The sequence below is a fragment of the Antennarius striatus genome, chromosome 7 (assembly GCF_040054535.1).
Source record: "Antennarius striatus isolate MH-2024 chromosome 7, ASM4005453v1, whole genome shotgun sequence".
Classification (NCBI taxonomy): Eukaryota; Metazoa; Chordata; class Actinopteri; order Lophiiformes; family Antennariidae; genus Antennarius; species Antennarius striatus.
Genome location: NC_090782.1, coordinates 4,052,669 through 4,336,908, shown reverse-complemented (window position 1 = coordinate 4,336,908; position 284,240 = coordinate 4,052,669). Strand labels below are relative to the sequence as shown.

At 42.3% G+C, this 284,240-nt stretch overlaps 18 protein-coding genes and 1 pseudogene across 45 annotated transcripts in view; 7 read left to right on the top strand and 12 right to left on the bottom strand.

Moving 5' to 3' along the window:
* Nucleotides 1-8,567, bottom strand: part of dab1a (DAB adaptor protein 1a) — a 179,745-nt gene extending 171,178 nt beyond the window's left edge. The window contains exon 1 of the mRNA XM_068319424.1: nt 8,519-8,567. The gene's annotated coding sequence lies outside the window, so the exon portion shown is untranslated. The remainder of the gene's footprint in view (nt 1-8,518) is intronic.
* A 33,145-nt stretch (nt 8,568-41,712) lies between these two features.
* Nucleotides 41,713-52,164, bottom strand: oma1 (OMA1 zinc metallopeptidase). 2 transcript variants are annotated; one of them, XM_068319382.1, is made up of 9 exons: nt 51,994-52,164; nt 51,486-51,724; nt 50,331-50,559; nt 49,877-50,050; nt 49,617-49,724; nt 48,505-48,633; nt 47,898-47,972; nt 47,068-47,217; nt 41,713-45,517 (listed from the first exon to the last, which is right to left on the bottom strand). In XM_068319382.1, exons 2-9 carry the CDS (start codon nt 51,614-51,616, stop codon nt 45,179-45,181), a joined length of 1,335 nt encoding a protein of 444 aa, XP_068175483.1. In that variant the 5' UTR covers nt 51,617-51,724; nt 51,994-52,164; the 3' UTR covers nt 41,713-45,178. The 2 variants fall into 2 exon arrangements, with proteins under 2 accessions (XP_068175483.1, XP_068175482.1); XM_068319381.1 differs by lacking the exon at nt 51,994-52,164 and having other exon boundaries at nt 51,486-51,981.
* Nucleotides 52,165-52,379: 215 nt separating this feature from the next.
* Nucleotides 52,380-59,271, bottom strand: mysm1 (Myb-like, SWIRM and MPN domains 1). Its single transcript, XM_068320347.1, has 20 exons — nt 59,202-59,271; nt 58,931-59,000; nt 58,782-58,852; nt 56,824-56,898; nt 56,658-56,742; nt 56,455-56,553; nt 55,729-56,275; nt 55,449-55,644; nt 55,244-55,374; nt 55,046-55,149; nt 54,882-54,959; nt 54,709-54,791; nt 54,580-54,634; nt 54,268-54,318; nt 53,936-54,010; nt 53,653-53,841; nt 53,441-53,573; nt 53,193-53,298; nt 52,994-53,051; nt 52,380-52,896 (listed from the first exon to the last, which is right to left on the bottom strand). The coding sequence occupies exons 1-20, from the start codon at nt 59,255-59,257 to the stop codon at nt 52,528-52,530; spliced, it is 2,631 nt and encodes an 876-aa protein (XP_068176448.1). The 5' UTR covers nt 59,258-59,271; the 3' UTR covers nt 52,380-52,527.
* An 884-nt stretch (nt 59,272-60,155) lies between these two features.
* On the bottom strand, nt 60,156-96,275 carry suco (SUN domain containing ossification factor). 3 transcript variants are annotated; one of them, XM_068319152.1, is made up of 24 exons: nt 96,024-96,275; nt 80,112-80,223; nt 79,060-79,161; nt 78,432-78,766; nt 77,587-77,727; nt 77,055-77,247; nt 76,048-76,159; nt 75,076-75,200; nt 74,755-74,822; nt 74,559-74,666; nt 73,882-73,987; nt 72,496-72,516; nt 72,154-72,209; nt 71,225-71,316; nt 70,837-70,902; nt 69,356-69,439; nt 67,914-67,995; nt 66,490-67,818; nt 66,266-66,353; nt 66,058-66,162; nt 64,866-65,020; nt 64,499-64,590; nt 63,681-63,736; nt 60,156-63,136 (listed from the first exon to the last, which is right to left on the bottom strand). In XM_068319152.1, the coding sequence occupies exons 1-24, from the start codon at nt 96,074-96,076 to the stop codon at nt 62,570-62,572; spliced, it is 4,248 nt and encodes a 1,415-aa protein (XP_068175253.1). In that variant the 5' UTR covers nt 96,077-96,275; the 3' UTR covers nt 60,156-62,569. The 3 variants fall into 3 exon arrangements, with proteins under 3 accessions (XP_068175253.1, XP_068175254.1, XP_068175255.1); XM_068319153.1 differs by having other exon boundaries at nt 63,681-63,733; XM_068319154.1 differs by lacking the exon at nt 77,587-77,727.
* Nucleotides 96,276-97,179: 904 nt separating this feature from the next.
* On the top strand, nt 97,180-105,894 carry tmed5 (transmembrane p24 trafficking protein 5). The gene is made up of 4 exons (XM_068319362.1): nt 97,180-97,482; nt 98,906-99,003; nt 99,084-99,264; nt 104,000-105,894. Exons 1-4 carry the CDS (start codon nt 97,294-97,296, stop codon nt 104,216-104,218), a joined length of 687 nt encoding a protein of 228 aa, XP_068175463.1. The 5' UTR covers nt 97,180-97,293; the 3' UTR covers nt 104,219-105,894.
* Nucleotides 105,895-106,409: 515 nt separating this feature from the next.
* Nucleotides 106,410-108,824, top strand: pigc (phosphatidylinositol glycan anchor biosynthesis, class C). The gene is made up of 3 exons (XM_068318441.1): nt 106,410-106,468; nt 107,063-107,294; nt 107,380-108,824. The coding sequence occupies exons 2-3, from the start codon at nt 107,067-107,069 to the stop codon at nt 108,034-108,036; spliced, it is 885 nt and encodes a 294-aa protein (XP_068174542.1). The 5' UTR covers nt 106,410-106,468; nt 107,063-107,066; the 3' UTR covers nt 108,037-108,824.
* Nucleotides 108,825-108,955: 131 nt separating this feature from the next.
* Nucleotides 108,956-126,903, bottom strand: dnm3a (dynamin 3a). Of its 4 annotated transcripts, none has more exons than XM_068318439.1 (21): nt 126,159-126,898; nt 124,802-124,878; nt 123,971-124,120; nt 123,617-123,820; nt 123,327-123,425; nt 122,511-122,671; nt 122,282-122,424; nt 122,053-122,188; nt 121,869-121,936; nt 121,631-121,769; nt 121,437-121,523; nt 121,289-121,359; nt 121,123-121,180; nt 120,173-120,199; nt 119,652-119,765; nt 115,097-115,206; nt 111,674-111,785; nt 110,902-111,063; nt 110,453-110,676; nt 110,208-110,369; nt 108,956-109,322 (listed from the first exon to the last, which is right to left on the bottom strand). In XM_068318439.1, exons 1-21 carry the CDS (start codon nt 126,317-126,319, stop codon nt 109,289-109,291), a joined length of 2,499 nt encoding a protein of 832 aa, XP_068174540.1. In that variant the 5' UTR covers nt 126,320-126,898; the 3' UTR covers nt 108,956-109,288. The 4 variants fall into 4 exon arrangements, with proteins under 4 accessions (XP_068174540.1, XP_068174538.1, XP_068174539.1 ...); XM_068318437.1 differs by lacking the exon at nt 108,956-109,322 and adding an exon at nt 109,329-109,722 and having other exon boundaries at nt 126,159-126,903; XM_068318438.1 differs by lacking the exons at nt 108,956-109,322; nt 120,173-120,199 and adding an exon at nt 109,329-109,722 and having other exon boundaries at nt 126,159-126,903.
* Nucleotides 126,904-130,756: 3,853 nt separating this feature from the next.
* mettl13 (methyltransferase 13, eEF1A lysine and N-terminal methyltransferase) lies at nt 130,757-135,186 on the bottom strand. Of its 2 annotated transcripts, XM_068319899.1 has the most exons (10): nt 134,959-135,186; nt 133,976-134,248; nt 133,287-133,749; nt 132,983-133,182; nt 132,685-132,874; nt 132,293-132,460; nt 131,968-132,180; nt 131,329-131,460; nt 131,057-131,118; nt 130,840-130,979 (listed from the first exon to the last, which is right to left on the bottom strand). In XM_068319899.1, exons 1-10 carry the CDS (start codon nt 135,109-135,111, stop codon nt 130,971-130,973), a joined length of 1,863 nt encoding a protein of 620 aa, XP_068176000.1. In that variant the 5' UTR covers nt 135,112-135,186; the 3' UTR covers nt 130,840-130,970. The 2 variants fall into 2 exon arrangements, with proteins under 2 accessions (XP_068175999.1, XP_068176000.1); XM_068319898.1 differs by having other exon boundaries at nt 130,757-131,118.
* A 174-nt stretch (nt 135,187-135,360) lies between these two features.
* On the top strand, nt 135,361-137,048 carry itpa (inosine triphosphatase (nucleoside triphosphate pyrophosphatase)). Its single transcript, XM_068319774.1, has 8 exons — nt 135,361-135,441; nt 135,670-135,727; nt 135,809-135,873; nt 135,970-136,043; nt 136,136-136,167; nt 136,289-136,401; nt 136,491-136,567; nt 136,775-137,048. The coding sequence occupies exons 1-8, from the start codon at nt 135,379-135,381 to the stop codon at nt 136,905-136,907; spliced, it is 615 nt and encodes a 204-aa protein (XP_068175875.1). The 5' UTR covers nt 135,361-135,378; the 3' UTR covers nt 136,908-137,048.
* A 6,384-nt stretch (nt 137,049-143,432) lies between these two features.
* LOC137599250 (dimethylaniline monooxygenase [N-oxide-forming] 2-like) lies at nt 143,433-160,773 on the top strand. 8 transcript variants are annotated; one of them, XR_011036776.1, is made up of 14 exons: nt 143,433-143,533; nt 144,520-144,691; nt 144,883-145,022; nt 145,664-145,852; nt 146,058-146,223; nt 146,330-146,472; nt 146,638-146,837; nt 149,787-150,020; nt 151,039-151,160; nt 151,815-151,887; nt 152,020-152,089; nt 152,176-153,875; nt 159,273-159,368; nt 160,116-160,770. XR_011036776.1 is itself a non-coding variant. In XM_068320066.1 (14 exons), the coding sequence occupies exons 3-13, from the start codon at nt 144,891-144,893 to the stop codon at nt 159,340-159,342; spliced, it is 1,605 nt and encodes a 534-aa protein (XP_068176167.1). In that variant the 5' UTR covers nt 143,433-143,533; nt 144,520-144,691; nt 144,883-144,890; the 3' UTR covers nt 159,343-159,368; nt 160,116-160,773. The 8 variants fall into 8 exon arrangements, 7 of the variants coding, with proteins under 7 accessions (XP_068176167.1, XP_068176166.1, XP_068176168.1 ...); XM_068320066.1 differs by having other exon boundaries at nt 152,176-152,381; nt 160,116-160,773; XM_068320065.1 differs by having other exon boundaries at nt 152,176-152,381; nt 160,020-160,773.
* Nucleotides 160,774-163,112: 2,339 nt separating this feature from the next.
* rangrf (RAN guanine nucleotide release factor) lies at nt 163,113-164,239 on the bottom strand. The gene is made up of 2 exons (XM_068319879.1): nt 164,117-164,239; nt 163,113-164,030 (listed from the first exon to the last, which is right to left on the bottom strand). The coding sequence occupies exon 2, from the start codon at nt 163,953-163,955 to the stop codon at nt 163,371-163,373; it is 585 nt and encodes a 194-aa protein (XP_068175980.1). The 5' UTR covers nt 163,956-164,030; nt 164,117-164,239; the 3' UTR covers nt 163,113-163,370.
* Nucleotides 164,240-164,824: 585 nt separating this feature from the next.
* vamp4 (vesicle-associated membrane protein 4) lies at nt 164,825-174,459 on the top strand. 11 transcript variants are annotated; one of them, XM_068320138.1, is made up of 10 exons: nt 164,825-165,037; nt 165,281-165,420; nt 165,619-165,766; nt 166,360-166,461; nt 169,600-169,646; nt 169,790-169,840; nt 171,502-171,602; nt 172,725-172,804; nt 172,928-172,979; nt 173,067-174,459. In XM_068320138.1, exons 3-10 carry the CDS (start codon nt 165,764-165,766, stop codon nt 173,090-173,092), a joined length of 462 nt encoding a protein of 153 aa, XP_068176239.1. In that variant the 5' UTR covers nt 164,825-165,037; nt 165,281-165,420; nt 165,619-165,763; the 3' UTR covers nt 173,093-174,459. The 11 variants fall into 11 exon arrangements, with proteins under 11 accessions (XP_068176239.1, XP_068176237.1, XP_068176236.1 ...); XM_068320136.1 differs by having other exon boundaries at nt 164,825-165,041; nt 165,284-165,379; XM_068320135.1 differs by having other exon boundaries at nt 164,825-165,041; nt 165,284-165,420; nt 165,623-165,766.
* Nucleotides 174,460-176,884: 2,425 nt separating this feature from the next.
* myoc (myocilin) lies at nt 176,885-183,215 on the top strand. Its single transcript, XM_068320513.1, has 4 exons — nt 176,885-177,644; nt 180,214-180,303; nt 181,788-181,999; nt 182,085-183,215. Exons 1-4 carry the CDS (start codon nt 177,158-177,160, stop codon nt 182,664-182,666), a joined length of 1,371 nt encoding a protein of 456 aa, XP_068176614.1. The 5' UTR covers nt 176,885-177,157; the 3' UTR covers nt 182,667-183,215.
* A 314-nt stretch (nt 183,216-183,529) lies between these two features.
* Nucleotides 183,530-203,118, bottom strand: prrc2c (proline-rich coiled-coil 2C). The gene is made up of 34 exons (XM_068318959.1): nt 202,754-203,118; nt 199,601-199,770; nt 198,847-199,021; nt 198,600-198,703; nt 198,398-198,523; nt 197,976-198,274; nt 197,777-197,856; nt 197,278-197,414; nt 197,066-197,153; nt 195,337-195,520; nt 194,607-195,234; nt 194,212-194,381; nt 193,526-193,772; nt 193,230-193,440; nt 190,715-193,150; nt 190,440-190,603; nt 190,159-190,313; nt 189,677-190,052; nt 189,471-189,556; nt 189,195-189,389; nt 188,849-189,106; nt 188,585-188,677; nt 188,399-188,500; nt 188,129-188,297; nt 187,788-188,009; nt 187,495-187,616; nt 187,258-187,412; nt 186,937-187,168; nt 186,726-186,836; nt 186,408-186,599; nt 186,219-186,316; nt 185,980-186,106; nt 185,501-185,743; nt 183,530-185,386 (listed from the first exon to the last, which is right to left on the bottom strand). Exons 2-34 carry the CDS (start codon nt 199,713-199,715, stop codon nt 185,129-185,131), a joined length of 8,358 nt encoding a protein of 2,785 aa, XP_068175060.1. The 5' UTR covers nt 199,716-199,770; nt 202,754-203,118; the 3' UTR covers nt 183,530-185,128.
* A 1,304-nt stretch (nt 203,119-204,422) lies between these two features.
* On the bottom strand, nt 204,423-211,937 carry LOC137599335 (flavin-containing monooxygenase 5-like). 3 transcript variants are annotated; one of them, XM_068320194.1, is made up of 11 exons: nt 211,865-211,937; nt 209,594-209,746; nt 209,311-209,499; nt 208,962-209,127; nt 208,551-208,693; nt 208,246-208,442; nt 207,953-208,100; nt 207,655-207,862; nt 207,463-207,535; nt 206,928-207,353; nt 204,423-204,898 (listed from the first exon to the last, which is right to left on the bottom strand). In XM_068320194.1, exons 2-10 carry the CDS (start codon nt 209,720-209,722, stop codon nt 206,939-206,941), a joined length of 1,668 nt encoding a protein of 555 aa, XP_068176295.1. In that variant the 5' UTR covers nt 209,723-209,746; nt 211,865-211,937; the 3' UTR covers nt 204,423-204,898; nt 206,928-206,938. The 3 variants fall into 3 exon arrangements, with proteins under 3 accessions (XP_068176295.1, XP_068176293.1, XP_068176294.1); XM_068320192.1 differs by having other exon boundaries at nt 204,423-207,353; XM_068320193.1 differs by lacking the exon at nt 211,865-211,937 and adding an exon at nt 211,606-211,677 and having other exon boundaries at nt 204,423-207,353.
* A 6,941-nt stretch (nt 211,938-218,878) lies between these two features.
* Nucleotides 218,879-231,880, bottom strand: LOC137598777 (flavin-containing monooxygenase 5-like; annotated as a pseudogene).
* A 1,132-nt stretch (nt 231,881-233,012) lies between these two features.
* LOC137598976 (flavin-containing monooxygenase 5-like) lies at nt 233,013-242,289 on the bottom strand. Of its 2 annotated transcripts, none has more exons than XM_068319589.1 (10): nt 242,235-242,289; nt 241,811-241,949; nt 237,461-237,649; nt 237,134-237,299; nt 236,877-237,019; nt 236,077-236,273; nt 234,412-234,559; nt 234,107-234,314; nt 233,948-234,020; nt 233,013-233,867 (listed from the first exon to the last, which is right to left on the bottom strand). In XM_068319589.1, the coding sequence occupies exons 2-10, from the start codon at nt 241,940-241,942 to the stop codon at nt 233,450-233,452; spliced, it is 1,674 nt and encodes a 557-aa protein (XP_068175690.1). In that variant the 5' UTR covers nt 241,943-241,949; nt 242,235-242,289; the 3' UTR covers nt 233,013-233,449. The 2 variants fall into 2 exon arrangements, with proteins under 2 accessions (XP_068175690.1, XP_068175691.1); XM_068319590.1 differs by having other exon boundaries at nt 242,245-242,266.
* Nucleotides 242,290-247,765: 5,476 nt separating this feature from the next.
* Nucleotides 247,766-253,243, bottom strand: plpp6 (phospholipid phosphatase 6). The gene is made up of 2 exons (XM_068319303.1): nt 252,456-253,243; nt 247,766-250,246 (listed from the first exon to the last, which is right to left on the bottom strand). The coding sequence occupies exons 1-2, from the start codon at nt 252,946-252,948 to the stop codon at nt 249,879-249,881; spliced, it is 861 nt and encodes a 286-aa protein (XP_068175404.1). The 5' UTR covers nt 252,949-253,243; the 3' UTR covers nt 247,766-249,878.
* Nucleotides 253,244-254,172: 929 nt separating this feature from the next.
* On the top strand, nt 254,173-260,529 carry prdx6 (peroxiredoxin 6). The gene is made up of 5 exons (XM_068320045.1): nt 254,173-254,334; nt 256,827-256,983; nt 258,007-258,150; nt 258,402-258,548; nt 259,941-260,529. The coding sequence occupies exons 1-5, from the start codon at nt 254,243-254,245 to the stop codon at nt 260,064-260,066; spliced, it is 666 nt and encodes a 221-aa protein (XP_068176146.1). The 5' UTR covers nt 254,173-254,242; the 3' UTR covers nt 260,067-260,529.
* Nucleotides 260,530-284,240: the final 23,711 nt, after the last annotated feature.

Genomic DNA, 284,240 nt, shown 5'->3' with positions numbered 1-284,240 from the left:
CTGTCAAAGGAAAACAGCATTAGCTGACAACAATAATAATAATAATCAATAATTTGTTGAGGTCATTTATCAGGGGAAAATGCCAAAGACTTTCTAATTCTGACTTCATAAACAGAAGGATTTGGTGATTTGTCTCTGTCATGTAACACTTCAAATTAAATATCATTGATTTTACGACTGTTGTTTGGGAAACAGAATGTGAGCATGTCACATTTAATTATGGTTCTTATATAAAGTAAAGTGTTCCTTGGAAAAATAAGGTTGATGAAAACAATAACTATAATTGATTAATGTTAAGACCAAATGGAACAGAGTGGATCACTTGTTCTTCTGATAAATAAATATAGCTAAGATAAAACTATTCCTGATTTACCAATACTATGTTGGGTAACAGCCACAGCTATCCTAATCAGATTGTCTTAAAGCATTGTATATGGGATCGAGACAAGCATCGTGTTAATCATTTAAATAGCAACATAATAAATTAGATTGGTCTTAATCTAACCTTCTTGGAAGCAGCACGTAGTGAAGTAGATTCATGGCTCTGGATCTTCAACAGGTTATGATAGTTGTTATGCCTCCATGCCTTTGTTTTTTGTCAGCAGAAACGAAACACATCCAATCCTGTCAGAAAAAGTGCATAACCTGTGCTGCTTAGCTTAAAAAAAAGTGTGTGCCTAACTCCTACAAGATCTGTCTTCATCGACACGATGCCGCCATTCTCCATCACCATAATTGATGTTTGAGTTTCTGCTGCATTGCATTTCACTTACACCAGCCTCTTGGATCAGTCTGGAAAAAAGAGTGAATGTGCACTTTGTGCATTATTTCCGACCCTCTCTGAGTAATGGAGGTCAAACTTTTCTATTGTACAGCCTCACACATTGCTTCTTGTCAAAGGAAGAATACTGGACTAGTACATATGAACAAATGTGGACTAGTTATATGCAATGGTAACAAAGCAATGCATTCAAATACTGTTGTGGTGGTGGCAGAGAGACTGAATCAAGGTAAAGTGAGAATCAAACAATTGTATTTTGTATGACATTAAATCAGTCAGTGTTCTCATTTGCGTGCATCACTGCATCTATGACGCACATTTTTGACAGAGACGCACAATCATCAGACAACCTGCGTCCCTGGAACGTAAGCTTTAAATACTTACAATAAAAGAAATGATGCTACCTTTTTTTGAGATATAATATGGGGAAAAAATGCACTTCCATTCAACAATGGACCCCTACCTCGTGAGCTGGATCACGGACTACCTCACGGACCAACCCCAGTACGTCCGTATGGGGGACTGTTTATCTTCTATGGCGACCAGCAGCACTGGAGCGCCACAGGAGACCGTTCTCTCCCCCATTCTCTTCACCCTCTACACATCGGACTTCAAGCACAACTCGGATACCTGCCACATACAGAAGTACTCCGATGACACTGCGATAGTGGCATGTATCCGGGAGGGTGATGAGGGGGGGTACAGGGCATTGGTGGCTGACTTCGTGGAGTGGTGCCAACAGAACCAGCTCCAGCTCAACGTCTTCAAGACGAAGGAGATGGTGCTGGATTTCCTGCGGGCACCTCCCTCTCCACAACCAGTGATCATCGAGGGCAGTGAGGTGGAGGTGGTAGAAAACTATAAATACCTGGGACTGCAGCTAGACAGCAGACTGGACTGGTCACTCAACTTGGACTGTGTGTACAAGAAGGGGCACAGATGTACTTCCTGAGGAGGCTGGCCTCCTTCAACATCTGTCCTAAGCTCCTTCTCATGTTCTGTCAGTCCGTAGTCTCCAGCGTGCTGTCATACGCCATTGTGTGTTGGGGTGGGGGGCCAGGAAAAGAGATATGGATCGTCTTAACACACTCATCCGCAGAGTGGGCTCAGTGGTCGGGCTGAGCCTGGACTCTGTGGAGACAGTTCTGGGGAGCAGGACCATATCTAAATTCAGGGCCATCATGAACAACACCAGCCCCCCCCTGCACACCACCTTCTCTCAGTAGAGAAGCACCTTCAGCGACAGACTGCTCTCACACAGCGCCTCCACAGAGAGGCTGAGGTCATCCTTCATGCCCCGTGCCATCAGGGGGTACAATGACTCTCTTAGGAGGAGCGGGGGGGAGGTCGCGAGGTCAGCACGCGGTTAAATGGATTTAATTTAATTTAATACTGTTTATATTTTTTTTTTTTTAGTATATGTACTGTTAATGCTAAATGTGTCTGTTAGTGTAGTGTATGTCTTGTGGTATGTCCTATTTTGTTTTTGTTTTTTCCTGGTGTTTGGCTGAGCAGTGGATATGTGCGATTTCCTCTGGGATTATTAAAGTATCTATCTATCTATCTATCTATCTATCTATCTATCTATCTATCTATCTATCTATCTATCTATCTGTCTGTCTGTCTGTCTGTCTGTCTGTCTGTCTGTCTGTCTGTCTGTCTGTCTGTCTGTCTGTCTGTCTGTCTGTCTGTCTGTCTATCTATCTATCTATCTATCTATCTATCTATCTATCTATCTATCTATCTATCTATCTATCTATCTATCTATCTATCTATCTAACTAACAATAACATTTTATCCATTTGGGGCTGTAACATTTTGATTAAAATAATAGTAATTTTCCTTTTCACTGAAAGTTATGACGTTGTTATTAATAAAACCATTAAAATTAACAGTTTGCGTATGTGGTTTCTACCGTATATTGTTATTACTTTTGGGATGCATAAATGTCATGTTGGGATGCACAAATTTTTGTTGAAGTGCATCCCAGGGATGCACTACTTTCTTGAGGTAAAATGAGCTCTGTAATCAGTGGCATTTAGTTGAGGTGTTCCCTATCATAGCCCTGGTATGTGGCCTACAGCAGCCCCAACCTTTTTAGCTCAATGGCCCGGTTTCATCTAAGACAACAGGTATCAACAGACAATAAACAAACTTATTTTCATAAATTGATAATCAACAAATCTGTAAATGAAATAATTGTAAGAAATAATTATATTAAAAACTGATGAGGCTTATTTTGAAATATAGCGATTTACAATCAGTGCATTCAACGTAGGAGAAATACTGATCATTTCTAATAAAAGGGTGAACAAGTCAATCAGATAATAATAATTACAATAACGACAATTGGTGGTTGGGGACAACTGATCTAGGATTTGGTTTTGGGCGATCCCAGGATAATCTGCATTGACTTTAATCCACAACACTGGTGCGGTTGTGGGCGCTTAATTTAGGGGTAGTGGCTAGTAACCTGTCACGTGACCGAGACCTGTCAAGCGGGACAGACGCACGCATTCGTCTGTGCGGGACAGACGCACGCATTCGTCTGTGCGTCATTTCGTCACTTTTCAAAATAAACACATTTCAGACTCTGAAATATATAAAATGGAAGAACAGTGATGTAAATTATTTTTTCTTTCTGTGCAGCCCGGTACCAAATGACCCTGGGGTTGGGGACCACTGGCCTAGTGGATAGCACGGCGGACATCATGGAACCCAAAGTGTGAGACATATACTTATACCTATCAATGCTGACATGGGGACAGGTTACAAGTGTTCCGATACAAAGCCTGCATAGGCTGTTCAGGTCTTACAGTAATCAGCCAAGTATAGAAAACCATATAAAAAAAATGAAGTGTGGTTACAAATCATTACATATGGTAGAGAGGTTATAGATTTCTATTACAACTACTCTTGTTGACATAAGAAAATGAAATTAAATTGTCTATTTAGATAGTTTATCGCACAGGTAGGAGTATGCCTGGAGGTAAAATGGCAGTTTTCATTCTTTATTCATTTTCTTCATCTCCTTCATCCGCTGTTGTGGGTTGCAGGGTGCTGGAGCCTATCGCAGCCGACTGGGGGTGTGAGGCAGGGGACACTCCAGGTGCAGCGCCAGTGCACTGCAAAGCCACATGTAGACAAACAGCAGTTCTCTAAATAGCTCTGAAATGCTCTTACCTACTAAACTGACATTTTAAGTCTCAGTAGAGACGTTGTAACCAAGCCACAACTCCACATCAGCAGCTTCCCAGTACGTACACAAGTAACTCTTCACACACATATGAGCTCCTGACATTCATAAGAGGAAATGAAAAAGAGCGTGGTCCTGTCCCAGGCAGTGGCTTGTGAGACAGTGATTGTGTTGAATAAATGTGATTACCTGGCAGTCGCTATCTGGAGGCAAACGACACCATGTTATTACACTCCTATTATTCCCAAACTAATATCATAGCCTGCCAATCACTTCCAATGCATTCCTTAACCAGATACCGATGAGTGTGATGGAGCCACACAAACTGGATGAGAGGCACAGACGCACCGGGACAAAAATACATTCGGATAGAAACCTGTTCACTCACAGCTAGACTCAAACTTACACATGATAAGGACAAATGTGAAATTAATCCTGACCGGGTTGCAAACACACACACACATGCACACACACATATACGCACACAAACGCACACAAACTTCCCAGGAGGGCCCCAAGGCGAGGGGAATCGTCCTCTTCATCTGAAGTGGAGAAGAAGCCCATTGGCCAAATTAGATTCCTCCGCCAGAGTTAAGCATCAATCTGCAGTGCTGCAGCATGATTCGCTGTGACCTTGGCCTATCACAACGCTGCGTCTGGGAGCACTCTGAGAGGCTCTTAATCAGACCTGGAGGACATGGAGCCTACGATGACATTACTCAGCCTTTATCTCTCTACACACATCCCTCTGTTTCTGTGTGTGTGCGCGTGTCTCTCCAGATCTACCTGGTCCTCGTCCCTTCTATCCCACTCGGCTCCAGGGTGAACAGGTAGCTCCACAGCTCAAACGGATGCTTAGTTAACTTGACCTGTGAATGTAATCTATTTTATTCATTGATCTAATTCTGGACCTGACAGTCTGCCCTCACAAAGTGGACCAAACACAACACAACACAGCCTTTGGAAGCAAATGTGACCCATTTTCACTCATTTACTTAACAGGTGCATCAACAGGTCATACACACACATTCATATGACCACCTCTAAACAATACACACGCTCATCCTCATTCCAGATCTACTGCCATCCAATTGTGAATGATGATATTGCATGATGATGGAGATAAATGAGTCTTCATTACAACCATGATAGCACCAAGCAGCACCAGAGAAAGGGATGGGAGGAAGGCACCCTCCTCTCTACACTCTCTCTGTCAGTCCCTTACCAGGTCCAAGGGTTCTTAATGCATAAAGGACACAAAAGGACAAGGTCCATTCTGCAAGTATGCAATAATTATGTACATTTATACAGCCTGCACTTCTGTACACACATGCACCACATGAGAAATATGTGCATTTATATTGCTCATCACAAGCGCGCACACACAAACACACACACACACACACACACACACACACACACACACACACACACACACACACACACACACACACACACACACACACACACACACACACACACACACACACACACACACACAAAAGAAAACCCTAACCATATAGGCTATACAGCAAACACCTATACAGATAATGGAATTCTCCATCATGATCTATCAGGGGAAAGACTTTACCTCCAGCGGTATAACACACTTAGAAAGCTTAAGAAACAAACACACACACACACGCACACGCACACACGCACACACACACATGCACACACACACGCACGCACACACACACACACACACCTTATATATTTATTTACATGTAAGTTTCTCCGACTCACATTCTGCATGCCAAACAAACGCAGGCATATTGATGTTGGTTCTTTTGGCCCATTTCATGATTAATAGAGATTTATAGAATCAAAGGTATAAAAAGCCTGTCATTTTTGGCAGACAGTCTAAAGACAATGTTATTGGATTTTCACCCTCTTGGTTACACACGTGATTCTCTGCTGTAGGGAAGGTAGAAAGTTATTAGTGCTAAGCAGCATCTGTACACATATTCAGACACATTTGTACTCAGAGAAAGCATTGTGGCAAACAGTATGGTATGACAAATTAAAAAAAATAATACAGTAGTTTGTTATTTTAAAACAACGTAATATTACCTCAATATCCACTCTTTATCAGTCTCAATATTCACAGTCAATATTCTGCACTCTAGCAGTAAAGAGGCAGGACCAGAATTTTAACAACCTCAAGACAACCAATTTCCAGCAAGTGTGAATATATGTGTGCACCTGCTGCTGAGTCATGCAGGGTCCAGAATGGATAAACCTGAGTCAAGCTTAACTCTCAGCAGGTCAATGTCTAGTCGTTACCTCAGGGGAAGGAAAATCAAAAGACATTGACTGACAGAAGAAGATAAGCCTTCCTTAAGGCAGGATGATCAAACCTAACAGCTCACAGACAATGCAGATGTCCCTGGATGTAACACATATCATTTGGATACACAAACATTCAGTGAGGAGCCTTGACTAGCAAGAAATTACCACGTATAATAATTTCTGTATTCCATCTTCAAATGTTTGAAATGATTTTCCATCTTCTTGTCTATTGATCCTCTGATGAACACTGATTTTATTCATTCACCGTGTTGTTCAGGGTCAATTCAAGATGCCGGCAAGAACAGAAACCATGACTTCTCCTGTTTGAGATGACTGTGCTAGTTTAAATGTTTGTCATCGGAGTCCTACCCATCTGTTCCAAAGGTGTGATGTAGCGTACAATCCTTTTCTGTGAAATTACAGAGTAAAATCTGCAGCACTGACAGAGAGCAGCACAGCCTTGGATCGCTCCTCTGTCACCATGGTGCTGCCTGCCAAGAGAGAAGGTGTTGAAAGTGGTGTGAGAGATGGAGGAAGAGTTCGGAGAGCTCTCAAGGCTAAAGGCTAACGCTAGCTGACGAACTAGTGGATGGATTGCTGCGTGATAATTTTCACAGAAACATGGCTGCTTGAAAACATCCAGTCCAGCTGCAGCTAGGGGCAAACATAATTTCATGCACAACTCTTGGTAAGACTTGAGGCAGTGTCCTGTGTGTTTAGACGAGTAACGACTGGTATGTGCATGCCAATTTATCACAGCCCACTGTCCACAACACAGTTGGAACTTTTAGTGATGAGATGCAAGCTGGTTACAGAGAGAACCCAACATTACTGTTGGGAAGTTCATATTCCCCTCATTGCTAATGCTACCATGGGGGTCCATATGACCAAATGACCAGAATGTGACCAGAATGAGTAACCGTAGTCTAGAAAGACTACTTTGAGATCACAGAATAAAGAGAGTCCCTGACTGGATGCACTGAAGAACTGCATTGAAGACTGTCCAAAACCTTTAACCATATACCAAATTGCAAGTTGTCACCTTCAGATTTGGGGATGGAACAGTTTTGTGTTTGTATTTTGCCCCAATGTATCCAACCACTGGCAATACCACCGCCTCATCTGGTCTCACAATACTATGCAGCCAAGAAAGCTGAGCAATTCATTTTCTCAACATGAAAATGCCAAAAAAAATTATCACAGGTTTCTCTCGCTCCCACATCAAGGACACCTTTGGAAGGCACATCACATAAAGAGCATCTGCAATCAAAAAGACCCCGTCCATCACATCTGTTTGCTCTTCTTTATCAAACAGAAGGTTTTGCAGCATCAGTAACTGTGCAGGGTTCTGCATGAGCTTCTTCCCCCAAGTTGTTCATGACTGAAACAGTGTCATCAACCACCTGAACTTAATCTTGAAATGATTTCTAAGTTCTTGTAAGACTGAACATACAACTTTCATTAGCCTTTTTTTTACAGAGCCCTTGTCTAATACAATTAAATCTCCAAAAAGATTCTGTAAAAATAGTCTATATTTTTCAATGCTATGTGAAACAGGATTTCTGGTGTTATGTTCCACATAGATGCAATGGAAGATGTACACATACATATATACATATCGACTGTAGATGTATTGATACTGTATTCCAGCTTCAGCTACAGGTATGACTTCTGTATAATTTCTGTTTTTATGATAGTATAGGAAGACAAAGTACATATTAAAACAGAGGGATGTTTCATGAGCGCAGTGAGAGCACGCTTCTCTAGCCTGAAGCCTTGAGGCAGCGCCCAGCCCACAGTGATTGATGCTCTGATAAAGACGTTTTTCTTGCTAACCAAGTCCAACGCAGCAAGAAAACCCACACAAAAACGTCTGTCATCCTCACAGAGCTCTGCCTTGCACAGCATACATCTCACTCTCTCTTTGCTCCATCAATCTCCCTATCCTCCATTTATATTGTCTTCTCTCTCCATATCAGCATCTCTATATCTGGCTTCTGTGAGGATAGATCCATCTAGAACACACTGCTTATCGTTTTTCCTTACACCTCAGCTCTGCACTTCTTTCTCAAGTTGAACTATTCCACTTATGGTAAATAACATGTCGCAGTTAAGATATTTCTGTACTCCACAGATGAAGCATACTTCCAACTGTAACATGCACAGCCTTTAAACAGTCATTCATAAATTCAGACATACAGAAGACTCTCGCACACTCTCTTACTCCATCCCTTTAACAGCTGACACACCTGATGAATCCTGTTCCTCTGCTTTGTCACCACACCACGAAGGTCACCGGTGGCCCACTGTCGCTCTTCCTTGTCCTGTCTTGCTTTTTCCTCTCACTTACTCTGTCCTTCTCATTCTCTCTCTACTTTGACGAGAAGGAGAGAGAATCCTTGCAGGATCAGGAAATCCTCAGCTACAGACAGACACTTGCAGACTGTAGAAAAGGAGCAGCAGATGGAGCTCACCGGTGCTGCCGGCTGACTCAGCCGGGGAAAGTGGTGGAAGGAGGCTAACGTGGCTAGTCTGCACCAGAGCAGCCTACAGACACACACACACGCTACCAGAGAGCTCAAAGAGTCGCTAGCTCAAAGCTCACCACCGCAAAGCTCAGAGTCAGCAACCTAGACCCCCTCCCCACCTGCTCCTTTCCAGCTCTTGCTCTGCATCCCTCCTCTCCTCTCTCACAATTACCACATTCCACCTAATAGCAGAATTCTGTCTTCCTACCTTAACTTATGACAGACTTCACATCCCACACCTCCAGCTCACAGCTTTACCTTCAACAAGGTTCAAAAACGTTACACGTAAGGACGTAGAGGGTATTTTTGTCTCTAGTCACATAAATTCACTCATTCTCTCCAAGTTGTTGGATTTCTTGGACAATAAGAGGTGTAAAGACAGACACAAAAAAGGCTGACATCTGGAGAGAATCTTAGCCAGTTTTTAAATGTGCCTTTCTTCTGCACATGTAAATATCTGCATCCAGTGACCATCCAGTGTTCATGAATGTTCAATTCTGCAAATTTTGGGGCGGCAGTGGCTCAGACGTGGAGCGGGTCGTTAAATGTTTCAAGATCGGTGGTTCGATTCCCGTTCTCACCCAGTCATCTTCGGAGTGTTAGCTGACAGTGGGAGGTGTCAGCTCACCTCTCGGTCACTGCTGAGGCACCCTTGAGCAAGGCCCCATCTCCCCTACAAGCTGCCCAATTGGGGCGCACCGCAAGGTCCCTTCCCATCACTCTGCCTCCACCTGTACTGTATTAATTGCATCCTTTCGGGCCCCTAGTGTGTTGGGTGTCTATTTCATGGGTCCGTACACAACTTTTATGCATGTCTAACATACACTGTGTAATCTGAGTGAAAAAATAATTTGCCCATTGGGGATTAATAAAGTTAAGTTTCTTTCGTTCTTTTATAATTAAAAAAAATCTTAGAAATAAAAAGTTAAAGTTACCGAGAAGCCATCAATCCGATCAACAGACATTTTGAAATGCTTTTGCAGACAGAGAAACAAAACAGAAACCCATGCACTGGTTTTCTCTTAAAGACCTCTTCAAATCATTTTACCAGCATGTTTGTCTTTTGAATGAAACTTAATTTAAACTGTTACACATATCTGACAGCTAATATTTGATATTTTTGCGATACCAACAGGATGCAGACAGATTCAAGCACCAAGCAAACAATACAGTATTAGCAAAATAAGATTTATTTATTTATTGATGGACATTTCGCCCAAACAAGTTTTTTCCTGTTTGAGCTACTTTAAAGACACAACAATATAACTAAATTTTAAACTAGAGGATGAAACACATCACCTGAAAAGCTGCAACCTATCTTTTGCTGAAGCTATAGTGATCAGTAGCCCAGTTGTCAATGGAGATATCAGACTAATTTTAGAGAGATTATGAAGTATGAAGTAGAATCACAAGATTATGAGGCTTGGCTGAGGTTAACGTGTTAGCATGATAAATTCGGTATTTGTTCTATTCTAATGTGAATGACGTGAATGACAATAATGACAATAATATCTCCATAAATCCATAAACCCTCACATGAACAGATAATCTGGGCATCAGTAATCATAAAGACCTAGATATTACCTCCAATCCCATCATTAAACTAAAACTATCTATACCTTACGATGTGCACCTTCTTCTGCCTGACTGGATTCCACAGACAGTAAATGACAAAACCATTTTTAGCGACTTGGCTGAACTGACCCTTTTTCATGCAGACTGGACGTACACCACATAAATGCACACACCGCAGGGAAGACAGAAAGGGAAGCGGGGCGGTGGCACTAAAATGATTTCAAATCCACGTTGCCACCTTCAGCACCACCATTCATCATCTAATGTATTCATGCTCTCCAAACCCAATGCCCTGACAAAGACAGGCTTATTCAGCCCTCCTTAAAACACAGATTAACCACTGGGAATCTACACACACAGACATCCACACACAGGAGAAGGCAGGGATGATCACATAAACAGCAGAAAAGGGAGTAAACCAGAGCCTCACCCACTGGGAGGGGTGAGATATGTAAGAAATAAGTGACTGTGGTAACTCTATCAGACGGGCTAAGAAAATCCTGAACATACAGCCTGTAGGGTAATATATTCACAGACTGTTATTCATCCATCCATCCATCCATTCTCTTCCGCTTATCCGGGGTCGGGTCGCGGGGGCAGCAGCTTAAGCAGGGAAGCCCAGACTTCCCTCTCCCTAGCCACTTCATCCAGCTCCTCCGGGAGAATCCCAAGGCGTTCCCAGGCCAGCCGGGAGACATAGTCTCTCCAGCGTGTCCTGGGTCGTCCCCGGGGCCTCCTCCCGGTAGGACGTGCCCGGAACACCTCACCAGGGAGGCGTCCAGGAGGCATCCTAACCAGATGCCCGAGCCACCTCATCTGGCTCCTCTCGATGCGGAGGAGCAGCGGCTCGACTCTGAGTCCCTCCCGGATGGCCGAACTCCTCACCCTATCTCTAAGGGAGAGTCCGGACACCCTACGGAGGAAACTCATTTCGGCCGCTTGTATCCGGGATCTCGTTCTTTCGGTCACGACCCATAGCTCGTGACCATAGGTGAGGGTAGGAACGTAGATCGACCGGTAAATCGAGAGCTTTGCCTTTCGGCTCAGCTCCTTCTTCACCACGACAGACCGATACAGAGTCCGCATCACTGCAGACGCTGCACCGATCCGCCTGTCGATCTCCCGTTCCATTGTACCCTCACTCGTGAACGAGACCCCAAGATACTTGAACTCCTCCACTTGGGGCAGGATCTCATCCCCAACCTGGAGAGGGCACTCCACCCTTTTCCGACTGAGGACCATGGTCTCAGATTTGGAGGTGCTGATTCTCATCCCAACCGCTTCACACTCGGCTGCGAACCGTTCCAGTGAGAGTTGGAGATCACGGCTTGATGAAGCCAACAGCACCACGTCGTCTGCAAAAAGCAGAGACGGAATACTGAGGCCACCAAACCGGACACCCTCAACGCCTTGGCTGCGCCTAGAAATTCTGTCCATAAAAGTTATGAACAGAATCGGTGACAAAGGGCAGCCTTGGCGGAGTCCAACCCTCACTGGAAACGAATCCGACTTACTGCCGGCAACGCGGACCAAACTCTGACATTGGTCGTACAGGGACCGAACAGCCCTTATCAAGGGGTCCGGTACCCCATACTCCCGAAGCACCCCCCACAGAACCCCCCGAGGAACACGGTCGAACGCCTTCTCCAAGTCCACAAAACACATGTAGACTGGTTGGGCGAACTCCCATGCCCCCTCAAGGACCCTGCGGAGGGTGTAGAGCTGGTCCACTGTTCCACGGCCAGGACGAAAACCACACTGCTCCTCCTGAATCCGAGATTCGACTTCCCGACGGACCCTCCTCTCCAGAACCCCTGAATAGACCTTACCAGGGAGGCTGAGGAGTGTGATGCCCCTGTAGTTGGAGCACACCCTCCTGTCCCCCTTCTTGAAAAGGGGGACCACCACCCCAGTCTGCCAATCCAGAGGCACTGTCCCCGAAGTCCACGCGATGTTGCAGAGGCGTGTCAACCAGGACAGCCCCACAACATCCAGAGCCTTTAGGAACTCCGGGCGGATCTCATCCACCCCCGGGGCCCTGCCGCCGAGGAGCTTTTTAACTACCTCGGTGACCTCAACCCCAGAGATAGGAGAGCCCGCCTCAGAGAACCCAGACTCTGCTTCCTCATGGGAAGGCGTGTCTGCGGGATTGAGGAGGTCTTTGAAGTATTCTCCCCACCGAGTCACAACGTCCCGAGTTGAGGTCAGCAGCTCCCCATCCCCACTATATACAGTGTGGATGCTGCACTGCTTCCCCCTCCCGAGACGCCTGATGGTGGACCAGAATCTCTTCGAAGCCGTCTTGAAGTCGTCCTCCAAGGCCTCACCGAACTCCTCCCACGCCCGGGTTTTTGCCTCAGCAACCACCAAAGCCGCATTCCGCTTGGCCTGCCGGTACCTATCAGCTGCTTCAGGAGTCCCACAGGCCAAAAAGGCCCGATAGGACTCCTTCTTCAGCTTGACGGCATCCCTTACCGCTGATGTCCACCAACGGGTTCTGGGGTTGCCGCCACGACAGGCACCGACCACCTTACGGCCGCAGCTGCGGTCGGCCGCCTCGACAATGGAGGCGCGGAACATGGTCCACTCAGACTCAATGTCCCCCGCCTCCCCCGGAACGTGAGTGAAGTTCTGCCGGAGGTGGGAGTTGAAACTCCTTCTGACAGGGGATTCCGCCAGGCGTTCCCAGCAGACCCTCACAATACGTTTGGGTCTGCCAGGTCGGACCGGCATCTTCCCCCACCATCGGAGCCAACACACCACCAGGTGGTGATCGGTTGACAGCTCCGCCCCTCTCTTCACCCGAGTGTCCAAGACATGCGGCCGCAAGTCCGATGACACGACCACAAAGTCGATCATCGAACTGCGGCCTAGGGTGTCCTGGTGCCAAGTGCACATATGGACACCCTTATGTCTGAACATGGTGTTCGTTATGGACAGTCCGTGACAAGCACAGAAGTCCAACAACTGAACACCGCTCGGGTTCTGATCGGGGGGGCCGTTCCTCCCAATCACACCCTTCCAGGTCTCACTGTCATTTCCCACGTGAGCATTGAAGTCCCCCAGCAGAACGATGGAGTCCCCAGTGGGAGCGCTCTCCAGCACCCCCCCCAAGGACTCCAAAAAGGGTGGATACTCTGAACTGCTGTTTGGTGCATACGCACAAACAACAGTCAGGACCCGTCCCCCCACCCGAAGGCGGAGGGAGGCTACCCTCTCGTCCACCGGGGTGAACCCCAATGTATAGGCACCAAGCCGGGGGGCTACAAGTATACCCACACCTGCTCTGCGTCTCTCACCATGGGCAACTCCAGAGTGGAAGAGAGTCCAACCCCTCTGGAGAGGACTGGTACCAGAGCCCAAACTGTGTGTGGAGGTGAGCCCGACTATATCTAGTCGGAACTTCTCCACCTCACACACCAGCTCAGGCTCCTTCCCTGCCAGAGAGGTGACATTCCACGTCCCAAGAGCCAGCTTCTGTAGCCGGGGATCGGATCGCCAAGGTCCCTGCCTTCGGCCACCGCCCAGCTCACAATGCACCCGACCCCTATGGCCCCTCCCACAGGTGGTGAGCCCATGGGAAGAGGGACCCACGTTGTCCTTTCGGGCTGCGCCCGACCGGGCCCCATGGGTGCAGGCCCGGCCACCAGGCGCTCGCCTTCGAGCCCCACCTCCAGGCCTGGCTCCAGAGGGGGGCCCCGGTGACCCGCATCCGGGCAAGGGAAAACGTGTGTCAGTGTTTTTTGTCATCATATGGGGTCTTTGAGCAGTACTTTGTCTGGTCCCTCACCTAGGACCTGTTTGCCATGGGTGACCCTACCAGGGGCAGAAAGCCCCAGACAACTTAGCTCCTAGGATCATTGGGACACACAAACCCCTCCACCACGATAAGGTGACCACTCAAGGAAGGGGACTGTTATTCAAACAAATGAAATTGTCACCGCTCTTCAGCTGTTGCACTGATCTGAAGGAGTAACTCCATATGTTACACTAGCAGTGAATGAGGTTAGTGTTCACAGGGCAGAAAGAAGATGATAAAAACTCACAGTCTTCTCTGTCCAACAAACAGCTAAAAGGATATGAAATAAAGCCTCCACTCAGTCTTCCTGAAAAAAAAAATGTCCGAGCCTCTCCACCCCTTCCCTTTTCTCTCCATCCTTCATCCTCACTGCATTTTCACCCTTCGCTCTCCTTCTCTCTTGTATGAGCAAGGACATTGAGTGCATCACTGCAAAAAAAAATAAAAAATCTCCATCTCCACTCATGGCTGTTGCTATGACCACAGTAATAAACCTGTGCTGCTGCACTCGGCACAGAAGGAGTGCCTGTACAAGATGTTCTTATTCCCACTACATCCTGCTCACCTGCGTCGTTCTTCGGTGGAGACCGGAAGAAGTGGAGCTACACAGATCTATAAACAAGGATTTGCATGAGTAACAGAACATCATTAGATGTTTCAGCAACCAGGACTTTAAAACAAGTCTCTGCTTGCACTAGATGAAGGTAAAGGGTCACCGATTGTATGGATTAGCAATGCGTATCAAACAGAACTATTGTATGTAAAGTACTGTTCCTTCGTCCAGCCACCGTCACCTGCTCATTAATATCATCAGAGCGTCATGTCATGAACATAAACACACATGCTCACTAAAGCACATCATTAAATAGATTAATTATATAAGATTCAGAGCGTCTGAATAAGGACAACAAGTTCACAGTGCATTCAACTTCCCAACAAATGACTCTCTTCAGTACATTTCCAATTAGCGCAGAGAAGGGGAAAAAGATTGGTATTAACCTAGGTTTACTCGTGTGTGTGTGTGTGTGTGTGTGTGTGTGTGTGTGTGTGTGTGTGTGTGTGTGTGTGTGTGTGTGTGTGTGTGTGTGTGTGTGTGTGTGTGTGTGTGTGTGTGAGTTCATTCTCGACTAATTATATTTCCAGGCAGGGCTGTGTAGGGGGGGGCAGGCCTGTGTGTGTATGTTCCATTCATCTTATCAATCCAATCCTGAGGCAGATCAGATCGAACTGTAAAAGCTCATTAATTACGGATGGTTGCTGAGTGACTGAGTGACAGAGGAAAGGGGAGGGGAGCCCAGAAGAGGTGATGTGAGAGGACAAATGGGAAAGGAAGTGGATGAAGAGCAGTGTTGGAACGCTGAAGATGAGAAAAGAGGGGTCTTCTATTTAGTGTTTGTGGGGGAATTCCTCCATAAGCACAGGTTTGGTGATCTAATGTTGGCCATTTTTATCAGTACCACATGCAACAGGCCACTTGGGATACAGTCCTAGCTGTGGTTTTAAATATGCAGCTGGGTTTTTTATTAAACGGAGAAAAGAAAAAAATTTTGGGGGGGGGGTTATAGATTACACAAGACTGGTTGAGTTACATTGACAGGATTCTGACTTCCCCTGATAATGCTCCTCCCAGACCGACTTTTTGCCTCCGCAACTACTCGAGCTGCAGTACGTCTGGCCTGCCTGTACCTGCCAGCTGCCTCCGGAGTCCTACAATTCAACAAGATTTGATAGGACTCCTTCTTGAGCTTGACAGCATCCCTTACTTCTGGTGTCCACCATCGGGTTCAGGGGTTACCGCCACGACAGGCACCAGAGACCTTGCGACCACAGCTGTGAGCAGCCGCTTTGACAATGGAGGCGGAGAACATGGTCCACTCTGAGTCCATGTCTCCAGCCTCTTGCGGGATCTGGGAGAAGCTCTCCCGGAGGTGGGAGTTGAATATATATATATATATATATATATATATATATATATATATATATATATATATATATATATATATATATATATATATATATATATATATATATATATATAAAGAAAAAGAAAAAATAACTGCTCTTTTGGCAAGTTATATATGTATATAACTTGCCAAAAGAGCAGTTTGTTTTTTTTCTTTAAAATCTTTGGCAAATTGTGGCTCCGTCTGCTGCATGTGGAGCCTCCATTGACGGCTGCTAGTCAAGCTGGCATTCATTATCAAGCAGGTAATAACACAGCGCACTGGGTCTAAGTCAACCAGCAGTGGACTCATTAATAGAAATAGGACCCTAAACTCAAACTCAATTTACTTGAAAGCTTCTTCAGAGATGGGGGTTCAGTGAAGACTCTTCACCTGAGTGTGTGTGTGTCTGTGTGTGTGTGTCTACGAAAGGTATTTATCAATCCTCTTCCACAGCCCACAACACACAAATGCGCAAACGGTTGTGTGTGTGTGTGTGTGTGTGTGTGTGTGTGTGTGTGTGTGTGTGTGTGTGTGTGTGTGTGTGTGTGTGTGTGTGTGTGTGTGTGTGTGTGTGTGTGTGTGTGTGTGTGTGTGTGTGTGAGAGAGAGAGAGAGCATTACAAAGCTCCAATTAGATAGTTGATCAGTGGTGTGTATTTAAGTAGTCACTCATCTTTTCTTCCCTCCCCACCCCCACTCATATCTCTGCCATTAATGAGTCCAATTAGCACATGCAAATATTTACTTCTAACAAGCATTGGTGATTTATCACACTGTTCACACCGTAAAACAAACAGTGTGAGTTCGTTGCTGTGTGTGTGTGTGTGTGTGTGTGTGTGTTTGTGTGTGTGTGTGTGTGTGTGTGTGTGTATGTGTGTGTGTGTGTGTGTGTGTGTGTGTGTGTGTGTGTGTGTGTGTGTGTGCGTGTGTGTGAGCAAGTATATTCCTCTCTTTATTCATGAAGACTCGTCAGCTCATTAGGGCCTCCTGTAGAGTAAGATCATCAGCATTGTGGGGAGAGAAATCAAAAGGCAGTGTAAAGAGGAGGAGAAGGAGCATCACATTATTCCTCACTGCGATATTCAGCTGCACACACACACACACACACACACACACACACACGTGTGTATCACGTGTGACCATGTATCAGTCATTGATTTAGGGTGTGCGTCTGTAATAGGTACCACTCCACCATCATCAGATTAATGGCGCCCAGACACTGCAGAAGGTACCGGGAGGAGGCTGAGGAGGAGGAGAGTGGAGAGAAGGGATTAAATAGAAGGAGAAATGCTCTTTTGGCAAGTTACTGCGTAGGGGTTCTTAAATGTGCTACACATCACATTTTAAAATATCAATATAACCTTGACAAATGTGTTGAGCTACCTTTTTAGAAATGCCATAAATAAACTGTTCCTTTGTAAATGCTAGTTTTTCTCCAATCCAGATTTGATGCTATGCAATTTGATGCAGTTAGAGTTTGCAGGTTTAGTCGGTGGCATCCTGACCCAGAATTAATACAGTGATGATTTATAACAAAGTAAACCTCTAAAGCCTAACTACAAAGTGTTGTCTTCTAACTACATTTGGTGAAAAAACGTCATGTTTTACTTGTTTGTTTTATCCACATAGATGAGTAAATGTAATTTTATTGTCATTGTTATTCTTATTCTTGTCTGAATAATCCACGTACACCAGGATTACTAGGCAGGTTTGCATAATCCCAGGAATCTCCTTCCTTCAGAACGGATTTTTGCACAAACTAAGCATGCTGACACGTGAGGATGTTATTGCTAAGTAGTAGGAAAACAGCTGTCATGAAAGACTTTTTTATTTTCTAGTCAAAAGCTTCTTTTTCTCTTTGTAACCCTTAAATTATTAGCACAGTGCAAAACACAAATCTTTTGGACATCATCTTAATTCCTTTAAGACTGAAAGAACACATTGATATTAAAAATAATTGCCTATACATATTTTGCCACGGGGATTTAATTTAATTCAAAATCTTGAGAGAGGAGAAAAATCTTGATTAGCACACTGCCATTTTCCAGTGTGGTGGTCACCAGAGAGCAAATAAGTGTTTGATAGAGCCCAAGTTAAATACTAATATATTCAAGAGTGTGTACCAATTACTTTTCTTTGATTATCTCTGACCTTTAGCTGGGTGCGACAGACAGCGACTGCTTTCCCATGTCTCCCCATAAATGTGATTGTGCAATAGACACATGTGTTTGCATGCATACGTGTGGGTGTTCAGATCTGAAGGCTGCATCTTGATCAAGTGCTGTGTTTTATGCATCTGAGTGACACAATATAATGGAAAGAAAGATTCACAAGACCCCACATGCATCTGGATTTGTACAAACCTACATCTGTAGACTCTTGCAACTGATTAGCTGCAGATATTTTTTCTGAAACCTGTCTGTGGAATATTGGTGGGCGACAGCAGAAAGGAGAAGTAAGAAAAAGAAATCAGAGGAGAGTAATAACACTTTATTCTTTATTAATTAGGATCCAAGTTAACTTCCACTGGGGTAGAAATGATTCTTCCACAAAAAAAATACACAAAACAAGACATGCAAAAGTCAAAGCAGTAAATCACAACTTGTAGAAAAACCAAACCAAACATCTCAACACCCTTAATTACTAATATTACTTTTATTATGAATTCCCTACTAGCCTGACAAGGTGATATGACCATGTGTATATATACCACCATATATATATATATATTTATTTATTTATTTTTTGCTGCCTAGCAAGATAGCAGTTATTTATGAGTGCCTGGAATTTCAAACTAAAGGGAGGCCCTGCTCATCCTTGACAGCAAAGCAAAGCATTGCTGCAAACATTATCTTTGCCATGGGTCAATTTTGAGGTGCTTCATTGCCATTGACGGTAGTCTCAGAGCAGAAGCAAAGCAAAAAGAGCCCTGGTTCAGTGATAATGTGTCTAATAATGGCAAAATACTGGTGAATTAAAATATAAGCTTGGAGGCTTGAGGTTATCACCAAATAAATAGAATGAATAGCTCAACTAATCACCCACTGATCTAGGTGGCATAAATTATTTCATGTTTCTGCTTAAATGCTACGCTCTGAGCTTTGCTTTAGCGGGTTAATTAAACCACAGTGCGCGGTAAGCCATGGTATTATTCTGTCAGCACTCACCTCGTCCCAACTGAAACCAATTGATTAAAAGATTGCCATAGCAATTGTTTCATTTATCAAGTGTGTATAACAAGCCAATGATTCCCTATGAAAGGTTCAATTCTATTCTAGGATATCTGTGACTGAAGATTTTCTTGATTATAGAAATAATTCTATTAATGCACTTGAACATTTGAATTGATAATAAAGGTAAACCTCGGCTTACGTCCTTAACTAGTTCCTTCTCCATTGCGGGTCACAAGGGGGTTGCAACGCACTAATGATATATTATATTTTTTAGTCTTATTTATTGCATGGTATCATGATATTATGTGCTTTTAATGGTTTAGTAATGCTGTGAGCCCGGTGGCTGATCTTCTTCCTGCTGCAGTAATAGAAGACTACAGCCGGCTGTTTGAGAGGCTACAGCAGTCCATCTGCAGCTGCAAACAGTGAAATCCACCAGCTTTGCTCGGCATGAGAAGTCAAACATTCTTCATGTGCAACGATTGTGAGTATGGTACCCTGTGGGTATTTCATTGGACGAGACAGTGTGTTGTGGTGTCTCAGTGGTGTGCCGGTTCTGTATGAGTGAAGCTTCGGCAAGCTTTAATAATTCACCAGTCTCTTTTAGGTCCCGAGCAAACTGAGTTTTCACCATCAGGGGATTCAGAGAGCAAGCACAGGGGCAACTTTGATTAAACCGGAGTCCAGTCTTTTTCACATTTAAGCAGTTGCAGGGGAGGGGTGGTGGTGGAGCCTATCCCACCGGACATTGGGTGGAAGGTGGGGTACATTTTGGGCAGGTCAACACTTTTATGATGGGTCACATGAAAGGCAAAAAATGCCTACGGGCAATTCTGAGTCACAAATTCACCTGTATGACATGCTTTTGCTGAGCTAGAAGAGACTCAGAGACAGGGAGAACATGGAAACCCCACACAGAAAAGCCCAAGGCCGATTTGAACTCAACTTTCTTACTGTGAGACAATAGCACTACCCACTGTCCCACAGTGAACACTGGTGTGAACTGGAAAGCGAGAAGTTGAGACATTTTCAAACGGGGATTGTATTGATTTCATAGACATAGCCAAAATTTTCTTCACTAAAAGTACTAATACAACACTGAAAATAAACCACTACAGGTACATGAATTGGTCATTCAAAAACTTCGTTATGAATTGAAGCAGAAAAAAATACTCAAGGCTGCAGCAGGTCAGGTAAAACTGACACTATGTGGAAAAACTCCTGCCCCCCCTTCTAGCGCTCATGATCTGCAAGACACTCTTATCAACTGTTTAAAGCATAAACACAAGGGATCTAAGTAAGTAAGTGGAGTGGGTGAACATCACACTGCTGCATTACTTTTTTAAAATAATAATTTATTGATTGACAATAATGTATTAGTTGACAAATTACTTTGTCAAATTGTGGGCAGCATACAGATAATTCCAGGTCTGTTTTATTCACAAAGTTTAGACACAATTTCTTTACTCATTTTTTAAATTTGCGTATACTACAACTTCTACCCCTGTCTGCCTAACTTAGTGGCTACTAAAACAACCAAGATATCAAAATCATATGAGAGAAAATAAGAAAAGTAAGAAGAGTGAAAGCAGAAATTGATCGAGAAGACAAACTGATGAGCTCATTCATCAAAATTTTGTGTGGAAATAATCAAGACTGATTTTAAAGGAGGTAAATTACATTTCTATCTCTTATTTTATTTGCAATTTGGAAACCTAACAAAGAAGTCAAATTAACACCAGAGAGAAAAAAATTGTGCAACCTGTGTCACAGAAGTTATACAGTATTCAGTTGACACATGGAAACAAAAGGAAATTTACTATACTTGTCGAGAAAGTACAAGTAAACTATCATACAAGCAGTCAACACATGAAGCTTTTTCAACCCGTTTGTTTCCTCTATTGATGCTGACAGCTCTTCATTCTCTAAAAAACTATCACACTGTTCATCTCTCTTGTTACCCTATATTTCTAATTACGTATTATTAATTTCCTATACATCTTTCACAATACACTGAAGTCTCCTTCAGTGCATCTCATTCCACTTAAACCTCAGCCTTTAAGCATCTGCAGATAATGTGAAGTGTTGTTTTTCCCAACTGGATATTACAACCAGAGCATAAAACAGAGAGGATGTACATTACATCTTATTCTCAGCTGTATATTTGGTTAGTGAATGGATGGCTTGCTGACAAAAGACAAAAGGAGGTTGGAGCAATTCAGTCTTGGCTTACAGACCCTGGTAGGCCTGAGGCAGGTCTGCATGAAGGAACATTGTGGCAATGTGTGTGAAGAAACAATTCTGTCTTGGGTCCATGAATATACAGGACATTACGCTGTCAAACCCTGAATTAAGTTAACCGCTCGAGCTGCTGCTCACTAAAGAACTCAACAGAGAGTCGCAAAGTTTTCTTTAACTCTCCTCAGAATATAATGCACAAATACATGCACACACGCACACACACACACACACACACACACACACACACACACACACACACACACACACACACACACACACACACACACACACACACACACACACACACACACACACACACACACACACATACACACTTGTACTAGACTTGTATGACAGTGATCAGTATTGAAACGGCTACATTGTAAACCCATGTCTAATTTCACAGATGCTGAACAAATTGTCCTCTAACCTAAAGAAGAACGTGTTTGTGCTGGTGGTGTAATTTGTGTGACTGTGTGTGTGCGTGTGTTTCTTCCACTGTGTGTATGAGTGTGTATTCATCTTGCATTCAGACAATGAGAGAAAGTCAGGGAGGCGTGACGAGAGCTCGAGATGCAGGGGGAATATATATGTGATTGTGTCTGTTCATACATCCTGACACTGTGTGTGCAGGAGTGTGTCTGTGTGCGTCTGTGTGTTAAAGGGTGAGGGTGCCACTAATTCAGTAAATGCATACAACTCTGCATTTGGATGCAGCGCAGAGCATCAGAAAAAAGCTACACACACACGTTTCCGAGATTCAGAGGCAGTCATGTATCTGCTTGACGTGAGTTGACAGTTTCACTTCTAAAATGATTTGCATTGAAAAGACACACAACCTCAGTGACTGCAGCAGAACACATGAATGGCCAGACGCGTCTTTTCTTCTCCTTTCGCGTCACAGTAGCATAAAGATCATTGCACGCATTTGTATTTATGATATGTATCTCTCTCTGTAGACCTGGTACCATTTATTGTATATCACTCTTTGAAAGCCTATTTCCGTCCCATCTGAGTCCAGATGTGAGTTATTGCTTGTGTCAAACTGGGTGGGTTTTTTCCTTCAACCATAAACTGGAAAATCTTTTTAGCACCAATAAGAAAATGTCAGCTCAGTTCATACCTTAGTGACCACATCCAGGGCAGAGTTTTAACCTTATTACAAACAACAGCTCCCTGATGGATATCTGGCTGGATCTGAGATGGTCCTCTTGGTGAGTGTGTATATTTGTGTTTCCTTTCTTTACTGTGTATCTTCGGAAATACACCTACAGCCCACATACATCAATCTACCTCTTCGTAAAAGGACTGTCAGAAAATGTTATTTGTGTTCAAAGACAGGCCAGATAGGAAGCAGGAAGGAAGCGCAGAGAGGAGACAGACTGAAGGAAGAGACAAGAGAAGAGAAGATTGAAGGGAGGCTGTGTGAGTGGGTCGGATGGTGGCTATGGATTGTTCCTGCTGGGTTTGAATCTCCATCTCTAAAATAAGCGTTCCCTACCATTTGTATTTTCTAAAATGACTGTGACATTGTTTCATCAGGAGGAACTGTGATCATAATCAGATATTAATTGCGTGGAATGATTCTGCAGCAATATACTGGATTCAATCAAAACAGTCCACAGATCAGACTAATTTGTTCGCTCGCTGTTCCTCTAAATACTAGATGAAAATAAATTGTGACAGGCTGATATTTCCCAGCTTGTTTCCTCCCACTCACACAGTCTGTCTGTGAAGGGTGTAGACACAGACCCTCAACATTACAGTCAGATGACATTTATGGCATGACAGAACACATTCAACACATTCTTCTGTAAGCTCATGTGTGTGTTTTTGCACTTTTTTTTTTTTTTGTTTGCACTTGCATGTCTGTGTTGACCCAAGATGTGTCCCTGCCCGATAGAACATGACATTTCCATGGTTAGCGCTTGAGAGGCCAACATCTCATTAAAGGTTAACTGTTCATTATGAGGACAAGTTGGGGTCAAAAGTTGACAAGACCACATTCAAAACACACACACACACACACACACACACACACACACACACACACACACACACACACACACACACACACACACAGACATTGATTGCCTACCCAATCAAAAGTGGAGAAAAATATATTTCACTCCACAAAGTAGGAAAGAATACTCGTGTACCATATCTGATTTCTGATTGGTTGGGCGGCTGACATCCTGCCTCCAAAATCAGGTAAGTAGAAATCATTGATCTGTGGCTCCTTCAAACATTTTTGGCTCCCTGTTAGGAGTATTACTGGTTAAGTATATCAGATGTCTTCACATCGTCACAATCGTTAACATCTGGATATAACCAACTGTTACACACCAGGAAACACTCGTGAAAAATCAGTGTTCAAACCCACAAAGGCCTCTGAGGAAAACTGATGAGGACATGAAGCCAAGTCAAAGGTGGACGCACAGCTTTTAGGTATATTGTGTTGTGTTATGAGAGAAATGGGATGAAGACACACTCTCAGAGACTCTGAGATCATTTGACGGTACAGTCTCTCAGATGCCTCTTTACATGCAGACAGAGATCCCAGTAAGACAGAAGAAAATCAAAAACAAAAAACCTCAGTTGGATGTTTCACTTAGACTTTCTAGGCATTTCAAATCACATACACATCTCCGGTGGCACCTTTGTTTTGAAGACATTTCCAGAGAGTGCTGACTTAATGTGTTGTGGATTGAGTCACTAACAGCAAAGAAGAAAGCAATTTCTTTGACATGAAACTTTAATCATCCCTGTGGGTAAACTGGATCAATGCATCAGCAATTATTCGGAAACTGCAATGGAACAAAACTGAGAAACTACCAATAAAGATGGTCTGGTTTAAACACATCCAATGTCTCAAAACATACCAAACAAAAATTACAAAGCATTAAATTTGGAAAATATAATTATTTTTTGTCTTTACACTTAAGTTTGCATCCAATATTCAAGATATTCTCAATCTATTTCAAAGGTTATGAAAACATGTTCAATCTTTCTAGAGTAAACACTTCAATTACTGCTAGACGTCTAGCTTCCTCCCATCTCCAAGAAACATACAGTATAGGTGAACTGGTCACTCCAAATTGGTGTGGGTAGGTGTGAGTGTGTGTCATCTTTCATGTGGCATCGCAATGGGCTGGCAACACGCCCACGTCTCGCCCGTAGCCAGCTGGGAAAGGCTCCAGCATCACCTGTGACCCACAGGGCTGAAGATGAGACGATTACGGTTGTCCCATCTTTAAGAAACTAGATGGATGGAATCTGTAAATACATTCATAGACAGTGATTGCGTTGCTGCATCCAGTCTATATAAGAAAATATTCACAGTCTTTTCTATTTATATCAATTTTTCTAACTTACTTGAGTGTAAGTTACAAAATACCATTTCTTATATTCAAGCCTTTGCTGGAATAATTTAATAGACTCAATCACTTAAGATTGAGCCTACTGTTATCATTTACCATATACCTCTGTAATTTACAGAACAATTTTAAATCTGATTTGTAATGCATGCACATGGATACCAATAAATGTCCTGACAGCCAGCAAGGATTGTTTTACTAGAGCTGAAGGGGGGGGGGGGGCTCCCATAGTAAAAGATTGGGTGAGATTGAATGGGAATATGGCAGAAACTATGTCATCAATTTATGGTTGTTGTTTTCTTTTTCTTTTTCTTTTTACACTCATTGGCTTTCTTTTCCAGAGGAAGGACACAAATTTTAGCATCAAAAAATTTGTAATAAATTGGACTAATAGTGACATCCAAATCAAGTTCCATATCTATTCCTAATTTAAAATATGTTTTAAACTTCATGTATTACAGCTGAATGGATCTGCACTCAGGAGCATCGATATTCTCCCTCAATGGTCTCCTGTTATAGTCTGTACAGTACATTTCACAGCATTTTGTATGAAATCCACACATAGTGTTTTGTGTTGTAAGTGTGGATTTGTTGTGGCACTCATCTTTAAAAGGAATTTTGACAACCTGTTTTCAAGTAAGAAGAAAACACAGTTCTGAGCACAACAGCCCTCTGGTGGCGTGGGGATGTAGGTGCCAAAGGAACCCCTCCTGATAGCAGTGCTAACATTGCTAATGGCATTAACTTCTATATCATGCTTTGATTGTTCATCGGCAGCAATAATTTAAAAACTATATTTAAATGAATGTAAACAAGTACTCAAAGGTAATACTTACCGAGCTTACAGTCAACATTGAAAACATCTGCCTGTGTTTTCATTGGTTAATGCAGTGGGGCAGCCATTCAGAGAGCAGGCAATTTGCATCAACCTTTTTGGAAGCAACTGGATCCATTCCGCCCCATGTTAATGTAATCACATTACCACCAAGAAAAGTTAGTGTCATATGCTTCTGTCAAAAGAGTAATGGAAATGCCAGCAGGCTTTACATAAGAGGGAGAACAGGGTCATGCATAAGAGCAAAAAGCCCATATGCAGGACCTAATTTCACGCAGTCAACAAAGCCACTTTATGTCAAACCTTTGCTCTTTTTAAAATCCTCTTTTAAAAGGAGCTGCAGGCCTCCGAATCAAGACTTGGACAAGCCTCACAGAAGCTCACAATTTCATTTCACACTGAATGGAATTAGCCAGTGGACCAGCCTTACAAAATGGCTTCAAAAGATTTTAGTTCCACCCTGAAACACTCAGCATGCCGCTGCTGTGAAATGTGAAGTGCAAGTGTGTGTGTGTGTGTGTATGTGTGTGTGTGTGTGTGTGTGTGTGTGTGTGTGTGTGTGTGTGCGTGTGTGCGTGTGTGTGTGTGTGTGTGTGTGTGTGTGTGTGAGAGTGTATGTGAGCTTCTGAGAGAAAAGTCGGTAAGAAATAGATTCATAAAGGTCATGACTAAAATGTCCTTTTACTTTAGAAAATTACGCTGTAAAGCTCCGCTGCAGAATCAGCCTTTAATATCAATATGTCCATTTCATCTGAAGCCAAGCGTTCCCTCACCGCCAGTGCTGAGAGTGCCGCCTTCTTCCAACCTGTTTCTGTCTGACTTTCCATTGGCTGTCATGTTTGCTCTGTGCTGAATTTGTTACACTTCTGGAATGGTAAATGAATCCAAAAAACATTTGTGTGTCTGCAAAAAAAACCCCAAACATCTAGTTTCTCTTTTTCCAGCGTTGACTTCCCGTTCTCCCGTCTTATTGTCCATAGTGAAGCTGATGCATTAAGTGAAGACACTGGGAAGGACGACAGAAAAGCCCGGAGCCAGAGAACAAGGCGGGGAGAAAGGAGTCGGTCCTCTGTGTTTTCCTGCTGTGTGGTTCTGGCTGTGGTCCAACGGGGCCTGAGGACCCAATGTTGCAGCTCTAATGAAAAGAGCTCTGCAGCCCCACTTCTCTCTCTCTCTCTCCACTCCGTCAACCATTCTCCAGTGCCCACATTTCCCCCCCTATCTCCTCTCTCCTTTGCCTATACCTGCCAGCTCCACATCCCTCACTCCCTCCCTCCCTCCCTGCATGCTGCCAATGTGATCCATGTGTTGTGCTCTAGCAAGGACTTGCTGAGGCAGCAGAAAATGGGAATATTTACAGATCAGTCAGATTGTGGTTGAGCTCTGCTCTCAGTGCACATTCACCTTCTCTTCAATCACTGCTGCAACAGCTGCAGCGTTTTGCCGGGAACACTGCTGCTCACAAATGCAGGCAGAGTGAATGTGGAGAGCACACAAACATGAACACATACTCATGTGTTCCTAAAGGGGATACGTATATTGTGTGAACGTGTAAATAAAAGAGATGCACACAGATGCAGGTGAAACTACACAAGATCATTTAGAGAGCTTAACTGAATTTATTTACAGATCAACAAAACTCACAAAGCCTGGGGATAATTTAATATTTTTAAAGACTGACCAGACCTTAAAACCTGGAGGCTGGAAAATAATACTGTTTTCACTACCATACACTACCATTCACTACCATACACATACACATTCAAAGTTGAACCTTTGCCCAAGGCAAAGATTTCAAAAAATATTTATTTTTACATTTTCCTATTTAAAAACTTGTCGAGAGTTTCAACTCTTTGGGCTGAAAAGACTAGAAAGAATAAACTTTCAGCTTCACTAAATGGTTGATAAATGAGAATCAGCTCAATTGAAAGAATGAATTGATCTCTGGATTTTTCAAGCTGTGGCTGGTTCCACAAGTTTCCTCAAACATCCATTGTGAGGCCACAGCTGACAAACTATTGATTCTTCTTACCTGCTTTGTTCCTCTTCTTCTTGTTTTCTAACAGCCACTCTTTGATGTGTGGAAGCATAATGGATGAAACAGAGGTCATTCTGGGGGACTGTCTGTGTGGAGTTGTGTCAACAGAATGAGAGCCCTTAAAATCTACTTTCTGAGTTATCGTAACCTGTTGTACCCTATAGCTGTTCTATTTATGAGCTATTATATCACATATTTGAAGTGTTCCACATCTGTTCAAAATATCCATGAAGATGTGAGGAAGATTATTACAACGAAAATTTAGGCCAGAGTTCATGCTTATATCATTCTCATTTAATTTTCTGCTGTTATGAATACTGTACAGCGATCAGCGGGTTGCATCCATCCAATCGCACGGAGACAAGCCTTCATTTTAACTTCATCTTACTTCTGCCTGAAATAATGACACCCTGTAGCCTCTAATTCGTCATGTACACCAATTATTTCATTCGTTCATTTTACCAGATTCTTCAGTGTCAGCAGTCTCAACAGAGTCATCAGTCACCACCACCACCGTGGTGTGGACTCCATAAGGAGGTCTACATTGCTGCTCATCAGTGTACAAGTCATCACAATCTCATTAGATGAACTAGAATGAGGAGACCTGGTCTTGAAGAAGAGGGAGCAGGAGTTGGAAAACAGTCAGATTGAATGGAGGGAGGAGGCATTACCTCTATACCAGGAAATGGTTTTTCTGAAGACCATGGTTCTACAAAAGGAGCATGAGTGGGAGAACAGGAAGTCCTTGAAACCCCAGCTGGAGGATTTATCTTGAGGGACAGTTTCAGAAGAAAAACAGGGTGATCTGGCTGTACCTTCCTTCACCCCATTGATCACTGGGATTGATCTGGCTGGCACGGGGGTGGCCCCTTCCTCCCTCACCCCTCCACCTGAAGGAAGAGGGCGACAGTTAAACAAGAAGTCCCATTGCAATCATAAATGTGTTCTACAAGAAAGGCCTGACCATTGTTGGATTGCTTCTAGTACCTGACATCACATATAGTATGGAGTATATTTAAGTTTGAAAACTGGATCTGAGTTGAAGTGAGTTCACCTGCTGGTGCTACGAGAGGGTCAGAGTCGGTAACATTTATGATCTGGATCTCAGAAAAAAAAAAAAAGGGAATGTCTAGACAAAGTGTCAAAAATTAATCCAAAGCAGTTTGGAGAGGAAAATTAACAATATGTGAAAAGAATCAGAACGTTCCATGATTCCTCTGGACCCTCTATGGATGCTAAGTTGTGTTTCCTGTCAATGAAGTGGTGAGTGTGAGACCCCTGGTGTAGAAGACTGTTTGGATTGATAATTCACTACAGAAAAAAAGTAGCCTCTGTTTCTCATTTAAAGTACAGTAAATGATCAAAGTATGAATAAATTCTGCTCCCTGCATAGCCAGCAGTCGATCCTTCCTGTTGGTGTGTGTGTATGTGTGTGTGTGTGTGTGTGTGTGTGTGTGTGTGTGTGTGTGTGTGTGTGTGTGTGTGTGTGTGTGTGTGTGTGTGTGTGTGTGTGTGTGTGTGTGTGTGTGTGTGTGTCTCGCTGTCCATTGGACTCTGTTTGTACCTCTGTGTGTGTTTCTCATTTGCTTTCAGGAGTGGTGGAGAGGAAGGCTTCAAGTAAAAGTTGAGCCAATTCTGAGCCAGATATTAATAATTGAGGAGGGCAGGAGGGGAGAGAATGGCTCCTGCAATATTCATATGTCATATTGACTTGACTGCCAGCCTCTCGCCTTGCACACAGTGGTTATGAAGTCTAACAGATGACTGAGGATGCAATGCTGTGTCCTCCATCAGCTTCCTCCTACATATCCTGTTCCTTCTCTTTATAAACTGCCTCATCTACCACCCACATGCCACCCTTACTTTCTCCATTCTCATCTATTTTCTAGGTACATTACCCTCTCATCTGATGCCATCTCTCAGAGTGGCATACCATGCCCATGGGTGAAGTTCAACTATATACCCAATTCAAGATATGCTTCTCAATTCTCTAAACAGACAACAGATTGCATGCATGTAGACAAGTTGCAAAAACACTCCACTACCCCAAGTCCTCTGCAATGTGCAAAATAAATCTGTACAAATAGTTCACAAGAAAATCAACAAACTGCAATGTCAGACTGTGTCCTTAAATTTGGCCTCAACCCCAAAACCAACTGCTGCTGACTAAAAGAAACAGGAGTCTTACCTCTCCATCTCACCAGACCCCAGATGTTGTCTGCAAACAGTCGCGTTAATAGTAACAAAGCTGTGGCTAAGCAGCCAGGGGCCTGACAGGCCCCAACATGGACAATCTGGTGAATTAGACAATGAAGCAGGGAGCACCATCATTAGTACCAACCATCGCTATTATAGCATCACCCATAAAATACCAAATCATCAAAAAGTGTTGGAGTGTTTCTGAGGTCAGCCAATTATCAGGTGCTGCAGGCAGTATTTGAGGTCTTCAACGTGATTAGATCTGAACCCACCAGAGGACATGTGGCCTCTCGTCTGGTACCGAGAGCAAAGCACAGAAAATTAGACAGACAGACAGACAGACAGACAGACAGAGACAGACAGACAGATAGATGTAACAGTATCCCCTATGGTTGTATTTAAATCGTTGTGGTTGTTTGTAATGATGATATCAGACTGGCTGCCTCTAACCTGGGGGACTCTGCATGACCTTGGTGTCTAGTCAGGAGGAGGCTTCAGGTCTGCATGCAGGTGTTTTATAAGATGTCACTTCTGAGTAGATGTAGCCAGAGGGCTCAGACAATACATGGAAACAACAAACAACTCACACACACCAACTCAAAAGACCCGACAACCACCAGCCACCCACACTGTCCTCAGTGAACCAGGTCTCTAGCGTCACTCAGAACTAACACCCAGTTAATCACACACAAACACTCACTATATCAATTTGTGGAGCACAATAGCAGCTCAGGAATAAACATGTAAATGACCCCACAGTTTGCACCTCTTCGTGTCTGCTGATGCGAGTGCTGGAGGAAAGAAAAACAAGCCAACAGGAGGGTAGGTGAAAGCTTTATGTCGTTCTGTGGTGAGATAACACACTCAACAAAGCAAAGTTCTCACTAAACACACACAAAATGACCTGTCCATGACGGCACTGTGTACAGATGGATCAACAAATACAAATGGATCAACTGGTAAGCAGTGCATCCACTCCCCAGCTAGCTTTACACACACACACACACACACACACACACACACACACACACACACACACACACACACACACACACACACACACACACACACACACACACACACACACACACACAGACACACACACCATCCATGACTGACAGTAGGATGGCAGAGGGAGTGTCTGTCATTGTCCTGTAAGGGGATACCAGAGCTGATGTTGTTGACTTATACACACTCCTCATAATCCATTGTGTTTTTGTGTGTCCGCACATACATGTTTGTGTGTGTGTGTGTGTGTGTGTGTGTGTGTGTGTGTGTGTGTGTGTGTGTGTGTGTGTGTGTGTGTGTGTGTGCGCGCGCTTGTGTTTGTGTGTATGTGTGTGTGTGTTATCGGTCAGGCCTGGTGCTGTTGATAAGAGTTGAGGGCTTAGTCCTCAGTCACAGGGACACACTCAGAGCATTAATGAGCCCCCAGCACAGAGGAGAGCCTTTGCCAAAAAGGTCTTTATCAGCCCCTAGGAACCTCTATGTGTGTGTGTGTGTGTGTGTGTGTGTGTGTGTGTGTGTGTGTGTGTGTGTGTGTGTGTGTGTGTCTGTGTGTGAGGAATATACAGACTGGAGAACTTTATTTGATGTTTTTATTTTTTTTAAATCCTTTTGTAATAGACTTATTATAACACATTCAAATATGAAACACAGTCAGTTCCTTCAGTAATCCTGTGCAGAAGGGTGGGTCAAACATCCAGGAACCACCATATCCATCTAGGTCGATAAAGTGTATTAGATAAAGTAAACTTGCCTTGAACGTTTCCACTGTGTTGGAGTCTGATCTTGCAGTCTCCATTGACAATCAGACGAGGAACCTGCCTGTCCAGCGTTACGTCCTCTAAAATCCTTCTCCGTGCTTGTTGACAGTGGCCTCCATTGCTTTTTTCCTTTCAGGGTTAGGTTCTCATACCCTGTGATTGCAATCTGACCCTGCAAAGACGCAAATACAACACTAAAGCATCACACAAGCGTCAGTTCACCAGAGGTGGGAGCTGTAGAGCAAACATTCTGACAAACTAGTATTCTGACCAACTCTGCCAAGATTTGAGTTTTTGCAGCCTCCCAGCTGGCCTTCCTCCCCTTTGACAAGATCATTTGTGATTTAGTTTTCTGGCGAGGCACAGAAATTGTTGTGTCCGTTTTCTTCCAGGATCCGCAAAACAAAAGGAACACACAAACAGTCGAATCAAATCCAGACAACCTGAACAAATTGTTTTGCTTGTAAGGACATAGTGCCTTCATGATGGTCAATCTTTCCAATAATGGTAAGACATCAAAATGGTCTTCTCCTGAAAAATGAGGTTCTGGAAATCAACGCTCAATGTAGTTGCAGGACAATATATTTTAAATCCAGATGGTAGCCTCTTGCTAAATAACTGCTGATAACATTAAATTAATAATAATGATAATAATAATAATAATAATAATAATAATAATAATAATAATAATAATAATAATAATAATAATAATAATAATAATAATGATGATGATATTAACTGATCATGGGATTCTCCTGCACAGCCAAGACTGCAAATAGAAATATGTATTATATTATTTAAATCATGCCTCAAAGGTTATGTGACAATTTCCCATGTCAAAGGTCAAAGTGTGTTATTAAATGCACCACACCTTAATACAAACCTACATTGGCGCCCTATTATTTGCCCTAAATGCTTCTTGTGGGCACCAATGACACACCTCATCAATGTTTAGTCGACATTCATCCTGAGGGTCAGAAGAAAACATTGGAAATGCATCCTAAAGCTGCAGCATCTGGATGTGTCAGAAATAATCTGGTTTCTTCAGGTTTCCTTAGCATCAGACCACAGATGGAGCGGAGGCCTCCCCTTGCCTCCGTGGCCTGTTTAGAATCAGAGGTGGTGATCAGGTCGCTGGTAAGAGGGTCACAGAATGCAGAGCTTTTCAGCATCTCGTTTTTCCAACTCTGTTTTTTCTTGATTTTCCCAGCAAATAAATAGTGTTGTTTGTTTGGATGAGTAATCTTATATTTGTCCTGATAAAGTGCACAGTCCTCACTATTGTCTCAACAATTAATGGTGATACGTTTATCGTTGAAATAAACAACTCTCTCGACCTGAATCTGGAGTCTGGCCATGATCTCCTTTTCAGCCTGGTTTATTGCATCATCTGGTGCTGCCAATACCATAATAAACAGGCTCTTCTCTTTGGTCATGGAGAGCTCCATGCCGACTGCTGGGCATCTGCTCATGATGCACGCAGCGACCTGGTCGGCTGCAGGAAGCTCCTCGTGTTCCCGTCCCTCCAGAGGCAGCTCAGAAGACTGATGCAAACAACCGAAAAAAAGAGTTCATCATTCTGGAATGGCAAAATGCAAAGCCAATGAAAAAAGCAAACAAAACTCATGACAAAATAACAATACTTTATTGCTGAAGAAATAGCTGATGAGATGTTTGTTCTGAAGATATTCTATCTTCATGATAGAAGAAACTTCATCTTTAGTCCCGTTAACTGAGGCTGTCAGCTTATGAAGACCCGAAGAAGTTAAGTCCATGGGATGACGCCTGAAAGGAGAGCTTATATTTGAATAAACTTGATCATAGTAAAAGCGTTACATTATTAAATAGTGTAAAAATCATCCAGAGACGCGTCTCATGAACACAATTAGGTAGTTATACAAACTGATCACTGAAGGAGAAACAACTTACTACACATGTCTTTCCGAAAGAAAACATTTTTTCTGTCTCTACGAGTGTTAGTTTGGCCTGGATGTGTTTTGTTTTTGTTCTTAGCTTTGAGCTATACGCACATCAACTTTGCTGATGTCGGTTACATAAAGGTTAAAAAATAAATTACTCACTGTGAACTCATGTGCATTGCATTCTGGGAAAATCCCATCCGGCCTGTCAAATTAAAAGCAAGCAAGGCCAAAGGGTCAGCAAGAGTCAGGATTTGGTCTCACTTGAGATTAAGAAAGCACTGGAAGTCACCAAAATAAAACCTGAATGACACATATAACACTTTATTACTGCATATGTCACAATCCACACACACACACACACACGCACGCACGCACGCACACACGCACACACGCACAGTGATCCTGAAGGTGAGGCTGGAGGTTGGGATGCGGTGCACAGCAGACGTATCTGATGGGACACATCCATCACACAGACAGCTTTAACTCAGTCTATATATAAGTGAAACAGAGAAAGTGTCATTCCACAAGTAAGTTAGCTGGTTAAAGGACATTCTGTTAACGCCACTGATGCCAAGCAACAAGGTGATCCCTGAATGACAGCGTATTGAATGACAAAGCACTACACTGGTTGTCAACATGAGGCAGTGGATAAATGTCAGCAACAAAACAGAAACATGACTGACAAAAGAGGGAGGCTGAGGTGGGTTGTCAAGGGAAACATCAGTATGTCTGTCTGCAATAGACTGTTGCTACTCCCACTGTTCTCATGCACACTTTAAGAACAGGAGAAAATGACGCAACGCTTCAAAATGTGTGCAAAACTAGCAAAAAGAACAGTCACCTGTGCACAACACTGCAGGAAAACAGTTGTCAACTCTAAGTTTCTGGTGAACGGCTTTCCTTTCTCTCCCACTGATTTGTCATGTTTCAGTAACCAGAAGGCATTTCTTTCATCTGCTAAAGGTAAAGAGAGCATAACAGAAATATGGTGGCATCAGGAGGTGTGATATACAGCGTTGGTTAGCACCTGCTTCCTGCTTAGCATTTTACTTTTGAATTATTAAACAGAATCAATAAATCTGATGTTAAAACAGACCAGTGACTGAGTGGTATTGTTCAGTGTGTCTGAAGTGTTTCTGGTAGAGGACTGTGCAAAATGAATTTATGGCATCTAACTGATGCTTGTTTAAGAATACAGCAGGGGAGATGCTCACAGCAGTAGAGTGATGCCGGTGCTTTGCAGGAGGGAAACGGATGAGTTACCTGTTCTAGTTGACATTGGGGGTATTTTCTCTAAAATGCACACATAAATGAGGAGGAAACAGTGCGTGACATACAGAATAGTGATAAAAATTAATTTTCAGCAACACTTTAATTAACAAATTCCAATTTCTGAATGCTGTTTTGAAGGTTGTTCTTAGTGGGCAGCTCGACTATATTCTCATAATTAGCATTAAATCTGTTTACAGGGTTCTAATCAACCTTTTATACACGACCATTGCTGCCATATTTGTTACTGTACGTATGTTATTTACAGGTTTATCTTTTAAAATAGTTTGTGTCTTCAAATTACAACACTGCCAAGTCAGAGTCCAACCTCAATTAGGACCAAACACATAGTTTGGGTGGTCAGTGAATACTGTATCTGAATAATTTTTATACTGCACACATGTGTGCAGTATATATATAACATATATATATATATAACGTATATATATAATGTATATATATATATATATATATATATATATATATATATATATATATATATATATATATATATATATATAACATTTCTGGTGCATGCATTGAAAGTAGACTGAAAGTATGCTCCTTTTTGGTAAAAATTATTATGACTTTTTTTAGAAGAGGAAACTTCTGCAACAAATCCAACACACACAATGACCATATTGCATTAAATATTGATTTTTAAAAAATCATATGAAGGATGCAAACATAAAATATATGATTGGAAAAAAAATTAAAACAAAATTAAAAAAAATAAATGGTAGAAAAAAAGAGACATCCCAAGAACATGAAAATCTCTTTCAGAAGTGATATGTCCTTTAATGTTTAAACTAAAACAGTCAGGAGGTGTTTGTCAGGCCTGATACGTCAGAGGAGAAGGTCATACACAGATCCGTCTATTTTCTTGCAGCCTGCATACAGATACCATAAAAGCCCTCAAACTCACACTCACACTCACACTCACACGACACGACTGGCTTCTTGAACAGCATATGTCTGCCTCCCGAGCCCTGGAGTAATAACGGTCATTACTGCGCCCAAGCAACACCAGCACAAACACTGACACACACTTTGTCCACCAGGTTATTACAGTGGCTGCGTAGCTTATTACCCTGCCTCAGTATCACTCAGTTATTCAGCCCTATTCAATGGGGGGAAGGAAAAGCAGCTCAGTGTGCTACTTAACACCCATAAGTAGGCCAAAGAGACTGAAACTAAAGTAAAGCACAGACGTGCCATGCTTCACCATGCAGACTCTGGAAACTACAGAAAATATATTTCATGAGACGTGTTCGGTAATTCACAGCGTGTGTGTGTGTGTGTGTGTGTGTGTGTGTGTGTGTGTGTGTGTGTGTGTGTGTGCGTGTGTGCGTGTGTGTATAACGGTTGCAGTTACATTTGGTGAGTAGATAGAGGCAGCCGCAGGAGGCTGAAGAGGCAATTAACAAAATGTCTTTACCTTTACCAATACTGCCTTTTCCTACTTTACCACCTGAGGTATTTTCTCTTGAAAATGTTCCCGTTGACCCGCTTAATAGAAATAAAACTGGCACGTTGTCAGTCACATGTGCCTTAGCTAGATTGCCCCCCAGCCACAGAGGACAATACAGCCTTCTTGATCCCCCCCCCAGTAGTTTATTAAATACAGTCACATTCATGTGGAGGAGAACAGAGGGAAGAGGCAGAGGAAGAGCAGATCTATTTTAGAGTGCGATTAAGTAGAGTTGTGTTGGAATGGACGCCCTGACCAACCCAGCCATGATCTGGGGACTTATTAAAAAGTCTTATTAAAAGTTAAGGAAGGCCCTAAGACCCTTACAATAAGACAGCAGGGGAGGGGGCATCAAACAGTGGAGGGGGTGGTGCGTGTGGAGGAGAGAGGATTGAGTTTAAGCTCTTTCTTGACTTCCTTCCCTTCCTCTATTCCTTCTTTTCTGTTTCTCCCAGCACACACAGGACCCCCCCCCCACGCTGACTCCTCTTTGCTCTCCAACCATGTCAGCTAAATCAAGTCCACAGTTTTAGCCTCATTTGTGGCCAACTTCACACACACACACACACACACACACACACACACACACATGGATACACACATCTAAAAGCAAATATTCAGACATCAAGTGCAGGTTATGGATTTTAGAACAAATCCTTTTCTCCTTTTTTTTGCTGCACAGTGTGTAGCACGGTCACCGAGCGTAACCCAGCGATTTGCTCCGGTGCGGTCCTGTGTAACTTCACATTCCATGGAGAGCAAAGGGAGTGCTGTACCACCTGCTTATTGACCAGTTAAAAGACAAGCCTGGTTAGAGCCAAACATCTGGCACCACAGGGAGTGTTAGCATGGAGCTGCTTTTCTTCCATCCTTTCATCCCTGGGGATGCACAGCGATGATCACAGTGCGTGTGTGTGTGTGTGTGTGTGTGTGTGTGTGTGTGTGTGTGTGTGTGTGTGTGTGTGTGTGTGTGTGTGTGTGTGTGTGTGTGTGTGTGTGTGTGTGTGTGTGTGTGTGTGTGTGTGTGTGAAAAGAAAGGTGTCAGTGGGTAGACGTGGCTCATTTTCCATCATTGTTTTGGATTTTTCTCCTCTAAATATCCACCAATCATCAGCATTTTGTCCTTCAAACAAGAGTAGGCAGCCAGCATAATGGAAACCATGGAAACGAGACAGCGAGCAGACAGCACTGCTTTAGCTCAGCAGCGATAGATGGATGGATGGATGGATGGATAGATGGATGTTCTAGAGAGGACAACTGAAGGGGAGGGTTAAAAAAAGATATGTGGGAGAGATTTTCAACACTCATTTTCCACGACCCCCCCCCCCTCACAGAGTACACACACTGTCAAACTTCCTTTGCTTGGCAGATCTGCAGGACTTGATGCGAGCTGGTGCTTTGGTTTGGGTTTAGTGGGGGCTCTGGCTTTTTCTTTACAATTTCAAAGCGGATCATTAAACATGCATAGCCTGTGGAATTCATCCAGAGTCAAACCACAGGAAGGATGCAGTCATTCCTAATCATTGAGGTTTTTGGCATTTTGTAGACTTTGGGTAACAGCATGTAGACGGAATTAAACTTTCCTAAGATGTTGTACTGGTTTCCCCCGGCAGTAAGCTGGAATTATAATGTCAAATTTAAAACAAATGTCACAGAAACAAACGTGAAATTATTCAAATTTATTCCTGGCTTAATCCCTCATAATATCCCTGGTAAGTAGATGTAAGCAGGCAGACACACGCATAAAATCTCCGTTAGTCGTCTATACGCGTACACAGACGGAGACGCCTGAAGTAAAAACCCCTTTCTCTGGGAAACCTCCGCTAGGAATAAACAGAGCAGCGACTTGGGGTGAACTGTGAGGAGAGAAAACCGGGAAAAGACCCCAGAACAACGTACGAATGAGGCCCCAGAACTGACATTCAATTCTCCAGAACTCCAGAACCCCACCCAGCAGGGCTCCTTCTAGCTACCATGTGAAAAGTGTCCAGACATCCGGACATCTCACACGTTCCAAAATGGAAAATTGTGTTGTTATCCCGTTAGCTCAAGCCTGCAGCCCCACACAATCCCAGGCCTTAACTCTACAGCTCAACATCTGAGGGCTCTTCTTTTTTTTCTCACAATATTTTTCAACATGTGAAATAAAGCCTTTTTTACATTCAAGTAATATATAAATATATATGTTGCATTAAACATGTAAAACAAAAAAGAATAAATACAAAATTAACACACATTACTAATATATATTCTCTGGTATAACTCTGTAACCTACACCTAATGTAACATAAAAAAAGATGCACAATTCTACTGCTTTTTAAAATAAGTCAATAAGAGATGAAATGACTAAAAGGTCACTAACATGAAAAATGAACGATCTTCACACATCAATGACTCTCATGTCAAAATGAGATTAATAATCTCCATGCATTCTCAAATATTTTCTTCTTAGGCTATAACACATGTTACTCTTTCAAGTTGAAAACTTTTTTGTCAAAATTCTGAAAAAGTAATCATTTTTCAATAAAGAATTATGAGATTATGGTTGTTAAAACTACACAAGAGTAACACAAGCATTGTGTCTGCAGTTTGCATCAAGGCATTAGTAGGATTTGTCTCTGACCTCAGCCAATGGTAAAGATAACCTAAACTGTTCTTTATACAGTAATACTATTCAAGCTGTTTCACATTCAAGCTGCATCTTTGCATCTTTGCTACATTTTTTTGCACCCAAGCTTAAAATTCTTTAAACAATTCAATCAAGAATTAATTTCTTCAGCTTTTTGATGTGAATGTGTTTGAACAAGGTGCAGTAAACCTAATTCTGTGCATCAGGTAAAAAATGTGTATATTTTTGGTCCACGGATAAATTTCTACAAACATGGAGGCCCTTGTTTCAGTTAATAGAAACAAGAAATTTTTCATTTGTCCCAGGCTAATTTTATTTATTCATTTATATATGTTTTTTTCTACATATACCAATTTACTTCTGGCTTGTATTGGGCATTGTATAGAGTGTACCTTATTTTGTTCTATTGTACCTCTTAATATATTTTTTGTATTTATTTGTATATGTTGCAACATGAGTGGATGGATGTTGTTTGTTTGGAGGTGAGTTGAGGGTTTTTGTTGTTGTTCTTTATTCTGTTTTTTCATTGTTTTTTGGTTTGTTTGTTTTGTTTAGGGTTGTTTTTTGGTTTTGGTTTTCTTTTTACAGGATTGCACAACATAGTTTATGTTTTACACTGTGAATGATTTGTATATTTGTGCAATTCCTGAAGAAAACCTGAAAAAAAAAAGTTTAAAAAAAAAGTATTTTATATTTTAAACGACTAAAACAATGCATATATTCTCTACTTTGCTTCTCTGTGTAAAATGTGGCTCCTGGGTGAATTAAATGTTGGAACGCTCATAGAAACACGTCAGAGTAGGAACTTTTGTTAAACCTTCTGTTCTACAGCAACACTTAATACATTAATGTTGGGAAACCTTTTCAGAGGTAATTTGAGTTGTCATGAATGTTGGAGGTGTTATAAAGTGGACGCCATCACAGCACACCCACTGCGCTTGCCAAGTAAAGTAGTGTCAAGTGCTTTGGGTCTAAAATGTTCAACCAGGTTTTTCAGTGTTTGTTAAATTAAACTGAATTCTCATCTCTCCCAGCTTGTCGTGACGGATTGATAGGGATCATAGAAGAGGTGAAAGGAAGGATAGAACTCACTGCAGCACTGACTCATGCACAGAAGGAATAAGGCGTTTGGGGCTTTTGCTCAAAGAATACAAATTTCTTAATATAATGGGTCACCTGAACCAGTTACGTGTCTTCATCTGTGAGTCATGTGTTTAATCGTGCATTTAACCCTAAAACTTGAGTGTCATCGACGTTTCATCTCACGTTGTCACGCGTCCATGAGTGTGCTGCCTTTTCCCATGCCGTTCATTTTTCTCATAGACTTCATAAAAAGCACTCGTTCATTATCCTAGTGTGCTTACACACAGTTGTACTTTGATGTATGCACTCAAACACTGAAAGCTACTGGCGTCAGAGAAGCTGAGGAGGACTGATTTAAACCATTTCGTCTCATCTCCACATCGTGTGCCCCCCCCCCCCCCCCCATTCCCTTCATTAGATTGCTCCCTCTCCTTGTTGAAAGACCGGAAAGAAAGCTGGTTATTCAAATTTAAATCAACACTGACAGAGAAGCAGATGTAAAGAGAGAGGGGGGGTGAAGAGAGCTCCACAGCTTGTACCTGACGTTGTTAGTATTAATGTGATTCTACTGTGAGGGTGGAATCGATGCAGTCAGATGAGGGACTGTGTTAACATCCTAATCTCTAATAGCATCAGAGCAGCACCGACTATAAGAACCTCCACCAGTTCAACCATGAACACACACACACACACACACACACACACACATACAGATGAAGAAGATAAGACACACAGAGGACACGAGGAGCCATTAGAGGAAGATCTGTATTGTGTATTGAAAGAGAATTCCCAGATAGCCTCACTGACCCTTCGCCAGACTGTTTCCTTCACCGCCGTGAACAGACGCCACATTCCTGAGGAAAATCTTTGACCCCAAACCATGTAAAAATATCAGATCTAAAAATGTAATGTCTGCTTCCTGCAATAAACTTTAAAGCTTTACTGAGCATGCATGAAGCATGGATTTCCGAGTGTGCTATTTGAATAAAGCAGATATTAACTCCCTCATTAGCTCAGATTAAAGCTGCACCAGGCGGTTTTTATGGGGAACACTGTAGTGTTGCCATCCTCCTGAGATCACACTGCAGACTGCTGCACAGTGGAGCAGCTCAAGTCATCCTCAGCACCACAGTTTTGCCCTATTTTCTAAAAATAACATTTTGGTGTCAAGTTTGATCAGTGGAGGCAAATCTATTCAGCACACGGGTAGCGATAAATTGATAGGAGCGAAGTGTGATGCTGCTCCAAAAAGCTGAAAGATTCTTTGATTCATTTCCATATGAAGACAATCTCCCACGTGAGGCTGTACAGAATATAATGTTTACATTTCACATTTAGTCTGGTGGTTCTACATACTTAGAGAAATTAACATCACAATATACAATTATAGATGGCAGCAGATCTGTTCAGCCCCCAGTGTATATCAGGTTTATTGTCAAAACACGCTATTTATCAGCTGTTTGCACGAACACAGCAAACAAGAACAATTTAAATAACTCAATACAACATGAAATTGGGACATAATTCCATATAGAATTACACTTTTATTGACAACTGCAGTGTCAGATTATTCAACCCACTGAGGAGCTTCCATCATAGAACACACAGTTACAAATCAGATGTTAAAATGTGGTGTCAACCTTCACACATGTACTTGTGTCCAAACTTCACCTCTATGGAAGTTGGTTTTGAATTACAATCACAAGAAACAATTGCAATGACATTCAGGTTTCTGAAAGCTGCTCTGTGGATCTATGAAGCTTCACTTTTTGTCCTATGAAGATATGTCTATCAAAGGAAGAAGGGACGATATGATGAGGAGAGCGTCCCACCGATAGTGACACATGACAAACAGATCTCAAAGTCTGCCAGTGTTTGGTTTCAGAGGAAGAAGAAGGTGGTTGTGGCAGGTAAACCCAGGAATGTCACAGAATCGGAGGCAGTTGCCCCCAAAGAACGGGCTAAGATTCTCCAGGAGGAATGCCAGGAGTCTGGTTGTCATCACGTTTGTAGCTTAGGGTCAACAGAGCTCTACGCTAGAGATGATAGATATTAAGGGAATGAACAGTCAGTAAATTAAGTATTTTAAGAAAAACACTGAGCTCTTTAAAACCATTGTCTGATCTTTCTTGCAAACTGCTGATAAATAATAAATTAGATAGTAAACCCAACATAGAATCAGTTCCACCTACCCAACACACCACCCCACATCAGAGGTTTGCTATTGTCCCCTAACCTGTTTGGAAAGTTTTTATTAATCAAAGTCACACAAAGGCACAACTGAATGAACAATCTTTATTGTTTCCCATTGCTTTAAAACATTCAAAATCTAATTGTGACTCATTAGTAAGCCTCTGGAGTACATCTGCTCTATACCGCAGACACAACCTCACACACTCGCATGTGCCTGTGTGTGTGAGACAGCATCTTTAATTACCCAGGTAACACAGCCAGATGCTCCATCACTCTGGCAATGGCAGTGATTAAAAACAGTAAAATATTCATTTCAATCAGACACCCACATGCACCATGTATAATTAATGCACAGCGGAAGGACACAGCAACTTTTACCACACATACACACACATACACACACATTTCCATCACTATATTCCCTCTCCTTGCTGTAGCCAGATGATGCATGTCTGTGTTTGTTGGGGAGATCCAAGAAATGGAATTGTGGATGAGCCACTTGGAGCAACAATCCACAGGGAGGTCAGAGTGCTGCCAGACTGCATTCTGGGACATTATTCAGCCACCTACACAGCAGATGTGTCGGGTTGCTCTCTCGCTGCCCCCAAGTCTCTCTGGGAGTGCTTTTGTTGGGGGGGAAAACACCATCTAGAGTTTGTCGTCTATTGTGCGTTCAACTTTCTCTGCTGTGGGTGTGCAACATTTTCTGATCCGTCTTCAGCTTTTCAGTGCAACTTGTCAATACCTTGAACTACCTGCGAGCAGTTTGTCAGCTGTCTGATGTCTCTGGTGGGCGGAAGAATATACAACCGAAAGAACGAAAGTAGACATCTGATTTCTAACTCACTCCATAGAACAATTCCTGTCTGCCCCCGGGCGACACACGTTAACACAGAAACAGAAATCTGAGCTTATGAGTGTAAAAATATTTAAAAAATTGTTTGATATTAATTTAGATATTAATTCAAATAACACCTGAAACAATTCTTGGCTTTTCTCCTTTCATTTCCCAAGATTCCAATTTGTCTATTTTCCATTTCTGTCCTTTCTGACCGTGGCCTTTGTTTCCTTGATTAAGCTCCCTGTTGCAGCATTGTTTAGACTCCTGCAGTGGGCTGCAATTACTCAGTGCAGTGTGTGTGTGTGTGTGTGTGTGTGTGTGTGTGTGTGTGTGTTGTATCCCGCTCATTGCAATTACCTCTGGGTGGGAGTGTGTCATCTGTTGCCTGTGCATGTTCCAGTTTGAGAGTATTGAGCAATTCCAGATGCTTCAGCGCATGCAGAACAAACGGGACGAGGAAACAAGAAGTGTCCATTAGAATAAACTGAGAGATGTTATCTCCTGCTCTGCAGCGGAACGCGTGGAGGTCTTTGAGACATGATAAGATTGATCTTGTATTCATGGGGGCAACAACGACATTACTAAAACACTTGGGTGAAGCCAAGTTAAGGCAAAACTTGTGGCTTTTATCTGATAGTGACGAGCTTGATGGCGCCGCCGCTACTTCAGTTCCCACACACAAACACAGATACGAACACTTCAGAGAGAAACTGCCAGCATCTAAATCTCTTCTCATCTTTCATCTACTTTCTAATCGGCTGAAGTGACAACAGAAAGGTTTTGATGTTCTTATGCAATGTCAGGCTGATAATTTCCTTTTATTCTCTCGCACAACCTACATATTACATTGTGTTTTCATAATGCTGTCATCTTTGATCCATCTGAATTTTAGATGCAGTTGGAAAACAAGACAAGAATGACACTTTTTTTTTTTCCTGCCAATTGCAGAGACGGAGCACATTCACTCGGCTTTATGGATGTGCACAGACCAATATTATCTTGGCTCTGCACAAATTCTATCACTACCACATTTTCTATGACACAGCCTCAAATAGAGACCTGCACTGTTCACAGCAAACTGACAGGCCTTGAGTTTAAACACGCAGCAGAAATGAAATAATTTATCATAAACCGAAATAAAATGGTTCCGTTTTTGATTTCACAATTTACCCAACTGTGTTACTTTGTACCAGTACACACACACACACACACACACTAATAATATGTGACCCATAGCAGCCCTACTCTCTTCATTGTATAACGGCTTCCATGTGTTATTCCTATAATTTACGATGTCATCTTGCCTTGTTAAATATAATTTTACAAAAACTAATGGAAGACTCCTCGAAGCTTGGTGAGACATTTTGGCATTCTTGTGCAGAAGGCTGATTTTTTTTTTAAACCTGTAAACAACCTCTTATAAATTTACACCATTAAGCCCCTCAGGCTGGAGAAAGCGTCAAGTGCTGTGTGTGTGTGTGTGTGGGTGTGTGTGTGTGTGTGTGTGTGTGTGTGTGTGGCATGAGAATGCAGCAGTCATAATGAGAATGTAGATTTCCTCTGCCTTCCTCCGTCAGAGCCTCCAACACACACAAAAAAAGTGCCTTCTCTCTACTGCTGCCATGTGTCTCTGAATAATGAACATATTATTCTTCTAATGTATGGAATAATAGTAAGAATCATTCAAAATGTCTCTATTCCAGCTTATAAACTAAACTGGAATCTGAGTTGCCATCACAGATGATCAACATCCCATGAGCTCCAGTCTGCGTCCTGGTGTTGGAGGACAGAAAAAGGAGACTTGATGTAGTTTTTTAATTTGTGTTGAAATGACTCCAGCCAGAATATTGAACACCAGCCCCACCCTCTACCATACTTGTATCTAAGGGAAGAGTAGCAAAAAATGATCTCCTGGATGGTGACTGGAAGCTTCACCATAAAACTTTAAGGACAGTCTTTAAGCAGCAGTAAACAGTGTTGAATATACTATCTGACCAACATATCATCACTCACTTCTCCCTGCATTCATCGCCTGTTTGTACCCCCCGCCCCCTCGGCAGGAGCAGGACATGAAACGCGGGCAGCTACAGCTAACTCTGGACCTGCGGGTGGGATCATGCCTTCACTTTTTTGACCCACATTCAGGGAGGGAGGAAGGAGAGTTTGGGCGAACAGAGCTGCAGGCAGTCCAGTGTGGGGCGACTCCTGCTTGTCAGGCCAGTGGGTCGACTGTGGCTCTTTAGGGCCTCCTCTCTCGTGGGTCTGTGGGCTTTCCAATAAAACACGGACGCTCTTGGAGAAGGTGGAGCGAGGGTCCGTAGGAGGGAGAGCAGGGCAGACGCAGCTCTCCCTCAAGTCCAAAGCCTGGATGAAAACACAAAAGAAAATACATTCAGACACTCAGATGCAGGGCGGCACGGTGGCGCAGAGGGTAGCTCTAAAAACCAGAATGTGCAAAACCCTGAGGTGAATGTCTTAATCTTGAGATGATGAGCCTTTTATGACTGTTTACTGTGAATCAGAACAAGAATTCAGTCACTCTGAAAACAGATCATTCATCAAAATGCAGCTGTAAATCAATGTAATGCTACAGGACTGAGAGACGGAGAATATGAAGCATCAGACGACACCCCACCCGCTGAGTCAGTCCACGAGCACAACCTTCAAACGTGGTCAGGAAAACATCAGAAAGGCTCTTCTTGAAATAAATCCCGTTCAATTTGGGTGGGCAGAGCCAGCAGGGACAAACTACAATCACTTCCCAACAGTCAGACTCACTCTGTCTCACTCACCAAACTCATTAATCTCTCACTTAAAATCACCGACACACTCGGAGCACACACGTGCACTTGGCTTTCCACTCAACAGGCTCTTCCTCTCATGCTAGCAGGGGACTTAATGCGCTTTGCCTAAGAATGATGAGTGCACGAGGAGAGGCGGGGCGCCGTCAGAAGAGTTGGGTTAACTAGCCTGATGCCCCCCCCCGTTTCACAAGGTTAAAAACATCCCATTATGAATCACTCTCACCCGACAGAACTCAGCTGTTAAATGACTCCTGTGCACTGGATCAAACTGGAGCGTGGATAGTATTAGACACACACACACACACACACACACACACACACACACACACACACACACACACACAAAGGCAGCTGATGAACAATTAGTGGTTTACCCATCTGTTCAGCTTTTGTGCTCTGGGCTTGTGACGGTGAACCAACACTCCAACTCATCCTCAAGGTTAAACCGACGGCTTCCTAAAATCTTCGCATCGCTCCCCTCGCCTCAGACACACACACACACACACACACCTACTCGGACACACACACTTACTCACACACACACAGCTAAGTCCTGCTTGTAAGACTGTGGATGCCAATTCTTTCCACAGATTGAAGATTCTGTCATAACTGCTTGCTGATTTCCTTCTGGCCTCCAGATTCCATTGATTGCTTTGCCCCAGTGTTTGCTGAGTGTGTGAGGCTGGGAGACTGACCTGCTGCCGGGGGGGTGTTTTTTTGTAGATCCTCAACTTGAAGCCCCCCCACCCCGGAGGACATTTAGTTAAGCAAACATCCAGGCACCTATGTGGCAAAATGCTTTCGCTGTCTTCCTAAAACCTTGATTTTTTTTTCTTTTCCCCCACTGAGTCTTATCTTCCTCCGTACCTCCACCACATGTCTGCAGGTGGATTCCCATCTCTCCAGACACTTCATTAGTTCCATTAGGACTCCTTCCAATCTCTCCTGAAGCTACACTGTTTCTCGTGGAGGGCTTTCTCCACACATGGGGATCAAAGTCTTTAACTTTATTCAAACACATGAATCTGTTGACTTAAATAAATGCGGTAAAAATAAAGTTAAAGACCCATCGTGCTGTTATTTGGACTGTGGCTGAGTGCGTGTCTGTACCTGTGGTATGAGGCGGTCCAGCTGATTGGATCTATTCTTGTGTGATGGGTGTGTGGACAGCCACTCAGGAACGATGGGCCCTCCACTCATCTGGTCTCTGATTTCCATTTGTTGCCAAAACACAGGCCCGGCTCGCACGTCTGCACACGCCTAAGGAGACACCACCAGCAATCAGACACACACACAAACACACAGCGCGGCATCCTTCTGTCTTCTGCTGAGACAAAATCCTCACTTATCATGTCAGTTTACTTTAGTTTGACAACAGTGCCCCCTACTGTCAGAAAAGGGAAATAAACACATCACAGGACAAAGTTTGCTGTGCCAAAATGATGGTTACCATATGAAATGCTGAGAGAAATCCTTTATTTAAAAGCAAGGACTGAAAAATGCACCAATGATCTTTCTTTCTGTCATATTATGTTTAACTTGAGTGATTTAATAAAAGTGATTCAATAAAATTTGCAGACCTTGAAAAGAGACATGCTAAGAAAAAAGATTTGAGTCGAAGTTGTTGAGGCCATGATATTTATTTTATTCTCATGTTTGAGATGAGCTCTACAAAATGCTTAATCCTACATTGGTCACTATGCTTCTATTCAGGCCCACACATCCAGTTTGTTTTACAGAGGTTCCGTTATATTTTTGTCATCAGGACCATCTCTACAGAACAAAAACCAGCCTGAAAGCACAGTGAACATTTAGAGAAGCTTTTCAAACATATGGAGATCTCTTCCAGAGCCACACATTATAACATAACAGAACACACACACATTGAACTTCATGTGTAAATTCCTTTCAGTGTAACGGCCAAGTGGAGATGCCTTTACCTTAGCAGCCAACTGCAGTCCCACCTGATCCGCCTCGACCTCCAGTGTCCTGCTGTAGGGTCGACTAAAGATCAGCTAAGACAGAAAACGACTGCATGAGTTTGTACGAACATTGGGGTTCAAAATATTTTGGTTTGTCCAAATTCTCAAAAACACTGTTTTCAGGTAAAAGATTGAAGGCTGAGGTTCGGTGTGTTTTTAAGCATCTGCTGTTCTGGTTGCACAAAAGGTCAACGTTCTACTCAGATGGTATCATCAGACTGGGGACAGTCTTTACACAATAAACACAATAACAGATTTTCAAATCTTAGTAACAATACTGCAATATATATTGAACTATAGATTGTGTAATAAATTGTGTATTGTGTAGTGATATGAATTGCAGGATTCACATCAATACACAACCCTAATAAGAATTAAAATGTCTATATACTTCCCTTTTGAAACAACACCAACTCTACTCTCATGAGCTAATCAATCTGATCAATGATTGATCAGACAAATCTACAATAATAAAAATGACAAAACCTTTTAATCATTCTTTAATTACAAGAAGAAAAAAAAACTGGTGTTATTCAGCAGCCGTGGGTAAAATTGTGGGTCTCACCTGGGAAAGCTTGTTCTGCACCCACTGCCCCAGCAACGCCAGGCTGTCTCGAGGACACATGGCCCAGATGGCTGTCAGCAGAATTAGGGACAGGAGGTCAACAACATGAGACAGGCTGGCCTGTTCCGCCTGTATGAAGGGGGGGGGGTGACATGGAGTCAAGGCACGGGGTCAACAAAAAGTTTCTGAGAGGCAAAGAAGGCATCTGGAACACAGTGATTACTGCAATTTATTTTAGTTGAACTTTTGAGCACGAACAAATTTATTTTGTTTAAACAGCTAATCCAAAAGAGCACACATACTGAGAAACACCAGGCCCATCGAAGCTCATTCCCTCCACCTAATTAAAATCTCCTTCAGGCATTTCCTCCAAGGACATTTAAACTGTTATACCCACAACTTCATTAGGCACTTTTGAGATCAGGAAGAATGGACTTTTGTCAGCAAAGGAAAAAAACAAAACACAACCATCTGTGGAGCATTAATAAAGCGTGACGGTGTCTGAGGTCGACAGGACTTTGGTCATCACAGTTCAGACAGGATGAGTACATGGAGGTGATTGTCAGTGTGTCTTCATCACCGGCTGATGTAACAGCAGTGCAACGGATGACACTCCAGCCATAAGTATACTGAGAAGGATTGGGATGTCGATGAGAAACAATCAGGAGATCCCATGTTTAATGCACATATCCAGGCTTTACAGTCTTACCGGGCAGACACACTGAAGACTCTCTGTGTTTCTAAATGACTCCATTTTATTCTTAGAAATGATTTGGCCAATACTTATTTTCCTCATCCTCATGCACAGCGAGGTTTGCTACAATCAGCGAAGCCTCTCTGCAGACCGTCCACACGTCTTTGAACTCTGCAGCATCTCAGAATCAGGAGGTTTTATTCATTCTCCAGAGAACTAAACAGGTTTCCATGTGTTCTGCATGATAATCGCAAGTGCTGCGTCTTTATGTGTTCTCGGTGTGTTTCAAGGTCAGTCATCCATGCCAACTCCTCCAAGGATATTATTTTTTAAAAAGTAAAGTGAAAATAATAGGATTTAATATGGCGATGCTGTGCTGTCATAAACACCAGCAGGGGGGTTAAGTACCGGTACTCACAGTGTGTCCCAGCATGGCGTGAGCCATTTCATGGCCCAGGACGATGGTGAGCTGATGAACATCAGCCACAGCCTCCAGCATCCCCGTAAACATGAACACTTCCCCATTCTGTGTTTAGGGAACATGAACATGTGTTTGGAAATACACTTAACGGGCATGATAAAGTAGACGATATCTTTAATCCAGTCAGTTGGGGTAAACAAAGTCAACAAACCATTATTTATGACCTCTAATTCTACAGATGTGTTTCTGTGACTCACTGGGAGGACAAAGGCATTGACATCAGGACTGTGGACCACATGGACGTTCCAGGTGACATCAGACACTTCAGGAATGTCCTTGTTTCTTTGTGCGAGGTGCTGCACCACCCGCTCCACCACCTGGTGACGGGGGTCAGCGGCTGGAACCAGCAGCTCTGCAAACTCCTCCATGTACTGAATATACACACACACACACACACACACACACACACACATGCTTGTCCTCATGCTATTGTATTTCTCGTCCATCCATCTACTAGATGTTACTCTACATGTCATTACTGTTTTACCCTAAATTAATTTAGCTAAAACTGTGTTATCTCTAACACTAACACACACACACACACACACACACACACACACACACACACACACACACACACACACACACACACACACACACACACACACACACACACACACACACAGAGATCACGTCATCACACCATCTCACCTTCTCTGAAGTCAGAGCTGCCAACTCCATGAAGCTGTCTTTGTTGAACACCAGCAGGCGGGTGCGTCCAGTCACTGGCGACTGATCCAGGTGGGTCAGGAGGAAGAGAAATAGAATCACCACAGCGAGGCCTGCCCATGCTGCCAGGTGCCAGCGGTGCTGCCAGGTCCATTCACGCATGAGCTGCTGTCGGTTTGCTGGTAGAGCCTTCCACCACTTTCTTATACTCCTAAATAAAAGAGCAAATCCACGTCTGTGATATCCATTCATGTAGCTCACATATCCACATGCCTTGAATTAAAATCATGTACCGCCCTACAGGGACAAAGAATTAAAAGAAAGGAACATTTCTCAAACTCCTTTTAAGTGTGGGAAATTTGCAATTTTGGAAGTTTGAAGGAAATACACGTGGAAAAATCATCAGCAAAGGTTCCCATTAGAAAAGAAGGATTTCAAGTGCACCCACTCTGATCAATATTCTACTTTTCAAAGAGGGTCTCATCATGAACACAGCATCACAACAGAAATTAGATCACGACAATGTGACAAAATAATTGTGATTGTTCAGATGAAACATTTAAATCAGACTTCTCAAAAATACTGTTTTCCCTCAACAATATCTAACAAAACAAATAAAATAATACTATTATAATACAATGAGCTCCATGTTGAGGTGCTGAAATCAAATCTCTCATGTGAAAAATGAATCAATATAATGAAACCTGACGGCTGTACTGGAGCCTCACGTATGGCAAACTTCATTTTCATCATCAACTCAAGTGATTAACTTTACAAGTACTTTATATCCTTCACATTAGAGAAACAAGCCAGACAAGGATGAAGATGAAGATGACACCACAGGGTCATCTTCAAAAAAAATACCTTTACTACCCCTCACTCGCTCCCCCAACTTCCTATCGTACATCTTCTTTATCCTAGATTTTTCTTATTTTTCAAAATAATGTTTGAAAATAACAACAACAAAAAAACGAGCATGTAAAGAAAGTATTATCTAGTGTTTTGTGATTGTCATGGGCTGTGTGTCAACGTGTCAGGTACACATTTTATGGTCACAAATAGTTTTATTTTTACTAGTTACTCAAGGGAATGATTGATGGATGGATTTATTTCATTTTTTTATTTTATTTTTCCTACCTGCCCAGTATTACCGCCATGAGTTTCTGGAGAGGTTTAAGCACCATCCACAGCACAGACACGGGCAGTGCCCTCACCGGGGATGAGGTGTGGAAGTGGTGTCCCCGCTGCCTCAGGACAGGGCCATTCATCGGGGAGATGATTGTGGGAATGAACCGTAAATCCGCTGCTCTCCCATCGCTACACAATAAGACAGGTGACGCTGTCGGAACGGCACAGTTTGATTTGTGGTGGAGGATCTGCTGGAGCCCACGTCCGGGTTGTTTGAAGACCAGGGGGTTTAATGTCAGACGTGAGGAAGGACATCTGATAAGATTTAGCCTGTGTAAAAACATGATCGCCCCGAGTAACCTTCATCTACTGCTTCGCCGGCAGAATATTACTCGGTGGCCAATTAAAATTGTAATAAAAAATATTTAACAGTGCCGTTATTCACCATTTCAGTGTGGAAATTTTCGTCAAATAATGTAAAAGTTATTCTTATATTCATAAAATATTAATTTCATACCGCAAAAGTCTTTCAGCGGTCAATGTCATTGATCCCAGCGGACGCGAACCCAAACCCTCATGGTGACCAACATCCAATAAAGGCCAAGAAAATGTCCGAATGTATTCTAAAATGTTATTAAAACAGGCTGCCAGGTCTGTTTCAAGGCACAACAACAAAATTTGGTTTTGTTTTGACTGACAGGAGCCTGAAAGTGCGACGGTCCTGCTGCCAAAATGACCCCCCTGAAACAACTCCGTGAGAAACGTTCCGGGCACCTGTCACCACGCTGACTGGTTTTAGTTCATAGATCGTTTACTTTCGGACATGACTAAAAATTTTATAAATATAAAAATTATATGGATGACAAGCTTCTACACAAACATGAAACAAGAACAAAGTTTATGAAAACACGATTTTATTTCCGTGTTCAAAAAAAAAACTGAGAAACTCAGTGAAACACTATGACTAGAAAATAAAGCATCAGAAATATTAATGAGTTTAAAAAGCTAATTATATTTACATAAAATGTATGAATGACAATAATGTGTTGCATCACAATAAATAGTCGTGCTCTGCTGAAAGAACAGAGCCCAGATGTAACACTGTGCTGCTGTCTGTCTCACAGGTTGTGTCAGTGGTGTGTGTGGCTGCTGGTACGCTGCTGACCGGAGCTCTGCCTGCATCTCTGCTGGAGTGTCTTCTTCCTTCTTGGGACTTCTCCTCACTGACCACATGAAAATAAGAAGGGTCGTTTGGGTCATCTGGTCTGAATAACATATTTGAAGATTCGCCCTCTTCATGTTCGGAGGCTTGCTGCTTGGCAATAAAGTCTGACTGGAACAAGGCCTGAATCTGGGTGAGGAAGAGGTCTCCCTCTTCATCTGGTAGGGGCTCCAGGTACCTGGCCAGAGAGGACAGCATCTAAACAGAGGCAATTAATAGAAGAGATGAAGTGAAATGAGACAAAGGAGGTAAAACAGATGTTTAATCAGTAGGTGCACTGACAGGCTAAACAGACCTTCTCCAGACAAGTGAGATGAGAGTCTTTTCGGAAGAATTTGTCCATGTGGACACTCCTGCACAAAGAAGAGAAAGAGCTGTTTAAACACTCCACCATTAAGCTTTCCAAATAAGACAAAACGTTCAAAATCACATAAATCAAGAAACAGAATGAGACTACACGTGTCAAGACGACTGCTGCAGTCCTTCTCTCTCACCCGGGTGATTGACTGTATTTGTTGATGATCCACTGAGCTCTCCTCAAGGTCTGGGCCCAGTCTGGAATGTCTTGTGATGACAAGAAATCAAATCTGTAGGGCAGTTCTGGAAAGAGGCAGAGAAAGGCTGGGCTAGAGGACAAACTGTGTGCTGAATCCACTGACTTACATTATCAAATTGATTTTAAAGCCTCTTTATCTCAACCGTTTAGACGATTTGAATCTTGTGTAAGTTTTCTCTCACATACTCTGTGGACCTGAAGGCTCCTGGCTCTCTTTCACCAACAAACAGGTGGTTTGGGAGTGGGGAGAACAATGAGCTGGGTCATATGGACTCACAATCATCCCGATGAAGGGGGCTCCGCCTCGTGAAAAGTAACTCTGGAACAATCAGGACACAGTGAGTCAGATCACACACACTCTCATAGTCAATGCCAGTTTGCATGTTTGCTGATTTTACCTGGAACTGGTCCTGAGTGTTTATATCTCGTACTGAAGGGTTGGGGTGGAAGGAGGGATGTGAGTGGTACCAGCCCACCACACTGAAGCCCAGGGACAACAGCACGTCGCAGGCCTGTGTCTGAGACACAGGGTCCATCTCACACTGTAAACCGGTGCTCACACTGTTGCAAGGCTCTGCTGCACAGATCTGCACAAACACAGAAGGTAATTTTTCGCTAAATATTATCAATAAATCACTATCCGTCCCAATTCTCCACTTTGTTTTTCACTGACTTTCCTACCTTTAACACTTTCTCTTGTTCAATAAAAGTTCCGCCCAGCAGACCGATGACTTCCCCCCGAGACACATGGGCATGCTGGCGATCACAACACATTGGGCAATTTATGGAACCTCAGAATACGTTAAATGATGATGAACAAGAGAATAAATGAGACCTTTGTTTTAGTTTGTATAGTGATAACAGGTAATAATTTTTAGGGTTTCCCTGCAACTCCGTGAATAAACAAATGTACAGTTTATCAGTTCACACACACTGAGGATATACTAACTTAAAATATCAGTATGACTTATGGAGAGAACTGAATCCATGTGGTTGTGTTTCCAGCTGCATACCATGTCCATTATGAGAAGAGTCTCTGCACACACAATAACCTGGAATGGCTCCTGGGGGGGAAGCAAAGATTAACTTTTTACATCTTTTAAATGTAAGTTCCTTGAGATGAAGAGAAAAAAATGAGTATGTAGATACAGTAATCGATTCCAGAGGTGCATTTTACATATAGTGATTTTTACAACAGCAGGATGCAGAGCAGCTTGTCAAAGCCGATCATACTAGCTGGACCTCAATTTGAACAGTAACCGATGATGTGGATCAAGAACTTCACATTGCAAAAGCGATGATTGAGGTGACAAATGTTCCCTCACCTGCACATCCTCTCCAAAAGATCTGCAGGGAATCAACTGGAAAGGATCAAAAGACCTAGAACACAGAATAACATGATCACTAAATGCACACTTAGTTCAGCATGCGTTGAGTGGATCCTTCATGCTCACCCTCTGAATCTAGACATCTTGCAGGGTTTGGGCTGCTTTTTCATCTCCTCTCTCCTCAGAGCGAGTTCCTCAGCACTGAGATGCTGATGGAAACACCACCAATACAAAATCAGCAAATAAACCAAGTGATCCATAACATGAAAATGCTGCTTTGTGTGTGATAGCCTCCAAACCTCATAAGTCTGTCCCTCCAGGTCTTTAGGGTCATACCAGTTTCCCCATAGATCCCGTACACGGCGCTTCCTGGTCCGCTACAACAAGCATCCAGTCAGCAGTTAGCTCACAGTTCAGATGCCAGAGGTTTGGTGTCTGAGTTTAGGACCTGACGGGTACGTACCATGCTCTGCAGTCTCTGGGCAAGCTGGTAGGCCTCAAGCACATCTTTGCCCTCCTTATGTTTGGAGCGGTCCACCACCTTTGGCCGATTATAGACCGCTTGGTCTATGAGAGAAAAAGGTTCCACAAGAGAAAAAAAAAGCCAAATTTGGTTTTTGAGAACAGAAGAATGCTAAGGCTAAAGGCTAACAAAAATTACCACAGTTGAAGTTGATAGCTCCAATTAGCTCCAGGTAGGTATGTATTCTCCCAATGCAGTTGACGTCACCACAGTTCTTCAGGCCAGGACGGACTGATGTCTTGTTCAGGTATTTGGGCTTGCTCTTCAACCTTTGTAAAAAGAAAAGTAAAAAACATTTCTCCTGCAGAGCTGCGATGAAACAAGTTATTCGCCTTCTATTTACCACTGATCCAGGATGTAGTTCCGGATTTTTAGGTATCTTTCCGGGGTCTTGGATGGTCGTCCCTCAAAGAACTCTGGGATAGCTTGTTTCTCATCCTCAGTGATGGTATCCATGTCCATTTCTATTTCCAGCTCAGGAGGCTTGAGTTCCTCCTCTTCCTCATCCTCTTCCTGGTCTTCTGGCCTATCAGCAGAAACTAGCAGACAAATGCAACCTGAGTGTACATGAAATTGAGAAAGAAGTGGAGTCATCGTCATTTCCATAAGAACAGGAGTCTTACCTGTCCCATCGCTACAGGCCTCCCCCAGCTGGCCAGTCAGCACTGAGTTCTCATCCTGGGCAAACGGACCTTCATTCTCCTTACCCATCAGCTCCAGTTCTACCTGATCTCCTGACTGAATCTGAGCTGATGACACTTTCTCCTCAACTTTATCATCTAATGAAGTCACAAAAGCCTCCACTGAGCGAGGGACTGAAGATGAAGGATGAAGAATTTGTAGAGAAGTTGACGTGGGGCTAACTTGGGCCTTTGTTTCGGTTAAACTGGCCGTTTTCTGATCCTCTGCAGGGTCGACTGCCTGCATAGAGGCCGTGAGTAGCTCTGATTCATAGTGTTCAGATTTAACCGCAGTCTGCAGTTTATCATCACCATCTTCATCATCACTTAGTCCGTCAGTGATGTCTATCTCCTCGTTTTCATCATCAGAAAGTTTCTCTATTCGTACAGCGTTAGTGAGAGAGGATGCACAGCTGGCAGCCGGCTGACGAGGTTGTAGGTGCACAACCGCTCCAGCAGAGGGGGCTGCAGCTCTGGGTTCAGATTTAACCTGAGAAAACAGATTTTTATTGGTCTCATTTTTATTTCTAAAAACAATGAAAAGAATGCATTGTGGTTGCGAAATAGTTTGTGTAATAAGGAAAGGACGAGCTTGCTTGCGGAATGCTACTGAGTACATCCTGTGTACTGGTTAGGTCACACCATAACAGAGACAAAAGAAACTATTACCTTGTGTTTCAAATACTTCCTGGCATAACTCTTGACCTGAAGAACAGAACGGCTGCCCACCAATTTGGCAATCTTAGTCCATCTTCGACCAAACTGAGCCTTCAGACAAACATCCATTAGCCATCTAGAACACACTCTCAAAGTGCCTGCATACAAGCTGTGTTAAATCTGTTACAGGACTTGTGTTAAGAAAGGAAGATTACCAGGCCCTCTTCAAACAGGTCCTTCTCCTGTTTGGACCAACGGGAAGAGGAGCCAGAGGCTGAACTTGAGGTCTTTGCGGGAGACCTGGACGCAAAAAAACCAGATGTGGCACATTAGGAATGAGCTGCTGTGTTTGTGTGAATGCGAGAGGAAAAATTGACTTACTTATTTGCTGTAGTTTTATTGTTAGTGTCACTTTCCCAGATATGATCTGTGAGCTTCTCACCTGAAAGGTAGTATCTAAAAGTATAGTTAAGGACTGAATGATATGATAATGAGTGCCATCCAAACCATGTAGCTGAACAAATAAACAACAGATCGTACAGTAACTCAGTTTAACATTTCGCAAAGATGGCACTTATTGATTCAATTACACATAAATTACTTGATAACATTCCATGAGATTGTTTATAATTGTGGGGTACGTGCAGTGGTAGGCGGTCAGGGCCAGCAAGGCCTTCTCTGCTGGTCTAACATAACCAGAAATCATGATATTTATGATAAAAGTTAATTATATTTTAATGCATTTTCTTTAAATACATATATTCAAATATGTGTATAAATATATATCATTATACACTGGGATATAATATGACATAGGCCTACACTGGGTCAGTGTTCTATTTTTAGGTTAGAGAGGTTTTATCCAATCAGAATTCAGCTGGCTTGTGTTGCCAGGTTGAATGAAATCTGCCCAGGACTTTCAGAATCTAGAATGCAGGTCTCCCTGCACTGTGAGTGAGAGGGAACATATAGTTAATAGACAGATTCGATAGCCAATCAGATCACGAGTTGGCCACTAAGACCTTCTGCTGGTCTCACGTTCACCTGACATGTACGTGTCCTGTGATTGGATACTCACTCTGAGAAGGCGGCGCTATGCAGACGCTAAAGAGAAGCTCTAGTGAGATGAGGGTCCAATCCCTGAAGGAGCTAACCTGTTCAAACTAACCTCTTCTAGCTAACCTCTTCTAGCTAACCTGCTCTAGCTAATCTGAATTAGCTAACCTGTTTTAGCTAACGGAGTGTTCTTGAGGAAAGAAAGGACAATGGATTTTGTGTTTAAACAAGCCGTTTGAACAGCTGTTTTGGTGAGTACAAGCATGTCATTTATAAGTTTTCATATTTAATGTTATGGTAATTCAATTTTATTTATATCAAATCAATTGTAACGAAATAAAGGCAAAAATACTAAAAAGAAATTCTTGCTCTTCTGTGATGCGTGTAAATAATGTGGTGCACTTGTGCAGCTGTGTGATTGTAGTCGAAATACACAAAGAGACTTGTGTCCCTGCTGTAAAATAGCCTGTGTTATACATGATAGAGGTGATGCAACATCTAGTAATGTGTTAGTGTATGTCTGTATTTCGTTTCTCTAGCTGTGGTGTCATAGATGATTATAGTAGGTTTTGTTGTGACATGCAGGGTTCTTCTGTGCGAGTGACAATAAAAGGAGTGGGGCTGACGCTGGTTTTTGTCCCATTTGAGAGAGGTTATAAACACCTCAGTCCTGAACGCTACATAGGTGGAAGTGGTGGGAGCAGCTTATAGTATTATGGGTTGTGTTTATTCACGTTTCACTAAGGACAACATCACTGAAGGCCTAGGTGTGAAATGCACGGCCCGCCACTGGGTACGTGCCGAAAAAGAAATCATCAGCATTGGGAGATTAAGGGGCAACTGTTCATTCAAAAAATGTTAACTGTCTTAAAGATTGTGAGATAGGACGTTTTATATTTTTTTAAACTACACTTTAACTACTTGCCTTATTTTTCATCTAGCTTGTAAAGTGAGGTTAATAGTTGGATTATGGTTTCCGTCAATGCAAATGCAGTATCGTGTTAGGCTGGAGGAATAAACTGCTTTTTTAAAAATTCATTCCTAGGCTTGGGCTACAGGTGCGACCCCTAGCGGTAGAGATACACCACCACATCATCGATTAAAGGAAATTCTGCATTTATAAATTCATCATTTTGATTTAAGCCCTGTTATTATTATTGAAAAATATTCCAAAAAAAGGGGTCACGTGTAAAGTCTGGAAAAAAAACCTGCAAACGGCAGTGAAGCCATCAATACAACATGACTTGCAGTGTTGTGGTGCAGCCACGGTCCTTGAAGGATACCGTTCCTCCAGCAGCATTTTCTCGATAGCTTGTTTGTTCTCCGGGCTAATGGAGCTGTCCAGCTCCCAGGGCTGCTCGACACAGAAACAGAGGAGTTATTAGAGCCACCGACGGTCACCCACGATTCAGACGCGTTCATCGAGCCATACCAGTATCCCGGCATTGCGCTTCCACGATGTTTGTACGAACTGTTCCCGGATTAAACCTCCATCCAGTTCACTGCGACACACAGAGCAGAAGATGGGCAGAGGAGACACTCGCTATGTCCGCAGGGCAGCTATCGGTCAGCCCCAGCTGTAACCCGCTCCCCGGTGGGATGAACAACTATACCCGTGTTAGTCTAAACTAACGTGGGCTACAACCAACAAGGCAAGCTAACGCAATAAACGTCAATTCGCCTGACAAGGGAAGCATCCTTACCCAATACTGCTTTCAAATCCCTCTCCTTCGATGTCAACATCCACATCGTCCTCCATGTTGGTGGATGAACGTCAACACCAGAGCGGACGGAGGTTCATCGAACGCAGCGTTCAGCACTTCTTACAACGCCACCGTGTGGCGGGAGGATCGAACGTCTCCAGCTGGATGGTTCTGAACGAGTTAGTCAAGTTTCTGACCAAAAGTTTATTCTTTTATTATTTGTCCCATGGGGTCAAAAGATATATCTTTTATATTTGTTGGAAATTCCGTAACATTACCAAATAACCCCCATGTTTGTTTACAATATGCTTCTACAGGGTGCAATTTGTCAAAAAGCAGAGGGATGTCTTTCATAGTTTTTTTAATCATGAAAAAATAAGTAGGCCTAATCCCTTTTTAGAGTAATGGTAGCCCCCCATGAGCCTAAATTTGTAGCAGTTGAACTTTAATATTTAATACAAACTTAAAAAGACATGAAAAGCCCCATTAGATTCAGATTTCACGTCATGTCAAATAACGCAGCAAATGTAAAAATGAGTGAATAGTTTGCTCTGATCTCAGACTTCATGTGGCCTATTCAGCTTTCCTGTTGGCACGTCCTCTGCAGCATTTAGTCCTTTTATCCAAATCTGAGAACTTCTGAGTTCTGAAAAATACTGGGTGGGTTTAAGCACTTCAGCAATAAGTCAGTGAATACAATATTCAGTCAAGTGTCATGTTTTATGTTGGTGCATGTAACCCAGTCCATAATACCCAGTATTCCCATATTCAATTTGATCTTTATTGATCAATTTCATAGCATCAAACATTTCAATTAGGTGTTATTGCGTATTGAGCTAAAAAGTAAATTATCCATTTTATTTGCTAGAATTTTAGACTGATGAAAGATTGACGAGCTATTTCCACATTGATGACAGCTATAAACGCACCCGCAATAAAGAGTCAGAAAACAAGTTGAAAGACAACAACAAAAAAAGCTTTATTTAGAAATTCACAGTTTCTAATGGCACTACTGTTCTGTAGTAACACTCTCTTGCTCAAAAATACTGTGCAGTTTTTTTGAGCAATCACAGAGAGAAAGGATAGAAGTTGACATAAAAGATAGAAAAACACAAAGGCATGAGGAGCCATATAAGAACAATCTCTCAAAATTCATTCTCACAGTTCGCTGTTGAGAGTTGACTGCATTCCAAGTCTCTCACAACACAGACACACATTTGAAATCACTAATAAATTCCCCGCAAGCATCAAAGTTTTAACACAAAGGCTCCTGCACATTAAACAGTACAACAAAAACATGAGTTTGTGTTGTGGAACATACATAATCACATTAAGTGTTCAAATTCATACCCATCTGCTGCCTTCCCTTTATTCACCAACAATTCATTCTTTTAGTCACAAACTACATTTACAATACAAAATGTGCAGACACAAGGTAAAAAAAATGTAAGTGAACAACGGATTGGGTGATAAAGGAGAGTGAGGGTCCATGGAAAGACCAACTAGTCCAGAAAACAAGCATGTGGACTCAAAGCATTTCATTTCTCCTAATGGGAACACGTTGGAGTGGTCAATAAAAGCAGGCATATTAAAATTTTTACTTCACAGTCACAGAAAGTTGGGCATTGGGGGTGAGGATAGCAGAAGTGCTCATGGATAAAGAGATGCTAAGAGGAAGAGGAGGTAATGGTGCTGTTTGGGAGAGAAAAGTCTGTCTCTGTCAAAATGTACAAACCACACAGACCCACTCAGAAACTGTTCAAAAACAAAAAAAGACAACCGCTGTTATTACCTAATACTTCCAATGGAGCTTGAATGACAAACTGATTATAACAATAAGTCACTCACCAAATCATCACCTGGGTGAATTAAAATCAGTTAGTGACCCAACAAAGACACGGAAGACTGGACCTGATGCAGCCATCTAAAGCTGCCGCAGGACATGTGACTGACTGTACATGTGTGATGTGACAATGTCACAACCCAAGACGAAATGTACCACAAAAAAAAAAAAAGATAGTTGAGCCATTCACCACGCGCAAGTATGGTCGAGTGTATTGCACTGGAACATTTCTATGTAACATACTCACATGGATAAACACCTGGGACTCTGTAGAATAAGGAGACTGACAAGCCAGTGGATGGGTTAGAACAACAAGTAATCTTTTAAATAAATAAATAGATAAATAAAACTGGCCTGTCAGACTCGGCTCTCAGGTCACAGCAGGATGTGTGTTCACGAAAGAAGCGTAAACATTCAGTTTTGTCATCCAACATGCTTCTATGGCACACTGTACCCTGAACCTGAAACGTTTGCCAACATTATTTGAAAATAATTTAAAGCACGCACACAAACACGCACACAGACACACAAGCAAAGCAAAATTTTGACTGTGGCTCAGTTACAGATGGAAAACAAAAAAACTGACAAGACAAAAAAAAATCTCCACGGCTCACCTCTAGCCTGTCCGGACCCATTTTAACTCTACCATAATCAGAATATCTACTGTAACAGTGTAATTTCAGTTAACTTAAAGTGTCAAAAAGTGGAGTCCCAGCTCACACAAACTGACAGAAGGTCATTGAGAACTAGTAGAATCTGCTGCCATCGTATGTGAGGTACATTGGAAACAGAAAGGACCAATATGTTTGGACCCTTAAGCAAACAGTCGTTCTTCATTTAGGTCTGGTGGTTTGGAACAGACTGACAGACGGAAACAGCAGGTAGTTTAGGTGAACAACTGGTCCCACATAAATGAAAGACAGAGGAAATCAAAAGATGGCAAAGGATGAAAGGAAGAGATAAGGAAAAGCGAAGTCATTTCTCATGCTCTGTGGTTCTCTTCTAACGAGGCATTTCATCCAGAAACAGCAGCTAAAACTTCTGTGTTCCCATCGATGAAGGAACTCTGAAGGAGGACAGCGTTCCTCCTCGCTGCGCTGAGTCTGGGGTATAGCGCTCACCGGTGTTCGGCTGTCATGGGACAATGTGCTTATCCAGTTGGAAATTTAAAAAAACTCGAGCATACTTCAATGTATTTGACTAGTGTCATCGTTCCTCTCCCCATCACACTGTCTCTCTAGGACCACACCAACATGTCTTTGAATGTCAGGTCTTTAGCTTTAAAAAGTTCAAGAACAGTTATAAAGGCACATAACCTTAAACAGGTCTTTGACGTGAGTGGATGAGAACCGGATGGTGCAGAGTTACTGCTGGTTCAGCTCCAGGGTGTTAAAAATCTGATTCTTTGGGATGCAGTAAGATCTCACATCCTTACTATAAACGTCTGCTACCATTATGTGAGTGTGTGTGTCTCTGTGTGTGTGTGTGCATATGCGTGTGTGGATAGAAAGTTTAGTACGAGTTGTCAGACATGTCCGGAGACAGCTGTCACACCAATGGTCCCAACACTGATCTGCTTGTTTCCCTTCATAAGATGCTGCAGGCTGGGCAGAGATCCGACACCCTCTCCTGGTATGGAGGGGAACTGCAGCTCTGTCTGAGGCAATTTCTGCCTCTTCATCGAGCGCTTCTCCTGGCGGGATTTAGCAAGAGGTTGATGCTGCGGGAAAACAACGTCGTGGCCGTTGCACAGGTCAGCGAAGGGTACTATCTGGGAGGGAGGGGGGAGGCAGCTTGCGTACCACTCTTCAGAATGGGTGGGTGAGCTGCTGCTGCTATTCTCCAAGGGGAAGTCCTTAGACGTGCAAGTTGGCAGTAATGACACTTCTTTCAGAGAAGAGGATGGAGGATTAGGTGCAGGAGGGGGGGGCATAAGAGGAAGGGGGGGAGGAGGAGGGGGCGGTGGTGGTGTTAGAGGAAGGGATGGCTGGAAACCGTTGCACTTGGGACCCCCATTTGAGATTAGAGGAGGGGGCTCAATGGCCTTCAGAATATCAGCCTTGTCCAAAGACTTTGACTTGCAGCGCTTTTTCTGCAGGAAAAGAAAAAACAGGAGGGGATGGTAGTTATTAGAAAGAGTTAGACACAGACCAGTCACATCAACCACTTCAACCAACGTGTGCTGGACACCAATGGCTCAGAGGAGGGTGGGCAGGTTAAAAATGGAATGATGAAATTATGGATTGGAAGAAACAAACTAATAACACAGCTCTAAACAAAGTTTTAATAGCTGACCTTCATCTGTGGAGGACTAGACACTCTACTGCATGCTTATTCACCTCAACACACATTAAAAAGGTGTACTGAAGAGGAGGTGAGATTTTAATATAAAAATATTTTTTTTATTCCGTGCAGTTGATACTAAATTTGCCCAGAAATGAAACAGTCAATGGAGTGGGCTGGATCTTAGCTCTACAGCTGTAATCTCGCCTTGGCTACGTCCTGACAGAAGACATCAGTGGCTGATGAGCTAAGTTACGCCCTGCTCTCGCACTTTGAATGCACAGACTGACTGACACTAGAAAACACACAGCAGCTGTCACAGCCAACAGCAGCAATTGAAACAGACACTGTACCTTTTTCTCTGGAGAAAACCTTAAAGGTTCTACAATGTATAAGTCATCTGGACCTACTGGGGAAGGGAGAGAGGGGCCAGGTTAATGATGGAATGGCAAACAGGAATACATACATGTAATAAGCATGAAGTGACATTGCAAGTAGCTGTATTGAGAGATGCAACACAAAAATATATCCTCAAATGATTTCTTCAAGTCTGAGGACAAGATAAATATTTCTACTGAAACTGGAAATAATTCAAGCATCGCATTTATTATTGATTATTACTTGCAAATGTCCATTGGCCAGCAAAGCATCATGCTCTCATATTATACTCCTTAAGCCGGCTTGGGGACACAAGGTGGCAATGACAGCTTCTCAGCCTCAAGGGCACACACGGGCGCATATGCTCGCACACACACACACACACACGTGCACACGCACCCGCACACAGGACATAATGACCAGCATGGGCAGTTTTAGGTTTAATGAATCAAACACTTTCATCTTTTACTGCTTGCTCCAGTTTCTTCTTTTGGGAGTGTGTCGCGTGAGGCACTGGCAACATCGGGGATATTGGCAAGTTAGCGCATGTGAGAGGAGATGGTGAAGATATAGATGGAATGAGAGTTGGGAACACAAAACACTGGGAAGCAGTTAGCTGTGATCACTCGGGTCACAAGAGCTGCAGCTATCTGATGCAACTGTCTTGGAAATGTTTACAGTAGAAATAATGTTGCTTGTTGGTCAAGGGCAGACAGAAGAGGAACCTCTAGGTCGTAAACTAGAAAAGGCGTGCAGTGTGTGTTCCTGTGTGTTTATGAGACAGGGCTCTTACCGTCTGTAGAGGACAAATGGAACGACTTGGAGCGAACAAGCGGACAGGTCACCCTGCGCTTTAGACTCATGTCATCATAGGAGGAGAAGCACCTATGAAAGAAAATGACATTAACTAATCGATGAGCACAATGCCTCCACTTCAACTTCTTGATGTTAGCAACAAGATATCAGGTGAAGAATGTTTGATGTAATATACTGAGCTGAAAAGCAGCGTCATAAAAATGGAAAACATGGCAGTCCTGAGGATGGTGAAGCAATACAGCTATAAATAAGATAGTGACTTAAAAGTAAAGCCCTATAAATGTCGTCTGTGTGTGTGAGTGTGTGTGTGTGTATGCATGTGTACGTAAGTGCATGCATCCAACCTCTTGGGGCTGGGGTAGTGGTTGCTCATTGGAAGGGTAGAAGCATTGTTGTTGGGGCTGGGAGTGGAGCTGCAGCAGCACTGAAGACACAGCAGAAAGCCCAGAGACAGGCAGAGGACCAGAGACACCACCAGGTAGCTCTGACGGTCAGATACCTGCAGGAAGTATGCATTTTAACACATGCATGTTAAAGTCTTTATCCACATCGACATGAACAAGGATAAAAAGACAAAAAGGCAAAACTGTAAATGCATTTCCAGTTTTAGGCCAAATTATAGCCTGGTTACCGTATTTATTCCAGTATAACGCGCACACGTGTATAACGCGCATCCCTAATTTTCAATTAAAAATCTGTATAAAATTTTGTTTCACTTTTTCTCGGCTCAGACAAAGCATTGTAAGTGCCAAACATTGTTAAACACGTGCGTCCATGATAAAAATCATTTATTGACAACGTAAACTATGAACACAATACCAAAATAAAATTAACAATATTTACCGGTATTTAAAATCCGTCAGAGTCCGATTCATCATCAGATACACCAGCAATGCTTACCGGTAACTCACGTTTCAGTGTGGCCGAGGCGAGGAAAGGAAATGAAGAGACAAGGCGTAGCTAATAAAATGCTAATCAATAATCAAATATCATACGTCACAGCGGATAATAAGAATTCTCGGAAATGACACCATCCGACAAGGTCTGCTGATGACGCATTTGATTATTGAATACCATTTCCTTGATTACGCCTCGCCTCTGCAGGAGTGATGCGCATGAGCCATCATGAATTACCGGTATTTTAGATCGCCCACGCAAATGATTTGGATACTGTTACTAAAAATCGACCATGGACGTTTTGTGGGTCGAGAGATGTGGTTGCATTCAATGTTTTGCGATTGTGGTCAGCGATATCTACGACCAATAAGTCATTGCGCAAATAATACTGTATACTAATACATCTAAGCGTGTCACCCCAGCCCTCGTTTATAACGCGCACCCAAACTTTGAGTTCTTTTTTTAGGTAGAAAATTTTGCGCGTTATACTTGAATAAATACGGTACATCTTACAGTCCTCAGTTCTCAAACCTTACAAGACAACCAGACATCAGTTCTGACGATTTAAAACAAAAAAAAAGTAGAAACGCAAAACTTAAGACCAGGGAAAGAAATTGCAATCGATCTGAGTTTCGTTACCTCTCTCTGCAGCTGGCCGACTGTCACTGTGAGATTGATCATCATCTTGGTAACGCTCTCCAGCTGGCTCTGCAGGACCTGGATGGACTCAGTCTGCTTCTGGTCCTGAAACACAGGACCAACATTCACACGTCAGTCACCACTATGAAGCCCTGATCTCTTGTGTGTTTATGTTACAATTGATCTGAGCTCCTTCAAGTGAACTGACCTGCTCCTCAGCAATGCGTGAAGTGTTCTGAAGTTTTATGATGGTTTTATTGAAAGCTCTTTGCATCTCTTCCATCTGTTTACGATATCTGAGCCACACAATCATAAATTATATTTAATAGTGAAACGATGGTTCTTGATTATATAAATCAAATGGAATTCAAGATAAAAATACAAATAAGGAGTCGTCAAGTTACGATCACCTTGCTGTGTCTAGTGTCATACCTCTGGCTGAGCTCCTCCAGGTATCTGCTGGACAGACTCATGTTCACCTCCAGGGCTTTAATCCTGTTGTTCAGCCTCATGAACACGCTCTCTTTCTGGCTGGAGCTGTGCATCACTCCCCCATTCAACAGCGCACCATTCCCATTTACCGTTCCACTGGCGTAATCTCCTCCATTTTGCAGTTCTGCATAGAAGTCGGTAGTTGTCCGATGGCCATTGGTGCTCAGGATGTCCTCATCCACTGGTTCTTCCACCCGACGGGGCTCTCCGGCCTGACTGGGGGAGTCCCGCTGCTCCCAGTGTGTCTGAGATGTCTGGATATCATGTATTTGTGAGTCTCCATTGTCTGTGCTTGACTGCGCTGCATCTGAGTGTATGTCGGTCGGTGGTGCAGCTGTTGGCAGCTCAGTGGGAGGGGGGTTGAACTCTTCAGGCTTTGATGCAGTGGGAAGAGGCTGAACAGGCTGTTCTACAAGGGGGGGAACCACAACACCAGGGGAGCCTGTCTCTGAGGCTAAGGGCTGTGGAGGAAAGCTGACAGTAGGAGTTGAGGTGGCACTGCTGGCCATTAGTGTCTCTGGGATGGAGACAGCATGAAGGGGTGTAATAGGGATGGGGTCCAAGGCTGCATATTTAATGTGAGGAAGCAGCTTCTCGTCATGTGTGGGGGTTGGCAACGACAAGGAGCTCTGGATGTCTGACAGACTATCTGTGGGGATGATGGTGACCCTACTAGGCTCAAGGATGATGTTGAGCTCTGGAGTGTGGGCGTCGGGAGTGTTGGGATGTGTGAAGTGGACCTCACCCACGTTCATGCCCTCATTTTGGCTCATAACAGGCACATTGGGTTCTGGAGATTGTTCTGTGAGGGGGAGGACTTCTTTGACAGGTGTGGAATCAAGGGCGGGGCTCAGTTGAGGCGTGTGTGCTGGGAAGGGGGTGGTCTGATCGGGCCGTGTCTGCGCGTGAATGCTCAGCTGCTTCCTCCTGAGGCTGCGGAGTCTCTCTTTGGCCAGCCTGGCAGAGCACCAGCGATGGAGGAGCTCAGGCAGAGTGACCATACAGGACAGAGACAAGGAGGAGAAGGAGGAGAAAGGACAGTAAGTCTGACTCTCCCACTGGTTCCTGTCTCCTGCCTCCCTCGTCGTCTCCTCTGCCTTCTCCTCCTCTTCTTCCCCGTCCTCCATCAGGGTCACAGTAGTCTGTCTGGGTTCTTCATCTTCGTCCTCCTCTACCAGGGTGACAATTCGTTGGTCTTCGTGGGAGTCAGGTGGCGAGGGGGGTGGGTCACTGGAGGCAGCAGAGTCCTCCTGCTCTGCAGGCTCCGATCTGAAAAAAAAAACACAGGAATATTAGAATTTTGGAGGGTAGTGGAATTCAATTGTTGTAATAACAGTGGTTAACTGGTACATTACTGGTCTTACATTGCAGAGACTTGCGTCGTTTCGGACGATTTGGGTGTAACTTCTGTGCTCCCCTTTTCGTGCTCTGCTGCAGTTGTATTTTCTGTTATTTGAACAATCACACAATAAACTCAGAGCAGGATTACAAGACAGAACAATTTACATCAGAGCCTCTTTGCTGTGCTGCGTGGCCAGTAAGCCCATATTTAGAAAATTTTAAAATATTGTAAATCAGTCTAGCCCAGCTAGAACTGAGCGCTCATCCACATCATCTCCTCCCTGCTTGCACTATTGAAATGAATGGAAATTAGTGCTGCAACTCGAGTGTCTTTTAGGATAAGAAGTACAGGAATGTGTAGACTCAGTTTCAGTAAAAACTTAGAAGAGTTTATAATGGAAAAAAATACAGAAATTACTGGGGAACAACCTTTTCAATCGGTCACCCAATGAATCCCACTTTATTTCAAGTAGAGAAATGCTTGAGCAAAAGGAGCCTATAAAAAAATACAAAAACTAGGTCAAAGTGTGTGTCTGGGGGCGTTTTTCCCTTCACAACAGGGGAAAAGATGAGTAAGAATCCTACTGAATTAACACCCTGTGGGGTAAACACGACAATGAGAAAGGAGGAGCGGGACAGAGATTTAAAGCTCTATGGAGAATGATAATCGTTTCTATTCACTAGGGTTCTGCAGAATCTCATAGCAAGTCCTCTTGTAGTTGCACGGAATTAAGAAGAAGATCAAGTCATGGAATTAAACCTAGAACAGAATAATTTGAGCTCAATAATTTTTACTGGAATGGTACAGGAAGTGAAAACAGTTGGTTTACTTATAAACTACATCTACAATAGTCCATAGCTATATCTCAAACTACCCTCTGGCAAGGTGTGGCTGCTTTACAAGAGGGAAAACAAAAAACATCGTAGCTCACTCCCAGGCCGGGTCAGTTATGTAACAACAATTGTTCTGTTTTACATCTTGAGGAAGTCTGTTCCTTTTGTGAAATCTACAGTCCTGCGAATGATCAGCAGTCTTTACAGTACCTATGATTTCATTCATCCATAAGAGACCAATTACAGTCTTTAGTACACAACACAGACACATTCTTCCCGGTAACAACAGCTGACCGATGCACACATTTTATCTTTCACAGGATAAATATGGAAAGGAATAACTTGGAAAACTGCTGATAACTAAAGCAAAACTTCTTAAAGGAAAAGTAACTGGTGCACCAAGGTAATTGGCGCACCAATGGAGTCAATGTCAAGTTAGTATCTTTTACAGAATTATATGTAAACTCTTCAACGCTGGTACAAAAACAGATTTAAAGGCAGTGCACTCAACAAGGTTGGATTTTTGTTTTGTTCATATTATAATGAAAACAGGGCATTTAATAGAGACCTGGACATGAAAGATGACACAGGACAGAAAACAGGATGCATCACATTAAAGATGGATGAGTACCTCCTGTTTCAGTTCCACCCTCCAATCCTGGCTTCCCACCGAGCACATTAGCAGCAATGTTGTTCACCATGTTTAGGATGGCATCTGGAAAAAAACGTCAGTCACAAACAGTTTTATTTTCACTTTATTCCATAGGTCAAAATATCAGCCCTGGCTTTGCTAATACAAAGAAGAGATGGCACCAATTTACGTGTGCAAGGTGTAACATTTATGCTATTCAAACCCAAATCCATATTTCTGTGTCTGTGTGTGTTAAAGCAGGAGTATTCAATTAAAAGTCACGGAAGTCCGGTTATAAAAATTTCCTCTTCGTAAAAGGTCCGAACCCAAGTCGAGTTTGTGTCTTATAGCCCGCCCCTATATCCACATTATCATTTATTATCAATTTTCAATGCAGGTTATGTTTAAATTAGTGCACAGCTAGCTCTTTGACCTCACCATAAATAAAAGTAAACCCAGGCAAATAAATTTCAAACCTCTATGTTAGATTGAAGAACACACAAACCTCAGAATTAAAAATAAATAGAACTGAATAATCCTTTTTCTCCCAGCCTAAAGAACTGAAGGCCTCAACTTCAAGAAAAAAAACATTAACATGTTCAGAAAGCATGACTAAAAACTGGCTCTTTCAGGGGAAAAATGCAAACAGAACTTTCTTCACGAGAGAAAGGGGCATGTGGCCTGCCAGTAATCTACTTGTACACAAGGTTACTTGTGCAAAAGGTGTGCACAGAGCGCACCTTGACTGTTTTGGAAAGCTCCCACTGTTTCGCACAGCCCCCCTCTTTCAGGATTTCCACAGTCCCAACTATAAGGCAACAGAATGAAGAAAGACTTACTGGACTTATCAAACTAAAAGTCTTGAAAACATACGTTCTTCTATATGTTCTTCTGAGTGTGTTAATATCTTATTCTGTATTCAGTTTTCTATAGTAATGTAAACCCAAAACAAATGTAATAATTTGTTGATAGCAGCTATAGTGAAAAAGTATTGGGTGGCTTGTTATTTCATTTTTTGTGTGTGTATCTAATACTTAACGGTGATCTGCAAACAAAATGTAATCACGGCCTCGGCATAGTGTCTGTGGTGGAATTTGAAAAGATCAGTCGAGGCTCACAAACCCTCCATTGCGGCTGCACAAACAGTCCACCAGAGAGATGTCAGACATTGATCTCCAGCTATCAAAACTGATGAAGGTGGCACAACTGGCATTTTAGTTCAGGGGGGAAAATACCGCATTGGCTTACATTTTGGATAATCTTTGTTCCTAATTAAATAATCATTCAGAACCATTTGTTTTGGAATTTTCACCTCTACTCATGTTGCCTTTTTTCACAATGAATTTTTTTTGAAGATCCAACACAGTTCAGATTGAGACACAGTACAAGTAAGAAGAAATCAGAAGCAGGTCCAATACTTTTTCACATCACTGTAGCTTTAACTGACTTTGCCTTCTGTGTGCGTTTATGCATATACATACTTGTTGCTGAGCCAAGCAGGTTTTTAGAGGCCTTGTCTTCTGATGGTTGGTAGCCGGGGGGAAAGTCTGAAAAAAGTAAACACTGTCATTTAAAATTCTATACAAAATACTTCAAACACATTGAATAATAAAATTTTTAATGAGTACAGGAAACCCAAGAGGTCAGATGATGCTAAATGAAGTCAATATAATAGAGTTAAATCCTGAATGAACTATTTGGTAACCAAGATCACCGCTCTCTTTTCCTCTGCTGTTTTTGCAGCAATGATTTATCTTGCCATTACATCACCTTAGAACTGTGTTGATAGGTCCACTCATCTTATAGTAGTAGCAAAATAAAAAAAACAAAGTTTGTCTTTGATGTCCAAGAAAATTCAGTCTTATTTACCAAAGTCTTCATCCAGATAGTCCAGTCTCTCTGAAGGGTACTGGGACTCTGCTATCTCATCATACTCCTCCACCATGCTGGTACCAAACACCCTACACAACACCAACACACACACAGACTGTGTTACACACACAAAGATACAAAATAGCAGAAAAGTACAAGGTCTCCTATTACAAAGCACAATACATGGCATGAATTACGGAAAAAATATGCAATGAAAATGGAAACAATTGCAAGTCAGCGTTTTACATGTAGTCTTTGGTCTTTGGCAAACATGTGCAGGAATGTTTTATAAGCCCATTAAACGTTAACAGCAGGCTCCTTCAATGACCCTGACATGTCCTTCTACAAAGTAAAAGGCATGTCTACATTCTTACTTCATGTAGAAAACAGGCTTTTGTGTGGTCAAAAATAACAGCAGTGAAGAATAAATGTCCAGTTAGAACATTGAGGTGAACAAGTGAGACACACTCATTGAGAATGTGCAGCATTCTAAGAAGTCACATAAAAAATCTTATATAATCTGTTAGACCTAGTTCCCAAAACCCATTTATTTGAACTTTAACATGACATGAGATAAACAGACACAGAAGTTGTTTTTGGATTTAAAACACTGTAAAACCAAAGTCAAATGTTGGGTTTGTTGTTTCTGGCTGAAAGAAGCAGTGTTTTCTTTAAAGACAGACACAAACAATTTCCTCTCATTTACCAATATTTCTATTGCTATGAAAAAGATCCTTGTCCCTGTGAGGATATGTTGTTCTGCAGTGGATAAGACCATCATGCAAAGAAAAACATCACTTCATTGATTTTACCAGTGAATGTAATACTTGTACAGATAGACATCCAAAATCCTTGAGTTTCAATTACTTAAATTAATGAAAAGCCTTGGAATAAAAGATTAATATAAAAATCATTCACTATATTACCGGATGAGACTGAGGGGACAGAAGTGTTCTGATCCAAAGTGGGAGAGGAGTTCAACCTGCCGAGAAAATAGACACAATGAAAATATCATCCACAACTTTACTTTGGCCCCAGTACCAACAATGCATGTGCACCCAATCAATTTACCCATTCAACCACTATCCCACCAAAATAAATACAATTGCAAACCAATTAAAGTACAATTTGTGTGCATGCTCTAACTGATAGGTATTTTTCCCATGCTTTAAAGACGACGGTCTGCCAAAGCTCACCCATTTAAAGAAAAAAGCAACATTACCAGTGCATTAAAGAGCCCATTCTGACAGAGAGAAAATGGTACTAACCTTTACATACTTGATGAACATCTGATGAGGGAGGAAGGCACAAGAAGAAATACAAAAAGAGAAAAATCAGTGAAGACTGATTTAAGCTACACACAATGCAGGCATTTCCTTATAGTCAGGACTCTGAGACAAACTCCTGGTAGGAACACACTGGATGTTTGTCCTATAATAGAAAAAATGCTAGAAAGAAGTTTCTAAAATGCAGCCGTAAGGAAACACAAAGCAAACAGATGGACAGACAAACAGTAAGTTTTCATGAGACCGGTTGACAGATATAAAGGTGAAACATCCTAGATTAAGGTCGGTACGTGCAACAACGCATGAATCCCCGTGCGCAGCCATATGCAACATCCAGACACACAACACAAACGATCATTTTAACAAAGGCTCATACAGGGAAAATTTTGTGAGCAGCAGCGGAAACAGATACGTACTTATCACTTGAGACAGAAAACTTTTCAAATAAATGTAGTTCAGTGTTGTTCAATGCACAGCTGACTTACTTTCTGCATGATAAATGACTATGATAATGAATGACGCCTATCAAGACCAAATCCCTTAAAAGATGTAAAGTAGTGTGTAGTGTAAGTGTGAACAAGCTGGGCTTAGAAATGACTTCACAATCACATTTTCTTGCTCAAACCCAACGAACTAAAAAGGTCCAGAATTCACGTCAAATGTTTTAAATATTAAAATGACAGATTCACTGTAACTTTGCATTATTTGCGTCTGTCAAAAAAGACTCAAGAGTTATATAACCACATTGGCCCAAAGGAACATTTCTGTTGACATTACAATGACATGTCTATGTGAAAGGAACATCATCAACATAGAAGTCAAACAAAAAAGCTTCTTTTTCCAGTAAATGGGTCGGTTCTGAAAAGTATGTGTTTCAACATCACCAGTGGGCTTGATAACAGAGAGACTTCATGTTCTCGGGATATTTTTAGAGTGAATTAAATACAGCAGGTGCATATATCAGTATCAGATAATGGCCAAACTGAGTAATATCTAAAAAAAATCTAATATCCACTGTAAGCAGCATTTGGCCCACACTATAAACATCTCGCTACACCAGAAGATCCAGTACAAACAACCCGATAGTAATGCTTATCTACCCTTCAGTTCTTTATGAGTAAAGTTCTGTCAAGAACACACATCTTCGCAGTTGAGTTATGGCCAGTACTGTCAGGACCTTTTATGCTGAAGTCATAAAAGGTCCTCTGAGCTTACGGTACAATTTCAAAGACATGTATGTACGTGCATGTATACACTAATCACCCATAAAGTTAAAAATACTGAGAAAGCATGAATGAACCATTTTTAACTCCCTGCCGTTGAGCTACAAGTGTTCCATCTGAACAGTAGCGAAAGAAAATCGATTACCTTCACATATTTAGCATAAAGTTGCTCGTCCAGCGGGAAGCTCTGGACTGTGCGTGAATCATGAGCATGAAAAGTCCCAAGCTTTACCCACTTGTTGGTAGGATATCTGCAGATGGATGAGAAGAAACATAAGATGCATATGTCTAAGCAATAGAATGTACAAACAAAACAGTAGTATCTCAAAGGGTGTGTGCAAAGGCAACAGCGTTTCATGTGACAGGATGGCATGTCCCTCATTTCCAGAGGGTGGAATTTATGAGTTGCTGCTTGATGTGACACTGGAAATAAATGTTCTATCTTCCTAAAACATATTTAAAGAACATGTTTTGTTATAGCCTTGAACTAAAATGTAAAAGGCAACATGTTGTCAATTTTAATATTTACATAGATTATGATTCCACCATTAAATGAAACTGTCATAACCAATAGTACATATGAGACCATGGCAGAGAAATATGATGCTTGCAGGTTTCTGTGAATGTTTAATGTCCTGAAAAAGAGTTCCAAGCACGGCTACTGGCCAGCTCCTATCCTTCAAAGACTTACATCAATGCATGCAATTCTCCCCAGTTAATTAAGTAATTAATAGATCGAGCAAGGACGGTTGCTTGTCATAAACTCAACAGATGCCTATGAGAACACCTTGGCTTAATTTACAGGAAATAAAGTGAGTGTACCTGTCACTGATGGACACCAAGAAGTCTTTCGGCGTTGACGAGAAAAGCTCGAAGTTAGCAATGTCTAGCTGTTTGACCTGAATCGGCTCACAGAGCTCAATGACAAACCTGGAGAGAGATGATGAACATTTATAAAGCTGCATATGCTGTACTGTTCAACATGAATTGTGCACCCGTAGTGCATTGTAGCACTCACCAGATTTTGGTGCTACAAGGATTTAGCATGTACAGATCCATGTTCTCCATGAGAATAGATGACATGCTCTAAAAAAGAAACCGAGAAAATTAGCATTTACCATCATCATTGCCAGGTGTTGAGTTCAACTGTTTACCTCGTCAGCAATCCATAAATATTCATAATCTAAGACTTGACATCGGTCCTCTATGACTGCTTTAACACTTATGTATAAGTTGAATAGCATGTGTCATCATCAGCACATTTATAATGACATCTATATCTTTAGCAGCAGCTGTACATGTTTCTAGGCAACAGGGGATGGGGTGATGTATATCGAACCTTGGCCTCACTGTTGGCAGAGAGTATCTTGGCACCACACTCATCAGACGCATAATTATTGAAATTTTTCTGGACCTTCTTCACTGGATGGGGGCAACCGTTGGTGACCGAGGAGAGAGACTGACCTGGAAAGATTTGGAGAGTTAATTTTTTGTTTTTGTTTTATATGCTCATTTTAATCCCTGAAGATAAATCAGTGGCAAAATCTAGTTAGTTGAATTGAATGATGTAAATATATACAGTATGTAGTGTGTACAGGCCCTGAACACACAAACACACACAGAGGGGGCCTGCACGCATGCAGGGGGAGGTAGAGTGACGAGCAGCTCCTTCATGGTGCGCGCAAATGAGCAACTTGTAAGGGGGACGGCCTTGATCAAGGGTGCCTCGGCAGTGCTCCAGAGGTGAACTGACACCTTCCACTGTCAGCTCACACTCCGGGTGTTTTCTTTTTTTGGCGGGAGCGGGAATCGAACTGCCGATCTGGGAACATTGGGCGACCTGCTCTACCGCCCGCTCTACCACTGAGCCACTGCCCCCCCATTAGGCCAATTACAGATGCTACTAAAGAGCCTGAGAGGAACAAGTACAGAAGTTATGTAACACCCATAAACACACGCTCAGTTGACCACTGCACATGGCGTGCAGTGGCATAAAGATAGAGCAAAGAGCGAGACGGTAAGAGAAACATGCAGAAAACAAGGAAGAAAGAACACAGGATGTAGGCAATGCACAAAACCTAGTGTTAAGCAGAACCAACACACTGATACTACAACTGACAGTTTGAGTCCTCTATTGTCTACAGAAGCAAAGCTTTAAGCAGCACTTGGATCTGTGTCACAAATGAGATTAACATCATCAGGGTATGTTTGAGCTGTCCAGCCTAGGAAGCCTAACGAAGCCTCTGGTTAAGAACACATTCATCTGTGCACATGTCTCTGAACGTGTTCTTTAACAACAATATGCACTCACTTTTCTCTTTCTCCACCTCCATGACTTTCTTCTTCCACTCATCAAAGGTGGGAATGTCTTCTTTGCTGGGTACTGACGGATCTGTCTCCCTTGCAGCACTGGTTTCCCCTTCCTGAAAAACACAGACAGGTATATCACACGCAAAGTGGCAGTCAACTTACATCTTTATATGCTTTATCTGCACATGCATTGGGCAATGCTGTAAATTAATCTAAACTTCCTAAATAAGATTAAGAAGAGTATATGGATCCTGGTTTCTGTGATCCACTACATTTTGTGTGCTCTGACCAGCAACTAAAACACACACACATGATGTGGGCTTGAAAAATAAAACAGCTCATGGTAGCCAACTTGCCCCTGGACACTGATGCATTGAGATGCGGTGAGCTATGAGTAATATTTCCATGGGTTATATAAGCTCCCTTTTGGACCGAACAAGAGAGTCTGAGCCTTAACATCCACCAACTCAGACGGCCTCTTATGTAAAAGCCCCAACAACCCTGGCAAGAGTCGTTAGTAACCACATACAGATTAGTCTGCAGATCTTGGCCTCAAAACAATAGAATACTGTACAAACACATTTACCCTAAGAGTAAATGAATACTTCCAGATACAATCGTCTTTCACCGACCTTCAAATGTGACAAAAATATCAGAAAGTAAACTGACTCAACATCTGCCTCTTGCAATATTCAAAATCCCTTTATGAATATCCAGCCACGGGTGAACTGATGATTGGTCATGCAACAAACAGCATCTCTGGAACTCCTACTTTAACCTTGAACTCACAGGTCTGATTTTTCATCACCTCGCTGAACCAAGAATAAAATTTTCCAGCATGATAGCCACAACACTGATATTCAACTGACAAAGATTCCTGTCAGTTTTCAGGCTGCATTGAAACTATGGATATTACTAAATTAAACAACTCTGGATGCTGTCATTCATTTGAAAAATGTGTTTCTCTTTTGACAAGCCAGAAATAGAAATGAACCAAAATGTGCTGACCTTCTGCTCAGGGTGGTGCCGGGAGAAGTTTCCCTCCTGGTCCAAATCAAACTGCCCATCCTCAATCTCCTGCAGCTGTTGCTGTTCTTGTTGTTCCTGGTCCACATGACCAGATGAAGTCCAGTCCTCCACTTCAGGGTCAGAGCGGTGGTTCTGGTCTGTCAGCTGGTCGTCTATGCCAGCCTCATCCACTCTGTATCACAGGTAAAGGACCAAAGAGGTGGAGAAGGAGAAGGATGGGAAGGAACAAACAAACAAAGCAACAGAGAGGGGAGAAAAGAACAAATTATTTGGAATTGTAACTTGGCAAGTAATACGAGATGAAACATAAAAAATATTTGGTTAATTTGAAAGCATTAACAGTCCTTGGTTGTGAGCAGGCATAACAACGGAAAGGAAATTAAAAATAAAAAGCAGAAGCAAGTGGAGAACAAGGCCAGCGGTCGATGGCTGTGCACAGCAGAGAGGTGTAGCTCATGACTTCATTACCTGGCTCTGTGCTTTGATTGTTTTCTGGGGGGTAGAAACTCACCTGAGCAGCAGGCTGCCAAAAGGGGAGTTTTCACAGGTTGCCAGTTTGGGGGGGATGACCCCGCACTGTGAATGAGAGTGCTCATCAAAGACAAAGTTGTCTACTGGGAGTTCATCTCCTGCACTGACAACCCGCACTGCACTGAGGGAAAGAAAGGACACGGTGTTTACCACACCTCCATAAACTAGGGAGTGTAGAGAGAGAGGAAGAGTGAGACGAGGAAGGGAACGAGGAAGAGGGGATAAACGACACAAAAGGGGCGAGATAGAGAGAGAAAAGGTAAGAGCTAGAGTGAAGAAAGAAAGATGGACAAAGGGGATGGTTGGGCAGTGGATGGTCACTTCTTCAGATGTCCTGATGATGACTGCTACTCTGAGTTGAAATCAATCATTTCTTCAAGGTTCAGCGTGGGAATCCTCCTGTTCAATCTCAGACAAGTTCCACATCCACACTGGCAACTGTCCTCAAACTTCCAGTGAAAGTCCACTTGATAGAATGTCATGAACCATTCCATGTGACCGGCCACAAGTTCCATGAAAACTGACTTTGAAAGCTTCTCTTTCGGCATGTGACCAGTCATTGACAGTGGTTAAATTTTTAAAAAAGTGAAGTAAAGCAAAACACTAAAAGAATAAAACAAAAACATCGAAAAAAAATGTGCAACATGTGGCATGACAGTGTGAGCAAAGGGAAACTGCTTTACCCTTTGACACTTCTACTGGGTTGTCGTTGGCTTCAACCATCACCAGAGGTACATGGCTTGTAATTTTGCCTTCTCTGTGGTTATAGCCAACTTCTGACACAGAAACCATGTCTCTCAAATGAGGAAGTGGATCTGAACTTACCCTGCGTGGGTCTGGCAAGCGCTCTCTGAGGTAGGTGTGTTTTCAGCATCATCTGAGGATGTGGCGGGATGAAGATCCAAACTTGAGTGTGCAGCAGGGGCGTCACTAGGGAACTCTAGTGAGGGTGGGGCGTCTGAGGGTATGTGGGCCTCAACTGGAGCTGATTCTGTAGCGGGGGGCACAGGGACTTCCTGGTTGCTGTCCTTAGTGTCAGTCTTAGGGTCCAGATCTGTCTGAGGGTCTGGGTCTGGTTCTGACTCAGGAGCAGCAGATGCAGCATCAGACTCTGGGTCAGGCTTGGTCTCCTTCACCTCAACTTCCTGAGCATTCACAGTCTGGTGAGACAGAATGATTAATTACAATTTAAAGAGAATCCACCAACAAGCATCCTTACAGAATATCTCCATTAATTAATTAAAACAGATTCATAAATGTGTACAAAATGAAAAGCTAATGAATATGTATAAAATCTGAAATTTCCTCACTCGACATGTTATTTATATCCAACTTATTTAAGGATTGAAATCATGTGGGTTATTCTGCTTTAATAATTTGAATTTTGTCAAAATTGCCCAGCCCCAGCATGGACAGCATTTCAAAATGAATAGATGGCATTACTGTACTTTACCTTTTCTTCACTTGCATTGTCTATTTCCAGCTTCTCATGTGACGTCGTCTCTGCCTCTAGTTCTATACCGTACGATGTGTGTGTTTTCCATTCGTCCAACACCTTGAAGAAAAAAGTATTTCAAAACAAGAGCTCCAAATGTTAACAAAGCAGTGATGATCAAAAGCCTTTAAAATATAGCTTCAGGAGATTTATTTACTTTTTATTTTGTTTATTTTTTGAATCTCAGTTTATGGAAAAAGACTGCCAGTGGAAAGAATGTCTGCTTTTACTCTCCTGCTGCATCTCATTTGAGGAATCCCTACTTGTGGTCCAGAAACAAATAAATGTTTAAAACAAGGACCTGCTTCCCAAATCATCACCCCTCAGAAAACAACATTCAGCCACTGGGGCTGTGTATTGGGGGCTGTGTATTGGGAAAACTTGGTGGACTTTGAACCCTAACTGGACAGGCCTGTCCAGTTAGGGTTTAAAGTCACCTCGATGACCTGTATATATAAAGCAATGTCTGTTGATGACAATGTGAAATTGTTTTTCATTATAGATCTTCCCAGCACAGTTTCAATAATTTAGAGGCATGATTAATCAACCAATGCCTGATGTTGTTTTCAATAACGCCCGTCTTGGAGGGAGATAAAATTACGCAATACCCTGACCGTACCACCATCAGCTGACTCACTTCTTTAGCCAAGACCTTCCCGATTATTCTGACCAATCTCTAGCCAATCATTAACATTTCACTACAACCAGTGAGTGTAATAATATGCTCACCCTTCTACGGCCAATTCAATGTTTAGTGACAGAACAATCCATCCATCCATGTTTGCACTTTCTGTAACTTATACCAGCAGCTCAGATTCTTTTCTCTTGTGTTATAATTAGAAAATAATGTCCAAGTAGTGTGGATGAATCCTTAAAAACAATTTAGTAGATGCTACAAGGATAATATGATGTTATTTATCAAACGTGTATTTATTATAGTACTGTTTATGAAATCCCTGCTTGATGGACTTCCTGGTTTCCAAACATGGAAAGGCACCCAACTAACGCACCTTGTGTTGTATGGAGTCCTGCTCCTTCTCCTGCTCCTGCCCTTCAGGGTTTCTGTCCCCAGCTGACTGACCTGGGCTCTGCTCTGAAGAAGACACATGTTGAATAGGGTACCTGAAACACAAACAGGGAAATTATGTCAGTACAATGCAAAGTTATTCTGATCATCTCCAATGAGGAACATGGAAATCAGGGAAATCTACACCAGTGACTGTGGATGTATTTTCAAAAGTTTCATTCAAATTACTATCATTTAAACCCTGAATGAACATGTTAACTTCCATCATGAGGAATGAAAATTAGAGAAAACTGCAGAAACATTAAGGGGACCTCTTGTGTTTGAAAGACAGGGGTGCTTACTCAAGCTTTCTTAGCGATGCATTTGACAAATGTCTTCCTTTGAATCAGTTGACTCCAATCTCATTATTCTTCCAGTTTATACTGTTTAGCAGGTGCTAGAATATGTCTGAAATTCTTTTCAGTGCCAACTGTATGTCAACTTAATTTTGAATATTCAGACTTGTAATGGGTGTAATTTCAGGTGTACATGTAAATGCAGGTGAGAATAACAGAAAAAGCTAGTTGTCCTGGACCTGCAGAGTGCTCAAAGGCAACAAGCTCACAGGAGGAGGTGGAGGAGACTGGACAGCAGGCTGACCCAGGTTATCTCCACTAACACTCAGTACTATATAATTTTTAAAAAAAAGGAGCAAATTTCAATGTACAACGTCTAAGAAAGATAAAGATCATTAAAAATCACAATAGAATTATCAGTCATGTCTGTTGTAGAGTCAATCAGATTTGTATTTTTTCTTGGTTTCATATTAGACCTACTAAGGAGACACATTTTGAGTTGTTTGTCTCGGTCTCCTCTTTTTTTGCTATGGAGTGCAGCACTGATGAGAGTGTGGAAAATATAGTGGAATAGAAACAAAAGCGAATTATTAGAAAACAGATGAGCAAGGAGACACAAGACAGAAAGTTTGTTCTCCACCAGTTAACAAATCCTTGGTGAAGCTTGTTCCTTCTATGATGCCAACAGTGTAACTCACCTATAAACTATCCACGCTCAACTTATTCAACCTTACAGACTGCTCTAAAGCTATTACAGTACACATCAAGTACAAACCCTGTTCAACTAAAAGCTGTCAATGAATATAGTCACATACCTACTGCTGTGTAAACAAGGCCAACATTGAGAAATCGCTTACGTTACTTAATAGGTGTGGAATTAATGCAAATAAAGCCTTTATGCAGGTGGGTTTAGAGAGAACTGGGGGCAGTGATGTGTAGTCTACATTTTGTAACTGCCTACCTGCACTACAGAAATGTTGAGGATGTAACTGCACAAAACAACACCCTGAATCAGTGACAAGAACCACAAAATGCAACACGTAAACACTATGTTGGTGTGAAACTGGAGCTGCACATGACCGTCCATGTGTGGGACACATGGACGGTCATGTTAGCGCCTGGGACTGGCTGTCAGGAGGAGGTAGAAATACTCACAATCACACAGACAGCCATCTGTGCACGTCAGTATCCTGTCACTCAGACAGCCTCTCCACTGGTACTTATGTCTGAGGTGATTGAATGATTACAACCTCAATGACACAATACTGAAGCTAGTTATGTGCTATTTACCAACATGACTTGTGAGTATGTTGGACAGAAAGGTTTTATGTGTCTGAATGTTGAAGGGAAAAGCGCTTCTGGTCAATTCAGAGGAAAATCTGATGCTCGTATGACATAAACTAGGGTTTAAGATCGCTGTTAAAGAAAGGCAAATGTTGCAAGAGGTGTTGACACCCGACAGAGATGCTTTCGCCTAAAGGGCTAAAAGGGTCCACAATGCCAGTGAGAGAAACCCGACCATAGGGATGTATAGATACTGGGGAGTAAATACGAACAGCAGGTTAAACATAGCTCCCTATAGCTTTCAAATATGTTGCACCTCCAGCTTCCAGTCGTAAAACTTCAGGATGTAAACGGGGGTGAGATCTTCAAAATTACGTAACACATGCTCAGTAAATAAATACCAGCTAATAATGAGGACCACATACAATCCTTCCACAGGATTGTGGAAGGACTGTTTCTGCCTAACGTACAGAAAAAGTCAAAAGACCAAAGGCAGATTTCATAGCTAAACATCCGTGATTGTTTCTCTGTGTATTTTGGAATTATTGGATTATTTTGAAAATAATTAAAGTGATAATATTTTTCTAGAACGGGACAATCTGCTTCCTAGTCAGATGGGGCAGAGTGGAGAAAAGATAAAAATTTTCACTTTACGTGTTCAGTCAAGTCCAGTCAGTTGGACTCCACATCACTATCAAACTACTGTATAATGGCCACAGAACATCAATAGAAGAAAAAGTAACACTGACATAGAGGAAGCACAGCACTTAAATGCTGAGAAATCTGATTCCTTGATGAAACACTCAAGGCAAAAACAGTAGAGAGAATAATTGTCTGTACCTATAGTTAATTATTTTGTATGAATTTTCCTATTTTTCTATCTAAGTCTCTTCTCCACTTTAACCTTTTTAAGTATATTTCAATGGCAGTGTCCGAGCCGTAGTTCATATCAGAATTCATTCTGCAGATACAGGCTGAATCTTTGCATGACCTGTTGGCTCACAGTCCTCAGAATATGCCTGTGGGTGTATTTACAATGGGTGCCATAAATACCAAATGCCACAAATTTTCCAAAAGCCTATTATGACCCGATATAATGTGATTATGTTTTTAAGTGGTGATATTCAAATTGTAGACCACGATCTTTTTGTTTCTGGATATTCTGGGAAGCCAGTCTGGTTTCACAGAAGTACCAGTGAGCTACAAGGCTGTTAAATCTCATTTTAAATGTGAAGATGCTACACTTGTTAAACAGCCAAAAGTCAAACAAAGTGTTTTAGGTTCACAAATTCTGTCCTCATTTATTAAAAGGCCTGCAATGGCCCAGCGAAAGGGATGACACTGGGTGACACATCACCTATGACAGTGCAGGTTATAGTGTTCCAAGTCGATGTAAACATTCTCACACAAACAAATGACAGTGATGATGGATCAGCTCTGGTGTCCACAAAGAGACTAACTGACCACATATTGAAATAATGCCTTCAAGTAAGAGATAACTGCTCAAATAAGTCAAATTCCAACACAGAGATTCAAGCATATGGAGCAGATCAAAACCACAAACATCATGTGCTTTAAAACATGTGCCTTCGAACACTTCCACGTGTCATGAAAATTATTAAATAGAAAGAGTCGAATGTTGACTTACCCCACAAATGACTTTCCCCACAAACAAAGAAGAAAAGGGAAAGTGAAGTTGAGGATGAGTTTGAGGGGTTCTGTGCCCCACTTTTTGATTCAAATGATTATGTAACAGAGGAAGAAGAAGCTCCTGACCACAGACAGAGACAACAGTAGTCTACATGTTCTTATCTGCCGTGGACATCACATACCACAGGAAAGGAATTCCAAACATAATAACAGAATGACCTGAAGAAAAAAATAATGAGTCAGCAGTTTGCTGCTTCCCTCTTCCACACTCCCTCCCTACTTCCATGTCCTGTCTTTAATGCTCTTCTGTTCCAAAGACTTCAGGCGTTTTGTTCAGAACTCATTATCATTCTCCTTGGTTCATTTTACTGGGTCCTGACTGAGTCTGGGTCTCTAGAGGACACATCTATGACCCGAGACACTGTTTTGAAAGCTTCTTTTTTTTTTTTTTCAATTACTCTTACTCTTTAAGTACACCATAATATCATTGAAAGCAGCTTTCTAAGAAGCATAGAATCAAAAGTGATGTTTCCATTGTTATATCCTGTTGGTTTTATGAGCTTTCAGAGACGCAGCTCGTGGTATAAAGGATCAGTCCTGCTCTGTACACATCGTACAGTTTGGCACAGAGTAGAGAAAGGAAACAACATGATGATAGCAGATCAATGAGCCAGCAACAAACCAGACATTATCCAAAATAAGTGGCATGCAAACAGTGCTTCATCTCCTCTCAGGAAGGATGTTTGCCTGGTGACTAAATAATTTCAGACGCTTCTTGCATGACAATGTGTGACATTTAGCCTTCTTGCTTTTACTGTCGTCTTATGGACTCTAGCAAATTGAACATGCTTTGTCACTCTGCTGTTTCTTCCATTATGATTCTGCAAACTACAAAGTAGAGTAAATAACCTTGGTAAGGCAGATTAGTCCTCTTTCCATGTCCTGGCCTCAATCTCAGTACAGACTGTTGCTGCTTATTATATACTGTACGCCTTCTCTGTCACACACCTGATGTGACAGATAAAAGTGTAAGTTTGTCCCATGCATCCACACAGTAAGGACAAGTTAGACATTAGGCACGTGTTACTAAAGTTTGATGACTGAATGGTGTGTTTGTGCTGAGGCAAAGGAGTCTTGTGACATTCTTGTCTGAGGTTCAGAGTATTCCTCACATGTGAAGCATGGAGCTGAGAGATGGGCTGCTAATACAAAGTGTGATGAGGCACTAAGTTTATTTCATGTAAACTGATCTAATTCACATGCTTAGCGCAAACACACACACACATACCAAATAAATACAGCTGTGTTCTCAGCACTGAAGTCTTTACCTCCATAGAGCTAACAGAAAAAAAACAGAAGGTCAATGAGCAGAGAAACATTCCAAGATCCACGTGGGCAGAGGTGGATGGTGGGGAAAGGAGATGGGCCACAGCTTGCAAGGAAAAGTAGGCCAGTGAATCTGCCTGGCAAACAAAACCTGACATCCACATTTTAAGGAAAAGGGGGAGGGTAGAGGCTAACAGCCCAACTCGGAAAGCCGAATGTGTGTTCTCATTTCTCTTCAAAACGGATAAGGCAATAATATAGAGCAGCAGTTTGCTTACGAGCCTGCTTATCCTCAATAATCCCCCCCTCTGGTGAATCCTCAGGGCAGCTGGCACATACTGGCTGAACTGGAATAGCGATCCAACATTTATGATTGTAACCTGCCATTCAACCTCTAATGAATTTCTGCTCAGGCAAGCAGAGGCATTGACAGCAAGCAGTTAAAATAGGCCATTTATATTGTCTGCTGATTAATTACATGAAAGGAAGTTCCTCAAACATTTTTGGACAGTGTCTGACTTTAGTGCAATGCCATTGGTGATATTCCTCATGCCCGTCATTACTATATGCTCTTCTTCTTGACTAAAGTATGCTTTATGGGATTATTTCATTTTGTGTGGAAGAAGTCAAATGATGCACAAATGTCTTCATAGAAATATCCACAAAGCTTGAACAATAAAAACTGGAGCAATAAAGTCAAGTTGATAACTAATACTGGATAACAGTACTCATGCAAGGAAACCTCACTAGGCCAAACATTAGCAGAGTCTGAGTATTTAGTGACTTCTGACCTCTAAGGAGAAAAGAGGGCTGTTTCTCATTTCTCATATTTTACATCCAAGCAACCGAAGCTCAGCCTTGTTGAGACGTTTGATTGTATTTGTCTACTTGGGGTGACCGAGGTAGTGGTGACTCAGGCTGGAATTGGTCTTTCCTCTGGTTGTCTAACTGTACTTGCTCCCATGTTCTTTGTTCGATAATGAAGTCATGAATGGGACTCAAACTGTGTCTCGACGAGGGGATGATGGCCATGACATTTGAACATGTTTCATCCTCCATGTTTCATCCTCCACATGTCACAGACTGGGTATTGGTCTTAGCAGATGTTGTGGTAGTTTAGATGTAAAGTAGTTCCACATTGCAGATGAAGAGATCTGCAGTATCCGTCTTGCTCTTCTCTACCATTTTCTCTGCTGATTAATCAAACTGATGATAAGCTAACGTTCAATCAAATTTTATTCTGTGGTATACTGCCTCATTCTATTATGAGTGCGCTTGTATTACATAACCTGGCTGGGCTTGCACTAGGAGCTAGTATGACTAAGCCACTGTGGCTCAGTGTAAAAGAATTGAGTAAGCTACAAAAAGACACATTCTGTGTCCAAGACAGTGGCTTGCTGTAATAGCAAGTAAAACTTACAAGTAAACATTGAGTAATTCCAAGAATCAAATTTATTAAAATCAAAGTGTCTAAGTCAAAGTTAAAATGTCTTGTAGTCCAAGTAAAACTTAAAAGTAAACATTGAGTAATATATTTGTATGACTGTATCTTAACATTCAGGTTGATTGGCCGTTCCAAATTGCTCATAGGAATGAGTGTGTGTGTGCATGGTTGTATGTCTTTGTGTGTGGCTCCGCGGTGCACTGGCGTCATTCCCGGAGTGTCCCCCGCCTCACGACCTATGCCACTGAGATAGGCTCCAGCTCCCCATGACCCGCTGCGGCAGATATAGCAGTGGTAATCTGAAGATGACTGACATAGTGAATGCAAGTTTTCAATTGTTGGGGGCTGTAAAACCATGCCCGTCATAGGGGGGTGTGGGGGGAAATCCCCCCACATGGGGGGTCCATTTTTTAGAAAATGTAGTTGTTTTCCTGCATTCTGGTGCATTCAGAGGGCAAAATCTTCTGTTCAGTTTACCTACAAAATACACTAAAGTCAACAGTTCCAGCTTAACTATCTTTATTTCTGTCCTACTTTATGCAGGTATAAATGTGAGATTCAACATTTGAAAACTTGCATTCACTATGTGAATATACAGTCATACAAAATATTACTCAATGTTTACTTGTAAGTTTTACTTGGACTGGAATACATTTTAACTTTGACTTAGACAACACCATTGGTATGCCATAGTTTTATTCAATGACATGATTTTTCATTTCAATTTAAAAAGGCATATAAATAGCAAGCGAGTTGAATACACATTTACATGCATCGCTGGTTATTCCTGCCGGTCATAGAGATCAAAAGTCTAAGACTACAAAAAAGTATTGATAATATCTTTAGTTTACATTCTGATCGGTCTGTCACCACTCCTACCCCCTCTCAGCATTCACAATTTGTTGTTCAATTAGAATTTTAACGCAAAATCTATTATAAAACACTATTCTCATTTTCTTTCAATCGATCGTCCTCGCCTTGTCGTACACCAATTTGCGGGTTTAGCTTGTAAAAAAAGAATTTTTGTTTTTCATTGGACGAGAGGAGGTCATGACCCGAGTGCATATTTAATGATCGGGAGCTTTCAGGTCACTTCGGCTATTTCCGTCGGCTAAATTCCGTTGGCATGTGGAAATAGCGGCGCCTGCGGAAATGCGGCACTAGCGAGCGGCACTAGCGAGCGGCACTAGCGAGCGGCGCTAGCGAGCGGCGCTAGCGGAAAATGCGGAAATAGCGGCACTAGCGGAAATAGCTGCGCTAGCAGAAATTGCCTTTTTTTAGTATTTCGGTTTAGCCTTTTTTCCGTAAAAATAAGAACGTCACTGTGGCTACACAGTCTAAAAACCTTGTAGCCAATCTGGAATTTACTTCGCCTATGGCGAAGTGGCGAATGGCTAGCGCAAGCCCAGCCTAGAAAATGTCATGTCATGTTTTCTTTTTGTCAATATCCTGAAATGAGGCAACACTGCCTGACCCCATCTCATTTTAAAATCAGAACTCCTGATGGACACAGCCGCTCAAGCAACATGGACTTGAGGTGTGAAAGTGAAAACTACGACAGCCGGCCATCGAGCAGTGATATTTGTGATATATTTGATCTATTTATTTGGAATCTTCATGGGCAGTGAAAGAATGAATCACTTACAAACACGTATAGTTCTGTCACATGATTTAATTTACTGATTTATCTTATTTCAAACAGGGTGAAATAAGATAAATGTGGGTTTCTTAAACCTACATTTAAGAAACAAAATGAATAAATCAGCTTGGATGATATTACACAACATTAATTAATCTTGTCCAAGCAAAGGAACAATATGCTGAGAAACTGATGTCATACGTGACGTTCAATGATGACTCAATTGGGGACTTTATAACTCATTAAAATGATCTTTGAATAAACATCAGCACAGGACCAGTAGTTCCTGGAAGTATGACACTAACTCCTCTATGCTAATCTTTCAGCCAGGTAATCCTTAAACTTATGAATGCCTCAAACAAGCACTCCACACTAGTTTAGGCCATTATTATAAACATGTTTGTCTTCCTGAAATATACGGATCCTTCTTTGAAAAAAACAGCTCCATGACGCACATAAGCTTTTTAAAGTTTACACAGGAGCTATTTCTCTCTCAGGTAAAGGAACAGACACACCTCTATTTGAAAGCTAGCCTGCAGCACAGAGCAGGCCAAGTTACCAGAAATAAAGAAAGGCTGTTTCTCCTTTAGCTGTGTTCAACCCACACGACTGCAGCTTGCCAAGGATCAACATATTTTAATGCAGAATCAAAACCTCACAGTCAGGTATGAGCAAAAAATGGTCAAATCATTGTTCCACAGGGAAATTTCCCTCCAACCTTGTTAAGAGCAATGTGTACACAGGACTCTAGTTTCAAAACGATGTCTGTACTACTTCATTAAAGCTTAATGACTTGAAGTCATATACCTAGATCTGAATTTTTTCATGTTGAAGTGACAACAAAAAGCAATTTTTTTTCAACCATTCACCGCAATATGTGATGAAACAGATTAGAAACCACATGTCTTTTTATATGTATGCATGCACCGAGTACCATCATCAACAACAACAGAAGACAGATGACCTCAATAATGCAGATTGTTAGCTGCTCACAATCTGCTCCGAAACAGCTGACCAAGTGTCATTTACATTGATCAGAAGTGCACTCATTTTGATGGGCAAAAACCACGGAAGATAGGTTATAGTCGTAGTACAGGTGTGTTAACATCAGACCGGGGATGTCCATTCCGTGGAGAATCAGATCACTTGTGATAATTGTAAATGTGAAATGTTGAAATAACAAAATTTGATGTGACAAAAAAAATACTTATTAAAGGCATGTAATGTGAGCATAGTTAAAAAGAACAGTGGAAATAATTCTTAATATTTCATATTGCTTGACTAAATGAAAACTTTCATGAAACTATATTTTCCAAAAAGTGAAAAGGGCACCAACACAAAGCCATCCACAGCATGGCAACGGGAGTGAAGATGAGACACTGAAGCGTCGGAGTTTCGCAGTCAGACAGGGAGACAAAAGGTTTAAGAAGGGGAAATCAGTAACAGTGAGCCTGGACAAAGGGACCGAAAGACGCAGCCATGTGATATAATGTCATTTGAAAGGCAAAGCCACTTTGCCAGCGTGGGTTAGCGGCATGGGTGGGTGTGGGTACAATAATGCACATTCTTGGCGTTCGTGCATCAGCGGGCACAGTGGGAGAACAAAAACTCACCAAACATTCACATCAGTAGACAGCAAGCCCCAATGGGACGTGGAATAAAACACAGGAAACTGACATGCTTTAATATGTCAATGCTTACATTAGACTCAGACAGCGGCACCTACAGCTGAAGCAACTACCTTGACGTGTTCTACCCATTTAATTCCATGACAAATCCATTTATTTTGACTTCCTAAATAAGATTTTAGGCGTTTGCATTCATGGGGCAACTAGAGAAAGTAAATATGATGGCACTGGTATGTCTTCATGTTGCAAGATTGACAAAAAGCATGTCATCATGACTTCAAGTACACAATGTTCTTTTATGAGTCATGTGTGCATTCTGCATATTACCCCACCCCCACAATACATATGGGCGCACACATATGCCTGCACACATTGGCAGCATACAACACTAAATGTTCAACAAAGTGAATGACAGAAATGGACCACAACATGCAGTATAAGCAAAACCAGTCAGTAGCTGGAGAAGGTAAACAGTAACAAGCCCAGCAAGAGGGGGAAGGGGAGCAGGAGAAACCGGAGTGTGTTCAAGAGAGAAAAAAGCTTTTCTCAAGAGCATGGGGAAAAGGCAAACCAACTCCTGACTCAGTCAACTATCGAAAATGTTCAATACATAATGCATTCTTATTATATGTTCATGAATCCACAAGCTCAAACATACACACACCAAAAAAAAAAAATCAAACCGTATTCTCATGTGCCAAAAACTCAAATCAACGTTTCCCTTTCACATACTTTCTCACACAAACAAAAAATACTGAGATTGTGTCCTGATGGTCCACCTTTTATACCTTACAATCTCCAACCTCACAAAACTATCCACCAAGTAAACATGACATTTTCCCTTTTAACCACTAACAGACCTCGAGGCTGCCGGCTTGCATTCAGCTTCACTGCAGACCAACTACTGGCAGAAAAATGTTCAAGGATCCTACAAAAAACATTCCTGCTGCCAGAATGTAAAGTGTGTCAAAAAGTAGTTCTGTGGGTTCACTGAAGATAGTTACGGACAGTAAGGATGAAATGTTGTGAAGTTTAAACTTTATAAAAGGGCTAATGTTAGTTATAATACAAACCTATCATGCAATCATCAAATAAAGAGGATGGGTGGCTAGTTAATGATGTTTGCCTTGATGCATTTGAAATTATCCACCTGAGGTATTCAAGAAGACAGAAGCCATTTCAGTTCTTTTATACAAGGCAAAAAACAAAGCACTAGAGGGAATTTGATTAGAGTCAGAGCTCTCTTCGTCTCATTTCTCAAAAATACTGGCTAATTCTAATCAGTTATTTCCACACTTAGCCAATTCTATAGGAGGTGCAGCCACAGCAGAATATAAGATGTGTATGAATGACTTCTCTGAAAAAGAAAGCTCCAATGCCTCAGTATAAAATTCAAGATACTGAAAAAAAATCACCATGTACACATATGAAATTGTAGATAAATAAATGTATTTAATGATTACCAAATTTTTTAATGGCCTTAACCGAGCCCTGTGATGCACTGGTGATACATCCGGAGTGTAATTGCAATGAATTTCTACTGCAATTTGGACTTCATCATAGCCTGCTACAACAGGAAGATGGAGCCTCTTGTCTCCAACTGAGGCAAGAAAATTTTTATTACTAAACTGATGTACGAGGTGCCATACACCCACTGGCATTGATACTGATTTGCACCTCAGTGCTTTAGTCAGAGCAATGGAAACAATCTCATATTATTTACAAGTTATTTTCAATCTGCCAGCCAATTCTACAATGTAAGCGGTGAAATCAATGAATACTTAACGTAGAATAGACGGTGACATGATGACAAGTGTCCATATAAAAGCTATAAAAAACACAGTTATTCAGTTATATCACAAAACATATATAATAATCAGTCAACAGGCCTGAGGCCAGCAAATGTTTAGCATTGCTCCTTGATAAATTACTTTAGTTGTTCTCTTGATCAATTAATCAACTGACTAAACATTTCAGCCCCAATCTATTTTTCAAATTGAATTCCTATGATTCTGACAATAGACACACATTATAGAGTAATCTTTAATCTGCGATAAAAGACAACCCACAATTAGGTCTTGCAACACGAGTTCTGGGCCTGCTTTTTCATTCAAGGACAAAGCTTCAGCATATTCACCTTCAGCACACTAATGTTTAAGTATTCATTTAAAAAAAAAAAAATTAAATAGAGAACATCAGAAAAAACTGATATGCCATTTGTCAGATATGCTTCATCTTTGCTAAGAGACATGACTTAGTCAGCTAAGGATAACAAAATGAACCAAACTTAATCTACATGTTTCTCTGCTACTGTATGAATGAAGTTTTAGTGATTTCCTAAAGAATGGTGTTGCATTGAATATTTTTTTCCATTTAAGTAATTGTTCCTTCAAAAGGAGTGAGTCATGTCATTTATGGAAGGTTAATATTTGGTGTTCAAAAAGCAGAACAAATTTGGCAGAATTTTAAATATGACTGAGTTACTGAAGAATGTCATCAACTGTTTCAAACATTTGAAAAATGATTAAAATTACAGATTAATGTGACAGCTACCCATAAACCAGTCAACGAGTTTTTGCTCAATAAATAACTCATGATTGATGGCTAACATGCTGCTACAACAGGCGAAAAGGGTTAAACAGATTTAATACACCAGAGGTATTCCATCCTCTGATTTAAAGTATTCCTTAAAGTTTCAACCACAAAGCATTTATAAGGCCCAGAGACCAATCAGAGCAGGACACAACCAGAGCACCGCAAACAACAAATGAGTGATCCAATGAGGGCAGAGCAAAGGGTGAGAAAAAATACATGTGTCAGGACACACATGCTGTAAATCATGGAAGAAACACTAGTCTCTTCTTCTTCTTTCGGCTTTTCCCTTCAGGGGTCGCCACAGCGAATCAATTGCCTCCACCCTGTCCTTTGCATCCTCTTCTCTCACACCAACTACCTTCATGTCTTCCCTCATTACATCCATAAACCTCCTCTTTGGTCTTCCTCTAGGCCTCCTGCCTGGCAGTTCAAAACTCTGAATCCTTCAACCAATATATTCACCATCTCTCTTCTGGACATGTCCAAACCATCTCAGTTTGGCTTCTCTGATTTTATCTCCAAAACCTCTAACATGTGCTGTCCCTCTGATGTACTCATTCCTGATCCTATCCTTCCTGGTCACTACCCAAAGAGAACCTCAGCATCTTCATCTCTGCTACCTCCAGCTCTGCCTCCTGTCTTTTCCTCAGTGACACTGTCTCTAGACCACACAACATCGCTGGTCTCACCACACAAACACCAGTCCATGAAAGTAATACCAAGACAGCTGGATGTTAAGTAGTGTGGAGGTGATGAGCTCCCATGAATGGCAGGAATAATGCAACAGTCAAGCTCTATTACCTTCCACTTTACCTTCAAAATCCATCCTGCCTCCCTTTTCAGTACTGGATTGACCAAATAAAAAACCCACACAGAGGCTTCTCTGTTTCTCTGTCATTTAGCCTCAGTGCCGTGTACAGCTGAGCTGAGCGTCTGCTGCTGAGAAATACAAGAAGTCTGATCATGACAACAGGTTCTCCAGCCACTGATGCACAAAGGCAACACAAAGAGGATCCAGTTGTGCAACAACTCTTTGGAAAAGGGAACTTTAACAATGTGGGCAGGATACAGCTATTTTCAGGACAGGGATCTCTGGCTACACTCTGGCTTCTCTCTGTATGGTGGTCACGTTGCATTTTAACAAGTTAGAGGGGAGAGTCTCCAGACAAAGCAGCAGACAGTCAAGAGCAAAATTTCAAGTCTGCTTTTTTTTGTTGTTCAGCACACTTTTAGCATACTTCAAAGTCCAGTTCCAATAGCTTGCCCACTCATTGCGAGGTTTGTTTTTTCTTTGACAAGATTTTTTGCAGCGAAATCCTGAACAAATAAAATCCATATAGTCCTGTTTGTCCTAAAGAAGATCTAGGAAAGGAAACATGTTGCTGATGCAAAGTCCTGTGATGTCCTCTTACTGGGCTTGTGTCAAAATGTAAAGTACAAACAATTCTGGGTATTATAAAGAGGAACAACAAAATATACAATAAAACACTCAATGAAGTAATTTATATGGCTTCAAAGCAATTAAATGCATAAAATATGAGTCAGCACCACAACATCTAAATTACTTAATTACATTGTGAGAATGCAGCATTGTGAGCAATTATCCAATGGGTTATTGGAGAATAGTGCAATGAAATGCAATACTTTGTAAAACCTTGCTGATCAGTTGGCTTCAGTATTATCTCTAGGTAATCATGTTGCATGATAATCTCAAATGGCTGTGAATTTAACATGCCTATGGCACAGGGACAAAATTGGGTGATGAAACATGCAATCATTTTTCTTGCACGTTCAACTGAAAAAACGAAAAAATTTCCAACATACATTGGGAAAATGTTTCCACCTGCTTGAGAGAAAATAGAAAAATAAGCTTCCTCATTTTTTGAAGTGCCACAAGAGTGGTTACAACAGAAGATGGCTAACAGATCACACTCAACCAACATTTAAGCACTGAAATTACCCCCTAAGCGGTGAGGAAAATAGGTGTGTGTGTGTGTGTGTGTGTGTGTGTGTGTGTGTGTGTGTGTGTGTGTGTGTGTGTGTGTGTGTGTGTGTGTTAAACTATCACTACTGACAATCAAGTTTAGCTGGAGATGAGCACCTTCATGCCAATACTGGCACGTAGACAGTAAAATAGTTCAAGCAAGCAAGGGTGTAAATACAGTGAACTTTCTGTTGATAAGTGTATCAGCATGATACACTCAGAATACATTTGCTGTGCCTGGCCGAGCACTGCAGACTTTGGAGATCTCTGAGCTGAGCAAAAAAAGACTCATAACAAAACAAGGAAGAAAAGACTTGACTACATGAAACAAAATTACACAAAATGCCTCAACTGCCACCTGATGGAGAATGAACCTTCACAGTTTTCATCACTGTTCATATGAAGCCCTACAGCTTCATTGTAAACCATTAGATTAATACATGGACTGCAGTCATCTCCCTTCTCACTGGGATGTGTGAAAGTTGGCACAGAGGAGTGAGATGTTGACAGCAGTACACTAAAAAGGGTTTGCATTGGTAATGAAGTCTGTGCATGTGGTTGCATGGTCATTAGCTTTTGAGAGGCGAAAATGGCGCACAAATAACACCTCTAAGGCAAGATTAACTAAATTTAATTGTGACAATGGAAAATACCCTCATTCATTATTATGTCTGAATTCTTCATTACATTTCACCTTTCTTGAAAAGACTGAGGAAAAAATAAGTTGATTCTTCATTTCTGTTCTACCTTCTCATTTTCATGTTCTACTATTTACTTTACTTTTTTAATATTTACCTCTTTTCTTGGCAATATCTAATGTACAGGGATAGATATTACTGTTCCACGGTATAACAGGGTTACAAAAAGAAGCCTAAAACAATTATTTAAATAGGATATTCCATTTCAGTCTGACCAAGGGATAAGGAATAGTCAGACTTATTTTTACCAAACTGCATTACTTTTGGTAAGCAGCACCACTGTGGAAGGACTTCAGACCAGACTGAATAGTTTTATATATTGATGAGGGTTTTACATAACACTCATACTTTTCATTCTAAAAAAATTTTTTTTTCCAAATGTGTTTCAAACACATTGAGGAAACAGTGAGAGAAGACAAGTCAGTCTCAGCATCACTACTGTTAGACGACTAAATAATGATCAATAATGATCAAGAACCTCACACGTGAATTAATTGACAAAGATCGTTAGTGGCAGTCTTACCACAACTGAATCATTTCTGACTCAGTCCAGCAAAACAGCTGTTGGTGTCATTTACTGGAAATTCTAACAGTTCACTGCTCCTGCATCACCAACTTGTGTGATGTTGATCGGTTTGCTAATTGGAACCTTGTCATCAACACGAATGCAATTACACTTGAAATCAATAACCTCACGTTGCTTTTACCTTTACACAGACTCTCGCTCCTAAAGTTTTGAATTTATCTCATACATCCTGTGATGAAGTACACGTGTACCTATTGCTCAATCAAGTTACTTCTAAGCACCTCTTTATCAAAGAAACCATGGTTTTCATTTAATGAAAGTGAACTGTTGGGTGAGATAAAATCAGAACTACATCGACATAAATGTTGACCAAAAATAATACACCGAACGCTGAACTCTTTCAAAAGGGATCTGTTTTTATATGTTGTTTACCGTCAGTTAGTTAGATCAAGTTCTCCCTAAAATAAATACATAAATAAGTACAATGAAAACATACATTATGAACTAGTTATGGTTGGTATTGATCAAGCAATGATGGGGTCGTACTTTCCAGTTTGACGGAACGTCACAGCACTACTTCCATGACTAGCTGATGTTAGCGATGTAGGAGGATTCCTGTCACTGGACATTATTTACGGATACTATACGTAAAGCAACATTTAGAACAAAGCAGTATCACACACGTGGGAGTAATTATTTAACTTGGTCCATCTATTGCCAAGACTGCCAATTCTTTGACGTGTCACGAATCTTGTGAATGGAGATGAAGATGTCGAGCTAGCTTACCAGCACAGGAGAGCTACAATGAGGCACACCAACAAAACACGCAGCCTCTTCATTATCTTCCCGCGGGGACCAACATCCTCGCTCTCAGGATCTTAACAGACGTCTCGCGGCTACAAAATACACCAAAAAATTATTAATTTGTTGGTTGGGGTCCTCTGTAGATTATTAATGAACAGACGGGTATCTTCTGTGCCAAAAAACTACAATTGCAATATACTAATTTTTCATTGAGCTGCTCAGTAGTCCGCTTCCCTTTCAGCTTTAATAGCAACTGCAGATGACTGGTGGCTGACGCTGGGTAAGCTCCACCTCTACTTTACATCTAGCCAATCACATTAAAGCTCTTTATAAAGTGGCCAATCACATGATATATAACAAATTCTAAAGCCAACACCCTCTAGTTAAAGGCAGTTGATCTTGACGCGTCACCTAGCTTCGAAGAGCAAAATCGAAAAGCAATAGAATGTCGAAGTTATTCCACAATAACATGTCAAACGGCTGAGTGTAAACGGAAGTCTGTGCTTTTGTAAAGGCGAGCATGTTGAAAATCAAATCACTTCATGAAGTTGTTGGTGGCTGCTGCAAGGATGTGAACATAGTGTATATTTGTCTTCATATGAACATTATGTACGGAAAATATTAAATCCTAAACATGTTAAGAGATAGGCATTTATTTAAAAGCATTTATTCGTCCAGTTAAATTTTGTCATTTTTATGTTACAAAGGTTTATGGAATAACTAAATATGAATAAGAACAGGAAAAAGAATATTTGAGGTTCATTTTGGAATACATGTTTTTTAATTCCCTCCCAACCGCAAAATAAAACAAAACTTAAACGTGTATACATAGTCCTCACGTCAACCTTTGTGACGTAATCAGAAGGAATTTTATCTGACACAACCCGGTTACCTGTTTCCGGCACGGAAGAAGAAAAACTACAAATCCCAGAACATAATTCTAATAGTGCCTTAGAAATATGCCTCTATTTTGTAGTGTAACTAATTTTTATTGAATGATGAATAAACCACAGAGCAGTCTACATTTATCAGATTAAAGTGTATCAAAGAGGTGGTTTTTTTTAAAACTAAATTAATAAATAATGCGCAATTATTTTAAACGGGCGGGGTCCTCAACTTCCGACAGCGCTGTGAACATTTCAACAGAAGAGAAGTTTCAGGCAACATACAACGTTGCTGCTGTCGCGGCAGATTCGTTAGCCACGTTCACACTGTTTTGGTTCTTGTGGACTTTCGAACCCACAGCTCGACTATGCAGGTGGTCCGGGCACTGACGTGTATCCTAGCCGTGTTTGCTGCTCTCGTCTCGGACACATTTGTGGTCCTAGCTGCCTTCTCTCAGTCCATGGATAGCGACTTTACTTTCACTCTACCCGCTGGGCGCAAGGAGTGTTTCTTCCAGACCATGAAGAAGGATGCCTCTCTGGAAATTGAATATCAGGTTATAAATACTCCCGTGATATAATCCAGTACAAAATTGTGAAACATGAATGCAAATCAGCTGTCTTTATCTTGATCTTTATCTTTCTGGAGACATCCGGTTCATCAGTAAGTGAAGCGGAACTCAACATCGACACAACATTAGTCATGAATTTAATGACTCCGTTTCGAATTTCATGCCATAAATAAAGAGTTAACACATCTTAAAATGTGTTTTTAAAATATATAGTCTCTCCATAAATCAGATCATATTTAACAAGGAGAGGAATAATGGTTTTAGTAATGGATGGTCAAAATGTGAAGAACCCAGTGAAATGTCGGGGGTTTTTTGGAACAATTGAACAAGTTTCACAATTTAAAATATATCGTTCAGCTGTAACGCGTTCAGAAATGAGATTGGGACACTTAACGTTGGAAATTCAGGGTTTTTGGGGGTTTTTTTATTTCAGAGTTGAATGGTAATTTAATTTGTTCGAACTTGTTGATTGTATGTTGTATCAACATTGTTGTCAATGTTGTCTGTATGATGTATAGAGAAAACACACTGGAAATAAACCACATCTGAACACTCAATGAGAAAAGATGCAGATGCCTTTCTAGAAATAATCAGAATACTGTATGTGGTAAATCCAAATTGAAAACTACACAAAACAATATATTTGGCATGTCTTCTTTTTTATTATATCAATTTTTTCACGTGGAACCATTAACACAGCAGACAGTTTTCTGCTGTAGATGTACAGTACATGCAAATTAAAAGCCACATACATGTCAGCAAGAGACGGCTGACCTTGGGCTGCGATTGTTTGAGATGAATTTGATTAAATTCTTCTTGAGATAAAGTCTTAAATTGTTAATGATGAGGGAGGGGTGGGGGAAGGACCATCCAGCCTTTTACCAGCTCAAAGTTTAAAACCTAGCATTAATGACGGCATGTAGAAATCATATTTGTGAAGGCAACATTCATTCTGAAAGGTACCTACAGAGTTTGGAACAGATGCTGCCATCCACGTGATGTCTTTCAGGGACCTCCCTGCTATTTGACAACAAACACATTCTGCTGTTTTGTAACGGTATCACTTTAGAGTAAATGGATTCCAGTTACTACACTGTCTTGGATGGAATCGAGACCTGCCCACTGTTAAAGATATGTGGTGCATTATAAAACACTTAATACATTAAAACTTCAGACAGTTTATCAATTCGGTCACACGTCAAAAAAAATTCAACAGCTACTGTTGTGTCTGTGATGTTGAGGTTCATCACATCTAATGTGGAATGAGGGAGACACGGAAGGAAAAATACAGTATTTCTCAAATTGAATGCATGTTTTGCATTGATATCGAGATGTTGTGCAGGTAAACCCCCTCTAGAAAGTATTATTGTGTCTTTTTTTATTTCATGCTGTTCTCAACTACTTGCAGGTATTAGATGGAGCCGGCCTTGATGTAGATTTTGAAATCTCCTCTCCTTCTGGAGCATTGCTATACCGTGACTACCGCAAGTCAGACGGCGTGCACACGTATGTTATGAATGTGATCCGGACACCTACCTGTGCATTACTGAGACAAGCTCTTCGTAACTGTGATCGTTTTTCTGCAGTGTTGAAACTGAGGATGGAGACTACATGTTCTGCTTCGACAACACATTCAGTAAAGTCTCAGAGAAGATCATCTTCTTTGAGTTGATCTTGGACAATATGGATGCAGATGAAGATCCAGATGACTGGAAAGAGTATGTCCATGGAACCGACATGCTGGACATGAAGCTGGAAGACATCATGGTGAGTCTGCTGTTGTCTACATGGTGTATTATTTAGGAAAATGTATTAATATTCAAACAGTGGCTTGTATAAAAAAATTGAAATTGTGTGGGAATTTTGGAGCATTTTTTAAATGAAGTGTTAAAATATATTAAAAGTTCTTTTTATTCTAACTTGTCTGCCATGGAGATAATTGTCATTAAGCCTCCTATGTTCACAGGATGATGGGGGGTGGGGGTGGGGATGGGGTGCAAGGTGACCCCACAGGCTCTCCCCCAAAATAGAATGCAAATCCTCCACAAGAAGGGTCTTTCCATTGTGGGGCTGTAGTCACTCAGAGCTGTGCTGTCCAGCCATGCTGGCAGACTGTGAGCATTTCCATTGCACATAATAAAAGGTTTTGTCTTTACTGAGAGAGTTAAATGACTAAAACATGTGTTTGTTTGATTAACTGACCTCTTTATTATTCAGGTGTAGAGCACTGTCAATGAAGTACTGATGACGTAATATCAAATAAATTTAATTTGCCACATCTTGTGCACAATAAAGTCACTCTGCTGGTTTCTCAGTGGAATGCAACTCCAGCAGGAAGTTCTTACAGTGAAACGGGAAGAAAACTTCTGGTACATCATTTTAGGTAGTTCAGCAAGGAGAGCAGCTAAGACGAGTTTGTTCTACTTGTGCTTCTTTCTTATGTATTATGTTTTATTCAGAGACATCTAGTGGCAGAAGTTTAAAAAAACCTGTTAATTATAGCTTTAATACCATCTAATCTTTGAACTTCGTGGTTCACTTTGAGGTCACACAAGGATGGAGGCTTGAGCACATAAAGACAGGCTGAGGCCTAAGGGGAAACCCAAATGAAGTCACAGGGAGAGTTTCTCAAGAACAGGCAGTGTCATAAACGCCTACCAATCGACTGAGGTCCTCCAATTGTTTCAACTCCCACCCAATGGCCTGTGCTCCGGCCTTTCACCCGAAATGGCCTTAAGTATTGTCAGACGTCACATGGACCTTAATAAAGACAGGAAATGCATCTTCCAGCTGTGCAGGAAGATTTTTTTCCTTTGCAAGGGGAGACCTACCTGGTAGGGCCTAAGTCAGTGGGTTTATTTAAAAAAAAATTATTTTTTTTTCTGGTATTTTTCAATAATCCCCCAAGGGAAATTAGAAGCTCGCTCTAGCCCTCATTTAGTGATCACAAACATCCATATATATATAATATATATAATATACACACACACACACACACAATATTTTCCTCACTATAAGGCGCACTGGACTATAAGGCGCACCCTCAATAATTTGTTTATTTTATAATTTATTTCATATGTAAGGCACACCGGATTATAAGGCGCACACAATAAAATTAAAATTTATTTGATAAACTGCAGTGGCTGTAGTTGCGCAATCCGTCCACTAGATAGAGCCGCGCTGCTCAGGCAGTCATGATTGCATTCATGACTTCCTGACTATCTTTGAATGGCCCCTATTGTTATGTCAATAAGCCATTCTGTGCCTCGTCAAGGAAACCTGATCACTTGATCACTTTGCCATCTTAGAAAGAAGTCAACACGCATATTAAAAAACCTGACATTAAAAACTGGTTAAATTCGTTACGAGTGCAGTCCGTGCGAACAGAGCGGATTATTTCCTGATCTGAGGCCTGTCCCATAAAGCTTGATGAACCTAGCTGGGCTTCCTCTTACTTATCTTGCTTCACTTACCGAGACATCCGCCCTCCAGATTTTCGGTACCATAAAGCCGGCTATCAACTCACTAATTCAATTCAGGCATGTCCACTCGTTGCGCGCTCAAATAAAAAGGGCGAAGGTTGCTGCATACGACCAATCGCAAATATACAACAAACCGGCCCGAGCTGCATATTTCACAACGGAGGAGCAAACAATAATAATTAATAAATACGAGCAGTACAAATCAATAATCCAGGCAAAAAGCAACACAGTTGCAGCTGCCAAACGGCGCAAGGATCGCTGGCACAAAATCGCCAACTGTGTCAATGCGGAAGTTAGTGCCATTATAATATTCCCCACTGTGACTGCACTTGTATATCTGACTACAGTGACATTTGTGTGTTCCATAAATGTATGTGTGTACGACATTTTTCGTTACGGCATGTGATTGTAGCCCCTGCGACTTTATGAATAGCTCTACATACTGTGTTCTTCCCAAGGTTTCCGGCATCGCCAACAGAATACATAAAAATACCTATGAATGAATGAATCAATCCATGATTTACTTAAAATGCCATTAATAAATTATTTGTTTATCTGTGGCTTGCTTGTAACCCATCCAACGAGGAATTTAAGGACATCATAATAATTACGAACATCACTAAGAAATATATTAACTGTGGCAAAGAACCTCAGTGCAATGGACACTGTCTGCGGGACTGTCAGCGCGTGGTTGTGGTGCGTTACATTCCTGATGTAAGGCTCCAGCAGCTGACGGATGTAATGTAACCCCTCTCCCCAAAACCTGTACCTTTCGTGCAGTTCAGGCAATTCGAACGGATTACTGCGATCTCTAAATATTCTCTCGCGCCTGAGCGCTCTTCGCACAAGCTGTGCACCAAGATCTCATTAAACGGACAGCCCATTCTCCAAGAGAACTGATTGGTCAGTAGGTGGGGCTGTTATACCTGCTGAGCTCTTATCCTGAACTTATCCTACTCCTGAGCAGGTTAGGTGTTCAGCATAGGTTACCACGACAACATAGCCTGATAGAAAGTCAGCCACCTTTATGCTACCGAAAAGCCAGGGTTAAGCCTGACGTTATCTCGCTAAGCCTTAATCCTGCTTTATGGTACAGGCCTCTGAAGTTCGAAGCAGATATTTAAGCTCCGACGTTCGTCTTCGTTTATTAATTAAATATTGTTTCGATCGATCGGTAGTCCAGGCGGAGGTGAGGTGCAGCTCTTTGCTGCTGTGTGTCCTAAACAATTTTTAACTAGTTTTTAATGTCAGGCTGTTAATTTACTGGAAAATATGACGCTGTTTTACTCCTAGAACTGACTTTAACGTCGGTGTCTCACCGCCGTGAATCTCACCACACGTCGCTGCAGACTGAATACACAAGCCTGAATGCGCCCCTCCGCCGCCCCCCCAGAGCTATCAACTACATTTGTAAATCAATGCAGCGCACCCGTTGGCACCTTTGTCTAGCAGTGACTCTGCTCTTAAAATTTCAGAAAAGGCTTGAAGTTCAGCTTTGAGGGTCTTTCATTCACCTTTATGCCAGTTTCTCCGTGTGTTTCCGCAGACTAATAGAATGGACCGTCACTAGATTCCAGATGACAGCACAATGGCATTTTTAAGACCAATTCAGTTTAAAGTGGGTTATTTCCGACGCCAGATAGTTAAGAAATACTGAGATCAGTCAGTCAGGCAAACTTTATTGATAGAATTGTTGAAAGTTCCTTATGTTTTGCTACGTAATCACCGGGGCTCCTACAGTCTGCTCTACCCTGAGAGCAGCTCAGTCAGAGCCGGGACTTCGGTGACGCCCCTTGACTACCGTTGTTAGGGGGCGTGGGCCCGAGTGCCTTGTGAGGGGGCTCCTGTGGTGGCGGAGTGCGGCATGACTGGCGGCCAACTGCCGGCTTTTTCAACGATCATGTTTTTAACCAATATTAATATGAATATTGATCCATATATAACACGCACCGGATTATAAGGCGCACTACGGGTTTATGAGAAAATTTTAGGCTTTTAGGTGCGCCTTATAGTGCGGAAAATACGGTGTGTGTGTGTGTGTATATACTGTATATACTGTGTATATATATATATATATATATATATATAGTGTGTACAGGCCCTGTAACACACACACACACAAGGGGTCTGCAGGCATGAAGTGGGGGTGGTGGGGTGGTGAGCACCTCCTTCGTGGTGCACCCTTAATGATCAACTTGTAAGGGGATGTCGCCTTGTTCAAGGGCACTTCGGCAGTGCTCGCTTCTGAGTGTTGGCTGACACTTCCCACTGTCAGTTCACACTCCAAAATGACTGGGCAGGAGGGGGAATCGAACCGCAGATCTTGGATCATTTGTACAACCTGCTCTACCGCTGACCCACTGCCGCTCTTCACCTTGGTGGTGCATTTAGTTAGTTTAGTGTCAGAAGGAATGTGCAGGCCAGGGATGGAGAAGTGCACCAGTATGTTTGTGCATCTGCTTAATTAGTTTGTCTTGTATGGTATTAAAGACCTAAATTCTTCCTTACTAACTTAAACAATTATGTTTCATTCAAGAGGAAACATGTACAGAACAGAAACAAGACCAAAAATGTCATTTAATGCAACATCCATCCTTACTCTGGTACATGACATGCGGTCGACCAGGGTACAGAAACTCTTTGTTGTTTTCTGCCTACATAACACAGGCTTTGATGCACTATTGTGAAGTGGCGAACATTCATCGCCCTGAAACTCCTGGTCATGTTGCCCTGGATATTGCATTCTCACAGGTGTAATTTTCTCTCTGATAATTTTTTACCCACTTTCATTGATAAAGCCATCTAGGTTCTGGAGCTTGTGTTTTCAGGTCCAAAACAACCCACATAAACCACTCAGGTGTAACATGTGCAAAAATGATCAAAAATCCTACCCAACATGATTTTTTTTTTTGCTGCCAGTTTCTGAACGTCGAAAAGTTTTTCTCAAATTTTGCGAAAGAAATTTGTGTAATCCAAAACTCTCATTCCATGACAACTTGGCCACTTATTGTCTCCTGCAGGATACCATCAACAGTGTGAAGAGTCGACTCGGCAAAAGTGTACAGATCCAGACGCTACTGCGAGCGTTCGAGGCTCGTGACCGAAACCTCCAGGAGAGTAATAATGACAGGGTGAACTTTTGGTCAGTGGTAAATCTTGTTGTCATGATGGTGGTGTCGGGGCTCCAGGTCTATCTTGTCCGCTCGCTCTTTGAAGATAAAAGGAAAATGCGTACATAACACCAGCCCAGACAGAGCGACAGCGATGGAGGAACCAGCCCACATCCACACAGATACTCATGGGATTTTCAACAGCAGATCTCCTGCTTTGTGACTGTTTACACAAAGTGTGCCAGACAGTACACATAAACACATGCACACACACACACATGCATCTAGACATTTTTACCTTTTCTCTTTTTCCCTACTTCCATCATGTTCAGGATGGCAGTCAGTGGTGTGGTCTTCAGTCCACTGGAGCTTGATGGACAATGGGAGTCCCTGGTTTGGAACAGGAGTGAAAACCTGTTATCCCATCTCTTTTTAAAACCAGCATTTTGTTTAGTCGTCTTCCTCAGCTGCTGTAAATCTTTAACAGAAGATATATAACACACTTAATTCTAGTTAAAATGTGATTATTGTTTTTACAAGGCTGGAAGCTACCAGACCGACTGCCAATCGCAAAAACTTCTTGTCCTGTTTGGACATATTTTAATGATGTGGTGTCTGAGGAATCTAATTTATGTGTGCAAACCACACTGTTATGTCTTCCTCTTGTCTTCCGATGCCTTAGCAGTTAGTGTGAAGCTGCCAGCCTTGTTCCAGTCTGTGAGGCCTTTCAACAGTTCTTCCCTTGCCTTGAACGTTGTGTTTGCATTAATTCAGTGCCACTGTTCTGTTTCAAGCCATTACTAAAGAGTCAGTCATCCAAAAGGAGTGCGTTATAGGAGGACACCAAACATGCCATCCGACTGTCTTGTGAACTAAATAGCAGCCAGCTCTGCCTCAGAGTGACTGGCAGGTGTCTACTTACAGACACCTACTGTGTGAAGACGCAGAGCCTGGTGACTATTTCTAAGTCTATTTCTATCGCACTGACACCTGGAACGTCATCACCACCACTACAAGGGTGCTCTGCTCACTGCCTCAGCCACATCAGCCGTCTTTTCAAATGTTTGTGTGTACTTTGTACTTTGTTTGGTCTTCAAATTTTAGCCACCATTCAAAACTAACATCGGATCTTTGCACTATGTCTTTGATACCACAGAACATTTTGTCTAATTTTGAGCATGAGTTAACATTGTTGGTCCCAAGATTTTCTATTACATCTTTTAAGGAGGGGCTGTTGTTCTCAAATATTGCTTAAATATTTTCTTGTAACTTTTGATGGATTGCAGAGGTATTGTTATTTTTCTGCCCCGCCCCAAAAGGTTTAGAGTGTGCACTGATACATAAATGAAATAGCATTGCTCAGGAGTGGTGTGTGGCTTTTCATTATTGTTACTGACAGAATACCCAATTGTCATTAAACATGGTTATTCCCTAATTTAGCTTGAAGCGCCTTGTGACCTTTCTCTAAATATTCCCGGCTCAGGATCACAGACTGACATCACGTTTTCATAATTGAGGAGCCTTTTAATAGACATTCTGTAATGACAAGCTTTGAGAACTCTGTGGGTGTAGACAATAGTTATTAGCTTGTCAGTTGAGGTTCTTACCGCCATTCTTTATTCTTCTGTCACTGCTGTGTTCAATGTTAACCTCAAAGTCAAGATTCTTTCCTTCAATGATGTCAAACAATTTTAGTTAATTTAAACTGGTTTAAGATTCTATGAAATAAAGACTACAAATATTTCAAAAGCATGTCCCAAGTTCCTGAGTAAGAGATTAACTGTTTCAGTATTCGACTACTGTGATGGATCACTGAGAAAAGGGAGGTATGATGCAATGTGATATTTATTCAACTAATGTTCTGTAGATTTATAAACCTTTTTTTTCTGAAATCTGGTCTTAAATATTTGTTGAGCACAATTTCGAGGCCCCGATCATTGAGGTGCTGAACTGGGTCATCTAGTTTTTCGACTCTGCAGATTCAGCTTGGGTGAACTAAAAAGAAAGGAACTGATCGTTGTTATTTTTCATCCTCACACCAAGATTGAATCATTACATTTTTGGGAATATCAGACACAGATTATCTGATTCCTCTGGAAATGTTATGAAGGCATTATTCTGTACTCAGACAGTTTAGCCTGGTTTGGTGAGAGAAAAAAAATCAAGGTACAGTATTTTTTTTACTATTCCAGCCAGTGTAGATCTCCCAGGAGCTGTAGAAAGCAGCGGACATTCGAACTGCTGGTCGGTGTTCACCGGTCCAGTTAATGATTGACTTTTCCAGCTTCTACCAGCAGGCGGCGCTGTGACCTCAAAATCACTTCACTTCCGGGGTCAAGACATGACCAGTCGGTAACGTCGCTTATAAGCACGTCTCAGGTAGGTGAAAAAACATTTTTATTTTTATGTTTTGAGGGTTTTTTGACACGCCGACAACATTTTAAAGTTGATTGATAGGTACGGAGGCATGACGTGTTTTTTTTTTCTCTTTGTTATCGCGTCAAATCCGGAACTAACAGGAATTCATTTATAATCAGCGGCGCTGATCGACTGAATAAAGAGGGATTTTTCCACCTGACAGCAAACAACACGTCAGAGATGTAATACCAGGTTTTGTCACCTGGTTTGATGGGCCGTAAAAGTCCCTTAACACAATTTAATTTTATAATGTTCAGTGTATAAATACAGAATCGCCACGATGAATAGACTGGGTGTAGCTGTAAACACAAACTGAATTCTATCGACATGAACCATCACGGCCCCTCTTAGTGACAGAGATGGAAAACATCTGATATCTGTAAAGCTCAATGTTATGGGTTGTTCTAGATTTTATTTTTCACATGGAACATCAAGAAGTGGATTGTAGTTCTTGCTGATGTGTGTGTGTGTGTGTGTGTGTGTGTGTGTGTGTGTGTGTGTGTGTGTGTGTGTGTGTGTGTGTGTGTGTGTGTGTGTGTGTGTGTGTGTGTTCAGGGTGATGGGGCCAGACTGTGCTCCAGGTCCAGCTGCGCCCTGGAGGAAGGTGCTGTGGGAGCCCCAGCCTTATCCTGACAACTATGTGGACCAGCGGTTCCTGGAGGAGTTACGAAGGAACGAGGGCATCCGGCAGTACCGCTACTGGCCGGTGGTGAAGGAGGCAGGCTTTGTGGGACAGCAGCTGTCTTGTGTGGCCATTTTCATCACTGTCTGGCTCTACCTGGAGCAGGTAATGCTCTAGAAAACCTGTGATCCTCAAGAGTACAGTATAAAATCCTTTGCATTCTACGGTTTGTTAATCCTCTTCTCTTTAGGGTCTGCTGTCCCCTGAGAGGCTGCTGTGGACCAGCCTTACCTGCGCCCTCCTGGGTTATGGACTCTATCAAGCTTTGACGTCTCAGTTTGAATCAAGCTGTGAGCTCCGGACCCGTCTGGCTGACTTACAGAGTGCCACTATTTTCCTTTCCTTCACGTTTGGCTTCTCACCGGTTCTAAAGACACTGACAGAGTCCGTGAGCACGGACACTGTATACGCCATGTCAGCCGTGATGCTCCTGGCCCACCTGGTGTCGTTCCCTTATGCCCACCCCTCACCACCCGGCAGCCTCTCCCTAAACGCAGCCCTGTTTGCATCGGTGTGTCTGGCATCCAGGTTGCCTGGCGCTCTGCACACCTTCGCCATGCTCAGCTGTGCTCTTCTGGTGTTCGCTCTGTGGCCCTGTCTGCTGCAGAAGTTGAGGGAGAACACTCCAAGACAGTTTACCGGGTTGTGTGTCGGGGTATGTATTGGAGGGGTGGGTGGTTTGGGCTCCCAGTCACCAGGGGGAGCTCTACTCCTAGCCCTGACCTTGGGGAGCGTTACGTTGCTGTGTCCCCTGTTGCTCGTCAGGCTACAGAGGCACAAGGACAACATCCATGGACCCTGGGATGAGGCTCAGATTCACGAGGACCTCAGCCACTTCCTTCACTAGACGGTGTGAAAAAAAGATAATTGCAAAGTGTAGGCCAAGTAAAGTCTGAATCTGTTGTGCACTATTATGTTTGAGACAGTTTTACTTTGAATTTAAGTATTAAAATAAGGATTTCAAAGGCTCTGTGATTAAAAATGTTTTCTTTGTGTAAGAACTTGATTTCTATCTAAACTTTAGGGAATGTTGAAGAAAATTCACATCTAATTTAACTGTGACACAATCTCCTGCTGATCACTTGGAAAGAGAAGCTGAGTTGCTGCTGACTCCAAACCATCCGCCATGTTGCGTTCCCAGACACACTCTGTGTGTGTGTGTGTGTGTGTGTGTGTGTGACATCATATTGGCCGATCAGATGAGTTGATGAAGAACACCTGTTGAAACTGTTTCACTGCCTTTCATGTTTTCAGCCCACAGAGAGCACCAGAGCAGCATTTTTCTACCAGGTCCAGTTGACTCTTGAATTGAGTAGTAGATATTTTAGCTCCAAGGTCACTCTCTTCAGTCTGAAAACGATGGAAATTGTCGGACCTTTTGTTTCTGTTCATTTTGTCAATACAGTAAAGAGGAACTTATTACGTCCCGTCTAATATGTGGTTTTAAAATCAAAATCTTAATGCTGCTACTGCTTGTGGATCCATTGTGTGGCCTTCAGCTGAAATTCACTGTGTAAACATTGCAATATGTGTGACCTCAGATTACTAGAATGCATTTTTTCAGACGGGCAGAACTTTTAAGTGAATCATCTTTTAGCTGTGAAGCCCACACAAGCCTGTTAAACACCTTTGTATCTCAGAAATTACTGACACGACACTACTATTGGTTACAAAATTGATTGAATTTGTTTTGTGTGAGTTGAGATGTGATGAGATTTAATTTTTTTCTTCTCAAACCTTAAATTAAGAGAAAATAGGCTTCATGCTCAAAAATAAACCTGTTTATTTAAAAGTGGTACAAAATAGTGCATGTGCATTCTCCTTTAGCAGAATAATTCAAAATCGGTGTTTTTATTTACACAAGGTCCAGACATATGAGAAAAGTGAGCACATTCTGGCCTTTATGAGGAATGATATGTACAAAACAGACAGAAGAATGGTTGACTTTAGCAGACAGCAGCTCCCAGAGCGGAGAAACCAGTCCAGCATAGTGCTTCAGCTGGATTAAACATCACAGCGGCTCTCCCTGGGTAGCAGGCAGCTGCAGCTGGAAGCATCACTGGGATAGATGGGAAATAGAGTTCTGAACAAAGAGCCAGCTATTTCACATTTTGGATGGCTGGAGGATGCCTCCTGGAGAGAGAAAAAGAGTTTTGCGAATAAAGATGAGGAAATAATGATGATGGAGACAGCAGAGGTTTAAGAGTCTTAGTGGAGAACTTGAAAAATTGGATGTGTAAGTTATGCTCATCCAATCATGGGGTGCCATGAGGTTGGGTTCACAGCAGCTACTCAGCCACAAATTTCCATGCATTTTAAAAAAAAAAACCTTTGTCAATGTTTTCACATTTGTCACATATTTCATGATTTGTCAGAAAGTTTTGTAATGATTGGATGAATAATGGGAGAAAAAAAACTTCAAGAAGTTCCCTCGTTCTCAATGTTACTTATAGACAAGAAGCTTGAGTAAGAAAAAGAGGCGTAAGGTTGGACGGAAAGATTCAGGAAAGGAATACGGTGAGCGGGAAAGAACCTAAAGAACCATTGGAGAGCACAGAGGAAATGAGCCAGGGAGAAAAAGGAGAGAGGAGCCAAAAGTAGGGGAGGAACCAGTGAAAGATGAGAAGCGAAGAAATGTACAAGAAAAGAAGGGGGGAAAAGGAAAAATAACAGTTATTGCAGGAAACCAGGGAAGGCAGTAAAACAAACATTCACTATGAGAAAAGGAAGGGGGGGGCATGAAGGACAGAGAGGAAGATGGATTGACAGAGGCTCCAGCCTGTTGTCTCTGGCTTCACCAGTGAGCTGCACAGACTGAAGTTCTGTCTACTGATGCTGATGGGAAAGAGAACACGAGAAACACATTTTCCAGCAGACCCCCACCCATCTCAAATTTCAGCTACCTCCACCTCAGTGTCTCTGCAGTGTAAGGCTGCACTGTGCCTATGTGATTGTGTGTCGTATATGTATGTCAATGCATATACGACACACAATCACCAGTCAGACTACACGAGTCACCTTGGGACAGGTGGTGGAGCGCGTCTGGGTTGGTTTGTGTGAAGGCCCCCCCTGCTCAGGCGGGCAGTAGCTTTACTCTGAGAGGACCCTCGAGGGACAGATGGTGCGTGGTTACACACCGCCGTCTTGCCTACGGTCACTGAGTTTGCAGAGATGGTTCGCCTGGACGATAAAGAGAACAATAAGTGACGGGTTGAAGTACCCCATTTTGTCTTCTACGTGCATTTGAGCATCACTGGGGTAACCTGGAGGGCTCCACCCCGGAGGTGTCCACAGGTAGGGTCACCGGGGTGCTGCAGGTGGAGGTGGAGATCGTTCCGATGACAGCGAGGGCGTCAGTCAGGGCAGCGTGTTTGCGGAACACTTCCTCTCGGTGCTGCCGGTGCTCTGGTGACTCATCCATCAGTGCCGAGGATTCTCCCAGAGCGTAGAGCTGGGCCAGGAGCTCCGATTTAATGAACTCCTTCACCTACACAAAGAAATTACAAACAGCTGCCCCAAGTCAAAACGGTAGAATATGTTCAGTGACATTTTACTCTGCCTTCTTATGGGGTAATCTTTTTTGGAATATGTAGTTAATTGACGTACAACAGAGTAGGCAGTACGGTATGTTTTCTTCTTACTTGGCTGTGACAGAGCATGTGGATGGAAACCTTAACAGAAGACAGTGAAATATATATTTTAAATAGCTTACACTTTTGATCATAAGGTGCATAATAGTCTTTGGCATGGAGTCTTTGACGGTCTTATAGATGATGCACATGTAGGAGTCAACCAGGCTACGAATGGTTTCCACCTGTCGCTCTAGCTGGGGATCTCTGAGGTTTTCGGAAGCTCCATTTCCATGCTCATCCACCTGGGACAAACAAGACGGAGCTGGGAGACATTGCAACAGCTCTGACTGTCCCCATTTCAACTCAGGACAGAACGTACTGCAGCGACTACTGAGGCGACACAGCTGGTAATTCAATGCTAACGCAGATGCTCAGAGTAATAAAGATCAGGCCTATATGTGTTTCCATATCTCTTAATCTATTCTAAACTTGTGACAAGAAAAAGTATAGAGCCAGTACAATAGGAACAGGGAGAGCAGAATAGTGGGATCACAAAAGAGGGGAGATTAGGAGTGGGCAGAAGAAAGAAAAAGGGGGAGTGGGTGAGGGATGAGGAACTGCTGATTAGAAACAGACTACAACACATACACATACACACATATTGGAGTGACATCATGGGCCAAGAATGCTGCACTGAGGAGCCAACGACAGAGTGAGATGGAAGGGGTGGGGGACTTGCTTTTTCATTTTGGCAGGGCGAAGAGATGGGGGAACAGGGAGAGAGGGGTGAAGGGCTACGGCCAGAATTTGAGGTTAGCGTACGCTAGGAACAATGTCAAGGTGAGACACAGGTGCAGCTCATCGCTATCAGTCAGGGCGTAATGTGGCAGAATTAAGGGTCCGAGTACTAACGGTGACTTTCTCAGGGTAGACACCAGCTTGTAGCAGAGAAGCCTTCCAGCTGTCCAGCTCCTCCTGAGTGTTACAGGCCAACTCCAGGGACTTGTAGTCCTTATACACATTCCTGAAAATGCAGAGCAATACTGTCAGACATCAGTAACAGCTCTATACTGCTCTTTTCACTGCAGAAAGTACTAAACATATAACATAATACTATTGATCTTGAGTAAATGTATCTATTGTGTGGAGACTGACATGTTAGTTAGCTTTTTCATGTCATAAAATACTGCAAGTCAAAATCATACACTATTAATAATGCTAGATGCTGAATGACCTAATATAATGACCACCATCCAAAATAGGAACCTTGATCATTTAATTTTAATGATATGGGTTCTAACAATGGGTGGGATGATTTCAGCTGAGCAAAAATATTTTCACATTGACTCCTCTTTCTTTACTACGTTCACTTCCAGTACGAAACAAGCCTCGCTCCACGTCTTGTGGGGAGAAAGAGGAGTCCCTGCTAGACCTGCAAAATGTTTGTCTAGAAGCTGCATCACTGTGAGAGGATGGAAATCAGCTAAATTGCGCAGTTTTCAAGAGGGCATTAAGAAATTACCAACATTACATACTTAATGTAGATGTTATCATTTCTAAACACCCTATTTCCACTCAGTGTTTTACAAACTTTCTACACAAAGGGAGTATTTTTGAAACTGCGTTAGTTTTGTTCCATTTGAATCAAATGTTTTTCTTGCCATTGAAGTGACAACATAACAAACTGGAATGTCAGCTTGTTTAGGATTTTCAATACATAAGAAACTCATCTGTATCTTAAACCTGACTCATGGACGAGCTTTTTTAACTTCTTGTGTTGACATAAAATAGAAATTCAACTATATCTTTGTGTTGTCCATTGCAAAGACCTCACAAGGCTGTAAATGAAAGTGACACTAATGCTAAATTTTGTTGTCCAAACTTTGGATTTTCATCACTTGGTTGACTTGGTATGATTGGGTTTCTGGAGATTAACGATTAATAGATGTTACTTGTGGGTAAAACAGAAGACTAAAATATGGCTTAAATAAAAGTACTGACTATATAATTGTAACATTGTTTTCCATGTTGAACCACCAGCTGTATTTAAGTTGTGCTCTAGCTGACCTGAGTCCCATTCCTGCAGGTTGTGTAAACGACTTAAGTCAGGTTGAACACAGGTCATTGCATTTTGTTTAAAAAGTGCCCCTGTATTGATCCCAATATGGGATCAATGTACATTGAACATAGGTGCTTGATGGAAAACAGAGTCAAAAATAACAGTTTAAAGCATGTCTCCACAAATGAGTTGTGCTCGGTCTTTCTCATGGGGTTCTTTCCTCCCTGCTCCTCTCCCCCCTGCTCTAGTCTGAGTGTCTGGGTGTGTCTCGTCCTGATCATGCTGGCTGGCGGCTACACGCCACCAATCCACACGTAAGTCATGCAGGATTCATCCGGGTCTCATCCTCCACAGTTCTCAAGATTGTTCCAGCTCCAGCGTTATCTCTCATGTTCAGGCACAGGTTGGGTCTTTGGGTCTTGTAGAAACTTGGGGGATCTCAAACTGCCAGCCTTCCCTGTGTCACTCTACTCAGCCTCAGAACTACCGGCCTGCCTTCAACTTCAGTCTTTGCTTCCTCCAAAGCTGCATGAACTACAATAAAAGTTAAAACTTACTCTTGAATCTGTGTCTCAGTTTTGTGTCCAAACACTAAACCTTAGCAAAATTCTGTGTTTGACACAATCTCCCAAACCAATAAAGATGATGGAGATAAGGGGATAAATTACCCTTATCTTCTTCCTATATTGTCTCAATGGTATTCATCTCCTGGCTCATTTTCCCCTCCATTATTCTTCACACTTCCCTCTTCACACTATCAAACCATCTCTTTACTTTGGCATTAAAGGCAGCAGAGCAAAGTAAGTAACAAGCAAACAGATCTGGAGCAGGCTGTGGCCCATCTGTGAGGCATTTTCTTTAATCACTTGGTTGTTTCTTTCTTTCTATTGTTGTTCCCTTCTCACATTCAAAACACACAGCCATTGACCTCAAATATGTGAAAGATTTGTACGTGTGAGAATGAGATAGATTGCGGCAACACAGTTTTAGAAAGAAAGTTGGAGAAATAGCCTCAGTTTGTGTGGCTGGGCAAGGACGGGGAGGCTAATAAGTCAGGGTGTGGTGGCTAACAGACGGGGAGCAAAGCCAACAATGACAATACTGGAATGCTATTACATTAAGACCAGGACACTAACATTGGTATACACCAGAGAGAACACATTAAAATCGTTCTGTAAGCTGATTGATCACAGACATCAACGTGGGGTTTTTTTTTGGGTTTTTTTCTGGCCGTTTTGCCATCGTCTCCTCCGCTCAAGGCCAGAAAGAGTTCTTTCAGTCATTCTGAGGAATCTCTGCACAGAGACTGCTTTAGATTTGAAGAGTTTCCTGAGGTTTTTGATTACTCTCAGACAGGGACAAAACCATTGCACTCTGAGTCTGACACACACACACACACACACACACACACACACACAGAGCTAACACAGAGGGAGAAACAGTGTGAGTGAGGGCGCAGGAAAGGAGAAGGGGGGGTGCCATAGGATAGATTTTGACACATTCCTGGCCAATGGCTCTGATATTCTTTCTTTCTCTTCTCAACCCTTCCAATTCGTCTTTCTCCCTCCTTTTTGTGGTGAGTCAAGCAATTCTTTCCAAACAAGAGCAGCTTCATCTCTGATCCAAGCTTTCTGGCTTTGATTAGTTGCTTAATGAGCCTGCCATTGGTATGCTGCGGTCTCCAAATACACACACACACACACACACACACACACACACACACACACACACACACACACACACACACACACACACACACACACACACACACACACACACACTCACACACACACACACACACACACACACACAAAACACACACACACACAGTTTGTGTGACTGAACGCAGGATAGCACAGAATTATAAACAAAGCCCACATGCTCTGGTAGAACCAGCCAGGCTTCGGGTCAGCTATGGCTCCCAAACACACACCATTTCTCTTCTGCTCACTCTTTGTCTTTCAGTCCTCCTCAATCTGTTTCAGGCACACAAAAACCTATCAAACCCAAACCCAGCCCCGGGCTTCTGTACTTTGAGGTAAAAACAAAAAACAGACGCTGCAGAATCAGTTGGATATCCTTTTTAGTTCCGGTGGCAAAGTTGAACAGAAGAGGTCACAAGAAAGGCAAACTGCCATTCTGACACCCCCCCCCATTTCTCCTCTGTCCACCCTTATGAAATATCACAATAAGTTCAGCAAGCAGGTGACAAGAACAGAACTCCCTTTTATGACTCACATACGTTCACACAGGCCTGTGATCACACACACACAAACCTTGATTCTGTGTTGAAGATAGCAAAGACATATTTAGTGGACATGAATCCCTTCTCCACATCTTTGAACTTTAAGTCGTCCAGAGAAAGCATGTACTTCTTCTCCTTCTCCTGAAAGAGACAAAATACAGAGAGATAAAGTCTGACAGAGGTATGTGTCATAAAATATGACATCACAGAGAGGCAATACAGGTGTTGATAGTAAAAAAAAAAACAGCAGAGGTTGTAGACGGTCTACTCGCATTGGATTTGGCTGAAGTAGTTGGTATGTCTGGTAGTAAATACTCTTCTGTTGGAGCTTAGATAAGAAAGAGGAGCAGAGGGACGTGAATTGTAGAAGGAAAAATGTTGGGAGATGTGGAACAGATGATGTCTCTGCATGTTATACTGATTCACATTAACTACTTATTTAAAAATGAAGCGGAGCTGGATGGGGAGCATGGGAGAAGGGATTGAGATGCCATAGGGCTATAGTCTCTCATCACTGCAGGGACTTATGAATGACAGAGAACAGTTGGAGGAGTGGGGCGGCCAGAGTGAGGAGATCCAGACAGCATGGAGGCAGGGTACAGAAAGCTGAAGCTAGGGAGGGAGGGAATGAGAGGAGTATGAAAAAAGGAGGGAGAGCGGCCGGTACACATGTGAAAGTCATTACTCAGACTCAAGCTTTAACACAACATTTCTCCTAAAATGAAGCCCTTCCCCCTCTTCTCTCTTTCCCCAACCAGATCCCTGTTTGTAACCTTTGAGAAGGGTGCTTCCAGACTAGTTTGGAATATAAATAGCGATGGTTGAGGTAAACACAACTCCAACAGAACTGCAGATTGCCTGCCAAATATGATGCCCTAAAAATGTTCGAGTGTGCCCATCCACACACGGTATAAGAGATGTGAGTGTGCTGGTCATGCTTTTTGGTCTTCCCTCTCTCAGTGCTCCCCTGAACCCTATGACTCTCTTTCTTCGTTCCTCTTTCCTTTTTCCAAAGGGGCCCACTTCCTGTAACTGAGGCTGAAAAAAATGACAGAACGCGATTGGCGCTCATACAGCAACATCTGGGATCGCTTTGGAAGGAGGGGGGAGGAGACTGGGGAGAATATAGGGTGCTCTGATGGGGTAGAAATAGAAAGTACAGATGAGGAAGAGAGAAAGAGGAGGGATAGAGGTGGACAGAGAGATAGCGGGAGGTGGATTTTGTTAGAGTAGAAGAGGAAGGTTTGAGGAGCATAGAGAGCAGGAGAGAATGTGCGGGAGAAGTGGGGAGAAATTGCAGACCACTCCAAAGTTGATTCCCCAAGGGTCCCATCAACCCATATATGGCTGCTAAGTTCCTCCCTAACTCTCTTTCCTTCTCTCACTCCCCAAATTTCCTTACGCCTTCCCCGAGTGAACAGGCAGATCCCTAGCTGAATGAGTGAATGTGCCACGTCAAGACTGGATACTACTCCGGGACAGAGCCCTATGGACACTCAACTAAAGGCAAACCAAAAGTCTCTGGAGGAGATAGGAGTGGATGTCCGATGTGTGTCGGAGAACCCTTACCATGCAATCCAACGCTGAGACAGGATAAGAAAGAAGAGAAAACAAGAGGAAACCTTTTCCCGACTCTCCGTTATGAAGCTGGACTGCTAGCAAACAACCAGTAGGAGAAGCCGAAGTTCAACAGAAAGTGAAAAAAAGCGTCCTGCTCCGTCATCCCAGTGTTCAGACTACCTGTTCAGGATTTTACTGGTGTACAGTAGTCTGCACATTGGTTAGACTGTGCAAGGAAGTGCCTCTGCATTAAGACCAAGGACGACATGAAAACCTGTACATACTCTAAGTGTGTCTCGGGGTTGATATTCTGTGATATTTATTGTCTGAATGGGTGTAAATACTTTTAAAGGTGCATACAATATCAGCAGCTTGCAACTCTTCAAAATGCACTCAATGAGTCTTTATTAAGCACGATGATACTGTGATGCTGTGTAGCATTTAGGACATTAACTGTACTTCTTATCGACAAGTGATACATACATTCAGACAGTGACGTCTACATGACACACACTCACCAGAAGCTGTGACTAGTTAATGAAAAGCTACACACTAGCTCATTAATGGACTAACTTGGCTAAGTAACTTCTTCAACATGCATCCTTTGTAGGGCAACATAATTTTTTCATGATGACTCTCTTTGGATATTTTGAGCGTCTGCATGTGAATCTGTGCGACAACAAGGAAATTCTTGGATTCTTAAACATCATGGCATGGATTTGCATGTGTGTGTGTGTGTGTGTGTGTGTGTGTGTGTGTGTGTGTGTGTGTATGCATGTGTGTGTATGCGTGCGTGTGTGCGTGTGCTATATTCCCAGCAGTGTCAGGGTGGTCGTGGAGCATCATACATCAGGGCTGCTCTGTCTAAAGCTGTGTCTCGTCTACCTATAGACTAATGGATTTGAGATTTGGAACAGGCCTCACACACATACACACAGAAAGAGACAGTCTAGATTAAGTGTATAGGCATGAGCCATCTGTTTTTCTTCAAACTGCCTGGTGGAGCCTTGGCAATTGAGGGGTGAAGGAATGTGTGTCTGCTCAGTGTGCTGTGTAGATTAAACTCTGACCTATTATTCTGCACTCTCAGCTTGGGGTCAGTATGAAGGTACAACTGTTGTGGCGCATCGAAACGAGATGTACCAAATGGGTTTAAAGTTACTAAAATGTTGAGGGTCTAAGAAGCACAGGGATGGAGACAAGAGTTTGGGAAGAGTTGGGGGTGGGGGGTGGGGGTTGTGAGAGCGATTGTGGAGGAGGTGAGAGAGGGGGAGTCAAAAGGCGAGGTTTGCAGTGTAGAAACAGCCATGTGGGATTTCTCTGGGCAGATCTTGGAAGCTGGTGTTTGGACAAAGGTTCAGATTTTCCAGCCAGGAATGTGCATAGTCCCAACGAGACTGCCAACCACAGAAAGGGGGGAGAGAGAGAGAAAGAGAGTGAGATTGATAGAGAGAGGGAGAAAAGGGAAGAGGAAAAGAAAGAGAGAGAATAAAAGAAATGTCTGTGAAGGGGAGAGTGAGAGCGGGAACTTCAGGAGAGGGGAAGCAGATGTTTGACTGGTGGGAGGATGTGCACATACAGCGTATCAGACCACTCACACTCAGGCCTTCCAAACAAAGCTGATAAACCTTTAATGTAGTGAGAAGGTGTAAGGATCAAACAAAAGCTTATCACATTTAAATGTAATTAAAAGGCGGTTCTTGTGGAATTATATAACGTGTTCCATTGTTTCATTCACAGACAGCTTAAGTCTGTCGTTCTACTGTGGCCGGCTGATATGTTTGCCTGGTCTTGGTGTTATTTGTTGCGGATGTGCTGAGTTTGTGTGCTTGTCTGAGTTGATTTGTAAACCTATAACACTGCGTGTGCAACAGGCATGCCTAAGGCTGTGTCTAGGAACACAGTGTTCAAGCAATCCGCTGTTTATCTGAAAAGTGGCTGTGTCTGTTTGAGTGACTGTATATTTTTCTCTACAATTTGCATGTCAGTTTGTTTACATCAGACTCCACATGTGTACAGCATACTGTATATACAAGCGTGTCATACTGAGTGTGTGTGTGTGTGTGTGTGTGTGTGTGTGTGTGTGTGTGTGCGTGTGTGCATGCGTGCGTGTGTGTGTGTGCATGTGTGTGCAGGTTTGTGTGTCTGTAACTTAGTTTGGCTTGGGGCAGCTCCAGCTGTGTCAGAGTGAGCCGTCCAAATGCCTAAACTCCCAGAAGAGGAAGAAAAGGGGGAGTAAGGGGAAGAGTGAGCAGAGAGCGGGATGAATGGGGCGGGGGGCTGTTGGAGGAATGAATAGGGGATAAAGGAGCTCAGTAGCAGGTCCAGGTGGCAGGAGAGAAAAGCAAAGGAAAAAGCGTCACCAGATGAAGAGACAGGGCTTAAGATGCTCTTTTAGCTACGGTATCGTGTGTCACTAGGCATCCATGAAGTGTCTGTCTGCTGGTCTTTGACTGATTTTAATGTGGATACCAAGAAAAATGTACTTATAAAAACATTCTAAACACACTTCTGCAACCAGCCATTCAATAATGTCAAACAACAAGTCAATTTCATCGACAATGGCATCAAGAGCGTTTTCATCTGGATGCAAGTATTTTTAGTTACTTTTCTGTATTCATGTACAAATTTGTGATGTCATTTCCTGTATTCTTCCCTCCCTTCTTCCCATGGCATAAACTGTGACATGAAGAGACTGTTGTGGTGTGTCTGCCTGTCTACACTTGCTGTGCAGACCTTCTGCTCCTGTACAGCAGGCACAGACAGGCAGACAGATGGCAGCCCCACTGACATCAGAACAGACAGTCACTAGCTCTCCTCACTGACTGAAGGGATCAGGAGGGCCTTTACTACAACAGCATTCTCAAGAAAAGAAACAACATGCTGTTTCAAGTTCAGATAGGGTTTAATAAACTTCTGACTTCAAAGAACTGATGTGTTTTGACTTCCTTCATTCATTACTTGTCACATCTATATGTGCCTCAAAGCCAAAATACACTAGTGTTGTCTGTGCTTAAATGCCTCACCTCATCATCCTTGAACCACGACAGGCTCTCTGCAGTGAGAATAAACCAATATTCTCTTGCTCCACCCTTCATGATCCTAATGTTGTTGATGGTCAGCCAGCCTTTGCGTACAACCTGCACAAATTACATCAGTAAAGAGCTCAGTTACAAGGACTGGCTGGATCTTTGGAATTCAGAGGATATGTTTTTGGAAAAATAGATAGTAGAGTATGTAGTAAGGCTTTCTCCTGTGAAAATGTGAAACATAGTTCACATAATGAGAGCGAAACTTCCAGCTGAAAATTAAAGAAAACGTCAGAAATAGTTGACAGGGGCAGGAAGATTTTTTTTAAGCTTAGATCTCTGATAGACTGCAGTGATTGAACAATCACCAAATATTTCACAGAACACAAACGGACATAAATGAGAAAACAGAAGACCACAATGCACAAGTGAGAAAAAGCAAGTATGGAAAAAGATATAGTCATAAACAGAAACATATCCAGTCAAGAAAGCAGTGAGTGAGTGGATTGGTCTCCTACTATTAGACTTGAAAGAGGGGTCACACCCTGGGGAAAACAGGAGACAAACAGGTCAAATTAGAATGACATACTTTCATTATAATATTCAGACTCCTTCTGCGATGACAATAATATTGATCATTAACTGTGGTTTAAATGTTTAAAAGCTAATTAATGACGATTAATGGACAGCATGAGGGACAGTGAAATCACATAACAAAAAAATAAATAAATACTAAAATTAAAGAATGGTGTCCAAGGAGACAGATGCCATCAAACTGGAAAAACTGAAAGGGCCCCTACGGAGCATGCGTGAGATTCCACTGAATCTTGTCCTGTGTTTGTTCAGAGATGTAGATAGACCCTGCCCCGTTACGTACAGACATACAAAAGGACAAGGGTAACCCCGTATGCCCCCGCTGGCAGGGGCATAAAAAGCTAAATGAAAGAGGGATGGAAAGAATTTTGTTTATAACAACGCATACAGAAATGTTCTGCTGCAGTGAAAAAATGTAAGCAAAGAATTTTTGAGTATTCACTAGCAGATATCATTATGTAAGACATCGAACAGTCAAACACAAGTATATATTAACACTATAATTTTGTTTGGTTAAATATGACCAAAATGATTCTAAATTAAGTTTGAAAAACAATGACCAATGTCTCAATGTCTTACTGCACTTTGTTAATCTGCTCTTTTTAAATTACCAGGAATACACAAAAACTACTCAACCAATTTCAACAAATAAAATGGGAGTGGCTGCACGTGTCATCAAATAATGCAGTGGATCAAAGGTAGACATGGAATTTTTCCAGATTTACCCCTAATATGTAAAACTGAAAAATTTTCTATAGATTTTGAGTATAATTACATCAAGGTTCAGACAGGTTGAAACATGTGTAGAATTGTTTGCCCTTGGTTGAGGTATGTGTGCGCTCTAAACACCTAGTTACATTTCTAAAAGTTTCACCTGATTTCCTGCAATCCCTACAACAAGCTTCTTGTTTTGGTTGAACGCCTGCTGGACACTGGAACAAAGGAAGAGTTCGTACTATTTTACTCTTTTAAAATATACTCCAAGAAATTACATTACAATTGACCATATTTTATAGTTTAAAGCACATGAGGTTACTCACGTAGTGAAGCCAACAAAATCTTCATGTTTCGTGTTTATGTAGGCAAGCTGTATGTCAATGAGCAACAAAACCTGAAGAGGGCAAACATACCGACACATTAACTAAAGAAGCACACTTACTAATGTAAAACCAACTATGTGAGAATCACCTGGTCCCTGCATATACTCTCTTGCCGCTGTATCTCAGCAGTTACAATTCTCTCTGTCTCGTTGTGCAGTTTTGGAAAGGAACTGAGCTATACAAGAGAAAAGAGTGTAGAGGTTTGAAAAAGAATGCTCTGGCCACACATGCAGTGACACATACACCGCATTGCAGAAATGCATGATAGTCACTCATGTATACCTTGCTAATACACCGGTACAAAGTGGTCATTAGTTCTTGACTGACCATGTCAATAAATTTAATACACGGATCTTTTAAATTTGTTATCTGTTTCTTCACTATGGCTTCAAAAGCCAAGTCAGGAGTGAAAAGACCTGTCCTGTAAAAAAATACAAAAAAGTACATCAGTATAACAGAAAATTATCCACGCCATCAAAACATCTGACACTTAGGGTAAAGTCCGACCAATCTACTACACCTGACACCATGAATGTTTCTGATTGCATAGTTGATCTCCTGCCGTAGTTTCGTCTCATCAGACTCGATCTGAGGACAAACACAAGCGTCAGAGTTAAGCACTAGCACAGACAAACAATATCCTCTGGAAAAAACCCTTCACATTCTCAAACACTAACAAAAACACATAAAGAAGTGAGCAGAACCTTAATCAATTCTTTGGGGAAGCGCTCATGGAAGATTTTGTTGATTCGAGCCCCTCCTGACAGGCAAGTGGTGTCTACGTTCTCACCTGAGCCTTCAATTAACTCCGTAAAGTCAGAAGCTAAGGAATTAACTGACCTGGACGAAAAAAGAATACTGACATAAATCATTTAAAATATAATCAATATGTATACAGTATATACACACACACACACAGAATGATTGACTGACTGGAGAAGTATCTTAGTCCTGCGTGTCGGGTTATCAGGACTACTCTGTCTGTGCTCTTCAGCCTGTTTGCTCACAGCAGAAAGCTGGCTCTGGAGGTGGTTGCGGAAGGCTGGCAAACTGTCCCGAATGTGGTTTGTCAGTTGCTACAAACAAAGAAAACTTGTAAAAATACATAAACATGAGGTTTTTTTTCTCTATGTCCATGTGTATGGTTTTGTATATCATTTACTTGGTTAAGAATTCTTTGTAAATACGGAGTGCCCAATCTTTCAGCCATGTGTTTGTATGCTGGATGGGTCAGGAAGAACTTCTGCTCTGCAAGCAAAGCTGCTTTAATATCCTTTTTCCCATCAATGTCCTTCTGGCTTCGGTTCACCACCCCAATGTAACCTGGAGAGGGGAAGAAGAGATGAGACCGAAAATGAGGAGCATTTAATCATGACAAGGAAGACAATGTGCAACAGGAGGAAGGAAATCTAGGACTCTGATGTGAGACAGAATTGATTTACACATTTTGACATGTTCTTGAGAACTCATCACAGCTAGATGTTTTCTCAAGTAAGACTGTAGTGCACAAGCAAGGAAAAAAGACGTCTCTATAACAGCAGCGCATGTGGTAAAAATCAAAAGTGTTTCGTCACAAAATAGATGTAATAGCACCATGTCTAATGCTTCAGCTCTATCCTGTTGGTAGTGTGGTGAATTCACTGGGCTTCCATGGCAAATTCATTAACCCTGTAGAGGAAGTGTGAAGGTACCAGCACCTGCTACAGACACACTATGTTAATAATACTTAATATCATATCTGTAAAACAGTAAAAACCACTGGGATTATAAAGTGAATGAAAATACAGAGAAATAAACAGAGAGAAAATGACCAAAGCATATTAGAAAAAAAAAGTCAGACAAAACAGAATCATAACAGAATCAGCTTGACCAAGACATTAAATGGATGCTTTGTAGCTACAGTGCATTACATCTGTGGCTCAACACACAAAAGCAGATATGCATACAAACACAAAACCGACACAATTAAAAAGCACACCTCTGCGAAGGGGATGCAACCTGTTCTCCAGTATTTCTCTGGCATCTGTTCCTTTATCCATCAGGTCCAGTTTAGTAATGACACCAATTGTGCGTAGGCCTGAAAAGCAGATTAATAAAAAATGTTAAAGCCTTCATTTGTATTTAAAAAATGATCACACAACAACACTAAAATCTAGACAAAAACATTTTCCTGGTTACTGCATCATACTGAAGACATCAGTATAGCTATATACCCTGGATATATTAAATCCCTGGCAAAGTTCAGCACAAATTACAGTACTTTCTTACCCTGTGGATCAACATCTTTGGCCAGTTTTAGTGCATCAGAGTTGGCAAGGTCAGTATTGGCTGGTGTGACAGCCAGAATAAGACAGTTTGCTTTGCAAATGTACTGCATGATCATGTCTCGTATTTGGTACTCTATATCTGCTGGTTGGTCACCTACAGGCACTTTGGTGATACCAGGTAGGTCCACAAGTGTCAGGTTCAACACTGCAAGCACACAAATACACACACACACACACACACATACATACATACACGCACACACACATGAGAAGTGCATAAATGAATACACTTCCATAAATCACACATCAGTGGAGGGACATGTCATGTGGAGCACACACAAATACACGCTGTTACCGTGTGGTGAATGGATCCGTAGGTTGATCGGGACAGGAGAGATACATTTATTGGATCCTGTGAGTCTTTGCGTCTCTGCCTCGATCTCCTTGCGGATCTCATTAAAGTCTTTAAACTTCTTTCTGCTACAGTGGAAAAATTCGCCGTACTCTGAATGGAAGAAAACAGCAGAACAATTATGAATTTGTAATGTTACCATAATGTGCAACATTTTATCCGTTAACTGATAAAGAATAAAGACAAATATATAAATGTGATTTCGCCAGGTCAAATTTGTCTGGAAGTTTAATTTTGTAGCAAGTTCATAAATTCAGTTGGGAGTGACTTTCATAGGCCCAATTAGGTACTCCATAAAACCCCAACAAAGTACAATGTGATAAATTTCCAAAACTCCCAGTCATGAAATTCAACTGAAATCAAAGCACATAAAAAACATTTGCATAAAATACATTTGCAAACTGTTGTATTTTCAAATACAACAGTTTGTTTAATTCCAAATGCTTATTGACAAAAGAAAAGAAAGTGACCTAACCTGATGAAAACAACCCTGCCCCAACCCTTTTTAAATGTTTTACAGACAACTTAATGATGAGCCCATGTTTTTACAAAACAAATGCATTCTGTTTTTTGTATGTATTTTTCATAATGTCTTACCTTTTTGCATTTAGGAATCTATGCAAAAAGAAGGTATCTGATTCTTTCACTACAGCAAAAATACAGTTCTGGCCTTAAAATGTGGAAAACTTACTTTTCCTTATGTGAGTGAACATACCGCCATCTGGTGGGAACTTGTAAATATAAGCTAAGATTCTGAGTACAGATGTGTCTTACCACCAGCATTACAGTGAAGCAGTTGGAGGATTAAAGGTCTGCGAGTTACAATTCCTGAACCCCTTGGAAGGAAGTCTCTGTGGGAGAGGAAAGACTGAATTGGAGAAAGATGTAAACACACACACATACACACACACAATTAGACTCTTAGTGCCTTTCTTGTAAGAGGATTGGACTCATCAGAATCATTGTTTATTTTTATTAAACTCGTTTGAATTTAATCAAAAAAGTTAAAATGTAAAGATGTATCACCAGCAAATTAAAAAGAAATAGTACAATAAAACAAAATATTAATTGATTAATAATAAAATATTTCACTGCTGGTTAATTTGGAAGATAAGGGAATAATTTTGGAAGGTAAAGGTAAGATAAGGGAAACATTTACCTTTTGACAAGCCCCAAGCTTGAAGCAGATTTATCATAAATATAAAGCAACACAATGTACACAGGATAAAAATAAACCTCTTCTCTATTAAATCAGATTCAGGAAGTTTGTTTTTCCGCATCCTGTCTCACATGAAAAAGCTGGCACAGTCCCTGACTGAAGGGGTGTCATAACATAGTCATAGCCAAGACAAAGAAGTAATGCATGTAATAAAAATCAATTCACACTCAGGAAGCAAGATTTAACATTCATTACACACATTCCAACCTGGGTGGCCCACCCCTGTGCACAATACACAGAGTTCCACTGTCTTGAATCCAGGAAACTACTGATTCACTCACAAGCATTCTTTTCTGACAGGATGAAGTGCTTTGGTTGTCGGTCAGAAACTGAAATCTCTTTTTAACTGTATGTAGAAAACATGTTCTCCATGAGCAGGATGCAGCGCTTTCATCTGTTTAAGGACAGAAGCTGATATATGGTTAACTCCAGGACCTGCAATTAAATTCCTGCTGGTAGCGTCATGTTCATCTCCCCTCCTGTCCTTCATCAACACCCGGGCCTCTGATAAGCTGCTCCTCTGACTGCAGTTACATGGACCCCAGCGCCTCCTGCATTCACCCCTTCACACCACAAACCCAAAGCACATCACAAGTGCTGGATGGAGACTGACATGGAAAAACTGATTCCATACAATTCAGCAGAGCACTGCATAATTACACATCTCAAAGAAACACGAGTTTAATAAAAAATGAATCATGATTCTGATGAGTCCAATCATCTTACAAGAAATACATTAGGAGTCTAATATTCACCAGTGATATCTTGTGCATATTTGAGTCTTTGAACAATAAATGGTCGCCTGGTTGTGAAATGTGTTGGTAAGCGTTTATTCCCACTGGTCTTCTCCTGGATGCTAAAGCTTCTGAATTCCACAATGAACCCCGTTCCTCCAGGTGTCTCTGGACTTACCTGCCCACGAAGCTCTCCAGCACGGAGCTCTTGCCCGTGCTCTGGCCGCCCACCACAGCGATCTGCGGCAGCCGGAGGCTGCAGTCGTGTCCCGCGGTGCTCAGGGCGTCTTGCAGGCGGTTGACCAGCGGGATCAGCTCCTCCATCCCGCGGTTGCCCATCGCAACGGAACAGCCCGGCACCTTCCAATACTGCCTCACCCCAGCTCTAAGCTACGTCAGTCGATTGTTAATCACTAACAAGTTCGATCTTGTCATTAATTAATACAAAAAAACAAACAAAACAAATAAAATGCAGCTATAGAGTCAGTCGGTGGGTGTGGGCTGTTGGACTGGGAGACTGCAGCTCGTCATTAACGTGTCTTTACACGTCTGTGTGTCTGCTAGCGACGACTGTGTCCAGGGTTGTACTTACAAAGTTTTGCTGTGGACCCGTTATAATTAGTCGTTTAGGACATTTTTTTTCTACTTCTGAAACACTGAAAGGTCGCAGCGTGTCGTTTCCTTCAAACTCCGGAGCCAGCGGTGGAGCTAGCAGCCGCTAGCTGCGCTGAGTTGGGTCCTGAAACGGGAGGAAAAACTTCTATTGACAGCTAACGGGCACGTTTTCTGCGCATGCGCGAAATATTCGGCAATCCTGAAGACGGACAAACATTTTGGACAATTATTAAAGAACCCTGATTTCAAATTTAACAAAAACATGCCAGAAGTCAGTGTTGTAGCCCACAGATATTTAAAATGTCACATCCAGCGAGGGTAGGGCTCTGCTGCAGTCGCATAAACAGTGAAACTAGAGCCGCAGCGGAGACTGTAAATAACACGCCTGGATTCTTTAGCAATGAGGGCGTGTGCGCCGGGAAGTCAGTGGAAAAACTGAGAGACAATCTGAAGACAACTCTGATTAAAAGGCATTGTTACATTAAAAAGTGATTTTAAAAAGGGATTTAAAAGCATTTTCAGGTATTTCATTATTATTATTATTATTATTATTATTATTATTATTATTATTATTATTATTATTATTATCATTATCATTAATCATGATAATAATAAAATCATACACATTTGATCGAAAAATATATATAAATTCATATATTGTATATATATGATGCGATCAAAAAGTGTATTTATATACACACACACAGACACACACACACACACACACACACACACACTACTTCACATGTGTCAAACTCAAGGCTCGCGGGCCAAATGTGGCCCGCCACATCATTTTATGTGCGAGAGCATAAAAGGTCAGCGTGTCTAAAAATAAATGGGTCTAAGGTATGCTTTGACCAAAAACTACATTTCCCACAATACAGCAATTAAGCCCATTTTAACTTTGACAAAAACGTTTGGATAAAGTTAATGTCCTAACTTGTGCTTGATGTTATTTTTCTTTATTCACTTTAATATTTTGATCCTTGATTGATGGAGTTCTGTGGGTTTCATAAGCTGACAAATTGGAAGGATTTATGTTAAAACAGCAACAAGCAAAAATATTTTTTTGTGTTACTGTAATGTTTGTAAACTTGAATAAGTAATAAATTTAAAGTATTTAACATTATGGAGTAGTCACATTTATTTTACAATACATTGAGTTACATTTATCAGTTACATCTGTCCTTTTGAGGACAGCTATTATGTTGATGTGGCTCCAGGTGAAAATGAGTTTGACACCCCTGGTATACATGATCACAAAACAGGACAAATCCTACTTATGACCTAAAGCAAAATCCAGATAATGAAGTTGTGCTTACTCAAAATAAAACATTTCTGTGTCGGCTGTTTGTTTGTTTTTATGACCGGAACTGAAACACCTCACAACTTCATTTATCCCAGTGGTTCTTAACCTTGTTGGGGGAACCCTGCTGGTTTCAAATGCTCACTCACCGAACCCTTCTTCAGTAAAAAAATAAAATAAAATAAAAAATTCCAAATTTAAGACATAAGTATATGTTTTACTGGTGTATTTAATGAATTGTGCATTAGTGTCACCTTTTTCAAGGAACAAGACCTAGACAGTGCATGAATTCACATGAAATTACCTGCCTTCAAATCAGTGTAACTTCTGCTGTTGTCATTGAGAGACCAGTTCAGATATGTGTGGTTTCACCTTGGCAATGTTACTCTTGTGTCATTTTCACAGCAAAGTCTGTTTCTTTTGTTTTCTATGCAGCTTAAGGAAGTGTTCCTTTATTTTTGCCAGTGCGAGACTAGAGTTATTCAACTTGACATTGCAAATCTGCAGAACACTGACTCCCATCACGTTCTGTTACAGTACATGTAAATTCACGTTGCACATATTCGTCCGACCACTTTGCTCAACATAGTTATTGTGAATTAAAATATTAAGAAAGCAATCACATGACGTAACATCACAATAGGCATAAATCGACTACGAAGTGCAAAATCCCATGTAGCACAGGTAGGCTAATGATGTAGCGTCACGTGATCACCTGCAGCCAGTGATGGCTAAGGGGGCGTGTCATCACAATTGACACGATGTGTCAAACGTACACAGTGATTCGTGTATGTTCGACAAAACACCCGACACGTCGTGCCGAACCCCTGAGACCCACTCACTGAACCCCTAGGGTTCGATCGAACCCTGGTTAGGAACCACTGATTTATCCTCTATGTCTGTGCTGTCTAAATCAATACTCTTGACCCCAAGTTACCAGGAACTTAAACAAAACCAAAAACTTTGTACTTTTATATCTGACATCATGTTTCAATTCCTGTCACTCACTCATTGCATGATGAGAGCGGAGAGAAGTTGAGGTATATCACCAGCAATCAACGAAAAAACAGTCTCCCAATCTCTTTATATTCATAACAGGTAAACACTGCAGTCTGTCAGTCTTAAAAAGTGTTTGATGTAGACATTACCTCATTGGCTGCCAGCCATTTTCAGAACAGAATTCCCTGGACTTTGAAGGTTTGAAACTTTGAATCTTTGAAACTTTGAAAATTTGTTGGATCGTAAGCTGACACAACTCCTCTGTCTCCCTCTGATTCTTCATCCTCTGATCTGTAACTGGATCACAGCTGTTGTTCTGTTTACTGTCAGGACAAAACTACAGTATGTAAACTAATTGCCTTAATTGCCAATTTAAAAGTCATAAAGCTACCTACCTATTTATATTTACAAGGAACGTTATTAACCGGTTCGGGAACTATATTTTTTGTTCTAACCGTCTCAGAAGCATCAGTTCATGGGTGGAACATAAAACCAGAAATGTTATAGTACTGTTTTGTTCAGAAAGGAACCAGTTGGAAAAAAATTCTGGTTCAAAGCCCTGGGAAAAGACACCTTGAGGCCTGGTGGTCATAAGGATGCACTACGCAACAACAAAAAAAGCCTTGTCAACACGAGGGAAAACAATTTAGGTGTGTACCTAAATTATCTATCATTTGTGTACATCTGTGTTAAGTTGTGTGTTACTGTCGCATCAAGTACAATCACATTTGAAAAGGTTCAGTATCTGACTGCATAGTTTCTGACCTGGTTGTGTTGACTTGAACTAACCAGGTCGGGACTTTTCTTATCCTCTGCTCTCACTTGTATTTTTCTGTCTCTACCTTCAGAAAAAGATTGTGGACACATGGAAACTAGAATTCTGACTTTAAAATCTGAAATATAACAAATTCTTTGTATTTTTGTAGTCAATATAAAGGCATAAGAGCAAATTCTGACCTAACTCTCAGAAGGTTGTGAGAAGGTCACGACCTTATGTAAGAACTGTTGACCATCAACCACTAAAGCGTTACTCAATGAAGTCAGCTAAAGTATTTATATGTAATAACTACCTGAGTTCTGGGATTGCATCCAGTCAACACTCTTTCACATGTTAAAACTAATATGGCTGACCTGAGTTAACTTTTGAACAACTTCATTCAGGTGCAGCCTCAAATCACATCAGATTAATCAGGTCTGCTGTGTTCAGGTCCTATCAGAATCCTAAATTTTGACATCAAAGTTGCATCCAAAGTTATAAATTGCAAACTTTCCTCCCACATGATGTAACCTCAGCATCACCCTACTTACAACATATGTTTGATGCTCCATCAGTTAAAAAAAAACAACTGTGGCACACCAGGGATCGGCACGGTGATGCAGTGGGTAGCATTGTTGACCCACAGCTAGAAAGTTCCGGGTTCGAGTCCTTTCTGTAAAGGCCATCCTGATTATAGTTGGAAATTTTTTTGTCCTTCTTCCCCAAAGACACAAAATAAGAAAATCTCTCTTTACTTTCTGTGAATCTAGTGGAAACGAATGCTAACAAAAAACTTTGTGATCTGAGGAACATAATACAGCACTTACATTGTTTTAGCCCTTTTAATTACAGATTTATTTTTCTGCCTTTGTAATTACCTTTATAAATATTGGGCTTGCCACATTTTTACGATTGTGGCATCATTTATATCGAAGAACACCTATTCATATACTTCAATAAAATGTCTACATTTAATGGAGACCTATACAAGAAAACATTCAAATGTTTGACAGTATGTGTGGATAAAGAAGAAATACTTATGAAATTAGATAAAATGTTCTTTACTTGAATACATTTTATAATACATTTCTTTACATTGCACTGAGAAGTTAAATGAAAGCACTTTCATATTTCAATAAATCTCATTTTCTCTCATCTCAAACAAACTTTACTCAACTTTCAGGTCTTTCAACAACTGTGTAATTTTTATATGTGGGATGTTAATAGTTCCAGTCCTGCTGGAACACAGCGCGCTCTGCAGACTCTGGGCTGCTTGGTTCAGGGATGCAGGGATGTGTTCAGTGTCCGATGGATCATTTTCTCTAGGAGAGCACAGCAAGACTTCATTAACCTCTCCCTCAATCGCTCTGGAGAGGATGGTGGGAAACACATTCTTCACTTGCTCCAGCACTCTTTTCCTCAAGTCCAAGTTCCGACATACAAGGTTCAATATGAATAATCCTGGTGCAATGAAAGGGAGATAAAGGTGGAAATTTTTCAAACATAAAAGATTTGATATACATACTGAAACTAAATTGTTTACAGTTTATCAAGTGACGATTAATGTGCCGAGCCTTATTATAAATATGTGTAATTATCATCATCATTATTTCAAAGAAACCTTGAAGAGTCCAGCAGATGGAGGAAAGTAAATTGTTTAAAATATTGTACCTCTGGGGGTTAGCAGCCTGTGGACTTTATGCAGAATGGATGTTTGTACAAAGGCAGCAGGAGGACAGCTCATACCAACAGTGGCATCTTTGTTGTCTACATCATATATGATGGCATCAAAGAGGCGACCACCTGCATAGAAAAAGCCAAAGTCATTCTTAGTAATTGTTTGTACCTAAATTGTAAGCAGGGCTTTGAACCGGTTCATGGAACAAAAACGAAAACCAGAAACTTTTGGTATTTTGACAGGAACGAAAACTAAACCAAAAACTTTATATTTTTTAATGTTCTGGACCAGAATCAGAACAAAAAATAATTGTAACCGGTTAATACTGTTTTTTTGTTGTTGTTGTTGTTCTTGAAAAAAATATCTCTAGGGACAAATCTACAGTATGTAAACTAATTGCTTTAATTGCCAGTTTAAAAGTCCTAAAGCTACTTACCGATTTATATTTACAAGGAATGCTAACCTGTTTGGGAAATATATTTTTTTGTTCTAACCGGTTCAGGAACATCAGTTCATGGGTGGAACATAAAACCAGAAATGTTATATTAGTTTTTGTTCAGAAACGAACCAGTGCTGATAGTAAGTGGCGTGTCTTTATTTCTATGTTCTCTCTGAATCATCCTTCACTTTACCTTCTTTCTCCAGGGCACAAATGTGCTCAATGCCGTCCATGAGAGTTACAGTCAAACGATCATCTGGTCGGAAGTTGAACCATTTCTTAGCCACCTCCATCACAGCAGGGTCAAGTTCTACAACCTCAACAGTAACATTTGGCACGAAGTCCCTTAGAAACTGAGCCAGGCCTCCTCCACCAAGTCCCACCAGTAACACTGACACTGGGACATCTGGGAAGGTTGAGAGAGGAGTTTAAGTCTTACTCACAGGTCATTCAGTTCCTTTTTCAATCCTGTAAAACAAATAAGACTAGGAAAGAGTGCAAAGCAGAGGTGAACTGACCTTTATTCTGTGGCATTCCCACTCCAAGCATAGAAAGGCCAGCCACTATCACTTCATGGTGAGCGCAGCAGAGGAAGCCACTGTCCACTGACAGAGAGGCTGAGGATGTTTTTGGAGGAGCTTTGGACTTAACCTTCTTTTTGTTTTTTTTCTTGTTACTGGATTCTCCTGGGGTAGAATTATATATATAATTAACCATTATCAATATAATATATTTGGTCCATAAAATTCTTTTTTATTATATTTTCTTAATGCATCTTGACTTGTGTGTTCAACAGGTGTTTAATTCAACATGTATAGACACTGTTGGTATTACTTGGTTGTTGACAATTTGTTTATTAAAAAAACATGGACACAGCAAATTATGGTGAGCAAATAAATTAAAAAGTTACCAGTATTTAATGAGACAAGACGGCTCTCTGATTGGACAAGGGATGAATTAGACAGAAAAACAAGTCTCCGATACAGTTCTCCATCTTCTCCTTTCACATTCTCCACACAGTACTCCCCACTCAGCTCACTCACACCCCTGTCGACCTCCTCTCGCCAACCGAGGTCACCTCCAACTGACAGAAATGGCACCTAAATGACAGAAAACTCAAAGTTAATAACCTTCAAACATTTTTGAGTCATTGAATGTTTCCCTAGTACAAGAGAGGATCTCCTGAAGAAGTACTTCTCAATGTTTACCTTGTGATTGGCGGGCATACCGGGGGGAGCAAACTCCATCACCACTGGTGAAAGGTCTGCCTGGACAGCTTGCATGTCTGTGTACTCTTGATTCCTGTGCATCGTCACAATTACAAGGCGCCTAAAATTGGCACTGGCCGCCAACTGTCTTCTGCCCTCCTTGGAACTGTAAAGCCATGCTGTCTCACTGCCTTGAGGTACTGACATCAAATCAAAGAGCAATTAACATTAAAGAAAAGAACAAAATACAACCAGTCTGATTTACAAAAAGAAAGCAGAAACATCAGTCAAGAGGAGAGCTCACCAATAAAAACTGCAAACTGATTTGATTTTGGAACTCTGGCATCTGGAGGACAATCTTGCACAGTGAGAGTGTATCTGGGAAGACCAGTCTCAGCGAGGCAGAGTGTGAGCGAGAGGTTCGACTCGGCGTCTGTGCTTGTACGAAGCTTCTTTTTCAATACCACATAAGATTGATGTTCCCTTACAGCTGACAAAAGCTCTGTTACCCATGTGAAACGAGTAGGGGCTCCATCTTCCCCAGCAACCATCTCCAAGATAGGCATGGGCATCGGCTGACGAAACTTTGTACAGACCAGAACAAAGACAGGCAGCGCAAATGAATCTTCTTCTGTTTCCTCTTGCAAGCAGTGGAGCCTCACCGCCCACCCCAGCTGAACAAAGTGTTCCACAGCCAACTTGATCACACCTTCCTGGGCCAACGTCACACAAAAATACCGACCACCAACACTTAAAACTCGGCCCACCTGCAGACACAAAACACAGTATAAAATTAATGAACCTTCATTAATCCCTGAGGGAAACATCTGTTGTCACACCAGTAAAAGTTGGAATAGAAGAGCAAAAACAACAATCAAACAATAAAAGAATTGCAAAAATGCCAAAACAGCCACAACAACAATATGCACACATGGTAATCAAAACACATAAAGTCTGAGCTCGCAACCATAACTGTGATCTTTTGTTTCTCACCTCGGTCAGCATGTTTCTTGCCAATTCTCCTCTCTCTTCTGAGGCCAGGGCATCCAGCGTGCCCTTGTCTAGAGCCACCTGGTAGCTGCCATCTTCATACGGAGTTTGTGTAGCATCAACCTGCTGGAAGGTCAGGCCTGGCCTGCGCTCAGCATTTCGCTGGTTCATATGAGTTACCACCGTCTCACTGATGTCAATATTAGTAAGATGTTTGTAGCCCACATCATACAGCTGTTCACTAAGTGTAGAGTTACCACAACCAACCACCAACACCTGAAGAACACAAAAATCAGGACCCAATCAAAATCAGACTTTGTTGCAGTTACTAAACAGAAAATATAAATATAACACCTCCAGTTTTGTAGATAAGAGGGGATGCATTGAGACTTTTGTGTGCGGGGTTTGCATGTTCTCCCCTTGTACTTACGCAATAATGGATGTCTTAGAAATTTACAACTATAATGAATAACAACACAGATCTCACCCAGTGCTAGTCATTTTTGAATAATGAATAACTTGGCTTTCGATACAGAAATGACTAATACACTATGCGGTATTTGAATGCAGGATTTTTCCTCGTAGTAACGTATTTACAGTATTTTCCGCACTATAAGGCGCACTGGACTACAAGGCGCACGTTCAATGCATGACCTACTTTAAAAATCTTTTTCACAAATAAGGCCCACTGGATTATAAGGCGCACGGTGGGTTTTCGAGAAAAGTAAAGGCTTTTCGGTGCGCCTTATGGTGCGGAAAATACAGTGCACTGTATTGTTGATCGTTTTAGTGACGTGCATCACATGAGAACCTCCTTCAACGCATTTACATCGCACACGATCGTCTAAACGGCCATGAATCGACGAGGTGGCGCTGAGAAAGGGAACGCTGGACAAAACGTCAAAATGAACACGTTGTATTGTATTTAGACAGTGACACATATACATAGCTATATGCACATTGAACGGGAGAACAAGATGTTTTACCTTATGTTGGATTTTAATATATTTATGCAGCACGCCACAGAGTTTGTTGTAGTCTCCATACCACTCAAAACCTTTCTCTCCACGCTTCTTAAAGAATTTTTCCCAGTACTCAGCAGAGCTGAACTCCTCGGTAGTGCGAGGCAAAAGACTCATTGTCGCTTATAATTACCCGAATGTTTTCTATTTACACTCTCTTACAGGACCATTTAATTACGAGAACTTCCTCCACATGGCCCTCACACAACGTTTCGAGTCGAACAATGTTAGTGGTTGCACAGCTCGATGATTGGATAGTTTTTTTGAAGGTGTGGTTAAATACTCGCTGATGATTCGTTGACATTTCCAGCTTATATTTAATTGGTCATAATTGTACCGGAAGTGTACAGTTGGACGGAATAAACTTTCCGGGTGGAGTTCAACATGGCTGCGCCCGCAGGGAGGTCTATGGTTTTCGTCACTGGAAATGCCAAAAAACTCGAAGAAGTAAGTGTCAAATACAAGCCGTGACAGGATGCTGTTTGTGCTATCCTGCTTCGAGCAATTCAGGCAAGACGTATCTTCACTATTGCTTTATTCTGTGCGAGTGTAGTTTGACCTAAACACAGGCACTGAGCTTGTGCAGTGTCATTTAACCCTAGTTATTGCTTCAGCTAAGAAAGGCCCTGTCCTACTGAATCTATATTAAACATCCTCTTTCATCACATTCATCAGGTTGTCCAGATCCTCGGAGACAAGTTTCCCTACAAACTAGTGTCAAAAAAGATTGACTGTAAGTATTTAAAGAGATATAACCAGTAAAATGATTATTTTTAAAAAGTGTAACCAGTATAATAATAATTTTGGTATTAAGTGCCTGAATACCAAGGAGAGCCAGATGAGATTTCGGTTCAAAAGTGTAAGGAGGCTGCACGACAGGTACATTTACTGTAATGCATGTCAAAAAATGTTCTGTGCCCTTCTTGTTTAATACAGTACTTGTAAATGATCCATTGCCGTTTGTTTCACCTTTAGGTTGATGGACCAGTCATAGTTGAGGACACATGTCTTTGTTTCAAGGCTTTGGGGGGGCTGCCTGGCCCGTACATGTAAGTGCAGTATAATTAATTTTGTATTGAGTTATTTACCTTTCATCACAATAAATAACTGCTGTGAATAAAACTAGAATATATTTTTGTAGAAAATGGTTCCTGGATAAACTCAAACCAGAAGGTAAGATTGATGAATACTAGAAACACTCCCCAGATATTAAAACAATTGCAGTTAGAAACATGATAGAAAAAGTGTAATGTACTGACCAGCCCTTGCAGTCTTGTTCATTCTTTTGTTGTAGGCTTGTACAAACTCCTGGCTGGATTTGAAGATAAATCAGCGTGGGCTTTGTGCACATTTGCTTTTTCTCCTGGAAATAATGAACCAGTGCAGCTCTTCAGAGGGAGGACAGAGGTTGTCTCCATGAAAAGGATGAAGATTGTTTTGTCTGTGTGTGTGTTGTATTTTTATTTTTAAATTCACTCTTCTTGTGGTGTATGTAGGGACATATTGTGGAACCCAGAGGGCCTCGTGACTTTGGATGGGATCCCTGTTTCCAGCCGGACGGATATGACCAAACGTAAGCAAGTATCGCTTGACATTTCCCTTTCTACCACGAGGGGGAGGCAGAGGTCATCATACGTACTGGCAATAATCCATTCAGATATGGAATTTCATAACAAAGTACAATAGTGTGTTGATACCTTTCACCATCGCCTGTCCTTGCAAGGTATGTAATGCGTTCATTCCAAACATACTCATACTGACTCTTCCCTCTCATCTGCAGCTATGCTGAGTTGCCAAAGGAAGTTAAGAATTCTATTTCTCACCGCTATCGAGCACTTGCTGCCATGTCTGACTACTTTTCTCAAACCAATGATGACTCACCACATAGCAAGAAGAAGCAGCAGGAAGATTAACCAGTTCATTTTGAACAGTATAAATCTGCAGAAAAATACGTCATTCATCAAGTTCTTGGACTGGATTTTACAGTGCAGAAGGTGGTCCTTGTTACCAGAAATTTTTATTGTTCTCATGCTGTCAATAAATTGTTAATATTTGAAGAATGTCTTAAATTTCTTATAAATGTTAAAAATCTGGGGCCGGGTCATGGGGGCAACAGTCTCGTGGAGAGGCTTTCATTTGGGTCACCGTCCTTCCCTGGTGTTTAATTGAAGGATGCAATGTGACTTCCAGTGTTGTTTTCATTTAAACAAATGAAATACTTTACAAAGTACTGTATATACAATTACCCACCAATTTTGTTTAGAGAGACAACATAAATTTACAGATTATTGTTTGACTGAACCTCTCCAAGGAACCATCACCTTATCGTGGTGGAGAGGTTTGTGTGCCCTACGGATCCTGGGAGCTATGTTGTCGGGAGTCGTGTACTCCTGGTAGGGTCACCCAAGGCAAACAGGTCTCAGGTGAAGGGCCAGACAAAGAATGGTTCAGAAGATCCCATGAAAAACGGAAAAGGGAAAAATGTGACCCTGCCCGGAGGAAGCCCGGGGCCCACGTCTGGAGCCAGGCCTGGACGGAGGGCCTGTCAGCGAGCGTCTGGTGGCTGGGTCTGCCACGGGGCCCGGCCAGGCTCAGCCCGAAAAGGCAACGTGGATTCGCTGCCATATGGGTGGCAGTGACGACAGGGGATCACGACGGACCAGACCCGGGTGGCAGAAGTTGGCTTTGGGGACGTGGAATGTCACCTCACTGGCGGGGAAGGAGCCGGAACTTGTGTTGGAGGTGGAGCGCTACCAGTTGGATCTCGTGGGGCTTACCTCCACGCATAGCCTCGGTTCTGGATCCAAACTCCTGGATAGGGGTTGGACCTTGTTTTACTCCGGAGTTGCGTCAGGCGTGAGGAGCAGGGCGGGTGTGGAGATACTCACAAGCCCCCGGCTGAGTGCCGCTGTATTGGAGTTAACCCCGGTGGATGAGAGGGTCACTTCCCTACGCCTTAAGGCTGTGGGGGGGGGGACTCTGACTATTATTTGTGCATATGCACCAAATATCAGTTCAGAGTTCGGAGGTCAATGATTGATCTTGTGATCCTATCATCTGATCTTCGACCGTGTGTTTCGGACACTCGGGTGAAGAGAGGGGCAGAGCTGTCAACTGATCACCACCTGGTGGTGAGTTGGGTCCGTTGGCGGAGGAAACCTTTGGATAGACCTGATAAGCCCAAACGAGTAGTGCGGGTGAACTGGGAACATCTGGAGGAGAACTCTGTCCGTGAGGCCTTCAATTTACACCTCCGAAGGAGCTTCTCGTGCATCCCTGTGGAGGCTGGGGGCATTGAACCTGAATGGTCGATGTTCAAAACTTCCATTGCTGAATCTGCAGTTGAGAGCTGTGGTCTCAAGGTCTTGGGTGCCTCAAGGGGCGGTAACCCTCGAACACCGTGGTGGACCCCGGTGGTCAGGGAAGCCGTCCGACTGAAGAAGGAGGCCTTCAGGGGCATGTTGTCCCTGGGGACTCCTGAAGCAGTTGCAGGGTACCGACAGGCCAAAAGGACTGCAGCCTCGGCTGTGATGGAGGCAAAACAGAGGGTGTGGGAGGAGTTCGGAGAGGCCATGGAGAAGGACTATCTGACAGCACCAAAGTTGTTCTGGAGGACTGTCCGACACCTCAGGACTGGGAAACGGGACCATCCAAGCTGTATACAGCAAAGATGGGACTGTTGACTTCAACTGAGGAGGTTGTCGGTCGGTGGAAGGAACACTTTGAGGAACTCCTGAATCCAACTACCCCAACTGACCCGTCCTCTGTTGCAGAGGCAGAGCTGGAGGATGATGGGGGATCAGAGTCAATCTCTCGGCGCGAAGTCACCGAGGTAGTTAAACAACTGCACAGTGGCAAAGCCCCGGGTGTTGATGAGATTCGCCCAGAAATGCTGAAGGCTCTGGGTGTTGAGGGGCTGTCATGGATGACATGCCTCTTTAACATTGCGTGGAAGTCTGGGACAGTGCCAAAAGAGTGGCAGACTAGGGTGGTGGTTCCTCTTTTTAAGAAGGGGCTTCCCAATCTACTCTTAGCAAACTCGACACTCTCCACCACTCTGCCATCCGTTTTGCCACAGGAGCTCCATTCAGAACTCACCACTGTGACCTGTACAACCTGGTAGACTGGACATCCCTCCACACCAGACGGCTCCACCACTGGCTTCACCTCATTTACAAATCCATACTTGGAAAAAAACATCCCTACCTCTCCTCCCTTCTACACCACTTCCGTCCTGCCCGCAATCTTAGGTCCAGTAAGCTCATCAAACTCTCCATCCCTAAAGCCCGTACTGTCTTTGGTCGCAGTGCCTTTCGATTCGCTGCAGCTAATGATTGGAACAATTTTCAAAACTGCCTCCAACTCACTGTCCCCATATCACTCACTGCTTTTAAACAAAACCTACATGAAATTGTAGCTGACAGCTGCACTTGTTGAGTGTCTCTCTCTCTTTCTCTCTCTCTCTTTCTCGGTCTAGTTCTCTTGTCTTGTATTTATTTTTCTTATATTTTCTGTATAGTGTATGTCTTTGTGTTTATTTTAGACTTCCTCCCCACCCCCACACCTCTAAGAGCCACTGCTCTTAGCTCAGGCAGCATTTGTAAATAAGAACCTGTTCTTAATTGCTTGCCTGGTTAAATAAAGGTTAAAGGGGGACCAGAGGGTGTGTGCCATTTACAGGGGCATCACACTCCTCAGCCTCCCTGGGAAAGTTTACTCCAAGGTGCTGGAAAGGAGGGTCCGGCCAATTGTCGAGCCTCAGATTGAGGAGGAACAATGTGGGTTCCGTCCTGGTCGTGGAACAACGGACCAGCTTTTTACTCTCACAGGGATCCTAGAGGGGGCTTGGGAGTATGCCCATCCAGTCTACATGTGTTTTGTAGACTTGGAGAAGGCATATGATCGTGTCCCCAGGGATATACTGTGAGAAGTACTGTTGGAGTATGGGGTGAGGGGGCCTCTCCTCAGGGCCATCCAATCCCTGTACGCCCAAAGTGAGAGCTGTGTCCGGGTTCTCGGCAGTAAGTCGAACTTGTTCCGAGTAACTGTTGGCCTTCGCCAGGGCTGCGCTTTATCACCAATTCTGTTTGTGATTTTCATGGACAGGATATCGAGGCGTAGTCGTGGTGAGGAGGCTTTACAGTTTGGTGGCCTGAGAATTGCATTGCTGGTTTTTGCAGATCATGTGGTCCTGTTTGCGTCATCAGCCTGTGACCTGCAGCGCTCACTGGTCCGGTTTGCAGCCGAGTGTGAAGCGGCAGGGATGAGGATTAGCACCTCCAAATCTGAGGCCATAGTCCTCAGCAGGAAACCGGTGGACTGCCTTCTCCAAGTGGGGAATGAGGTCCTTCCACAAGTGAAGGAGTTTAAGTATCTTGGGGTCCTGTTCACGAGTGAGGGAACAATAGAGCGTGAGATTGGACGAAGAATTGGGGCAGCAGGAGCGGTATTGCAGTCGCTTTACCGCACTGTTGTCACAAAGAGGGAGCTAAGCCGAGAGGCAAAGCTCTCCATCTACCGTTCAATCTTCGTTCCTACCCTCACCTATGGTCATGAACGATGGGTCATGACCGAAAGAACGAGATTGCGGATACAAGCGACCCAACTACGGATAAGTGGTGGAAGATGGATGGATGGATGGATGTTTGACTGAATTAAAGTGTAACGGGATGTCCACCTCTTCTTCCACCTCTTTGAAAGCTCAGAGGGTCAGAATAGAACCTATATAGGCATCTGTCTGAATGGAGTGTTTTGATATGGTGAAATGGGTGTGACTTATAGCAATATGTTCTGGTGTAAAACAGTGGGATATGAACTATGCAATTGCAACGGTAAGTCTATAATTTTAGGAATAAGCGCAGAAAATAAAACGGGAAGTTAGCGAAATCATTTTTAAGACCGCTTAATTCTTATCTCTTAACATTACAGAACATCAGCATAGGTTTGTTACATGCAGCATCAGAGTAAGTCAGTTCACAGAACGGAGGTGTGATGTCTTTTTTCCTATCACCCTTGCGTTCAGATTGTGCTTTCTTTATTTTCCTTAGTACAGTATGGGGCCACCCACACAGTGCATAACACAACTGTCGCTCCCAAAAACAAAAAAAAAACAGTCCAATAATTTTTACTGTCCATCATACCAAGTCCAAACCTCCACGCCTTGAGGTGCAGCCACTCTATACTGTTTCCCTCTTTGAGTCCACGGTGACAGTGGACTTTATTTTCAACATACTGTACAATTCGATCAATAGTAATAACAACTTGGTCCATCACACCCTGAGCACACGTAATGTCATAATGTGTTTGGATGTTGTGATGCCTGGGCTATCAAAGTTTTAACAACCACTTGAGAAACAATGGGGGGGATTTGTTTCAACACTGTGATGCAGTTCCTGTTTGAAAGTGCCTATTGACATCACGGTGGTGCAGTGGGTAGCGCTGTCGCCTCACAGCTACAAAGTTCTGGATTCCAGTCCTTTCTGTAAGTTTTTCCTGTGGGTTCTCTCCAGGTTCTCCAGCTTCCTTCCACCTCCAACCACGCACACACACACACACACACACACACACACACACACACACACACACACACACACACACACACACACACACACACACACACACACACACACACACACACACACACACACACACACACACACACACACCTACAGTCAATTTGGGGCCGACCAGATAACCTGAAGTGCATGATTGCCCTTGTGAGAGGAAAGCGGCTGGGTCGACATGTCTCAAGACCAAACCCCTTTCTTCCATGCTGCACCTGTCCAACAATGTCTCCATGACTGAAAGAAGATTTTCCTTGCTGAATGGCCTCAGAAGGGATCCATTTCTTTCCAGTCGCCAGTCTTGGAGCATCTGCTCGGATCACCTTGAGACTCATTCAGGGTCATGTTCTGCCTCACCTTGGTGCATTCAAAGTCCTCTATAAGGCTAGAGACAGGTAGTTCCAGGGACCCGTGTCTATAAATGTTGCTCACCCAATGCGGGAGACCAAACCATTTCTTATGTAAGAACTGACTGTACTCTCCAGCTTTTCAACTTTGGTAATGGGGATCTTGTAAACTGTTAGAGGTCACATCGGGTGGGGAGCAAACCAAACTGCAGGCACCACAGTTTCAACTTGCCAGGTAGCAAGGACTTGTCTATGCTGGCATGGCCTTTGATTGTTTCTTCCCTCAGTTGATTACTCTGGTGAAGAAACAACTGCAGAAACAACTGCAGAGCAATAAACTGGTCTGATCAAGGGACTGTTATCAATCAGCTTGTCAATGACAGACAAGGTAAGATATTGTAAAGCGATAGTCAAGATTATGTATAAACAGGACCAGAAATTGCTGCATAACTTTTTAACTCCAGCAAAAAAAACAAACTGTTAGCTTGTTGGAGGTTAGAAATTAACAGTTTTGTGCAGGAGTCTGTCTCCAGCAGTTGTCAATTTAGCATGTCCATTAGCCAATCTTTCCCAGTCTCAGGAATCACTCATCCATTTTCTTGATGAGACTATTACAGTCGTCTCACCTACACCTGCTTATCCACCTAGTGTGACACCGGTCTGATGGAGCCTACCCCATCCCAACCAGCTATGGGTGAAAGGCAGGGTACACCCAGATAAGACGCCAGCACATCACAGGCCACATGACAGACAATCACTCACACCTGAAAACCGTTTTGAGTATTCAGTTCACCGAAGCTGCATGTTTTGACGTGGGAGGAAACCAGAGAACCCGGACTTGAAGGCATTAAACCCGGAACCATCTTGCTATGAGCCCAAAGTGACAGCCACTGCGCCATTGTACCGCCCTCTCCGGAATCAATTGAAACAAATATTAATCATTATAATGTGTTGAGAAACACAGCAGTAGTTACGTAACAGCCACCCCCTCATAGTTATAACTATAAGTCACTAACATATACTGTATTTTTACTCCACATTTACTGCATCTCTGGGCCTGTACGTGTCACTGTGTGTTGTCCTGAGAAGACATTACTTTACTTTTTTTATTGTGTTATGTTTTTACTCGTGCCTCATTTCAGCATTCATTCACATTTTCCCTGCATTTTTTTCCATAACTTAAGCTTGATTTTAATTCTGATCTTACTTGTCATTATTGCCCATCAGTAATGTTTACAGGAAATACGTCACCACATGTAGAAAAAAAGTGTACGCCTATGTTGTCCCATGCTGCGGGAGTGGCTACTTATGTTTTCTACGTCTGGTGATAACTGAGTGATCTCATGTGAAGTCTAAGTTTACTCTTAAAGTGACAGTCTACAGTATTGATTCCATGAGACAAGAATACAAAACTAGAAATTCTGAGAACAGCCTGTGCCCTTTGTTCCCTGTTCCATGAAATAGTCCTTACTCAGCCCTCAAGAGAAGTTTCCCCTCCCACTAGACCTGAGTCCTCCCCTTGGAGTCTGTGTGAGTTCACATACTATCCACAAAACAATACATTCCTGAAACCGTAAAGGCTGTTCAACATTTACATACATTGGATTTGCAATCATTTGACTGAAGAAGGTGAGAGCAGTTTTGTTTGTGTTCTGCTGCCCAATTTCTGATAACGTAGATTTGAGACAGGCATTCTGTAAAAGTGCTTCCTAAACTGGTTGAAAAATGTAGTTGAAAAATGACTGACTATACTCTCCAGCTTTTCAACTTTGATCTTGTAAACTTTGGATCTTGTAAACTGTTAGAGGTCACATTGGGTGGGGAGCAAACCAAACTGCAGGCACTACAATGACTGTAGAAAAATGTAGACACATTGACAATACTTTTACAAACAAATTCCTGCTGGCTTTGGTGGCCTGGACTTGCACAGCAGGTCCATCCTAAACGATTGCAAGAATTTTTAAAAAACTTGTTTCTATTATTTCAGTTAACATTTCAAATCCAAAGAAAAGACCAAAAATCATCCATGTAAAAAATAGAAAGAAAACACAGCATTTATTGAGACACTGTTATCTTTGAAATATGGACCAATCAATCAGAGGTAATGAACCAGCTGACCTGCTGAGAGCCGTCATCTCTGTCACCTTTGGAACAAGTTTGTCTAGAAAGGTGACTTTTCTGTATGCTTTCTGAGTCATAGCCTTGCTTGAGTCACCATTATATAAGTTTGGATATATCGTTACCCTGTATCTGCAATTGACCTGATGTCTCACAGCCAGAAGGTTTCTGGGTTTGAGTCCACACCTGAAGGTCTGTGTGGTATTTCCTTGTCAATCCCCCATCTATGCTGGTTCCCTCAGTATGACTGGCTTCCTCCAACAGTACATTATCATGCGGTATTTGCATCACTAGATTCCTAGGAGGCTGAAGTCCTCCAACATCTGTCAGACCTTGCTGAGCATATCGTAGGAGTCTGTCACGGCTTTGCTGCTACATTCTGGGGCAGCAGACTGAAAGTTGCAGATACCAAGAGAGTAAAGAACCTCCTGTGGTGTAAATGGTGTTGTTACTGTAAAAGGTTTGTGTCTAGCCACTATTCCTTATTTGACCTACAGAGGTCATACTACACCCTGTCTAAGCACAAGTCCGTGGGTGACAGGTGGATTGTGGGTGCAGGCGAACTGTTGGTTTGAGAGGATAATGGATAGCCGGCGTGTGTTACGGTGTTGTCCGGCAGAAGAAAAAGATTAACCTCCTCCCATTTTGGATCTGCAAGCAGGCAAACTGGTTAGTACAATTTTATTGTGTAACTTTAATTTCAAATTTATGTCATTTTCGGTACTGTATTGTCATTTTGTGTCTGTTTTGTAGTTCAATAGAAGATACCATCCAAAGGAGGGATGGACTGCTGAAGCCTGAAAGAGCTGCCGACATGTTATCCATAAAGCATTTCTAATTCTTCCTGTCCCTTTCTACAGTACCCAAAATGGTGCAACGGGTAGCAGTGGTTGGAGGGGGCGGTTCTGGTCTCACCTGTATCAAGGCCTGCATTGATGAGGGTCTGCAGCCTGTCTGCTTTGAAAGCAGCGATGACATTGGTGGCCTGTGGAAATTTAAGGTAAATGGCAGCAATGGTTCTAAACACTATCCCAGGTTTGTAAAATGATACTCTATGACCAGAAAGCTGTCCACCGCAGTAATATTGTACTATTGCGTCTTTGACGCACATTTTTTGATGGGAACGCACAATCGTCAGACAGCATGGGACACAAGCATTCAGTGCACTTCTATTCAACAAAAATATTCACAATTTTCCCATTTCTCCACTTAAATTTCAAACCTGGAAATCGCCACTATATTTTGATCTTATGCAAGTTTCTCAGGAGAATACAGTATATGAATTAAAGGCAAAGAAAACTACTGAGTGAAAAGCTAAAGTGAAAAAAAAACTATATTACATTATTATTACTACATGTACAGTATATATATATAACTCTTTTTCCTTTTTCCTTAAACAGCTATGTTATTAATAAAGACATTAAAATTAACAGTTTGTTTAATTCATATTGTACTATTAGAAAAATCTCAATCCTTGCATACGCTTCTATTGTATATGCTGTTATTACTTTTGGGATGCATAAACATCATGTTGGGATGCACAAATTTTTCTTGAAGCATCTCAAGGATGCACTACTGTCTTGAGGTAAAATGAACTCTGAATGAGTATTGATTAAGTTACCTTTTCTATTTCATTTGCAGGAGTCCCCTGAATCAGGGCAAGCCAGCATCTATCGCTCCTTGGTGGTCAACATCTCTAAAGAGATGATGTGTTTCAGTGATTTCCCCATGCCTGCTGACTATCCAAATTATGTGCTCCACTCCCAGCTGTTGCAGTACCTCAGGCTCTATGCTGAGCACTTTGATCTGCTCAGATATATCAGTTTCAAGGTTATTCCAGTTTCATCGCGTCAGGAGTACCAGTCTTCTGAAAAGTTTCTACAATTTTGTATGGCAAAATAATAAGTCGTATGTGTGTGTGTGTGTGTGTGTGTGTGTGTGTGTGTGTGTGTGTGTGTGTGTGTGTGTGTGTGTGTGTGTGTGTGTGTGTGTGTGTGTGTGTGTGTGTGTGTGTGTGCGTCCATGCATGCTTCAGACAACAGTAAAGAGAATCACACAGAGGCCAGATTTCTCTCTGTCTGGTCAGTGGGACGTAGTGACCACTAACAGGGATGGAGAAGAAGAAAGTCACATCTTTGATGCGGTTATGGTGTGTACAGGCCATTTCACTCACCCAGTCTTCCCCCTATCAGACTTTCCAGGTCTGTGAACAAAACAAACATAGACATTTTACAGAATATTTTGCTTTACAATACATCTAGATTTTGTGTTTTGTGTTGTTCGATAACAACACCTCAATCTCTCTAGGGCATGAGACGTTTTCTGGCAAGTGTTTGCACAGCTGGGAATATAAAGACGCCGATGCCTTCAGAGGAAAAAGGGTGGTCGTGATTGGTTTGGGTAATTCTGGAGGAGACATTGCTGTAGAGATCAGCAGATCTGCAGAGAAGGTAACAGAATAACACTGACATTAAACAGGAGGGCTAAGAGAAAAATCTGCATTGAGATACGCCTTTTTATTGTTAGTTGATTGTGTTTTTAATGTTTAATGTGTTCGAATCTTATTTTGTGATCCTGATATTACAGTGCCTATGTCAATGCTATTTGTCCAACAGACGTTTCTCAGTACACGCCAGGGGGCCTGGGTGTTTGGCAGAATGGCCAGTAATGGTCTTCCTTTGGACATGATAGCGATCACCAGATTCAACAACTTGCTCACAAAGCTCCTTCCCAGCTCTCTGGTCAACTGGATTAAAGAGGGAGTCGCGAACCAACGTTGTGACCACCGATTATATGGCCTGCAGCCCAAACACAGGTGACTCACATGGTCGATGATTGTTAATCTACCTCAGGATCCCAAGACAAATGGGTTGAGTTTTATTATTCCAGCCTTAGCTTCGTTTATTGTCCTAAAGTATTCACCTTAGAAGCATCAATTTATCTTCTTTATGAACACATGGATTACAGTTGTGTCATTATCTGGGAATTACTGTCTTTGCCAGTTCAGTTTTATTATTCCATCCTTATCTTCATAGCTCCTCATATCTCTTCAGAGTTTGTCCTTTAGGTAACTTGAATTGGGATATGTCTAAGTTATAAAGATATCCAGGCCTTTACATGATGTGGCAACAGAGAAGTGGGAGAGAATTAACCTCTACAGATGATGCCTGGTTTTATTTTAAAGACTTATTTAGCACTACTATTGATAAACGACCAAGGTCGTCTCAGTCTCCTGTTGATTTGCTTGCCTCCAGGTAATGCAGAAATCAAGCCACACAGGCAGTTAGGTTAGAATGTTAGGGATTAGGCGAGTCTAGACCTATAGACCAGAGACTGACTCAAAAGTAAAAATCAACAGTTTCATTGTTCAGGCAGATAACAGGGGCAGCAGTGGCTCAGTGGTAGAGCGGGTCGTCCAGTTTTTCAAGATCGGAACCCGGAATGTGAGCTGACAGTGGGAGGTGTCAGCTCACCTCTGGAGCTCTGCCAAGGCGATTTTGAGCAAGGTGATCATTTGGACGCACCAAGCAGGAGCTGCCCCCATGTGTGTGTTTGTTTGTTCAGGGCCTGTACACACTAATATATATGCATGTGTGAGTTACTAACACTAATTTCCCTTCGGGGATTAATTGAGTATATAAAACAAAAAACGAAAAAAGAGTGAGCAACAAAAACCAAAAGCAGCAGAGCAAAAAATGACAAAAATCCACAAACCCTGAAATGGACAGGCAGCTATGAGACAAGTAGGAACACTAGCATCACTGAAGCAGGACGGAATTATCTGTCACCCTCATAGGGAAAGGCCAGGCCTTTTGAAAAGAGGCTGATGAGCAGAGTGAAAACTGGTGCTCCTCTTCAGCTGCTAGAAGCCAGACACATCCCCTGCCACAGCCTGACCTGTCAGTAGAAAACGAGCTAAACACAAAAACAGACCTGCCCAGCATACGAAAAGAACAGAACCATGACACAGAAAAAATCTATAATTTCAAAGAAGTTCTGTCTATGGAAAATAAACTTACTTCCCCTTGCAATCACCTCTGATAAATCAGGCATGGCCTCACTCCTCAACCAACATTTTGTGTACTCATAGCAAGCCTTCACTGCCCTGGCTCCCAACATTGCTCCATCACACACCCGTCCTCCATCCAGTGATGTCAGCTTCTCCAATTAACCTGTTTCCATCTCAGAAGTTTTGGAAGAACTCATCAAGTTGGACTCAAACAAATCTGATGACTTTGATGGTTTTCAGGCCATGTTTTTAAAAGTTGCTACATCCTAATCCACATCATGCCACCTGTCTGTCATGCACTCTATATATTTATTAGTATTATATGATTTTATTTTGTCTATTTTTGTGCCCACAGACAGTGTGTCTGTATATTATCCCACTTTGTCACCTGTTTTGTCATATTTTGCATTGTTCATCTTGCTTTTTGGATTTTGCTTGGTGGAATGATGATTTCGGGAACTTGGATCCCGTATTCAAGGGGTCAAAATGAGTTTTCTTCATAGGGTGGCTGGGCACACCCTTAGAAAAAGGGTCAGAAGCTCTGCCACAGAGGAGGAACTCGGAGTTGAGCAACTGCTCCTCCACAGTGAGAAGAGCCAGTAGAAGTGGCTCAGGCAACTGTTTGAGATACCTGCTGGGTGCCTCCCAGTCTCACCAGAAGGAGGCCTCAGCGAAGACCTAGGACACACTGGAGAGACTATGTCTCTGGGCTGGGGAGGTCTGAGCGTCCCTACCCATTGATGGATGGATGGATGATGGATGGATGGAATAATCACTTTAATACCCATACTTTATTGGAGGTTGTTTTTTTATAAAATTGTTGAGCTATACTACACTATCTTCACTTTCTTTATGTGTATTAGGATGCTATTTTAGTAACGGAACATATCACTACCCGGATACAAGCGGCCGAAATGAGTTTCCTCCGCAGGGTGTCCGGGCTCTCCCTTAGAGATAGGGTGAGAAGTTCGGTCATCCGGCAGGGACTCAGAGTCGAGCCGCTGCTCCTCCGCATCGAGAGGAGCCAGATGAGGTGGCTCGGGCATCTGGTTAGGATGCCTCCTGGACGCCTCCCTGGTGAGGTGTTCCGGGCACGTCCTACTGGGAGGAGGCCCCGTGGACGACCCAGGACACGCTGGAGAGACTATGTCTCCCGGCTGGCCTGGGAACGCCTTGGGATTCTCCCGGAGGAGCTGGACGAAGTGGCTAGGGAGAGGGAAGTCTGGGCTTCCCTGCATAAGCTCCTGCCCCCGCGACCCGACCCCGGATAAGCGGAAGAGAATGGATGGATGGATGGATGGATGGACATATCACTACAGAAATCATACATGAGTCATGCTCAGCTCCTTCCAGAGTGGATTTGCTTTCTGAAAGACAACTTTTTGTCTGGTCTCTATAGGGGTTCCATAATTTCTGTGTCATCTGACATAATGAGTTGGTCACTGACTCGATGAGCTCTTACTGAAATCTGTTTCTATCTTTGCTTCCCTTCACCGATCCTCTTCATACAAAATAATACTTTTATCTTAATTTGATTTTAAAATTCTGAACCGGTTCAAAGCAAAAAATCCAGCTTGATCATTGTATCCAAAGTTTTGTACCTGTATTATCAAAGTTCCAGGGTGTCATGAAAACAGCAATAAGCATGGCGTCATTTGTGTTCACAATTAACTAATAATGGTAAAACTTTGAATGTGACAAAACATTTGTAGAAAGACGGTTTAGGTTGACCCTGTCATTTTCTGTCTTTTCTAGAATTACGGATGGAAGACCTTTGATCAACACAGACCTTCCCATTCAAATGCTAAATGGGGCAATAGTGCTGAAGCCCAATCTGAAAAGCTTCAAGGGCTCTGGAGTTGTTTTTGAAGATGGGACTGTGGAGCTCAACATTGACTATGTGGTCTTCTGTACCGGCTACAATGCTGGACACCCATTCCTGCCTCCAGGCCTGTTCACTGGGCCTCAAAGACAGTTAAAATTGTACAAGTAAGTAGAAGTCTCTGGAAATTTTTTTTTTTTTAATGCTTAATATAGTATTTGAGCACACTCGAAGAATGCAAGAGTGCGTGGAACTGTATTATGTAATATGTAAAGGTGACTCTTAACCAGATTAATTTCATACATTATTGGTCCTGGTTGGTTAAACTGTATGAGGTTTTGTACTCTGTGAGGCTTCCGTTGGTTCATTGGTTTGTTGTTGGGTTGTTGTTTTGTTGGTTGGTTCATTGGCTTGTTCATTGCTTTTTTTGTTGGTTGTTTCCTTGTTTTACTGGATCGTTGGTTTGTCGGATTATGGGGGCCATGACATGGGATACACCCTTGAAAAGTCACTAGTTTATCGCAGGGCTTCGTACAGAAGGACAATAAAACATTCTCAGTCACCTTCTTTGGTCAGTTCAAAATTATTAATTTATCTGTATTGTTTTTTGTTGTTGGAAGAAGATAGAATACCAGGAAATTTATAGGAAATGATTGTCTATCCATAAAATTAGGATATGTGTTACTCTACCCCTTAAATCATACATCATGTCATAGCGCCCTAATAGAAAGGAGCTTCATTGTCAAAAAAAAAACTAGCACGGCACTGGTAATTGACTTAAAAGCATCTTTCTGTCAAACACTCACACAAGATAAATATAGTGACAGATCAAAAAAGGAAGGCATAATAAAATCTGACCCTACAATTAACACATGTGGGGCTATGATATCAGTTTCCAATGGCATGTTTGGTCCACAATGAACAAAGTTCATTTTGGTTTTCCTGTAAGGGGCCACCACAGCGTGTCATCTTTTTTTCCATTTTGGATGAATGCTCGTATTTGTGTATTTCATAATGACATGATAAATAGACAGATAACTAACAATTTGAAAATGCAATTATCTAATGTGTGAGATGAATAACAGTTTAAATTAAGACTAATATAATCATATTTGTGTATTGTGACACAAATTGAAATCGTTTATTGTTTGTTGTTGTTCTTTATTTACCTGTGTTCTTCTTCAGGAGATTGTTTCCTCCTTCTCTATCACAACCTACGCTGGTCATCCTGAGTCTTTTTCAGACAAATGGACCAATCACAAATTCTGTGGAAATGCAGGCCAGGTGGGCTGTCAAGGTATTTACTGGTAGGTAATTGCAAATCCCTTAGGATTAAAGAGCCAATCTTGTTACACTGTGTACACAACTATTTGGCAAGTGAGTATGTTGAACACGTCAAAATTCTTATAAATATTTCCAAATTGCAAGCTGTATAAACCTGAATGTTTGGTGGATTTAAGCACATCAGGTGATGTGTATTTGTGTAATGAGGGAGGGCGTAGCATAAGAAGATCAATACCCTGGAGCAAGCTGTGCATAATTATTGGACAGGTTATTTTCTTCCAGCAATAATGGGCCAAAAACAAGATATTATTTTTTATATTAAGAAACAGAGACTCCATGAATGCAAGGTTTATGACTATCATTGAAAAAAAGGTTGCTAGATTGGTCACTGATTTTTTTGAACTGTCAGAAATGTTATGTGTAAATTTCAAATTGAAAATAAACAAGTGAAATCGGAAAATTTTTATTTTTCATTTCCTGTAGTTGCATAATAATTCTGCACACTAATAGCTGTATAGCTCATATATCTATTTTTCTTTCTTACACATTTAAGTTTGAGGTTTACTTTTTACTTGACTGAGAGCATTGTAATTGTTCTATAATTAAGTTGATCCTGAAAAATACAACTTTTCTAATAGTTATACACAACGTGTACTTGGTATGTTTTTCTCTTTAAGGACTGTGTCATCTCCCATTGAAGAAGAAAATGTTGGAGGTCATTGAATCCGACACGAAAAGAAACAGGAAAAGGTACATGGTCATTACATTATTCAAGTGATGCAGCAGGGTATTCATGCTCTTCCTGTAGAGAACAGGATTTTTGTTAAAATGTTGTGTTAATATAGACAAACAAATCATGCCTTCAATTGTATGTTTTTTAAGTCATCGTTCTGAAGCACATGCTGCTCGCCTGGTAGATTACATATCTTACTTGGACTTTATGGCAGAGGAGGTAAGTTCAGTTCCACTTCATAAGGCTGTGTTACTATTTGTGGGGTATGCACAAAACACAAACATGATGACTGACTTCAATCACAGGTAGGGGTTCGCCCGAATCTTCTGACCTTACCACTGAGAGATCCTGTGCTCTGGGTGAAGATCTTCTTTGGTCCCTGCACTCCATACCAATATCGTCTTACTGGACCTGGGCAGTGGGATGGAGCTCGTCAGGCTATCCTCACCCAGTGGGAGCGGGTAGCTCAGCCTTTCAGAACCAGGGTGGTACCAGTACCAAAGCGCAGGAGGTCCATCCTCTATTCTCCCTGGCTGTTCATAGTTGGAGTTACTGTGATAGTTGGTGTTCTCCTGTCTAGAAATGATAGTGTTGTAGGGCTGAAGGATCCAGCTCAGATTCTGGCAAGATGGTCACAAAGAACCCCTGGTTCTCTGGTTAAATAACATCAGGAAATATGTCTCTAGTCTAACTATATTTAGACCCAGGTCACACAGAAATTGTATGTGACTTGTGTTGTTTTCATTAAAACGAATAAAATACTAACGATAAAAGGTAAAAATAATGGTAACTGTCCCAGGGTGACCCAAATGGACGGACAAGAAAGTATTTATTAAAACCTGAAAACCTCTGAAAACAAACTCTTAGGGAGTGTCAGGGATGAGGGGATCAGAACTCTTAGGGCTTCAGATACCTGGACAGTGTATTTATTTCAGAAACGGCACAAGACAAGAATGTATTTCAGTAAATTACAAGGTTTATTGAACAGACTCTGTTAAACTCTGTGGGTTCATTCTAATGGCATTAGATCTTACCAAGAGGAAGCTGAGTCAGCGAAGAACCAAGAGTCTAAACTATGCAACTATAAGAACTTTGTCTTTCTGGGAGGGTATATTCACCTAAATCTTTTCTCCTTTTACAGACAATGAAGAATGAACCTGGCATGTTTTGATTATTTATTGGATGGTTTCTGCTATCTGGTCTGGATACTGCATTCGAGTCTTACATTTTATCACCCAGACCTTGAGTGAGTGAGGGAAAAGACATTCAGAATTATGCACAAGTGAGAATATGCAAAACCAGGGTTCTAACTCCAGTATCCTAGTGGGAAGTGGGTAGCACTGTCACCTCACTGCTAAAGTGTTTCGGGTTTGAATCCTCTCTGTGCGGAGTTTTTATGTTCTCCCCATGGCCGACCTAATCCCATATCCAAAAACATATAATTAAGGTGAATTGATCATTCCATATGGCCTGTTAGTGTGGTGGGTTGTTTTTGTCTTTCATGTGGCTCAGCAATGCACTGGCATCGTACTTAGAGTGTCCTCCGCCTCTTGCCTGTGAATCAGCTGGGACAGGCTCCAGCAACCCTCAAGACCCGCAAAAGCAGAAGAAGCAGTGAAGAAGATGAATAGAATGAATGAATGAATGAATGAATGAATGAATGAATGAATGAGTGAGTGAGTGAGTGAGTGAGTGAGTGAATGAATGAATGAATGAATGAATGAATGAATGAATGAATGAATGAATGAATGAACGTGTCTATTGAAACCCTACAATAAATTGAGAAAACTTAAAAAACAACATTTAAAATGTAAAACTGGAAAAAAAAGTTGCAAAATTTTTGACAAGTACGTACTGATTTAGAATTTACTGCCAGCAATATGTTGGGACAGGTGAACGTTGACCATTGTGATGCATGATCTCATCTTTTAACAGCTCTCTTGAAGCATTGGTGTACTGACGAGACCAATTGTAAATTACAGAGAATCGTGCTGCTAACATTCTGGTACATAATGCATTGATTTTTTAATTTTGTTGAGGTATGGCCTCACCTGCCATCATAAAAGAAAAAAAATGAAAATGGAAGAAATTAATTAAATGGTCAAATTTATCCAGTGATGTGAATTGTATAGTTATTTTCCGTTTAACGTCACCAATTCTACATTATTTTTACTCAAAATCACTGAATTTTCACATTTACTTCTGCTTTTCTTTTGTTAAAATCAACAGTGGTGCACTCAAAAAAATAATACTGCATGTTACTTAATTCAATCAGTGAACATTTTTACACTTCCAAATACTGAGTAGATATGAAAGCTCTCAAATCTGTTAAAACAAAACCTGAGTCATGAGTAAATCTAAGTAATATTTTCTAGTACATCTGAACGAATTGATTTGGTTCAATTACCTACTCAAATTGAGTAAATGTAACTAAATTTTGGGTGGTCACACCCCAAAACGAGGGGGGACAGCACCTTGCTCAAGAGCACCTCAGCAGTGGCTGGGAGGTAAACTGACACCTCCCACCGTCAGCTCCCACTCCGAGGGATGTCCTGGCGGGAGCCGGATTCAAACCACTGATGGCTAGGCAATCTGTCTTCCGCCGCCGAGCCACTGCCAGAGTGAATGACCAGTGCCCCAAAATCCTAAAAATGCAGAATCTGTTCCCTTCTGTTAACTTGATGTTTTTAAGTTGTTAGTTACAACTCCAATAAAATTGAGTTGACTTGTTTAATAATTGCACTTATTAAAACTAACTGATATTTGTTAATATATTCTCAAAAATGTTGGTGAAACATAAACTTATTATTACAAATATTTAAACCATGTAATCTGTGAGTCAAATAATACTTTATTTTAAGTAAGTAAACTTAATTTATATGTGTCTATTTCACACAAATATTCCTGTTGGAGTTTTACTAATTAATTTTGATGTAGTCAAATCAAATACTCATCATGATGATATTCAGAATTTTTTATTGATTTTTGTATATTACTGTCACATCTACTGGCCCTTGAATCATTTTTTAGAGTGTGGTCGCTTTAAATGAAACATATTAATCATGAGAAAGAGCAACAGTGGCTCAGCGGTAGAGCAGATGTCTTGAAGACGGATCGCCCGGTCATCGGTGGATCGATTCCCGCTCCCGGCATGACATCCCTTGGAGTGTGAGCTGACTGTGGGAGGTGTCAGCTCACCTCCCAGCCACTGCCGAGGCGCCCTTGAGCAAGGCGCCGTCCCCACCACAAGCTGCTCATTTGGGGCGCGACCTCCGAGCGCGACCCGTCACTCTTCCTCCCCTGGACTAACTGCATGATTACAGGCCCCTAGTGTGCTGTGTTTCAGGGGCCTTGTTCACAACACTGTGTGATGTGCTAAAAACTAACACAAATGCATGTACTGAAAGTGTAAAGAGAATTTCCCCTGTGGGGATCAATAAAGTTTGAATTATGATTATTAAAAAACATCAGTCACCAAAACCTCAGAAACATTTAAGCCCTTGGAGATAATTACCATCCATCCATCCATCCATCCATCCATCCATCCATCCATCCATCCATCCATTCTCTTCCGCTTATCCGGGGTCGGGTCGCGGGGCAGCAGCTTAAACAGGGAAGCCCAGACTTCCCTCTCCCTAGCCACTTCGTCCAGCTCCTCCGGGAGAATCCCAAGGCGTTCCCAGGCCAGCCGGGAGACATAGTCTCTCCAGCGTGTCCTGGGTCGTCCCCGGGGCCTCCTCCCGGTAGGACGTGCCTGGAACACCTCACCAGGGAGGCGTCCAGGAGGCATCCTGACCAGATGCCCAAGCCACCTCATCTGGCTCCTCTCGATGCGGAGGAGCAGCGGTTCGACTCTGAGTCCTTCCCGGATGACCGAACTTCTCACCCTATCTCTAAGGGAGAGCCCGGACACCCTGCGGAGGAAATTCATTTCGGCCGCTTGTATCCGGGATCTCGTTCTTTCGGTCACGACCCATAGCTCGTGACCATAGGTGAGGGCAGGAACGTAGATCGACCGGTAAATCGAGAGCTTTGCCTTTCGGCTCAGCTCCTTCTTCACCACGACGGACCGATACAGAGACCGCATCACTGCAGACGCTGCACTGATCCTCCTGTCGATCTCCCGTTCCATTGTACCCTCACTCGTGAACAAGACCCCAAGATACTTGAACTCCTCCACTTGGGGCAGGGTCTCATCCCCAACCTGGAGAGGGCACTCCACCCTTTTCCGACTGAGGACCATGGTCTCAGATTTGGAGGTGCTGATTCTCATCCCAACCGCTTCACACTCGGCTGCGAACCGCTCCAGTGAGAGTTGGAGATCACAGCTTGATGAAGCCAACAGCACAACGTCATCTGCAAAAAGCAGAGACGCAATACTGAGGCCACCAAACCGGACACCCTCAACGCCTTGGCTGCGCCTAGAAATTCTGTCCATAAAAGCTATGAACAGAATTGGTGACAAAGGGCAGCCTTGGCGGAGTCCAACCCTCACTGGAAACGAATCCAACTTACTGCCAGCAATGCGGACCAAACTCTGACATTGGTCATACAGGGACCTAACAGCCCTTATCAAGGAGTCCGGTACCTCATACTCCCGAAGCACCCCCCACAGAACCCCCCGAGGAACACGGTCGAACGCCTTCTCCAAGTCCACAAAACACATGTAGACTGGTTGGGCGAACTCCCATGCCCCCTCAAGGACCCTGCAGAGGGTGTAGAGCTGGTCCACTGTTCCACGGCCAGGACGAAAACCACACTGCTCTTCCTGAATCCGAGATTCGACTTCCCGACGGACCCTCCTCTCCAGAACCCCTGAATAGACCTTGCCAGTGAGGCTGAGGAGTGTGATGCCCCTGTAGTTGGAGCACACCCTCCTGTCCCCCTTCTTAAAAAGGGGGAGCACCACCCCAGTCTGCCAATCCAGAGGTACTGTCCCCGATGTCCACGCGATGTTGCAGAGGCGTGTCAACCAGGACAGCCCCACAACATCCAGAGCCTTTAGGATCTCATCCACCCCCGGGGCCCTGCCACCGAGGAGCTTTTTAACTACCTCGGTGAACTCAACCCCAGAGATAGGAGAGCCCGCCTCAGAGTATCCATACTCTGCTTCCTCATGGGAAGGTGTGTCTGCGGGATTGAGGAGGTCTTCGAAGTATTCTCCCCACCGAGTCACAACGTCCCGAGTTGAGGTCAGCAGTGCCTCATCCGCACTATACACAGTGTTGATGCTGCACTGCTTCCCCCTCCTGAGACGTCTGACGGTGGACCAGAATTTCTTCAAAGCCGTCTGGAAGTCGTCCTCCAAGGCCTCACCGAACTCCTCCCACGCCCGAGTTTTTGCCTCAGCAACCACCAAAGCCGCATTCCGCTTGGCCAGCCGGTACCTATCAGCTGCCTCAGGAATCCCACAGGCCAAAATGGTCTGATAGGACTCCTTCTTCAGCTTGACGGCATCCCTTACCGCTGATGTCCACCAACGGGTTCTGGGGTTGCCGCCACGACAGGCACCGACCACCTTATGGCCGCAGCTGCGGTCGGCCGCCTCGACAATGGAGGCGCGGAACATGGTCCCCTCAGACTCAATGTCCCCCGCCTCCCCCGGAACGTGAGTGAAGTTCTGCCGGAGGTGGGAGATGAAACTCCTTCTGACAAGGGATTCCGCCAGGCGTTCCCAGCAGACCCTCACAGTACGTTTGGGTCTGCCAGGTCGGACCGGCATCTCCCCTACCATCGGAGCCAACACACCACCAGGTGGTGATCGGTTGACAGCTCCGCCCCTCTCTTCACCCAAGTGTCCAAGACATGCGGCCGCAAGTCCGATGACACAACCACAAAGTCGATCATCGAACTGCGGCCTAGGGTGTCCTGGTGCCAAGTGCACATATGGACACCCTTATGTCTGAACATGGTGTTCGTTATGGACAGTCCGTGACAAGCACAGAAGTCCAATAACTGAACACCACTCTGGTTCTGATCGGGGGGGCCGTTCCTCCCAATCACACCCTTCCAGGTCTCACTGTCATTGCCCACCTGAGCATTGAAGTCCCCCAGCAGAACGATGGAGTCCCCAGTGGGAGAGCTCTCCAGCACCCCCTCCAAGGACTCCAAAAAGGGTGGGTACTCTGAACTGCTGTTTGGTGCATGCGCACAAACAACAGTCAGGACCCGGCCCCCCACCCAAAGGCGGAGGGAGGCTACCCTCTCGTCCACCGGGGTGAACCCCAATGTACAGGCGCCAAGCCGGGGGGCTATAAGTATACCCACACCTGCTCGGCGTCTCTCACCATGGGCAACTCCAGAGTGGAAGAGAGTCCAACCCTTCTGGAGAGGACTGGTACCAGAGCCCAAGCTGTGTGTGGAGGTGAGCCCGACTATATCTAGTCGGAACTTCTCGACCTCACACACCAGCTCGGGCTCCTTCCCTGCCAGAGAGGTGACATTCCACGTCCCAAGAGCCAGCTTCTGTAGCTGGGGATTGGATCGCCAAGATCCCTGCCTTCGGCCACCGCCCAGCTCACAATGCACCCGACCCCTATGGCCCCTCCCACAGGTGGTGAGCCCATGGGAAGAGGGACCCACGTTGTCCTTTCGGGCTGCGCCCGACCGGGCCCCATGGGTGCTGGCGCGGCCACCAGGCGCTCGCCTTCGAGCCCCACCTCCAGGCCTGGCTCCAGAGGGGGGCCCCGGTGACCCGCATCCGGGCAAGGGAAAACGTTTTCCAATGTTTTTCATCATCATGTGGGGTCTTTGAGCAGTACTTTGTCTGGTCCCTCACCTAGGACCTGTTTGCCATGGGTGACCCTACCAGGGGCAGAAAGCCCCAGACAACTTAGCTCCTAGGATCATTGGGACACACAAACCCCTCCACTACGATAAGGTGACCACTCAAGGAAGGGGATAATCACCATATTGGCCCAAATATAAGACGACCCTGATTATAAGACGACCCCCTCTTTTCCAAGACTCAAGTTTGAAAAAAGACTTTTTGAACACCAAATTTAATTTTAAATCAGAAAATAATTACAGTACATCTGAAACAAATGATTATAACAATATATTTGAGACAAAAACCATGTTATTTTGCCTCATTCAAATCATGCAAAAACTGTCTATCACATCTTAATATCTGAATATTTAAATATGTAAACTAAAGTGCAATCACATTTGTAAATGAATGGCTTCTAGTGTTTGAAATGTAAATAAGACAATCTACTGTGATAAAACAACAAAATTGCAATAACTGCATTAACCATCAAAGTGAAGTCAAACTGTAACTGTTGTCCTGAAACAAATATATTCTCCAGATTGTCGCTACATTTCTCCATTGTCTGTTATCTCTTCTCTTGTTTTGTTCTCTTTTCTTTCTTACCACCATTTTTATTTTTCTTCTTCGTGACAGGTTCGCTTTGGCCTGGGGAGTAAAGTTCAGCATTCGCTTTAAAGATATCTGGCGCCATCTAGCGTTGTGAATGGGTATAACGTCTTGACCCCAAAAGTAAGACGACCCCCACTTTTTCATAATAATAATAATAATCCACCTTTATTCGTCCACACAATGGGGAAATTATGTTTTCCACTCCAGTTTTTTTTGTACATGCATATATATATATATATATATATATATATATATATATATATATATATATATATATATATATATATATATATATATATATATGTGTGTGTGTGTGTGTGTGTGTGTGTGTGTGTGTGTGTGTGTGTGTGTGTGTGTGTGTGTGTGTGTGTGTGTGTGTGTGTGTGTGTGTGTTAGTCAGCATACACACACAAACATCGTATACAGGCCCCGGAACACAACACACACTAGGGGCCTGTAGGCATGCAGTTAAATTAAATTAAATTAAATTAAATTAAATTAAATTAAATTAAATTAAATTAAATTAAATTAAATTAAATTAAATTAAATGACAACGAGTACAGGGGAGTTTCAGTCTTATTTCAATGCAAAAAACACCGTCTTATATTCGGGCCAATACGGGTATATCATGTATATGCCCTTTCTTATGTGACGGATATATTACATGCTGGGAAAGCCCAAAGTTAACCAAGCTGTGAATGTTGGCTGTTCTAACTGTCCTGATAATGTGTCCTGAAATGTGTTTTGACTTTCTTTGTCTCATGTCCTCAGCGAAGGGAACAATGTGATGCAGGAGGAAATAAAAATTTGTTGGGGAAGCACAGGGCATTTCAGATTTTTACTGCACACTCATCTCATCTTTTACAGCGGAGTCTCCCATAATCAGAGTACCAGACCTAGTGTCCTCCTGTGGTGTTCCCCCTCCTGATTTGCCACCTGGGGGTACACACTGCAACTACTGCTGGAAAAACATTTGCCCCTCTGATACCAACTGTTTGTGTTGCTCTTGAGGAACAGTTACATGACTTTTGGTGCCTGGTACTTAAAGGAAGGAAAGCTGTTAGTCTTCCTTCTGTCGATACAGCGATGGATGTGATTGTGATAGATATGCAATTTATTTATCTATTTTACATATCTATAAAACTCAAAACTCCTGATGAGATCAGCAGACCACTCTGAGGCTGAGACTAGGCTGAAACTAAAGTGTGGAGAGGGGTGTATGGAAGGAAGTAGTCTCTGAAGGAGAGGTATGGGGGTGAGGAGCAAACACTAAAGTGACAACAGGGAATAGGTAATAAATTACCCTGGAGCTGGAAGTCTCTTTGCAGAATCTATGCATACACTTGTTAAAGATCCCTCCCAGGTGTACTGAAAATGTGATTCATGTATAAATACACAAATCCTCTGAGCAAGACCAGAGGACAGAATAAACAACTACTTTTCATGGACCGCAGGCATCAGTATTTACTTGGTATTTCATCTACACAAAGTTTATTTCAAGTACACATTGTACTCATTTATCTGAATTTACTCTAGGTTGTCTAATTGTATACAAAGCTTTGTATATCCAGTTATCAATAGTAATGGCCAGTAAAAGTGACACACATTGATAAATAAATGTTATGTGGGTTGTTCAGACTTCTCTGTTTACAAAGACATTGAGTAGTGGTTACCCAGTTAGAGTAGCTGTGAAAAAGACCAAGGATCCTATACTCTTTTCTTGGCAAAGACTTCAATTTACTTGGCATCAGACTTTTTTAACAGAACATGGAAGATTGCTGTCAGACATCAGTTCACCATGGGTCAGTAACATCGCTATGAAGGAATTCCTCTTTTTCCTCTGTGACTCAAAGTCAACACAGATACTGTCAGCACTGCAACATTCAACAAGGCAAAGAAGTAGAATTGTCACAAAAATAAAAGTTTCAGTCGATCTTATTCATGACAGTAGATCACGGTTTAAATGCACTCTTCTTTGGTCAATGGTGACATAAGTACATCATTAACATGTAATGTCTAGAATTATTAATAAAATATCTTTTAACATATAAGGATATCAGTCATCACACTATACTCTGACCACTATACGTACTTAGATTAATGCTAATAGTCTTTGTTCTTAATTGAGCGTTTTTGACATGTCTTTCACAGTTTTACTACATTATTTACTGAGTATGGCATATGTAAGAAATGAAAATAACACCTGCACTTGTTAACTTGCTAGAGAGAGGTCCATTACTGGTACCAGCTGCAATTCTAAAGTGTGGAGCCCAACTGCTATTCTGAAAATGTTTTTTAATGCCAAATCTCATACATGCATGGATAAAATGCAGGTTTTCATAAGACCCCCAGAGAAATGGGGAAGTTTCAAGGAGTCCCCAGTAAAGAAGAGGACTAAATTGTTTTCAATATAAATCCAGACACATGCAACACAATTATACACGAGTTTGTTTGTTTTATTAGCAGGATTCTGCATATTTTTTGGGATAATAAAACTCAAAGCAAAACAATTTTCAGACATGGGACCCTAGAAAACAATTATCAATTCCAAAACAGCTGTCCATTTTGTGTCAATTAAAGGATCCTTGGCATAAAAAAACTTGCCATCGCCCTCAGTAAGGGCTCTTGGTAGTGAGACATGTAATATGGTCAAATACTGAAAGGAACAGAAAGTTCTTAAAGACAGAGCAAAACAATTGCTTCGTTAGGTTATGGGTATTAAAATATTTCTTTTATTTCTGATCGCAGAGAAAAATTAAACCACTTCACATGAGTCATTTTTGTTTCCAACTGTTAGTCGGTCCACATAGTATAAGAAGTAGGCCAAAAAGCACGAGACCACTGCACTGTTGAAGCTACACTGTAATTTAATGTTTTCATAACCTGGACATGGATATAATGCCTCAGAAATTATGTCCTACCATGACATCAATATAAGATGTCTAAAATTTTCCAAAACCTTCATTGGATTGGACAGGATGTTTTTCAGACTTTATTATAAAAAGAACTAATAACACAATGTTTATCCAAAGGAGTCAGAAAGACGTTTGCTGTCATGGTTCTAGTGGAAAGAATGTACTACACTCTGATCACCCAGACGAAAGGATGTCTGACTTTATGAGACCTTAATCCTTCTCGATTCCGCCAGAGGGTGAGGCGGATTTGATGAGGCTTGGAGGAGACAGACTGTGCTTCCTCCTGTTTGTTATGTAAGGCTTACCTGAATTCCCTCACTGTCATGGCTTTTATTTAACATCAGACTCGTGACGAAATGATTTTTTCTTCTAGCATACGTACTTGAAGAAAAACTATTTCTATTAAGTGCTGAGTGAGTTAAAACTTCCAGCTAACAAAGGGATGGTTTTATCATCAAAACAATTAATGTCGGCCATATCTATCTATCTATCTATCTATCTATCTATCTATCTATCTATCTATCTATCTATCTATCTATCTATCTATCTATCAATTTCCCCATATTTCATTTTATCAAATTTACCTTTAAATGAATCTGGATGTTAAGTGACAATACTAAAGCAGTGTCACACAGTGATTCACAATCAGGGGTACTTGTACACCTGTGAATATTCTTAATGTTTCCAGGGGCTACGTGTAAATATTGTAGTATAGCTCAACTAATCACAAATATCTTGTCATTTGATTAAAAAAGACTACATCCAGACATTATACCTCAGGTTCTCTGTAAATTCTCTGAACTCCGTTTCCTGTGTTTATTATATCACTTCTGAAGTTTGAAAGGTTGTCATTTTTGATTAGAAGTTTAAATGCTTGTTTTTCCACATAAATAATTCATATGAATAAAAATTGTTTGGGAAATAATGCATATGTGAACATTTTTTGGTTTTTCATCCAAAGTATTTATTATGACATAGCAGATGTTTGGCTCTCAGCTCAATTTAACTGTCAGAACAAGGAAACGCGAATGGAAACACTTTTATTTTACATCTCATGTTAGGGACAGGACCACCACTCTAAGGAACTGCTTTCATAACTTTGGGAGTGGGAACCATCAGCATTTAACATTTCTGTTATTTGATATTTGAAACGTGCCTAAAACAAGACCTGCAGTCTTGTTAAGTCCTTACGTAGAGAACAGGGGCTTTACCCAAACAGGCCAGGGATGCGCAGAGTCAAAGTCTGCAACAATCGCTGGAAGTCCTGTACAGTCCATGGCTCCCCGTGTGTCCCTGTTGGAGTGGCGCTGCTGCTGCCAGGGCTGATGCTCTGGGGGTCGTTGAAGGTGATCAGAATATCTGTGGAGAACTGAGGCAGGCGGAACACACCCAGGTGAAGGGTGACTGTATTCTTTGCTTCTTCATTGAATTTGGATACACACTGTGTTCCAGTCAGCATCCAGGCAGAGCTGCAATCTGACAGGGACAGGTCAGATTTGGGCAGGGGTACAACACTGGTCACCTCACAAGCACTTGGCTCCGAAGCTTTGTTACTGCCAGCTATGTCTTCAAAATGAAACCTGGCTGCGTCGTGGTCCGCTACATGCCCCTGGTACTCCACCAGCTCCACGATCAGACTCTGGTCAGTGTGTGCGTGGGTGAACACCTCCTGGTTGTCCGGGATCTCCCTCAGGTCACTGACATCTGTGGCGCTGTGAGGGATGAAGGCTGTCAGCGCTCCTCCAAACAGAGGAAACGGATCAGTGCTGCCATCGACTGTCTGCGTATCCATGTGGAGAATGTGAGAAGCTCCAAGATCGACTGCAGACGAGTCTATTTTATCTACTTACAGTCACATCAACACTGCCTGTTAAAATAAAAATTAACCCATGAAAACATAATAATACAGCTGTAAACAAAGTGATGGGAAATGTTGGTGAACACAACACTCACCAACGAATTCAACGCTTTGTTCTGCTTCCGCCTTTTTCTTCTCGTCTTCAAATTCAAGCCCAGTTTGGCGTGTGGTAGACTCACTACCGCCACCTCCAGGTCAATCAGGTGCAAAGCGGCAACTAAGGAACATCCGGGTATTGCAGCGCAACTCACTGGAGAAACACACCGCAGCTCTGACAACCGTCAGGGATTTAACACCGGAAGTAGTCCAGAGAAATCGAGTCGTTGTTGTTGTTGTTGTTGTTTCTCTGTATTTTTTATTACCGGTATTCTATTATTTAACTTATTTATAACTTATTTTGTGGGATTTGTTTTGTATTGTATAATTCCCAAGTCTAACTATAAAAAAAAAATCTGAAATTGAACTAATATAAAATTATAAAATTAAAGTGTATGCAAAATAACACATAAATAAAATAAATAGATAAATGCTGCTAAGATTACTACTAGTAGCAGTACAATGGGGGAATGTAAACAGTGATAGAGATTTGAAAAGTAGATCAAAATAAAATTGTAAAAATTAAGGACACAATATTTAAAAGTAGCGCAGAAGTATAAAAGCAAAGTGTAATTAAGTTATTTTTTATTTGTCATGCATGCGTTACTCCATTTATGGAGTGTCGCTTATTTCCATGAGGAACTGACGCATTTCTAGCTCGTATGAACATTTACTAATGCTGTATTTACAGGCAGTGATTGTTATTCGTCACGGTGTCTAACGACTTCCTCGTTCCCTGGTCAGCTGACTCAGATGGAGAAGCGGACTGTTAGAAATCCCTGTCTCATCGTCAGGACAGCGTTTGAAATGACGGTAACACAACCCTCAAGCCAGTCCGAAGCCTGAAAGCCGTGAAATCATCCCAGAGCGTCCGTGTGTCTGTGTCCACCAACATCCGCCATCAGATCTGGATTAGAGGAGTGGGTACGTTAGCTAGCCCTGTTAGCATCCTTAGCGTACCGTATGCTAGTAGCTACATGTCAATGAACCGATAAATTATCCAACACCGAGCCGCGTTTGGGTTTTATCGGTCCCTTTACATCTTGACTACGTTGTCGTTTTAATGAAGACCTAATAATGGATACCAACATCCTGATGTAGTAAATTTAAGCTAACAAACACCTGAACCAGCTAAAGTTGTTCGCGTTTATTATCCGTGACAGTAGCTGTGCTCCAGAGACGTGCCGTCATCGGAACCAGCTCACTAGTTAGGCTGTAAAGCCTGACATCAGAAGCACCTAGAAGGGAAGAGCCCTCCGGACGTGAGTCCATGAACGCAGCATCCTGCTTTCCTCTCTGATTGGTTCGTCTGTCTCACTATTTGCTTTAATCCATGGACTGATTGGGATCATTAATAATTAACTGTCTTCTGCTGTTCTTGTGTCATGATTATCTCAGTTCTGTTGCCAAAACCTGACATACTAATTGCGATTTTTAGCAGCATGTTTTTTTTATTTTTTTTATTTTATTTTTATGTCTCTTCCCACTGTCACTGCTTCAGATAGAACCCTGTCCTCTGCTTCCATTCTCCTCTGGTTACTGGAAAGCTCTTCTCTTCTCCTGGCCACTGAAAGGCCTTTTTCCAAACGCATTGCCAGAACAGGACACTGCTGAGAAACCCACAGTGTCCGACTGAACTGGATTCAATGGTATTCTAAGTTTTACTGCTGGACTGGGAGAGGTGGTGTGTGTGAGTCTGTTCTGGTCCAGATAGAGCCTGAGGGTCACATGTTATTTAGTTTAGTGTCACAGCGACATTTTATTCAGGTACTGTTGTGTTTTGTGGCACTATTTGGAACATGTAAGAGTCGATGAGAGACTCAAGGGGTTTTAATTGGAAGAACAGTATGTTTTTCACATCCAACATAGTTTTTTGTCCCGATGATATTTCCTTTCAAATCTAGTGAGATACCTGGAAATTTACAATGTAAGACATCTTACGAAGATCTCCCCATTTTTGTTTACTCACCAAGTAAATGTATTTCACAGGCTAATGGCATAATGCAAGGATCACATTGATATCCGTTTCTAGGGGTTTACACAGGAGTCAACATCAACTTAGTTTGTTTAGATTTAGGTCTAACTTGACCCTGGTGCATGCAGGACCAAGCTGTGAATCATCTTGCACGTCAGATCACTGACAGAATTAGAGAACTTTTGTGTGCAAAACTTGACTTGTTACTAGTGTGTTGTGGACCTCACATTGTCCCACATCCCAACTGATCCTCCTCTTGTTCTACAGAGGGAACCTGATCGGGAGGAACAGCCTGAAGACAACATGCCCCCCAAGTTTAAAAGGCACCTCAATGACGATGAGGTCACGGGATCCATTCGCAGTGAGAGGGTGAGACATAATCCTTGTTTCACCTGAGACAACTAACATCCAGTATTTGTTGAGAAGTGCTTTGTAAAGACACGTTAATGTCATATTTCCCTGTTAGGTAACGGTAGATCTCATCCTCTGATTTGGATGGATGGTAAGGAGCTCCGTACCATCCATCCATGATTTTTTGTGTTCATTGTTATCAAAAACGGATGTTAACAGAAAATAGGGGGTTTAATGTGACTTAATGTCGGTGGAAAAAATGAGGGAGTCCAAAGGAGAACAGACCTTTGAAGGAAGGCTGGATTTCACAGAGTTTTAAGTGAAGAAACTTTTGCTGCCAAATACCTGGATCTCATCAAAATGATCATCCCCCCCTCCCTCCGGCACCCTCTTTGTCCTTCTTCTGATTCTTTATTTTATTTAGTTTCTTCTCTCTTCTTTGTCTCTTCTGTTTGTTGCTCTGTGGAGCTGGGATCCAGCTAAGCTTATGGGAGATTTGCACCATACGATGCTCTCTTCTATCCTTCGTGATTTTCTGTACAGCTCTTCTTGCACCAGTTCTCCCATAAGTCTTCTCTGCTGACAGTGGAAAGAAAGAAAACCAGCATACAGCAGGAATGCCCTGAGTTCTTTATGATCATATGGTCACCATTCCCTCAGCTTGGACTTCAAAACATGATTTCTGGAAGGTGAAATTCTATGGCTGGAAAATGAGAGACTCCATGTAACCTGTTGATGAACCACATCTGCCTGCTTTAATTAGTTCTACTCCCGAAGGTGAAGCACAGCAAACTGTATTGATCCAACCTCTCCTCAGATGCGGTCCAGTGAAGGCCTTTGTTTCCTCTCATGTCTTCTTCTTTTCCTTTCGACTTTTCCCTTCAGGGGTTGCCACAGCGAATCAATTTCCTCCATCTAGCCCTGTCCTTTGAATCCTCTTCTCTCACACCAACTACCTTCATGTCTTCCCTCATTACATCCATAAACCTCCTCTTTGGTCTTCCTCTAGGCCTCCTGCCTGGCAGGTCAAAACTCAGCATCCTTCTACCAATATATTAACTATCTCTCCTCTGGACATGTCCAAACCATCTCAGTCTGGCCTCTCTGACTTTATCTCCAAAACCTCTAACATGTGCTGTCCCTCTGATGTACTCATTCCTGATCCTATCCTTCCTGGTCACTCCCAGAGAGAACCTCAGCATCTTCATCTCTGCTACCTCCAGCTCTGTCTCCTGTCTTTTCCTCAGTGACACTGTCTCTAGGCCAAACAACATCGCTGGTCTCACAACAGTTTTGTACACCTTTCCCTTCATTTTAGCTGAAACTCTTCTATCACACATCACACCTGACACTTTCCTCCACCCGTTCCATCCTGCCTGTACACGCTTCTTCACCTCTTTTCCACACTCTCCATTGCTCTGGACTGTTGACCCTAAGTACTTCAAATCCTCCACCTTCTTGATCTCTTCTCCCTGTAACCTCACTCTTCCACTTGGGTCTCTCTCATTCACACACATGTACTCTGTCTTACTGCAGCTAACCTTCATTCCTCTCCTTTCCAGGACAAACCTCCACCTCTCTAGCTTCTCCTCCACCTGTTCCCTGCTCTCGCTACAGATCACAATGTCATCTGCAAACATCATAGTCCATGGAGATTCCTGTCTAAGCTCGTCTGTCAGCCTGTCCATCACTATAGCGAACAAGAGGGGGCTCAGAGCTGATCCCTGATGCAGTCCCACCTCCACCTTGAACTCCTCTGTCACACCTACAGCACACCTCACCACTGTCTTACAGTCCTCATACATGTCCTGCACCGCTCTAACATACTTCTCTGCCACTCCAGACTTCCTCATACAATACCACAGTTCCTCTCTGGGCACCCTGTCATCAGCTTTCTCCAGATCTACAAAAACACAATGCAGCTCCCTCTGGCCTTCTCTGTACTTCTCTATCAACATCCTCAAAGCAAATACTGCATCTGTAGTACTCTTTTTTTTGGCATGAAACCATACTGCTGCTCACAAATGGTCACTTCTGCCCTTAGTCTAGCTTCCACTACTCTCTCCCATAACTTCATTTGTTTCCTCTCATGTATGCCGTCCAAACACAAACAGACTTTTTCAGTCTCCCACTGAGAGACTTTATTGCTCCTGTTCTATATGAAAACATTTCATAGATATATACAGGTTCTACCCCCGGACGGCCTAGACATGGTTCTGATTATATCCGCGTTTCTTTTCATAATCTACCTTGAGATTCCAGAAAGTCCATTTGGGGCAGCAGTAGCTCAGTCCACTGGGTTTTGGGCTGAGGACCAAAAGGCTTGGAGAGGTGCCAGTTCAACTCCTGAGCACTGCCAAGGTGCCTGTGAGCAAGGCACCGTCCCCCAACAACCTTCTTCTTTTATCTGATTCTGGTCAGGTCCATTTTTGGCATCTTGTTAAAATGTTGTTCCAATCATTGTTGGACATCAAAGATGACTCAACATGTGGCTTTCTTCAGCTCCTTTCTAAAATCCACTCAAATATATTTTAAACCTTTACAATTTGATAGGCTTTAGACTTTAAACTGATTGGACAATGAAGTCACATTTCTAAAGTTAATCAAGTTAAATTTCTTTTTAATGTGATTTTTTGACAAAACGAACTAACCAGACAGAAGCTGTGTGTCCAGACATGATGAGTGGGCCGATGTGAGCTCTCCTCCCTGTAAAAAAAAATAACTTCTAAAATATGTAAGTTGAATTTGCTTGAGTTCAGAGATCTGGTTCCAGAATAGCACGTTTAGTGTTCAGCTGTGAAGTTATGAAGGCATCAGAGTCAGCAGCATCCATCACAGCCCAGGATCATGCCGGGAGACACAGAGAGAGGGACGTAGACTAGTTCTAAATACTAGTATCTGTAATGATTAGAGGAAGTTGTAAGAGTTCAATGTCAGGAATATGTGACTGAATATGAAATAACTTACCGAGGCAACACTTCAAATACTCCATTATCACCCTTTAAACCTGGTATTGCCCCACAAAGGAACTAATGACAGAGAATGTCAGAGGAAAAAGGAAAAACGATGCGGTAACCATGGGAACAGCTTGTTCTCTGACATGGAAACAATAATGGTTCAGTATTTATGAATCACTAAAGTGTTTTTCCTCTACAGAGGAACCTTCTGGAGGAAGACTCGGATGAAGAGGAAGACTTCTTTCTGTGAGTTTGTTTGAGTATATTTTCAGTTCAGTCAATGAGGTAATCGGAGCAGCGATGAGTCGTTCATATTGAAGATAGAGCAGAAGAAGTTGATGCAAAGAATCAGTTTGATAACTGTTGCTTCATTAATGCCCGTCTCCCAGGAGAGGCCCCACGGGACCCAGGTTTGGACCCCAGAATGACAAAATGAAGCAGTGAGTATGAATTCCTCATTAAAGTTAATAACCAAGGGCCACTCTGGTGTTCAGTTCCCCGTGTTTACAGGAGCTGTAGATTGTGTTAGAGAGGCGTTTGTGCGCCGGTTATTGTAACACCCCCCCACGTACACTCTCCAGAGGAGGCCATTGTTGAGACTGGCTGGCATGCAGACATGTCTCTCCACGCTCTGGTCATACTTGACAGTTTGTCGTTTTGAGCACATGAAACCAGATGCCATCAGGACCCGGTCCTGGAATGCTGTATACATTGCCTAGGCGCTCCTCTGTGGGTGAACCCAGACCCCTCAGGTCAGGTCCTCGACATGTGTTCATGTGCGTTTGAGGCAGCCCATGCTGCTTCCTCATGGCGTGTTTGGCTCTGGCCTTTGTTTTGTGTATTACGTCCTCAGCGAGCAATCAAGCTAAGGTCCAAGATGGATCATTTCCTGGACTTCTTTTTCTATAACAACCAATGGATTTTTAATGGAAAGTGTGACGAGTTGGTCCAGAAAACAAATTCCTTTTTTAAAAAAAAATCTCAATTAGAAGCCTCTGCATTCTTGCATTCTTCGTTCTTCTCCTCCAAGAAGTATTTTGTGCTATGAAATAAGAGTAATATGGACCAGTTATGTAAGATGTGACTGGTTTGAATATTTGATAATGGAAAATATTTTTATCTGCTTTTTATTTCCCACCATTGATTTGAGGAGGGGGATACAGGAACGGCGTCTCCCTCCGTCATGTTTTGTTTCAGGATCATAACTTAGAAACAGTCTTTCCTATATATTTTTAAAAAGATTTTCAACCCAAAACCAAGTGCTGAGGTGGCATCTTTTGATATTCAAGCATTTTTGGCATTTTTCCTCTTTTGCATTTGTATACAGTTGCAGTTTGGACTCTGTATTGAAGTCTTGAAATAATAACAGAATAAAATATAATTTTATCAAAATATAATCTGTCTTTAGTTCAATAGACATGGTTAATCTTAAAAAAACTTCCTGGTCGGATAAATGTACAAATAGAATAAAAACCTCGATGAAAAGCACCCGTGGTGCTGATCTAGAGGTTTTCATGCTTGACTTGCCTGCCAACCGGACCAAGAAGAGGATATTGTTGGGAAAACTGGTATTTGTATTGTTGTGAGTTAACAATAAAGAAGGTCAGTCCTTGACAAATCCTGTCTTTATTACCCCCCCTCACCAACCAATGAGGAATTGTTTTTGACATTGGTTTGCTTGTTCATCTGTCTGTCTGCCTGTTGGCAACATTATTCTAAAAACTATGAACCGTCCCTGATGACATTTTTTAGACAGCAGTCCATGTCCTCAGGAGCAATCCATTACAGTTTCATGCTGATCTGTATCAACATCTGGACCAAGAGTTTATTTTTTTTGTCCTATTATTAGACAATTTACTAGATTTTGCTCTTCATTGGATAATATTTACAATGATACAGAACTGACAGAAGAATTACCTGATCCAGACCATTCTAAGGGTTTTATGGTCCAGTAATTCTAATGAAAGCTGGTCTATCTCGAGGGCCGTTGTGTTTAGATGCTAGTAACATGTTGGGACCTCGAGCGCCATGGAGGATTGTGTTCTCCACGCACTCTCTGTTTAACCCTTTCTATCCACCTCACACCCACGTTTGTCCTCAGGGTGCAGTCCCAGGTTGATGAGGTGATTGACGTGATGCAGGAGAATATCTCTAAAGTGATAGAAAGGGGCGAGCGCCTCGACGACCTGCAGGACAAGTCAGGTGAGTTTGAGTTTCTGTGTGGGTCCCCGAGCAAAGTCAAAACATTTTTCACTTTTACTTAGTTGCTTATAGATGGCTCCAACATACAGTAGTTCTGAGGCTCAGTGTCCTCTCTACCTGCAGTAGGTGAATTTTAGCCGTCGCTCATGATATTTGAAATGTGCTTCCATGAAAAACCGAAAGGGGATGATGTTAAGCTGTACATTTTTAATTTTCTGTATGAAATAGTTTGAATAAAGGGTTGGGTTTTTTTTATCAGATGAATAAAATGTAACTTAGATGAAACTGGCTGCTAAATACATATAAAATATAAAAATGCAGTTTTAAATACAGCTTGAAAGAGATATTTAGTTTTTAATATTACTTTAAAACTCAAACGGCATACTCTGTTTAGAATTTACTTGGCAAAAAACTCGAATCCTGACTTTTGAGAGGTTTGAACAACCAGGTATTTGTGTTTGTGTTCTCGCTTTCTGCTGCTAGCGTGTAAATCTGTGCCGTCCTCTAATGACATATCCAGCTCCAGTGTTTTACCAGGTGTGTGTCTGGAACCCGTTGACAGGCCGTACTCTCACATACAGAACCTACAGCCCCAGGGTTTATTAGTTGGTGTGTATTGTGCAGGTGAAACATGCTCAACTCGTGCCGTATGACTCACACACACACGCACACGCAGAGTATTCTACCCCTTCTCGTTGGATGAAGAGCTGAGCCCTAAGGGGCTTGTGTCTCATCCATGCAGATGTTGTGTAACTATTTGTCCTCCAGCCAAATAAGACAATGATGTACACCTGGGCTCCAGTTAATTTTGAGTGTTTGTTTATTTGTGGGTTTTACTTGATTTGCATGTCTGGTGTCTGTTTCTGCATTGCATGTGGTCTCCTGTCGGACCCGTGTGCCGGTAGCCTGTAGTTAAATTCCTCCAGATTAACAAGCGTCCTCTCTGAAGCCCCTCCTGAGTGCCTCCGTTTGTAGCGGCGGCAGGTCGTTAACGTTCATGCGGACGTGGAAATGTCAGTGAGGCGGTGGGCACGGTTAACAGACGCTTGCCTCTTCTGTTGTGCTCTTTATTTTTACCCTCACTTGTCCCCCCGTTGGTGCTGCTTTGGTGTGATGCTCCAGAGAGCCTATCGGACAACGCGTCCGCCTTCAGCAGCCGAGCCAAACAGCTGCACAGGAGGATGTGGTGGAGAGACATGAAGGTGGGTTGGTGCAGACGCCACACTTCCTGCTCATCCCTTCGTTTGTGTTCTGTTCAAGTTACAGTCAGGGTTGTCCATTCTTATGAGAGGAATGTGTGTTTATGGTTTTGTTTTCTCCTCCAGATGAAGATGATTATTGCCTTGGTAGTTGTTGCTCTCCTGCTCATTATCATCAGTGAGTATTTGATGCGACATTCATACAGGTTCAAATTTAAAACAACGTGGACGACTTCTCATTAACTTTTTTCTTTCTTCTTCTCAGTTCCAGTGATCCTGCGGTATCGCTAGTGTCTGAACGGGGAGGATTGGGGAGAAACCCTGTCTTCCTCCACCGCTCGTCTCTCTGAACACAGTCGTCCACTTCTTCTAGGGGGCGTTAGACACCCTTCCACACCCACCCCAATGTCTGCCCCTGTACCCTTAAGGACATGCCCTCAAATGACCCTTCTTACAGATTTTATGATTGGTATTTCTGCTGTGAGATCAGTGCCGAGACCAGTTTGATGGCTTGGTTTTAGCTCAGCTACAGAGATCTTTTCAAGTAGATCGGGAGAAAAGGCTGTCAGTTCATTGTTCATGATATCACATTTGTAGGACTACGTCTTTGGCAACAGGAAAAACATCCCAGGTTATCCTTTTACATACAGGTAGATTCATTAAAGACGAGGGGATATATGCTTCGTAATTGTTTGAAAACTTCAGTTTGAGGTCTGAAGATGTTTCACCTGTCGTCCCAAAAGCGTCCTTAGTTCTGAAGAAGCATTTTGGATGAGAGGGGAAACATCTTCCGGCCAGAAATGGAGGTCTTCTCATTCAGCGATTGGGAATCGCCAATTGGATGACTCTAAATGGGCCTATACACACACACATGCACACACACACAATCACACAGACACTAGCTTATCTGAATCCCTCGCCTGTTCGACACCAGGCGAGGGAACGATGGAGGTTCTCTCTATATAGGCAGAGTTTGCTTCTTTTCATCATCAGATAGGCTCCCTGACCCTGACCAGGTGTGTATTCTCATCACCGAAGATGACTGGAAAAGGGATAGGTAAGGAAGGTTGTCAGTTCAGACACAGTCCTGTTCTAGAAATGACTATTTCCTTTTTTCCATCCCAGTTCTTACATTGTACAAACAATATGATGCCAAATCCTGACCTTCAGGTGGTTTGTGTCTCTTTGCTGCTCTGCAATCTAAACCTGGGCCTGGGGTGTGATGGAGATGTCTGGACTGGTTTGGTCACGGTTCTCCCACCTTCCTGACATTCAACGCTCCCTCTCATTCCGCAGATGTTTCTGTTTGGTTTCAAAGTGTCGTTCTGGTTTGTTTTAGTTTCTTTTATGTTCTGATATCTGCTGGGTGAATCAATGTGATGCTTGTATGAGTGCTTCTAAATCCTGTCACCACTAAAGGGACTGTTTCCCTTTGTACTGTTACACTGAAGGACGGATCATTTTAGCAAACAAAACACAAGTAGGTGTCGTGTGTGGATTAATTAACTGTATAATACATAAACTCTACATTGTAAATTTATTATTTTTAATGTTATTTATTTAAGCTGTAAATACTGACTCTGTAATGATGTACAATACTCTGGCATTCCGATGGAAGACTGTGATATATTGTTAGGCTCTGAAATAAAGTGATTTTAAAGAGCATTGGTCTGGTTCAGTCTGGTTGGAACCGGGTGGATCCTGTGTGGAGGGAACCAGGAGAAGTGTAAGGATGGAGGTAAAGTTTAATGCGTCGATGGAAAGGAAAAGGAAAAAGCGGGAAAACTAATCATGCCATCCTACCCGTCTTGACCGTTTAGGATATCCAGTGAAACCTTTCTTTTATCTCTGCTCATTACTCGACTTTTTCATCGGGCATTTGGCAGCTTGAAGGTCCCCAGATGGCTCTAAAATGGAATGGACTGAAGCCCCTGAAGCCTTATGCTTCTAGCAGACCTGCTCCTGTTCTCTCACCACTGGTGACACAAACCCACTTTGACAGCTCTGCCCTTTCCCTGTCCAGCACTGCCCCAACCTTTCTGAACAGCATAAGTAAATTGGCCCCCAGGGGTCTTGAACTTCATTGATTGATGGCAGATGGTCCTCCAGGTTACACTGGAGGTCCCCTTCATGTCAGCTTTAACAGCTTTAAAGACGGGAGAGGAGGGAGGTCAGTTCATTTCATGCACTTGCTTATCCCTCCGTGTCTATTTGAATTTATTTTTATATTGTTCATTGGTTTACCTCTCTCCATACATGTGGCGTTTTTCCTCTAATACTTCATGTTTGTGCATTAGAGGACATTTTGACCCTGTTTGCATGCAGGGATTCACGTAGACTGGCACCAGGGCATGTTCTGGTTCTCTGTTGGGGGCTAATACTAGATGACTTCAGATTCCAGGCATAGCAGCGATTATATGAGTCCTATAAAACCAGATGAAACAAAAGAGAAGCATGTACCTTATAGTGACCGGCATTAGTCACACACACTGACCAGTGGAGACCTGGCTTGTGTAGAGGGAGGGATGGATGTGTAACGGCAAAAGGACACAGAGGAAACCTGCAGAGATGGATATCTGTCTACTTCTTATATTGTGTGATTCTAATAAATATTAGATTAATATTGTTCAGATGTTCGAAGACAACACAGCCTTTTCCATCTATAGTATATAGTTGACCTTTTGGTCGCTCTTCATTCATTTATTCTGTCCTCAATCGTCCTTATAGTTTTCTGCATTTGCTTTTTCTCCCACTCATTCATATAACCGTGTTTTATTCTATCCTTCAGTTCTCATGTCTTTGCTTTTTCATTGTCCACATATTTCCTGTGAGAGGATAGACCCTGACTGAGAGTATTGCAATCCAGTATTGTCCAAACCAAACGCATTCTGTACCTTATTTGTCCGTCCCTCCAGCTGTCCAAACAATGCCTCATAAATAAAGACAAGCGTCTGAGGTCCCACCAGCTGTCTAAATGAGCGCTGCCTGAAGCAGATGATAAGCAGGAATCAACCTGTGTGAGAAGGTGTGTGTTTTTGTAAGAGTACCCACGTCCTTTTGCATCCTCTGACTTCCCTAAAGGGTCAAGTGCTGTCTCCAGGATTGGGGTGGCCTGGCTGGAGGGGCATATAGGCTTAAAAAGGAGGCAAACAACCAGAGATGATTGAAAGATCTCGAACAAAGAGGCCGGATATTGAGACTCGTAAAAGAATTGGAAGGTGTGCAGGTCTGCACGCCTGATGCCTCGCGTGCAACTCTAAGGAACTGCTTCAATTTCAAACCTTTTACATAATGCACATCTGAAAATAAACAACAGATCCTCCTCCTCTATATTGCATGACAATAGAAGTGATCCCCACAGGCATGTGTTCAGTGTGTTTGTGATACTGTGTTGAAGGGGTAGAGCGCTTCAGATCCACCCAGACAGCAAATGACGGGTGTGAATACACTCACGTTACCACAAGAAACCAAACCCAGTTCATCAGGTACCCACTGACTGGGTAAGTCATTATGGAGTTCATAACCTCAGACTTCATAACGTCTAACCGGGTGCTTGTGTCGCATGCCGGCGCCCTACCAGTACGAAAGGAGACACCACACCCTCAGGAAGTTACTGAGGCCAAACCTCAACCAAACCCTCTCTCACACACACACTCACACACACACACACACACACACACACACACACACACACACACACACACACACACACACACACACACACACACACACACACCAGGTGAGGCTGTCACAGGTAAGATCTGAGTAAAGGACATCAGACTTACACCAATGTTGAAGAGAACTGTCATACTGGAACCTGAAAAAGTTTTTAAATTTTTTTAAAAAACAGCATTTTTAAAAGGATAGATGCATAAAGTTCACTTTTATTTTACCCCCCCGCCCAAAAAAAAGAAGAGCATCCCATTACTTTCCCTCCACTCTCCTTCCCCCTTTCCTCCTCTGATCCTGCATGCCCCCAAGTCTTCTCCTTCTCTCCCCTCCCTCCTTTTCATCTCTTCTCTCTTCCACTCGTTCCCTCCTTCCTTCCCTTGGAGATCGTATAAATATCTGCGAGCTGTCGGTGAGGGCTCAGTGTTACAGACCTGTCCACTGAGGGGAGGCAGGGAAGAGCAGAACAAGGGAGAGGGAGGAGAGGAGAAGGAGAGATACCTGAGAAGAGACAGAACAGCAAGCCAAAGCCTCACCAGGACATTTGGAATTGGGGGCAAAAAAAATCCAAGAGAATTCCAGTTGAGACATAAAGACCCAAAAGACGACCGGACAGAAAGACAGCAACTCTTCAGAAGGAGAATTAAAGAAAACTTGTGATCTTTGCGAGGAAGGGCCGTCTCCAGCATGTTCCTCCTTATCTCGGTGTGTGTGTGTAGTCTTCTGCTGCGAGGCGATGCTCAAGACCAGGCCGTCATGTGGCGGGGAAACGACCGGACCGGACGATGCCAGTACACGTTCACTGTTCCCAGCCCCATGGAGAGCAGCTGCGCCCAGATGACGGGCCCTGAGATGGACAGCCTCAAGGCCAGGCTCAACATGCTGGAGGTGACCATGTCCAGGCTGACAGCAACGTACGCTGGAAGCGCCCAAACGGCCGGAGACAGAGGTCAGTCCGAGTTTCAGGAGGCCCTGAACCGGGTGATGGGGGAGAGGAACATGCTCCAGAGAGAGAGGGAGCGCCTGGAGCAGGAGCTGGAGAGCCTCCGGCGCAGGATGGACGACATGAGGAGGGAGATCGAGTTCCTGAGGAGCAGACAGTGTCATCCACAGAGCCCCATGGCGCCGCCCAGCTCCTCCATGCAGGGCAGCGGGCTGATGAGAACCGCCGGGAGTAAGAGAACACACACTCAATAGCACCACACATTTCACCTTACACAGAAATGTGTGTGTAGAAGAAGTCACATTTACGTCTTCTTTTTTATGCATCTATGACGTCTGAGTGTTCAGATGTTTGCAAATTAATCTTAAGTGTTTCTATTCGAATACATATTTTTTAATTCAACTGTAGATTAGTAGCAGCAGAGAAGTGATGACATAAATATCATCTTCTGCATGGAATAGTAGAGAACACCACCAAGCCACATGAATCCACGTGTGTGTGTGTGCATGTGTGTGTGTGTGTTTTTCTGTCCACTACTTGCAGCAACAGTCTTCGATTTCACGTTCGTTCTGATGACGTCTTCCTGCACGAATCCTCTTAAAGAACAGGGAACAGTGTTTGTGCGTTCATTACTTGTGTTTGATCATGTTTTGGTGGCCCTATTAATGTGCTAAGACGCTGGGCTAAGGTTTCTGCTGCCTGCTTCCTTCCTGCTTACGACGGCGGCGTGCCGGAGAGGGTCAGCTCAGTATTTATGAGCAGATCCTTCTGTTTTTATGACTGGTGTTTCCCTCTACATGACAAGCAGAGTGTGAATAACCCACTCAAGAGGGGGGAGAGGGGGCTGAAATTGGAGACATGGTCTGAAAGTGGTGGTTCCCTGCCAAGGTCTCATCGCAGGGCTTTTGATGGCGCCTGGTGGGTCAGCGCTGGTGAGGATGGAGGGGTGTGGAGGTCCTGAGGTCAAGAACACTATACTTCCAGAGATTAGAGGAGCTTGAGACTTTTCCCACAGCCATTAAAGTTAAGCTGGGGTATTCTGTTTATTTAGAGGCCCAATGTTCATCTAATTGACCTCCATGCTTGTCTCTTCATCCACCGTCACACTTTTGTTTCTCGATCGTTCTGTTCTGTCCCCCCATCCCCAGAAATCCCCGCTCTCTCCACATCACCACGCTAAATCAGATGATGTCAGCAAATACCGACAAGAATATTCTAGCATTTACATATAAAATATTAATTATGAGACTCATTAACATGCCCTTTTCATCATGTATGAGCTGTTGCTCAGCAGTTTTATTTCAAGACTTTAAAAATAGACACCCCCCCCCCCGCCAAATGAAATTTCCTCTCACAGTTGACGACACAAGCCATTGAGACCGGACGCTAAAAGGGGAATCATTCTTTATAGAGGAGACTTGGCTTCAGCTCAAAACGGGACTGCAATGCTAAAAGACACACGGGCTGACGGCATTTAACAGCACGCACACACACACACACACACACACACACACACACACACACACACACACACACACACACACACACACACACACTCACAGAGGGATAGAACAGAAACATTGGGAATCATATTTACAAAAACTTAGAAACAAATATGACTGTTTCCAAACGAGGCTGAGCTCAGGTTGACACCAGGCTATATAGAGAAGAACATGAGTGGATGTTGTCGTGCACACGTCTACTCTGTGCTGGAATTTTTCTTTCAACCAAAACACAGTCGTGTGACGTGTTTTGTTTTGTTTTTTACATGAGACAGACAATAAGATGAGATTTGCTCTACTCTAAATTACAGAAAAGGAGAATGTACATATATGTGAAGATGTGGAAGATTGGACTGGACTAGACTGGATTAGACTAGTACGACTCTTTGTTTGGACACACGCTACATATGACACACACACGCACACACATTCCTGCATACAGGAGAGTAGGAGGATGCAACTGTTTAGGATGACGAATGCTTGTCATGTGGGAACAGACTGGTTTTGTTTTCATTTGAAAGCTTTTAAATGGGCCCAACTCTAAATTGATTCCTCCTCTGTCGCTGCTGTCTGATGTCGCTGGTGGTCCGCCCAACATCCTGTTTGTATTTGTAAACACTAACAATCAACATCAGCTTCCAGATGCCCGCCATCAGTGCTGTCAGCATCGGTAGAGCTTGTTAAGGAATCTGCACGTGCAAGAAGACAACAGGCACGTGCACACATCCAAAACAAACACACGCTTTTTCCTGTGTCTTTGAGGCCCTGGGATGTATGTAGTTTGAAAGACATTTTGCGATGGCAGTAATGGTTTCCTGGTGGACACAACGGTAAAACAAGGGAGGGAGGGGGTCCCAGAGGGTAAACAAGAAGAGGAATGAAGAATGGAGATGGAGTAGAGGACTGTTTACCTGACAGCGATACGGGGGGAGGGGGCTGGTTTGGAGTTGTACAGACTGGGAGTTGACAGTGCCAGTGTGGGGTGGGTAGCTGAGTGTGTCAACTATGTGTGTTATGGTGGGCCAATCTACTGACTGATTTGACTCCACAGCAGCTGGGAATCCGCTCTGATTCCCTGTCACATTCCCTGCTGTCAGTGGTGCCGCGTTTGAGTCCCCAAACGCAGCACCGTTCTACATGAAATATGCAGCAGAAAGTTTACGTTCAGCTCCGTCATCTCACCTGCTGTCCAGACTCAGCTGGAGGATAGATGGGCAGCAGTGTGAGAGGTGGGATATGCTTTCTGCTGAGTCAGCACTGTTTATTAACCCTTGATGGTTTCCGTCTTTCCTCGATAGGCTCGGCGTGGCAGTACCGACCTCCAGGCTTCCAGGAGCTGAAGGCCACGGTGACCGAGGTGCCCGCCCCGCGCTCTGAAGACAGCACAGGTATCAGTTTGAAATTAGCTTTATTCCCCCCCACCCCAGAATGCTTTAGCATGTTCAGCTGATCTGTTTTAAAATATGTGATAAATCGTGTTTTTTTTGTAATGTAAAAATGTCATTCCACGCAAGCATTCATTTCCATCTTATTCATTTGATATGAGCAAATAAAGAGTTTGAATTTACCTGTACAAACTATAATGCAATTCTTAACATAAAGCTAACGTCTTGCAAATACTGTTTTAGCACGAGATCACAACCCCGAGGAGAAATCAGTTGAGTCATCAGACGACAAATAAAAGCTCTTCGGTTTCTCCTGAGCACGAATTAAAGGCACCTTGTGGCATTTTTAGCACAAGCAGCACGACAGAATGCTTTTCCCAGCAGCCCTCAGTTGTGTTGACATCATCATCACACACTCTTAGTATAAAGTCCATCACACCAAGTCACACATGGTCAGAGGAAACGGTATAGAAGACATGCTTTGTGCTAAAATCTAGTCACACATAGATCCATTGAGCTCCTCAACATCCTATTCAGGTAGGAAGTCCCCATCTATCTCACCCGTTCTTCCTCTTCCTCCTCCCCCTCTGTTCATCTGACCTAGCAAATATGACACTCACCACACACCCCTGCTGACAACCTCAAAGCAAATACTGCTATTAATACTGCAGTATTTGGGGTGAGAATACCGAAGCCATGCCAGTCTGCAGGCACGAGTGCCTGCCTGGATTTCATGTTTGTCTCGAAAATGTCAAGAGTCTCACCCCCTCTTAAACTTTTCTTCCGACTGGGATTTCCAAACCACGTCACTAGTCACATAACTGAATGGCTGGTTTTGATTGTTTGTTGTTCTGAAAAGAAGAAAACACGCTTGTTGTCAACACGTGAAGTAACAGAATACCCAAAGAGGCCATGCCACAGGGAAGCAACATAGCAATAGGTGTGTGTAAGGCCTATTCCGATCTAATGCTTAATCCAGCAAGACCTGAGAGCAAGGGTGTATTTTAGGCAGCAGTAAATATACTGCCTTATCATTTTCCTGGTGACACAAGCGGAGGAGGGGTTGTAGCCCTGATACTACTCTGATGGTGGTGACTCAGACTGAATCGTGGCTAACATCAGACATCGTCTGTAAACGTGCCGTTTGCCTCCGTGACCGGTAATAATGACCTCATCCCGACACTGACCGGGACTCAAGTTACTCTCATCATCCCTAGAAACACCCACAGAGAGCTATCACAACAACCTAAGGTGGGAAAGCACCTTCTGATCTGAAGGAAATGCTTATTTGATTTGAAGATTAATTTTTTTCAAGATACTGGGACTCCCAGGTGTGTTGCTGTCCATGACCAACGTTGTTGGGCTGCACAACCCTTAATCTACACCATTGCTGAAAGAAAAGTTATTAAACAGGCTTCGACACAAGACCCATTACAAGACTAATGTTTCCATTATCAAACAAGCGGTTTCATTCTTCTCCTTTTCAGGTTGTGGGGAGTTGATTTCTGTCGGTGAGCCGATCACTCACAGGAAGGCCGACAACATAGAGGGGAAGTACGGTGTTTGGATGCAGGATCCTGAGCCGGTGTCCCCTTACAGCTCCAACATGATCTGGCGCATCGACACCATCGGCTCTGACGTAAGGAAGCTGTTTGGATACGAAGACATGGAGCAGCTCTCTAAAGGCTTCCCATCTAAGGTGAGCGTTACCTGAGTGATTCCCTGACGGGACTGGGGTCTAAAACAGAGGTCCCCCCTAGTCATCGCCTTTTGTCCCATGACAGGTCCTGTTGTTGCCAGAGCAAGTGGAGAGCACCGGTGCCACCGTGTACCGAGGCTCTCTGTACTACCAGAGGCGTCGTAGCCGCACTCTCATTCGCTACGACTTGGCCTCTGAGAGCATTGCCGCCCGGCGCGACCTGCCCCACGCTGGCTTCCACGGTCAGTTCCCTTACTCTTGGGGAGGGTACACAGACATAGACCTGGCTGTGGACGACAACGGCCTGTGGGCGATCTACTCCACCAGCAAAGCCAAGGGAGCCATTGTGATCTCAAAGCTGGACCCACACAGCCTGGAGGTAAAGAAGAGTTGGGAGACCAACATCAGGAAGAGCTCTGTGGCCAACTCCTTCATGATCTGCGGCCGCTTGTACACCGTGGCCAGCTACACAGCTCCCGACACCCTGATCAACTACATGTATGACACGGCCACCAGCCAGGGGAAGGCCCTGAGGATCCCCTTCAAGAACCTGTACCGCTATAACAGCATGATCGACTACAACCGGGCTCAAAGGAAGCTGTTTGCCTGGGATAACTACCACATGGTGTCCTACGACCTCAGGCTGGGTCGCCAGCACTCCATGTAAGGCCAGCGCTTGTGCACGACTGGTGAAAAGTGACAGTTGGTCACCTGTTCCTGCTTCACAGACTCAGAGCTTTAGAGCTGAATATGTGTGGTGCTAGTAGTTAGAGAGCCAACACCATCAGAATCAATGCATAGTCGAGCCTCACTCCCAAATCACCCAAGTGAAACCAAGACGTTTGAGGACCGCTGCCCCCCTCTCCCCATCCATAGGCTTGCTTCATCCCTTTAGTGGCAAGGTGTTTGCTGTGGCACGGCCCACAAGCATGTTTTTGTTAATTATTTTTGTACCGCCTTGAATTCAGATGTTTAACTTGTTTTATATATGAGATCTGAAAGATTAAGCATAATTCATTCCCACAAACTGCGTGGGATAATTAATGCATACAATTTTAAACAAAAACCCCTGAAGGTACGACTCGCCCTTTAAGTCTCACTAGTTTTTTTTTAATTGAACTGCTCTTACTCCATTTATTGAATATTGCTTGTACACTGTAATCAATTTAATATGTTAAGATTTGCCATGAAATAAACTTCTTTCTGAACTACAAAAGTACATGTGGTTATTTTATACTGGCCCCTCATTTATTAGAACTTGCCAAAGAAAGAAGCCTTTTGCATCTATAGTTGAATTGTGGTAATGAAATTAAATATATTTATAATGATGTAAATAGATTGTTGCTAAACACAAACCTTGGTGACAAATTCAAGTGATGAAAATTTCTTAGCCATTTGTTTGACCCTTATTAAGAATAAGAACCTTACATTATTCATCGACCGGAAGGAAAAGCTCTTCCAGTTTGAAGTGTTTTAGTGACACCTGGTGGTCACTACTAGAAAAAAAAGTGCATCACCAAAAAGCATCTCAACAGTATATTATTTTATTAGTTTCTGTAACCAAACCGAGAGAATGTAAATAAGACGTACATATTTTAATACAGCGATGAAACCCCTGTACAAGTTCAACAAATGAAAAAAAGGAAAATATTATCCTCCCTCCCTCATCCTCCAAAGCAAGGACTCTTCCCCTGGTTAGGGTTGATGTGAGGAGGACACCCTCCCCACCTCAGGTTGCTCACTACTGTACATATGTGAAGGACTCCTGTCGCCACAACCGCGAGATGAAAGCTTTGTGGGTGAAACAGCCAGCAGAGGTGAGGCAGAGAGAGAACAGCTCTGGCTGCTCTCATCAAAAAGACAAAACAATAAATGTCCTTCTGCCCAAATGCTTCAGAACTTGAGGCTTCTCAATTCGTTTTTTTTTTCTTCTTACTCTGTGTATGTTGACCCTCATGATGCAAAGGATCAAGAACATGACACACTCATAAGGTTTCTACTGTTGAACAATCAACTCCTTAATGTTTTATATTCTCCTAAATAGCCCTGTCCTGCTATAGTCTAGCTAGGGGCACTGAAATCAGTCAATAGCAGCAGCTCTGGGTGCTTTACAGTGAAGGTGTGTGTAGGTGTGTTTGTTTGACAGCAAGGATGGGTGTGAAAGCAGTGAAAGGGTCAGTGATAACAGCTCCTAACCTGGAACAGCTGTAAGTGATCATACATAATCCATGTAATTCTTTAAGTCCACTCAAAACTGCTGCCACAGCAAAAGGGATTCTAAAAGGCTGTGACATCATCTCTGCGCTGCTTTAACCTTTGGTTAAATATAAAGAAGAGTCTACAAGCTTTCCCCCTCATACCACAAACACACACATTACACACACACACACAAATTCTCAGGCAAGGAGATGAGAACAGAAGGCAGGAGCAAAGGCTCACAGGCAGACTAATCAATAAATCATTCAATTCAAGGAACGGCTGCAATTTTCACATTTCCATTCTGGTAAATTAAAAAAAATCTGATTTCTCTGATGTCTCTGTATAAATAAAGGATGAAACCATTGAATGAGGCCTTGCGTGCCACGGTGAAGTGCAATGTTGTGTGCACAAGTGTTGTGATTATTTATGATGAAAGATTGGGCAACAAAAAGTGTGCTTCACTAAATGACATTCCCTTAAGATTGTTTCGACTACAACAGACGTGAGCTTTCTTTTTGTTTTGTTAACGAAGGAGGTTCTTCTTAGAATAGTTGTGATTGTATCTGGGAAAAAGAAATAATGGAAAAGAAAGGAACAACTATAAAAATGACAAACTCAGCAGCAAATCTCATTTAACTTTCATCCCCCGACTCGCCTCTTTTCTACCGTCGCAGTAGATTTCTACGGAGCAATTTGTGCAGCCACTCTATAGGCCTCAAAAACGATGGAAGAATCCAACTCAACCACCTCACAGTGGGACAAGACAGGGGAAGAAAGAAGGTTACGTATATGCAGGACAGTGCCTATTCAGCATCACCACCATCTGGTTGTGTTGATATGAGGCGGTGACTGAGTGAACGAGGCTGGACTCTCCCTCTGTCTGTCTTTTCCATCAATGCATATCGTCTGCCGAATGGGGTCGGAAGCACCTTACTTGCCCTCTTCTGGTTTGATTGCCTGTGGTTTAATGGGGCCAGTCCGTATGGGTTTGGCTGTCGAGATGGGGGGTTTGTCAGAATCGGGGCGTTCGCCGCCTGCCTGGTGGTTTGGGGCCAATGAATCGTGTGGGGATTTTCCTCCTTGATCGAGCCGAGACACTTTGCTGACTTGTGGGGCCTTCAGCTGCTGCTGCTGCTGCTCTGAGAAGAATTTATGAGTGGACTGCAGCACCTCAGCTCGCTGCTTTGCCTGCAGAGATGTGTAAAAAACGGAAGTCAACACAGTGTTCAACGGAAGACTATGTGGTGCTGCAGTTTATAAACACAGGTGTGAAGAACATGCAGGTAAAACATGGAACCAGACCTTCAGGTCCTGTTCAGCCTTCAGAGCTGCCTGTGTGCCCCTGGGTGCCAGGGAGGGACCAGGAGGTCCTCTGGGAGGGTGCTGGCTGTGCTGTGGGTGCTGAGGTCGGGGATGAGGCATGAGTCCACCACCCACATTGGGAGACATTGGAGGGCCCATAGCAGAGCGCTGGACACCCCCAGCAAATGAATTAGCATGAGGAGGTCGAACCAAGGGGGACACAATGTTTGGTTGAGACAGAATCTGTAAGAAAGAGAAGAAAGTTAGCTCTCACGTAAACAATCAGTGCATTCTAAATAGATGAATGTGAGTAGCACCACTGTCCCTGTTCAGTCACAGCAAAGAAGGGGATCTTTTTGTCTTTTTTTGTTGTTGAAAAAACTGGCAGCATAGCGCCTCAGAGGGCATTACCAACGTGAGACATTCACTTTAACTACTCAGAGAACTAGGATCACACCAATAAAGAATTATTATTCTACCTGTGGATTGAACTGGCCAGGAAAATGGGGTGTCATTCTCATGCCGGCAGAGCTGGGCTGAAACTGCTTCTGGTAGAGCATACTGTTCATCTTACTGGACTGGCTACTAGGAGAGGTGGAGCTGGCCCTGGGCAAAGACAATCATAAAAAACTGTTAATAAAGTACACAATGAATGCATGAATTCTTTAATAATGTTGGAATTGGTGACCTTAAGATGTGTCTTAAGTGAAATTGGTACCTGTAGGGGCTGGATGTGGGCGTCGTGCTTCTGGCATTCGGAGGGGTTCCTGGCTTCACGTCCATCCCACTGCCAAACAGTTTGAGATCCATGTCCATCTGCAAAGACCACAGGAAACCATCAGAACCATCCCAAAACCCACACCTGGGGAGACCGGTGTGTGTCTGAGAGCACTGAGGTGTGCAGTACCTTGCTCGTGGGAGGCTGCATCATGTTGTGGTTGGGACCCATTATGCCTCTATAGGGCTGGGAGACTGGTGGCTGCCGGTTGATGGGGGGCTGGGCTTGAGGAGGAGTGGGGGGCAGAGCCAGGAGAGGCTGGCCTCCACCTGAGCCAAAGTTTGTCAGGGACAGCTGGGAACTGGGGAGAGGAACCGTTACCTGGAGAGAGATTAAGAAAGGTAATAAATCTCCTGTTTATCAGTTTTTTAAACTATTTTTTGACCGGATAAACTTTGATAAGTTTTTAAAAGGTTTTTTAAACATTGACAGTTTGCACACAGTTACCTGTTGCATTGCAGAACTTGGACTCTGAGTGTTGCTATAGTAGCTACTCTGTCCATGTTGTTGCACCTGCCCAGAATACATGTTTGAATGTTGACTGATGCTCTGCCGAGCCTGAACCAAAGACAAAAAGAAGTCAGACTAAATTCACACATAAATAAAATACTTTCATCAGTATGAGCAGGTGTGAAATGTTTGCTGTAAGACTGTTTACCTGCAGAAGGTGTGTGTCGATGAGCTGGGAGCCCCCCATGCCAGACGGCTGGTTGAGTTGTGGCTCAAAGAGGATGGGAATGTGCTGCGTGGACGAAGGCTGCTGATAGGCCAGATTAGACTGAGGCTTGCCCAGCTCCGGTGCCTGCACGCCTGGATAACTGTGCAAGGACGGTCCTGACAGCATCATGGAGGGCTGCGACAGACTGCTCTGCATGAACGCCTGCTGAGACCTGATGGATGACGGATCATTCGATACGGTCGTCTAGTTATCGCTATGTTCTGGATCAGGACACTGAATGTGTGTGGTGTTATGGATTACCTGTAAGGCTGCAGAGAAGAACTGAACAGGTCCTGTGGCTGGGAAACTGGAGGTCCGGTGCTGAGCCCTAGCTGAGCCTGGTGTGTGTGCTGGTGCTGTGGCTGACCTTGTAGTGGAGCGTAGATAGGGATGGGAATCTGCTGCACTGCTGTCGGCTAAAAGATGGAAAAAACACAAAGGTAGCTTCGCCTTCAACTTTGAACAACATTAATATAGCCTGTTTCTATAAAATCCCACCTGTGAGAGGCCAGGCTGGAAGCCTTGTTGCTGGGCCAGGGAGGGAGGTGCCAAGCGTGGGTGGGGGGTACTGAAGAGGTGGCTAGTGTCCATGTAGAAAGCTGGAATCTGAGCTGCAGAGCCTGGAAGTAAATTCCAACAGACATGTACAGCTTGACAAAGGAAATAACTTTTGATATAAAAGAAAATATAGTCTATTCAGTTCATATTTATGTGAGCAAAAAGAAACAATTTCCTCATATTTTTTTTCCAATGAGATCAACTAATGTGTCAGAACAAAAGGTTTCTTTCACCTGCTGCAGACTGAGAGACGTACACCTGTGGGGTCTGCTGCTGCTGGGGCAGAAGGGGGGGCACACAGCCCAACTGAGAGAAGCTGCTGTTGCTACTACCGCTGCCGGAGGAGGACAGACCCCCACCCTGCAGCTGCTGAGGTTTCACTTTACAGATGTTAGGGGGATCAGAGGCCGTTGTGGTCTTGGTGCTGAGGGATGAAGTTGTATAAGTACCAGAGCCTGTGAGGTGGACATAAAGGAAAAAAGAATTAAACAGTTTGTCATGAATGCCTGGCTGCTGTAACATCACAACAGGAAGCGTTGGCAATATTTAGCGAATGTTAACAGAGTTCTGCTACCTGACAGTGAGGTACTGGGGGTAACAGAAGCCACTGGAATCTGAGGCATGGAGGCTGAGGAGAAGGAGTACGAGGATGCACAGGAGGTGATTGGGGAGGAAGATGAAGTGACTGGAGAGTTTTTCTCCAGACTCGGGGAGTTCTCCCATGCTTTACGAGCGGATTCCATCTGGGGAGGAGAAAAACAAATTGAAAGTTCTGTTAATGTTTCACTGACTCTAAGAAGAAGAGACAGTAATGTTAAATACAATGGGCTTTATATCTTTGCACCTTCAGTGTTAAGTCGACAGTCGCAGGAGAGACTGTGCTGAGGCTGGAGCTCTGTTGTAGGGTCTCTCGTCGTGGGATGGGCAAAGAATGTGGTAGGGCCACCTGAGAGAGAGGAGAAAAAGCAGTGCTGTAGTCACATCAACTTGAAACAACTGGGGAAAAAAAGTTCTCTAAATGGGTACTCACATTCGCCACCAAACTCTCTTCCATCTTGTTTGGTCCAGTGGGAACACTGTCAGCCAATGAGGAGGAGGGGGCGGTGTAGTCGGTGACAGACTCCTTGAAAGATGCATAAATGTATTATTTGTTCGTTATCAGTTAGGGACAGCAGAATTTATTTAACACTTGCTCTTAAATAGGATCCACTTTTAAATTGTACCAAGAAATAGATCAAATCAAATGTTCAGTAATTAAAATTGTCCAAGTTGTGAGGTAATACGGTGGTTATACCTTCGAGATGCTGTTGTATTCTGCTGAGGAGACTGTGATCATTCCCTCAATGTCTCCACCCAGCTCTGGTACTGTGGCATCACTGGTGGGAGGACTGGAGTCTGTGGCTCTATTCACACCTCCTCCAGGAACTCCTCCCTCCAGCCCCTCGCCTTCTCCTCCACGAACGTCTTTGGCCTTGCGATTTTTTAGAGAGCGTTCTTTACCGATGGGACCTGGTTTGTACTCCTTGGTTTCTACTGGTTCCATTTCAGGAAGCTGGGCAGATCAAACATTTCCATTGAAGTTTTAGAGAATTAATCAGAATCAGTGTTCAAAACACGTTACTACTGCAAAGCACGACTACCTTCTGTGTTTTGATTGGGCCAGCTCGAGGTTGTTTCTGTCTCTGTTCTTTTGGAGCAGGTAGTTTATTTTCAGAACCACTTTCTAGCATTGCTGGAACTCCGTCACTATCAGTGCTGCCAGCAGACGATGGCGCTCCAAACTGAATACTGTCTATTGCGAGGTCAACACTGGCTTCTGATCCAGGCTTCACACCCTGAAACACAACAAAAACCAAAATGTTTTCAGTGTTCATTCACGCCAAACGCATCATAAACTCAAAGGCAATGTCACCCACCTCTGAGGGGACAGTGCCAGTGAAGGAGGTAAGAGGTTTGTTCCAGGCACTCACAGAAGGTGGCTGCGGAGGGCTGATTGGACCAACTAGAATACAAATGTAATATAGAAACTAACAAATTGCTGTGATGTATTTGAATAGTGCTCACACTTGTCAGTTTGACAAATATTTGGGGGTATTAAAAAGGAACTAAAACAACCACTCACGCTTTTTGACTTCAGGAAGGACAGTGGAACCTGCCACCTTGTTCTCCCACAGTTCTGTGCCCAGACTGCTGTGCGTCTGTGTGGATGCGGGGGGGAGGCTCTTTGAGGTAAAGTCCACAGTGGCGGGGGGGATGGAGGGCAGAGGGGCCGCTGTCCCTTCCAGAGGCTGAGGAGACGCAGTCGGCTGGGACGGGGTAAGATGAGGATGCTGAGGAGCAGGAATGGTGGGCTGTGGTGGGGCCTGGGGGGTGGTGGCAGCGGGGGGCTGCGGTGCCTGTTGTTGCTGCTGTTGTGATGACTGTTTTTTTGCAAATCGCGGTGGCAGTTTCCCACCGCCTCCTCTGCCCTTCTCAGCGGAGCCTTTTTTACCCCAGCTCTGTAGATTATTAGTGCATGTGTTTATTAGTAAATTAGCATTAGAATTAAAGAAATGTAAGTATTGCTCTGTGGAAGTTCAGTCATCACAAGCTGCGTTTTCTAACCTGAGTCGTTTGCTCTTCCTTTTTCCTCTTCTCTTCATCCTGCAGGCGCTTCTGCTGCTTACGGGAGACCACCTCTGTGAAGCCATCATCATTGGCGCTAGACTGCAGGTCCTCTGTGGTGGTGACTTCTGGGTGGTCATCAATAATCACAACACCTGAAGTGATGGGACCAAAGGAATCCAAAGGTTTACGTTCAGTTTATAAACCAGAAGCAGATGGAGCCAAGGCATCAGTCGCCGGCTGAGCAGTAAGAATCTACAGTATAAAATGTCCTGACGTACTGGCATAATTGTTGAGATCAAACTGAGACAGAGCGTTCTCCTTCGGCTTCTTGGCTGCCTGCTTGGCCTCGTCTTTGCGGCGGGCAGACTGGTCTTTTGCAGACCTTTGGGCTGCTGCTCCAGCTGCTGGTGTTGCTGCTTCAGAATTCATCTGTGCTGGATGACTGAGCAAAGACAGGAGAAGTTAAACCTGTGTTTAAGACTGTTAAATTTATAATGCAATGGATATGCATTCATTGATTACTTCTACAAAAGGTTTTATCGTGTAAACGTACCCTTTACGACCAGCTTTGCCCCCTCCTCTCCTTTCACCCTTGACGCCTGTGTAACTCCTGCCTGGCTTGGCTCCACTGTTTCCTCTACGATTCTGTCTCTCTGTGGGCCTCTGACTCGAGAAACTCCTCTTGGCTCCAGGAGCTGCTTCACGTTTTGTAGCAGCTGCTCCATCAGGAGGGCTTTTATTTGGGGTCAAAGAGCCCTGAGGAGGAGCAGATACAGGTGCAGACGCTGCGGCTGCTTCGTTGTTGGCCTCCAGTGCTCCTTTTCTTTCTTCTCGCTCTCTCCTTTCGTTGAAGTCGCTACTCTCAGAGGCCGTTTCCCATTCCTCGTTGGCTTGATCTGAGGAGTTCTGATTGGACAAATCTGGTGATTTGGTGCCAATTGCAGTGAGTGTGGGACTGCTTGTCTCTGGTAAAGGTGCTTCTACAGGAGAGGGGAGGTCTGATGCAGGCATAGTGGCTACGGTTTCTGCAGGCACAGTCACAGGGGTTCCTGGAGCTCTAGACAGCGTTGGTGAAAGGGAGACTGGGGCAGAACTAGAGGTAGGGGCAGCAGCAGCAGGCACCGGGAGAAGAGGGACAGGGGGACTTAGGACCGTTTCCCCACTCGCTAACACCGCAGCCTCTCGTTCTTTCAAACGCCTGAAGCGTGGAGGTTTATCTTGCCTGGGGGGCCGTGCTGGTCTGGTTCGGCGGGGCCTTTCTCTACTATTCTGAGGAGCTCCATCCCCATATTTCTTGCTATCAGACTTTGGTGGACGTCGATCGCCGTGAGGATTGTCATACCTCGGCGTGGACTCCATGTCCTCAGGCCTGAATGTCTCCATGGGTTTGGAGGGCCACTGAGAGGAAGAATCTCTAGCTGATGGCCTTCTAAGAGGGGCCGAGCGAGGGCCACCACGTTCCCTTGCGCCGCCTCGTCTGCTATATAGTCCTCCTCTTCCTCGTCGAGAGGGTTCACCTTTAGGAAGGAACCCTGGCTTTGGCCTGCTTTCATCATCTCCTCTGGATCCAACCTTTTCTCCCATGTAAGGAGGTCCAAAACCTGGCTTGTGGGCCCCAGACCGGGTCTCGCCAGGGAACTCACGCCTCAATGGTCGACTAGGTTTGGTGCTAGGCTCACGGTCTGAAGGTCCAGTGTCACTAGCAGACTCCCTACCGCCTTCACTTTCAGAATCCGTGTCTGATCCACGGCGCCGTCTACGTTTAGGTATAACTTCAAAGTCTGAGCTCTCGCTCCGCGTTTCACTTTCCTCCCTGTTGCGGAAGGCAGCAGCACCTCCAGCAGAGGGCAAATCGGAGCGTGATCTGGGCTCCCGGTAAGGGTACTCAGCCCTGCTTCGACCACGACTCCCCCTGCCTCGACCGCTGTAGGTCCCTCTGTAGCTCCGGCCTCTAGAGTAATACTCTCCTCGACCACGTCCTTTGAAATTTGAGTCAATGGGCCACTCTCTGTCCTTGTCCATTTCTTTCTCCCGATCACGCTCCCTTTCTCTCTCCTCCCGTCGGTAGACACGTGGGGGAAGATTGGACTCTTTTCTGGGAGGTAGTTTTGGTTCGGGGTGTTTGTCATTGCTTGGCGGTTTGTCCATTTTCTCCTCCTGAGAGGAAGATGTGTGTGCCCCAGAGGAAGGCTGGGAATCCCTGACTCGTTGATGGCCCGTCTGCATTTCCTCAGCCTGAACAGCTTCTCTCTTCCCCTCACCCGGGGGTCTCGGGCCCTCTGATACAGCAGCGGCAGCCGAAGGAGCTTTGGACAGCGGATCCTTTTTAGATCGATCTCCTTTCTCTCCTCTCTCGTGGCGCTTTTCTCTCTCTTCTCTTTGCTCCCTCTCCTCCTTCATGTCCCTAAGGACAGGCTTCTTTATCGGCCCAGACCTGCGAACAGGTCTCTCTCCCCCCTGTCCTTCTCTGCGTCCAGCACCTGATCTCCCACCCCAGCGCAGCTCAGCTTTCTGCTTGTTTGGGACAGGCAGAGGCAGCTTCTCTTGTTTGTGTAATCCATCAACGGGGGGTGTAGTCCTATTGCTTGTCAATGTAGTTTGGGAGTAGAGTTCATTCTGCAGCTTATCGTCGGCTCGTTCTCCTACGTCTTGTAGCTCTAGTGATTTTGCTGCCAGGGGTAGCCCATCAAACCTTTGTTCATCCAGTTTGAGGGAGTGGCTGGAGCCCTGGGAAATAGTTCTCTGGAGCATAGCTTGTCCAAGAGCTTCAACTTCCTCCCCGCTGGGCAGCCCTGCCTCCTCAGAATCAAAGGCTGGGCCCACTGGAATCCTGTCTAGAGGCCCAGGTGCGTCCTCTGGGCCCTGGGAAAATGCTGACAGGGAGTCTGTAGCGTCCTGGAAGAAGTTACTTTTATGAGAGTCCAGTGCACTATGGTCCTGGGAATACAGAGTTGTGAGCCCCCTGTCTAGATCCAAGCCAGAGTCCATCCTATAGAGAAACAATTAGAATTAATGTCTAATGTAAAAAGGAAAGTTTTAGATACTGTGATTTCTTTCTTTTTTTTAACCTTGGCTCTTTATTATCATCTCTCCCTTTCGGAGGAGTAACAGATGGTAATGGCTCTGACTGCGAGTATGGGTCTGATCCCCACACCATCCGTGACTCTGAGGGTAGGCCATGATCACGAATTGGTCGGGTCAAGTGGTCAAAAGAGTCAGAGCTGGAGCTGGAGTTGTCACCGGGGTCCCTGCGCACGATCTGCTTGGGGGGCATCCTCCCTGGAGTGGAAGAAACATGAAATGAAACAAGGTTTGTTTACTGTTAAACAGGCACTGTCTACTCTACAACTGACAATTTGCCTACCAGGGTGAATATTCGTTGGAATGTCCATAGGGGGACGACCTGACATCATGCGGGGGTCCATGTAGGACTGCATCATGAGCCAGCGGGGGTCAAATCCCATGGAGGCCAAGTGCTGGTGGTGGGGGCCCATAGGCTGATACATGGAGCGGTGCTGCTGCTGCTGGCTAGCTGGAACCCCACTATTAGCAGATGGGGACACAGAGCCTCCACTCTGTTGCTGCTGCCATTGTTGCTGCTTCATTTGTTCCTAACAGGACCAGTGAGAAGAACATCAACAAAAAGGAAACTTGTTTTTCCAACATTGTTTAAATATCTTCACATCTCTTGAGGAGTGTGGATTGTTTGGCTATATGATCTATAGAAGATGACTACACTGTAGAGCTGCTTCATAAAGAGAAAAAATCTGCATTTGCAGAAAATTATATATTAAATGGCACAACTAGGCACAATGATATACAGTATTTATATGCGTCAGCTCGATAAGATGAAAATGTATAATTTGCCAGATATTACAGCCGGACACGATGTCTTTTATGCCAGGGAGTCTGTAGCATAAAAGACAAACAGTAGGTATAAAATAATAATTATCTGGTTGTCTTTTGGTGTAGGTTGAACTTAACCTTTACCTTGAAATCCACAAAAATTAGTAAGTCACATTAGAACAATTAGCTTTTACCAGGGATTACCTGCTGTCGGAGGAAACGTGGTGGTAAAGACTTTTGAAACTGTTTTGAATAGCCTGAGGACAAAGAGGGACGCATAGCAGCTGTTTCTCCTTCAAGCTGTGGTGGAACCGCAGAGAGTTCCTCACCACTAGCTGTGTCAGTCTGAGGCAACGATAGCTGGGGCTCAATCACTGCAAACAAACAAACAACAGTTTATAGAAATCCTCAAAGAGAGGATTAAAAAGATGACTCTTTTCCCATGGCAACCCCTGAATAAAAAACTTGAGATAATTCGTAGAATAATCTCACAATCAATATGTCAGAAAAAAAATACGGCACACGTACAGCTCCTCATTGGGTTTTTTTAATGATTAATTGCATGCAAATTAAAAAAAAAAAAGTCTTCGATAGCTCACCTCTGTTATCCTCCATGTTGAAATAATCTCGAACGGGCACTGTTGTCTTGTCTGCCAGGTTCTCCTCCATAAGGGGAGTGACTCCAACCACAGAATTCTCTCCGTCAGTCTGAGGCCCTGGTGCTATGGCCACAGGCCTCTGGACTGGGGCATTGGGCTGAGAAGGTAAGTGAATCTCCTCCTCTACACTTGGTTCTTCTCTCTCTTGTTCTCTCTCCATCCTCTCCACATCTCGGTCTGACCTCTCAGAAAGAGGAGTTTGTGATGTTGGAGCCTGTGATACTGGGACTGGAGGTACAGGACTGGATACACGTGCAGGAGCTGATGATGAGACTTCGTCATGTGTAATCCCAGCATCATCACTGGTATGAGAAGAGGAAGATTTGCCTTCATTTGCTTGGCGATGTTTTTCATTTAGGCGCTTCAATTTTTCAGCACAAGCAGCAAGTCGCTGTTCCTCCATCCGCCGTTCCTCCTCTTCTCTCCTCCGTCTAGCTCGTTCTACAGCTTCAGAAACTTCTGCTGGCTTCTTGCGCTTTTGTCGCCAGGCGTCAGAGTCCTCCTCTGCTGCTGCAGCCTGTGGTTTGTTCCCACGTGGAGCTCCAGTGCCAGCAGAACGACCACCACCCTGGAGAACCCAGACATTAGTTCAGATACAGACTAGCTGTCCACCTGCTAAAATAAATTGCACACATAATGGGCAACATGGGTAATGCATGTTCAGTGTTACCTGGTAGTCCTGAGGAGCAGCTGACTTATTGTACTGTCCCATACTACCAGGTGATGGCGCTCTGGGATCTACCGAGTCAGCCCATGAACTTTTACTGCCTCCTCGGTCCTCTGGCACCTCCTTCCAGCCCTCCTGGCCGTCTGATGGTCGAGCTCTCACACGCTCCATTTTACTCATCCACTCCCTAAAACAAATATTATAGTTGAAACAAAAAACATCTGTTTTATCTACAGATCACAGAGGTAGTTTAAGCTTAATCTATGTATTTTGACAAAACATCAACACATCACTAAATGTTTACATTTTAAGCCCCATCACTTCAAATTCCTTGTACTCAGCATATCAAAAGTTTCTATCTTGAGCACTACCTGTGTTACCAATGGTACATTATTTGTATTGCAATTTGGTTTGAAAAACATATCCATTTTTAAAATGTTTACACTATTTCATTTCCGAATCTTATAACAAATTTAAGTTTCCGAAAATTGTTTTTTTAGAATATTAAGCAATAGAGCTGAGTTTTCTACACAGTAAGAGGGAAAACAGGCTATAAATGTGTGACAAACTTTTCTAAAACAGCTATTGGAAGGTTGTTGGGTTGAGTTTTAGTCCCCTGCAGTCTACATTCAGACGCTTCCGTAAGTGATATATACAGTGGTACCTCTACTTACGAATGTCGCTACATACGAAATTTTCCACTTACGAAAATAAGTGCCTCTAGTTGCGAAAGAAATTTGGAGTTATGAAAGTTAAAAATACAGTATGGGCTGCTACTAGCAGCTTCAAAAGGTTCCTGAGAGCAACATTCTCATAGCTGCTCTGACAGTGGCTATTACCTAGCATCCTGGCATCCCATTGGCTAAGAGGGACCTCCTCTTAGCAAATGAGGAAGTCCCTCATTGGCTAAAAGCTGCATAAGTGTCTATGCAGCGTCCTCGTCATTCGGCCCTCGACCCATGACATGTTCTGATAGTTTTACGTAAATATATGAACTTTTAGAGTATTCACTATGGACCCTAAGAAAGTGACGGAGAAAAGAGGAAAACAAGAGACGAAGAAAATAGTTTTTTTGTCCATACAAAGCAAGAGATCATAGAAAAGCATGAGAAATGGATGCATTTGTTTGATCTCGTCAAAGAATATGGCCAAAATGCATCTACAATCACCACTTTATTAAAACAAAAGGAAGTTTAAGGAGTTTAAGGCATCGCGTGGGTGGTTGGAGAAGTTCAAAAGGAGGACTGGAATTCACCCTGTTGTTCATGGTGAGATATGAGCACATGAACCAAAGAGGGCAAAAAACAATGAGGACAGCAGTTAAAAGGTAAATGACTGTCATTATTATTCTTTACTCTGTTCGTTTACATTATGCACAACTCTTTTATTGTGTAATAATCTAATGGTGACATGTATTTGTTACATGTTTTGATGCATTTTTATTCTTAATAAAACATTTAAGTCGGAATTTTGGGGGGCTTGGAATGGATTAGGGCATTTGCCTGGAAAAAGCGCCAGAACCAATTAATTTCGTAAGTAGATGTACCACTGTAGTACCTCAACTACCAAAGCAACTCCGGATGTATGATTCTACTGTATCATTGTACATGACATGAAAGCTCCTGATGTAAATAGACTGGTAACTGGCTATATCAACTAAACACTGAAAGACACACTCTGACTTTAATTATAAAGATGGCGGATGCAGGAAAATGTTAGTTAAAATACGAACCAGCTTTCTCTCTTTTCTTTTGTATTTTGGTTCTCCTCATCATCGCTGAAGTTTAGCTTCTCTGTGTAGTCCACCTCCATCTGAGCTCCTGGATTACCGAAGGAACATCATAGAAAAATATGAGCACTAACTTAAAAGTTAGCACTGAATGCATCATTCAGTGTTCATCACTGATGTTTATAGACTCTCCTTCTAACTGTATAGGTTCTCACCTGCCCAGCCCTCATCAGCATCCGTGTCTAAATTGTCCAGCTCTTTCAGTTCCGTTGCGCTGACAATAGAGGGTCTGTCTGGGTCCTGGAGCCAGGATTGGGGAGGAGGCTGTTGAGGTCGTACTGACCGAGGAGCCCTTAATACCCAACAAGGGGGAAAAAAAGATAAAAGTGAAGTCCAATGTGGACATGATCTTGTACAGTTTTCTTGAACTTTTACTAATGCTCTATCCATACAAATTAATCTAAACCAGTGTTTCAGCTGAAATTCATGTGAATAAAAATCGCTCAGACCACAGTTAAAAAGAAGACACCAGTGACACCATGTGGCCATGATGATGAAGAGAACTGGACTATTATAAAGGTGTAATTGCCTACCTTTTCATTTAAGATCTCCAATAAACTTGAAAAATACTGCATCCACATCAGAATCTAGTGTTTATATTGTGATTGTTTCAATCCAGATAGCTAGGGCTAAGCCATAATGATGATAACTCACTTTGTGCCATCTTGTGGTACCGGGTATCTGACGTTTCCTTGTCCTGGACCAAAAGTCATTTGAGGATAGGTGTGAAACATCTTGAAAAACACAAAAACCAGAAAACATTATGCAGGGTCACAAAGACCACATCACTACAGATAAATACTTAAAACAATATGCTATTGTTATCTGTCAAGAATGATGAACTGGGACTTACATAGGATGGCATCATGCTCCTGAAAGCAGGGTCAAAGTGTGTTGGCACACCAGCTGGAGGCTGCTGTCCGCCATTTAGTTTAGGCTGAGGAGGGCCAGACGGAGGAGCCCTCTCCCTACCATCTCTCTTCTCCCTCTGACCATCGGTGACTATGTTCCGTCCTGGCTCGTCAGCTTCCCCTGGAGGTGTGGAGGTACCAGGGCCTGTATTACCATCCTCTGGTGCCCTACTGTCCATCTCAGGGGGGCTAGGTGCAGTGTTCAAATTCCTGCCTCCACCCTCACGCCAACTACCAACATCTAACATGTAAAAAGAAAGATGTTTGAATTGAGCAAAGAAAACACATGGCTCCTGAATATTAAGACCACACAAGGAAATCAGTATGTGGCCCAGGACATTTCAGCACATGGGTTTGACCATACTTTGAGGTCGGAGACTTGGGCCTGGTCCATAAGGCTCTTCTTCTAGACCGTCCCCCTTTTCCACTTCACCGGCCGCTTGTAGGCTAGGAAACTCTTGATGAAACTGGCTGCTCACACGAGGAACTCCTGCAGAGAACAAAAATATGCTAGAGATCATGGACTGCAAGCCAAATCATATGGAAAAACTGCAGCATATATTTACCATCTAGCTGCTTGCTGTTGGCCCACGAGCGGCTGCCCCCAATAGTAAGCTCTTGTGGTTGGTGCACTGCAGGTTTGTTCTGGGGTGGGGGTGTCTCCTGTTGCCTGTGTTGCAAAAGCAGGACGTAAGTCTGGATGATAGAGTTCTCCTCCAACTTTGATATTCACAGCTCTTCTGCCATGCTGACATTCCACGTAAAGGAATGTACTCAACTTTCATACACATGAATTCACAAGCAGCTGCATACCTCTCTTCCCCTGTCTCAGTTCGAGATGCCCAGCCGCTTCCGTCTTTGGGGACAATGTTAACGTTGGGGTCGTTTCCCTTGTTTTCTGCTTTCAGGCTGGGCAAGTTGGCTGGAGGGGGCATACGCCTGCTGACAGCAACTTTCCCCAAACTCTGGAGCCCATGTCTGGCAGCCACTGGGATTTTGCACACATGAAGACAAGAAAGTATTTTTAAAAGGTTTAGAGTAAAAATTAGATAATTGCTAACAATTTCCATAACTTGGTAGACTTAACAAAAGCTATTCTCACCGTCTCCAGATGATGTGTTTTTTGACTATGACAGTATAAAAGAATAACAGGAGAAATTTTGGGGGGCTGCAGATACGACAATAGTCACATTACTGCTGTTACATGACAGCGAGGCTGAACTCATTGCTGTATTTTGCTTGCAGTTTGGCAAAAGCTACAAAAGCACATGTGGTCGGTATTACTCTTATTTGTTTAAAGTCATGGGAAATGTCAGCTCACCTAGGCATTACTGCTCGTTTCAAGCCATATAAGATAGCAGAACCCCCACATTTTGTCTCACCTACCTTGGTGTATGACTTTGGCCACTGGTAGATATAACACAGTGGATAGAGGTTACCTTGCCCATATATTGAAGTTGGCTGTCGATATGAGTTCAGCTCCACTCACGTGCAATGTCTTGCCTGGTCAATGGCCACACCATGATAAAGAAAATGACATACTGCTACACAACTAGTGGGGACATACCTGCAGTTTTCTGGGTTTCCAAACACTTGCCCTTGTAGGTATTGAAGAGGCTAAGGGTTGCATACTTTGTTTTGCCATCCTTTGCCTTGGTGCTCTGCCCTGACTTCTCTGACATTTCGATGGAAACTCATTGAGTCTGGTCCTTTGGCCTTGCCCCCAGAACCAGCCTCCTGTAGAACAACGTTGAGAAACAAATGAGAACATTATGACAGCTGAAGAGCTTGCAGGATTATCACTGGACAATAGACAAGTAAAGAAATCTGAACCTCAGTTGCTTGCCATCGATCACTGGTAAAGAACAGACTACTCTTAAGACATTTGTTGTCTGGAATTCAAAACCTTATACTGTTGCTGGTTTACAAAGCAAAAAAGGTGGCCTGCATCTGAGGTCTACTTCACTACGAATTAATTTACATTCAAGTCTGTCGAAACGTGGGGTCAGGTATTAGATAAACATCTAGGTTAAGACTGCCAAACTGTCTTGGTTTTCAATTCTGACTTGTGTGAGTGAACCTACTGCACTGAAGAAAAGTAATTTAAAATGTTTTTTTGAATGTAAAATAATATTTCCATCTTTACTGATCAATATTTTATCAAATTTAATTGCTTTAATAGTTCATAATTTCAAATAGTAAATTAACTATTTGATGCAATTTTAATTAACAGTCATTAATTTAAGGTTAAAATACAACTTAGACCACATTTCTTTCCTCAGTCAAAGTAGTGCCTTTTAGGGTACTACTAAGAGGTACTACGGTATCTTATGTTCGGTAGATTTGGGTTAGGAATAAGGGGCTCGAGACACAAGTAAGTACATAATCTCACAATAAGATTTCAGTGTCCAAAGTCACAGGTGATAGAGTTTATTGAACAACTGTTCCACAGCCAAGTTCACAAATCCACAAAAAGAGCGAGGAAGACAGGTCTGCTGAGATGTGGAATTAATTTGTATTTTACTCCACCAAAACACCCGCACTGAGATGCTAGATTGCTGCAAGTCTGTAGCAGGAGTAAGTCCATAGTGAAGGAGAAAGATAAAGCACTATTAAGAGACCGTAAACTCATTAATCTCTGGCAAAACTAAAAACTGCAAGAATGAACAATTCACACACCTTCTGTCTCTACTGCTGACACTAGCATATTCTCATTAATAATGAAGATAATTGTTACTGCGGGTATATCAGCCAGTTAAACTGATGTTTGCCTTTTCCTCCTCAAATACTGTCATGATTTAAAGTTGTCTGCAAAAACTCATTTTTTGAATTTGGCTGTTTAGTGAAGCTAATAATTAAAATTTTCCAAATATTTAACCATATTGTCAGCAAGATGTCTTTTGAGTCTTGGAGTATGAAAGTGAGAAATTGAGCACCATGGTTTACAGTCCACCGTTGTATTGCACAGTTCATGTTAAGGAATGAATGGATGCTGCTTTGACTTGTCACTTCCTTCCTTGCTCTGTGGTCTAGTTCAGAGGACTGTGTGCCATTGGAGGTGCAGATCACGATCAACCAAGTACACCTGTCCTTTCACATGATCAGACTATCATCTAGCTAGTACAATTTGGTTTTGTTAGATTCTCAGATCCTTAAGCTTGCTCACTTTTTGTCACTCAACAGATCAACTTTGAAGAAAAAAAATTATTCATTGCTGTCTGACAAACTTAACCCAACTTGGCGCCATTGTAACAATAATCAATGCTACTCACTTCACATGAAGAATTCTGGTTAAACAGCATTAGACCAGAAATGCTTTAAATATGTGAAACTGTTGGACAATAGATCAAACTATCGAGACTAAAAATGGCAACATTCCAAATATTGGTGATACATTAAAATCCAAACTGGCACCATATACACATCATTAATATACCCTGAGAATGCACCCTAGTTGTTTTCTGACAAGTCCACATTGTGAACCAGAATTCAGGAAATAAAATTCGTCAGTGACCATAAAAAACAACGTAACAAATTGAACTGAATAAAATATGAAATATCAATTATCCAAACTCTACACCATTCAAGCTCAATTCAAGGGGGCAAATAAAAATTACAACCTCACTTCAACATCATGCAGTGAGATAATCGGCCTTGATTTCATATAACAGATGACAAACTGGAGGATTGGATCTGCCATGTGTCAATCTATTGATGCGTATGGACTAAATGTACAGCTCAAACTATGTCAATTACACATTAATAAAGTATACATATGAGTCTTAGGTGTTGTGCTTTCTATAAAATGTTATGTGTTTACATCTGCCTATGTTCAAGTCAGTTTATACTGTAAGTGAAAGGTCACAATACAGAATAGTTAGGCATCTTGTTTACAAACAAAAATAGTATTCTGCAGTAGTTCTTGGAAAATTCACGCTTTACTCAATGCTAACTACACTGTATCTGAATGCCCTGTGAAATCATTGTTGATCCAAATGCATTTTAAATCATGAATGCAGAACAATACGTCACTTTATCGCCAGTCTGTACATCTACGAGAAGTACAGACTGTCTGAATTGTTTTTTTGAAACACTCTTGAATCGTAGATGCACAGATATGATAACAGCATATTATTCAGACCACATTTGTCAGATTTACAGGGTGTCACGCCTGTCTGATGAGAAACAACGGTACAGCATTTGAATACAAGAAATGACAAGAATAGAGAATGACACATCGCCAGCACCAAAATACATTTCAGACGAGGACCGACGATTCTGATTCATAATGTCGCATTGTTGGTGTAAATCACTCATTGATGAGTGCAGGCCACCCCTCCTTATGGTCAAACTACTGGTGGGTCGGTAGTTCATACCGGCAGGGAGTAGCGGCCCTCTGTGCCCGGAACTCAACCAGATTGGGCTCAGACATCATCTTACTGGCGTAAAAGTAGCACATAAATTTCAACATTACATTCCAGGCTTTAACACAGACTTTAAAGTATAATATACAGTATATACAAATTACTGAGTCGTTAGTGAGCAGGCCGACAGCTCATATGGCATACCGTTAGCATAGTCCGTTTCTCACCAGTCGCCATCACATCCACTTTTAGTCCTGTGGTGGCCAGAGCATGAACAGCTAGCGCAATGTGAACACCAACCACTCACTACTGGACAAAAATTTAATTTTTTTAGCTTACACGATACCCAGACTTACCTGCAACTGTCTTCTTAGTCCTTTCGGTTGTTGTGCGGTCCGACTCAAACTGTGTTTTTGGCCTGGTTTGAGGTGGACAAATGTGTGTCTGGCCGGCGGATTACAAAAGCTGGATAGCCTGCTAACCCAGTTCGGCTAACAAGGACTAGCTGCTTTACCTACTGGCTGCCAGCAAACCACTCCTTACATGTACGGCTACAGTCTTGCGTCTCCTGCCTGGCTTAAACGCCGACAGTCGGTCTTGTTTGCTGAGCTCTTCCTGCGGGAACCGGTCTGCGGTCGTCCCGTGGTTGAGTGTCTTTCCCCACCCGATATCTCGTGTCAGACCGTTTTTCGTGTTGAGTGAGGCCCCGCTCGCGCCGTGGCCTGTCGCACAATCAAAGATGGCAGACGGTAGTTGCCAGATTTATCGTCTTATATCCCTCTATCCAGCACCTATTTGGTGGGCGTTCAGCCACGCAAATCTACATCTCTATAGAAAAACAGCTAGCTAGGAAAAAAGTTTTTCATTTGAATGTCTACATTTTGATATAATTCATACTATAACTAACATAACTCAGAAGAAAAAGTCATTGTGTCAAGTCAGATACAGCATAGGCGTCTTCCAAAAAGCTCTTAATTTGTGAATAATGCACTGACTTGTATTCTAACTTTAAAGTCTTTAGTCTTTAAAGACTCAATACATAACCTAATACTACAAGGAGGGTGCAGTTGATTTGAAGTGTGCGACCTCACAAAAAATATTGATTTAACAAAGAAAATCACTGTCACCACTCAACAGTAACATCAACACACAAATGTTCAGGAATCTGGCAACCCATCTGTTAACGAGTCACGCGTGGACTATTCTTCTTCCGGTGTCTGCCGGTGTTGGTCGACCGGTGGTCAGTCTGGAGCCAGTCAAAAGCCGCGGGGAATCTAGAACTTTACCTCAAAATACATGCGTCATCAAGAAAAATGTTTTTTCTGTATTTTTTACCTCAAACAATTGATGTATAAAAAATTTTTCGTAAGATTTCCCATATTGTAACTCAGAGGCGGGTCATGTATTTCGCTCCGCGGTCTTCAGTGATGTCCTACTTCTACCTAAATCAATACACCTCATAATAATATCAGAATAACACCACGGCTGGAGCTCCATAAAGAAAACATTTACAAATGACATCACCTTAATATAGGCCTGTCGAGCTGTACTTAATTTTCAAGGCACTTAAAATCAATAAGTTCTCGTCCAGAATTAAGTAAACTAACAGCACAAAAGTAAAAAAACAAACAAACGTAAAACAACTAACTAAATAAAAACTCCTAAAAGGTGATTTGAAGTGATTAGTCCGCCAAATTCTAATAAATCGACTAAAAGTATGGTATTGGACCTTAAGGATATTTATCCAATAAACCGCATATTGCATAAAGACACAAGACAAAAACAAAGCAAATTATTCACTAAAAATAAAAGTTTTTTTACAAAGTGCTGCCCTTTGGCCTCTCACAAGTACTTATCCAATCCAAGTTCAGCCTAAGACCAACAGCCTCCTGACTACCAGGGAGAAAAATTGTAACATTCCTTTCTTTCTTTTTTTTAAAATTCTCCAACCTTTGTTTAAGAAGGTAATTAGAAAAAAGAAAACTTTTTTTTGTTTTGTTTTATTTTTAAACTTCATGTTTCCACTACAGTGAATATCGGAATGCTGTACAGGTGAAATGGAACCTTAATGGCAACTAATTAGTCCCAGAGACCACATCAAATGATTTTACCATGAACTGTCAAAAATCACTTGTTTTTTTGCTTTGTTGTGCCATCAGTGACCACAGTGGACATCAGAACTCCATATGTGAAACTGAATCGGTTAGTGCCAAAGAAAATGCTGGGGTTTAAGGTCCACATAAATGTCCACCATCGCTTTTGTGTTGCCTTGCCTTGCTGTGCTTATTTGGTAGGATTCTTCAAAAAACAATTCTCCCTCTTGGAAACAGAAAAAGGATCACCTTGCAGTTTGTGCACATCACATATGTCTTGCTCTTGCAGCCAGATCTGTGACAAATTGATGTGTTTTTTCCACTGTCTTTGGAAGATGGACTGGACCAGATTGTCTCAAACTTTTTGGTGTGGGGGTGTGTAGTTAACTTCACTGTCCCATGTGACTCCTGCTTGGGCCCAGTAATCAAGTCTTCACCAAAGAGCAGTTTGAAGTCATGAAACGTCAATGATTCTTTCACCAGAAACTGTCAGTCCCTCTCATACTGAAGCCAGGATTTGGTGATTACAAGGGCAAAAAAGTGGAAAACTGCACACGAGTGCGAGAGGCCATCCTGTATAGAAACTCAACATTCGGTCAACCAAATCTACACCATCCACGTTGGTGTTCTACTCAGCATTTTTCCAGTGGCCTTGACACCTGGACAAACCTTTTGTCTTTCTTGGACCATCCTGTGTGTGTGTGTGTTCTTGGGTTCAATGCCATAGGCAGAGGATGCCATGGTAACTATCTTGTTGTGCAACCACTTTATGGCAGAAACTTCAGGAAGGTTTCATCGTACTGCCATCTCTGATGACCCTATTTCTATCTTTTTGAAGGGGTTATTCCCTATGATGTTGCACTCCGTTGGCACCCTGTTTTTCATGGCGTTCAGTTTCTGTCAGTCTTTTTGCCATCAAGGTGTCGAGAAAGTTGATCATGCTAAAGCACCAAACAAACACTGGTGGATTAAAGTAAAATCCTCTGTGCTTCTGACAATGACTCCCTTTTTCATTTGAAAAAAGAAAACCCAAAACAAAAAACAAAATAGAATACAGTAACTACAAATGTCCACTGCAGAGGACACTTCTTAAACAATTAAAAACTATCCTAAAATGCAGATAAAATTTAAATGTTTTCATGTGTTCTTAAGAGACTTATATAAAATGTGCCAGCAACATTTACAACCAATTTGCTCAATGAAAAGTATTATGCTCTTACAGTACATTTCCTTTTTCCATAAAGTGTACTTGTGCCGATAGATGCCACTTTCCAGAATGAAGAAGTGAACGTTATCAAAGCCCCACCCTTTACATTTGGTATCACTGAAAAACCCTGCATATCTTCTGTAGATAGCAAAAGGAGTTAATGCAGGAGCTGTGGGTGGGAGATATTCAGGTTTACAAACGTCCTTCACGGAGGACAAATTTGAACCGCTGGTAGTCAGGAGGATAGAACTACCTCAAATGATATGTAGGCTACTGTAAATGCAGCCTTACATTACTTTCAACCCACAAAAGATAGACAAACAATGGATAAGGCTAAATACCACCAGTGGATCACTTGACAAATGAGAAATGGTCTACCTGGTTAAATAAAGGCTACACCAATCAGGTATAGCCTCCTGGTTTGTAGATTTTTACATTAACATAGCAAATGGCAACTGCGTTGATGGTGTGATAATTTTCTGAGCAGGAAACCCTGTTAGACAGTTTCAGCATCAGTCCCTTGAGTCACTGAGAAAATACAGAAAACACTTTCCTGCTTTGTATTTATATGAATTGTTAATGTATTGTCTTTCATTCATTAATTTATTCACATTCTCCTTTATGATCACAGTGCACTACTCACTGCATCACCGTGCTGCTAAAGTATTGTCTCAGTTCATATTTATTGGACCACTGAGTTGTACCATTTCACCTCTACAGTAAAATCAGTGGGATGGCTTGAGATTTAAAGACATCCCAAAGGGAGACCCAAGTTTTATGTAGGTTTTTTTTAGTTCAAGCATTAACTGGAACCTAAAGTGGCCATTAAGTACAATCATTAACTAATGTATATCATCCAGCTATGTACTTTGTTGGAAGACTTTTAATTCACTCTTTAGTAAAATATTAAACTGAAATCTGGGAAATACTGTGTTTATAAATGCATTACGTGGTTCCAATTAAGCGATAGTTTATGATTTTTAGTCTTTATGTTATACATTATGATATAAGTTGCATCACATACATTTAAATAGTAAAGGAATACACAAAAATAGACATTAATTGGGAAGAACATTAAATAGCTGCGGACTGCTTATTTAAATGGAAGAATTTAACATTTAAAGGGGCTGTGTTATTTACTTTTTTAACTTTGGAGTGTTTTGAAAACTTATGCTATTTATGTTAAGTCACAAATTGTACAGCCATAATCAAACTGAACAGGAAGTGTACCTGCATTCTCGTCACTGTGCAGACAGGTATACTTTTATTTTGTCCAACAGTGCAGTTGGATCTTGTAGGAAAGCTGGAAGGCTGTTCCTGTTGATGTATGCAGCCAATCCCAGAGCAGCAGCCGACAGAACCAGAGGCCACATGGAGGATCTCCTGGGTTTAGGCTCATCATAGACTTTAGAATGAAATGGCTGAGTTATTCTGTTCCACTGAGTGACGATGGCGTGTCGAGCTCCAGCCCATTTTCCTGGCCCTCGTAGACGATACTGATAAGGAGATTCAGGTCCGAATATCAGCTTTAGCCATAACCTCGGATCCGTGAGCAGAAGCTTCAAGAAGTTGGGCTGAACCCCGATCAGCTCTGCTATCTCATCCATGTAGCCGATATGGTCAACTTGGATTGTGTGTCTCTGACTGCTGACATATCTGACAGAAAGAAAATGTGAAGATGACACAAGTATAGTGCACAACAAGATTGTCTGTCATTTACATAGCTAATATGCAACTGCAAAGTTGATAAAGCCCCAATTTTTACTTTTTAGCCATTGTCTCCTCCTTGCGGCGAATGTCTGTTAGCATGGCATCTATTGAAGGAAGTTTGATGAAACCTGTGAGAAACAAGATTCGGTGAGAGTGAACTGACTCCTTAATACTGCATATGTCCTAAAGTAAGGTTCTCTTTCTTGAATTATTCTCTTTTTCGCAGAACACACATATAGTATATTACCTTTAAACACTCTTGTGGCCCATCTGGCCTGTATCTCAGAGATGGGCATGACAGCACCAAGCGACTGCACGAGACCAATGATGGCCAGAGTCGCGGGGTTAAGTTGAGGAGGAAACACATACTTGTAGAGAGATGTTTTGTTCTCAGACACTGAGACTACATGTGAGTCCAGAAATGGAAAGGAAAATGAATAACCTGTAGCAAACACCTGCAAGAGAGACAGGAGGTTTGTGTCAGTGTCATGCTACTGCCCATCACTACTACCTAACACAATGAAATAAGTTTGGGAATAACCTACCACCAGGTCAACATCCTCCACCACGCTTCCATCATCAAACTCCACACTGGACCCCTGAAAACTGCGGATGTTTGGTTTCACCTGAATTGTTCCAGATAGAATACGGTTGGGGAGATCGTCATTCACTGTAGGATGTTGGCTGAACAACCTGAGATTTACAATCAAACTGTTTGTTACTACAAGTTGCTGAATACCGAAGGTCTTTTAAATACAAGATAAGGCTAAAAAGATTCACACGTGCAAAGAATGGATGTTGAACAAGTATATAAAACTGTAAGCAGGTCAGATCCTACCTGTGCTTTGGCTTCAACTTGTACAGACTATGATCAAATCTTTGGTTGAGGTTTTTCTCTTCCATGCTGCAGAGCACTCCAAAGGGAAGAATCTGACGCATAAACGATAGTGCTCTGTTGCTGCGCAAATCACGTGGAAAGCCATTATGGGAAACTCTATTTAGGACCCAAGCTCCCCTTCGAGTGCTTAGATATACCTGCGCAACACAAGCAGTAAATCATTATTGAAACACTTGACTAAGGTTCATTTTATTTAGGTCAATTGATAAAGTTTGTATTCTGTTTGCCTCCATTAATTATCCAACCTGCTTAGTGACTCTGCTCAGCTCCACTGCAATATCTCCTCCAGAGTTTCCTATTCCAATCACTACAGCCTTTTTATCCCTCCACTCCTCAGGAGTCTTGTAGTCTCGGCTATGGAAGTATTTTCCCTTGAAAGTGTTGATGCCTGAGAAGACAGGTTTGAGACATTTATCCTGCAAACCCCATCACAGTTCAGATGTGATTAACAAAAAAATGTCTTCATGCTTTTGCTGATATATTTGTATTTAGTAATTGAAGTAATGGGCTGGCTAATCCTGTGCTCCGATTTCAAGGATTGTCTCTGCTACATCATAAATGTTGTGAGTATTCTGCCATCCCTTTCAAAACATTCAGCCTAATTGTAATGCATTTTAATGCTGTGGAAGTGCTTGATAGTAGCTTTGTAGTGTTACCTGGGAAGTCCTGCAGTGGCATGTTGGGGTTGCAGTGATGTCCAATACAGATCATCACAGCATCAAAAATGTGTTTCTCCTTTTTTCCATGCTTGTTCTCTGTCTCAACATCCCACTGGCCTGAATGAGAAAAATCTGATCTCTGCTTCACCTGCAAGACTTTAGTCTAAATAACAGAGAAACAGAAACTGTTAGGGAGGATATTTTGTAATGTCAATAAATTTATAATAAAGACATTTAATTCTGACTCATTAAAACAAATGTCATTAATCTACCACAAATATAAAACCGAGCAACTAGCTAACAATGCTGTAATATAGTTCTCATAAGGTTAGGGAAGTGTTTTTACATTGAAGTGTATATGCTTGGTGAGTTTGAAGTTATCAGCATACATTCGAAAGTAGTCCATGATGAGGGAGTTGTGCATGTAGTTGGGGAAGTGTCCAGGAATGGGAAAGTCACTGTAACACATGATCTCCTTAGAGGTGTTGATGATGACAGAGTGGTAGATGCTGGCTCTGTCTGACTCTGGATTCTCCTAAAAAACAACCAAGTGAGGATGTCTTCATCCTAAATAACTAAATACATTGTGTGAATAAATGAGAATTCCTCTTTCCCATATTAAGACCTACCCTAAACCTCCACAGCCCACCGATGTCGTCGCTACTTTCAAAGCAGACGGGCTCCAGCCCCTCATCCAGACAGCATTTGATGCAGGCCAGACCTGAACTCCCTCCTCCAACCACAGCCACACGACTCATGTTTTAGTCCTCTGTCAAAATTACCTGGGATGAAGAAGACATATCAATGTGCCTACATCAAAATTAATAATCCATCCGTCCATCTTCTTGCCGAGAAGACTATTGCAGTCTTCCACTTATCTGCATTGTGGGTCACAGGTCTGCTCTAGCCTATCTCAGTTGGCTACAGGTGACAGCCCGAATGAGACGCCAGCTTATCGTGGGTACATCATAATAACAATAATGATAATGATAAGGAACTGGTGAGGTTCAGCAGTTCATTTTTCTAAGACCAACAAACCTTGTATGAATGATTAAATAAACTCACCTCCAGTAGGAACAGCTAATCTTAATGTAAGCTACTGTATAGTGTAGTAAGTTTCAAAAGCAGTTCCACACAGAAAAAGAGGTTCACTGGACACGAAAGGGTTATTTATGAAATGTGATCGACTGAGCTGTTGAATACCACAAGCATGCCATCATAATCCTATCACATAACGTTGCTGATTTATGAAATCCCCCCATGTCAGAGCCTAGATCTCAGATTTTCCACCTTCTTTCCCAGTGTTGCCCCATACTCCCCTTGCTTCTGTCTGAAGCATCTGTCTGCCTCTCTGTTTTTAACTGTCTGTCTGTGAGCAACCTGCTCTTCACCTGCTCCACCTACCCCACCTCTGCTTGAAACAACCCACTTACACAGTTCTTAGAAACTCATAAACCTGCTGCATTTAATCCCCAGTTCTCCTCCACCATTGATGTGCCAGTGTCCTCTGCTGATTGCAAAAAAATATTATACAAACTTTATTCATCTGATATTTGTCTTTTGCCTGTGGATCCAATACCACTCTTTGAACAGCTTACCATGATACCTGCTAAACATCTTAAGTTCAGCTGGACAGCACTCAAGTCCACCTTGTTTCAAAGCTTTACCATTTTCAACACCTCAAGGTACTTGGTTACTTCAAAAGGTACATTTTCCAGACCCTGAATCACACAAATTTCTGTTTCAGTGTTCCCTACTCTATGGTCAATGCTTCTAAACCCTATTAGCTGATGGGGCCTGGGTATGGACCAAAACTGTGTCTGTAAGTAAAAGTGTCACAGCCAGTGGCCTCTCCCGTGGAGTACTCAGCTCACCTTGAAGATCAGTTTTAAGAAACTCACCCCTTCTCAGCTGGGTGCCATGACGATAGTGAACATCATTCACTTTATCTTAAACTGCCTGTTAGTTTTACTAAAACCTGCACGTAAAATTCTGTCTTGACCTCTACCCTCCCTTCTTTTGGATCCTTCTCTCATTCAGGATTTCATTTGACACAGCTGGACAAAGTTGTTTTGTCAGCAGAGGCGGCCATTGAGAGGAAGGCTCTATTATGGTTTTAACAATGAGGCTCATATTTTCTCAATAGTATCCCTACATTACCCCTATGTTTCCCTCCCCTGTGTTTCCAGTCCCTTTGCTTGTTTTTCTGCGTCTGGATCTAATATAATACAAGCTCCTATTGGTTGCAAAATTCTATCTGACTGATTCCAGTCAGATTATATTATATATATGTAAAACATGTTTTTGTAACTGGCTCGGTTTCTGTCTAACTGTATGTGTAATGATTTGTAAATATATAAATTGGTATACATAAATGTGTTGATACAACAGTCTTTGCCACACTGTTGTCTTATTATACAGTAGATTCAGATTAGATTATTACTTGAGTGACAGGGGACACCGCAATGAGTAATAAAACCTCGGTAGATCCAGATTGCAGCGCGCATGCAAAGGTATTTCAAAAGCCCTTTGTTGGTTTGTTTGTATCCATTTCAATACATTAGAAACCACTTTCAAAGCCTATGAAATATCAAACGTGCAGCAGTTCGGTAAATTCTTCTCTACGGACAAAAATACTCACGACTCCCGACTAGAAGGAAGGAAAATCTAAATGCAGACTGTTTGAAAAGATAACGGTCTGTGTACCATCTGTAAAAAAAATAATAATAAAAAAATCACATACAGAAATTACACCAACTTGCTTCGACATTGCATTGATCACCAAATGAATATTAATGTCTGAACGCAAGATTGCAAAACATATTTTACCACATTCGACAGAATAAATATAATCACTCATTTCTAAATAAATGTAAATCACGTGTTTCGTGGAGACTCACCTGTTGTGGTATTTAAGAGAAACCCCTTCAGGTCGTCTGAGTCCTGTGGTTGTAGTGACAGCACTAGTTAATTGTCATGTGACCGCTAGTTTACCATCTGCGGGTTGATCATTGACGACACGCCCACAGATCGGGTTGCCAAATTTCTCTCTACTAAGGAAATACACCGCTCATTATTTTCAGCTGAGAAGCAAATAACCACAACTTATTTATCGGAGCGGATTATGTAAGCAATGAAAGACAAGATTTTATATGTCTGATGTGATGGTTATTAATAAGCTATATTAGGCTCAACACTGACCTCTTTTGATTTCCAAAAGTAAAATGTTACTCTACCTGGCAACTCATGTTATTCACTCTATACCTACGGATCCCTGAACGCTCCAGTTTCCAGTAGGTGGTGTCATGAAAAACGGTGCTTCAAATGTGTGGATACTGACATCTGTAAAACAGGATGATACAATTTTTAAAAAATTTTTTTTAATTTATTTATTTGTTTGTTTTATTGAAGAAAATGCAGTATAGTATACAAAAACAGTATACAATTACAGACAGAGAACATATAAAGGAGTTGCCAGGGGGTATGACCACATGTCCTTACATTACACAAAAACACCTGAAGCGGAACGTATGTTTAAGGTCTTCACAGCTTTTTTGTTGTCAGAGCCGTCAATAAGCTGTATATATTGTTCAACATCTTTAAGAAATTGAATAAAATTAGGTTTTTTGTTGCTGAATTTACATTTATGAATAAAAAATTTAGCCAAAATTATTAACAGATTTATTTAAGATTTAAGAAAATAAGCCTTTTCTTCTTTCTTAGAGCACTTATAAAAACAAAAAACAACATTTTCCCAAGATAGGGTAAAGCCCTTGGAGACATAGTCTAATGAATCTACTGACATCCTTCCAAAGTTTTTTTGTATAAGGGCAATGCCAAAATAGATGTAACACAGTCTCTGGGTAGTCCACACAGAAAGAACAGTCTGTATTTATGTCCCTTTTGAATTTAACCATGTAGTGATTTGCAGGATAGTATTTATGAATAATTGTGAAGGAAACTTCCTTCACCTTATTGTAGATGAGATATTTGTGTGGAATCATCCAGACCTTTTTCCAAACAATGTCATTCACAAAACAATTCCAATATGAGACAACATATGAAACAGAAACAACATCTTTCTGGAATAGAGCACGTATATGTCTGTTGTTATTACGGGGAAAGGTCGAAAAACAAATTTTCCCTATGTGAGAATCAATTGGATTGGGTACGGAGAATGAGGGGGGTGGATTGGGAAGATTTCTGAAAAGCATTAAAGTGCCTGATGGGATAGCGTCAAACACTATGGCAAATACCCTGGGAGTAACAGGAAAATCATACTTAGATAAAAATTCTCTATAAGAAAGCAAAAGTTCCTCTCCATTAAACAGCTGACTTACCAGAAGAATTTTGTTCTGAACCCATCTGTCCATAAAAAGTGATTTATTCTTGAAAATAATGTCTCTATTATTCTATATTAAGTACCTGTGAGGCGAGAAGTTATGTTTATAGATTAGAGACCAGATAGAAGAACTTGCCTGTGAAAAGCTGACAATTTCATAGGAAGTTTGTCTACATTATAATTACAACTGAGAATAAAATATAAACCACCAAAGCGAGAGAAGATGTACTGAGGAATGAAGTTCCAAATTGAGACAGGATTTTTGAGAAAGTGTCGAGCCCAATTTATTTTAAATGTATTATTAAGAGTAGCAAAATCTAGGAAGTTAAGCCCCCCATGTTCATAGTTGTTCATAACAACTCCTTTCTTAATATAATGCGTACGATTTTTCCAAATAAAATCAAAAAGTAAAAGGTCAATATTTCTGATAGTTTTATTATCCAGATGTATGGGGAGAGCTGCATAGGTGAGCCGAGAAATACCTTCAGCTTTATTGAGAAGGACTCTGCCTTTAAGCAACAGGTCCCTCTGCAACCACTGATTTAGTTTAACTTTGGTTTTTTGAATGATCGGGTCAAAGTTCAAAATACATCTCAAGTTCTGGTTTTTAGAGATCAAGAGCCCTAAATGAGTGACTTCTTCTTTGACAGGAATATTACAAATGGAATTTGCGTTACTGTTTTTAACAGCTAATAGCTCACATTTATTCAGATTAAGGTATAGGCCAGAGGCCTTAGAGAAATTGGTAAATACATGAAGAGCAACAGGGACTTGGTTAGCATTTTTTAGGAAGAGAGTAGTGTCATCAGCCAGTTGGCTTATAATAACATTTTTGTCAGCTATAGAGATTCCTTGCACTGCACTGTTAGTGATATGGTTTGTGAGAATTTGAGTACAGAGTAAGAAGAGGTAGGGGGAGATGGGGCATCCCTGGCAGATGCCTCGTTTCAAGTTAAACCTTGGAGTCGTGCCATTTTTCATTTTGATTGAGCTGTTGCCGTTGGCATACAGGGTCCGTTTCACAAAGCCGGTTTAGTGGAAAACCAGGGTAAATTAATCCTGAAATCAGGGAAAACCAGGGTTTCCGGTTTCACAGAGGGAGGTAACTTAACCCAGAGTCAGAGGAGTAAACCTAGCCTGTGTCACGAGGTAAACCTCTAGGTTTGTTACCACAGTAACAGACTCTGAAGCTAGCCTGGTCTGGAGGAGGGGCCATGTCACAAAGCAGGTGCAGTGGAAACCCAGAGTATGTTAACCCTGAAATCAGACAAAACCAGGGTTTTCGGTTTCACAAAGGGGGGTAACTTAACCCACAGTTAGAGCAGTAACCCTGACCTGTTTCATGACTCGAGGTAAAGTGAACCTCTGGGTTTGTTACCGCAGTAACAGACTCTGTGAACATAACCTGGTCGGGAGCAGGTTTCATTCCACAAACCCAGGGTTTCCTCTGACTCCGCCCCTTTCACCGCCGCTCGTGCGGCTTCATTTCCTGGTTCTGTCAGACGGAGAGTCTGACCGAAGTAAGGTTTTATAAATAACTCCGTAATTTAAGAGGTGAACATAGCATGTCCGTTTGACGAGGAACCCCTTGATGGAGTTTCTGCATTAATTCACAGAGATTTAAAAAAAATTTGTATCGCGTTCAGATGTCCTGTCATATCCTGTCGGACAGTTCTCTTTGTGATCGGTCAGATGTGAGGATGGATCGGTCAGATGTGAGGATGGATCAGTACCGATCATACTGATCGGTACTGATCCATCCTCACATCTGCAGCAGTGCTATGTGTAGGTAGTGGTCCGGTCAGTTCTTTATTTTTTATATGCAAACATTAGTTTTTCTATACAATGTGAGAGATGCTCAGTGCAGCTCGCCTTGAAACTTGTTCTCCAGTTTTTCTATTTCCCTGGAGATAAACCCATCAGAATCATCAAGCAGGAGTTCCACAGGATTGCAGTTGAATAATGTAGAAATCTCATAAATGAATTTAAAATGATATTCTGTTAATGACATTGTGCTATAACCTCAGAATTGGATTATTAATTTTAATTTCCTTGAGGATTTCCTAATGTAATTGGCTGCACAGATGGTACCCACATTCCCATTTAGGTACATGTAGACTGAACATTGTTTCAACACGTTCAAGACTGCATCATAGACATCTGCAAACAAACATCTGTCCAGATCATGTGATGCTGCAACTACATTTCTGACGTGGAGGTCTGGGTCTGTTCCTGACTCTTCAGTATACTGTATGCTCTTACCTGAGCAGCAGACTGTAATGTGGTCAGTAATCTAGAGATTTGCATAATAATTCACTTGTTTTCATTGTGTAATCCATTCTAATGAATCCACTATACATTACAGGAGAGAGCCTACGACACCCCAGGATGATTCCTGCTATCGAGGACGGCAGAGCAGTGACTCCATCTGCCAGAATTATTTCAGAGTCACCATCACCACCATCACAGCGGGCAATAAAATCATACAATACGCATTTCCGGTGGTAATCTTTATTTCTGACAAATACAAAGTTAGTTGTTGTATTGTTACAATACTTAACATTCTAATAGTTAACACGATTCACCTGTGACCATCACCCACCTCTAACTTGTACTCCAGCATTTCTATGTCCTGATCTGTCCTCCTAATCTGGAGGTCCTAGTAAACCATTTCTATTTTCAGTATTTCTTTAGAAAGTGAATCTATAAACCTCTTTAGCAGATAGATGGGAATACAGTACATGACGAGGACAATAAAACATAGTTACATATGCATTCCACAGAATGAACCACTGGTGGTCACTGAGTGTCTATTTCACTGTGATAGTCTGCAGTTGGGACCCTTCTGCTGCTGTCCATCCATGCTCTGTTAAAAAGGGTTTGAGAATGTGTTAATACTTCAGTAGAGGATAAATGTCACACTCTGTATCCCACTAGAATGTGAAGCAATGGGAAGAGAACAATCAGTAACATAAAATATTATCCCACCTTTGTTTTCTTCAATTCCTTGTTCATTTCTTTCTTTCTTTATTAATCAATATTAACTCCTGTGTGTATCATGTGACTAAAACAGACAGAAAATAAAACCTGGAATACCTTAAGGCGGTTATAAGCAGTACAATGTCACAGCCACTGATGTAAGAACTAAAGCAGTTTTGGCTATGACTGTATCAAACGAGCTACATGTCAGCTCTTGATTTCAGTTCTTAGATAATATCGGTGTACGCAATGGTGTGAATATCCTTCTCAACTCTTTTTGTAACGTTCATATGCCGATTTACTGTTTTATCTACACAACAATAAAACATTTTAATGTATTTCATTATTTAACAGAACCTGATATAGATGAGAGCGCATTTATGTGCGTGAAAAGAGCATTATGTTGGTGATAAAACAACTGAACAGTCAAACGTACACCTAATATTTACTGTATAATATCAAACATAATGAGAATGAGAGGATCCATAACGAGATGATGAAGTCTGACCTGTGTGAACGATGTTTTTATACTTCATTCTCAGCTGCTGACGTGCCCTTCTCCCCCCACTGGATCGCACCTAAATAAAATAAATTAATAAACTATTCTTGAAGCCGTTTACTTCCGTTTCTGTTAAACTGCGGGTCAATTTACTCTGGGTTAGAAAAACTAACCCTGAACCGCATTTGTGAAACCGAAATCCCTGGTTTTTCCAAGTTCAGGGTAAAGCAACCCAGAACCACAGGTTTACCTCAGGGTAGGTTAACCCTGCCTTCGTGAAATAGGCCCACAGAGTCTTAATAGCCGTGCAAAAAAATTCACCAAAACCTAACTTCTTTAAGCAGCGAAAGATGAATTGGTGTTCAATCGTGTCGAAGGCCTTATAGAAATCAAGGAAGAGGATAAAACTTTCGTCAGAAATCAACTCAGAATACTCAAGGATGTCTAGGAAAAGTCTAATATTGTTAGATATATGTCTATTTCTCATAAAGCCCGACTGAGTCTCATCTATTATTGTATCTAAGATCTCTTTAATTCTTTTGGCGAGAATAAGGGCAACAATTTTGTAATCACTGTTGAGTAAACAGATGGGTCTCCAATTATCGAGAGACAGCACATCTTTTTTAGATTTTGGAATTAAGGTTATAAGACCTTGTGTGAGACTAGGAGGAAGGGCATTTTTTCCTATACTTTCTAAGAAAACCTGTAGAAGAAAAGGGGCTAAACGTGTTGAAAAGGCTTTGTAAAATTCTGCGGTTAAACCATCATTACCTGGTGATTTGTTATTCTTAAGAGCAGCGATGGCATCAGACACTTCTTCTACAGTAAAAAAGGTGTCACAAAAGTCCTTATCCACAGTACTGAGGATGCATAAGTCTTTAATTGAGTCTAAAAATAAAGAGGCATGCTCTTGGTTGTATTGTGAGCTATAAAGGTTGCTATAAAAATTACAGCAATAGTTTGAGATTAGTTTAGCATCGTCAGTTATGACGCCATTTATATTTAATTGATGGATGGTGTTGGTTTTAGCACGCACTTTTTCAAGCCTAAAAAAATACGCAGAATTTTCTTCCCCTTCTTCTAACCATCTCTTCCTGGATCTAATAAATGCACCTTCCGCCTTGCGACGATAAATGTCATCTAAATTTTTTTGAAGGTCTAAAAAATTAAGTCTATCCTCTTCAGTGATTTCATCAGGGGGTCTTTGAAAGAATAAGGTGATTTTTGTTATAAATTCTTCTTCCTCTGCTCTTTTAGATTTAGAAATTGGCGACCCATATCTTCTTAAGAATTTACCTGCTTCAAATTTGAACAGTTCCCAATTGGTGCTGTACAATTTTTCTCTTTCAACCTTGTTCCAGAAATGTGAAATCAATTTACAGATTTCAGATTTAACTGCATCATGCTCTAACAAAGAGTAGTTTAATAAACAGGATGATACAAGTTTTGAACCTACACTTATTATATACGTAGAGTTTCTTGCCCAAGTGCAATACCATGAAGCTCGGTTCATCATATGGAGAAATCTGAAACAGATTTGTCAAATTTTTGTGTGTGGTATTATATAAAGCAGTGTTCAATCTCTTTTTGAAAAAGTTGAGATTCTGTGAAATTGTAACTAGAAACAGAATTTCATGATAACCAAAACATTGAAAACTAATGTTTAATTGAAAGTAGCACAAAAACAACACATTACATCTTGAAATGACAAATTTTGTTTTTGAAAATTATATGGCCATTTTAAACTTCATGTCATATTATTATTATTATTATTATTATTATTATTATTATTATTATTATTATTATTATTATTATTATTATTATTATTATTATTATTATTATTATTATTATTATTATTATACAGATCTGACTGAATGTAGCTGCAAGAAATTCAGATCTCACTGGTCTTAATACTAGAACCTCATCTACTATGTTTTATCCTATCATCTTAATTTTTTTCTTGATGTATTGTTTTTATTTATTTTCTTAGTGTCTTGACAGGCACTTAATAAATAAAACAAATTATCATTTATATTATTATTATTACTATATGCTAGGTGTATTAAGAGTGCAAACATTGTTGTAATAGTACAATTATGGCTGCACAAGGAAGTGTATTTTTATCTTATCCAACAGGGTAGTTGGATCTTGAAGGACGGCTGGAAGTTTGTTCCTGTTCAAGAAGGCAGCCAATCCCAGAGAGATGAGAAACAGGACCAGAGGGCGCATGAATGATCTCTTGGGTTTGGGTTCATCACTGGGCCGAGTCTGCATTGGTTGAGCCACTCTCTCCATCTGAGTGAGGATGGCCTGACGGGCATCAGCCCACTTTCCTGGTCCTCTGAGACGGTACTGGTATGGTGAGCAGGGACCAAACATCACCATCAGCCACAACCTCGGATCAGTTAAGAGCAACCTCAAGAAGTTGGGTCGAACCCCGACCAGCTCTGCTATCTCATCCATCCATAGTCGACTTGGATGGTGCTTCTCAGACTGGCGACATATCTGAAAAAGGGAATATGTTGTGATGTTGTGGTAGAAAAGTTGTTACTTCTAATATCACCCTGTTCAAATAGTTACACAAGTCTTTTTTGTTAAAATGTTTTTGGCTAAATCTACATATCCAAATACGCTACTGATTACAAAGTCTGATTCAGTACCTTTCAGCCATTGTCTGTTTCTTGCACTGGATATCTTTTAGCATTGAGCTCATCGAGGGAAGCTTGATGCAGCCTGGGGAGACATTGAGACAGTGCCTAGCTCTTGTCATGTCTTCAGACAATTAAGCTTTGCTCTGTTTTCTTTTCCTAACATGTTATTTCATTCCAGATCCTGTCTCATCTGCAGTCAGTTCATTCCCTGCAGCCACTCCCCAATCTCTCTCCACACTTCAAAAGCCAGCTTAGCCTTCTGCTCTCTGCCAGATTCTTTTAGTGTTCGCCCTGACTCTCCAGTCCTTGATTCCTGTCGGTTATTCTGATTCCTGTTACTGACCCAGCCTGTTTCCCGGACCCTGCCTTTCGTCGATCCCTTCTGGATTTGTCTGCCTGGTTTGTTGGAATGCCTTTTGGTGTATGAACTGCCTGATTTTGGACTCTGCCTGTTTGCTTGCCGTCTGCCTGACTCGTCTGCTGTTTGGACTGCTTACCTGGTACCTGACCCCTGCTTGTCCTATTGAACATGTTTTTGGACTTGACCCGCCTGCTTCACTGTTGTGCTTTTGGGTTCTGACCACCAGTCTTGTTCGAGCCTTGACAGCTCTCTTAAATGGAAAAACACCCTAAAAACAATATAAATTTTTGTTTGGACAAGATCTGTGATACCTTTAAAGACTCTTGTGGCCCATCTGGCCTGCATCTCAGAGATGGGCATAATGGCGCCCAGAGGCTGCACAAGACCAATGATGGCCAGAGTGTGGTGGGCCAACTCAGGAGGAAACACATATTTATACAGAGATGCTTTGTTCTCAGTCACTGAGACCACATTTGAGGCCAGAAATGGAAAGGTAAATGAATAACCTGTAGCAAACACCTGCAAGACATGAGGCACCTATTAGCGTCACCCTTTGACCAACAATAGCCAACTACAGAAATCTAAGGAGGATAGACGTATGTATCAAGAACCCACCACTAGGTCAACATTCTCCACCATGCTTCCATCATCAAACTCCACACTGGACCTGTGGAATCTGCGTATATTTGGCTTCACCTGAATTGTTCCAGACAGGATACGGTTGGGAAGCTCGTCATTCACTGTAGGAGTTTGGCTGAACAACCTGGCATTTATATAACATCACCCATGCACAGAATAAGCAGTTTTAATATGTTTCTCTTCATCTGTCACATAGAGTACACTTTTTCTGTCATTCTAACATTTGTTTAATCCTCGGTGAATCTAAACACACATCTAAACTGTATTATGTCTGTGAAGTAGGTCAAATTGCATCTAGAATTTACATACTGTAATTGCCGATTTCAGATTTGACTTTTTTTCGCCATTCTGCTAAGCAGGTAGTGATATATGTTCATCTAAACTAAAGTATTGAAAGCACAGATCCAGAGCTTTCCATTTAGAGACCAAAATCTCTGTTACAGCAGTGTCAACTGTGTGTATGGTAAAGCCATAAAGTCAAAATTACGACAAATAACAAAGAGCCAACACAAACATCAAATGAAGTACAGTACCTGTGCTTTGGTTTAAGATTGTACAGAGCATGGTCAAATCTGTTATTCAATAGATGCTCCATCACTCCACAGAAAAAACCAAAGGGAAGGATACGGCGAGCAACATTCACCACCCTGTTAAAAACCAAATCAAAGGGCAACCCAGCGTTTCCAACTCGTTCCATGATCCAGGCCCCCCGCCGAGTGCTCAGGTACACCTAGAAAGAGAATGAAATCTCATCAGTCATCATGCTAGTAGCAATCAAGAACTCCACATAGACAATTATCAATTATTGGCACACTAGCTGTAATAAATAAAGTCTAAATAGATTAATATTCAAATTTAGCAACATCAATTTTGAAAAGTGAACAAGATTTATTTCAACAAATTAGTACCTGTCATCAGGAGTCAATAGACAGACACGATTCATTCATTCATTCATTCATTCATTCATTCATTCATTCATTCATTCATTCATTCATTCATTCATTCATTCATTCATTCATTCATTCATTCAATCATCTGATTCTTCTGATTTCATTGGCCACGGTGGTTGCTGGAGCCCATCCCAGCAGGCAGAGGACACTCCAGGCATGATACCGGTGCACTCTGGAGCCACACGAAAGACAAAGAATCACTCACACACAGTCACACCTACAGACAATGTGGGGTGGTCAATTCACATGTTTTTGGAGTTAGAAACCGGAGAGAACCCAGGGGAACACGGGGAGTACATACATACTCAGCACAGAAAGGACTCTAACTTGGAGCCTTCTCGCTGTGAGGCAACAGTGCTACTGCCACTGTGCTGCCAGTGATCCAAATTAGAATCAAGCATTTACTCAGACTGTGTAGCCGCAAGAGGACACAAGCCAGTGTCTTATTGTGCCGGTCCCAAGCCCGAATAAATACAGAGGGTTGCGTCAGGAAGGGCATCCGGCATAAAACTTTTGCCAAATCAAAGATGCGAATCAAACCTATGACTTCCATACCGGATCGGTCGAGGCCCGGGTTAACAACGACCGCCATTGGCGCTGTTGACCTACAGGGCGCCGGTGGAAATTGGATTACTGTTGGTCGAAGAAGGAGAGGAGGAAAGTGCGTTTGCTCGAAGAAAGAGAAGAGGAACACCAAGAGTATAGGACTAAGAGTAGGGACGTTGAATGTTGGAACTATGACAGGAAAAGGTAGAGAGTTGGTTGACATGATGCAGAGAAGGAAGGTAGACATACTGTGTGTACAGTAGACCAGGTGGAAAGGTAGCAAGGCTAGAAGTTTAGGAGCAGGGTTCAAGTTGTTCTATCATGGTATAGATGGGAAGAGAAATGGAGTAGGAGTTATCTTGAAGGAGGAGTTTGTTAGGAATGTCCTGGAGGTAAAAAGAGTGTCGGATAGAGTGATGAGTCTGAAGCTAGAAATAGAAGGTGTGATGTTCAATGTTGTTAGCGGGTATGCTCCACAGGTAGGATGTGAGCTGGAGGAGAAGGAGAAATTCTGGTCGGACTTTGATGAAGTGACGCAGAGCATGCCTAGAAGTGAGTTGTCATTGGAGCAGACTTCAATGGACATGTTGGTGCAGGAAACAGAGGTGATGAGGAAGTGATGGGCAGATTTGGTATCCAGGAGAGGAACGCAGAAGGACAGATGGTAGTTGACTTTGCAAAAAGGATGGAAATGGCTGTAGTGAATACTTTCTTCCAGAAGAGGCAGGAACATAGAGTGACCTATAAGAGTGGCGGTAGGAGCACACAGGTAGAGTACATCGTGTGTAGACGGTGAAACCTGTAGGAGATCAGTGACTGCAAAGTAGTGGTAGGTGAGAGTGTAGCCAAACAGCATAGGATGGTGGTGTGTAGGATGACTCTGGTGGCGGAGGAAGATGAAGAGGGCAAAGGCAGAGCAGAAGATGAAACGGTGGAAACTAAAAAAGGAAGAGTGTTGCATGACTTTTAGGAAGGAGTTAAGACAGGCTCTGGGTGGTCAGGAGGTGCTTCCAGATGACTGGACAACTACAGCTAATGTGATCAGGGAGACAGGTAGGAGAGTACTTGCTGTGTCATCTGGAAGGAAAGTAGATAAGGAGACTTGGTGGTGGAATGAGGAGGTACAGGAGTGTATACAGAGAAAGAGGTTAGCTAAGAGGAAGAGGGACACTGAGAGGACTGAGGAGAGTAGACAGGAGTACAGGGAGATGCAGCGTAAGGTGAAGGTAGAGGTAGCAAAGGCCAAACAAGAAGCTTATGATGACTTGTATGCTAGGTTGGACAGTAAGGAGGGGGAGACTGATCTATACAGGTTGGCAAAACAGAGAGACAGAGATGGTAAGGATGTGCAGCAGGTTAGGGTGACTAAGGATAGGGGTGGAAGTCTATTGACAGGTGCCAGTAGTGTGATGACTGTTGTGGACCAGGAAGTAGCAAAGATCAGTCAGGATGAAGTGAGGAGGGCACTGGGGATGAAGAGTGGAAAGGCAGTCGGTCCTGACTATGATGTTTGCAGATGACATTGTGATCTGCAGTGAGAGCAGGGAACAGGTGGAGGAGAAGCTAGAGAGGTGGAGGTTTGTCCTGGAAAGGAGAGGAATGAAGGTTAGCCGCAGTAAGACAGAATACATGTGTGTGAATGAGAGGGACCCAAGTGGAAGAGTGAAATTACAGGGAGAAGAGATCAAGAAGGTGGAGGATTTGAAGTACTTAGGGTCAACAGTCCAGAGCAGTGGAGAGTGTGGAAAAGAGGTGAAGAAGCGTGTACAGGCAGGATGGAACGGGTGGAGAAAAGTGTCAGGTGTGATGTGTGATAGAAGAGTTTCAGCTAAAATGAAAGGAAAGGTGTACAAAACTGTGGTGAGACCAGCGATGTTGTTTGGTCTAGAGACAGTGTCACTGAAGAAAAGACAGGAGGCAGAGCTGGAGGTAGCAGAGATGAAGATGCTGAGGTTCTCTTTGGGAGTGACCAGGATGGATAGGATCAGGAATGAGTACATCAGAGGGACAGCACATGTTAGAGGTTTTGGAGATAAAGTCAGAGAGGCCAGACTGAGATGGTTTGGACATGTCCAGAGGAGAGATAGTGAATATATTGGTAGAAGGATGCTGAGTTTTGAACTGCCAGGCAGGAGGCCTAGAGGAAGACCAAAGAGGAGGTTTATGGATGTAATGAGGGAAGACATGAAGGTAGTTGGTGTGAGAGAAGAGGATGCAAAGGACAGGGTTAGATGGAGGCAGTTGATTTGCTGTGGCGACCCCTGAAGGGAAAAGCCGGAAGGAAAAGAAGAAGATTTACAACATACAAATGTACAATCAAAATTCTCCAAAAGTTGGGATGCTATTAAACAATGTTTTGCAAATGTCATAAACCCATATTTTTTCAAAATATAACACCACAGATTTTGACTTTAAACTTTAAAACAAACAAATACACACACACACACACACACACACACACACACACACACACACACACACACACGCACGCACGCACGCACGCACACACACACACACACACACACACATACACACACACACACCAGAGAGATGGTGGAGTCACTCGATGCCATGTAGTGATCGGTGCCTTGCTCAAGGGCACCTAGGCAGAGCCCAGGAGGTGAGCTAGTACATCTCCAGTTACCGGTCCACTCTCCATCCTGTGGATCCATCCATTGTTCTCGAACCAACTAACATCCAGTTCTCAATTCAAGTCTCTGCATGCACCATTCCTTTCTACTGGTGAGAGATCTATACTTCAAACATGCCAGTTCAGTACTGCAAAGCCATGCTGTTGGAATGGACGTATGTGGTTTAACATTACCTTGCAAGGCCTTCCCTTTCAGAGACATTGTCTGGAAGGGAATATATAATGCTGTAAAACCTCAATGTACATCTCAGCATTGATGGTGCCTCCAGATGCGTAAGCTGCACACACCGTGTGGACATGTGAACTGACTAGATAACAAGCTGCCTGGATCCTGCCTGTCTTCTTTAACACACAGGACATGACATCCACGGTTTCCAAAAAGAGTTTTCATTCATCTGCCCACAAAAACAGACAGCATAGTGACACAGTGGGTAGTGCTGCTGTCTCAAAGCAAGAAGTTTCAGGGTTTGATTCTTTTCTGTATGGAGTTTGTATGTCCTCCCCATGTTTGGAAAGCTTCTCTCAAGATTCACTGATTTCCCCCCATCATTAAAAAGACGCAATACAAGTGAATTACTCAAACCAAATTCTTTATGAGCATGAATGGTTATTTTGTCTTTCATATTACCCCATGATGAGCTGGAATATTTTCCAGGGTGGACTACACATTTTGCCTGTAGCCAGCTAAGATAGACTCCAGTAGACCCAAAACCCACAAGGTGGAGAATTGGCTCAAGGTGAGATGATTATGATCCTCTTCAAGAAAACTAATGAATAACCAGAAAACAGACTTCCATTTTGCCTGAGACCATTATAAATGAGCTGTGGGCCAAAAAGGATAGCTAGATGTGTGTGTTCTTCTTTAAACAGCTTCAATTTAAATTTGTGGATTGCAATTGCACAGTGAACTGTGTTGACAGATAATACTTGATAATTTTGATGTGCTCCTCAGCCCATGCAATGATCCAGTAGAACAACATGCTTGTTTTAAATAAGAGGGTTGAGGGGAAGTTTCCACTAAAAATGTTTAGACTTAATTTGACAGATTGGTGAATCTCTGCCTATCATTGACAGACGATGCCTCTCTGAACTGTTTCTGTTATGACCAGTCATGTTACTGACCTATTGCGAATTGGCAACATTACCTGTAACTGTCAGTGCACTTCCAGGTGATTTTGGTTTATGACAATAATATTACCAGTTTCTTTTTCACCTGTTCCAACTTGTTTGAGATGTGTTGCTGTCATGAAATAGCTTGTTGATTGATTGATTGATTGGTTGATTAATTGATTGACTGATTCAAGATTAATAAAGTATTACAAAAAAATAAATAAACTAAAAATTATCAAATATTTTCAATGAAAAGAAAAAAAGTCTTTGTTTCAATTTGTGATATGTTGTTTATTTTCTATTGGAGAAAACTATAGGTTGTTGAGATTTTTGAATAGTTGCATTCTGTTTTTAATTTACAGTACATTTAACACGGGAAATGTTTTTTGAGTTGCAATATCGATGAAGTGAACTCACCATCAGGAGTTAGATGAGCAAAGCACATTTAGCTCCAGTATGATGTCACTTAACTCTGTGGTTGGACCTTCAGATTTCAATTCTTTTATATATTTTTAGCAATAATATTAATATTTAGTTTCTGTTTGTGGTGTTACATCACCTGGATTGTTCAGTAAATCTGCTATAAGAGAATCTTTCTCAGACATGTATATCATCTAGAGAGTGTGTAACTATTTCATCCAACCTGCTTGGCGACTCTGCTCAGCTCCACTGAAATATCTCCTCCAGAGTTTCCTATTCCAATCACTACAACCTTTTTATCCCTCCACTCCTCAGGAGTCTTATAGTCTCGGCTATGGAAATTCTTTCCCTTGAAAGTGTCGAGACCTGAAAAAAAAAAAGACATGTTCAATCACTGATGTCAGTCAAGGCTCAGAACATTATTTTGACGCCATTATTTGCTTTGGGTGGCACTTTTTGCTGTTGACACAATATCCATCCATCTTCACGCAGACAAGATGATTGCAATTGTCTAATTCACAGCCACTTATCTCTTCTGGCTGCAGGCGAGAGGCTAGGTCATTGTGTGGATACAGGAAATAAAAACAACCATTCATGTTCACACCTATAAACAATTTTGGTGTGACCAATTCACCTACACTGAATTATTTGTGGAAGTTAGGGAGAACATGGAAACTCCACACAGAAAGGAACAAACCTTTTCGCAGCGAGGCAACAGTGCTAGTCACCTTGCCGCCTGATACCACATCACGGTTTGATGATATACTGTATGCTGGTTCATCCTGTGTAAAAAGTTGATTTACAACATATATGGCTTGTCAGTGTTACCTGGGAAGTCCTGCAGTGGCATGTTGGGGTTGCAGTGATGTCCAATACAGATCATCACAGCATCAAAAACGTGTTTCTCCTTTTTTCCATGCTTGTTCTCTGACTCAACATCCCACTGGCCTGAATGAGAAAAATCTGATCTCTGCTTCACCTGCAAGACTTTGGTCTAAACAAGAAAGACATATTAAAGGTTTCCTCATAACAATAAAATATTGAGTATGACTCGTTTTCTACATATTTAACCATCTGGTTTGTTTCATTAAGCTGCATTTTATACTTGAAGTTACAGTGAAGATATTACATTTTTTCAGGTGCAGAAAAATTTAGCTTCGGAGAAGAAGCCAGTAAAGCATCCTTACATTGAAGTGTATGTACTTGATGAGCTGGAAGTTATCAGCATACATTCGAAAATAGTCAATGATGAGGGAGTTGTGCATGAAGTTGGGGAAGTGTCCAGGAATGGGAAAGTCACTGAAACACATAATCTCCTTGGAGGTGTTGATGATGAGAGAGTGATAAATGCTGGCTCTATCGGGTTCTGCATTCTCCTGAAATAATAACCAAGTAGTGGGAATATATTCGCCTTAGATTACAAACAGTGTAAATGAAAGTTGTAACTGAACACAGTGTGACTCACCTTAAACCTCCACAGCCCACCGATGTCGTCGCTGCTTTCGAAGCAGACGGGCTCCAGCCCCTCATCCAGACAGCATCTGATACAGGCCAGACCTGTACTCCCTCCTCCAACCACAGCCACACACTGACATGCTTTACCTCTGTCATGAACCAAATTGGTACAGTAAAAGATTTGATTGAAGATTAGATGCCTTCAAGAGTTGTACACAAGTGGAAGATGTCCTTAATTGTTAACATTAAGACTGTTAGGTATAGGTGCCCTTTCGTTAAACAAAACAAGCGATTCAGAAAAAACTCCAAATGCAATACTGGATAAATGTATGTAGTCTTTCATCAACACCGTAAGACTTTCTCACAAACAAAGAAACCATTTAAATTCTAAGAAAGTGCAAAATCACTCAGATATCGAAGGCAATAAGACAGAAAAGTTGCAAATAATTTGAATTAACAGCCCCAATTTAGAGTAAAAACAATTCCGTCTACGTCTCATACCTCAGTCTCATACCTCATTCACTCATATAAACAATAACATACAGAAAAGTTGTAAACAATTTGATTTAATAGCCCAAATTTGAAATAAAAGCAATTATGTCTACTTTTCATACCTCAATCCAAGGGTACAAGAGTAATTTTCTTGAAGGTTAATCTCTAGACTTGTTACGGTTTCCAAGAGAGTCAGAGTGTCAATTAATAACAAACTTTTAATCAGTCCAAAGTCAAATCCAGGCAGGGGTCAAAACCAGAAGATAAGAACAAAGACGGTACAAATGCGGCAGGCAAAAAATGTAATCCAACAGACAGGCCAAGGTCATTCACGTGGCATAAAAAGACGAAAATCGTGGTCAAAACGATTGACCACGTTTTGACCACGAGGTCAAAATCCATAAAATCACAGATAAGGCAAGGCAAAACTTGTGATCGTAAATAGTGATGGGCAGATGAAGCCCCATGAAGCATTGAAGCTTTTCATCCCAGTTGGTTCACGCTGGTTTGAAGCTTCATGAGGCTTCATTTGCTCTAGTACGACATCTATTGGGGGCTAAACTATCAGTTGGCATGAGTTTGAAGTGTGTGGCATTTTGCAGAAAGCCTGTGAATAAAACTGTCTGCAAAATAAAGAAGTATATGTATATTTTAGTGATTCTAATACCTGTATATACAGTACATTTACATACACACACACACACCAGCAGTATGAAAAGTGATTATTTGAACATGAGTAAAAAGAAAATAAACATACAGTGAGCGTAGAGTGGTTGGGGCAATGATTGTGCTTCTGTAACATTGAGGTATGGCCAGTGATTATGCTTTGGTGACATCACTGGTCAGTCAGTCAGTCATCTTCAGATTACCACCGCTATATCCGGGTCACGGGGAGCCAGAGCCCATCTTGGCGGCATAGGGCGTGAGGCGGGGGACACTCCGGGCACAACGCCAGTGCACCGCGGAGCCAAACACAAAGACACACTTCGGAGCTTCGATCCCCAGCGTCACATCACTACAGAAAACCAGGAAGTACATGAACTGAAAACCAATAAACAAAAGACAAAGTCAGGAACATATGAAAAAGGCAAAACAGAACAAGGCAGATGCAGATCATCACAAAACTGATTAGACTTCATGAAGTTGTTAAGAATTTAGGTAAATTGGGAAAAATAGTTCAGCTTCACTTATATACAATGATTTGGAGAACGATTGTCAGGTTTTTCTGTTTAAAGAACACAGGGTGCATATAGTTCATTTATTTTCATGGCTGATAATCCTACAAGAGACCGGAAACATCTTCACTGTGGCGATAGGATTTGGTTACAAAGAGCTCTGTGTCAGCAGAGCAAAGGAATGGCTGCAATTCAGGACACAATGACAGAGAGGAAATAATTAATTGTGAAAGGTTTGTGTACTTACTGCAGGAGCCCTGAGGCTAGCCTGCCAGGGATGGACAATCATCACAGCAGAAACGTTGGACCAGTCTGAGAATTAATTTGTGTTATTTATGAAAACTTTATCTCTGTTAGATGGTAGAAGCCACAGTCTACGTGCAGAATGACTACTGTTTCAATATCATAACAACAAACACAACTGTGATGAATGAGCGAAACTAAACATTCATTAGGTACAACACAGTAACTGCTAAAATGCAAAAGTAAGTTGTCAGTAAAAATATGTAATAACTTAAAATTAGGTGCGCATGTTATTTCCACTAGAAAGAAAACATGCATCCCTATTATGATGACAGCAGAAGATGATTAGTAACGTGAAAACCCCATTTAATTTGCATTGAGTTCAGATTGGCTGGGGTTGCTTATGGTGTAACAACTCCAGCCAATTTTAGGTCATATCTGAATTAATGATATACGTTGCGACCGGTTCGGCATCAAAAATTAAGTGCTGACAAATTGTGAAATTCCAAAAGAAGATTCCTGAATGGGATGAAGGTTTATGTGGTGCACTTATATTTTGCCATTACATTTTGGGGACATTTGGAGAAAAAAAAATAAAAATAAAATACTGGAAAGTACTAATAGGAACTTTATTTATTTCTGGAGCAATGACATAAAACAAGATAGAGACAGAGTGGAGGTGACAGATCCACTCAGCAGCCTCACCAAACCAAAATGAAGCTGCTGAAGTGGGTGCATGGATTTTGAAAATGTTATGTATAACCTGGAAAGGGGTTGAAGATTTCACAAGGCAGCCAACCTGGCTAAGAGAGACCCAACTATCCCAAGACTCAGAATCGAGAGGACCACATAAACTAAATATACCCAAACTCTCTACTGACAAGTATAGCTGGACCAATAATGGGGCTACTCCTACAAGAGATAAGGCAGAAGAAAAGTTCTGGGGCAGGAGTGGTTTCAAGGTTGAGCTAGGTTGTGTCACCACTCCTGACTGAACTTCAGTTTATTCCTTATTTCTATCCATATCAGTGTTTCCCTGTATTCACCTCTCCTGTCTTTTCAGACCCTTGTCCACCTCCCTGCATGAAATCAAGCTCATTCCCATCACTTGTGTTTCTGTGGCCACCTGCTGCTCATCCCTCAATCAACCTCCACATTACTTACACCTTGTTAAGCCATTGTTTCCCTGTCAGATTGTTAGCGTTTACACCTACTGTACTTGCCAGTAATGATGATGACAAGATGAAGCCTATAAAGCACTGAAGCGTTCCATACGTGTAGTTCAGACATGGGCCAAAGCTTCATAGTGCTTCATGTGGTCTACTGTACCATCAAGTGGACAGTAAATCTGTAAAGTATTGACATAATTTGTGATTATGTTCAAGCAGTTTCTTTTTTTGAGATTATTTTACCCGCTTTCAAAATACCCTTTCACAGGGTACAGATGAAGCTGGGGTACACAGACTCTTGATAGCCGTCTGCACTGTATCTTCTACAGTATATTAGACCTGTTCAAGTACACATCTATTTTCTCTTACTTTGAAGGATTCAAGTGGTCGTCAAAGATACCACAGTGATATACACCAGCATTACAAACCTACAAAATTAGATTGGTATACAAGCAATAGTTGAAGACCAAATGTAAAATGTATTTAATAAAATACAAGTAATCTGTTTTTTTTGTCGTTTTCTCTGGGCAAATGAATTCCTCTGTGTGTTGCAAACAAATTGAAAGGGGTTTTGAGTCCTACTGAGATCCGAGCACTTCTAACTTGTGTGAAATTGTTTGGACACTGTTCTTGTACATACTGAGACAGCTTTAACTGATGAGGACCTTTGCTTTTGCTCTCTAAGTCACAATAAGTCTTCAGCTCTGGCTTGGTGGCCGGAATGCTGCTCTCTGTCTCTCGTTCTCTGTCTTTTTGTCATCTGCCTCACTGGTCTGCTCTCTGTCACCTCCAAGAGACTCCCCTCTCTCTCTTTTTATTGTTAAACTGAATAGCATATAGTGTTTTATGCTATTGATTCTAAGCAGGTAACATCATATAATATCATATTAATGAGTGGGTGAAGGTCCCAGACTAGCTTAGGTCTAACGTAACACATGCATCATTTAGCCAATGTCAAAAACTTTAGATAGCCATATTTTCAAATGTCAGCCTGAAGCAATATTTCTGTTAGCTTGCTATCTAGCTAGTTGTTAGCTTAACTAACACACACAGAATGCTCACTTTCAACATGTTCCCATAATGTCAATTATGGGAACATGTTGTTATCGATACTCTGCTCAGGACTAGACAACCCTGGCCTGCATAACATAACTAAACACACCAGAAGTCACAGTCATGGTGGCTTTATTACGAATAAAACACTGCTCTGGCTGCACACACCCTGACACCCTCATGTCGCAATTAAAACATAAACATACCATCACTCAAACACCACTTTTTAACTGGAACATTAACAGTTCCATAAGTCTTTGCAGCTGTTGCAGCAGATCACATCACCTGACGTGAGCATAATAATAATAATAACAATAATGACTTTTATTGCATCTCGCTTGAAAGAGTTGATATATTGTAATTGTCCGTTTGTTCGATTCGTCCGTTAGTATGTCCACCAAATATCTTCACAACCGTTGCAGATAGAAGATGAAACAAAAAGCACATTACTAAGGCGGCAAAGGGGACCAAAATGAGATGATGAACTTGACCTTGAGAAAACTAGGTGAAGGTCAAATTTAAACTTTTGTACAGTCAGGAATCAGATAAGATAGACAGACGAGGGAGAAGGCCAGTGTGAGTAAGACCATAGATCTATCCACTAGATTTGATCTATGTTCAAAGTTAGTGCGTCTTTGACCTACTGAAGCTTTGACCCTGACCTACCCCTAAGTAGGTCAGGGTAAGTCGCGGGATGTTGCAGTCTCTGACTGCCTTGTTTGTAATGCACTTGACATTGCAGAAACAATCTCAAAGTGCTAAAGAAGAATAAAAACAAGATGAGTTATATGCATAAAAATTTTAAAAGAGAATAAGGAAAGGCTTGTTTTTAAAAAAGGGTTTCAAAGTTGTTGTTTTTAAATCAGCCACTGTAGAGCAGGAAGTGCATTCCATAGACAGTGTTGGGCTGAAGGCATGGTCTATCTACGACAGAGTAAATGTACTGTATATCCTTAAGCTTGGTCCTTGATCTGCAAGAACTTTGTCCAAAGTGGAGGTGATGTTTGAAGGATCGAGGGTGATAAGCTTGAGTAACTAGGAGCAGTGCCATGAAGGCACTGACGTGTACGAAAACAGATATTTGATCCCGAGTGAGACAGGAAGCCAGTGGAGTGATTTTAGAGGGTTTGAAATATGGGTTAAATTTTCACACCAGTTTTTGTCCCATTTGAGAAAAGTTAGACCTCAGTCCTGAACGCTACATTGATGGCAGTGGTGGGAGCTGCTCACAGTATTATGGGATGTATTAATGCAAGTTTGATTAAGGATAACATCACTGAAGGCCTAGGTGTGAAATGCACGGCCCGTCACTGGTACTGACAAAGGTATCATTTATTTGATAATGCAAAAACAACAGCAAAAGATATTCATGATGCTCATTAGACTATGCAAGAAAATACAGCCTGCAGTAGAAAAATGTTGATATCATAATTCTTCATAATCATTCAGTCACTAAGATAAAACATCAAACATTTTAAGAGAAAATATGAGCACTAATTGTTATTATGAAGTTCCAAGATACAATCCAACACTGTCATGAACCATTACACAGTGCATTCTGTTGAATATATTATCATTAAAAACAGTTTTTGGCACTGTTTAACATCTACAAGCCTTTGGAGCCAACAGGAAGTGATATCACTTACTAATACATCTAGTCATATTCAATAGCCATAGTCAGATGTATAGGTTGTATGCATGTGCTTTATAGAAGTTGCATTAAAAGCGCAAATTTGGTTGAACTAGTGCAATTATGGCTGCGCAGGGAGGTACATTTTTATCTTATCCAACAGTGTAGTTGGATCTTGAAGAAAAGCTGGAAGTTTGTTCCTGTTCAAGTAGGCAGCCAATCCCAGAGCAGCAAGTGACAGGACCAGAGGGCGCATGAACGATCTTTTGGGTTTGGGTTTATCACTGGGCCGAGTCTGCATTGGTTGAGCCACTCTCTCCATCTGAGTGAGGATGGCCTGACGGGCCCCAGCCCACTTTCCTGGTCCTCTGAGACGGTACTGGTAGGGTGAGCAGGGACCAAACATCACCATCAGACACAACCTCGGATCAGTTAGGAACAGCCTCAAGAAGTTGGGTCGAACCCCGACCAGCTCTGCTATCTCATCCATATAGCTGACATAGTCGACTTGGATGGTGTGTCTCTGACTGCTGACATACCTGAAAAAGTGAACATGTTTCAGTAGAATACTTGTCACTTTTCATACCCATATACGTAATTACAAAGTCTGATTCAGTACCTTTCATCCATTCTCTTTTTCTTGCACTGGATATCTTTTAGCATAGAACTCATCGAGGGAAGCTTGATGCAGCCTGGGGAGACATCAAGACAGTGCCTTGCTCTCTTAAAATGCACCATCAAAAACAATGTAAATTTTTTTGGGCTAGATCTGTGTTACCTTTAAAGACTCTTGTGGCCCATCTGGCCTGCATCTCAGAGATGGGCATAATGGCGCCCAGAGGCTGCACAAGACCAATGATGGCCAAAGTGGGGTGGGCCAACTCAGGAGGAAACACATATTTATACAGAGATGCTTTGTTCTCAGTCACTGAGACTAGATGTGAGGTCAGAAATGGAAAGGAAAATGAATAACCTGTAGCAAACACCTGCAAGACAGGAGGCACCTGTTAGTGTCACCCTATGACAGACAATACAACACCTACAGAAATCTAAGGAGGCTAGACGTAGGTATCAAGAACCCACCACTAGGTCAACATCCTCCACCACGCTTCCATCATCAAACTCCACACTGGACCCGTGGAATCTGCGGATGTTTGGTTTCACCTGAATTGTTCCAGACAGGATACGGTTGGGAAGCTCATCATTAATAGTTGGGTGTTGGCTGAACAACCTGAGAATTATGTGACACCACACATGCAGAGAATGAGCAGTTTCATTATGTTGCTATTCATCTACTGTATATTAATAATGACAAATCTTATTGAGATGGAATGTTTGGAGTCATATGGAGTGCACTTTTTTGTCATTCTAAGCATTTATTTAACTAAGGTATCCTTGGTCAATCTAAACACACATCTGAACTGGCACTAATACACAAGATAACATGTTACAGTTCCTTGTGCCATAATCCAAGGTAAAACACATTCAAAACCTCTTTCCCAAATGAAACTAATAAGCAATAAGCAAACTGGCTAGCTTGTTACCAAGCTACCAGTCAATGGTCAAACAAGAAGCCAAGTGGTTCATTCAACAGCCATATGTAGCAAGTCATTGGTAGTTCGGGTTGGGTCTAAGGTAGACATCGTCTTCCATCAATATTTCATTAAGTTCGACCCACGACATCTCAGGAAGGCTGACCAGTAACAACCAGCGACCTGGAATCACCCCTCTCACACTGCCGCCACCTAACATTTAATAAATCAAAATAACCAACCTATGCAACCAAGCATTAGCTAGATCCAAGAATACAACATGCAGGTCTGTCCTTTCATGCTTAGCTAGTTGATTATACTGGTGTGCTGTAAGCAACCGGAAAAGCTCGGGGTTCCAGTCCAAAGGTATTTAAATCAGTCCACTGGACTTATATAAAGTTCCCTGAAGACGTTTCACCTCTCATCCAAGAGGTTTCTTCAGTTCTCGTGTTGTTTGGTGTTGTCTCAGCTTGTGATCTCTGAGGTGTGGTCAGTGCTCTTCATATTGCAATGAACTATCTACTCCAGCGATTATAGTTGGGAGTACCAGGGAGTATCAGTGGTGGTTAATGGTGAATTACGACGTGTCTTTCCTGCACCAAGCACCTCTTTCTCCCTTGATGAATTCCAAATCCATTTACAGCTATAATTTTCTGCCACATGAGCAACTCTGCAGCATCTTATCTGCTATATCTGAACTATTGATTTCCACCAAAATGTTTTCTCTGCTCATAGTCAAATTCATTCCAGGGTTAATAACCATTTCGATCACAGATGACTCACATTCTGCCCCTGCTCTAGTGGACTCCAGAGGTATTTTCTCTGTATTCAGGTTTGTAGCTAAATGGGGTGTAACTCATAGCTTAATAAAGCTTGGGCTCCTGCCATAATGAGCGGCTAACTCATTGTGGCCCCTGTGAGGTCTGTTTCCTCTAGTAAACTGTCCCTTCATGCTTCATGAGCATATAATATCCGTTAAATAAATCAAATTGCAAACAGAATTTATATAATGGCTAAGTTGTTTTTACTTTTTATCTTGTCATTCCGGTGAACAGGTATCTAGATATGTAAACTCCAATGTAAGTACAGATAGAACAGATCCATTGTTTACCCCTGTAAACCAAAAGTTTCTCTTACAGCCACCGAGTGTCAACTGCGTACAAGGTCAAGACTGCAGAAGAAAAATAAAGCACAATAAAAAAATGCATTACACTACCTGTGCTTTGGTTTAAGATTGTAAAGAGCATGGTCAAATCTTTGGTTGAGTTGCCGCTCCCCAAGTCCACAGAAAACACCAAAGGGAAGGATCATACGAGCAGCATTCACCACCCTGTTAAAAAGCAAATCAAGGGGTAACCCAGTGTCCCCAACTCTGTTGATAATCCAGGCTCCCCGCCGGGTGCTCAGGTACACCTAAAAAGGGAATGTATTCTCATTAGTCATCATGCTGTCACTAAGTAAGTCCAACAGCTGTTATTATACGGTATACACTGTAGTAGTATATAGACTAAATAAGGGATGAGACCCATCAAGATATTATTTGAAATACTGTTATAATACTATGGCAATAACACATTATGCTGTTGATAAATAGTGCACTACCTTTAATAAATAAGTTATTACTTTAATTAGGTCATATTTCGGCACAATAATTTTAACAGTCATTGGGAATTAAAAGAGTGACACCCTTCAACCAACGAGAAACAAGTACAGTATTCACCCAGACTGTGGTATAATAACATAATGTAGTGCTGTGGTAGTGAACTCAACATAAGGGGTAATATCAGAAAACACATTTACCACTATTATTATTTCTCATAACTATGTGACTTTTTACATTTTCACTTCATTTATATTTTGATAATTGAGTTTTTTTTTTAATTGTTGATGTCTGTTCGGATTGTTTCCCTGCACAATATGACTGTTTCTGATTGTGGTGTTAAATTGTCTGGCTTAATACAGATTCTTTCTCAGACATGTATATTCTCTACAGAGTGTGTAACTATTTCATCCAACCTGCTTGGCGACTCTACTCAGCTCCACTGAAATGTCTCCTCCAGAGTTTCCTATTCCAATCACTACAGCCTTTTTATCCCTCCACTCCTCAGGAGTCTTATAGTCTCTGCTGTGGAAATACTTTCCCTTGAAAGTGTCGATACCTGAAAGAAAAAAAACTCGTGTCTGCATGTCTCCATTTAGTGATTTCAGTCAAGGCTATTTACTGTTGATGCAACATGATTTACAACATACTGTATATGGCTTGTCAGTGTTACCTGGGAAGTCCTGCAGTGGCATGTTGGGGTTGCAGTGATGTCCAATACAGATCATCACAGCATCAAAAATGTGTTTCTCCTTTTTTCCATGGTTGTTCTCTGTCTCAACATCCCACTGGCCTGAATGAGAAAAATCTGATCTCTGCTTCACCTGCAAGACTTTGGTCTAAACAAGAAAGACAAATATATTACAGGTTTCCTCACAACAATACAAATATTGAGTATGACTCATTTTCTACATCTGCTTTGTTTGATTAAGCTGCACTTTATACTTGAAGCTACATCTTTTCAGGTGTAGTGAAGGAGAAGCTAGTGAGGCAACCTTACATTGAAGCGTATGTACTTGGTGAGCTGGAAGTTCTCAGCATACATCCGAAAGTAGTCCATTATGAGGGAGTTGTGCATGAAGTTGGGGAAGTGTCCAGGAATTGGAAAGTCACTGAAGCACATCATCTCCTTGGAGGTGTTGATGATGACAGAGTGGTAGATGCTGGCTCTGTCTGACTCTGGATTCTCCTGAAACATCAACCAAAACATGAGGAAATCATAACCTGCTTCATTAATGTCTGTCATGTCTCTGGACAATTAAGATTCCCTTTTCTTTGTTTTCTTTCCCTAATATGTCATATCATTCCAGATCCTGTCTCATCTACAATCAGTTCATTCCCTGTACCTGCTGTCTCTCCACACACCTGCAGTCACTCCCCAATCTGTCTGCACACTTCAAATACCAGCTCAGCCTTCTGCTCTCTGCCAGATTGTTTTAGTGTTCACCCTGACCTTCCAGCCTTAGTATCCTACCTGTCATTCTGATTGTGTGGGTTGGACTTTGCCTGTTCCCGAACTCTGCCTTTCTTCAACCCCTCTTCGGATTTGTCTGCCTGCCTTAGTGTATGACCCGCCTGTCTACTGAACTCAGCATGTGTGCTTGCCGTCTGCCTGATTCATCTGCTGTATGGACTGTTTTCTTGGTACCGAAACCCTGCCTGTCTTATTACACCTGTTTTTGGACTTGACCCGCCTGCTTCACTGTCGGGCTTTTGGGTTCTCAACACCAGCCTTGTTCGAGCCGTGACAATGTCATACAGTGATATGGTATGAACTGCAATGCTGTCCAGGAAAAGCAAATCATTACTACAACACCTCAAGAAAGTTAGAATTTGCTAAACCTGGTCTAATACATTATATTACGAAAAACAGGCTTGATCTTGACTTCTGAAAAATGCAATGATGTAATAAAACAGTGTTGGTAAGGTCAGGCTAAATATAATTATTAATACAAGAAACTATAGTAACATATAATTACTGTATAATAATTTGTTTTGAATTAAAGCTTCATTTTCCAATTTCATGCATACTTTAAAATTTTAGATTTCAAAACATTTGATGTTTTCAGCTTGATCTTATTGTATTATAGCATACTTTGTGAATTTCAGATGTTTTTCTTGGTTGTAGTGCCAGCAAAATATATTAAAACAGGACATTTCTCAGTTACAAGGTTTTCAGGCACTGTGTTAAATGAGACAGTTATGGCTCCTTACTTACCATGCACTATATTCACAGAACTGGCAGTGAAGAAAGTTGCACCATATGACAAAGATCTGTTCAACAGCTCTTTCAGACTTTATTTGACACCTATCACACTTCAATAAAATGTGGGTGATTGTGCAATTCAACAGTCACACATTTATTGACATTTCTTCCTTATACGTACTTGTGTCATACAGGGGCATAAGTTGTAGGAAACGACTCAATTTGGGGCACTTACCAAAACATTTATTTCTATGCTGTGGCAGTGTGGGTTGGGTTAACTTGCAAAGAGAAAGTTGAACTGGCTTTGGGAAATGGTGCATTAGAGAGAGAGCTAGGTATACGAGTTTTCAAAGTGTTGTTCTTTCTCTTACAGCATATTGCACCATGATGGACTTGGACTAGTCTGCTTGGAAAGATGGGTTGCCTTTGAATCTCAGCATGTTAGACTGGACAAACACATGAAAGACACATTTCTGTACTGATAGATCCTGAAAAGCTTTGTGTCCTTTAATGGTAAATCAAGCCCATTACTAAATATCATGTAAGTACCCATCACAGTGGGAACATACAAATTGTGGAAACAAAGACAGTTGACTGCTAAACTGGCACCCATAAAGCACTAAGACAGGCGAGATGCCAAGACCCAAACAGTCAGAGCAGTTCGTGCTAGAGCTAGCCAGATGCTAAACAAGATAGAGGCCAAATAGTGGACAGGAAGAGAGGCAGACCCTTCCTGCTGTCAAGGCTGCAATTCAGGCTGCAATTGAGTTGCTGTTGTAGGCGATCGTGATACCAGAGATATCCTCATCAGATGACCCAAAAGTCTTCTGGCAATTTTTGAGGAAATAACTACGGTGTATAACTGGCCATCAGCAGTGGGTGGATTGGTTGCCTCAGCTGTTGCAGAAGTCACAGAGAGTGACACTCAGTGAGTTCCATCAATCAGTGTTTTTCAGCACATAGCCATGGCCCTCAAGAATTCAGGAGAATCTGACATGTTATTTCAACTTGCTCTCTGTAAAATGGACAACCTCCCTTATAATTAAATATCAGTAGTGGTGGTTTAGTAGGTTAGCAGGTTCATCCACGGCTCCTGTTGTACACATGTACTTTACACATCTACTGACCTCAAATTCACTGCCAATAGGCCTTTCATTGTTAGTGGTTATTGCTCCTGATAAAGGTAGGCGTGGCGTCTGCCAGTGCTACCACTGTTTACCTTTGATTAGGTGCTTTAAAAAGTATGGTTCATTCTTGACAGGAAATATTCTTATCGTTAAAACAAGGTACATACAGTATTACAGAATAAAATAAATTCAACATGCTCTTTATTTAGAGTGATTGACTGACATAACTGTCACCAGTAATGTACAATGAACATTTGTACACAATTTAATGTTTTTCAGTAGTCTTTTTCACAGCATTACATGTAATAAAAAATATTACATTTGCCTGTTGAATTAAAAGCGTAGGCAGTTTCACACCTTTTTTGATCTGAACTTGAGTTCTGCTGTTGCCTTCAAATAGTATTGTATACCAGTCTGATTCTGTGCATTTAGTAATGCACACAATGGTATATTGCTGGGAACCTTTGATGACTATTTTGAGTTTTTCAAACTAAAAGAGAGAATACCAACCTGAACAGAAATAGTAAAAAAAAAAAAACAAACCTGAAATAGTAGTATTAAAATAGGAGAAGTGACATTTATACATTATTAAAATAAGACACAGAAGATCCTAAAATATAATGTAAATTTAAAACAAATACTATTGAACTAAAAACAGGATCAGTAAGTTTTAATAAGCATTGTGTCTTCATGTCATATTGTCTAGTGTTGTAGGTGTTCATTTCCACCTGTTTGTCTGTGATCTTTACCTTGTCTGTTAAAGTATAACTGTTCAAATGAGACTAAAGATTAATCCTAGCTTTGTGTGGTGTCTATTGCTCTATAAAAACACTGACCAATGATGCAATTAGAGTAAATGAATAATATTTTGTGTGCCAGAACATTATTAGTAAAAATTTCTATTATACTGTATGTGTTTGTAGTTTACTTCATGCAGCCATGGCAACAAAATACTTCTGGGCGGCAGTAGTTCAGTCCACTGGGTCTTGACTTGGGCAGTGAGGGTGGCTGGTGCAAGACCAACATGGACCAAAAATGTGAACTGGCAGAGGTGGAGCGGTGTCCTTTCACCTCCTTAGGTGCCCTTGAGCAAGGCACCGACTCCACAAGTCGCTTGGGTGGCCATGTGGCTGCCCACTGCTCTACCATCACCTCCCCCTATTTACTTGCATTCTTACGTGGCATGTGTGTGTGTGTGAGCTGACAGTGGGACACCTCCCACTGTCAGCTCACACTTCAAGGTGACTGGGCAGGAGTGGAAATCAAACCGCTGACCTTGGATCATTTGTGACACCCGCTCTAAGGCTGAGCCACTGCCACCCCACTACGTGCAGGTTGATTAATATAATTATGATGGATAAGATAAATATGATCAGTCAGTCATCTTCAGATTACCACCGCTATATCCGCTGCAGCGGGTCACGGGGAGCCGGAGCCTATCTCGGCGGCATAGTGCGTGAGGCGGGGGACCCTCCAGGCACGACGCCAGTGAACCGCGGAGCCACACACAAAGGCATACAACCATGCACACACACACTCATTCCTACGGGCAATTTGGACCTGCCAATCAACCTGAAGCGCATGCTTTTGGAGGTGGGAGGAAGCCGGAGAACCCGGACAGAACCCACGCAGAGAGCATGCGAACTCTGCACAGAACGGGACTCGAACCCGGGTCCGCCGTGTTGTGAGGCGGCAGCGCTAACCACTGCACCACCGTATACAAAATATGAAACACAAATAAAATATGCTTAATATAAATATTAATATTAATATGATTAAAATACAAAATATATATATTTTTAAAAAGTACAGTACAGTAATTCTGACCGCAAAAACATCTGTTCTACCACAGGGGTCCCTACCACCCCACAGTGGTCTGACCCTAGAACCAACCCTGGTTAAAAGTGTAAAAGTGACCCCAAGAAACAATATGAAAGCGCAAAATAGACATGTGAAGTTTTTTTAAATTATCTTAATAAAACGAAATTAAAATTGTAACCTGCACAGTGTGACTCACCTTAAACCTCCACAGCCCGCCGATGTCGTCGCTGCTTTCGAAGCAGACGGGCTCCAGCCCCTCATCCAGACAGCACTTGATGCAGGCCAGACCCGTACTCCCTCCTCCGACCACAGCCACACGGCGCGTCATCTTCCAGCTATGTGGGAGATCGACCACAGCAGGGAGAAAACTGTTAAAAACTAAACACCAAGGTGCGTCCACGGCACGAAGTTCCACCGCAAAAGAGAGAGAAAGAGGCGATTAGTCCACTCTCCTTTTGTCACTAGTGGGCTGGACATGAACACAGGATCAATGTCAGAGTTCAGCTATGAAGTCCTCCATAATAATAAAGCTACAGTAGATATTTCTGTTAAACTTGCAGTAAGATTTCGGTTTATTTCTCTGCCACAAACACACGTTCCCATCAAGTTTGCACGCGTACATTTTCTTACCTCTCTCGGAATGGAAAAGGACAGAACTTCGCCTTGCAGACAAACAAAAGCCAGCGCTGGGCGGAGGAACACGGACCGGGATTGCGCAAACGGCGTTCCAGGTTGACCCTTGAGTTGCGGTCGTTATGTAAGCATTGGAAAAGCAAACGTAAAACGCGTCTGGCACCAAAACGAGAAGCGTGATTTTCATGAAGGATCTTAACGTAGAGGACAAGCAGATAATGAGTGAACCGTCAGCAATCTGGTTTTATTCTGAACTTTATTCTTATGGAATAAATTTAAAAGCTGTTTTCATCCAAACTCAAGAAAATCTTTGTGTGATTTATGATAATAATGCCAATAATCATCCAGACATCTACTCAGACTATTGCAGACAACATTTGAAGAATTAAGCCTTGATCTAGGTTTGGTGTTATACATCAGAACAATCTAATGTGTAATACAAACTGGTAAAACGAGCTGAGGAATATTTTTACTACATTTTTTGAAAGTAATTCCATGTAGGAATTGAATGATTCAAAGTACATGAGGACATATTTTGATGTGATGATTTAATAGAAGACATTTTTGTTATAAAGGCAAGAGAGACGTTAAATATTCACGTGTGCATACAAGCATATAATGTCAGGGTATGTAATAAATGATTCAGAACACACACACACACACACACACACACACACACACACACACACACACATTGGTGGGTGAATATAGGTTTGGTGTTGAGGTTCAACATTTGCAAGACCCAGTCGGTTATGCTATTTCATCGCAATGTCCCTTTGTAACATTTGTGGAAGTGCTCTTGTTCAATGATTATATGATTTGTGATTTTATGATTGATTCTATGGATCGCAGTCCATTGGTCTAAGCCAAATCTAAATCTTTTATGCTCACATGGAGGAATGAAAGGTTTTTTCTAAATAGGCCTACAGACCAATGTCAGGCCTGTCTCCAGCTAGCATGAAGCACTTAAATTGCGAACAATCAATTATTCCAATAATATTAGCAATATTTGGCAAGATCAACATTCATTCACTGTTCTCAAACATAGTGCTTTGCTCCACTAGAGTGTTGGCATGAAGATGAAGTACAGCAGTAAATATTGCAAAAGAGTTAGTACAACGCTTCCAGTATGTGCCAAGAAAGCTGCAGGAAAGAGCAAGGGCACTCATGATGTTCATTGCACTGCACGAACTTGGCCAAACTTGGCCAAGCATGAAGATTTAAAAATAATTTTTATTCAGATTTCCAAATTAGTACAGAATAAAACATCCAAAATAGTATGTCAATGATTAAAAAAATAACGGAATCAACATCAAATACAGATTGTGATCAGTGAAAATGAATCCCAAATGTAAAAAAAAAAAAAAATTTTGGACACAGTATGGTGAATTCTTGAAATATGTTTATGTGGATCAGAATTTTCACCAAATATTGCTGAGTTATTTCATTCCTGAATTAGACGTATTGTCTCAGTAAAAAGTCTCGTCTCTTTTATTGCACTTGGCTGAAGCTTCCTCTGATATTATGGCCGTATAAGCACCATGTGATGCACGTGTCCCATTGGCGGAATCCTGACTGCCATAATTGCACTGCCATAAAACAGATCATGACTCAGAGTCGACCGTAATCATCTCGTTTACAACCACTTTCCCACTTTGTGGATCTCAGGTGTTGCTGAAGCCTATCCTAGCTGACTACGAGCGAGAGGCTTGATACACTCCGGACGTGTCGCCAGCACATCACCGAGCCACAGTACACACACAAACACCTATGGACAATTTAGAATAATCAATTCCCCTAAATTTCGTGTTTCTGGAGGTGGGAGGAAGTGGGAGTGAACCCACGCAGACACGGAAAGAACCGGGAACCTTCTTGCTGTGAGGCGACAGCGTTATCCACTTCCCCAACATCATTCATTACTGTATACAGTGATACCTCTACTTACGAATGTCTCTACTTACGAAATTTTCAACTTACGAAATTTCTCAGCAGGAAAATATTACCTCTACTTACGAAAGAAATTTCGACTTATGTAATGTAAAAACTGATTCTCGAATCTCCCACGGGTTCCTGGACGCAAAATTCTCACAGCTGTTCTCCCATTGGCTATTACATATTACGTATCTTTCTGGCATCCCATTGGCTAAGAGGGATGCCACTCCACCTCTTTGTGGAGCTATAGGTGTTTATGGAGTGTCTTCGGCATTCGGCACTCGAACCGTGAGGTAGTCTGATAGTTTTGCGCAAATATAATAATTTTTTGAGTACATATTCGCTATGGACCCCAAGAAAGTGACGGAGAATAGAGGAAAAGAAAAGACGAAAAAAAGAGTTTTCTTGTCCATACAAACAAAGCAAGAGATAATAGAAAAGCATGAGAAAGGGATGCATTTGGTTGATCTCGCCAAAGAATATGGCCGTAATGCATCTACAATCGCTATGTTATCAAAACAAAAGGAAGTTTAAGGAGTTTAAGGCATCGCGTGGGTGGTTGGAGAAGTTCAAAAGGAGGACTGGAATTCACTCTGTTGTTCGGCATCGTGAGGTAGGAGCACATGAACCAAAGAGGGCAAAAAACAATGGGGACAGCTGTTAAAAGGTAAATGACCGACATTATTATTCTTTATTCTTTGTTTTTTACGTTAAGCACAACTCTCATTTATTGTTTAATAATCTAATCGTAACATGTATTTGTTACATGTTTTGATGCATTTTTATACTTTATAAAACATTTATGTCTGAATTTTTGTGGGCTTGGAACGGATTTCCATTTGCATGGAAAACACGTCTCTACTTTTGTAATTTTCTACTTACGTAATGTCTTCCGGAACCAATTAATTTCGTAAGTACAGGTACCCCTGTATTAGATTAGTGACCACCTATTGCTCTCAGGTACTCGAACAATTCCACAGCATACTTTATGTCCTACTTCTGATGCATGGTTAAGGTATCTTTTTCAACTTCCTCTATCATCTTTTTTTCTGAGGGGAGAGTCTATAAACCTGTGTGAGAAAAGCAGATTATCTTAAATGGACAAAATAATTGATTTTTAATGTTGTGGCGGCAGTGATGTTCATTCTCTCTTTATTAGCTCATGATTCTCACTGGTTTCTGTGGAGAATCTATATCATCCAGGTCATTGAAGATCTCTATGTTGCATAAAGTCATCTTTATTTCTGAACTAGGAGGTTTATGGATGTAATGAGGGAAGACATGAAGGTAGTTGGTGTGAGAGAAGAGGATTCAAAGGACAGGGTAGATGGAGGCAATTGATTCACTGTGGCGACCCCTGAAGGGAAAAGCCGAAAGGAAAAGAAGAAGAAGACGCTCTTTCATTTGCATGATGGCGAGGAGCAAAAACAACTATCATCTGAAAAAATGAAGGCGACTATCCTGAACAAGTTAGTCGCCGAGAGGCTGAGTAGGGGAAAAGTAATACCTTGCCCGACGCGTTGGCTGTCGGAGCGTCAATGATCACTGCTCCAGAGTACTGCGTTTTGTAGATTTATTACTGATAACAAAAATAAACACTTACATGGGGGAAGGCAGCGATTCAATATACGACAAAAGAACAAAAGCGGTCTGCAAAAAGTAGCACTTCCCCATTCACCCTGTCTCAGTTCAATCACACCAAAGTCCCGCCAGGTGAACAGCTGACTTTACTACTGCCGGTGCTGACGTACCACCACCATGTGACGCGCATCCCCGTATGTGACCATACAACAAACAAACATACTATAAAGGCTATAACTGCCACAAAGAGCTGGCATCTACAACAACCTTTAGGCGACTTAACCTCCTCGAGATGAGAACCTACACCCAATAGATTAAATCTACATGATTGTGATTTAACAAGTCTCATTAGGAATTAAAAACCTTGACAAGTTTAAAAAACAAATTGTATTTTGATGAATGGTATTGTCCCCCTTTTTCAGTCTCTCTGGGATGTCAAGGTGTTTACTAGTAAGTAATTGTGAGCATATCCAGAAACTATTAGGTTAAATTTACCTGAGATGCATGTTTTTTGGAGGTGGGACAAATCTGAAGAGAACATGGAGAAAATACATACAAAGTGTTACAGAAGAGCCGCAGGTAGAATCAAACCGAGGACCTTCTTGCTGTGCAGCTACCCACTGCGCCCCCCTGCAGTACAGCTAGTGAATTACTTTCCATAAAATTCAATACTGTATGCAGTACTAAATTTTTGGTCTGGTTTCATTTCATGGACCAACAGACTTTTATTAAATGAAAAAAAGACTAATTTAAACATTTACTATTTTTCTCTTCAGTTTACAAACTATAACATTGTTACACTTTCTACTTATAATTTATCTCTATGGGATATTTCAAATGGTCTGCTCAGGGGTTAAACCAGGGGTGTCAAACTCATTTTCACCGAGGGACAAAACAGCATAATGGAACTAGTGGTGATTTATGCTGCACTTGCAAATGAAGTTCACTGTTTCCATCATCTTCTGTTGGAAACTTCGTTTCCACAAAGCTTCCTGATGGATAATACAATGGTATGTTATCAGAGGCATATGGCAGGTACTTTTCTGTATTTTCTCCTTAAATTAGTCCAACCAAGCTCAGTTTTCCTCCACAGATTGCAGGTACTCCATCTGTAGTTAATCCCACCAACTTTTCCCAGGGCAATGCATTTTAACTCACAGACTTCTACGCAGCATCAGAAATGTCCCGACAGGTTGTGGTCCCATGCATGGCAGCCACATCCATCAGTTCCAAAGAGACAGAAAGGTCTGTCTCAGAAAGGCCTTTAATAATAATGGATAGCTGCGCTGTATCCGCATTATCTGTGCTTTCATCAAGAGCTAATGAAAAAGCTCTGTAGCTTTGTGTCTCTCCAGCCAGATGTGTCGCTAGGTTCCAAGTATGCACTGCTTCAAAAATACTCCCTCTGAAAAAGACTGCAGCATGGGCAATTTCTTCAGCCACAATAAAGCTAGTTGTCACAGCTGCTTTGTTTTTGGCAGAGGCTTTCTAGAACATATCCTGCTGCCATCAGTTTGACTTTCTATACTTGCAGAATTAGCTGTTTTTCTTTAAAACTCACATTAGGATACTTAGTTCCATGTTTGGTGTCAAAATGCTGACGTATATTGTATTCTTTGAAAACTGCCACTGCCTCAACACAAAAGACAAACCCGTTTCTCTCCTTGAAGCACAAATACATCTTCACTTTCCCCATCTTTCTTGAAAAAGCCTTCCATCTGTATCAATATTACTCTTTATGGACATTTTGGGATCGTTGTCTTACTTAATTCCACTTGTTCGGAAAATTGCATCAATGTGGAAAAACATTGCAGTGTAGTACTGTAGTGGGAAGCCAACACTTCGCAGGCAACATAATTAGCATGCATTATGGAAAGTATAGTTTATAGTCAATGCACCCTTTTGATTTATTTATTATAAGACAATCACACCTTTTAAACTCTCGCGGGCCACATAAAGTGATGTGGCGGGCCACATTTGCCCTCGGGTCTGACTAGTAGTTTAAACAAATCACAGACTGTAAACCTGTCTATCAAGACGAGACACTTCCAGATTTTGTTCTCCGTTTAATGGTAAATCATTACAATGAGATAATGCAAATAATCCTTCATGGAAAATGGAATACACATTCAAACTGGTATAATCACATGACCATATAGGGCAGGTGCACATACACTGAGAATATGGTCTATACAGGAATATGGTCTATACAGGAAACACAGAATACAATTTAGAGTGTATAGCAGGCTAAAAGAATTTGTGAAATAGTGCAGCAGGCTTCATGGTTGCCCACAATATTTAACAGCTGAACAAACATCTTTTTATACAGTTTTTATAGTGTTTTTAACCCCCGGGGTAAACAAATGACTTATGGAATGTGCAAAATTTTATTTGTAACCACTGTGGGAAACAAAATCTTTCTCCAAGGCTTCTGCACTATCTCAGTATCAACATGTAAAACACAAAAATCCACAATAAAAATCATTTGGACACAGTGTTGGTCAAAGTTCACAGGATTTTTAACAGACAGTTAATGGAATAAAAATGCTGGTAGCTACCACATCACTTGTAGGTCATTTTTTTTAATCATTTATCATTGGTCAATTATTGCACACTATGCAAGAAGTCAATAGAACAGTTTCTAATGGGGCATTCGTGTAAATCCCAAAAGACTCTTAAAGAGGCTACACAATGTTCACGAAGGAACAGTTCAAAGACAAGGAATTGTGTTCAAAATCAACAAGCCTTTTAAATGTGTGTATTTTATGCCAGCAACACAATTCAAAAAACAATTTGGGACAACAGTGGCAAAAAAGTAGGTGTGGGGACGTTCAAAGTCTTTCTTTTTTAACTATGGTTTACATAGTGGCATATTATAATGTTCTCCAGGATTAATAAAGTATCTATCTATCTATCTATCTATCTATCTATCTATCTGATTTGGACGGTTTGAATTCTCATTGTTCACACAAGATAAAAGTATTAGCTTTAGAGCAACTAAGTCAAGCCACATCCAGCAGTTTACATTCAAAAGCAATAGTGAAACTTACAAAGACACAAAGTCTGAACTTTGTTTAAAAAAAAAACACTCAATAGCTCATAAATCACAAATTTATAAAGACATACATTGTCCACATACCTGATCCTTCTCCTAATTGATAAACAGAAAACTACACTTCTTACAAGGTCTTCACAAAGTGCTGAGATATTTGAGTGTTTGTTCAGAAACAAGTCTCAAATTGACAGAGCAGAAACTTGATATCTCCAGTACAGCAGCTACTCCGTTCAATGACTGTCTGCAGGTAGCACTGGATTATATATAGGCCCTTCAATTACTTATTTTAAAGCCTAACAAATATCTCCCAAGTAAAAAAACCCCCAATGCTCCCAGATTCTATTTTGCTTGAATAAAATAGTAAATCAGTTAGTTGAAAATGACAAAAATTATTGCTTAATTGACACGTCACACATGCTCTTGGGATGTGTTGCAGAGAATGACTACAGCACCACTCATCAGAGCACAGATCAGTTCATTGTTCACTTATATACAAGTCAACAGTCTAAGTGAAAGCACCAACACCAAGCATCATCAGTGTTACAGCTTCTGGACCACCAGCCTCATTTATATTATCATTATATTACCATGAACATAAATCTGAGCCTAGCATGCAGCAACAGATCAGTGGTTGAGTCAGAGTGCACCTGACTCAGGTATGTGCACCTAAACATACACAACACAACAACAGAGCAGTAAGACAGTATGAAGACCCCCCACCCCCCAACCACATCCAACCAGTTTATCTTCCAATATGACAGCAGAAAGCCCTACGTCAGTGTCAGTTCAATGTTAGTGAACTGCATTGGATTATTCAGCCTCCTCTCTGTGAGGTATGATCATAGGCTGTATCTAAAGCAATGCCTCCAGAAGACAGCTGAAGTGGGTTTTAGCACGGAAATGTCAGGCAGCAGGACAATAATGTTGTGTTCGATAACCTCTTCTCTACTCAAATGACAATTTCTCCATTTCAGTTTTTATTTCTCTAAACCATGAAAGGTACGCAGGCACATTTACACTAAAGTTTTACACCACCGTGTCCCTTCTTCTCTGAGTGTTCATATTAAGCAAACTGACCCAGCAGCCCTTGCAGGGTTTGAGAAGAGACCCACAGCATCTCCACTAAGTTATACTCGCAGTAGCCCATCCAGAACCCAAACATCACGTCGGTCACGTTGTGTCTTCCCAGCAGCACCCTGCTCAGTCCTACCAGCCCAGCCCACAGCAGGACTAGAACCCTGAGCGGGGCGGCCAGAACCAGGTGAGCCAACAAGAACCGGCCACACATGGCAGCACGGGTGGCGTGGCCAGAAGGAAAGGAGTAGCGGTCCACGGAAAAGGTGGCGAACATGTCCATCCGGTTGTGGGCTGGTCGACGCCGACGCACCACTGCCTTCACAATGGCAACCAGGACCAGGTCCAACAGCAGACCTGAAGTAAGAGAAAGACGCATTATATGTAGAACATAACACCTACCAGGAAAACATGATATTGCACAAAAATAATCATAATGATCACTTCAAGATAAGGACAGTAAATAATAATACTGAATATCTTTGGTGCATCTATTTATTTTTCAGGATGGCTAGTACAGACCATTATCAAAAAATTAGAATGTCGTGGAAAAGTAGTTTAATTTCCATAATTCCATTCAGAAAGTTAAACCTTCATATATTATAGATTCTTGTCCCACAATTTAAACAATTTCAGGTATTTATTTTTTACATAATTTTGGCTTCCAGCTCATAAAACCCATAAAAACAGGATTTCAAAAAATTAGAATACTGTGAAGAAATCATCAGGACATGAATGTTTTGAACTGAGTGTCACACACTCATCATCTACTAAACTCAAAGCACATGCACAGGTTTCCCCAGGTGTTATTTAATTGCTTTGGTTTGGTTCAATTGTCTCAGTTCGGTTCAATATGGGGAAGACTGCAGACATGACAGCTGCCCAGAAGACCATCATTGATACCCTTATAGGATGGGTAAGCCTCAAAAATTCATAGCTAAGGGCTGGCTGTTCACAGAGTGTTGTGTACAAGCAATGGACTCAATCAAGTCTAGTGGAAGGGGAAAATGTGGCAGGAGAAAATGCACTAGAGGGAGATGACCGTGGGCTTCAGCGGATTCTCAAACAGAGAAGATTCAAGAATCTGGCAGAGATCCAGAAAGAGTGGACTGAGGCAGGAGTCACAGCTTCAAAAACCACCACGTTCAGATGCAACAGATGGGCAACAACTGTTGGGTTCCTCGGGTCAAGCCACTTCTGAACCAGAGCCAAGTAGGAAGCGGCTCAACTGGGCCAAGGAGAAGAAGAACTGGACTGTTGGCCAGTGGTCCAAGGTTGTCTTTTCTGATGAAAGTAAAGTCTGCCTTTCATTTGGGAATCAAGGTCCAAAGGTTTGGAGGAAGACAGGTGAACAGAACCCAAGCTGCTTGAGGTCCAGTGTGAAATATCCACAGTGCACAAATATCCAGTGCAGGTGTTTGTAAACTCTGCTTTCTTAAATCCAAGGTCACCGCAACAGTCTACCAGTATGTTTTGGAGGACTTCATGATTCCTTCTGCTGAGGATTTTTATGGCAATGCAGATTTAATCTTCCAGCAGGACCTGGCCCCTGCCCATACTGCCAGAATCACCAAAACCAAAACAAATTTTTGATGATATCGCACTGAACATATCAAAATAGTTTTTAAAACAGATTCTTCCAGGTCTGCAGTGCATATGCCAGTAATCTGATCTGTCATTGCTGACACAGTGAAAAGATTACAGCCTTTGTCTATTGTTGTTTATAACTAACTACTCAGTCACCACATACTGGATTATCATAACTGGATTATCAATATTTTTGCAGTTTCCTCTATGAAAACAACTTAAAAGTCTGTTAAATATATTACAATAACTGAGGAGAGCATGGACTAAAACTGTAAGAATGATGTCATCCACAAATGTGACAAGCTTCTAGCTCTAAGTGTGTGTCAGAACAGACAACAGACACTTGCAACATTGGGCGTAGCAGGTGAGAACTGGGGTGGATGGGAGGAGTGTGAAACATACACACGACCGTACCCAGCACTGATGGTGTTTGGCTTTATTTTCTAAAAGTGTTCATAATTAAATTCATACAGTAATTACAGTAAAAAGAACAGTTTTTTCTTCTTCTTCTGCAAACATATTGGTGGATATTGCGTTGGGGGAGCTTATATGATCTGGTCACCATCTCATGGCAGTTCTGGTTATTCTGACAAACTGGGCAAGTGTCTGAACCCAAAAAAGCAAGATATAGGCTGGTTGTTTGGTGTGCTGCAACCTGCACTGATGGATGAATGTGGTTCTAATGATCACATTGACTTCTGTTGCCACATAAAGTGGAACCTGTAGGCTCTAAGCATACCACACACACACACACACACACAGTAAAGACAAAAAAAAACCATATCATTGGATTACACTGCATAATTCCAATCTATGCCCCTGAACCCCTCGAGCAAGCTCAGTTTCTGGACCTCAGTACAGTATATCTAAAACTTTGTGTTTGGCTATGCTCGCATCCTGCACCCCAGCTCAGAGGTAGGACGTGTCTGCAGAATGTTCCCGTGTGAATCTCCCTAAACCCAGACGAACAGAGGTGTACCCATGAGCAGGTTGAGCATGACTTCCTGTCCTGCAGTGCTGTCACTCTTGTAGAGGCAGTAGGCAGCGCCAGCCAGCCATGGGATGCCGTGTCCAGAGATCTCTATCAGCTTCATGAGCGGGCGGACGCTGCCACAGGTCGAGTCCTCACAGGCGCACACTCCCAGCCGCTTGGACATCCACAGGTCGATGGCGAGCAGGGAGCTCAGCGCGACGCGCACGAACGACGGGTTCAGCCGGATACCGTCCTCCTCCGGCATCCCCTGGCCGCTCGCCGAGCCCGTGGAGGAGCTGGAGCCCCGGCGCCGAGTGGGGCTCTCCGAGGCTCGGAGCCGAGCGGTGGTGGTGTCGGAGCCCTGCCGCTGAAGGAGGTGGGCAGGAGAAGACCGGTTGAGCGGCTTCGTCAGCGACATGAAATCGTAGCGGCCGTTGGAGCTGCCGAGCACCGGGCTGCCTCCGCTGCGACCCGGGTTTTTAGCTTTCGGGGAAGGCATTTTGTCCGTTTACTGTCACGCCGTCGACACCGGAATGTGTGTTTGGGTCACCGCAGCGTTAAATGTCCTTTGGCGCTATGGGTTGTCGTTCCTTAGCTCATCTGTTGTACGTTTCACGATTCATGTCACGTCAGTGAACAGAGAGTGGAGTCGCCATCTTTGAGTCCTCAGTTGCAAAGCTACCTGGGAATTGGTGTTTTTCTGGAAACGTGCGCGTGAAGGTCTTTTTCGTTATTCTCATTGGCTGCGATTGAAGAACAATTGTTCCTTAGAGCAAATAAAATTATATAGTTGCAGGCGCTTTTGTTGTTCATGACACAGGGACGTGGGACTATTTCACCCATTAAAAACTCAACCACAACAAAAGTCTTTATTGTTGTATGTTTTAGTAGTTATTAAAGGTATAAATTATTTATAGTGGCACAGGCCTTATTGGGTTTTGCATAGAAAGACAATCATTGCCAGTTAGGCTGTCACAAGGGCACAATTTAAATTGTGACGCAATAACAACATCAACGCAACACTTGCAAAACGCACGGGGTTTTTTTCAACGTAACGTATTTTTAAAGTTAGTGTTGCTAATCAATATACAGTGTTGGCATATAGAAAAGTCGCTGAACCCTCACCCAAATACCATTTCAGCCATTGTTTTGAATTACATTGTTGACTTTAGTTGTTTGGTCAGATTTCTTGGAAGTAAGAAAAGCGAATAATGTAATTTTTTCGATTTATACTGTAGTAAAGTGTGCTCAGAGTGCCAAAGTCTTTAAATTATTGGGATGTAATTTCTTCATACATCTAAATTTATTGTCAGAATATTTCTTTCAAAACTTGTTTTCTTTGCAAACACAATAATAACCTGATCATAATCTTGATTTTTTTCATTTCTCGTGTTGAAAATTTACATACGTATGCTTTAAACTATAAAACAATGTAATTTAGTGAATAACTGCCTGTTATATGATCAGACTTTCAGTATCTGCACGGTTTGTCTGTAGCGATGTACGTGACGTCAGTGGCTCCGCCCATGTCCGGGTCCACTCCTGGATTTCTTTCCCTAAATTGTCAGTCAGGTCCCGCCCTTCACTAACTGTGATTGGTTCCTTACACCAGCTACAACCAAACATACCCAGATAGCCAATCCAACATCGAACACAAGCAATACTAGCCAATTAGAGGTATGGAGAGGCGGGACGTACATGGATTTGCAGAGAAAGAATTTTGGGTTACATTTAAGAGCGAAGCAGATTGTACCGCATCCTGTTTGAGTCTGACAAGCTGAGACGACACAACCATGCCTGGGCTTCTCTTGGGAGACACATTTCCAAACTTCGAGGCTGATACGACCATCGGCAAAATCAAGTTCCACGACTTTCTGGGCGACTCGTAAGTGCGCAGGCTCCTCGTCCCGCAGGCTCCATCGGAAACACTTGTTTCATTCTGCGTCATGAATTTCACGCGTGACGATCGTCACACCTTGAGTCACGTAACAGGTTTTACGTTGCGTTCTGCGCGGCCTTCGTGGTGCGCTAATAGACACAATAATCCGATATCAGGACGACCTGCTGTTGAAAGACATGTTGTCCGTGGTTAGGCTTAAGGTTTTAAGTTCACAGTTCATTTTTGCAGCCAAGTTATTTTATGAGAAAAATCTTCATATCGTGGCGCTACTCTGGTCCTCCTGTTCACTCAGGCTGGCAGAGAATGAATGAAAAACATCAATTTTTCTCTCTCTGATCATGCCACCACGTGTATGACCTCTCTCCCCCTGACTTCATGACCTCTCTCCCCTGACCTCATGACCTCTCTCCCCCTGAACCTCCATCTGCCTTTCATTTAACCTGCAGCACATATGATGCACACAATAGATACCAGCTTGTGGCAGAGTCCCGGAGGAATTTTAGCCAGTAACTCAAGGACTAAGTCCTCCAGATCTGCACTATTTCCTGGTTTAAGTGCTACAAATACTTTCTGCAGAGATTTGCTTTAGATTACGAGTCAGACTACTGGTGTGTCAGTCATGAATGTGTTTTCTCTAAGAGCGGGCTAATCTATGAGAACCGGTTTTCTCTTTCTTTCTGAAAACGCAAAAGGAGAATGTAGAATTTGTGAGTTAAAAATATCAAATGAATCTTCGACCAGAACTGTTCATCCCTTTTGTCAACTTTGCAGTGTAAAGTTAAAATAAGAAGACAATATATATCCTAAAAAGACCAGTGTTTTTTATTCCTTGAAGGGATTTCTGATCTTTGATGGAATCGCGCTTGTTCAGTGTGTGCTGCAGGTTTCATTCAAATGCTTCATCATGGTATTAAATAGATTAAAAACAATCCCATATTTGAGCTGGCAAGGTTGTTACCAATGTTATAAACTATTTTGGTTTATAAAACAAATATACCTCCAGTGCTGTTTATCTGCAGTCAGTGTTGCAGACTGTTCTGATTGACAAAATTGACCTGATAGAGCAATGCTTTAATGATTTTGTATTGTTTTATAGCATAAACACAAGCCACTTAATTCTTCTTTACATTTCCATGGTACACATCTTCATGTCTCCTGAGGGTTTCCAGTGAAACCACAAGTTTTAATTAAGTTAATGAATTCATAATTCCAGAGGGAACCTGTTTTTTCAGGCTAGTAAATGATTACTTGTTTTTGTAACATATATGACCTTTATGTAGAACCCCTGACAAACGTCCAGCTGGCAGTGTTTGCCTTCGGTGTGCACAAGAAGAATGCAATTCATGGCAAGCAAGCAGAGCTCAACATAACACCTGCTGTACTGCTGGACTGTTATCACATCTAAGAGCATTGTTGGGTAGAGGACAGTTGCAGTAGCCCAGCAATACACAGATGTCGATGTAAGGTAACACCAACTGATGCAAGTAGCGTTGCTCAAGCGTGACTCAGCTGAATGACAAAAATTGTATTTAAAAGTCAAAGTGAAGCTTGTGTGTGTTTTTTGCTGTTTCCCCTCTGGTCAGTTGATCAGTGGGATGAATGCGTCAGGACAAAGGGTGTATTGTGTGTTTGTGTGAGCTTGGCTCCGTTCCTCCTGCTGTTCTGTCCTCTTTAACGTCAGACCCTGAAAGGATCAACTGTGTGCAGAACAGCAGGAAGAATGGACTCATGCTCTTCCCTACTTCATATAATCTGAATAGTGTAGTAATGTGTAACCTGCTGCAACAACGTACTGTAGCTGTTACTCTGACCTTATTTACTGTCGCTGCATTAACCAGCATAACTGGCTCAAGATTTTAACTGACATGCCTAAACTGGTCAGGCACAAATAAAACAACAACAGTCTAAGTGGTTACACAATGTCTCATCTCTCTGTCAAAGGCCATCGTTTCTGGCTCTGTCCTGTTTCTGAACACACTCAGTGTCAACGTCCAGGGTGTGGTGGTGTGCAGTAAACTGGGGTCATCTCAGTCTAATCTGACCTTCTGGTTGTTCTGTAATCAGGTGATTTCAATGCAATGCTTTGGTTGGTAGTGAAGCTGCTCTACAACGAACATTCACACATCATCTGAGGCAGAAAATCAGGTGATTCCAGGGTGACTTCCAGAAAAATGATTTCCAGTGATGCTCATGTCTAGTCGTGTTTCTGCTGCACATCACTTGGGTCAGAATCACACACACACATGTTGCTCCCACTTTCACATTGTACAGTCTTGCACCAAGACAAAAACACTGAAAATGCAACAGGTTTGACTTTGAATTTAGTTTATTTTCATTTCCGTGACTCAAACCTCTTCCTGTAAATGAATATCATTCCAGTCTGTGCTCTCTGATGTTTATGTAATGTCATGCTGAAATGAGGGTGATCTTATGATGTGAACATGGACCTCAGCGCTCTTTATTTTTTCTTTCTGCAGATGGGGTATCCTATTCTCCCACCCAAGAGACTTCACTCCAGTCTGCACTACTGAGCTCGCTCGTGCTGCCAAGCTCAGTAAAGAGTTCGAGAAACGCAACGTGAAGATGATTGCCTTGAGTATCGACAGTGTTGAGGATCACAAAGCCTGGAGCAAGGTTGGGCAGACAGACACATTTCATTTACTGCACTTCTTGTTTCATTACAGTGGTTAAAAAAGATTTATAGAACAGGTTTGACGAAGAAGAAGGTTTTGCAAGTGTACTTTTTGTACCTGCATTTTCAATTTAAAATCTTTTGTTTTACACTCCAACCAGTTGTATCATTCTTATAATAATAACATAAATAATTTTATATATGTATTTTATGTGTATGACACAGGAGAGGACTTTAAACTCCATTTTGCCATTAAATAGTGACAATAAGTGAACTTGACCCCGTCTCCTCCCAAGTCACTCATCACATGAGTTTATCTTGTAGCTGTAACATTTAATCTTTAACCGATTATGGTCATATTCCCAGTTTTCTGTACTTCCTGCCCTATGAGCTGAAGTCAGTCTTCAAAGCAGGCCATAAACACTGGAGATGGCTTTTGCCCCCACTTTCTGCTACGTGACTGTAGGCAGAGGGCAATTTTCTGAGGATCTTTGACTCAAGTAGATAAATTCTGAAAAAGTTTCTAAATCTTTTGAGAAATGTGTGGGTGGGTTTAGATTCCTTATTTTTACTGATATTTTATTTCCTTGAATTAAATAGTATATCTATGTAATTAGATGCAGTAGTGGAGGTACTTGTAAAACATTTTTCTTTAGGAACAGTATTCCCATTGTACTTTAAGAGTTAACCTTTCAACCCAAGCGTGTATTCATTGTGACTGACTATAAACTGGGTCACTGCAGTTCAACAAGGCCCTCCAAAAAGCCCGTGATTGGCCTCTGAAACGGGAGTCCCTGTCAGGTGATGCTGAACTAGAAAGCAGTTGAAGAACGTTAACTGTTGACACTATAAAAGCTAATAGGAAACACCCCTCTGCCATATTCTAACCAAATCCTTTCCGATATATCTTGTCAGACAAACCGTTTTCTAGAAAATCAATTTCAAACCTGTGCTGTAACGACATCAGGGTAAAGATGCACATGAATGGAGGTGTGAGAGCTAACTGTGTCCACTCCACTCTCCAGGATGTGATGGCTTACAGCTGTGAGCCTGACAGACCTCTGCCCTACCCCATCATCGCCGATGACAAGAGGGAGCTGTCTGTCCAGCTCGGCATGTTGGACCCGGACGAGAGGGACCAGCAAGGAATGCCTCTCACTGCCCGTTGTGTAAGAAACCTGTCCTGCATTATAACCCTAAATTAACACACACGACACTCTAACTTATGTTTGTACAGTATTCGGTGTTAACGCTGGAGCAAATGCTTTTTTCATGAGCCTGATGAAAGTATTGAAATTTCTATGTGGCTCTTTTCCTTTTTTGGTGAACACCAAAAGTAATGTTTCTATATATGACCAGATTATAAAAGATGCGTCTTCTTGGTGTTGCGTTGAACTTGTGTCCTCTCCATCTACTTTAGGTCTTTGTGGTTGACCCCCACAAGAAGCTGAAGCTGTCGATCCTCTACCCCGCCACTACAGGAAGAAACTTTGATGAGTTGCTCAGAGTTATTGACTCCCTTCAACTCACTGCACAGAAGAAAGTCGCCACTCCTGTCGACTGGAAGGTAAACACTTCAACCCGGTGTTCATTTGTCAAAAGTTTGGGAGAACCCAGGAAACAAAAATGAGGAGTCCTCTTTATGAATAGATGTTATTAGAAGGGACGACGTTACCTGTGTGAAAATCTTTTACACTCTGGACAGCTTATGAGATTTTAGTACACAGTATGGTACACAGTATGTTAATTAAGATGATGAATGATGATGCGGCCAAATCTAAAGAAAAAACACAAGCAAATTAAGAAAAGTACTTCATCAATTTGTATAACATAGGCAACACTGAGAAAACTCACTACAAATACCACATCAGTAAAACTTGCTGCAAACAGAAACGGCAAACTTTCTAATCAGTGAACAATGAGGGAAGTTGTGTCAATGGAAACAGAAATAGTGTTGGTTTCCACTATTTGTTTTTAAACTTAACATCATTGACTGCTAAAAATAACAATATCAGTCAAAAATTGCCAAAACATTTGTAAAATAATCTGAGTTTTATTTAGGATTAATAAAACAGATCAAACAAGGGCTTTTAAGTGACCCCTGGAATAATCTTCCACTGTGTTGTGGCTTTGGCAGTGTTTGCCTGTGGTCCAGCATACACTATATATTTCTATAGGTATTTTAAATGGTTTAAAATTTCCTTCTACCACAGTTGTGTCCTGACCATTAAGTAAGAGGCTATAACTAGCAGCTTGTTAGCTCACTCAGTGCTGTTACAGAGGTCGAAAACTGAATGACTTTGTCCAAAGTACAAGCTTACCTACTACGTATGTGAATAATCGTAAAACCAAAGGTGATGAGTCAAACTGATGACATGACCAGGACCTTTGCTAATTTAACCAGACACGTCCCACTCCAGCTTCATCTAGCTGTAACCTAATGTACATACGTCATTGACCTCAGTCCTTTCATTTAAGTTGCTAAATATAATAAATATACATTTCGCACTTTCCAAAATATTGAGCTTTCTTTTTGTATTATTTCATTCTCCTCCTGTTGATCTTTCTCTTTAATTTTTCACTGTTGGATGCAAAAGTGTTAGTGACTAAAAACTGAACACACAGACCAGCTCAGATAATTAGAACGCAAAGTTTGGTAGTAAAACTTTCAACAAGTTAAAGTCTTCTCAACATTCTTGTTAACAATTTAAAGAACATTATGTCATATTAAGAGCTGAAGAACATGATGATCTCAGTGAAATACCAAATAAAATTTAAAGTAAAAAAATTTAAATGAAAGTTTTACCGTCAGATATTATATTACATTGATTTATGTTACACTGATTTATCAGACACATTAGTCATAGCTCCATACATTGAAGATGGAGCAGCATGCTGCTGCATCACAATCACCATTTAAGTCTTCACAGCACCGTTCTCTGTTCTTGTCTCTTTTTAGCCTGGTGACAAAGTCATGGTCATTCCCACGCTGTCTGAGGCTGAGGCCGCTAAGCTGTTCACTAACGGTGTGACCACGAAAGAGGTGCCTTCTGGGAAGACATACCTGCGCTTTACCCAACCATGAAGTCACACTTCAGAAGAACACTGTAGTTTGATGCTTTTTGACCTGCTAATAATTCACAAAACAATTGACCAAAATTATAGATGACTACTTAGTTGAACTTTGTGTTCAGCATTGAATCAGGAATATTTGGTTTTAGTATTTTGTTTACAGTAAAGTGCCTTGCTTAACTTCCTTTAAAATCTGTTATTCGTCATGTCTTTTTAGTCTTTCAGTCCCCACACTGCGAGCGGTTTGATCCAAGGCGGTTGGTAAGCTTCTACCACAAGGTGTCCTCTTATGACTTTCTTTTAAACTTACGCTATGTTGCGTTTGGACCTTCTTGCCAGTAGGTGGCAGTGTGTTAACGTTATCCTCTGACAGCATCCATCGGTTTTAATGTCTGTGACCGTGCCTGGTACCACATTGAGTGAAATGAGTTGTTCATTTACTTTTCCATTAATTAAAAAGTTGATGGGTCACATCAGGTTGAGTGTTTTCATTCATGTTTATGCAGGTATTTCAAGGACACAGAGGTTTAAAAAATGTTTTTTGTCCACTCTGCATTCCAATCAGCTGACCCAGCCGACTAAATGTCTTAATGTACCTTTGATTAGTCTTTTAAATTGACAGTCCTGTTTTGTTCTATGACTCATGTCAAGGCCCTTTTAAATGCCATTATCCTAATGAAACCCACCAGTGGGACAGCCCAGATGGATGTGGTGGTAGAAAGTAACTCAGTAGGCAGACTGTGAGTTCTGTAATAAGGTACTTGAAGGTGGGTATATCTCTTAATCTGACTTTATAATATGTTTTAAACACAAATACTGAGCTCCTGTGTTTGTTTGATAGCTATATATTCTGGTTAGTGTTTAATTTTTTTTTAAAGATTAGATTAGACAAAAACTGTTTTGCAGACATTTTGTTAAACTTTTACTGAAGCCATGTCTATTTTATGACATCAGATTTCTGAGCTCATATCCATCTAAAAATCCATGATCTCACAAGAGATCTATCTGAACTTTGTCTGACAAACAAAACTACTAGATTTTCATTCAGCTGTAAAGCGATGCAGCGTTGTTGTCAATCTTAAGCTCAGTATTGTATGTATTGTATGTATGACATTTGTGCTTCCTCCAGATAAAGACAAGGTAAATTTATGAAATTCAGTAATTACGTAATTGTCCAAACCAAAACATTAGAAATTGCATAATATCAAGCATGTATTTTTGAGATGAACAGATTTGTCTTTAATTCACTTCACCTGAATGAAATCAGAATAATTGCATGAATATAAATACACATGTTCAGACATCACCGTGTTGCAGACACATGAGACGAGTCTTTTCTGCTCCAGTAAACCCGGCAGGTCATTCTTAACTAGAGACGAGACACTGAAGCCGGGGCTGCGGTGTGGGTTTCCTCTGAGTTATACAACTCTCCAAACTGTAAAGCTGAAGCTCGTATTAATTACCGTAAGTAGTCTGATGGTGAACACTGATCTCATGCACACGCATTCTGTCTTTGCATTCAGTCTGAGTCAGAGGAATGCTGAGGTCAAAGAGAAAAGATGAGACTCTCTTTGAATGAAGCAGAGAGCATGCAGAGTCAGATAAAATCTCTTGGGACCCTCCTACTTTTCACTTTTGACGTGCACACAATGTGTTCTGGAATGTTAACCCCCCCAATCAGTTGTTCATTTAATGTAACCATTAAATGAAAGCCACAGAAACACTATTGAAATTTAAGCACTATTTTATTCACTTAGAGTGCTGATCTTGTGTTTTTTGACAACAGGCCCTGAAATCGTAAAAAGTTGGTGACATGTCAAACGTGAGATAACAGTACACAGATTCATCAGGTAATCCTTGCACTCCAACTCCTCCGTCTCTTCACTGGTGGCTGTTCGTCCTCAGGAGTCGTCCAAAATAACAGACACGCCAAGCCGATCAAATGCATTTCTCAAATTCCAGCCTGCAATAGCTTGTGCCAGAGCATGAGAAGTGTTCTGGGTGTCAGAGGCTGGGTTAATTGTCCAGTGCCAAACAGCTTTCCCCTCTTCCCTCCCCCTTTGCTGTTCATCTATCACCCCTCACTTCTTCACGATCGAGCCAGCTTACCCCGCCTCACCTCTCTAGTACTAATACACGTAAAAGAACACTAGCCTGGGCCTGGTCTCACGGGGTACAGCGTAACACACCAGATGCTCATCACACTGACACACAAGGCTGATCAAGTCATAAACACTGGTCTGAGAGCACCGGCCTCCCAATAGAAGTGATACCCTTGAGAGAATTTGTACTAACTAAACAAGTTGTGTGCTATTGGCTCCTCTGCTAACATTAACATTCTTGCTGAGACTAAAACAAGAGGACTGGTACCACTCTCTTCTGTGTACTAAACATGAAGCTACAGCCAGCTTTCAGCTAGCTTTGCTCAGCAATAATAATAAACTTTCAAACCTCTGGCTCTGAACAAAGCTAACACATTCATGCATCAGCTCATATAAAGCTGAGTTATTAGTACAGAAGACAGAAGACACCAAAAACAAGTTGAAGCTCTACAAGATATTACAGTGGTAAAATTCCAAGAAGTCACACAGCCTGGCCAGGACATGGTTGACATTTTGATTTGGAGAATAATTCAAGGCAATTGATTACTGATATTCATTCATGTCAAAAGTCTTTGGTGCTTTAGACTTTGATGGGTGGTTGTTGTCAAAAGGAGTCTTTCCTAAGCTGCAGAAAATGATGGTGGCGGTGGCCAGTGACGCTACTGAGGCAGAAGAGGTGAAGTTGGTGAATCTGCAGGAGGGGAGGTGGAGGCTTTGGACACCAACAGCATGAAAGAACAAGAAGTACAGAGAGAAAATGATTTGTCACAGAAGAAATGCACGCTGACATTGTTTGCACAGGAACATCTGATTGGCAATGAAGGATTCTGCCAGACCTTATCGTGTTTTTGGTGGCAAGGAGCCGAAAAATTTTTTCAGTCAATACGAAAACTTTGTCGTTCATCTTCAATTATAAAGAGTAGAAGCTCAAACATGGTAATGCAGACAGGATACACTGGCATACAGATACTTACAAATCAAAGTTTCTGCAGGTACAGAACTAGTTGAACAAATTTGCAGTTTGTAAAACAATCAAGTCTTCGGTCCTATAGGATTGTTAAATAAAGCTCTTAACACATTGGACCATAAATGCTTATTACCAACCAGGAAAAGGTTGTAATGAGTATGTAAGAGTATTTCTAAGTAAGTATTTGTATGTAAGACATTTACAGGCCAATTACTTGTATTGCAGCAGTCTTTTTTTTAAAACTTTTTAAAACCAGCTGAAGACTCTATTTTAAATCATATCTGCAATATGAAGCGATCAGAATCCGTATTTCTGTTCCTGCAGCAGTATGATACCCCTTCTTCTTCCTGCTGATACACCTACTATTGAGCTGATTTGGAACTTCTGCTAAGTTTTTGTTCCAAGAAAATTCCCTTTTAAATCCATCTTCTTTACTTAGAAGATTTTTCATTAAGCTGAAAGCTTAATACATACAGTATGTGATACATTACCTGTATTTTATGTTCATGTGGTGTCAAAACAAGCAGTGTAATTCATTACAATATTTATCACATATCACATAACAATTTACTGCGATGCCTAAACCCGGTGAGAGGCGTGAATGACACGACGGTATGAGAATTAACCACAGCTGAATCGTGCAGGAGAACAATCTGTATCGTCGTTATGAAACAAAGACTTGGACAAAAACAAACAGTATATGAATCGTAGTAGATGCTGTCACATTCTGTCAGTCTTGATGCTAAGCTAATGGAACTGGCTGCTGATTGTAGCTGAACAAACATGAGTGGGGTTCAACATTTCATCCAACTCCCAGTCAGGATTCCAGTGCGTGTTTTACTTTTACTATTCCTTCAAAGGTGTTGCAGAGCTTTGACGTAGAGACCTAACGGTATAAAAACACCATGAACACGCTTACTATGTATGTGGGTTTATTCATGAGCATGTGCTTCGCAGTGGAAGAGGTTATTATTCCCATGCTGTGTACCAGGCATTGAAGCTGCCTGTGACCTGCAGGTTAACAAGCCAGAGACCCGAGGAGCAACAAAACACACATGCAAACGTCCTCACACACATGTTGAGCTACGGCTTGATGCTTTCCAGACGTGCCCTCTCTTTCTCTCCTACTTCTCCTGGCACCCTTTCCCTCCCCTCTCCCCACATCTCCCAAAAACACACAGAATCTAGCATCCCCCCCCCCCCATCTCGCTCAAACCGGCTTATCAAAGTTCCTGCTTCAAACTTTTTCTTTCACAGGCAAAACACAACAGAGTCAAGTTGTGGTTCTTGTTTCATCGTCATTCAAAGTGCTGGTTGATCCTCGTCACGATCCAAATGGAAGAACTTTGAGACATTTAGGTATAACAGCTCATCGAGTCCAACAAAGATAGAAACACTGACAGACGAGCCAGCTGAAGGTCAGATGGACAAACACAAACAAGTGCGTTGACTGGATTTGTCCAAACTGTAAGCTGCCTTGCAGTCGACAACCACCATTGAGTTTTCTTCACTCTCGCTGAAGCGTAGGCCAGTGGGCCTTTGGACACACACACACACACACACACACACACACACACACACACACAAAACTGTGCAGAAGAGGCGAAGGCATAACGATAAAAGTGATGAAAGCGTATGATCTGAGTGCCTATATAAATGCCATTGTTTTGATGGCACCTCGTAAATACAACATGCAGACAGGCTATTACCGAGTAGCAGGTTAGGGCCAGTTAGTGATGAACGAGATGGTACAATTGCAATCACTCTCTGTGCTTATCTTTATATATCTCTATCAATATTTCTGTCTTTCTCTCGCTTTTTGCTCCCCCGTTCTCTCTATTAGAGACACATTGATCAGCAGCCGCTGGCATATCACCTGAGTAATGGCTAAGGGTGTCTGGGCTTTAAAGCAACCGCACTGGAGCGCCAAGAGCTTCATCACTGCGACAAAGCAAATGCTGTTCTTCTAATAAAATGTACCTGTGTTGGTGTGTATGTGTGTGTGTGTGTGTGGTTCTGTGTGAGTGCACAATCACCATACTTTGCCATTAAGAAGGAACCTCAAAACACAAACCATCACTGGCCACCAGAAGTGCCACGAAGCACAGCACTATAAAATCAATTTAAGTAATTAATATTTTCATCATATGCAAGACTGTGTTTTAGCGTGAGTTTTTGTTTTCCATAAGCAACAGTCTCTCTACGGAATATTTATATTTATTTAACCTGTTTGTTAAATAAAAATGTAAATGTCATTCAGGTACATTTTGTCACTTTCTTGCTAATGTTTAGATGATATTGTTGTTACCTCTGCAATATATACAGTGTTTTCTGCACTATAAGGTGCACCTAAAAGCCTTATAATCCGGTGCGCCTTATATACAAAAATTATTTAAAATAGACCATTCATTGGAGGTGTGCCTTATAGTCCAGTGCGCCTTATAGTGCAGAAAATACTGTACACATAGAATGATTAGTTCCTGCTACAGTCAGCATGAATTGGCTCAACCAAGAAAAAAGACTTCAAGTGGGGAATGAATAAGGTTGTCTCCATTGAAGGAACTGAAATTCATGTGTTCATTCAAAAATTTATTTATATCTTTTAATTTAAATTTGTTTTTCAGTGTATGACCATGTCACGCATGCAAACTTTGCTTGTTTCCGCTAAATGGTTGCACAAACGAAAATGAATTATTTACTTGTGTGTCACATCTAATTTGACAAACATTTTTCCAACATAATGTGAAACAAGCACATTAGGATTTAGTTTAGGGTTTAAAATATTTTTTTGTGAGTGGCAGCACAATGTATGCATTGCGATCGTAGTGCATTGTTGTTTTGTTAATAGCATAAACAGCCTTTATGTGTATTACTGCCACCCTCTGGCAGTAACCACTGTACTAGTACCAGACACAGTAACAGCAAAGTGATAGTTGTTAATACAGTTTGAATATTTATAAATCTCTACCCATAATTATTTTTTACCAGCCACCTGGCAGACTTGGTGGTTACAGACTTTTATTTGGATGAAAACAGAATCACAGAGCATTCAGGCATTGTTTCCCTCAGAAAGATAAGATAAAGATCACATCATTGTTAAAAGGGGGCAGCTCAGTGTTTTACAGACTACATGAACTTCTGTGTGGACACCGTGGCCCCTGTCAGGACAATCAGGTGTTACCCCAACAACAAACCATGGGTAACCAAGGAAGTCAAGGCTGTCCTGAACAGGAAGAAGCGGGCGTTCAGGAGCAAGAACGAGGAGGAGATGAGGAAGGCCCAGAAGGAAGTGAGACTCTGCCTGAGGGTGGCCAAGGAGGCGTACAGGAGGAAGCTGGAGAAGCAGCTGGGGCGCAACCAAGTGCGGGAGGTCTGGAATGGGATGAGAACCATCACCGGACACGGGAAAGGGCGCAGCACTGTGGAGGGGAATATTGAACGAGCGAATGAACTTAACAGCTTTTTCAATCGTTCAGCTCCCCCACCACTCCCGGCTCCTCGTCCCAGGCCTCTCCTGGCCTACAGGCCTCTCCTGGCCCTACAGACCGCTCCACTGATGCTCCCTCCTCCTGTGCTTCCTCTCCTTCCACCCCTGCCACTTCTCCCGAGCCCACTCCAAGAACTGCGAAGCTCAACGGCCCCACCTCAACCACTGGACTTCCAACCTCGCCACAACCTCCTGCTCCCACCACGACCGAGACCATCATCACTGCAGACCTGGTGACGACAACGCTGAGGAGGCTCCGTCCCTACAAGGCGGCTGGACCAGATAAGGTCTCCCCAAGACTCCTCCGAGCCTGTGCTTCGGAACTAGGGGACCCCCTGCAACAATTGTTCAACCTCAGTCTGCGGCTGGGGTGGGTCCCGTCACTGTGGAAGACCTCCTGCATTGTCCCTGTACCCAAGAAAGGACGCCCTACTGAGCTCAACGACCACCGACCGGTCGCTCTTACCTCCCACGTAATGAAGACCCTAGAGCGACTGGTCCTGGAGCTCATGCGTCCACAGGTGCAGGGTGCTATGGACCCTCTCCAGTTTGCCTATCAGGCCAAGGTTGGGGTTGACGATGCTGTCATGTACCTCCTCCACCGCACACTCTCCTACCTGGACGCCGGGGGCTGTGCCGTCAGAGTGCTCTTCTTCGACTTTTCGAGTGCCTTCAACACCATCCAGCCCCAGCTCCTGCAGGATAAACTGACCTCCATGGCTGTGGACCCCTACCTCGTGAGCTGGATTACGGACTACCTAACGGACAGACCCCAGTACGTCCGTATGGGGGACTGTTTGTCTTCTATGGTGACCAGCAGCACGGGGGCGCCACAGGGGACCGTTCTATCCCCCATTCTCTTCACCCTCTACACATCAGACTTCAAGCACAACTCGGATACATGCCACATACAGAAGTACTCCGATGACACCGCGATAGTGGCATGTATCCGGGAGGGTGATGAGAGGGGGTACAGGGCATTGGTGGCTGACTTCGTGGAGTGGTGCCAACAGAACCAGCTCCAGCTCAACGTCTCCAAGACAAAGGAGATGGTTCTGGATTTCCGGCGGGCACCTCCCTCTCCACAGCCGGTGATCATCAAAGGCAGTGAGGTGGAGGTGGTAGAAAACTATAAGTACCTGGGACTGCAGCTAGACAGCAGACTGGACTGGTCACTCAACTCCAACTGTGTGTACAAGAAGGGGCAGAGCAGGATGTACTTCCTAAGGAGGCTGGCCTCCTTCAACATCTGTCCTAAGCTCCTTCTCATGTTCTATCAGTCCGTAGTCTCCAGTGTGCTGTCATACGCCATTGTGTGTTGGGGTGGGGGGGCCAGGAAAAGAGATATGGACCGTCTGAACAGACTCATCCGCAGAGCGGGCTCAGTGGTCGGGCTGAGCCTGGACTCTGTGGAGACAGTTCTGGAGAGCAGGACCATGTCTAAAATTAAGGCCATCATGAACAACACCAGGCACCCCCTACACACCACCTTCTCCCAGCAGAGAAGCACCTTCAGCGGCAGACTGCTGTCACACAGCGCCTCCACAGAGAGGCTGAGGTCCTCCATCGTGCCCCGTGCCATCAGGGGGTACAATGACTCTCTCAGGAGGAGCGGGGGGGAGGTGGCGAGGTCAGCACGGGGTTGAATATGGATTTAATTTAATTTAATTTAAATTTAATTTTATACTGTTGTATATATATATATATATATATATATATATATATATATATATATATATATATATAATTTATTTATTTTTTATACTGTTTTATTTTTTAATTCAATTTTATACTGTTTAGATTTTATTTTATACTGTTTATATTTTAATACTGTAATATTTTTAAATTTTATACTGTTTATATTTTAGTTATAGTTTAGTATAAGTCCTGTTAGTGCTGCATGTGTCTGTCTGTTAGTGTAATGTATGTCTTGTGGTATGTCCTGTGATGTCAATGTTTCCTTTTCTCCTGGTGTTTATCCAGTATTATTTGTTATTTAATGCCTGAGCAGTGGATATATGCAATTTCCTCCGGGATTAATAAAGTATCTATCTATCTATCTATCTAAAATAAATGAGAAAAAAAAATCAGCAATCTACCACATGCCAAAATTTTAATTGTCCTACCCTGAGACCTATCCTCCCTTCAAGTTTCATGGTTTCTGTGTTTTAGTAGCATAAACCTGCCAACAAACCAACCAACCAACAAATGGACATGGTGAAATCACATCCCCCATGCCGGGGGGGGGGTAACTGTCATGGTAATCTGGTTGAAACTGACCATCAGCAGGATCTGATAAGGTTATTTCCTTCCCAGATTGGAAACCTGACTCGATCATCAGTGTAAGTGAGGGGGAGAAACACGAAAGAGACCCAGTTGCTCTGCATCCCTCATGTTTTCATCTATTATTTGTATCATTTTCTAATGGTTCATTGTTCGGTATGCTGTGGGTAGGCTAGGTGAAGGCAGCAGCACTTTCCTGTGTATTATGTGGTGGACAAAGTAAAAGACAAAGAGGATACGGACTGGTGGAAGTAACGGAGGTTAGGAGTGAGAAGACTTAAGAAGAGGGCAAAAGAGGAGAGTGAGGAAGATTGAGAAACTAATAGAGGTGACATTAGGCTGCCATAGCAACGGCCTAGGGTTTGGATGATTTCCCCTTGCCATAATGGGCTAGTTTGGAGCATAATGAAACCAGTCTGGCTTTCCTGGCTCTCACACCCTGGGTTATGCGCACACACACTCTCTCTCTCTCTCACACACACACACACAGAGCTGAGAGGGTCACACATGTTTTGCTTTAGTACTTGTTTATGTTCATCCAACAGTGGGAGAGCAGAGCCATGGTTACCTATCAATTAAAGTCATGATCATAAAACTTTGTAAATAAACACTGTCAGGCTAGCAGAAAGAGAAAGACAGAGAACACTGTAATAATACTGTAATAACACACATACGCCTGCCTGTACCTAAACAGGTTCTGTAGTAATAAAACCCCCCACAACAAAACAAGTATCTTCAAGTGTTAACAAACCCCAAACTGACAGAAGACACAGAGTCTTTACCTCACACGGCTTTACATCCTGGAGCTCAGATATAAGGTCTCTTCTCATGATCAGATGCAGCTCGAGGGCTTCACCCCAGCAGGGATCAGTGAGTTTTCTGGGTTACTGCTTTCAATAAGTGTGCTTATAAAACTTGGTGTGTTAATGGGGCTTTAAGCCAGCATATGTTACACATGGAGAGTAATAAGCCTGTGTGTGTGTGTGTGTGTGTGTGTGTAGAAGTAGTTTGGAAATATCGGAGTGTGTATGTGAGTTAATTTCTCCTCTGTCTGAATATAATGAGCTCCCTTGGGCCTCCCTCACCTTCGCCCCTCCTCCTAGCGCCTCAGTTGCTCCCTCCCTTCACCTCCTTTCCCCTAAACTTGGCCCTATTAACCCCTTGCTTCCCCCGTGTGTTTATTTAAGTGGGGGACGGTGGCGAGGAAAGGTGAGTTGACCGCCTGTACACTTGTTTATTGACACATGGGTAGGGAAAAGGTTCTGAGGAGGAGAACATGGGGGGAGTGGGGTTGTGAGAATTGGAGGGTAAACCTGGTGTTTTGGCTCCAACAAACAGACACATTTGTCTGCTGGGAACAAAAGCACAGAGACAACGGCTTAGATATCGGGTCAGTGACTTCACACCTTGGACCGACCCGCTGGCCATGATGCTGAGATCAACATTATCATCAACATGTTGAACATGAAGCTGCTGACGATGGCCGCTCATCACCTCCAGGCTAGCCTGAAGCTTTTGGGGATCAAGGTTCAGGAGTTGCCCTTCTCTGCTGTCTGAAGGGGCAATATAGATCCTACACAAACGGGCATCTTAACATGAACGTTGTGACATGACATTCTTGAGTACACTCCGAAAATGACTCCAGATTCACACATGAGAAAAGTGAGACCTCTGACTGCTGACATTTATTTATAGGAAACAACATTTATTGAAAAAAACTTAAATCGATAGATGTTTATAATTTTTGTAAAGCATAGTTTGGGAAATTTTCTTAGAATACTGATATGACTCTCGTGTCTGTGTGCTCAATATCAAGCTGGAGTAAGCAGACAATAAGTTTGACTTAGCATAAAGACTGGAAACAGTTCTGCACATAACCGCCCAGGTCAGAGCAAATTGATGCTGTTTACACCGATTCAGTAAACATACTAGAGCATTTTGGTTTTGTAGCTTTATGGTTAGGACTTGTTGATGAAGGCAATGTTTGCCTGCTGTCAGTATTTTCAAGAGAAACTACAAACAAAAATCCATTGCAGTTGTAGGTCAGGAAGTCTAGTCTGCGTGGAGACATCCTCATTTTTATTTTGGAATCCTTCCTTTGGAAATCCTTACCATTAATAATCTGCTATTTGACACATATGTCACATAAGCAGCGACATAAAGTTCAGGTAGCTCATTTATGCTGCCACATTTTTCATGATGAACCAAATTCCTGTCCGTTTGTATTTACATGCGGAATAAAATGAAATGGAAGGAGGTAATGTTATGCCTTTTGGCCAAAAGGTGACTTTTGTTTGCTTTTAAAAAGAGAACCTGGGTTGCATATGATGGAAGTCACCTCACCTGAGGCATCCGAGCTTATCTGTGACACCGAATAACAAACCAAAAGTCAAATATTGTCTGTTTGTTCTTGGATCATAGCCTAGCTTACCTGATTCAGTGGCAGCAGGTGCATGAAATGTCAAAAATACGACATGTTTAACCCCAGATATTTATGGCTCTCATATTCATTCTCTTTGCGGTCCTGGTATAACGGTGTTTGGGATGTTGTAGTCATATGCTCACAAGTGGGGGTAAAATGGTTAGACTCAAAGCTCAATCAAAGACATTCTTTGGCTCTGTGTCATTTGCTCAACTAAAATAGAGTACCATAAATCCTTCTGAATGTCACAGCTATCTCAAGGTTTCAAGTCTGTGTACAAGTCCATTAAAAATATTGATGGCACATAGATGGGGCAAAGTTGCTTCTTGGAGGCAGCAGGATTTTTTTTTTCTGTTTTCTTTTTTTTTTACTGGGTGTTTTCCTTCTTACAAACAACTTTATCCAAGGCTTTAAGGTTTAAGGAGTTGAGAACACAACAGGGATTTCCCCGCTGCATAACTCCATCTGCCCTCTTATCAACTGGCCCCAGTGCTTTACCCTTTCTGCCTCCTGCCAAATACTGTATGCCTCTTATAATACGATTAGTGCCAGGCTTCCACCTGATCTCCGAGTCAAGTCGTCCCACAATGATGACATCTTCGCCATGTTGTCAAGGGATTTGACGCAAAAACTAGTGCAAATAAGGCAGGAAAATCACTACAACTGTCCGTCATTCCCTCTTCTGCTGCCAATGAATTTCTTTGTGAGAAAGCTATTTTGGAACGAGATAATCTGATTGTACTGAGAAAGAAAAGAGAAATGGAAAGACAAAAGGAGAAATAGAACCCTGACAAAGACATTCACCTGTGATAAATGTATGTTTTAGACTAATAGGGACATTGGAGGGCAGTCAGAAAGCAGGACAACACCATAGCAATAGGAGGATAACAGACAGAAAATATCTCACGTCTTTTCAAGCGTTTCCCAGCGTTGTTTTAAGCCTCAGAGTCGCTGCCAGGTTGCAGTTCTGTTTGCCACTTCCAGCACAGTGAGCCTTTGTAATTTTGGTTCTCAGAGGAGCTCAAGGCGGCTACAGCTGGCCTGTCCAGGCCCAGGTTTTCTCATGTTAGGTCACTGACAATCAGCCATGGTCGGAGTCTTTTTTTCCACCTTTTTTACTGTCCAAAATAGCAACTAAGATCTACTTGATAGCATTTACAGAACATACCAGGCAAAAGCTACTCTGCTCCAGTATTTTAACAGCAAACAGAACCCATTTTAAATGGAGCTCTTTGTTTTATTGCATTCACTATGGTTACTTCTCTACTGGGAGCTCTAAATACAGGAGAGACAATACTGGTACTGTATCATTTTGAATGGTGCTACATATACAAGTACTACTACTCTGTGTTGAAAGACTCATGCTTGCAACTCGTAGTACTTAACATTTTAACATGACATGAAAGCAGCATTATAAACACAAGTAAAAACGTTATAATTACTGAGCAGCTTTTTCTAATCACTTGTACTTTTTCCCTGCTGTTTTGTCCTCCTGTAGACATTTGATGACATATTTATTGTGTATATAGTTACTCATTTAGGAGTACAATCCTTTTACAGCCACCATAATCAATATTTACATATCAGCATCACATGACATGACATGATCACATGACTGATTGTTTTTGTGGTGGTAAATTTGATGAGAATTATCACAACTCTGCAGTTGCCCTGTTTGCCATCTTTCAGCTCGTTGTTTTGGTTATCCGGCCCCTCTGCTGTTAAGGCTCAGTTTCGCTGCTTTCATTAGCTCACAGCTGTTCTCACACAGAACACTACCTCTTCAGCACAAGAACGTAAACATGTTAGCAGCTAGCTGGTAAACATGCAATGTATAAAGTTGTGGAGTTTTAAGTGACCAAAGAGACAGATGTTCCCCTTAGTTAGAGCAAAAGAGGTGTGTGTGTGTGTGTGTGTGTGTGTGTGTGTGTGTGTGTGTGTGTGTGTGTGTGTGTGTGTGTGTGTGTGTGTGTGTGTGTGTGTGTGTGTGTGTGTGTGTGTGTGGTCGTTGTTAGCATTTCTAAATGAGGGCTGTAATGATATGCTTCTGAAGAGATGAAACTGTCAGGATTTGCAGTTGCTCCGTCTCCCTCTCTCCTCTTCGGTGTCACACCTGGGTCCCACCTACCTGGGCGTGGTACACCTGTCTTCCATTTTCAAATTTCCAGACCTTTATAAGGACCCAGCTTCCCACCATTCATTGCCAGTTCGTTTGTACTGCTATTCCGGTCTGCTGTCTATTGCCTGACCGCTTTCCAGCCCACCTGCCCGCCTCAACTACTTACCTCCTGCCGATTCACCTGCTCAGCCTGGTCATCTGGTCCACCATCTCTCCATATTTTGTTAAATAAATTAATTTTTTTCCACTTACCTCACGTGCTTCGCCCTTAGGTCCTACAGTAAACCCTGACAGAAGCACCACTTTTCCAATAACATTTGCTTTTTGTGATGATTTTAATTTTTCATGGTCGTTTGGGGATGAGATGTGACAACTGTGAAGGCCATACCAAATCACTCACATTGTTCAGTACTCATCAGACCAGACACTGATGATACGAGTTATGTGTGGTCTCTAAACTCATTTCCTCCACTCATTTTGCTGTCCTCTAATTTGTCACCTGTACACGTAGAATCTGGCTGAGATGTCTTAAAAGTCTGAGGTGACCGAGGTTCCACAACAATAGTGACATTCATCACTTGGTAATATGCAGTCCCTGTCTGTTTTGTCAGAGTTTAGAGGTGAATATAAATCATATCTTTAAAAGCAGAGAGACAACAGGACATTTAAATATAACCTTCCAGCTCCTGTCCTCCTTCTGCACAGATGCACAGATAAGACCAGACAATACACTTCTCTGAATGCAGACAGGCAGGCAGGCACACACACACACACACACACACACACACACACACACACACACACACACACACACACACACACACACACACACACACACACACACACACACACACACACACACACACACCCCCACACACACACACACACACACACACACACACACACACACACAAAGGCTTGTCAAGAGGTTTGTGACAGGCACATCTCCATGAGTGTGTTATCGTCTCTCTTTATGAGTCTCTGACAGGAAGTAGGGCTCTAAATTACACGTCTCTGTGTCCCCAATCCAGTCTGTTGTTTCTTTTAACATCCTCTGCAAAACAAAGGCTTTTACATTTTATGGTCAAAGGAACAAGTTATTACAGGTACACATGCACACAAACATACTGAAGCTTGTCCTCGGTGATGAGATGTTTGTGATGGAGGAGTGTGTGTAAAACAGGCAGACAGCTGAAAGGGCACTTTGCCACTTGGCATGCGGCCATTTTCCATTTAACGTCCCCTCCTTTCTCCTCCATTTCACCCTGCATGCATCAACCTGGAGTTATTTCCACCTTGCTTCTGCCTTTTTTGGAATGCACACTTGTAGATTTCACAGTGTATCAATCCATCAGACAGGAGTGTACTTGGGCATAGTGGTGCCCTTATGTTAGTGTGTGGCCAGATTTCTTAGGAAAAAGAAAGCTTCTCTGTTTTGGAGATCAGATCGACATCAGAGAAAGAATGAGGACAGATGTGGAGGTGGAACGAGCGGTGGGAAAGATTAAGAGGACAGCTGCAGGCGGAGCAGCTTCTCTCACAATAGTTTGGCAGGAGTTCAGATTTCAGCTTTGTACCACCCTCCTTTTCAGCTCCTCGCCCTCCTCTGTGGAGAGAATTTTCTGTGCCTACATCTGCATGAAACTTTTTGAATCAAGTCTTATTTTTTCTTTTCTCTCAGTCAATTTTGTGCCTTTCTGTCTCCACCTCCTTCCCTCATAGCCCCTCTTTGCCATTTGCCAAAACCACAACACACTCTTAAAGTGGGCCTGCAGTCAGTTTCTGAAGGTCAGAGTTGATGTGACAGCAAATGGGAGGCAGGGGGGTGGGAAAAGAGGGGGGATTGTTTAAGCTGGCTGTAATCCACAAGTTCTTCACAGTACAATGCCATGATGAGAGGGGGGGGGGGGTAAACGTGAACACAGGCCTCACAGATGTGGTTACCTGGCACAGAGATAAATGATCGCTTTTTGCTTTTCTCAATCAGCCTCTGTGGCCAACATGTGCAATGGTGTGTGTTTCACTTTGAACTTAAACACATGTCTGAATCCAGCCGATTGGTGGACATGTTTAGTTTATCATTGCAGACAGAGATCCTGACGGCAGATCAACGCTGTAAGTTTAGACTTTATATAAGTTTGTAGACTTTCTGCGCATTCAAGGACTTTGTGTATTTCTACCTTCATACTGGATTTCCCCAGTTTCACATTCACTTAATGTGAAAGTAAAACCCTGAAAGTAATGTCAGGTCAGATTTTGCATGCAGTGTGATCACTTAAACCGATTTCCACACACTTATCAAAAAATGTGACTTGACGAATGACTCCATTCTGTCTGTCTGTCTGTCTGTCTATCAATCTATATCTATCTATGTATATTGACTGTAGGAATGAGTGTGTGCGTGGTTGTGTGGCTTTGGGGTGCACTGGCCTGGAGTTTCGCCCCAAGCCAGCTGGGATAGGCTCCAGCTTCCCGTGATAGGCTTCCAGCTTCCTGATAGCGGATGAAGCGGTCATGATAATGGATGGATGGATGTTTATCAGCAGTCAGAGCGGAGGTTGAATTTAGCTACTCCCCTCCTCAACAAAATGGCTTAAAGGAAGGTGGGCGCTGAGAGCATGGGGTTTCAGGCCAGGTGGCAGTCAGTGTATGTTCAATGAGGTAAAAGGTAAACCTGTGTGTCTTCTGCTCAGTTTGCAGGTTTCATCCCCGACACAATGCCTCAGCTGTGCATCCAAGCTGCTCGGACACTTGATGTTCTGATGAAGCTGAAGAAAACATCACACAGGAGCCGTCTGACTGATAAACACCTTCACTCCATCCTGATTTCTTCATCTCAAAGCCTGACCCCAAACATTGATCAACTTGTACGAAATATGAGAGACTATCGATTATCACAGTCAGCCTCCGACGAGTGAGCATCACACAGCAGTTACGTATTTTCAGTTTTAAATTCAGTGAAGTTTTTACATTTGCTTCTACAAGACATGGTGTCTCTTTGAACGAAGTATTGTTTTGTCTGTGCCATAGATTTTTGTATTTAATTTTATTTATTCATATCTATCTCAGTTGAATTCATCTCAGTCTGGCCTCTCTGACTTTATCTCCAGAACCTCTAACATGTGCTGTCCCTCTGATGTACTCATTCCTGATCCTATCCTTCCTGGTCACTCCCAGAGAGAACCTCAGCATCTTCATCTCTGCTACCTCCAGCTCTGTCTCCTGTCTTTTCCTCAGTGACACTGTCTCTAGACCAAACAACATCGCTGGTCTCACCACAGTTTTGTACACCTTTCCTTTCATTTTAGCTGAAACTCTTCTATCACACATCACACCTGACACTTTCCTCCACCCGTTCCATCCTGCCTCTGACAAAAAATATTCTACTTTAAACTGCACATCCCCAATCCATCCAGTGCAGGCTTCTGCATGTGTGTGGAGCACCTGTCTGTCCACAAAAGAGTCACACAAAGACGCACACACACACACACACACACACACACACACACACACATACACACACACGCACGCACGCACGCACGCACGCACGCACGCACACACACACACACACACACACACACACACACACACACACACACACACACACAGACACACACACTTACTTCTGTGGAAACTGGATCCGCTTCATATTTCAAGTTTAGATTCAAACAAATTCTTGAGGGATACAATTGGGTGGAGAGGCTCAAACACCAACAGCAGAAAATCCTAAAAAACTTTGTGGGAAAAGGCTAAAAGAAATGTCAGATATAATGTCTGTGTGAGAATAAACGAAGAAAAACTCCCATAGTACAGTTTTATTCAGAAGAAAGGGATTCTCCTACTGTTTAAGAAAGAAAGCAAACAATCATCCTGAAACTGTGTTGACATAAACAAAATTGTTCTCATCTTGAGAATGCAGGCATTTATCATTAGTATTGAAGGATAAATACTAAGGTGAGGTGAAGTACTATCCTTTATAACACATTTATCTTTGCTGGTGAAGGCCAAACCTTGGTTTGATCCCACTCAGCACAGACTTGTGACTGGAGCGACTACAGCTGCTATTGTATCCATAGTGTGGAGAAAGACACGACTCAAATGAGTGTTTGTTTCCCTTTCAGATGGACATGTTTCACCATGAGCCTTAAAGAGTCTAAAGAGGCCCGAAGGGATGGCTGATGAATAGAACAGGGGACGAAAAATTCAGCCAAAAAAAAAAAAAAAAAAAAAAGGACTCAAGGGGAAGGACAGTGGAGCAGCCTTCAGCTTCTATCCCTTCTAATCCCTTTTCAAGGCGTAGGGTCTTTATGCTTTTTAATATTCCAAATGTAGAACAACGCTCGGGACATAATTCATGTTTATTCCTCTCCATCAGCTGAATGGCCCTACACTGGCAGGTAGGCAGGCACTCTCTCTCATTGGAGCAGTGTGAGCTTGCCAAGCTATAAAAGCAGCCATAAAAATCACCTCCAGAACCAGCTCAGATGCTGGCCATATGCTGCGAGTTTAACAAGGACAAACTGCACCTCCTCACAGCTGCCTGCTCTCTGGGGTTCAATCCTTCTCCGTTTCAGTCGTTCTCTCCTCTGACTCCCTTCCCATGTTTCTGAGATATTTTCCTCTTTCCTGACCAGTCTCTCATTTCTGCTGAACCAGTTGGGTATTGTTTCTCTAACCCTTGGTCAAAAAAATGAATTCTTTTTGCTGCCAGTGTCTGTAGCTGCAGAGATCCAAATTATAACCTGACATCTACACGAATATCGTAAAGAGTTGCACTTATGCACTACATTTCTGCTTTAGACCTTTGGTTTTCCTTTGTGCTTTAGAAAACTTGTTGCTTTTATATGACATAATTTTCAAAATGTTCAACATTCACAAAACTGGTCAGAAATGCTGTTGTATACACGCCATGACCTTAGCTGGTGGTGTAATGTTAAAAATCCACACCACAGAGTTAAGCAAATCTACATTGGAGGAGTGTTAGTGAACTCAACAGTCTGCAGCACAAACAAACTGGACTGTCCCACATTTAGTTGTGGGTCTGTTCATACTATGCAGACAGTGTGTGAATAATAATGGAACTGTGCTATGCGTACATGAAGCAGTATGGTGACATCTTCCTGCTTACACAACGAGTGGTGCTTCCAAAACTTTACAAAGTGGAGGCTGCTTTCGAAAGTTTGTGGAACCAATCATCCAAAACGCAACTTCAATTTAAATGTGAAAAGTGTTTTTTATATAAATTTCCCGTTTCATGATTTAAAGAATTGTTTGGTCACAACAGCGTGTACTCTATTTCTAACCCAATGTAATTATGAATAGTCTTCAAAATCTATGCAAATACAGGAAATGGATGGACGGAAATTAGGTTAAAAAATTAGGTTAAAAAAAAATAAAAAATCAGTTGCATGCCAACAAAGTGGATTTCCATCTGTAAGTTCACCCATGAAGGCGATTCTCAATCTCCTGGGCCCCTTTTCTTTTCAGACAGGCTTCAGGTCTGCTGCCCTGTCATTAGCTCTGAACTTTAATTAACAGACATACCTGTCACCACGCTGCAGACAGACGCAGCAGGTCACTCTGGGGACGCTGGGGAATTCCCATTACAACCGTACTGCACATCAGATTACGGAGCCCAAATGTAATTGTTGACTGTTTGAGCTTCCAAGAATCTTTCCTCCACAGGTGTTGCGGTTGAGGTAGAACGCTTTTCATCCGGCATGCTCGTGTGTGTAAAGTCAGTCAGTGCGCTGGATGATTGGATGGGTGGGGACCAAGACTAATGGGGACATCTGTGGATTGGGGCTGGGTGCACTGAAAGCGAGGGGCAGCAGTCTTGTTGGTTGTCTGCTGCGCTAACAAGCAGACTTAAAAGCCCAGATTGACAGCCCTATTAGAGACTAATGGAGGATGAAAACAGCTGAGACCCCGACATACACACATATACACACAATAAAAGAACACCACGCCCAACTGCAACCAAGTGACTCCCTCCTGAGGGTCCACCGCCTGTCTTTACCTTCATCCCTCCAGTCATCCCTCCCTGTAGTTAAAGATCTTTATGGGTGAGGGAGTGGCACAAGGATGGGGTGATTGGATGGGCTCTCATGCTATCAGCCATCCCTGGAGGCAACAATAGGTCAAGGACTCTCATTTTTCATCTCAGCCAATTACCCTCCCATTCCAACCTGACTTTGCTTGGTCTCCCCATCTCACCCTTTTACCATACGACGCTCAATCCAGTCCTCTAATTGCATTCGTTCTGCCTCCCATGAGGACACACGCACACGTTACCCCTCACATGAGTGCACACATGGCTTGGCATTGTCCTTCAAATAAAACACTCAAATAGGACGATAAACTGCAGCTTTTATAGAAAATTTGAAAACATCCTCTTCAATTAACATTCTGTAAACAGAATGTAGATGCCGTAGATACCATCCCAAAGCTGCAACTATGCATGTGTGTGTGCTACTGAATTCAGTCCTGCAAGGATGTGAGGCTATAATATGGTTGTGTTTTTTAGTGACCCAGGGGTACAGTCCACATCAAATCCCATGGAGGAGAAGCTGGAAGAAGGCCTGACATTTTATCGCTCTGTGGCATGCTAAATATGTGGCAGGAAACAAGCTGAGCATCTATCTGTCGACATGAAATGGGGCCTATTTGCCTGCAGGCCAGAATATGATGGGACACAGCAGAGGATACAGAGCTGAGCCATTGTTGTAGATATCTGTTGTGTGTGTGTGTGTGTGTGTGTGTGTGTGTTGGGCTGTACGAGGCGTGGGTGATGTTGGCGATTACTTCTAAGAGGGACTACAATTAACCTCAGCGTCTCTGTGACCCTCTCATTCCCATACTTAACCCTTCCCAGAGGTCAAAGGGCAACAGGCTCTATGGGTCTCTAACAGGGCGACTCACAAATGAATCTATGGCAGTGAGAAGACACCAGAAGTCCACAGAGGAGAATTATCAGAGCTGTGTTGGTAAAGATTGTCTGACTTGGTTTGCGGTAATATCTGATTATTTTCTGTACATCTTAGGGCTGTTCGTCAGTTCCTCCATGACTTTGCAATACTCCACAATTAAGGCGATTTTAACCAATCACTGCAACGTATTTCAACTGCAGCTCTACATGTCTTAGCTTAAATAGATTGATTCATTGATTAATTCAGTCATTCCTCTATGAATAAACTGCAGCTATCTGTGTGCTATAACAGTGTGTTGTTATTTCTGTTTGGGTCCTAGTGGTTGACACTCCTTCCAGCAATGCTTTTCTATGAGGCTCAAATTGTCCAACTTTGTATAAGAAATTACTGTAAAAGTTTCCCTTCTGACAATTCTAATATACTGTGAACTTTGTGCAGCTTCAAATAATCAGTTTTGAGAACCACTTTATTTAAAATATTGTGTAGGGAATAAGAGTTCTGTAGAAACAGCTTTATAGATTAATTTATATAGAATCAAATGAGGACGCGGCATCACCCTTGGTAATTACTGTAAGTTGCACAGCCAGAACTTTTCTTTCTATAAACCTCATTTCCCCCGAAGTTAAGCTCAGGTCTTTAGTACTGCAGGGTTCACGTATACATTTACAAGAGGCAGAGTGAGTGCACATAGGTAATTAGTGAGTCAAGAAGTGAGGGGAGAGACCGTTTCCTCCCACTCTTCCCAGTAACCTTCCTTCCAAAATTTCCACAGAATTGCACACAATATCAGTCAGGATCAGGGATTTACTGTGACTAACTAACTGATGTGTGTTTATGAACATGCATCACCTCCTACTCTGCTGAAATACCAGGGAGATAAGTGTACCTGTCCCACCAGGAGAGACTCATGGTGTGGGTATGCTCCCTGTGGAGACCCCCCTCGTTTTTTGTGCAGAATACTGGTGCCATGCTGCCCGATGTGGGTCCCCAGAGACCCTGGGGGGGGGGGGGGGGTATGGAAAAGGTCTTGACTCCAGAGTTAAGAATGTGGGGGAATGCTTGGGCAGTATGATTTGTCAAACAGATACAGTGGACTGCAATTCTTGACCCAGTGTGGACTAATCTGCAAAAAACATTTCACTCTAAGTCAAAAACTGTAATTTATTTTTGTGTGACGTCCATACACATAATCCAAATCACAGCAAAGGATGGAGTGTGGCTAGACTCCACACAGAGTGTAAGCTCTTAAACATAGTCCACGCATGCTTTGCTCAGAAATAGAAGCTTTGACAGTTCAACACAAGACGAACAATAGTCAAAGAGACTGAAGAAGAAGTTTCCACAGGGTTTGAAAGAGCTTGTCAGCACATATTCTGAAATGAAAAGAAAGACAGAAAATAAGGGAAAGACAACAAAAACACAGCTGGTAGTGTGAGATGAGAGGGAAAATTCTCAGCTTTGAGTTGTGAAAACACACTCTTGGTGTACTTAGAATACCCCGTCCCCTCTTGTGAGGGAAACCACAGTCCATCTTTGCTTCAATGCATTTACCCTGGCACCTTCACTCCCACTCAGCTTTGAGGCAATATAACAGTAAATGTGAGCTGGGTTTACCGTGCAGATGCAGATTTACAACAACACCTGGTTTGAGAAATGAATAATGTTTTGCATGCAGCATTCTCTTTTCTTACATCACCTCTCTACCTCCCCTATGATTTCTGTTAAATGGAGCTCTTTCCAATGCAGAACAAAAATATTTCACTGAAACATTTTTTTTTCATTCACCTCTACTGCCAACTGAAACTGTATACTTCAATCAGTTGGAGTTTGTTTGGTTTCCTGGATTGTTATTCCACGGTTTTGATCCTTGCTGGTGCTGAACAGCTGCTGACCGAGACAAATATGCCACTGTCCACAAAGCTGACAGTCACTCACACTGCAGGAAGACACTCCATGTTTGTCGTGACAACTGTGTTGGTTTACTGACCAACAGAATAAGAAAGGAAAATACTACTTGGCCTCACTTTTGGCTGATTGATGCCGAAAAAAAACAATGTGATGTTTAAATAACCCTCATGGTCACGATACATTTGTGTGTTTGATTCACATTTGAAGCAAGACTAAGAATCCCTGTCATAAAAGGTTTAATGTATCATTAACAAAGGAGTAGAATCCGGGCATAAGACAGGAATGATTGCTTTTGCCTTCAGGCCAATTGTGAGGATTGTGATTACAGAGAAGATGCATGGTGTATTATTGTTTAAATTACATGAACATGAGAGCAGTATTTATCTCTGCAGGCCTGTCATTTGCCTAGTGTGCAATTCTGCTGGCAGCGTTATTATGTTGTACACAACCACATGCACGTGTTTGCACATGCGCACAGGTGGATGCACACATGTGCACAATGCAACTGTAAATAATAAGAGTCTCTCTGAAGACAAATAAATCTCATTACCTAACCTCTCAACGACTTCATGCAGAACCAAATTCTGAATTTTCCTCCTTTTACTTTGTAAATCAATGTAATGTATAATCTTACTACAGCTGTTGGGCATATTTTCATTTTGCTGCACTGGGACTATAAATCACAGCTGAAATACTCTCTGTGTTTACATGCTATGAGAGTTGTGATTGTCCCACAATCTCTCCCTTGTGTGCTTGCTGCCCTTGTCTCTTTTTCCACTTTGTCTTTGTTTTCCTTTCACCCATCTATGTGAATGCTGTGCTTGGGCCTTTCCTCTTGTGCTTTTTATGTACTCTATTTTCTCTCCAGGTCTCCATTATGACGCAGAGTTTCACATGATTGCTAGATAACACCTGAAATTTCTTGATGCCCTCCCAGATCCATATTGTCTATCCAGAATTCCTGAAATTTGGTTAGGGTTTGGTTGTGTGCAACCTCAGGATTGTCTGTGGGAGCCCCTGTGAAAAAATTGTGCCGACACCACTGAATGTCCCAACACTCTCCCCAGCTGTATGGCTTCCATATCTCTCTTGGAATGGCGTGGTTGAGGTCTAGTTTCATGAGCTTATATTGAATCAGAAAAGTCAACTTTGTCTTCATCCTCATCTTTAATGAGAGAGGTGGAAGGATTTCCAAGGTGCTGCTCTGCCCTGTTTTCTTTAGAAAGGTCTCACTGTTCTGGGAAGGAAGTTTTGAGAAGTGGATTAGCAAAGACCCAAAGGACGGAAGAAACAGATACGCTGGACCCCATCACACACATTCTCATAGTGTAGAAACAAATCTTAAATGGTGGAACAGAAAAGGTGTTATAAGAGCTCTCACGAGGTTCCTTTTCAGAATCAAATGGGACCAGAGAGGACCAGGAAAGAGGAAAATCTAAAACACATTTCAGTCATTAGCCCTGACATATGGAACCTGTACAGGGAGTGTTTTCTTTTCATCTGGCTCTGATAGGGCTGAGGGGGTTTCTGCCTTGTCCTTTCTGCCCTGTCCTCCCAGGAGGACTGTGATGACCTAATTATCAACCAGGACACCCACTGGATGAAACCAACAGCACCTGTAGAACTTGGATACAAAGAATTCCCATTGCTAGAGAAAGTTGATTGTTATACAGTATCACCAATATCAGTGTGTCCTCACTATTCAAGTCTGGACATCAGATTTTACTCACTGCTGTAGGGGGATATCACTCCTGGGCTATCAGCGTGAATATCTTATCATGGTAAAGTTCAGTAGTGCCTCTGGCTCAGTACAGTCAGTTCATTCATATTCCTCCCCAGAAACCTCATTTGAACGTTGCCTTTCACCCTGCTTTGCATTAGTGGTATGTGTGACTGTAAAGCTTGTGTTTGATCAATGAATAGCACCTTCTTTTAAAACCATCTGGTGTTAACTAGACTAGAAACGAGTG

What these genes read in the sequence shown, in the direction of transcription:
- LOC137599250 (XM_068320060.1), top strand. Translation starts at nt 144,891, where the DNA reads ATGGTGCAACGGGTAGCAGTGGTTGGAGGGGGCGGTTCTGGTCTCACC. An exon ending in TCAGATATATCAGTTTCAAG is followed by an intron (nt 145,853 to 146,057) that starts GTTATTCCAGTT and finishes TGCATGCTTCAG; the next exon opens with ACAACAGTAAAGAGAATCAC. An exon ending in GGCCTGCAGCCCAAACACAG is followed by an intron (nt 146,838 to 149,786) that starts GTGACTCACATG and finishes TGTCTTTTCTAG; the next exon opens with AATTACGGATGGAAGACCTT.
- itpa (XM_068319774.1), top strand. Translation starts at nt 135,379, where the DNA reads ATGGCTGCGCCCGCAGGGAGGTCTATGGTTTTCGTCACTGGAAATGCC. An exon ending in ATGCCAAAAAACTCGAAGAA is followed by an intron (nt 135,442 to 135,669) that starts GTAAGTGTCAAA and finishes CACATTCATCAG; the next exon opens with GTTGTCCAGATCCTCGGAGA. An exon ending in GGATAAACTCAAACCAGAAG is followed by an intron (nt 136,168 to 136,288) that starts GTAAGATTGATG and finishes CTTTTGTTGTAG; the next exon opens with GCTTGTACAAACTCCTGGCT.
- suco (XM_068319152.1), bottom strand. Translation starts at nt 96,076, where the DNA reads ATGAAGAGGCTGCGTGTTTTGTTGGTGTGCCTCATTGTAGCTCTCCTG. An exon ending in AGGACTCCATACAACACAAG is followed by an intron (nt 79,162 to 80,111) that starts GTGCGTTAGTTG and finishes TTTTTCTTCAAG; the next exon opens with GTGTTGGACGAATGGAAAAC. An exon ending in CCTTGTAGCACCAAAATCTG is followed by an intron (nt 74,667 to 74,754) that starts GTGAGTGCTACA and finishes ATCTCTCTCCAG; the next exon opens with GTTTGTCATTGAGCTCTGTG.
- LOC137599335 (XM_068320192.1), bottom strand. Translation starts at nt 209,722, where the DNA reads ATGAGTCGTGTGGCTGTGGTTGGAGGAGGGAGTTCAGGTCTGGCCTGC. An exon ending in GCCACTGCAGGACTTCCCAG is followed by an intron (nt 208,694 to 208,961) that starts GTAACACTACAA and finishes CTGTCTTCTCAG; the next exon opens with GCATCAACACTTTCAAGGGA. An exon ending in AAGTTGAAGCCAAAGCACAG is followed by an intron (nt 208,101 to 208,245) that starts GTAGGATCTGAC and finishes TGTAAATCTCAG; the next exon opens with GTTGTTCAGCCAACATCCTA.
- pigc (XM_068318441.1), top strand. Translation starts at nt 107,067, where the DNA reads ATGGGGCCAGACTGTGCTCCAGGTCCAGCTGCGCCCTGGAGGAAGGTG. An exon ending in TCTGGCTCTACCTGGAGCAG is followed by an intron (nt 107,295 to 107,379) that starts GTAATGCTCTAG and finishes TCTTCTCTTTAG; the next exon opens with GGTCTGCTGTCCCCTGAGAG.
- prdx6 (XM_068320045.1), top strand. Translation starts at nt 254,243, where the DNA reads ATGCCTGGGCTTCTCTTGGGAGACACATTTCCAAACTTCGAGGCTGAT. An exon ending in CACGACTTTCTGGGCGACTC is followed by an intron (nt 254,335 to 256,826) that starts GTAAGTGCGCAG and finishes TTCTTTCTGCAG; the next exon opens with ATGGGGTATCCTATTCTCCC. An exon ending in ATCACAAAGCCTGGAGCAAG is followed by an intron (nt 256,984 to 258,006) that starts GTTGGGCAGACA and finishes TCCACTCTCCAG; the next exon opens with GATGTGATGGCTTACAGCTG.
- vamp4 (XM_068320138.1), top strand. An exon ending in CAGAATGACAAAATGAAGCA is followed by an intron (nt 169,841 to 171,501) that starts GTGAGTATGAAT and finishes GTTTGTCCTCAG; the next exon opens with GGTGCAGTCCCAGGTTGATG. An exon ending in CGACCTGCAGGACAAGTCAG is followed by an intron (nt 171,603 to 172,724) that starts GTGAGTTTGAGT and finishes GTGATGCTCCAG; the next exon opens with AGAGCCTATCGGACAACGCG.
- LOC137598976 (XM_068319589.1), bottom strand. Translation starts at nt 241,942, where the DNA reads ATGACGCGCCGTGTGGCTGTGGTCGGAGGAGGGAGTACGGGTCTGGCC. An exon ending in GCGGGCTGTGGAGGTTTAAG is followed by an intron (nt 237,650 to 241,810) that starts GTGAGTCACACT and finishes TTGATGTTTCAG; the next exon opens with GAGAATCCAGAGTCAGACAG. An exon ending in GCCACTGCAGGACTTCCCAG is followed by an intron (nt 237,020 to 237,133) that starts GTAACACTGACA and finishes TTTTTCTTTCAG; the next exon opens with GTATCGACACTTTCAAGGGA.
- oma1 (XM_068319381.1), bottom strand. Translation starts at nt 51,820, where the DNA reads ATGTTTTTACACAGGCTAAATCTTATCAGATGTCCTTCCTCACGTCTG. An exon ending in ATGGCGGTAATACTGGGCAG is followed by an intron (nt 50,560 to 51,485) that starts GTAGGAAAAATA and finishes TCTTTTATTTAG; the next exon opens with GAGTATAAGAAAGTGGTGGA. An exon ending in TGCAGAACAAGCTTTCCCAG is followed by an intron (nt 47,973 to 48,504) that starts GTGAGACCCACA and finishes TTTCTGTCTTAG; the next exon opens with CTGATCTTTAGTCGACCCTA.
- dnm3a (XM_068318437.1), bottom strand. Translation starts at nt 126,319, where the DNA reads ATGGGCAACCGCGGGATGGAGGAGCTGATCCCGCTGGTCAACCGCCTG. An exon ending in TCCCCAAAGAATTGATTAAG is followed by an intron (nt 121,937 to 122,052) that starts GTTCTGCTCACT and finishes GTTTGTCCTCAG; the next exon opens with ATCGAGTCTGATGAGACGAA. An exon ending in ATCTTCAACACAGAATCAAG is followed by an intron (nt 111,786 to 115,096) that starts GTTTGTGTGTGT and finishes CTGCATTTTCAG; the next exon opens with GAATGTGTATAAGGACTACA.
- tmed5 (XM_068319362.1), top strand. Translation starts at nt 97,294, where the DNA reads ATGCAGGTGGTCCGGGCACTGACGTGTATCCTAGCCGTGTTTGCTGCT. An exon ending in AAGTCAGACGGCGTGCACAC is followed by an intron (nt 99,004 to 99,083) that starts GTATGTTATGAA and finishes GTTTTTCTGCAG; the next exon opens with TGTTGAAACTGAGGATGGAG. An exon ending in TGAAGCTGGAAGACATCATG is followed by an intron (nt 99,265 to 103,999) that starts GTGAGTCTGCTG and finishes TGTCTCCTGCAG; the next exon opens with GATACCATCAACAGTGTGAA.
- prrc2c (XM_068318959.1), bottom strand. Translation starts at nt 199,715, where the DNA reads ATGTCAGAGAAGTCAGGGCAGAGCACCAAGGCAAAGGATGGCAAAACA. An exon ending in ACTGAGACAGGGGAAGAGAG is followed by an intron (nt 198,704 to 198,846) that starts GTATGCAGCTGC and finishes TTTGCAACACAG; the next exon opens with GCAACAGGAGACACCCCCAC. An exon ending in TGATCTCAACAATTATGCCA is followed by an intron (nt 190,314 to 190,439) that starts GTACGTCAGGAC and finishes CCATCACTTCAG; the next exon opens with GTGTTGTGATTATTGATGAC.
- plpp6 (XM_068319303.1), bottom strand. Translation starts at nt 252,948, where the DNA reads ATGCCTTCCCCGAAAGCTAAAAACCCGGGTCGCAGCGGAGGCAGCCCG. An exon ending in CATGCTCAACCTGCTCATGG is followed by an intron (nt 250,247 to 252,455) that starts GTACACCTCTGT and finishes CTCTTACTTCAG; the next exon opens with GTCTGCTGTTGGACCTGGTC.
- myoc (XM_068320513.1), top strand. Translation starts at nt 177,158, where the DNA reads ATGTTCCTCCTTATCTCGGTGTGTGTGTGTAGTCTTCTGCTGCGAGGC. An exon ending in GCGCTCTGAAGACAGCACAG is followed by an intron (nt 180,304 to 181,787) that starts GTATCAGTTTGA and finishes TCTCCTTTTCAG; the next exon opens with GTTGTGGGGAGTTGATTTCT. An exon ending in CTAAAGGCTTCCCATCTAAG is followed by an intron (nt 182,000 to 182,084) that starts GTGAGCGTTACC and finishes GTCCCATGACAG; the next exon opens with GTCCTGTTGTTGCCAGAGCA.
- rangrf (XM_068319879.1), bottom strand. Translation starts at nt 163,955, where the DNA reads ATGGATACGCAGACAGTCGATGGCAGCACTGATCCGTTTCCTCTGTTT.
- mettl13 (XM_068319898.1), bottom strand. Translation starts at nt 135,111, where the DNA reads ATGAGTCTTTTGCCTCGCACTACCGAGGAGTTCAGCTCTGCTGAGTAC. An exon ending in CAAGAAACATGCTGACCGAG is followed by an intron (nt 133,750 to 133,975) that starts GTGAGAAACAAA and finishes TTGTGTCTGCAG; the next exon opens with GTGGGCCGAGTTTTAAGTGT. An exon ending in TCTTGTCTCATTAAATACTG is followed by an intron (nt 132,461 to 132,684) that starts GTAACTTTTTAA and finishes ATTCTACCCCAG; the next exon opens with GAGAATCCAGTAACAAGAAA.
- mysm1 (XM_068320347.1), bottom strand. Translation starts at nt 59,257, where the DNA reads ATGGAGGACGATGTGGATGTTGACATCGAAGGAGAGGGATTTGAAAGC. An exon ending in GGCCTGTAGCGATGGGACAG is followed by an intron (nt 55,645 to 55,728) that starts GTAAGACTCCTG and finishes TTTGTCTGCTAG; the next exon opens with TTTCTGCTGATAGGCCAGAA. An exon ending in ATCTCACTTGTCTGGAGAAG is followed by an intron (nt 52,897 to 52,993) that starts GTCTGTTTAGCC and finishes GCCTCTGTTTAG; the next exon opens with ATGCTGTCCTCTCTGGCCAG.